The sequence below is a fragment of the Panthera tigris genome, chromosome C2 (genome assembly GCF_018350195.1).
Source record: "Panthera tigris isolate Pti1 chromosome C2, P.tigris_Pti1_mat1.1, whole genome shotgun sequence".
Lineage (NCBI taxonomy): Eukaryota > Metazoa > Chordata > Mammalia > Carnivora > Felidae > Panthera > Panthera tigris.
In genome coordinates, this window is record NC_056668.1 from 134598691 (window position 1) to 134887048 (window position 288358).

At 39.5% G+C, this 288358-nt stretch overlaps 1 pseudogene; it reads left to right on the top strand.

Annotated features, from left to right (window-relative positions):
* Positions 1 to 152956: 152956 nt before the first annotated feature.
* On the top strand, positions 152957 to 153413 carry LOC122241925 (annotated as a pseudogene).
* The last annotated feature ends 134945 nt before the right edge of the window (positions 153414 to 288358 follow it).

A 288358-nucleotide genomic window follows, 5' to 3' on the forward strand; every position in this document is an offset into this window, starting at 1 on the left:
AAGAATAACCTAAACCTAAAATTAGGAGACGGAAGGAAATAACAAAGATTAGATCAGAAATAAATGAAATAGAGAAGAAAAACAATGGAAAATATCAATAAAAGTAACAATTGGTTCTTTCAAAAGATAAACACATTTGACAAGCCTTTAGCTAAACTCATGAAGAAAATAATAGATGAACCAAATAAACAAAATGATAAATGAAATACAAGACTTTACAATAGATACCAGCGAAGCATAGAGGGTCCTAAGAGATTACGAGAACAATTATATGTCAATAAATTGGACAACCTTGAAAAAAATGGATAAATTCCCGGAAACATAAAACCTGCCAGTATGGAATCTTGAAGAAAGAGAAAATCTCAACAAACCAATAATGAGTGAGGCGATTGAATCAATAATTGAAAACCTTCCAACAAAGAAAAGCCCTGGACCACGTGGCTTCACTGGAGATTTCTTCACTGGTGATTCTTTCATTTAAAAAAGAATTAATGCTAATCCTTCTCAAGTGTTTCTAAAAAATTAAAGAATAGGGAACAATCTCAAATTCATTTTATAAGGCCAACATTACTCTGATATCCAAGTCAAATAAGGAAAAGAAAAGAAACTATGCAAAAAGAAAACTGTAGGGCAACATTCTTGATAAATATAGATGCAAAAACTCTCAACAAAATACTAGCAAACCTAATTCAATAGCACATTAGAAGGATCTTACAGCATAATCAGGTGGGATTCATCCCTGGGATGCAAAGATGGTTCAGGATACACCAATCAATAAACGTGAAGCTTCACATTAATAGAATGAAAGGTCAAACCTGTGTGATCATCTCGATATACAAAAAGCATTTGACAAAATCAAAATCCATTCCTGATAAAAAAAATCGCAAAAAATTAGATATAGAAGAAAAATACCTCAACATAATAAAAGCCATTATGACAAGCCCATGGCTAACATCATAGTCAATGGTGAATGGTTAAAAGATTTTCTTCTAAGATAAGGCACAAGACAAGGGTACCCAATCTTACCCTTCCTATTCAATATAGTACTGGAAGTCCTACCCAAAGCAGTTGGGCAAGAAAATTAGCATCCAAATGGCATCCAAATGGCATCCAAATTAGAACCAAATAATATTGTCTGTTTGTAGACGATATTGTCTTCTATATGTAAAAAAAAAAATCCTGAAGGCCACCAAAAATAACTGTTAAAACTAATAAATGATTTACTGAAGATGTAGGGTACAAAGTCAACATACTAAAATTAGTTGTGTTTCTACACACTAACAATGAATATGTAAAGAAGAAATAAACAAAGCAATCCCATTTATAATAGCATGAAAGACAATAAAAGATTTAGGAATAAATTTGAGAAAGAAGGCAAAAAATCTGTGCACCAAAAACTGGAAGATGTTGATGAGGGGCACCTGGGTGGCTCAGTTGATTAAGCCTCTAACTCTTGATTTTGGCTCAGGTCATGATCCCACAGTTCGTGAGATCGAGACCCAATCTGGGCTCCACGTTGAGAATTCAGAGCTTGCTCGGGATTCTTTCTCTCCCTCTCTCTCTGCCCCCACCCCTTCTTGCATGTTCTCTCTCTCTCTCTCCCTCTCTCTCTCCCTCTCTCTCTCTCTCAATCTCTCTCTCTCTCAAAATAAATAAACATTAAAAAAATAAAACATTGTTAAAAAGATGCTGATGAAAGAAATTGAGAAAGACACAAATGAATGAAAAGAGACACATCTGCACTTCCATGTTCATGTAATATTTAATATTGTTAAAATGTCCATACTATGCAAAGCCATCCATAGACTCCGTCTAAACCCTATCAAGATTCCAATGATATCTTTTACAGATACAGAAAAAACAATACTAAAATTCATATGGAACCACAAAAGACCCCAGACAACCAAAGAAATTTTGAGAAAGAAGGGCAATATTAGAAATATCACATTTCCTGATTCAAACTATATTACAAAGTTATAGTAATCAAAACAGTATGGTATTGGTATACAAACAAAATAGATCGATAGAACGGAACTTACAGACCAGAAATAAACCCATGCATATACAGGCAGCTAATATTCGACAAGAAAGACAAGAACACTTAATGGGGAAAGGAAAGTCTCTTCAGTAAATCATGTTAGGAAAACTGGTTATTCACAGACAAAAGAATGAAACTGGAACCCTGTCTTAAGCCATTTACAAAAATTAAAAATGCATTAAAGACTTAAATGCAAGATTTGAAACGATAGCACTCCTAGAAGAAAACATAGAAAAAAAACTTTTTGGTAAAGGTCTAGGCAATGATTTTTTTTTGGATATGACACCAAAGCACAATCAACAACTACAAAAATAAACAAGTGAGAGCACATCGAAATAAGAAGCTACTGCACAGCAAAAGAAACCATTGACAAAACTGAAAGGTAACCTTTGAGATGGGAGAATACGTTTGCAAACCACATATTGATAAGGGGTTAATGTCCAAGATATACGGAACACATACAACTCAATAGCATGAAAACAAATAATCCAATTTGAAAGTGAGCAGAGGACTTGAATAAACACTTTCCCAGAAAAGATATTCACGTGGCCAAAAGGTATATAAAAAGGTGCTCCGCATCAAGAAGCATCAGGGAAATGCGAAATCAAAACCACAATGAGATATCACCTCATACCTGTTAGCGTGGCTATCATCAAAAAGACCAGAAATAACCAGTGCTGTCAAAGGATGCGGAGCAAAGGGAACTTGGGTACACTACTGGTAGGAATGTAAATTAGTACACAGCTATGGAAAAGAGTATAGAGATTCCTCAAAAAGTAAGAATAAAAATATCACATGATCCAGCAATTCCACCTCTGAGTTTACGTATACCTGAAGGAAATGAGATCACTATCTCAGAGACATATCTGCATTTCCATGTTTACTGCGCCATTATTCACTGTAGCCGAGACATGGAAACAATCTAAGTGACCATTAATGGCTGAGTAGAGAAAGAAAACATGGCTTATATATATATACAATGGACTATTATTAAACCATAAAAAAAGAAGAAAGTCCTGCCACTTATAATAACATGGATGAAACTTGAGGTCATTTTGCTAAGTGAAATGAGTCAGACAGAGAAAAACGAGTACTGTATGATCTTGCTTATATGTGGAATCTAAAATAAAATTTAAAAAAACCTGAACTCATAGAAACAGAGTAGATTGGTGGTTGCTAGAGGTTGGGGCCGGGGGGGGTGGGGGTGGATGGGTGAAGATGGTCTAAGGGTACAAACTTCCAATTATAAGAGGAATAACTTCTAGAGATGTAATGTACAGCATGGTGACTGTAGCTAACAATACCTTATTGTATCTTTGAAAATTTCTAAGAGAATAAAGGTTAAAAGTTCCCAATCCACGCACAGAATTGTACTGTATGAGATAATTAATGCATTAGCTAACCTTATTGTAGTAATTGTTTTGCAATATATACATATGCCAACGCATCAACTTATACAGCTTAAACTTACACAAGGTCATTTGTCAATTATGTATCAATAAAGCTAGAAAAGTTAAGAAATAAAGAACAATCGAACAAACAAAACCCCAACTTGAACCACGTGACTATAAAAGAGGGAGAGAGAGACGCAGATTTTATGCCCCACCCCAGACCTCCTGAATCAGAAAATCTGCAGTGGGGCCCATTTTCTGGATTTTTAACAAGCCCATCAGATGATTCTGTTTCCTGATAAAGTTTGAGAACCACTGCCCTATAATATACTAAAGATAACTAATATTCTAATGAAGATGATCTTATATTAAACCACCTGTGGATGCATGTCACAACGAGTAGAGTGATTAGAAAAGCCTCACGTATGTCGAAAAAGCAAAAACTCTTTGTTTGACTTCCACTATGACTGTGCTCTTCACATTCCACAGCAAGAAAAAAAAATGCACCCTGCGACAAACTAAAACCAACAGGATCACCTTGTTAGGGTTAGTTATGGTACAGGCAGGTCTTCAAAAGAAGAAAGCCTTTACTATTTCCCATTATCCTGGACTCTTAAGAAAGGCAATCATTTGATGCCTGCTTGTGGCTATGCTGATGTCTGCAGATATGTGATAATCTTCTTGACTCAATAACCGTCAGAGAAAGTTGCTGTTTTTCTACCATGATAAGAACAATATGCTTACATTGGTAGTTGTGTGTGTGTGTGTGTGTGTGTGTGTTTAAATATCTGTTATGTATTTTATTTGGTGACATGGTGATTCAAGCCTTCTGAAGGCTAATTCTGCTCCATTTATCTGTTGCTTCATAATAACCCACCCCACAACTAAGCAGTTTAAATAATCTGTTATTACCACTTAATGGTTGAGCAGGCTTAGCTGGGTGGTTCTCACCTGAGGTTTCTCATACAGTGGCATTCAAGTGATGGCTGAGACTGATGTTATCTGGGAGCTCTACTGGGCCGGATGCTGAAGATGGCTCATTTACATGTGAATCAAAGCTCAGTAGGGCCTGTTGACCAGTGCCCCTAAACATGGCCTCTCCATGTGACTTAGATTTTTCTTAGATTATGGTAAATGAGTGAGTTGTCCCCAAAGGGGTTGTCTGCAAAGAAAGTATTCTAAGAGACCCAAGTAGAAGCTAAAAGCTTCTGGTAATTTACTTTAAGAAGTCCTAGAACAGGGGTGCCTGGGTGGCTCAGTTGTTGAACGTCCGACTTCAGCTCAGGTCACGATCTCAGGGTTTGTGAGTTCGAGCCCCACGTCAGGCAGCTCGGAGCCTGGAGCCTGCTTCAGATTCTGTGTCTCCCTCTCTCTGCCCCTCCCCTGCTCACACTCTCTCTCTCTCTCAAAAATAAATAAACATTAAAAAAAATTTTAGAAGTCCTAGAACATAATTGCTACCACACTAAGACCAGCCCAGATTCAAGGGGATAGGAATTAAACTCAATCCATTGATGTGAGGAGTATAATGTAAGTAAGGAAAGGACTAGACAGGGGCCATCTTTGGAGACTATCATAGCCTCTTTTATACTCTTTGAAAGTAAATATTTTCTTTCTTTTTCTAAATGCATCTTTCTTTCAGTTTTCCTTTGACAATATAATCCTTCAGCTAAGTCTTAAACTTAAGCAAAGGTTAGCCATTATCAAGAACTGCGTAGTCCAAGATTTTACCCTTTTGGCAAGTGAATGGACAGTGGTAGAAAACGTGACACTGGATTGGAGATAAATGACAGCGTATTACTCCACACACTAGAAATAGCCAGCACATCAGCAGATTTTCCCTTTGGTTCCTTGTGCCCCAATTCCCACAAGGAGACATGATGGGGACCTGAAGACACCTAAACACATAGCAGTTTGCGTTACAGGAGTGACACCTTGACCTTAGGCAGCCCAAGTCTTTTATCATGAGCAGCAAGCAAACTTACCCTCTGCTCCAGAGGGAGACACTATCTCTCTCTGCTAAGGCTGTTAGCTATAAAAAATATCCTTGAAACGACTGTCAAGAACAAAGGCAGTCATACCTCACTTGTAAGACATGCAGATATTTGTGAATTATCATCCAACAGTCATGTGATGATGGTCATGGTAGGTGTGGATATAGTGGGGAAAAGGTGGGCCCCCCCAATTAGAGAAAGGAAGCAAGAGAAAAATATTTCTGTTTGGGGAGATGTTAGGAGTTCAGATGTAAAGATGTGGCTGGAGAAGTAAAGGGGGCTAAAACAACCTTGAAGAAGTATCCACGTATGTTTAAGGTTTAGAATTTATTCTGCAGGCAGTACTAAACAGCTCAAAGCCTTTTATGAGGGAAAAGACATAGTCATAGCTGCATTCTTATAAGCTTACTCTGATAGGATCTGTGGAAGATTTAAATTCCTGGAGGAAGCACTGATTTAAAGGAACATAACTGAGGTGAGGTTGAGCTGAGACAGGATGATGGGAGTGGAGAAACACTGGTACCTATGCCAGATGTGAAGCAAATAGACTCCTTATAGATAAACTAGGCCACCGGTAACACCTCTTAGCACAATGCATTGTCATTATCTGATAAACATCTCCCCCGTTAGCCTCTTAACTTCTCCGGGGAAGAATCACGGTGTATTTTTCTTTATATCCCCTGTGTCTGATTCAGTTTTGTCTGATGGATCAGTTAATGTTTATGTTGCATCATACATAGGATAGGGTTTAGACTGCACCAAAACTGTAGAGATTAGAGGCAAATAAAGAAAGCACTAGTCCTTATGGAACTCGTAGTCTAGTGGAACAGACAGATAATAAATTAATGAACAAGTAGATCTCTAGCATTATGCCAGGTGGTAATATATGCCATGAAGAAAAGTAATATCGGACCAGGGATGGTGGAGGAGGTTGCTATTTTAGATAGGGTGGTCAGGAAAATCTTCCTTGAGAAAATCATCTCAGGGATTCTATTCCTTCTTTGCTAAAGGCATATGGTAGGGGTAGGTGGCTATTTTGGATATGCAGAGGTAGTCCAGAGGCCAAACGGAGGTCTTAATGAACCTACATGGAAGTGCCCAGCAGTGTCTTAATTTGAGTTCATCCAGCAGCTGACTCTTAAACAAAGATTTATTCTGGGAGTGATCTCAGAAAACCTCTGACGCAGAGACATGCGGTACCCAATCCATGTGGGTAACTAGAGCTGAATCCCACGGGGGAACCCTGGGAGCCAGTGTGTAACCTCAGAGGTGTCCAGAGGTATACTGGGAAACGTTTCGTAATTGGCATGCTGGGGATAAACAGAGCCCTGATTTGTAGTGTTTGTCAATTTCTTTGGCGTAAATGCTCCCACCATGGTCTATTTCAAGCTACCAGTGTGACACCATTATGCATGGAGTTGGGACATAATGCACAGCAGCACATCACGGCACAGAAGTCCCACCATCCAGATCTAGTACACGCAAATAACCACAGGAGCGTAATAATAGGGGTATGTTTTTTCACCCTGCTTGATGGATGCTTTTAAGAGGCTTGATTCTCCTGCACTTTGGGGTTGTACCCAGTGAGGGCAGCGCCAGCAATGGCACCCAGAGAGAACCTTCAGAAGGTGGCACTGGTAAGACCTGAGGGTTGGAGTAGAGGACTAGCGGGTATCTTCTTCCATCAGATAGAAAAGATCCTGGGTCCTGATAAGGTGAAAGCAAGTGAGCTTTAAAACTGACCACCCCTCTGTTTGGGCTGGTAGAATTTTTAAGAGTCTAGGGTTCACCTCTAAGTTGGATCTTGTTCAGTGCTACCTTGTCTTATCTTTGCAGTAAAAGTTCCATACAGTAGTTCCCCCGTTATGCGTGGTTTTGCTTTCCGCAGGTTTTAGTTACCCATGGCCAACTGCGCTCTGCAAGAAGACGGTCCTCCTTCTGACCTATCATCTGAAGGCCAATAGTAGCCTAAGGCTATGTCATTCACCTCACATCGTCTCATCACGTAGGCATTTTATCATCTCACATTATCACCAGAAGAAGGGTGAGTCCGGTACAGTCAGATATTTAGAGACCACATCCACATAACTTTTATTACATGAGATTACTGTGATTGTATTAATCATTAGTTATTGTTGTTAATCTTTTCCTGTACCTAATTCATAAATTAAACTTGATCGTAGGCTTGTGTGTATAGGGGAAAACATAGCACATATAGGGTTCGGTATTCTCATGGCTTCCGGTATCCACTGGGGGTCCTGGGATGTACCTCCCACAGATAAGAGGGGACTGCAGTATGCACAGCAGCTGAGGTGTGTTTGGGGAAATAAAAGAGAGAATGGCCATTTCTTTGCAGATAGCAAGACAGTGAAAGAACCTTAGCTGTAGGGCTGAGAATCAAGGTATTTATTAGTACTTGGAAGTCAGGAGTAGCATAGAAGGAGACACAAGGGAATGGGACTCTGAAGCAGTCATGCCAAAATACCCCTTTTCCACAAACACTCCAGGCAGAGGTGATTCCTGCAGGGGGTGTTGGTGAGATCCTACTGTCCTGCACATGCAATCAAAGCGGCAAAATGTTGGGTGACACTGGCATTTTTCAAAAATGGGGAATTGGGGACTTATCAGCACATTGAGGAACTCTCCTGGCCAGCTTTTTCATTTTTTTACATATTTAAACATTCTAAGTGTCATTGATACTTTAAATCTAATATATATACATTCAACACCCATTTTTTGAGCCTTCCTTTCCGAAATACCAGACACTAGCCTGGAATTATTGCGACATGGAGGAAATCAGTACGATCGCTTTACCAATTAAGGATATGGTACCTTAGCTGCATTTAAATAACAGAAAGGCTTGCATCGGTTCAAAGCACATGTCTATCCCGTTTGCTTGCCTTTCCCAAGAGATGCAGTTAACCAGCCCCACAGAATGGCATGCCTAAAGGTACTGGGGTCTGTACCAAGGCCAATTTCAGTTTTGAAAACGTGCCCAGCCCTAAGCCAAACCACTGAATATAAGTCATTGTCTTATTTTTTTTTTAATTTATTTTTTTTTTTTCGAGAGAGAGAAAAAGACAGAAAGGGTGAATGGGAAAGGGGGCACAGGGAGACAGAGAATCTCAAGCAGGCTCCATCCCATGGCTCTGGGATCTTGACCTGAACTGAAATCAAGAGTTGGACGCTCAACCAACTGAGCCACCCCAGGGCCCCTGTCGTTGTCGTATTTAATGCAAATTTCCCCTATCTTCTAGAGAGCAAGCTTCCTCATCACAATAGAGGAAATGAGAGCCACACAGGATCTCAGAGCTGGGTAGAACCTCAGAAGCCACTGATTGTCTTACTTGCACTTCGTAAGTCAGCCAGGGCCAGGTATCTGGCTCCTTTTTTTTTTTTTGGAAAGCTGAGCGCCATGGTGGAAAAAGTGTCAGGCGTGAATAAGAAGACCAAGGTTAATTCCAGCTCCGCTTTTGTTTAAACGTATTTTTTTAAACAAGAATTTATTCATCATCTACTCTCCTAGGCCCTATTCTAAGAAATAAAGCTATAGTGTTATCCATAATAGAAAAAGTTTCTGGCATCACGTAGCTCAGCTTAATTTCTGATGGGGGAATGAAGTAATAATACTATAACTAGTAAGCACATTGATAAATAACCATGATAATTTTAAAAAGCATTCTTGCTGCTATAGCAGAGATAAATATCCACTAAAACCTGCTTTCTCTTTGCAGGCTGCACTTATAGCTGGGAAGTTGGCTGGACTGCCCTTGTAGCTGCTTGTGTGGTCAGGGAACTCACTCTCCCTGCATGGCATGTAAGAGAAAACAAAAAGCAATGTGTGTCCCTTTCAGGCCAAGTCTCTCTTTCCCTCCCAGGGAAGCCTTAGAAAAGGGCAGAGCCACCCTATGGAAGCATCCTGGGTCTTTGCATTACTGCAGGGAGAAGAGTCACAATTCAATTAGGAATACCCACCTTAGACTGTTACATCTGAGAAATACACTCTTATTGCCTTTGAGTCATTCTACCCTGGGTAGCATCCGCCAGCCTTCCCTACCTAATATAGCAATACAGCCTTGCAGAAAATAGTTCAGAATGGTATGCTAGGGATATGCCTTGGCTGGAGCCCAGGGCAACCTGAGAGTAGAATGATAGAAGGCCTGCCTGAGATGACATCTGTGCTGATAATGTCTGTCCAGTCATGTTAAGTCATGTCAAGTCCAGTCATGTTAAGATCTGGGGAAGAATATTTTAGGCGGTGGGAACAGCAAGTGTGAAACCCCTGAGGCACGAAGAGCTTTAACGTGCCAGTAGAACAAACACAAGGCTCATGCGACTGGGGCAACGTGAGCAACGGGAGACAATTTTGCAATGACGTCAGAGAAGCGAGCGGGGGGCGAGATCGTGTAGAGCCTTCTAGGTCATGGTAAGGAGTTTGGATTCTTTCCCGTGTATGAGCGGAGTGTTTTAAGATGAGGAGGAAACAGGATAGGTAGGGGTGGATGTTGTAAAAAGAACACTCTGATTGCTGTGTATAGAATGGATTATCCTGGGGCAGAATAAAAATGAGATTTGTTTTTTTTTTTTTTTTGTGATGGTTAATTTTATGTGTTGACTTGGCTGGGCTGAGGGATGCCTGGATAGCTGGTGAAACATTATTTTGGGTGTGTCTGTGAGGGTCCTTCCCGAAGAGATTGGCATTTGAATCTGTCAGTAGACTGAGTAAAGAGGATCCACTCTCACCAATATGACTGGGCTTCATCTAGTCTACTGAGGGTTCAAACAGACAAAAAGTCAGAGGAAAGGTCAATTCTGTCTCTTTCTCTCTCTCCTTGACCTGTTCATCTTCTCTTGCTCTTGGACATTAGGGCTCCTGGGTCTTGAGCCTTTGGGACATATACCAGACCCCACCTGCCCACCTCACCTCAGGCCTTTTAATTCAGGCTGAATTATACCACTGAATTATGGCCCTGGATTTCCTGGTTCTCCAGCGTGCAGATGGCAGATTATGGGACTTCTTGACCTCCATTACTGTGTTAATCAGTTTTTTTTTTAAGTTTTTTATTTTAATTTATTTTGAGAGAGATAGAGCAAGTGGGGAAGGGGCAGAGACAGAAGGAGGCAGGAGACCAAGCAGGCTCCGTGCTGTCAGCTCAGAGTCCAATGTGGGACTCGAACTCACCAACGGTGTGAGATCATGACCTGAGCCTAAATCAAGAGTTAGTCGCTTAACCCACTGAGCCACCCAGGTACCCCTAGCCAATTTCTATAATAAACAAACAAAGAAAAAAACAAACCCTATTGGGTCTGTTTCTCTGGAGTATCCTTACTAAATACACTGTTAGAAGAGTTCAAACCCTTTAACATGGTTTACAAGGTTCTCTGTGGTCTGGTTCTGATTCCATCCTCAGTGCTAAACATTATCCTTCTTATTTCACCAGGAATAGTCAGCTTTTTCAGTCCCTGCTTCTTTTTTCTCTGGGACTGTATATATTGAACTTTTTGCCTAGAACACCTTTCTTCCACAACTCTCTTCTCTCTATCTCTATGTGGGACTCTAATCAACCCTCTCGGCTCCTTTCGAGCTCCAGTCATTTTGAGCTACCTTTAGATCTGAGATTTTTTTTTAAGTTTTATTTATTTAAGAAATCTCTACACCCAGTGTGGAGCTTGGACCCATGACCCCAAGACCAAGATTCGCACGCTTTTCCAACTGAGCTATCCAGACACTCCTAGATCTGCTATCATGCCATAGAGTGTCTTATGCCTGGGCCTTTGAACATGATATTTTACTCCATCTTGTTAACTTCTATTAATATTCCAGTCTCAGTTTAGCTGGTACTTCATTTAGAAAGCCTTCCCCTCCCTCCTAAGTATGGAAAAGGCATACTTTTCCCAGAAGCTCCCAGAAGCGTGTAGAGTTTTGGAGTTCACGTTTCATTATAACCACTTGTCTGTTGGAATACAAACTCTGTAAATTAGGAAGCTTTGTTTCCATAATGTCTATTGCATATCACACATTCAACGAATACTGGTTCAATAAAAAAAACAAAACTAGAGGACTTTCTCTGTCCAGAGGACTTTCTCAAGGCTACACATGAGAGATGAAGCCATGACTCAGAAGCTGGGAAGAAAAATTCATTTGAAATTGGATAAGGTCAGGGATGAATGGAGAAGGGTCATTGAAAATAATCACATATGGTGAGGTACCTCCTTATCAGTTATTGGTGCAAGGGCATATCTGGCATACTTCAAGGTATAGAGTTGAGCTCACCACAGCCTCGAAGAGAGGAAATGAACTGTGACAGCACTTTGTAAATTGGAAAGCATTACACATACATTGCATGATATTTTAATAATCTACAAATATATTACTATTATTACCTTAGCACTTGTGTTGGAGTTGTTTTTCCATCCAAAAGAGAAAAACAGCTTGAGAGTCTTCTTAAACATGCAAACGTTCTTGTCTGGGAGAATATTTGGTGATAAAGGTCACTGTGAACTTATTGAGGAGCTCAGTGGGAGGGAAGCAGCATTTATTTATGTGTATTTATGTGCTTATTCACTGATGGCTTTGCTGAGGAAAGCTATATTGTCAAGTGCCCTAATTAAGAAATAATAATGTAATTGATTTTTTATGGATTATCTTCAATTGAGTCCCTTTACAACAGCAAACTCTCATTGACTACTCGGGATAATTGATGGCTTCTTAGCACAATGCCCTTGGCTGATTGCAGAGCAGTTGATGCTGCTTCTGACAATGACTGTGAGCGATCCCTGTTCTTGCAATGGCGGCCCCTTAGAAAGGCAGCAAGCTGAAGTGAGTAACACAGGTCAAATCACTTTCGTTTTTGTAAAATGAGGGGGCTGAACTAAATCAATGGCTCGAAAAAGAGAAACACAAATTCAGCAGAACCCCATCATCAAACAAATTTTATGTAAGAGCCGTGTTTGTAGAACAGGCCCAAGAGGTGTTCAGTCTGCTTGAGGCGAGGTTGGGAAATGCATAGGTTTCCTCCAGCTCTTGTCCCCCCACCACCAGAACAGACTCTGAAAGACTCTGTTTGAGGTACTGGATGAGATGATCTCCAATTTTTAAGTTTTTACTAGATTCCAGTTTTAAAACTCCAGGATTCTGAGATAGGACTTCAAGGGCTCCAGGATAAACCAAAATAGCCACTTGTCTCACCTTTGGAGCAGAGTGTCTCAAAGCATTTGATATCACGGTCCAGTCAGAATACCAAACTGGACTCAGAACACCCTGCCGTGGTTTAAGCAAGGTGAAGTAGTCTACACCTCTGACTTTACTGATTTCGTGTCATGGAGTGTGTGTGTGTGTGTGTGTGTACACAAATGTATAAAATGTTCTGCAATCTTATAGGAGCTCTGAGTTTTCTCCTTTAAGAAGATTTTGGTGGTATTGTGAGGGGTTGTAGCTATCTACGGGAGAGAAACAATAGCTGTTGAGTACCAGTGAGTGTTGTGCTAGATACTTTATGAAAGGGGATTTATTACCCACATTCATTGATAAACGAATTAAAGTTCAGAAATGATGTCCAAGGTCACAATAAGTCTCTATGACTTCAGAGTTCATACTTCTTACTAAATGGTGATATCTGTTTATGTAGAAAGAGACCTGTTTATATTGTTTGGGGAGAAGGTGATTTAAACATACAATCATTCTGAAAAGCAAAAGATTGTACACTTTAGTCTTTGAAGGCCTGGAGGAAGGGGGTAGTTGAATCAGATACCATTTCAATTACAGTGTGTTTATATGGCCTGGACCTAGACTATAAGTGTATTTATAGTACATGTTGTAGGCATGCTCCCAAAGATGTCCATGTTCTTATCCTGGAAATCAGTGGCAAAGGGACTTTGTCGATGTGATTAAGTTAAAGACCTTGAGATGGGAAAATTATCCTGGATTCTGTGGGTCATCCCAATGTAATCAAAGAGCCCTTAAAAGTAAAAGAAGCAACAGAAGAGGTCAGAGTGATTCGATGTGAGAAGAACTTGACTTGTTAATGCTGACTCTGAAGGTTGAGTAAGGGACTATGAGCCAAGGAATCCAGAAAAACTTGGAGAACTCAGGGTATCTGAAATGCTACCTGAGGAGCTGCCCAAAAAAGTGCCACAAGTTGGGTAGAGGACACATCTGCCCATTTTTGCATGGACCTACAGCAGATCCAGTTTTTGCAGCATTGGAGGGGAGGATGGTTCCATGAAGGTCACACTAACAGCCTCATGATCCAAAGACCTCCCTCAGATGAACGAAAGCAGTCTCCCTCACTGGGGGACTCCGAAGGAGGAATCCTCTGAACAGAGAAACTGTTTCCAGAGCTTTGTTTATATACATCCACATCTTATCTTGCATTTTTTGCTGAGTTTTAATTGGAGAAGGCCCCTGAATGAACTTCTAGAACATTTTTCTCACGGTAGGTGATCTACAAGTGTTTCTTGAAATGCATTCATCATCAGGCAAATGAATTTGATTTATTTAAGCAGACTAAGAAGATTTCATTATTTTCTTACCATAAAAACTAGCAAAAAGCCAGTCAAAGGAATTTTTCTGGAATTTTGTTTTATTTAACCTTGTGTCGGGGCACCTGGGTGGCTCAGTCGGTTGAGCGTCCGACTTCAGCGCAGGTCACAATCTCGCGGTCCGTGAGTTCGAGCCCCGCGTCGGGCTATGGGCTGATGGCTCAGAGCCTGGAGCCTACTTCCGATTCTGTGTCTCCCTCTCTCTCTGCCCCTCCCCCGTTCATGCTCCGTCTCTCTCTGTCTCAAAAATAAATAAATGTTAAAAAAAAATTTTTTTTTAAATTTAATCTTGTGTCATAATTCCCGGCATATAGTAGGTGACATTTGTTTTTAGAATAAAATATCTGGCTTTTATTCAGAGAACAACCTAGTACTAAAACTAGCTGAGCAACTTATTGTATGTTTGGCTAATGGAATGTCAGCATAGAATATTTTTTTTTTTTAATGAGAAAGGCAATGGTTCTATTACTTCCATGGAAAAATACACCAAAACAAAAAAAAATCTAATACAATATAACTTTGTACCTTTTTCTATTAATAGCCCCAGTGAGTGCTGACAAATGTTTGGAGTTTACCACAATGCCCACATCAAAACCCTCAAATGGTACGACCACAGAGGCTGTGAACTCTCAAGCCAGTAAGCTAATGGACAAGATGCTAAATATCAACCTAGGACCAAGATATATTTTTAATTACTGCTGGCATTTTGCTTCTGCTTAATCCATTACATAGGAGCCAACACCATGCCTTTTCCTCCACTATCTGACTTCATCCATTGCTAGGACTCAGCTTTAGTCCGTAACATTAGGTAGGAGGCCAACCACTTAGGAGGTTGAGCGACTGACCTGCCTGACACATCTGTACCACAGACAAAACCAAATGCAACCAAAGCAGCACACAAAGTCCTTCGATAAGCACTGCTAATGTTTTGCAGCATTTTATGGTTCTTAGGCAAGATGTTATATTGAATTCCAGGTTGGGATAAGGTCTTTATTTATACTTCTCTCGTTTCCTGATAAAAATGAGATGAAAAGCATTGCTGTGGAAAGGGCCAGGCCTACGAGACAAAAGACTTTAGGGTAAAATCTTTGCACCGGTTGCTAATAGATGAGCCATTTAACATTTTTAAGCTTTGTCCGTCTAAGTTATGAAATGAAGATAAAACATTTCTCCCCTGTTTTCTTCCTTTGCATGTTGTGGGGTCACATGACAAAAATTGATATATATGAGAAAGATTTTTTTTCAGGAAAGTGTAATATAAATGTTAAAGTGTGATATAAATGTCAAGTTATATTTTGTGATCAACATAACTCTGTTAATGAGGTATAACCGGACTATGTATGTTTGTCCATGTAACTTGCTTATTTTTCTGAACACATTTGTCCCTCTTCTGACACCGATCCCAGTCAGAATTTTTTTTGTCAGATGCTTAAATCAATTCCCCTTTATACTTTCTCTCTGTCTAGTGTTTGCTTAAGTAGAGCCAGAAATCAAAAGTATAAACACAGAGTATTCAGCAAGTGGTCTTCCAAAATCAACTTAGTCCATTCTCCCCCAATCTTCTAAGATTTTTCAAATGTTACCACGTAATAGGGATATAATCACAGCGACATACACCGGGGGCTCGAAGTCACCAACCACAAGATCATGACCTGAGCTGAAATCAAGTCGGAGGCTTAACTGACTGAGCCACCCAGGCGCCCCAATACTTAAATATTATTAAGACAAAATATGGATGCAGGGATATCCGGGTAGGAATAGAGGAATCATTTTTCACTGGGTGTGAATCAGTGAATGTACCTGAGAATGAAGTTTTATGTGGGGAGGCATGTGCCCTCCTGAGTCACATTTATACCCCAGTTTACAGGGCAGTATTCACTGACGACTCTAACCAGGGCGTTTGTTTGCCTTAAAGATTGCCATAGTAATTCTTAAAATAAAGTGGACTTTATTTTACTGAGGAGCTCTTTGGCCATTTTATTCAAAAATGCTTATGAGTTAAACTGCATGTTTCATCATTATGATATTGTGTTTTACGCGAGGCATTGCAAAGATCCTAGGGTAGATAGTATATTCGGTTTTCGTGGCAGAGAAGTTCAAGATGATTTCTGATAAAATCCAGTTAAGAGCTATCTTTTTTTTTTGAAGAAACACTCAAGTTAACATTACAAATATTTAGTAAAAAGTCAGACTCAGGGGACACCTGGGTGGCTCAGTCAGTTAAGCCTCTGATTCTTGATTTCAGCTCAGGTCATGATCTCACAGTTCATGAGTGTGAGCCCTGCATCTGACTCCGTGCTGACAGCATGGAGCCTGCTTGGGATTCTCTCTCTCGTTCTCTCTTTCTCTCTCTCTCTGCTCCTGTCCCCCAACCCTCTGTCTCAAAATAAATAAATAAACATTTTTTTAAAAATCAGACTCAGTGAAGATAACTGCAATCATCTACACAACACACACCTGAGCATACATGCACACACACACACACACACACACACACACACACCTTATTAAATATACTTAGTAAAAAGACTTCCAGTTTGGGCCATTTCAATATTAAGTGAACAGTTTATAGATTTTAGATGATTTCTACAAATCACCTAAGGTTTACTGGCAAAGTAAAATTGAGGCTTTTGGGGGGCCAAGAGGTTCAGTTCTCACATTGTATCTAAATGAATAGGTTTACCTTTCCTGGCCATAGGGGGCTAAATTTTTACACCACCATAACCAAAGGTTACATTAATGGGCCACATTTGAGATTTAGTACTCTTTCATGGTATCATTTTCATTGAGGAGACTATATGAAGACTAACTTAGGGCTGGCATCCAGGCTGCTCAAAATATAATTCCTGGAAGAAGCATTTCCAAAATTCTACCATTCTTCGTATAGCACTACTTGGCAAGTTAATTTATTAAAAATAAATAGCGTATAAATCACAGCCCCTTCTTCTCCACCTCATTTTCCTTCTCTGTCTCCCTCTGTCTATCTGTCTGTCTCTCTCTGCCTGAGTAATTATTTCTAAATTTTAGTTTTAAATTTTTAAATGATTAAAATACAGTCACATTGTTTAAAAACATTTTGAAGTGATAGTGACAAGTGTCTCATTTGTGTTTCTTTTCTTTCTTGTTTCTATCTCCAGTATATCCTTGTTCATTCATTTTTTACAAATATACAAAGCTAATCTCTCGTTCAAAATTTTATTTTGCATTACTTCTCTTTAAATTTGTTTTAATGTTTATTTATTTTTGAGAGAGGAGAGAGACAGAATGTGTGGGGGAGAGGGGCAGAGAGAGGAGACACAGACTCTGAAGCAGGCTCCAGGCTCTGAGCTGTCAACACAGAGCCCTACGCAGGGCTCGAACCCACGAACCAGGAGATCGTGACCTGAGCCAAAGTCAGATGCTTAACTGACTGAGCCACCCAGGTGCCCCTGTATTAATTACAAATATGGGCATGTGTGTTTTATATGTTTATACACATACACACACCATATCCATAATCTGTGTAGGTTATCTATTGCCACACTCCAAACACCTCAAGACACGGTACTTGAAAACAATGTATTCTTTCTCAACATCCTGTGGGTTAGGAATTTGGACAGTGCTGTTCTGGGCCGTACTTCTGCTACACGATGTCAGCTAAAGTCCTTCATCTAGCTGCATTCAGCTACTGATGGGGCTGAGTTGGAAGACCTAAGAAAGTTTCACTCATATATCAGGCACTGCGATACTCCTGCAGGTAACTTCTCTCTTTCCGAGTAACATGGGTTGCCTTGCAATATGGTGGTCTAACAGTTGGACTTTTTGCATGGTAGCCGGCTTCCTAGAGTGAATGTGCTAAGAGGTAAAGGGGAAAGCCCTAAGGCATTAAATCCTTATGTGATAGGATCAAAGGATCTAGCAACCACCTGTGGGTCATATTTGAGATTTAATCATTTTTCATGATTGCTTTTCCATTGATGAGACTAGTTCAGGATTAATCGTAGGGTTAATATTTTAGGATTCATAATCTTCAGCTTAATCTTAGGGAAACTTAGAGTCACTCCTACCACATTCCACTGGAGAAGTCCGCAGACCACCCAGATTCAAGGGGAAGGAAATAGATTCTTGCCGTGAGATGAATGGCAAAGAATTTGCCGCCATCTTTGATCACAGTATCTGTTTCCTTTTACACAAGTTTTAAAGCCCACAGACACCAGTGAATCAGTGATTGAAAGATGTCTGCTAATATACCATGAAAGATTAGATTCCTGTTTTCAAAAAAAATCATCAAATTACTGAGAACTGTTGATGGAAGATGCAGTACTTTTAGACATAAAAATAGTTTCTCAAAAAATGAACTTTTCATCACAACCTCGTAGGTTTGCTGCAAAGCCTACATTTTTGTAACACAATATGTTGTTAATTAAAAAAAAACACCTCACCAAAGTATTTTTAATCGCTTGGACATATCTTGACTGCCAATTTGTGGAGAGGCTAGTTTCTTCATGCATGCTTTGACATATACATTAAACCCTCTCTTACTATTCTCTTGAGAATCTAATTCCCATCAAACCTGTGACATAACCTATAACTATCACCAGCTTCTTTGTGGAAGTTTACGATCTTCATGATATATGCCTTCTGAAATATACGTCTGTAGGCTTATGGTAAAATTAATAACACCGAAATTAAAACTGACAACTCTGAAATGATATGCTGCCCTTAGCATATGGAATAACTACCGTGAACACTTATGGGGTTTGTTGCAAGATTATAGACAGTTACCCAATAGGGGATAACTTCTGAACTGTGTTGCTAAATCTCATTTGACAGGTTTTGGATTTGGTATAATTTTTCTATAGCATCGTAGTGTTGGGTGAGCAATATGTTAGCTATGATTCAGATGACATTTTATGCCTAAGCTCCTCGGTCTTTCTCCTCCGCGTCTTCCCTCTCTTCCCCGTCACACCCTCCTCGTCCTTCCCCCTCCTTCTCTATACACTCAATCTTATCTAAATATTTTAGCAGTTAGTTCATGGCTAGGGGATTCTTTATGAAATATGATAATAAAAAACCCTTTTGTCTGGCTGCGCGTCTGAGTGTGCACATCTGCAAGTCTGAGGATACATATCAGAGGTTTATCTACCTATCTGCCTTTCTATCTGTCTGTTGATTTATTATGTTTATACTCTTATTTTTTTTTGTTATGGTAGGAATGCAAGTTGCAAGGAGTTAGTCCCGAACACTCTGTTCAGTGATCCAGTCTTTTGTGCAACCTATCTTGGCCCCACTTCATGGGTTCACATGTGTACACACACACACACACACACACACACACACACACACTGTCTTTTTTCATCAATTGGCATATTTAACCGTTTTTCTGGTGAATGAAGGACTGCTGTCCAGATTTTGACTTTGTAAAAAATAGCACCGTCCCCGTAAAAGAAACGCTTATGCAGTTTGGAGGAAAATAACTAAGAATTGGTTGCTACAATAGTAAAGAAATACTCATCTATGGTAATTCTGCTAACACTCGATCATTCTATATACCGGAAGCTATGTGGGATTAGTAACAGATGAAACTAGGAAATGGGGCCAGAGGGAATTTGAGGTGCTTTTAAATGTATTCCTCCTCCTCTATTCTAGTTTTATCTTGAAAACAGAACTTATATAAACATGCTTCAAACAAAGTAAATAAAAAATGAACACATATGTGGTTTTGAGCAGGGACGTGACTCCCCACTCAAACTCACGGGCCTTTCTAAAGTTTGTCAGAAATAAGGCAGGCTCTTGCTTCTGATATAGTTTAGATTGGGTTGCCATTAACTTTCTAGTAACTGTTCCTAAATGATTATCCTTTGATGTGAAATCGTTTTATAAATAATAAAATGCAACCCCCATGCCGTAGACATTCCTGGTTATCTACTCAACTGTCCAATTCACTCTTCGTTTGTGGCAACAGAGTTTCAGCAAGGCATATTAAATGCTCGTGTCTCCAGCCTTTCTTTCACTTAAGAGTGAGTTTGGTTTTGAACAATGAGTTTTGTAAGCAGGTAGATATCCACTGGCAGAGTCTTGGGAAGATTTCTCTTTCTTTACAGAAGCGATGGTGCCACTCTCCTAACACTTCTCCTTTCTTCTTGCTGCCTTGAATGAAGTGATGGTTACCTTGGAGCAGCCATATTATTGTTTTTTTAATGTTGATTTATTTTTGAGAGAGGGAGAGTGAGAGAGACAGACAGACAGACAACAAGTGGGTGAGGGGCAGAGAGAAGGAAACACAGAATCCGAAGCAGATTCCAGGCTCCGAGCTGTCAGTGCAGGGCCTGACATGGGGCGCTAACTCACAAACCGTGGGAATCATAACCTGAGCCAAAGTCTGACCCTTAACTGACCGAGCCACCCAGATGCCTCTGGAGCAGCCATATTGTGACCACATGGGAAGAGATGATATATTTAAGAGTCATTGGCCCTGACAATGTACAACTGCTATACCCATGCTAGTAACTAACTGCCTTCTTCTGTAATTTACTATAAACTAAAAAAATAAAAATAACTTTTTACTTGTTTCCGCGATTGTGTCTTTTGTTGCTCTTAGCCAATTCTAACTACTTTAAATGGCAAATAGGTGAAAAGACTCATTTGTGGACATTAAATTAGTAATTTCAATGGTAATTTTTCTGTTGTTACTGTTGTTTTGCCTGCATTTTTCTCTTTGCTTACCTCCAATTCAAATAGGTCCCAGATTCTGCACTTTGATGACTAGGGATGTTTGCAGTATACTTCCTGGGTATTTCCTTCAAAAGCTTATATCCACTGAAGAGTTTAGAGTTGGAGGCAGGGGTACTCCTCGGTCTAAAAACAAAAGTCCCTGGCTTGGGGGAAACCAGAGGGGTCTGCAGATCTAGTGAACCCTAAGGACCAAGGGTTGGGATGATGATTTGGTGCCCACCCCCCATGACCAGAGGCATAAGAGGCCTCTGCAGGGCTGCCCAGACCAATCCACATAGGAAACAGTGCACATATCCCTTCTCTAGGTCCCTGATCTATGGTAGCAAGAACATGCTCTGATGAGGCTTGATATCACCTGGACAACTAGAGTAGGTGTAGGACCTAAGGCTCCTCTATAATTAGAGCCACGCAATTTTGTGGGAGTTCTGTTGTTCCTCTTACTCTCTGGAGATAACTCTGAGCATGCAGGGCCAAGGCCCCCTTTTAGAAATATTGGCTAATTTTGCATTGTGCATCATAATTCCCATATAAAAAGTGCATAAAACATAAACATGCAGCTCAGTGAATTCTCACAAAGGGAATACCCATGTCGCTCCAGAAATAAAACATGGCCAGTCCCCAAAACCCTTTTCACGGGCCCTCTCAGTAACCATTTTATCATTCTTCCCCAAAGAGAATCCTGATTATTCAGTAAATTTTTTCTTGCTTTTATTTACGGCTTTGCTACTTAAGTATGAATTACTAAACACTAGCTGTGTGTATTTTTAAATGTTTCATAAAAGGGATCGTACTTTTCATTTTGGCTTGTGGCCCTTTTCACTCGAAATTATTTTGTTTGTGAAATTGATACATATTATTGTGGGTAGCTGCAATTCATTAATTTTCTATCGCAGTGTAGTATTTCATTATTTAAAAACACACAATTTGTTTAGCGGTTTCGTTGTTGAAGAGAATTTGGATTATTTTCAGTTCTTAGAATGAGAATTCGGGTGATTTGAGCAAGAGCAGCCAGGCTCAAAATTAATATGCATAGCCACCCACCACCCCCCCACCAATACATGTCCACCACTACAAACTCCCACAGTAGTTACTTGATCTGTACTTGAACTTCTGTCACAGAAAGAGTTGATCACAGTGTCCCCAAGAGATCGTTCCTATTTTGGCCATAATGTATTGATTCAGTAAGGTTCTTGGCTGCAAGTTTCTCCAATGAGTGCCTTCCTGGGAATTTTGAAATAGAACAGAAGGAGACAATATGTCTCTGAGTTGTTAGAATACGAACTGTAAATCAAGAGCTATTGGCAGCCATGTTTTCCAAGTGGACAGGAGAAAAAATTAGAAATATCTGCAGAGGAAGAAAAGAAAGAAGAAGATGCCCAGAGGGGCACAACTATAAGACTGTAAAGAATCCTGATGATCAAATTCCAGGTTTCAGTTTGTTCTGAAGTTTTTACTCCCTTATAATAAATGTCCCATTGGCTTAAGAGAGTTTGAGTGAGCTTCTGTCACGTGGAAATACAATAGTCCTAACATTACAGATATTTTTAACTATTTAATTAAGACACTATTCACAACAATTTCTTAAATAACGATATTTATCAATAATTTTATATTTGAGAATTCAAGTATCTGGTACTTGATATTAATGTGTTGAATGGATTTGGACAAGTAAAAGAACCTCCTGTGACTTAGTTTATTCATCAGTAACATATGGAAGTTTGGACAATAAAATCTCTGAAATTTACTTTATGTCTAACACAAAATTATTCTATCAGAGTGCCAGTAGGCAAACTTATTATTTGCACTTGACTTTTCAAAGGAAGCAGTGAGGAGTCTGGTGATAATTTATTCTAAAAAAATTTGAAACCAAAACACTTCAGAAGTCTTCTACTTCTTAGTAAATCATGCATTCTCCATTAGAATATTTTCTGGTGCATAGCAGGCACTCAGCAAATATTTGTCAAATGAAAGAATGAATGAATGAATGTCCACTTGAGATGTTTTATATCCCAAGATCTAGAACACTGAGCACACGTTTTAATGATATCTGTTTTCATTTGGCCCTTACCATAAACCCCTAGCCTTTACAAAGATCAAACGCAACCTTTCAGACATGTGCGTTTCCGCTTCTGGGTGGATTCAGAACTGAAGGGGTTAATGAAGAGTCGGATGCCTCCATAGGATTTCTGTGAAGCACAAAAAGTACAGTGCCAACAAAATCCCCTGAAGAGTAAACAAAACTTGGAACTGTTGCAAACAATAAATTGTCAATACCTTATAGAAGCAATGGATAATGAAAACTTATCATGCCTATAGTTAGTATCCTCTTTAAAAGAATTTACAGAGTCTATGAAATTAAATTCTGTGCACAGTTCTCTTAATTTGTCCTTAATTAAACAATACTCCATAAATGGTGCATTCAGTGACCAAATGTTCAGAGACAGCAAAATGGTGGGTCCCAAGCCATTAGGAATGAAATAAAGGCAGTCCCTGGAGAGTCTGCAAGAATCTGGTCTCTCTAAGTGACAACTGATGGTTTAGGAAGATAATTAACTTTGCAATTACAAACTGCAGCTTTCACCAGTGCTGTTTTTCCCCCAGTATAATCTTTTAAATGTTGGATTATTTCCTATCACGTGAAATAGTTTGCTTGGAAAAGAGAAAAGCACACAAATACCCCACTCTAGGCTGCTGAGTTCATCAGGAATTAAATCTTTATTGATTAATTTAATGGGTATTGTTTTTTATTTCTAATGTTAGATCAATATCCATTTAATGTGCGATGCTATGCAGGTTCACAACGCTAAAATTTCAGCAGTAAATTTATACAAATAGCAAAACAATATTTAGATTTCACACACAAAACCAGAAAAGATAGATCTTTTATTTTTTATCAGAAAAGAAACGTGAAATTGCTGTTCAACACATTAAAAGATAAAACTTTTAAAGAACCCTTATTCTGCTTTAGATTAGGTAAGTTTATGCCATTTTTTTTTCTGCTTAAGTGATTCTCTGAAAATCTCATTACTTTGTTTATTATGGATATTTAAATGACTTTCATACCAGAATAATCCAGTTTTCCTTCTCCTCCCCCAAAGAATTCAGTCTAGCCTAACTATACCTGGCCAACTTTTCTTAATGTCAGCTGACACTATCCATTAGGCAAATGTTAACAGCAAAGAAGAATTCTTCTTCCTTTTGCTTTTAAAATCGGACTGCTGGAAGGACACCTTTGTTGTGTCTATGTAGACAAAAATTTTGAACTGTAAAAATATCATGGACCAATTCTAGACCTCAAAAAACCCATCTTTTTCTCAATACTATTCAACTTATCAGGTGACAAATCTCCTCTACTTTGCTCCATGTTCTGATTATTTATGTTTCTAAATAGATGTGCTTTAGTGTGCATGTTCAAATGGCTTCTGCCATTCACAGCAAATACACAGGACGGTAGTCTTTGAAAGTTGACTCACTCATGCAAATACCAAATTGCCTTTTGTTAACATTATATTGACAAAGGCAAAGAATTACAAGGCATCTGAGAGATACCCTGGTTCTGATTTGGCACCTCAAAAAGTCAGAGAAAATCTGTCAGAGCATGTCCACGTCGTTAGGCTTTTTCATAAATGCACTTTGGTTTGATCAGAGACTCTCATGTTGTTAAATAACCTTTATATGTTTTTCTGAACTTAGGCAGGTTCACCTTACCTCCTTCCCTCCCTTCTTTCCTTCCTTCCCTCTCTTATTCACTCATCAAATATTTATTGAATTCATACTACATACTAGTACTGAGCCAGAATCTATGGGTTCGCACACACAGCACATTCAAGGAAATCACCGTTGATGGCAGCTGAAGTTCTTTGCTTGTGGATGACAAGTATACATAGCCACTGGGGTCTCAGGTAAATATAGAGAAATGGGCTGCTTTTCTTCCCAGAGGCCTAGTTTCTACATTGCCAGAAAGCCCAGACAACTTTCCTTATCCAACCCCATTTCCATATCCACTTAGCAAAATTTCTATCTTTCCCTAAGGAGAAGAGCAATGAATACAAATTATACACCTGACAAAAGCCCATATTCTTTATAAAACTGTGCCTGTCTCCACCTTAATCAGCCTCCAAATTACAGGATGCTCCCTCTCCAATGCCTTTCCATCTGTTTCCTACCATTTGCACCTTTAAATTAACCTGGCTTTGGCCACAAAGCTGAACTCCAGTCCTAATGGCACCTGTACATCTCCTGAGCTCTCTGGGACCATCTCTCACTTGCCCTCTTGGTGACTTCTCATTCTTCCTGGTTCTATTTCCTTGACCCACTTTTTGTTTTGCATCACCTCATCTTCCATTGGGGTCTTCTCTTCTAGCCCTCTTACTTGATCACATAGTTTTCATTCTTTCTCTCAGCTCTGACCTTCTGACAAATGCCCTCAGAACTTGAAAATTTCCCACAGTGTAGCCCCGCCCTGCCTCTGGGTCTAATGGGATTTCTAGCTGAGCCTGGCCTACATCCCCAAGAGTGGGGAAAAGAGATGATGAAGCGCATTCAACTGTTAACCCCTAGTCCAAAGTTTCATTGCCTCCTTTTTGGACAATTATAGAGGCTTCATAACTGGTTTCTCTGTATTTATTCCCCCTAACACTCAAGCTTATTCTCTCCCATTTCAAGATGAATATATCTATGGCTTATTCTGATTGTATTGTTCTCCAACTCTTGCCACAAACCTTGTGCTTTATTCACTGTTCACTGCACAGCTCTTGTGGTAGGGAATGTACAATACTCATCCTTGTGTTTCCCTGACAACTAGCACAGGACCTTGGTAGAGTATTCAACATTTATCCACTGGATGCTATTTCCACTCAATATCAATGTGCATTTTGCACAGACAATTTTCCACCAGTCAATATGGGAACCACCAGCTTAACAAAACTTAAATAAGATTTCTTTACCACAGCACTTCCCTGAGCCTTAAATATACTAAGGTACTGGTAATATTCCAAAAGGAAGATAAAGGATATGGTACTTGACCAGGAACACCTTTTTTTTTTTTTCCCCTAGGGCATCTTGAATAGCTGGTGTCAGTGCCCTGTGGAGCACACATTTAGTGAAACACTGTTCAACAAAGTAAAGTTTTAAGTAATTAGAGAGTAATTAAGAAGCTTCCATGATTTAGTCCTCATTTCCCTTCCTATTTATCCTATTTACCTTCTATAAATTTCTTGTTACTAACTTAACTTTATATTCCAGGAAAAAAGGCTACTTACTATTCCAACAAATCCTATGCTTTGTCTTATACCTGGGTTTTTTCCTCTTTTCTTCCTCCCACTCTCCCATCTAATCTTCTCCAGTTAAAATTTTGCCCATAATTTAATGCCCCACCCAAACTGTCTCTTTATCCATAACATTTCGGTTTATTGCTTAACTAAATATGGTTTCCTTGTGTTCTCAAATTATATACTACCGTTTTTATGGCATGTATCTCAATCTATTGGATATTGTGGCTAATAGTGGGCACATTTCCATTACCAATTTACAAATTCTTAAAATAAGACTGCTGTACATTGAATTCTCACCATGAACTAGCTACTCTTCTAGATATTTCTTTCATTAATTTATTTAGCCATTCATCCATGTATATTCCTTCCTTCTCTGATCCAGCCATCCATCATATTAGTTCTGGGGCCAAGCATTGGGACTACGAAAATAAACCAGGTGCACAAAGCACATTCCCTCACATGGTTTATATCCTCGTGGAGGAACATAGGTCATAAACACGTAAAAAAGAAATAAAGATGACTATTTGGAAAGTGGCAAGTGATATGTAGAGATTGAAACCCAATAAAGGTATTGTGGATAACTGAGGAATGGGATTACTACATTAAGTCAGAATGGTCAGGGCATTTTGCACATCCTAGCTCATTTAATCCTCAGAATAATACTTTGAATTGCTTATTGCTATTACCAGTTTATATATGAGCAAATTGAAACTAAGTGAAGTTCCATAGGTTGATCAAGGTCATTCAGGTCATCAGTTTTAGAACAGGGCTAACAAATATAGTTGTATAGGTTGCGCATTACAAAACCTCAAAAAGCACCATGTAAATGGTGTCTCTACCAGTCAGGATTAGATAGAGAAGCAGAACCACTCCAGATGTTGTAGAATAATGGATTTATGGTAGAGATGAGGCCTTACATAACTGTGAGAACTGATAAAGAGTCCATGGGAAATCGGTTGCTCTTTGCCCCATGGGGTTGAAAGTCATTGTAGGTGATCAAGACTGATAGTGCTAAGAAAATATTATATAAAGTGGGGGAAAGCAAGAACAAACTGAAAGCCCAAGGAAAAGAAATGGATTCCACAGTGACAAACTGGAACCCATATCTGTGTCTTACTGCCCCCAACCCCAGTGAGCTGGGCGATCTGCAGGGAGCGCCAGCACCTTGGACCTTGTGCTTATACTTACACCTGGCCCAGGTCTCAGAGAAGCTGCACTGGAGGAGCCATGGCCTGGCTGCTGCCCAGGCCTAAGAGGTGAGCCATGAGATCAGGGATAACACACATAGGCTATGACAGAACATGTTGCCCTCCAGTGAACTTACAGTCTAATGGCTGCTGCCTCTGCATCTTGTACAAAGTTCTCTTGTGACCAGCCCTGGCCAGAATCATACAAGGAACAGAATTCTTAGAAATGTAGCTCCAGCTGAGTTGCATGCTTTTGATTACACAGTATTATCTCCTTCATAAAACACACAGGATGCCTCATTTTCACGTACTCACAATACCTACCGAGGAAAGCGGACACTTGCTTAATATTTAGTAAATAGATAATTCACATAGTATTGTATAGGCCTCACCTGAAAGTGAATCTAGAGAATAAAATTCTTACATTCTCCCAGTTGACTTTGTATCAAAGCACACAGTCTAGAAAAAAAAAAACAATCACTTTGACCAGAGGAATGTAGAATGATCCCTTTGTCATTGAAACACTTCGTTTTTAGGAGAGCAGGATTAAGGGTCCCATTTCAAAAGGTAAACATTGTATTCTGGCATTGCTAGACCAGCATTGCCTGGGGACAGAAGCGTCAGCATCACCTGGGAATGTGTTAGAAAGGAATATTCCCGAGTTCCACCCCAGACTCCCCGAATCAGAAATTCTGGGGGTGGAGCCTACCAATCTGTGTGGACAAGCCCTCAAGGTAATGGATGCACACTCAAGTTTGAGAATCACTGATCTAGAGATGCTAAATTCCTGGGCTACTGAATAAAAGGAGAAGCTGAATGAAGTCCCATTTGATGAATCTGCATGTTTGGTGAGTACAAGAAGTGACACAGAATCACTAAGCTGCAACTTTAGACAACACAGGATAGCTAGTCAGGGGCGCTTGGGTGGCTCAGCCGGTTGAGTGTCCGACTTCGGCTCAGGTCATGATCTCGCAGTCTGTGAGTTCGAGCCCCGCGTCAGGCCCTGTGCTGACAGCTTGGAGCCTGGAGCCTGCTTCGGATTCTGTGTCTCCCCCTCTCTCTGGCCCTCCCCGGCTCATGCTCTGTCTCTCTCACTCTCAAAAATGAATAAATGTTAAAAAATTTTTAAAATAAATAAATAAATAAATAAATAAATAAAGGATAGCTAGGCAAAAGTGGACAAAGTAAGCCAATATTAGGAGCAGGTACATCACACAGATGCAGATAAGAAAGAGTCACCCAGCCAACATGTAGGGGATTTCTCCAGGGGTATATGGCAGCACCTTTTCCACACATGCTTTTGACAGGTGGGGAGTCAATTTCCGGTTATTGGGCAAGCTCTGGGTAATCTGACGAGCTATACATCATGGGTTGCCACCCTGTTAATCAGGCACTTTGATACAAATGATCATGGAAGGGTGACACAACCACATCGCATTCTCTAACTTACGTGTGGTCACGTCTCTCCTTAAGAAAGTCCTTGTTTGTCTAAAGGAAAGTCAGTCCCTGTAGAATCAACCATTTAAAAAGCCTGGAGATAACGTGATTCGGATTAGGGCTAGGATTCTCAACTACCCCACCTCCTCTGCCTGCAGCTACTTCTTAACCCAGTCCTAATCTCACTCAGTCCAGACTCCTGCTTCATTTCCCTCATCACAGTCACAAGCTTATCTCCCAAACTCAATGTCTGATATTATGGTAGGATAATATTTTGAAATGCTGATCACCACGGGGGGCGTTTTTCACACTTTATCTCCTCCTTGTTCCTCTGCTCCTATGATCAAAGCCGAAGACCTAACTCTCTTTGGCTTTACTGTTCCATCCTGCTAAGACTTTGGGGGACTTTAGCAGATTTGTCAACAGCTGAAGAAAAAGGACTCAACTAGAGACAAGATGTCATCGTAAAAAAATACTGAGGGGAAGATTTGCCTTTGGCTGAAGGTTAGAGATTCAAAAGGGAAGAGAGAAAAGATGAAATAGAACTTCTTCATGGCCTGATAGTGAGAAGGATTTCAGAAAGAAAATGGTTTATCAGGTATGTGTAGGCCTGGGGGAGCAGAGGAAACCTCAAAGAAGGATTTCGGGGCCTCAAACCTAAAGGAGATAAAACAGAGCTCCCAGGACAGTGGGGGCCATGGCAGTATCTCTGTGGACAAATGACTCATGACTGGTTCTACAGCATTCCCTTCAAACACCCAGTCACTGTAAAATTCCACAAGTGGAACATGGAAAACAGCTAAAGTTCAATTTCTCTCCAAAACTATGATATGGGCTGATTTATGGGGAAAAAAAGGTGATATTTCTTGTACAACTAAGCATATAGAATGGAGTTAACGTTTCCTAAGCCTGTACCTTTTTTCTCACTAGGATTATGTCTTTTCATTTACTTTATTTTGACAATGTACGGTACAGGGAAGACTTACTATCCTGAAATGAACTTAAGTACCACTGGCTTGGCTGCTTCTGGAGGTCAATTGCCAGAAACAGGGGCGGAACGTGGGGGGCAGATTTAAACAGACTCTAGATTGAGTTATTATAATTGGACATATGAATTCCACGTTGAAGGGTTGGATATCATTGTTACTAACGGTGTCCCTACAGTATCTAATTTGATAGTTCATCCCTCTTAGCCTAGTAGGAGAGTCAGGCTGCCATATATCATTGTTTATATAGAAAACAATAAAGTATGATATCCTAGATAAATAGAATTAAATCCAACACACTTGAAAGATAGAGGAGGATGGAGATTGGGAATGTATCAGTCAGGGTCCCCATACAAAATAGATATATTCTATTAAAAGAGACCAATTCTGTAAGGATTTTTGTTTGTTTGTTTGTTTGTTTGTTTGTTTACAAACATGTGGATGTAAGAGGGCACAGGGCAAAGAGCCATCATCCAGGACTTAGAAAAGCTGAGCTGTTATCATCCACGGTCCAAAGGGGAGGAAGAAGTCCCAGGACCTGGAGGGAAAGTTGCACGGTGGGAGGCCTTAAAAAACAACAACAGTAGATTCATTTGAGAGACACAACCAGAAGTGAGTTCACAGCAAGGATCTGGGAGAGATACATTCCCAGATCTTACCCTATTACCTCTTTCCCATCTCCACCTGGAGGGCTCCACATGCTGAACCCAGCCTGAAGTCACAGGACTTGAGGACCTAGTTGACATTTTCTATAAACTATGCTTTTCCAGGCAGAGGGCAGAGGAGAAAGGTGAGCTTGGATCTGGAGGGCAAACAGACAAGATGGCCTCGAAATGGTGTCTCTATGATGATGTCTCCACAGTATTTTGAAGGACCCTTAGTTTTCTAGGCACCTAATGGAAGGAATTAACTTATAGTCCTTTTACAAGTTGGTTTTTTTATGTTGATAAAATGATAAATTCCAGCATTTTCTGAGCATGTTTCCACCTATTAGAATAGGAAGGATATAAGGGACAGGTCAGGTCAGAGCATTTTCACCCAAGGACACTGAATTTCAAACGATAGTCCATGTATTACTATCATGTCCCCTCTCACCATGGATTGAATTGTGTCCCCCCAAAAGATGTTGAAGTCCTAACCCCCAGTTATCTGTGAATGTGACCTTATTTGGAAATTGGATCTTTGCAGGGGATCAAGTTAAAATGAGGTTATTAGGGTGGGTCCTAATCCAATATAACTGTGTCCTTAAAAAGGCTGCAAAGTTAGGAGAGAAACGGACAAGCACACAGGAAGAACACCATGGGAAAATGAAGGCAGAAATCAGGGTGATGCATCTATAAGGCAAGGAATACTAAAGGTTGCCAGGAAACCCAGAAGCTAGTCAGGAGGCAAGGAAGAGATTCTCTCTCACAGCCCTCAGAAGAAATCTGCTCCGTCAACACCCTGATCTTGGACTCCTGGCCTCTAGAACTGTGAGCAAGAAATTTCTATTGTTTAAGCTCCCCAGTTTGTGGTATTTTGTTATGGCAGCCTTTGTAAACTAATACACCTGTAACCCCAGTGTATTCTCCATGATTCTTTTTGTCTGCTACAAAATACATATGCTGATGATAAGAAATATTCTGCTCGTGTTTACGCAAAACTTAATAGAAATGATTGGGACGTCTACGGTTTTTAATAAGATTTTGCTTCCCAACAGAGATACCTTTATCATGAAACCAATGAAATTTAAGCTTTAAGGTTCCCCAATTACATCGACCCCATCTAAGGCCCAGTACCTAATTTTAGACTCTAAATCGGCATTCTTTTTCTTAAAGAGGGTATCCCAGATTATAAAAACGTTGGACTCCACAAAATCTGAATCCACTCTTTATCTCAACTTTGGTTGTTATAACTTCCAACTGCAGGTAGTTACTCACACAGCTGGATATAATATCTTTATATCCTAAATCACTACTAACATCCTTTCAAATTCATTGTTCTTATAAGCAACAACCACTCAAAATAAACTCAAAGGAAGGAATGACAAACAAAAGAACAAACAACTTTGAGAGTCCTTGAGCATAGAGCGTTCTAGGCCCAGTGGGATTCCAAAATGAGGACAAGAAGCCTTCTCTATTCTGCACCAAATGGTGATTTTTTTTTTTTTATATTTTATTTATTTATTTTGCGCGAGGGTTCCTGTTGCAGGTGAATTACCTCAGGGAGAAAGCCTATTTCTGATACCCCTGGTCTATCACTATTTTTTTCCAGGTTGTGAAACCCCAATTGCTTTGGAGAGAAGCTGGAATAAAATTGTAATTACATTCATTAGCATATCTAAATGGAAGCATCCTGCCCTACTGTATGTACTCATTAAGAGTGATCATCAACAGATTCCAGAACCTGCCTCATTAATTAGGTGGTGGAATCATACAGCATGATGGGAGGAGTCTAGGTGCTATGACCTGACCTGGTCATGACTGGGCTTTCTGTATCCTTAATTGATATCCACCCTCTACAACATGGGCCCTGCTCCCATCTGTCATTAAAATAACCTTCTTCAGGTTTCACGAGTATGTGCGCAAACTTAAAAGTACCTAAACCTTTTAGAAGAAGAAAAGCAGGCATCGCTCAAAGACCTCCACCAGGAGTTAGGCAAGGTAGCCGAGGTGCGGCTGAAATAATCTCAGAAAGAGAAAATCCATTATTGCCTCACGCTTCCATATGGAGGGGGCTCTACGTGAGAAACACTAGGATCCTCTCCACTTTCTTACTTATTCTTACCTCAGGGAAGAAGCACTCATCTGACTGGTGAGTTTGGGAGAAGGAATTGGGAGTTCCCGGAGCAGTGCCTTTTTTCCTCTTCTATTCTGAATCCACTCGCCTGTAGAAGATACCTGTCTGCTCTCTGCCACGAAATCAGCATCCCAGGATAAGAGAGGCCCGATAGTCTTCAGCTCTACCTATGACTGGGTGTGTAAGTCTGTTTTGGATCTCCTTTTAAAAAAAAAAGCAAAAAAAAAAAAAGATTGCCAACACTTCCTCCTCTTCCTGGACATGCTTGTTTATTCTGTCATCAAGAATTGAAATCTATTAACCAACTCTTAAATCCAGGCAGGCCTTCTGATGTATCGATGCCAACAGAATACGGGGAAGTGTAGCTTCCATTACCCTTCTCTTGGAATCTGGCTGCCATGCTGCAGGGAAGTCCAGGCTGCCTTGCTCCAGAGAGAAAGAGGATGTGGGAAAGAAGAAACCCATGAAGTAAGGAGCCATGCACAGGGGAACCAAAGTACCACAGCCAGCTCCCAGCATCTCAGCGTTCAGACACGCGCGAGAGCTCTCCTCAACCATCCAGTTCAGCCTCCCTGCTACCTGAATGCAGCCCTATGAGTGACTCCAAACAACACTCCACGGAAGAGAAAAACTGTTCAGTCGACCCACAGAATCACCAGAAGTAATCAACCATTGTTTTAGCACACAAAGTTTTGGGGTTTTTTACACAGCAATATACAATGCATCTTTTGTTGGTAATTTTATGTAGTTTTAGGGTTGAGCACTTAACAAAACCACGTGGACACAGACTTAAATCTTGTTTTCCAGATAGTTTTGTCAGTAATTAAGATACTTTAATTCCAGTCTTTCAACTCTTGGGTCTGCGTATCGATTGAATCCAAACTCTGGGGAGGAAGCAAACAGTACTATGTATTGACTGGCAAAGACTCCACAATTGGAGTTGTACCCTTATAATCTACCTACAACCCTGTGTATGCTCTGAGAGTTGGCTCAAACGTCACCTCCAAAACCTCATACTTGATTCCAAACTCTCTTCTCTATATTTTCCCAGAGTATAACTTAATCGTGGCATATCTTCGCATTATGTCTTCTACATTACTCTACACTCATAGAAATCAGAGGGTATGTTTTTTTTGAATTTACAGCACACTCAGAAATAGGCCCAACACAACGTTACATTTAGTAAATGCCTTTTGAATGTAATATTTGAGAAGCTTTTTTTGTGTTTGCTTTAATAAATAGTATGAAACTGCTTCAGTCCCCCAACTGTTTTCTAAAATTTTTTATCTCAACACTTTTATCCACAGTTTGGTAAGATGGAAAGAGCAATAGCTTTTGACCAAAATGGAGGTGGATTTCAAATTTAATCTCTGCACCTTTTTGCTTATATGGTTTGAGCAACCACTTTCCATTTCTGAGCTTTCACCTCCTCATGGGATAGGAATGATTATTGACAGAATTTTGGCGATACAATTTTAACAGTTTTGATTTGCGTATAATTCACATATCATGCAGTTCATCCACTGATTGAGATATAATTCACGTATCATGCAATTCACACACTTAAGGCGAACATTCACCACAATGTAATTTTTAAATATTCCCACCATCCTTCAAAAGATATCCAAATACCTATTAACAGTCACTCTCCATTTCCCTCTTCTCCTAATCCTGACCAAGTACTAATCTGTTCTCTGTATCTATAGAATTGTCTATTCTGGATATTTCATACAAATGGGATCATACGATATGTAGTCTTTTATGACCATATTCTTTCACTGCTTAATATTTTCAAGGTTCATCCAACTTGTAGCATGTATTAGTGCTTCATTCCTTTTTACCACCAAATAATATTTTATAGTATGACTTTACCACATTTTCTTGTCTATTTATTATTTGACGGACATTTGTGTTGTTTCTACTTTTCAGTTATGATGCTACTATGAGAATGTATGTACAAGCTTTGTGTGGACATGTGTTTTCATTTCTCATAGGTATATACCAAGCAGTAGAACTGCAATGTATGAGTGTTTTAATTATTCCACACTTGTAATTGTCTACCTTTTTTATTTTGGTCATTTGGTATGTGAAGTGGTATCTCATTGTGATTTTTATCTGTATTTCTCTAAAGAATAATGATGTTTAGCACATTTTACCATGTTTATTTATCATTATTTGCCTTCTTGAATAAATGTTTATTCATATTCTTTGTCCATTTTTTCAAGTTTATTTTGAGAGAGAGAGAGAGAGAGAGAGGGAGACAGCAAGCTCAAGCAGAGGAGGGGCAGAAGGAGGGAGAGAGAGAATCCCAAGCAGGCTCTGTACTGTCACCTGAGAGCCCCATGCAGGGATTGAACCCATCAACTGTCAGATCACAACCTGAGCCAAAATCAAGAGTTGGATGCTTAACCGGCTGAGCCACCCAGGCGTCCTTCATTGTCTATCTTTAATTTGCTTTATGTTGTTGAGTTTTAATATTTTTTTCCTATTTCTGGAGACAAGTATCAGATATATGACTTGCAAATATTTCTTCCCATTCTGTGTGGTATCTTAGCACTTTCTTGATGCCCTTTGAAACACAGAAGTTTTTGTTTTTTTTTTATTTTGATGAAGTCTAACTTATCAATCTTTCCTCTAAATTTGTATTTATGGTATTACATCTAAGAAAGATTTGCCTAACCCAAGATTATAAAAATTTATTCCTGTTTTCTTCTAAGAGTTGTATGGTTTTATCTCTTACACTTAGGACTATAATTCATTTTGAGTTAATTTTGGGTATGGTGTGAGGAAAGGATCCAACTTCATTCTTTTGCATATGGATATTCAGTTGTTCCAGTACTGCGTGTTATAAAGATTAGTCTTTTCCTATTGAATTATCTTAGCACCCTCATAGAAAATCAATTCACCATATATGTAAAAGTTTATTTCTAGACTCTCAATTCTGTTCCATTACCAGAATTGATTTCAAATTTGCAATGAAATAGTTCTAGTAAAATAGAGAACTTTTAGAACTCTCCTTCCCTATTTTTACTACATTTTTACTGTATTTTATTATTTCTTTCTTTATTTATATTAACCTCTTATTACCTTTTCTGGTTCTCTTGATTTATTCCTATGGATTTTAATCATCATCCACTGTTATTTTTTGCTCCAATAGCTGTATTGGAAGTAGCTGCCTACTTCCTCTGAACTGTAATTACCAAATATGTTACATTTCTAGATGTTATATGCTCCCAAATACAATTATATACATATCATTTTATGCTACATGATTATCTCTACTGTAATTTCTTATATTTTTTCATGTATATTCAAATTACTGTTTCAAGTCACTTGCCTTCAGTCTGAAGAATTTTCTTTAATATTTCTTGTAAGGCAGATATCCTTATTTTTCTTTTCAAATTTTTATTTAGATTCTAGTTAGTTAACATACAGTGCAATATTAGTTTCCAGAGTAGAATTCAGTGATTCATCACTAACATACAACACCCAGTGCTCATCATTAAGGCAGATATTCTTGCAATAAATTCTCCCAGTTTTTGTTTATCTTGGAATGTCTTCACTTCATCCTTTTGAAAGATAGTTTTGCTGGATACAAGATTCTCAGTTGACTTTTTTTTTTTTTAAACTTTTAGCACTCTAAATTGCCTTTCAGCATTCATTGTTTTGGATGAGAAGTCATCTGTTATGCTTTGGGCTTCACTTATACAATGATGAATCATTTTTCTCTTACTGTTTCCAAGATTTCCTCTGTATTTATCTCTCAACATTTTAACCATGATGTGACTGGGTGTGGATCTCTTTTAATTTATCCTATTTAAAATTTCTTGAGCTTCTTTGATGTGAAGATCAATGATTTTCATCAAATTTGGAAAGACTTCAGCCTTTATTTCTTCAAATATTTTTGTTGCTACTTTCCCTCCTTTTCTACTGGTACTACAATTAGGCTTGTGTTAGTGTTCTTAAAATTATATGTCTCTGGGCCTTTATTAATTTTTCTTTATTCTTTTTCAGATTGCATATTCTCTACTGATCTATCTTCGGGTTCTCTAATTCTCTCTTTTGCTAGCTCCAATCTATTGATGAACTCTTGTGAATATTTCACTTCATTTATTTGACTTTGTGATTTTACAGATTCCATTTGGTTCTTCTTTTAAAAAAAATCTACCTATTGATATTTTATATTTGATGACATAATATCATCTCATCAAGGTATGGTAAGACATACCTTTCTTTAATTATTGAGGTGCATCATTCTTTAGTTTTTAAACATGTTTATAATGGTTAATTTGATATCTTTGTTAAATCCGACATCTGATCATGGTCACAGATTATTTCTGTTGCCTGTTTTTCTTACCTGTGTATTGGTCATATTTTTCTGCTTATTTGTATGTCTCATAATTTTTTATTATGAGAAAATTTTAAAAATATTATTTAAATATTTTAGATAATACACTGTAGGTACTTTGCTTATTGATTCTTCAACCTCAGGAGTTGTTATTGTTGCTTGCTTGATCCTTTGTTGATTTGTTTAATAACTTGATTGAACTGAATCTATGAAGTCCATTTCCCCCATAGTGTGAAACCTTATGTGTTGCTTCTCACAGAGTGCAACCTTGAACATGCACACAGCCATCCTGACTTCATCCTTCCCTCCCTCCACTCCCAGAATGACAATGGTCTTATCAAGGTTTTCTTTATTTGTTTCTTGGCCTGATTTTTGTGTTAAGCTTCTGGCTGGTCTGTCTGCATTGACATCACATCAAGTTGTTAGTCTTTGCTAATTGCTAGCTGATTGCTCTATTGTTTTTAACAATGCCCCAGGGCATAAGTTGTCACATTTTCTTATCCAATTAAATATAGGCTTCTTTTCAGGGATAGTCTTTGAGGCCTGTCTCTGAAGTCTGCTCAGACCCTTGAGATAGCTTTTTAGCTATCTCTTTCCCTGGTTCCCTGTTAAACTTCTGCTGTTTTCTTTATTGCTATCTTGGAATTACTGGACTCCTTTTAGTTTCTCATCACCAAAATCTCCCTTGTTTTTGATAGTGCCCTTAGGTTTGGAATTCTCTATGCTGTGCTCCAAATAAAGTTGATCTTGTCACAGAGAGCTATGAAGCTTTCTTCTCTTACAATCTGCCTCTCTCCCTGGGAAGAAACTCGGTATCCTTGTTCTGGAGGGTTGGGGCATTAAAAATGGCCAGTTTCTCTCAGAATCACAATCCTAGTCTATAAGTGGGGCACTAAATCCGGGAGGTAAATCTGGGACACGGGCCGATCAGGGCCGAGTATTCTTGACCTACTACATCTTGGGTAGAGCTTCCACCTTACAGATGGGGATGAGTGGAAGTAGGAAGCCTCAAACCTCAGTATCACACTTGACTGGAGTAGAGCTTCTGCGGCTGGAGCTTGGGAGAGAGGAGAAATGCTGATGTCCTGTTTTTCCAGCAGAGAAACCTTAGTTCTAGCCCGAGCACTAGGAAGAAATAGAACGCTGTGATTTTGCCACCAGGACTAAAGCTTCCATCACACTAAATTGAAGGAAGAATGGGAGAGGATCTAGTCGTAGTTCAAATGTCAGACTCTCACTGTCACTGAGATTTAGTAAATTTTCCTAAATAAACATTTCACCATTTGCTTCATGCCCTTAGGATAATTTCCTCCAGAAACCTTAAGTATTATTTTCTTAAGACAATTTTTATTAGTGATTATTTTTCATTAAAGAGAGCGTCTGCAGAACTCCTCGCACTTCATTCCAACTCAGTAATGGGTTTAGGTTTTGTTTGTTATAAGTTCAATAATTTTCCAAGACTTCTTCAGAATGGGAATTGTGCATGCTTTAAAAATCTTAATGCAAATGTAAGGATTTCTTTTTTTTCTTGTTTTACAGTGAGTCAGGGTCAAGGATATGAAATTCTCTGAGATCATGAACAAAGACTGACCCATGAAATTTGGATGTGATTTATATTGATATATATATATTATATTTATATAATATTATTATTATTATATTATATTATTATATTATTATATATTATTATATTATGATTATATTATATATATATGTGTGTGTGTGTGTATATATATATGTATATATATATATATACACACACACACACACACACATATATATATATATATATACACACATATATATATATAAAACCACAAAATTCTGTTTAACTTTGTGGTCCAGTTTAGACCTGACATTTTACAATTAGTCCAACATTTCATCTGAAAAGCAATTTAATACTTTTTAACTCTTGTAAGTGTGGAAAGAGGATACCATTTGATATTATCATATTTTTAAGTTCTTATACCTTGACAGCTGTTTCCTTTATGTGAGTTAGGTCCTAAGTCTTTATATTCTTTATAAAAACTCAGTGCATTCCCCTTCCGCCAGTACAGCCCAATCCACACAGGCTTTTGTCTTCTCTACTCCTTTTTTTTTTTTCTATTTGGATATGTTCATTTCTCTTCTGCCACCAGCCCTTGCTTTTTCCAACGTCAATCACTCAAGCAATTATCAGTGACTTGCTATTCTTTCCTTCAATTCTTTTCACGATTCTTTACAAGAAAGACTCAGGATCCAAGCTGGCAGACATAGATTTCTCCTTACAGTGTGTGGGGGGAAGAGGTTTTGAATATTTAGACGTTAATTTTTTGTTTCCTGTTCACTAAAAAAAAAAAAAAAAAAAAAAAAAAAGACTGCCCATATTGAAATCCTTCTAAACTGGTAAAAATGTCAGTCATGGAATGGTGGACTGGTACACTAATAGAATGTTGACAAAAGACATTATCTTTGTTTTAACTATTCACACTTATTCTGTTCTCAGCCACTTTGGAAAAACTAGGATCTCTTAGCAGACATTTCAATAATACCTATTTTATACAAATTAAATTGTATAACTGGCCTAAAGTGCACTCCTTTAAGAGGTATTAACTAATGTCGATTTTCTTTCTATTCTCTGCCTATTCTTGGACAATAGCATTTATACATACGAAGAATGCGAAAGTGACACACCTCTTCTGTAGGCTTCCGTTGGCTCCTTTTGGATCTCCCTGAGCGCATGAAAATATGCCTGGAGTGCTGGCAATGATTTTCTAGAATTTAGCAGTGGAGAAAAGAATCTTCTGACAGTGGCTTAGGGTTATTCGCTAACATATTTACTGTACAGATGTACATTGATAGAATTCAAGCAAGAGCTGATGCCGTGTTCTACATTTGCATTAATTAACACAACACTGGCAAGTGACACTGTGCATAATTTTAAAAATATTTTTTAACTCACTATTGTTTATGTCGACCTCTTGAAAATATAATATGGAAATATTTTCCTCACCAAAATAGTGTTTCTTCTGCTTGATGAGCCTTCTGTTTTCTCATTGGAGGTTTTTCCTTAACTATTTTCTATCTCGTCACATTGTAAATTAAATATAGAGAACGATAGATGACAGATAAATAGACAACAGACTTATTTTGAGGTTTTAAAACACTGAGTTCATCTAAGATACTAGAGTCTAGAGATAATCACACTTGGGCTGGGGAATTGCTGTTCCCAAAATGTACAGAGAATGGAATTTAACAAGAAAGTGAGTCTAGACTCTACAAGGCTAGGAAAACATTCCACCGTCTGCAGACATGTTATGCATTACTATCATCATTGCTACTTCTATTGCCACCGCTGTGATTGCTACCCCATCTCCCATCAGGAAAATGTCACTGGGTGAAGAGAACTGAAGGGAAGTCCTCTTGTCAAATATATAGTCTATATGGAACTTTTCTACAAATTTCTTCCCAAATAAGTGGAGAGGGTGCAAGGAAAGTGGATGAAAAGAAGTTTGGATTGAAATGGTCTATTCTATTTATCAGGAAGGTGAAGGAAGGAGATAGAAGGGAAGAGAACCAGAACCTGGGATAGAAGAAATAAAGAGAAAGGTACTGTGGAAAACATGGAGATTGGAAAAAGGAAGTACCACAACAGCAGAGCAGAAATTCACAGACCAGGAGGACCAGGAAAGTCATAGAAATGATCTCACCCATTGAGTCTAGCACTACCTTCAAATATGCACACAACCTTGAAGATGTGCAAGGGACCCTAGAACAAAAATCTTTGCTTTGAGACAACTGTGCGGACCAAGGCTGTCTTGCTTTGCGTCAATGTGCGCGGTTACTCTATGTTGCAAGAGAGATTTTGAAGAAAAATGGTTGACATCCATAGAGTCAGTGCAATCCCTATTAAAATTACAGTGGCATTTCTCACATAGAAAAAAGAACTTTAAAATTCATATGGAACCACAAAACACCCAAAAGTAATTTTGAGGAGACAAACAAAGCTGAAGCATCACACTTCCTGGTTTCAAACTACACTATAAAGCTCTAGTAATTAAAACAGTATGGAGTATGGTACTGGCATAAATAATAGACACATAGACCAATGGAACAAAATAGAAGCTACAAAAATAAACTCCTGAATCTATGGCCAACTAATGTTTGACAGGGAGACAAGAACACTCAATGGGGAAAAGAGAGCCTCTTCAAAAAATGGTGCCGGGAAAAGTGAATGACCACATACAAAACTTGAAATTAGACCCCTATATTACAACACTCACAAACATTAACTTGAAATGGATTGAAGACTTAAATGTAAGACTTGATTACCCAGACCTCCTAGAAGAAAACCTTGATAGTGGTTTGGCCAAATTAAGACATTATGTTATTATTCAAGATGTTTTCAATGACCTTATTTCTAAATAAAACCACATGCTGAGGTACTGGGAATTAGAACATCAGCATATGTATTTAGGAGTGACAAAATTCAACCCATAACAGTCCATCTTCTCATCCCTCAAAATTCATGTCCTTCTCACGTGCAAAATACATTCACCCATCTCAAAATCCCCCAGAGTCTTAACCCATCCCAGCATTAATTCTAAGCCTAAAATACCATCTAAATATCATCTAAATCAGATATGGGTGAGATTCAGGATATCATTCACCCTGAGACAAAGTTCCACTTTATCTGTGAACCTATAAAACCAGAGCACAAGTTATCTACTTCCAAAATTCAACATTGGGATAGGCACAGGATAGACATTTCCATTCCCAAAGAAGAAAGTAGAAGGAAAAAAAAGTGTACAAAAAGTCCTAAAATCAGCATGGTGAATTCCATTAGATTTTTTTTTTTAATTTACATCCAAATTAGTTAGCATATAGTGCAACAATGATCCCGGGAGTAGATTCCTTAGTGCCCCTTGCCCATTTAGCCCATTGCCCCTCCCACAACCCTTTCAGTAACCCTCAGTTTGTTTTAAACCTTTAAAATAATATACTTATAGGCCTATAGGAGTGGAGACCCTGCTCCCTCATCACTGGGTAGTCACCTGACCTTCGGCAACTGAAGAGGTGACCCAGCCTTCTGGAACCAAGGAGGAGCCATCTTTGGGGATCATTTTTCCTTTGTCTTCTCTCTATGCCTATGAATTTTGAGAAAAGTTATTTGTGTCACTCTTGGAATCAGTATATAATTGCCAGTGCAAAATTATCAAGAGCTCACTTTTCTTTTGTATAAAGCAACCAGCAGTATGCCAGATAACGGCTCCTTGGCTGCCTGGGTTCCTGAGTAACGATCATGAGCAGAGGCCCTCTGCCCACATGTGATTGCTGTGTAGCATTAGTGGGAGATAAACTTTGGGAGTTTTGAAGCATGGAGACTTCCCAGTTATTTGCTACTGCAGCATGACTTACCCTATCCTGACTAGTGAAAAGTCTTTACAGTGTGTCATAGCCAGTACAGACAGGTGTCAGGTAGGTGTCTAATGAAATTAACAAAGTGTTTTTGAGTACCTGCCACGGAGGAGAAGCTATTGAGCATTGGTGATACAAATAATATGGTGATAAAAATATGGTGATAAAAAATATTGTCTCTGCCATCAAAGAACTCGCAGGGTAATGAAAGAAAAAAGAGGCAAAGAGAATCCAGTGTAGTTGATGCTCTGATAAAGGAAACACAGCAGACTGTCATAGGGTAATGTCCTATCTTGTAGGGGAGTGGGAGGGAGATGGGCAGTCCTGAAGCACTTCTAATGACATCTAATGATGGGTCAGCTAGAAGGGAGGAGGAAGAAATAGCATAAACATACGTACCAGGTCACAGGAGTGTCAGGGGAACGGCAGGTGTCAGAGTGGATCTGGAGGCTGGGGTATGAGGAGAGGGCTGAGAGGAGGCCAAGGTCAGAGCATGAAGGGCCATGTGGGTGTTTGGATTTTATCCTACAGGCAATAACAAATCACTTAAAGTTCTAAAGTGAAGAAGAATATAACGATCTTCAGTTTAGACAGATCGCACGGGTCCTGTAGCCGCTGATTTTGTACCCTGCACCACATCCCCTCAGCCACCAATTTTCGTGTGGTTGGGATGATTGGCTCCGCATTTCTGTCAGCTTAGTGCACACAGCAATGTTTTTTCACTCTTCTGTCTTAAAACTTTTTCCAAAGCCATGGAAAGTACAGCTAAGAAGGACAAGAGAGTTCATACCAATAGGGCAACCTTCAACATATAGAAGACAGTGGTTGGAAGACAAATGTTCCAATCTCTTGCCCTTTGGGGGGATAATTTGGAGGTATATATTCTATGTGGTTGTTCAGATGTACCCCAGCAGGACTGATTCCTAGAGCCCACAGTGGTAAGGAACTTGGTAACACACCCCTGACTGACTTTCCCTTCCTGCCTGTCTTGCTCTCTCGCATCATCATTGTAGCTTTCTGTGATCACCTCCTGATAAATACTTGCAACCAAATCCATGCCTCAGGCTCAGCTTTCTGGGAAATTCAAATTAAGATAAATAGCAAAGTCAAGTTAATATGTGTTATGTGTTAAAGGTTTTTTTTTTTAAGGTAGAACCATCGTTCTCCTACAAATATAAAATGGACACATCAAAGATTTTATTTAACTTAATTAATTTAATTAATTTAACTTAATTAATGAGGGAACCGATAAGATGTTACAAGTGGTTCAAAGGAGAATTCAAAGTACTATACAAAAATAGCTCAATCAGGATTACTGAAATGAACGCGTACATCCAAAACTGACTTTTTTTTCCCCCCCAGCAGGGAGAGAAGAGTTGTCCCTTCTTGGAGCAGAATCATTTGCATGTGTATAGACTGGATCCATTTATATTGCTATTAGCTACAATTAAAGGGTTTTAAATAGGTCAAAGACATTAAGGGCACAAAGAACCTGGAAGGATGCCAATAAGGACACTCAGCAACTTATTTATTTGATGCATTTCAGTCTTTCACACCTTTTCCTTACAGATGAAAATAAGAAACATCGCCGAGAAACTTCAGTAGGAACTACATGTGGCCCCTGACTTACAATGGCTCAACTTAATGATTTTTTGACTTTGCAATGGTGCCAAAGTGATATGCACTCAGTAGAAATGCATTTGTGATATGGGGCATGATCCTCTCTGGTGATACCAGGCAGGGGCAGTGAGCTGCAACTCCGTCAGCCACGGACCCATGAGGGTAAACGACTGATACACTTACAACCATTCGGTTTTTCACTTTCAGTACAGAATTCAACAAATTACAGTAGATGGTCAATACTTTTATTATCCAATAGACTTTGTGTTAGATGATTTCGCCCAGCTGTAGACTAATGTAAGTGTCTGAGCACGTTAAAAGTGGGCTACTCTGAGTTCTGACGCCCAGTAGGTTAAGTGTATTAAATGCATTCTTGACTTAGGATATTTTCAATTTGTGATGGGTTTATCAGGAGGTAACCCCCTCATAAATCCAGGAAGATTTGGAGTTCAACATTCACATGACACGTAGCAAGAATGAGTGCCGAAACAAATGGGGGAGAGGGATAACCGAAAGGGACTTTTAGAAGATAGAAAAGTGCCGATCAACTAATAGATGTGGAGAATTGGAAGAAGGATTGAAAGGTAACGCCATGTTTATGTAAGGCAATTAAATGTTCCCATTTATTGAACTGAATTGAATAAATGGAAAATTACCGAAGTAGGAAAAGGTGGAAAGTTGGTGGGGGAGGAGAGCTGTCAGTAACCAAATTTGGTATCACGAACATCTTAACTTCTCTCATCAAGGTGATGAGGTTGGAAGTGGGAGGCAGTCTCGCCTAGTAGTTAAAAGCACAGGTCTTGGAGTCATTCAAACAATGGTTGAATCGTAATTTACCACTTCCTGGTTATGCATTGTAAAGAAGTTGTGCAGCCATTCTGAGATGCAGTCGCTTTTTTTTTTTCAAAGTTGATATAAGGATTAACTGAACTATTGTTTGTAAAGACCTTATCTTGCTGCTAAGCCCATAGTACACAGTTACGTCTTAATACATAGTAACTATTATTCCTTAATCAGAATTGGAAGAATACTTCGGGTGCAACCTGTAAGCACCGAAGGCCTGGCATTGTACTATTCCAGGATTAAGAAACAATATGAAACGTTCTGTGTGGATTTCCTTATCAAACAGGGACACAGTTATAAGATGCATTTACCTTTGTCTTTGAAAGTGTTTCACTTTCCTTTAGTTAAATGAGATTTATATGAAGTTGGCCTTTGTCTAAAAATAGGGGAAGGACCCATCACCTAATGTGATTAATGTGAATCATTCACTGCTACGAGCTCATAAGGAGAAGCCACTAACATCTTCAAATTTAAGCTGAAACTTTAGTGTCAAAGCTGATTTATTCAGTCGTTCCTGAGAATATTCCCCCTTCCCTCGTATGTCATGGTGGTTTACAGTTATGTATTGGAAGGGGATTTGACGTGGTGAGAAGACTGTGCAGCACTGTGCAAGGGAAGAGTTTCTTGGTACTGTGTAGACCTTGGTCAAAAATGAATGCCTTTCAGGCCTAGAATTTTGCATTGTCTATCTCATATGTCTCTCTCTCTCTCTCTGTCTGCCCAGGAATAATGAAATCTCCCAAGCTCTTGCAAGTCTGACTCATCTTTGCCCTCTTTTAAGAACTGCCAAGTGTCATGACTTTAGACAGACTTCCTGATATTGGTGGCATGAGTGGGAATGACAGTGATGGCGGTGGCAATGTCGCTGACAATTGTGATGCTAATTATGGCAGAGGATTATTATAACTTCTGTTTGCATACGGACACTTTCTTTTGCTCAATTCTAGGTGTTAGTCCCCTTTTCCTCAGTAGGTGTATGTCTAGCCCTTCTAGCATTTCGTAAAGTCCTCGGTATCCTGAAGTGAGATGGTAGGAGGAATACGAATCTGAGGAAAAAAAGAAAAGAATGAGGAGGAAAAGGAGAAATTTTCCCCAGACTGGAAGAGGTTAGAGGTTGGCCTGTCTCAAGAGAAGGTCTGATTGCTCATTACTCTGGGTGGACAAGCTAACCTCATAATTGAGTATGTGACGGTGGGGGCCTGAGAGTAGACTGTAGGCATGAGAGTGCCCGTTCTCACCCAAGCATTTTATGTCCTGAGTATGACTCAACAGAGCCCCTGGATGGACTGAAAGCTTGCCAGAGGAGCTAGGACAATGAGTGGTCACCCACCAGCAATGGTAGGAGGGCTTTCTCGCCACTTTATACCTGGGAAGACAGTAGTCCTTTGGGTACACCTTTGGACGTGTGCATGTGTGTGTGAGTGTCTGTGTGCAGGGTGGAACCCTGATAACTAACATGGAAGTTTGAGCTTATTTTTTTATTTAAAAAAATTTTTAATGTTTATTTATTTTTGAGAGAGAGAGAGAGACAAAGCATGAGTCGGGGAGAGGCAGAGAGAAAGAGGGAGACACAGAATCCGAAGCAGACTCCAGGCTCTGAGCTGTCAGCACGGGGCCCGATGCAGGGCTCGAGCCCACAAACCGTGAGATTATGACCTGAGCTGAAGTCGGACACTTAACTGACTGAGCCACCCAGGCACCCCTAATTACTTTTGAGAGACAGAGACAGAGCGGGAGCTGGGGAGGGGCAGAGAGAGAGGGGGACACAGAATCCGAAGCAGGTTCCAACTCAGGAACCACAAGAGCATGACCTGAGCTGGCCGCTTAACCAACTGAGCCACTCGAGCACCCCAGATCTTATTTATATAAAATAGAGAAGTGTGGTATTTCTTGCATCTTGAGTTTTCCACTAAGAGTTGAATGACTGTATAATGCTGATAATGACAACAGATATGAGGTGTGATTGGTTTTCAGGTGTGATTTATCCCAAGAAAACTTCACATTCTTATGATAAATCTGAGATCGCTGCTACATAAAAAAACAAACAAACAAAAAAACCCAAATCAAACAAAAAACAGAAAACTGGGGAAGTGAAGTTGCACAAGGTCGATAAGCAAAGGAGTTACACGGCCGGGACTAACGCATGGGTCTGTCTGACCCCCAAAGCTCATTTTTTAATGACCGTAGCAGCAACTTTGACCTCTGACCTCAAACCTGGCTTTATGGGCAGACAAACGAGACAGCTGGCATTGCAGTGGGATCTGAAAGCTGAGAAAAGACGCCCCTGAAGAAAAGTATGTCCCTCTGAGGTATATAATTCTGAGTAATAAAGTTATTTCTTGAGGAGGAGGGTGTGAAGTACTTTCTCCTCATCAGCCACAGTTCACATGGGGGTGGGCAGCAGCACAAGATGAACTTTGGGTGCTTAAAACAAAATGGAGCCAGGAGCCTTGCACCACGAGGCTATGGAGGACTGGGCGGGTGGGGAGGGAGCCCAGAGAAGGGAGTTGTTCTAGGAAACTGCAGGGGCCAGACAGGCTGTGGGAGTGAGGAGTCTGAAGATGAGCAGGGCCATCTCCACATATAAATGGAGCTGGAGAATTAGGTGCCTACTTCGAAGTTTTCAAAAAGCTGACTCTGCCCCGTAACCACCTTGAAATTTCCCGGTGCCTCAGGCAGCCTGACAGTCTGCCAAACGAACATTCGGAAAAGGTGACAAAATCTTGACAGAATATAAGAGCTGGAAGGGACGGCAGGATCGTCTTGTCCAATCATTTGCCAAGTTCTAGATGAGGAAGCTTTTTTAGCTAACCAAATCCTATTCGGAAGCCAAGTGTGCAAGGCGACAAAAACAGCTCCTTTGGGTGAAGCTGGGTTGGGAGGCCAGTGCCCTGTCCACTCTTTTTCCTCCCTTCTCCTTCCAAAGTGTGGGTCTGTTTGCCCCCACAGTCTGTAGGATGCTAGAAGGGCATCATTTGAAAAACCACTGAGAGTCATAACACCTCATTCTTAGCTGAGCAACGTTTTTCAGCTAAAAAGACAAGGTAGCTGGCTAGAAGCCTTGACCCTACTTTTCTTGATCTCCATCTCAATATTTTTATTTTCCTTTTTACTGTGTAGATTTTCTACACACTTACCTTTTATGTATCTCGGTACCCTCTCAGAAACGAGTAAGCTGATGGTACTAGGACCACAGCAATAGCAGTAAGTTCCCCAGTGCCCCTTATGTGCCAGGGAACAAGGAATAATGGATCCACCTTATCATAACCTTACAACCAAATTACAAGCTACGTTTCATCCCTATTTTATTGATGGGAATCTACAGTTCAGAGAAATTGACTGCCTAGAGATCACAAAGAAAGTGTTTCAGGAACCAGAAATTGAATGTAATCCATCTGACCCCCAAAACTGTCATTCTTCCCATGGGGTCTCCCTTGGATTCTCAAGGAGCGTGTTTCCTTTTACGATCCTGGTTTCTCTTCCCAAAAGTTACATGAATAGGGGACCCCATATCTCTGAAATTCAATCCCTGTTTAAAAAAAATACATACGCACAGGCTTGTGCCTGCACACATACACACACAGGCACACACACACACACACACACACACACACACATATCCACACGTGGTGATCCTCATACAAGTCTACAAAAAATTCAATTCAATGGTTTCAATTTCCTTAATTGAATTCTCTGGAAAAGCCCTATCAAAATCGTTCTAGAGCCCCATGAAATATAGCTGGCGTAGCTGGATGGACAGCGAACAAAATCCTAGTGGGAAGCAAAGGAAAGAGAGAGGTAACAGGAGGAAAGACGCCGCCCTGGAAAACATTGCAGTTCTGAGCTCAGAGCTTACTCCACAGGGGCGCCAAGCAAGATGAGAAACTGACCCTATATGTTCAGTGGGAAAATCAAAAAGTAGGCCAAGTGCACATTAGTTAATATTAAAGTGAGAGTCTCTGGAATTGTTTCTGCAAATCCCTCACTCACTGGTCTAATTAGGGAAAATGGAGGATCCCAACGTATCAGTAATTTCACACCAGTGGAAGGCATTGGAGTTACATAAATGTTTACCTCAATAATCCAGGCACAGGGTTATGCCTGTCTCTGAAAACTTGGTGAAGCAGGAGGGGACACAAACAACTGCCTAAGGTTAGTGAAGTTGTTCCCAAAATAAGAAAATAAAACCAGGCACTGGTCATTGGTCACTCTCAGTGTGGTACGAAAACCATGACTCCCACAGACTCCATTTTGAGGTTGCCACTTCACAAGCTGCTCTGTCCCTCCCTTGCGTTGGGCAAAGGTGATCATCTGTCATTTCTGCCTAGGCAGCTCTAAGATGGAGGAAATAAATTGTCCCCTAAGTCTCTTCTTCTTCTTGTTTATATTTAATTGTCTTAAAATACCACTGGACAATGCAATAAGTGACTATAGCAAACAACGTCACTCATCATCCCAATATTTTTTGTCCCTAGCTTTGTGCGATGATAATGGACATTTGCATAGCTCCATATAGTTGACACAACTCTTTTACCAGCTTCGATTAATCATATTATCACATGAACACTGCTGGAACCAGGCAGGGCTTTTTTAAGCTAAAGATGCAGAAACTACCTCTCAGACAAGTTGAGCAACTTGCCCAAGGTCACACAGCTAATGACTTGTGAAGCCCCCCCCCCAGCTCTTTGACTTCTAATTCAGCTATATTTCCCTCACAGCTCCTATCTTTCTTTTGTCACCACAACATTAGTTTTGTCTGTCTTTCTGTTGATTGCGTCTCTCCTCGTGAAAATCTATTTTCCAGCCAATGGTAATGTAGCGGAACTTTTTTTTCAATCCTTACAGAGTGATTTTCCAATAATTTTTAAATACTCATCAGTAAAACATTTCTACAAGGTTATTAAGTCCTTCACAAGCATGTTAGAGGGCCACTTTACCGGCAGCCAAAAAATGCATTAATACATTCTTGTGTGTGAAGTAGGTTAAAAATAATATGTACACCCGAGATAATGGAAACATGTTGACATTATTAAGGCTATAACACATTTGAAGTTACCTTAATTGTAATATTGAGCAAATTAAAGATTATCAAGTACAGTGTCCCTGAACATCCTAGAGCAGCATCTTTTCCCATTTGACTAATTGCTGTGACACTTGAGATCTCAGTGTGATGTTTTCCTCCCCACAAGTGCACAAGTGGAGGCCACTGCACCTCTCTAAATAAACAGGCAGATGTGCTTAAATAATAAATTAATTTATCGAGAGAAGTCAGAGTCGCAGCCTTGGTCCTTTGGCTCTGCCACGAACATCCTCTGCTGGCTGAACAAAAAGGAGGTGGTTGCAATTTCGGCTCCACTGAGCATACGTGAAAAGGAGAGACTGTTCTTACTGTTGTACCTGTAAGTGAGCCCAGGAGAGTGTGGTGCCCTCAATACCACGACCACATAGTGCAAGGGTCAACAAACTTCCGTTCCCAGATAGCAAATATTTTAGGCTTCGTGGGCTGGATGATCTCTGTTGAAGCCACTCAGTATTGCTAAGGCGGTGACAGAGCCAGGGACAATAAATAAGCAGGTGAACAGGGTCATGTTCTGATTAAACTGTATTTTCAGAAATAAGCAGTTGCTAGATTTGGCTGATGTGGGTGCTGTCTCTTGGCCACCCGTGAGGTCGTGGATGGAGCACTGGCCTGGGGGTCAGGAGAGAGGGCCTCGGTCTCTGGAGCAAATCATGCTGTGTGACCTCAGACAATTCACTTGTGGTCCTTAGCTTCCCCTTCCTCTAAGGTCATTTCTATCTCTGCCCATCTGACACCGAAACTGAAGAGCAGTTAGGACCCAGAAGATGGTCTAATTGAGAGACGGCACATTGAATTGGTTGCAGGTCCTGTCTTAGTTTGAGCTGCCTCCACACAGTTCCTGAGAGAAGGATTTGGGTGCAAGGAACTTATTTTGGAGGTGAGCCCGTGAAGCATGTGAAAGTGTGGGAAAGTGGATCAGGAAAATGGAGACAGTTCATGAAGTGTGGGAATGAGTGGGTCACCACAGTGGGCAACTGGGGCTCAGTCCTGCTGGGAACTCTCTGATAGACTGCCTGGAAACCCCTCATAACTATCTCATGAGATGGCAAGAAAGCTGGGTCTTTATCCAACAACTCCCATCCCTCATTGATAGTTATTGGGGTGGGGGTGGGAGTAACTCACTGGTGCCTCTAGCCTGGTCTACAGATGCAGCAGTTATACTGCAGTGGAAAGAGAACAACTTCAGACAGAAAGATACAGGAACCCGGTGGACTATCTAAGGAGAACCTCTGGGGCACAGGCGAAAGGATTAAGGGTAGAGTTTTGACAGAATCTGCTCCCTATAGGTCCCATACAGGAAAAAATGAATGAGTGAAACAAGCCTGTGAAGGAGACAATGGGGAGTGGTAGGGATTAGGCCAAACTGGAGAGCATATGTCCAGTCTAAAGGGATTATTGATTTAAGCACATTGTATCAGTCTTCAGGAAAAACAGACTCAGTAGAATATATAGATACATACAAGAGGAGATTTATTATAGGAATTCGTTCATGCAAGTATGGAAGTCAAAAAGTCCCACAGTCTGCTGCCCACTGGAAAACCAGCAAACCTGGCGGTGTAATTCAGTCCAAGTCCAAAGGTCTGAGAACCAGAGAGCTGATAACATCAGTCCCAAGTCCTTTGGTCTGAGGCCAAAGGCTTGAGAACGACGAGTGCCAGTGGGCAGGAGAATTTGGATGTCTCAACTCAAGCAGAGAAGAAAACCCACCCTTCCTCAGCCTTTTTGTTTTATTCAGTCCCTCAACAGAGTAGATGATACCCACCCACTTAGCGATGGTGATCTTCTTTACTTAGTCAACTGATTCGAATGCTAATCTCTTCTGGAAACACCCTCCCAGACACATCCAGAAATAATATATTACCAGCTATCTGGGCATCCCTTAGCCCAGTCACGTTGACACATAAAATTAACCATCACACAGATGTTTCAATTTTTCATCAGCAGTCAGAAATCCAGATTTTTATGTAAAATGTTTCTTATTTTTAAATCTTAGCAACTAATTCAAAATTTTAAGCACACAGTGCTAGCTAAAGAAAATAAAAAGTCAAGCCTAGCAGGACTAAAATGACAAGAAGACCCTTCTTTCATCAATATAAAAGCAAAGGATCAAACTTCCAAAGTGAATTAATGGAAGAATATACATTCAGCTATTTCAGAACCATTTCTTTTCTCTGCGTTTTATCTACAAACGTTTTTCTTATTTGGGTTACTGGTCTCAACCTTCATCAACCCACTTACTAAAGCCAGAAGAGAGATATTTTAGATTTTCCCCTAATCTTCTCTTGTGATGGCCAAGTACTTTTTTGTTGTGTTTTCTAGGTGCCCTTGAATTCCCTTCTATCATTTCCATTCCCAATGCCTTAATTAAGGACCTCACCACTTCTCTTTTCTATTTTATGGCCTTATCACTCTTACCACGGACATAGGTGATGAGCCGATAACCCTGCGGCTGATAGTGTTGTCTTCAACCTATGCTTCAAACTGCACATAAATTATTCTCTCTGAAACACTGAGCTGTTCACACGGTTTCCCAATTTAAAACCCATGGGACCATCTCTAGTTATTAGCCAAAGTATCAATTCTTGGCATGGTTGTAAAGTACATCATTATATTTGGTTACATTTGCTATCCCTCCGCCATTGTTCAGGGCCAGGTCACGACCCTTGCTGTGCTCCATGACCTTTTTGCCCACTGGCCTGCAATCTCTTTCTTAATGCATCCAGGACCTTTTAATCCTCACTCCACCCACATCCACAGGCACGCACTGCCTCCACCTCCAAATAGCCGTGGGCTACCTGAGGTTTTCCTGATCCTACACAAGGGAAAGACCAATCATCCATGCAGACTACGAAAAATACAATGCGTGTCTCCCCCATGGATTTAGGGGATTGAATCATTTCAAGGTAGGCTGAAAGGAATAAAGTTTTCTGGATGCTTCAAAATGTCAGGCATCTTTTCCACACGCTACTGATCGTCTCCTTGCCCCTCCTAATTTAGCCCCCCCCCCTCCCCTCACCAGGGCAATCTGCTTCTTGTAATTAACAAACAGAACAGAGATACCCTTGAATGTTTCTCTTTGGGGACCCCACAGAATGGTTATTTCTTGAAGCTTGGAAGACCTTGGTACTTGGAGTGCACGACACCCGCCAATTAGCTCTGTAACAGTCCCCAGATGCGTCCAGGTGCTCAGACATCGAGGCACCAAGTGTATCACTTCCATCTATGCACGTCCTCCCCCATGTCCGGGATCCACACATCAAATTAAGAGGAGCATTACAGTTACATAAATCTGACATAATAAATGTGGACAGAGGGAACGATCTCTCTATCTTACTATATTCTCATCACAAAGGAGACGACTCACACAAATCAAGGCAAAGGAAATGTGGAATGCTACTAGATATTTAAGTACTAACCGTAAAGTTGTGCGAGAACTGTGATCCATTATAAAGGAGCACAAAGAGTCAGAATGCTTTCTAAACAAGTGAGGCAGCTTTAGAACCTCTACGGCTCTAACCAAAACAACCACAACAACAAGGTGCAGAACGTCAGATTGTGAACGTGCTAAATCTCAGAACATAGAGACAAGGAGGAAGTGTGTCAAAGTGGGCCCGAAATTCTTTGCCCCTGAAGTTGAAATCAACTACAGTTCCCTACTTCCATTTCTATGGCCCGTTTATAAAAGGATCAGTGCTACAGCATGTGCATAGAATCCCCCCTTCCATTCTCCACTTGTGTTGGTATTCCAAACCTGTCTCTCATCAGCTCTGGAAAGGCTTCTCTGATATCTCCGGAGTTTGCTTTTTTTCTTCATTACCTCTTCTGAGCTTTGCTGAGAACTGTATAATACTCACTACACTGCTCTGCTTGCATTTATCTTTCCACTAGATTTTGGGGCCTTCCAGAGGAAGGACTGTACTTTTTTTATGTGTGAATTCCCAGTCTCTCAAATAACTTACCTTCAATAAAGGTCTGTGGAAGGAACGGTTAAACAAGTCTACAGGTGAAAGGTTAGCAGTCCTCAGGGCGAGATTATCCAGTAGGAAACCAAGTGAATGTTTAGGATACCAGCAAAGCAGAGGCACCAAAAAATTAGAAAAATATTGGAAAGATTTTATTTTATGATCTTATTAAAAAGTAACATGGGAGAAATCTCAATGTTATTGGATTTCCTTATTCTTATTTTACAGTTCAGAATTGCTTATATATTATTTTGAATTACATAGGGGGCCCTATCATCTTCTCAAAGCTTGGGGTCTTGAAAAATCTAAATTCATCCCTGGGTCTCCTTTGTCCTTTTCTCTTCCAACATTTAACCCATCACAAGCTATCAGGCAACTAGTATATATCAGGCTTATGTAGCTAACTGCTAGAAATTTTTTTATTAAAAATTTTTTTTTCAACGTTTTTTATTTTTGGGACAGAGAGAGACATAGCATGAACGGGGGAGGGGCAGAGAGAGAGGGAGACACAGAATCGGAAACAGGCTCCAGGCTCTGAGCCATCAGCCCAGAGCCTGATGCGGGGCTCGAACTCACGGACCGCGAGATGGTGACCTGGCTGAAGTCGGACGCTTAACCGACTGCGCCACCCAGGCGCCCCTAGAAATTTAAAGAAAAGAATTGTTCATTACTTTCATTTACATCAGCTTCAATATTGTACTTCAATATTGTACAAGTTATATTTTTCTCCTGTCTGATATTTCTAAGACCCTCAAGTTTTTTCTTCTAGAATACCAATGCTCCAAGTCCCAACTCTAAAATCTTGCCTTGCAAAGCATCCAGCCCCTAACCAGAAAGAGATTACAAGTTTGTAAACGTATTTGATGGTGATCACAACTTTCCCCAAAATATAGGAATACATCTGTCATAATATAAGCAGTTAAGAACTCATTTTGGCTCTCTGAAATATTTATTGCAACAAATTCAAACTTGTCCAATTTTTTTTTGCTTTTAATTTTGCTCCCCAAGAAGCAGAACTATTTGTTATTATTACTGAGGAGAAAGAATATGATGCAGAGATATCAATGGGAAGGACTCATTTCCTTAGGTGCCTCAAGCAATGAAAGGAAGATAGAAGATAGTAATCTAGGACCACAATGCTCTTCAGCATGCACGTGAAGAATGCTAACATTTTTTGTCAACTTCAGTTGATTAATGGACCAACCCTTTTTGGTTGATAGAGGTTCTTAAAAATGTGCAGGTGTTTCTAGGGGAAATTATTTTGTTGTGGTGACGGGAAAGAGGTAGTTCAGAGAACATTTTTTGATCACTAGCAACGTGCCCAAAGGCACATGCAAGAAGACGGTACCCAAATCTATTCCTTCTTCACATTAAAGAGAATTACCCTGGAACGTGTAAGTCCTGGTTCTTAACGGACTGATCACAGTCTGGGAGTCATGTGAGTTTCCTGAGCTGCTTATCCATTTTTCTCAGACCCAGATGATTCCTCTCTAAGTCCTAAAGATCAGGGAGCGGAGTGTATGCATGCCCAAGCTATCCAGGCCCAAGTCATAGTTTCATGTCTTTTTAGTTCCTAATATTGGTCTCATGGAATATGTGCACACTGACATGGAAAGAACAGTAGAAAAATAGAATTTGATTCATTTTGCATGTGGTAAAAGTTGATCATTTCTTTAGGATAGCTTTCTTTCAGCTCCTTTATTCATCAGGTTTGTTGATCTCAAGACACAGATAAAAAAAATGTAAATCCCGCTTTGTCAGACTTTTAAAAAAAGATGTATGGGTGGTGGGTGGGTTAGATGACTTATGTAATCTGGTCCCCTAATACCCAGGGGAAGCTGAAACTGGGGAAAATGCTGATAGTGGTCATGGAAGAAAGGGGAAGGATGAGACATTCTTAGGTGCCTGCTATGTGCCAAATACTGTCCTTCTCATAATCTCTGAACCCTGCAGTAAAATTAACCCCTATTTTGCTGGTGGAGAATTGACACAGAAAGAGGTTAAATAATTTGGCCAAAGCTTCATAGTTAACCTGCCAAGAGCTAATCCAGATCCAAGGATAAATGGCTGTTTTCTCTGCTGTACTACACCTCCACTAAGCCCAGGCATGTTAGCCAGTGCTTACGATATTTAATTGGAACAGAACCAACAAAAAACAGGCATATAGGGGCACCTGGGTGGCTCAGTCGGTTGAGTGTCTGACTTCTGCTCAGGTCCTGATCTCACGGTTCCAGCCCCACATCAGCTCGCTGCTGTCAGCCTCTCAGCGCAGAGCTCGCTTCAGATCCTCTGTCCCCCTCTTTCTGCCCCTCCTCTGCTTGTGCTCTCCCCAAAATAATTTTTTTTTAAACCAAGCATTCATCTGAGTTCTTACATCTTGAGGCGTTTTCCTCTTTTCCCTTCCCTGTCTTTCTTCCCACTTTACTTTTTATATTCAAAGTTTGCCGTTCCAGTTATAAATTCCAAAATACACCAAAACTCTTGATGCTCTTCTTTCACAAAAGATGAAGTGACTGTTTTTCCAGAGGCATTAAGTTGGAGACACGGCAGTCAAAAGAAGTGACAGAAGATGTCATAAGCTAAGAACAATGTCAAAGTATCTTGGGTGCTTTGATGTCTAATATGCATCTATTACAAAATATATGGGAGGGGACAGGGCTACTTACCAGCAATTCATTTTTATTTCTTTTTTCCAGCTTTATTTATTGAGATATAATTGACATGTATAATGTTATGTAAGTTTATATATATAAAACATATTTTTATATAGTGATAGAGAGAGAGAAATAATGACCGCAACAAGGTTAGTTAACACGTCCATCACCTTACATAATTAGGATTTATTTTTGTGGGAAGAAATTTATGAACACTATCTTAGCAACTTTCAAATATACAATACGTTCTTGTTAACTATAGTCACCATGGTATACATTAAATCCTCACAACTTAATCTTCTGATAAGTGGAAGTTTGTACCTTTTGATCACCTTCCCCCCCCCCCCCCGGGAACCCCTCATCTACTCTCTGTTTCTGTTTCCATGCGTTTTTTTTTTTTTAATTTCACATATAAGTGAAATTATACAGTATTTGTCGTTTTCTGTCTGACTTATTTCACTTAGTTTCACCTGTATTGTTGCAAATTAGGCAGGATTTCCTTCTTTTTTTAAGGCTGACTAATATTCCATTGTGTGTGTGTGTGTGTGTGTGTGTGTGTACACATATCACATTTTCTTTATATCCATTCATCTCTCAATAGGCACTTAGCTTGTTTCCCTATCTGGGCTAGAGTGAATAATGCTGCAATGAACATGGGAGTGTAGGTATTTTTTGAAACACTGGCTTCATTTTCTCTGGATATATACCCAAAAGGAGGACTGCTGGATCCTATGGTAGTCCTCTTTTTAATTGTTTCGAGGAATCTCCATACTGTTTTCCACAATGACTATATTTATATTGCCACTAACAGAGCACAAGTTTTCCCCCTTTCCTATATCCTTACCAACTTGTTATCTCTCTCGTTTTTTTAATGTTTATTTATATATGAGGGTGGAGGAGGGCAGAAAGAGAGGGAGACAGAGGATGCACAGAGGGCTCTGTGCTGACAACAGAGAGCCGGATGCAGGGCTCAAACTCATGAACCACGAGATCATAACCTGAGACGAAGTCGGACGTTTAACTGACTGAGCTACCCGGGTGCCCCACACTTGTTATCTCTTATCTTTCGTATAAATGCCATTGTAATAGATGTGAGGTGATATCTCATTGTGTTTTCCATTTACATGTCCCTGGGGATTCCTGACAATGACTATCTTTTCATATACCTATATCAATGGCTATATCTCAGCCATTTGTATGTATTCTGTGGAAAACGTCTATTTCGTTCCTTTGCCCATTTTGAAATGGAGCTGTTTTTTGCTAAAAAGTTGCATGAGTTCCTTATTTTTTTTTTTTAATTTATTTATTTTGAGAGCAAGAGAATGAGCATGAGCAGGGGCGGGGCAGGAGGAGAGGGAGAGAGAGGATCCCAAGCAGGCTCCTCGCTTTCAGCAGAGAGCCTGAAGCAGGGCTCACTCAAACCCACAAACTGTGAGATCATGACCTCAGCCGAAATCAACTGACTGAGCCACCCAGGTGCCCCGGTTCTTTATATATTTTGGATATTAATGCCTTATCAGATATACGGTTTGAAAATACTGTCTCACATTGTATGGACTCACTTCTCATTTTGCTGTTTTTTCTGCCAGGCAGAAGCTTTGAGTCTAGTGCAGTCTTGTATATTTATTTTTTACTTCTGTTGCTTGTGCTTTTGGTGTCACATACAAAAAATTATTGCCAAGACCAACATCATGGAGCTTTTTCCCTGGATTTTCTTCTAGGAGTTTATGGTTTCAGGTCTTACATTTAATCTTTAATCCATTTCAAGTAAATTTTTATGAGTGGTATCCAGTTTCATTCTTTTGCATGTGAGCATCCAGTTTTCTCAACACAATATATTGGAAAGACTATTTTTCCCCACTGACTATTCTTGGCTCCCTTGTCAAATATTAGTGGACTGGATATGCATGGGTTTATTTCTGGGCTGTCAATCCTGTTCCATTCATCTATGTGTCTGTTTTATGCCAGTACCATACTGTTTTGAATACTATAGCTTTGTAACATAGCTTGAAATCAGGAAATGTGATGCCTCCGGCTTTCCTTTTTTCTCTGGATTGCTTTGGCTCTTTGGGGTCTTTCACGGTTTCATACAAATTTTAGGGTTGTTTTTTCTATTTCCATAAAATATGCCATTGGAATCTTTCTAAGAATCGTATTGAATCTATAGATAGCTTTGGGTAGTATGGACATTTTAATAATATTAATTCTTCTAATCCATGAGCATGGGATATCATTCCGTGTGTTTGTGTCATCTTCAGTTTCTTTCATCAATGTCTCCTAGTTTTAAGTTTACAGATCTTATACCTCCTTGGTTAAATTTATTCCTGAGTATTTTATTGTTTTTGATGCTATTGTAAATAACATTGTTTCCTTAATTTCTCTTTCTGATATTTCATCGTTAGTGTTTAGAAATGGAACTAATTTTTATGTTGATTTTGCATCCCGCAACTTTATTGAATTCATTTATTAATTCTAACAGTTTTTTGTTAGAGGTTTTTTATATATAAAAATATGTCATCTGCAAATTGACAGTTTGACATGTTCCTTTCCAATTTGGATGGGTTTTTCTCCCCCTTTTTCTTTCCTAATTTCTGTGGCTAGGGCTTCCAGTACTGCATTGGATAAGAAGGGTGATGGGGCACCTGGATGGCTCAGTTGGTTAAGCACCCAACTTTTGATTTCAGCTCAGGTCATGAGGTCGGAGTTGTGAGTTCGGGCTCAGTGCAGACCCTGCTTGGGATTCTCTCTCCCTTTCCCCCTTGCCCCTCCCCTGATCTCTCTTTCCCTTTCTTCCCCTCCTGTATGCATGCTTTTTCTCAGGAGAAAGAAAGAAGAAAGAAGAAAGAAAGAAAGAAAGAAAGAAAGAAAGAAAGAAAGAGGAAAGGAAAGGGAAAAGAAGAGAAAAGAAAAGAAAAGAAAAAAAGAAAAATAGGAGTGGTGAGAGTGGGCATCTTTGTCTTGTTACTGATCTTGAAAAGTTTTCAACCTTTTACCACTCAGTATGCTATTAGCTGTGGGCTTGTTATATATGGTCTTTACTATGTTGAGGTATCCATCTTCCTTCTCAATATATTGAAAGTTTTTTATCATGAATGGATGTTGAATTTTGTCAAGTATTTTTTCTGAACCTATTGAGATGCTCATACAATTTTTATTTTTCATTTCGTTATTGTGATGTAATAAAAAGATAGTATATTGAACCATCTTTGCATCCCAGAGATAAATCCCACATGATCGTGGAGTATGATCCTTTTAAGATGCTGTTGAATTAAGTTTGCTAGTATTTTGTTGAGAAGTGTTGCATCTGTATTCATCAGGAATATTGGCCTATACTTTTCTTGTGGCATCTTTATTTGGCTTTGGTATCAGGGGAAGGCTGGCCTCGTGTAATGAGTTTGAGAGTATCCTCTCCTCTGCAATTTTTTAGAAGAGTTTAAGGAGGATTGGCAGCGAGTCTTTTTAAATATTTCATAGAATTCATCAGTGAAATCTTCTCAGCCTGATTTTTCTTTGTTGGGAGGTTTCTGACAAAAGTTGGGTGAGGTTGCAAATTTCGTTTCCCGCCCAAGTGGAGCAAGTAGACTGGGCTCTAATGCCAGCCTGGCCCCTTGACAGGGGATCTGAATTAGGCAGAACTGCTAGTTGAGTTCCTTGGCCAGATGACGCCACCTGCTCAGCTCTTCAAATGCCCAGAGCTGGGATCATCACTTGGTCTCTGCTGTGGGCAAGAATGTCATTCACCAAGATCTAAGTGCTAGCTACTATAATCCCTGCCCCTCTTCTCCATCACTATCGAATCCCCAGGGGTAAAGTCTTTCAGTGTCCCCCCAGGGATCCTTGTGAGGTGAGACTCAAGCGGGCCTCTAGAAGAGCATCTCCCAATGCTGGGTGAGCTGGATGTCCACCTTGGATTCTTTTTTCCCCACTGGAGAAACAATAGGCCCAGGGCATCCTCTAGGGACAGTGTGAGGGAAAGGCCATGCCATCAGAGTGTAGCCACTCCTGTAATTCTTCTAGTGTAGTCCTTCTCTGTCTCTGTGGTCCAGGGTGGGTCCTTCAGCCTCACCACTGGATTGCAGGATTCTTACAATGGTGTCTTGTCTACGGATAGTTCCAAGTTTGTCTTCTCATGAGAGGGACTGAAGTCAGGGATGACCTAAGTTGCCATCTTGATGATGTCATTCTGTCAATATTCTCTGCAGTTAGGATGGCACAGGGGCCTCACCAGCAACTCACTTTTACAATAAGGTTGACATCATACCATATCTTCTCTGAAAGATTAAGGTTTCCATGCTGACATGTTTGGCAGGCAGGGCCATTTTGCATACCAACAACAACAATGAGTTATTCAAGGTCACATAGCTAGTAAGTGGCAGAGCCAAAGACTCAAACTGGCTTATTCTTAAGACCATGCTTCTAACACATCGTGCCATATTGATGATGAACTGGATACTAACCGCTTATAACCCACCACATCCGTACGTATACCACATTCACACATATATGCGTGCATGTGCACAGGTACACATATACACACATTTCCCTTTGAAAAGCATCAAGAAGCAGTATACTTTTCTTTTCTCTGTCTTTCGTGGGGATTTCTCTAGATCTGTGCTAGCCAATATCGTAACTACAAACCACATGTGGCTACTTAAATTTAAAATAATTAAATTTAATTAAATTAATTAATTAATGTTAATTAATGTCCAACTGTGTTGGACAGCACAAATATAGAACATTCTCAACACTGCAGAAAGTTATCTGGCTGCTTTAATCTTTTTATCTGATATTTTATGAAGAGAAATGGTAGTAAGGGTCATGAACTGTGTTTTCCATTAGATGCCACCATGTAAATACAACACCTTTCCCCCAAAGGATGCACCTGCTTTACCTGAAAAAAAGGTTTAAATTCATTCACACACACATCTATTCATTTCACATTTTTCTTGAGTATTTGCTATTTCCTTCAGACTATAGAGAATCAATAGGATACAAATACAGTCCCCTTCCTATGAGTAGCTCATAGGAAATAATGAAAACAAACATTTAAAAAATGTAATTTTTGTATAGTCTGGAAGATGTAACAGAAGCGAGTGTTGTGGGAGCAGAACAACAGAGAAGTTGGCCAGTGACCCCATCACCCATATTGGAGTCGCTAGGGCTAGCCCTCTGTTCTTTGAACAATCCAACAGAACTGCCCTTCAGCTAATAACTTGATGGGAATTGCACAAATTTCTCTTGCCAGTCCATGATTTAGCTGCTGTCCTCACAGTTGATTCTCTTTCTTTTCATTGCTGCAGAAAATGGCACCACACAGCTGCATAACCAACCAGCGAGCTTTAACCCAACAGCAGGTGGGCATTGCTCTTTTTCTTATCCCTCCTTTACAACATGAGATATTGTCTTAAAATCACCCCTGAGATGCAGGAAACCAAATACAAACAGACTTAGATCAGACAGGCCTCCCACTTGTCCCCAATAAATCATTTGAAATTAAGAGCACTTCCATTTGGAGCCAAGCAACATGGGAATGCTAGAGGGCAAATGCCAGGCTACATGGGAGGATGTAAGAGCTGGCCCACAGGCAAGGCTGAGGCTCCACACCGCTCTGCATTAAGATGCCACTTTTATTCTAAAGGAGAGTGAGCAATCTTTATCCAGAGTCTGCGTGTGTTGGATTGAGGCTTTAAATAAATAATTCCTAGCTCAGTGTTTTAGTTTCCCTTGTCTAGTTAGAGTTGCAAAGGGGAAAATAAAATGGCAAAGTTGTACCATTGGATTACCCCAAGGAATGATCTTAATATTTGACTTGCAAACTCTGATTAATACTGCATAGGTAATGCTATTTATGGAAGGCAGGGATAGTGATCCACATGTTGTTTGGGGGAAGTCAAAGCCAATTACACATGAAAGGAATCTGAAGAGTTCCTCTTTGGTATCAAAGAGTCACAGTGGATATCTGAAGATTCTGAAATTCCCTTAAGAAAAGACAGCCAGGAGCAGCAAGGATAAGGGAGTCATCTTTTTGTTTGGGGAGGGTTTTCAGGTGGGAGTATTTCCTCCAACTGATCATGGAGTCTGCTTCACATTTTAGTTGCCACCAATTCTAAAGCTCATTTGCATATAAAGCATCTGGAATAAGCAAAACTAATTTGAATCTTCTTTTATAAAATGTTAGCAGGATTAAAGGATCAGGTAGCTGGTTCCCTTACAAGATTCACTGGAGGGAAGTCAGACAAAGAATGAGATAAAATCATTAGGCCAGTCCCACACTGGCAACTGTTCCCGTGTAAACTCAGTCTCTAAAAAGGGTATATTGGTCTGGCAGCTGCCTTTCTTCCTCTCCAGACTTTGTAGTGATCTATAGCTCAGAATTCTTTAACTGTAGATACACCTGTGATGCTCTATCTTCCCCAAATTTCTTAGGTCCTCTGATCGTCAGCCTCACCACAAAGCCTGTGGGGGCACCCACAGAGTGTCCTACTTTAAACACCTGGGTAGGTCGCTGCTGCAGTTTCTATCAGGGATGTATTTTCCGGATTCTTTCTTCCCCAACCTGTCTTTACAATGAAGACAACATCTAGCAAAACAACAGAGGCACCATTCATATATCTAAAAGAAAAGTCCGGGGCCCCTGGTTGGCTCAACCGGTAGAGACTCTTAATCTTGGGGTCATGACAAGCCCCACATTGGGCATAAAGTCCACTAAAATAAATAAAAAATAAAACAAAAGTAGTTTTTAACTTTATCTTTTAAAATTCATCACAAAACAGTTGTACAGCTGGCAGGAATCTTAAGACCTTGCAATTTCATTCTAACTCTTACGTTTAATAGGAAAGGAAACTGAAACCCAGAGAGGCAGAGGCTTCTACGAGGTCCTATAACTAGTCAATGACTAAGACGGGCTTACAATTCAAGACCCCTCATTTCTAGTTCAGGGCTCTGTCCCTTGTAATGCCATTTGATTCAATTTTACTTATAAGTCGTTATTGAGCAACAACTAGGAGAAAGACTCTCACGCATGCTCTGGGGAAATACAAAGATGGTCAATACAGAACCCTGTTTTCAAGAATTTAGAGTTGAATAGAATAATGAAGATTGTTGATACTGGGGCACCCCAGTGGCTCAGTTAGTTGAGCATCCAACTCTTGATTTTGGCTCAGATCATGATCCTAGGGTCATGGAGTCGAGCCCCAAATCAGGCTCCGTGTTAAGCATGGAACCTACTTATGAGTCTCTCTCTCTCTTTCTCTCTCTGCCTCTCTCCTGCTTGCATATGCTCTCTCTCTTTCTAAAAAAGACCCCAAAAACAAAAAAAGAAAACAGAAAAGAAAAGAAAAAACAAACAAAAATTATTTGATACAACTAAAAGTCAAAGAAGCAACCTAAGAAAGGGAAATACAAATACTATTGAGGTTCAGAGGAAGGAGAAAATGGATAAAGTTCTAGGATGATAGAGAATTTGAAAAAATGGGAGTAAGTCATTCATTATCCTATTAAGTGAGGTTTGCCATTGTTCTGACACAGAGGATCAAGTCTTCCACCTTTTGGATTAATCTACGGACCCACATTGGTGAAGAAAGAATGTTCCTTCTAACAAAGCCTGCAAGCCTACCTGGGAATGAGGAGTGATGCAGGTACAGTTAGTGATGCCTGCCTTTCCTTCTTGTCTCGTTCCTTTCGTTATGTTTCATGGATCTGCACGGTCATTTCCCTAGAACTGTTAAAGAAGTAAAGCATCTCCAGGAAGATCTCTTCTATTTTGTTCGCTGAGCTTTTAACATGAGTGAGTGCTAGGGTTTGTTAAATGATTTTTTTTCTGCCTCTATTGAGATGATCCGATCAAATGGTTTTTCTTCTTTTTCTTTTGTTAACATGGTGAATTACATGGATTGATTTTTGATGGTGAAACTGTGAATAGGTTCTTAGCACTCCTTTTGCATTCTTTCTTCCTTCCTCTCACCTCCTTCTGTCTCTCTTCCCTTACCCGTCCTCCTCTCTTTCTCCTTCCCTTTTTCCCTCCCTTCCCTCCTTCCTTCCTTCCTCTTTTTCTCCTTCTGTGTTTTTTTTCAGACTATATCTTGTGCCATTTGTTTTCATCTTTCTCTTGTTTAACACAAGAAGTTCTCTCAAGATCTCACAATATACATTGTGGGTATATTTTCCTTGACACACTATTTCATTTGAGGCCTGTTTCTTTTACATCCAAGTCATAGTTCAAGGACTATGCATTGTGTCTCTTCCTCATCTGTGTAACCCTACAGTGAAGAGAGAGAGAGAGAAAGAGAGGGAGATAGAGAGACTATGCTGGTGGGAAAACCATGGCTCAACTGGGCTGTTTCCTCCCTTTGCAGGATGACCCAGACTCTGTTTTCTATCCCAAAAGGTTATTAAATATCTGGTACTAAGTTTCACTTCCCTACTCAGGAATATATCTTCTTTCTTAAGGAGAAATATCACTAAACTTTGACTCTTTCATTTCAGCCTGAAGGCTTTAGAAATGGTGAAGTAGGGGCACTTGGGTGGCTCAGTCAGTTGAGCATCCAAGTCTTGATTTTGGTTCAGGTTATGATCCTAGGATCTTGGGATCAAGTCCCAGGTCGGGATCTGTGCTGAGTGTGTGGGGCCTGGTTGAGATTCATTCTCTCTCTCTCTCTCTCTCTCTCTGCTCCTTTTCCCCACTCACACTCTCTTCCTCTCCCTAAAATTAAAAAAAAAATGGTGAATCAGACAGCTTTTAACAGGACAATAGTGGAAGAAGCTTCTATGCACAGGGCTTTCTCTTCATAATCTTCATTCACCTCCTTAGTGCATTTCTTCAAATGAAGGTGAGTGTGAGTTTGGAGGGCAAATATTGAGGAGAATTTTCACTTAAAAAAAAATCATCTTCTTCGATGAATAGTGTTCATGAAATTGTGACAATGAGGGTTGGAAAGCAGAAGAATCAAGGTGTAGTAGACAAGATCATACTACAAACTTCTCTTTCTTGGCTGCCACGTTTTGATGTTTAGGACCATGAGGTTGACCTCCTTCCTTGTTTGGACATTTGGTAGTCTTTTGCTTGTTTGTTTTAAACGAAATTTTAAATGATTCCATTATATATTTGGAGAGGTCAATTCAATGATTTAGCTTCACTCTGGCTTCTTTACATTTCATAGACCTTTATATTATTTTTGAAGGTAAAAAGCAGACACATGCATTTTTTACAGATTCCTATCCTGAGACAATTCAAAGTAGTGCATGCATATTGCATGTATAGATGGTCCATAACAAAAAACTAGGTTCTTCTATTCCACAGTCCAACAAAGTTTTTTAGCAATTTCTATGTTTATTTTCTTCATAATGTCAAGTAATTGGATTTTACTGTGCTTTTTGATTTATTAAATTTGAGCCCTGGGTTGGGTTCAAAACTGACAGTGCAGAGCCTGCTTGGTATTCCCTCTCTCTCTCTCTATCTCTTTGCTCCTCTCCCATTAGCACTCACATACTCTCTCCTTCTCTCTCTCTCAAAAGCAAACTTAAAAAAAAAGATTTTCTTTCTCTCTCTGCACCTACCCTGATCATACGTGCTCGCTCTCTCTCTCTCTCTCTCAAAACCAAACAACAACAACAACAACAAAACCCAAAAATACAATTCTGAGAAAGAGATTTACACTCAGGAAATTTATTAGAGAGTGTTCTGCAGAGTAAAACCATGGCGCTGGGATCATGACCTGAGCCGAAATCAAGAGTCGATGCTCAACCAACTGAGACACCCAGGCGCCCTGGACCAAGCATTTCTGGTACATATTTGATTTTCTTACTGTTTCTAATTGACTTAATTTTCTTTGTGATAAAAGAAATATACACATTCACTTTACCTCAGAGGCACACAGTCCAGTCTTAAATGAGCGAGCACATTTCTACCGTTCAAAGTCTACTCCTCATGAAATGGAAACCCTGACATTACTGATATCTCACTGTAAGTATCACTTCCTTCCTGACCCCATTTACATGAGAATCACTAATGGTTCAGTCTGAGAAATAATGGGGTTATCCCCAAATTGACTCATATCAATAAACTTCTTATCCAAAGAAGAAGGGACACTCAGTTCACCACCAGATAGAGTTCACTTGTTAAGTTTTTAAACAAAGTTTGGTTTATTTTAACATGATTTTGACATCACAAAATCTTCGCAAGGCATATTAGGAAGGTGATTACTCTTATATTATAGATGAAGACAATGAGAAATGTGGAGATTAAGAAGTAGGAATTTAAATAAATAAATTCAGCACAAGCCAAAATGGCTAAAAGCAAAACAGTCTCCCTCGAAGCTTCATCTATGTCCAGCTCTATCCAGGACCCTGGTGTATCTTAGCCAACATTCAGTGAGCACCTAGAATCTGGCAGTTCCTACAAGGTGCTTTTGCTTCCTTTCTTTATGAATGTATTGGGATTTTGAGCTCAGTTAAATAGAAAGACCCAAATACCCTACCAGTGAAAAGGGTCAGTAGTTGTGAGGTTCGATACAGATTTTTTAGCAGAAGGAATTGGGAAAGATCAGGGCATTCCAAATGAATATGCCACTATATAATTATTTCTATTTCTAGATTGACCAAATAGCTAATTCCAAAAAATCTTTTCTAATATTGTTCAATTTTCCTGGAACTCTCTTATCTCCTGGTCTAATCTGCTTCCTTTCAGCTTTTTTACATTGTCTTCTCTCCTACAACGTAGTCTTAGAGTGAATCTGAAAGAGTAAAGGATAGGGGCGTCTGGGTGGCTCAGTTGGTTAAGCATCGGACTGCAGCTCAGGTCACGATCTCCTGATCCTGAGTTCGAGCCCCGCGTTGGGCTCTGGGCTGATGGCTCAGAGCCTGGAGCCTGCTTCCGATTCTGTGTCTCCCTCTCTCTCTGTCCTTCCCGCGTTCATGCTCTGTCTCTCTCTGTCTCAAAAATAAATAAACGTTAAAAAAAAATTAAAAAAAAAAGAGTAAAGGATAAATTGGAAGAAAATATACAAGAGATACTTACCTAGATATCCTTATCTTTGCAAAACATCTGGCTGAATACACATCAAACCATTTGCATTCACTCTCTTTTGAGCATGGAATTATGGGGCCACTTCCATTTTCTATTTAATACTTGCTGTATGTTAATTTTTTGTGAGTGCCTATTTTCTTGCTGTATGACTATTGAGATGATTTAATTAGTTTCCCCTGAACTGTGAAGGCAAATTATTGGGTAGGCAGATTTACCTTTGTACTTTGTTAGACAAGTGTAAGAAATACTGCCTTTCATTATTAAACGAAACACCAAAGCATTTTTACCAACTTCCAGTGGACATTCAAAACTATTTCTCAGTCATGTGACTAGCCAAATTTAAATTTTCTATAATTTGTTTTCATTTCTATTATTCTGTACTTTTCTCTTTCATGTAATAATAAAAACATTTTAAATGGAGTATTAAAAAATAGCTTTGGGGGTATAGATTTTTACCCCATTTGGCCTTGGCTATTTTTCCTAATCCCTGAGAAAAGTTTGGAGCTAGACCCATAGTTTTTCCCTTTGTATTTAAGGATATAGCTGTCAACAGATTTTGGAGAGAGAAAAAGGATATTTAAAAGGAAAATACACTAGAGGCTACAATCAGATCTGGGCATTACTTTCCACCTGTCCAGGTGATTGCTGGCCTTTCACATTAATTTCTAATATTCAGCTTACCTCTAACTACCACAAGATGACAAAATATGTGATTTGGACCATTAAGGTCCCCTGAGATTTGGCTATTGATAGGCAAAGGCCTGTATTTTCCAGAGAATTGGAATTTGGTGACCTTTTATTTTAAAACACGCCTTCTATTCTTGGATCTCATCTCCCTTAAAGAAAAATAATAAAAATCTATAATTAAAATTTATCATTCTTAACTAAGCATTACAGCCATGAAAAATAGCTAATTATTCACTGTGGGCAATATTGTAGAAATCAGATTTGCTGATTAACAGATAAACTTACAAATTATTTCCAAAAGGTTCTCTCGTAAACCTGCTAAGAATTCATTTAGCCTTGGAAACCCCTCTAGATCTGCAAGTTACTCTGAAGTCTCTAATATAATCCCCTTGAACACATTCTTAAAATCCTTCAGCTTGCATTGGTAGTTATCAAATATATTTAAATATTTGGCAAGAAAATTAAAATATGAAAACTAATATAGCAATTGCCCCCAAACACACAGTTTTCCAAGGAGATTTTGATGATTCAGAAAGAAATCTGTGGAGGATATTTGGTATTTAAATGATAGGGCTGCATTCTGACAGTGCTTTTTATAAAAATAAACTAGTCCAAGAATATAATAAAAATAATCTGTATAAATTAGCTATATTTTATCTGAAAGGCAGGGAGCAAAGTTACCTGCAGGGCTATCTTCTATGAAGTAAAGTTGATATATAAATTTCACATTTATAAAGAAAGCATTTTGTGGAGTATTTGTTCACTTTAAAAAATAACTCACCATGGCATATTTTTTTAGATAATTGTACTCTGTTACAGCATTGAAAATATGATTGAACTTAGGAAAAAGCTATTTAGGTTTAACTCTTTAGGAATGTAAACATTACATAAAGTTAAACATACGTGATTATTTTAAATATGAATTTTTTTAATGTTTATTTATTTTTTGAGAGAGAGAGAGAGAGGGCGTGAGTGGGGCAGGGCGCAGAGCAAGGGAGACACAGAATCTGAACCAGCTCCTGGCTCTGAGCTGTCAGCACAGAGCCCGACGCGGGGTTCAAACTCACAGACCCTGAGATCATGACCTGAGCTGAAGTCAGATGTTTAACCAACTGAGTCACCCAGGCACCCTTTAAATATGAATGCTTAATCAGACTAGCCGCACATACATGTATGCATGCGGTTATGTATGTATGTATGTATGGAGTTGTATAAATGACATTACTTGTGTGATAATTCACCAGAGAAAGTGATCTTTGGGACCTTCAACTGATGTATGTGAATATAATACACGTGGTTAGTTATAGCTGCAGAGCAAATAGCTTCCTTCTGCTTTTCTTTTTAAAAATTGAAAAAAAAATTCAATTACAACAGTGCCATTTGAATAGATGTAAAAAATGTAAACAGTAGAGATGAAGTTATGTCATCCTTAATCATCACCTCTGTTTCCATATTTTCCCTAAGGATACCAAAGAGATTTTTTTTGTTCATTAAATCAGTTTGGAATAGGCATTTCTTCTCTGCGTGTACACAGTGATGCTTAGTTGTCTATAGTTTTATTTTGCATGAGTATTTTTTAAAATAAATGGTATTATACCATATTTATTCTTTCGTAGCTTGCCTTTGTCACTCAATACGTCCTGACAGTCCTTTCATATTGTTTACATCAATTTACCACATATGGCCCAAATTACACTTGAAATTCCATTGTACGGTATTTTTTCTTTCTGATTCTGATGAAAATTGTCTCCCTAAATTTACTTGCTATCACAACAATGCTGTGGTAGACATCACTTCTGTGCCTCTTTATGCACACATACACACATTTCCCAAGATTAGCTAATGAGAAGTGGAAATCCGGAGTCAAAGAGAATTCATTCACTTATTTTGTTTTGAAAGATTTAGAAATACCAATGTCAAAGTGGCTGTATGAATTGATGTTTCATGAGTAGCATTAAAAATACCCATTTTCTCACATTTCACCACCTCTTAATATTGTCAGCCTTGGTAGTTATCGTCAGTCTCATTGTATTCTTTGGCATTCCCCTGGTTGTTAATGGTGCTAAACAGCTCGTGTCTAAATTTTTTCACCCATGTGTACTTCTTATTCTGTACATGATCCGTTCACATCTTTTGCCCCATTTTCGACTGGATTGATTGTCTCTTTCTTAGTAAATTTAGGAGTTTAAAAGCATATCTGTTTTTTTAATCCCTTTCAGTAATAAACAATGAAAACATCATCCCAATCTGTTCTTGTCTTGTTAAATTTTTAAAAATTTTGTATCATTTTTATCACTGATATTCTCTTCAAATTTCAAATATATCACTCTTTTCCATAAAAGACATTTTCTTTTTTTTTTTTTTAATGTTTATTTATTTTTGAGAGAGACAGAGACAGGGTGCAAGCAGGGGAGGGGCAGAGAGAGAGGGAGACACAGAATCTAAAGCAGGCTCCAGGCTCCAAGCTGTTAGCACAGAGCCCAATGCAGGGCTCGAACTCATGAACCACAAGATCATGCATGACCTGAACTGAAGTCGGACACCCAACCGACTGAGCCACCCAGGCGCCCCTCCATAAGAGACATTTTCGATTGATGTCTTGTTTAAGATGACCAGTCCTATTCGAAGCTTCTAAGCACATTTTGCCACAGTGCTTTTGAAGAGATTTGTCATTTATTTTTTGTCAATTTAGACCTTTAATGTATTTGGGACTTGTTGCTTGATCTTTTTTTCACTGCATGCAAAATGTACACCATTTCCATGTGTATACAGATCTGTGTCTTAGATTTCTATTGTTCTTCACCGATCGATTTTTTAATGTATCAGTACTATTCTAATTTTCACGAGGTTCTACTATGGTATGATGGGTGGAAATATGGAAGCTCTCAAAATTTCCTAGTTGTTTCAAGATAATCTTGGCTACATACATATTCATTCTGTCTCTCACAAGAATTTAGAATTAGATTCTTACGTTATGGAAAAGGTCATAACGAGATTTTGATTGAGATAGGATTACATCTATGGTTACATTAAGGGTCATTGACATTTTTTACAAAGTTGTTGAGGGTTCACACTACCTCCTTTTCATGGGGGGCCATCTTTTACAACTTCCAAATTTATTTTTGTTAGGCACATGTGATACTGTTTAACTTTTCCTTGACTTCTTGAGCCACTTTTGGAAATTTTTCTTTTTTTTTGTTGTTTTTAATTTTTTAAATGCTTTTATTTATTTTTGAGACAGAGAGAGAGATAGAGCATGAGCAGGGGAGGGGCAGAGAGACAGGGAGACACAGAATCCAAAGCAGGGCTCCTGGCTCCTAGCTGTCAGCACAGAGCCCGACTCGGGGCTCGAACTCACAGACTGCGAGATCATGACCTGAGCTGAAGTCGGATGCTTAACGGACTGAGCCACCCAGGTGCTCCTGGAAATTTTTATTTTCTTATTCTATCATCCACTTCATCTAGATTTTCAAGTTTACTGGCCTAACATTGTATCTCTGTATCTATAGTTATGCTCCATAACTCTGTTGCCTTATACAAGCGCTATTCCTTCTGAATGAGACATGTCAAGAACGTGTCTATTTTTTCGGTCTCTTCAGAGAACAAGCTTTTCATTCCATTGGTTAATATTTTTGATTTATTCTTCTGGTTTTGTTCCTGTTCTCCTATTTCTCTAATTTATGCAGCTATCATCGGTAGTGCTAATTTTTAGAATTTTTCTTGACATTTTTCTAGCTTATTTCATTGCTATTTAGCTCATTTTCTCTATTTCTAATATATGCTCCTAAAGTTATAAATTTTCCTTACACATTTCTTTGGGATCCCATCATGGGTTGGTACGTAGAACGTGCATTGTCATCTGTTTCTTATTTCCTTTCATCTGCAACTTTGTTTTTTTTTGTATGATTTAAAATTTGCAGAAAAACCACAAAAATAGTAGGAACAACTGCATTATACCTCCTATCCAGATTTGTAGTTGTTAACATTTTGCCCCATTTCCTTTATCATTCACTGTATCCTTCCATATGTAAACATATATACATATATCTTTGTGTATATACATATATTTTTCTGAACAATTTGAAAGTAAACCACAGACATCCTGTTCCTACACTCCTGAGTACTTCTCACATAATCACAAATGAATTTTCAATTCTTGAAATATAGCATTGATTCAGTGATATTATCTAATCTTAGAACCATATTAAATTTCACTAATTGCCCAAATATTCTTTTCTTTTCTGGTCCAGGATATAAACCAAGAGTATTCATTTCATTCAGTTATTATGATTTTTTTTAAATCATTTAATCTGGAGATTTTTTTCAGCCTTTCTTTGTCTTTTAAGACCCTTATATTTTTGAAGAATAAAGACCTGTAAACAAATACGGAATTCTAGTCAGTAGGTCTGCTTTTCACAAAGATATCTATTAGCCAGGCGTCTGTGTGGCTCAGTTGGTTAAGTGTCTGACTTTGGCTCAGATCATGGTTCCTGGGTTCGAGCCCTGCCTAGGGCTCTGTGCCGACAGCTCAGAGCCTGGAGCCTGCTCTGGATTCTGTGTCTCCCTTCCCCCTCTGAGGCTGTGCCCCACTCTCTCTCAAAAATAAGTAAACATAAACTTTTTTAAAAAAGATAATTAGCAATTCTGAAACTACTTATGCTAGAGGAAATAAATAAATATATCATGGATAAATGGAGCCAGATTCCCCACTGACAGAAAAAATATTTATAGGGGCGCCTGGGTGGTTTAGTCGGTTGAGCGTCCATCTTCGACTCAGGTCATGATCTCACGGTTCTTGAGTTCAAGCCCCGTATCGGGCTCTGTGCTGACAGCTTGGAGCCTGGAGCCTGCTTCAGATTCTGTGTCTCCCTCTCTCTGCCCCTTCCCCGCTCATACTCTGTCTCTCTCTGTCTCTCAAAAATGAATAAACGTTAAAAAAAATTTTTTTAAAAGAAAAGAAAAAATTGTTATAAATAAGAGAAGGCAGAAAACTAGAATGAATCTTGTCCCCTGGAAGGGCCTGGAAATAATGGCGCTTCTAGAGTGGCCAGCATGCCTAGAGCTCAGATCAGAAACAGCATTCCTCATTAAAGGAACCAGGGGCTCTGAGGAGTTGGCTGGTTCCAGAGACAGAGCAGGAATGTGAAAAATGAGCGTGGAATATCTTGGGCCAGAAAGTAAAGGAGTATTCAGAGAATAATAGAGTCATGTCAGAAATACACAAGAGCCACCTTGAAGAAGTTCCTAGTGGCCAAATTTCTAACAATTTTGGGCTCAAAATAAATAATGATTATAAGAGATTATGTCCCATTGAATAAAATAAGAATCCATGGGCCAATATAGATACAAATACCTAGATAAACAGGTATATAGATAGAGAAAGAGAGAAGGAAATTCTTCCTTACAGTAGAATGCCATTTATTGTTAAATTGTTGATGCTTTGAATGTTATTTTTTCTTTAATTCAAGAGTTCTCAGAAGATATAATTTTAAATTTCCAGTTGAATAAGTTTGGATGGTGAGGTGTGGATGTGGCGATGACGGTGAGAGTTGTTTGCTTATTATAACTAATTTATGATTTTATTAAGTTGTAGTCAATGAATGCAGCCCAGAGAATTTTCCCTGTTTTGAAGATGTTGAGATATCCTTTGTGGTAAAATGCATAATCAATTTTCATGAACATTTCCTCCCTGTTAACTATGATTCTCTCATTTAAGTTTGTATTCTCTTTTTTAAGGTATAAAATGATATGCAACTGTACATATAATTCTCTCTATACATATAACTATGCATAAAACCAAAGAGAGGAATTATCTTTCTCACAATATAGGAAGGCTACAGCAGGCAGTCGACAGCTTATGCAGTAATTTCACAATTTCATTAAAGTCCCAGCCTCCATTTATCATTGTTATTTTATTTTCGGCAGGTGGCTTTCTTCCTTATGGCTACCTCTTGTTCACTGGGATATTTTTCTTTCATTTTTAGCCTCCTATCAATCTCTATACAAGAAGAGTTTCAAAAGGATGCATTTCAGCACTTCTATCAGAAAGGCTGAACACCCTAAGAAATCCCCAGTACCCACATGTATCTCATTGGTAGGTATCCACGCTATAGATTGGTGTGGAGCTTAGGAGAGAGATCTTGGGTAGAGAGACTGCTTGGGGAGCGTCAACATATAGATATTATTTGCAGCTTTGTGGTGGTGGATGAGATGAAATCTCCCAAGGACAGTGTGCAAAGAATATATGACTTAGGTCTAGGATCAACACCACTTAAGAAAGATGAGCAGAGGAAAAGGAGCCTGCAAAGGAAATGGAGACGAGCCAGCCAAGAAGATTGGAAAAGGACCAGGAGACTTTGAAATCATAGAAGCCAAAGGAAGCTAGTATTTCAAGAAGGGATAGGAATTTAAAAAATCAAGAATTGTGGGAAGATAAGGAGAGAATCGTATATTTTTGCCCTGGTGTCCACAAATGTGTGATTCTTCACCTTTCCTTATGTTTCTTTTCCTGCTATGATAAGGCATGGACAAGAAAGGGCCCCACCAGTCCCTGCTGACATGCTCCCTGCCACATCATAGGTCCTCATTAAGTTTAGCTGTCCTTAGCCCTCATTCCCTTCTCTTTCGTAATTTCCTCGGGAAACAGAAAGAAAATTTCGTAATAGAATTTTTGAAAAGGAAGCCCAAGCTTATTTTCTGAAACGAACATCCCGTGAGCCATTTTTGACAGAGTGACCACTTCCATGGGATGTATCCAAGGGCCCAGCCCCTTAGGGCCAGGCAGAGGGTACCGTTTCTTTGCTGTATTCGGTTCTATTCCTATTACATGCAGTTCAACAAAAACAACAGCAAAAAAAAAAAAAAAAAAAGAGGAGGGGGGGAAAAAAAAGCCCTTATCTGCACAGTTGTGATGAATAGACTTGATTGGGCTCTCACACAGCAGGCAGGTGATGGCCATTGCCTGTCTATTTCAGGACTAAACTTTACACTGGCCACAGGTGTTTTTCCTTTTTTGGCTCTGCGGCCCTGCCATCATTAAGTTTGCCTGAAGCAGCAGACAGCTTCTGGGAGACCAAAGGATGGGGGGAGGCAGGGTACAGAGACAATCTAGCTAACATTTTAAGCAGGAAATGCAACCATCTGAATGTAAAGAAGATAAACCCTGTCTCTACACGAACTGTTCACTCAGGGGAAATTGAGGTAAACTGTAACGGGATTCAGAGAAAGGGGACAAGGAGAGCACGTGCCTTTGAGGTCACCCTTGCTCTTGCCGTTTTGTGACTAGCAGTCCCTTCAAATGGCCTAGGAATACTGAAAGAGAGGAAAATAAAGCTCCACGATACCACTGGGAATTGATAATTTGGTGAAAATGTTTTTTCTTTATCAAATTTAATGATTATTTTTCGATAAGTACTCAATCTAGCAATATCAAACAAATGCAAATACAGGGTGAATGTTGTGAGGTTTCTCATTCGCACGGGTGTGCTCTGTTGCTGAATATAGTCAATATCCTAGAAATATGACTTCTAGGATACCGGAGAAGGCATCTTGCCTCCTATTCCAACTTTCATCCCCAGGGATGTCTCACCTACCAACTGCTGTTCTAATTCCTTAACAGAAGGCAAATATTCCAAATTTGGGTTCAGTCGTGACTTATAAGGTGATAGGAAAGTGAATACATTATCTGAAATTTACATTAGACTATAAAAGAGTGACATTATAGGCTGAGGTCAGGTTTTGATGACAGGGCTATATCACTAGAAGCAGGACAAGATGAAGTGACAGGAAGTGAAAATTGTGAAGGCAAATATCACTAACATTTTTGCATGAGCCTGGACTTTTTTACCCTGATGATTTTGTAAACTTCACCCTCGAGTATATATGAGTTAATATATGCAAAATGCACGTTGCATTTCTGCAAATGAAGAATTTTAAACCCGAAGAGGAAAAATTATGTGAAATAAAATGAACACCATCGCTTGTATAATTCCTAAATATAGCTTAAAAGTACAGATTCACCGACTTTTAAAATACAGGGATCATGGTGAAAGTTAACGGTTTTGTTTGCTTGTTTTGTTTTTGCTTTTTAAACGGAGTGGATGGATTCTTCCCAAGTTGTTAAAAGCTGATTTCTGGGGCCATGCAGTCACAATTCTAAAAGATGATGGAATTCTTAACATGACCTTAAAATTTCATGGGAGCCCAATCATGTATTATGGGAGGTTGAGATTGAGACGTGTTTTTACAAAAATCAGAGAACAGAATCCATTGTGATATTTCTGTACTTTTAGGGAAGAAAATGATACCTTAACACATCAGAACAAATACTTTTCAAAGACGAACCCAGAAAATTGTCAGCATTGCCAAAGTTAGAGCTGAGAGATTTGTCTTCCAGGTCCCTGTTCTAATCTGCTGGATGGTCTTCCCTTTTAGTTATCACACAAAACCATTCGTGTAGCTCCAGAGAAAGGATAATTTTTTCCCCAAGTGAGCCAGGGACATTCTGGCAGCCATTTTCTAAATTACTACTACCCAGTGTCTGTGACCGCTAGGTCATCTACCCCCATCACATCCTCAGTGGCAAACTGATTTCAAAGCACATACATAGCGCTCTTACGGAAGGAGTAGGTGATGTTTACATGACCGTGTGTGTTTGCGTGTATTGTTTCCCCTATGGAGGTAATGCTCCCAAGGGGGGAGGGCACCATAAATGTAGATTGTTTAGTCTACTCAGATGCTGCTCAAGGACCGCCACATTGGAATCTGGGATGGGTTTTCTCAAGCTGGAATCACTTAAGGATGCTCTAGGGGAAACCTGGATGCTGACGGGCTACAGAAGCTGTGGTGAACAATTTCGGGACTTGCATGTAAATCATTGCTTGGAGGAGCTAATGATGATAAACAGTCATTGACTTTGAGTTTCATCCCAGAATATGTGTGCTGGGCTAATGGATAATGAAGAAGGATTAGACAGTTCAAGGATGCATTCCAATGGGCACACACACACAAGCTGAGCCTAGTAGGTGACCATGTCCCGGTACTTGCAGTGCGTCCCTATGATACTTTCAAGGATGGACAAGACAGGCATTATTTTCTGGAGTTTTAAATGCCTCTATGTGTTTGCGAATCATACAAGTGTATAATCCCATCCCTTTGGATGGGTTAAGAATAAAAGAAAAATGAAAAAAGTCGTGGTTATCAATCAGCCTTTTTGTCAAACATAGTAATAGGGATACAAAAGCGGGGCGCCTGGGTGGCTCCGTCGGTTAAGCGTCTGACTTCGGCTCAGGTCACGATCTCATGGTTTGTGAGTTGGAGCCCCACGTCCGGCTCTGTGCTGATAGCTCAGAGCCTGGAGCCTGCTTCGGATTCTGTGTCTCCCCCTCTCTCTGCTCCTCCCTTGCTCATGCTCTGTGTCTCTCTGTCTCTCAATAATATGTAAACGTTTAAAATTTAAAAAGAAAGAAAGAAAGAAAGAAATAGAGATACAAAACAAATATCTCCATTTCCAGTTTCTCATTAACAGTTTTGCAAGAGTATAATCATGGAGGCAAGTTCCTGTGGCACTAGCAGAATGAAAGCTCAAAATTATGGGCAAATCTAGCATGTTCATTAAACAAAACCTGGTTGAAGTTATGCTGCTCAAGGAAGAGTGCCCAACTCTAGCACACAGAGCAAGAGAGAGAATTGTCCTACCTGCCCTCAAGGAGTGGAGAGAGAGTCTGCCAGGGAAGATAGTAAACACAAAAGTAAACAGTAAGAGTACAGAAAGAACATCAGTAAGTCTGCAGAAGAAGTTCAAGAACAAGCTGAGCTGTGGGAGAGAAGAAATGAAGAAGCTACTTGAAGCCATTGGTAATCAGGGAAGGCTTGCTTATGGAAGTCAGAGGAGATGGTTGCTTTAAAGAACGGGCAGAACTTGAGGGGCGCCTGGGTGGCTCAGACGGTTAAGCGTCAGACTCTTGTTTTCGGCTCAGGTCACGATCTCACGGTTCGTGAGACTGAGCCCCACATCAGGCTCTGTATTGACAGCAAGGAGCCTGCTTAGGACTCTCTCTATCCCTGCCTCTGCCCCTCCACCACTCATGCTCTCATTCTCCCTCCCTCAAAATAAATTAAAAAAAAATATTTCAAAAAAATTTTAAAGAACACGTGGGATTTAAGTATGTAGGTATGGGAGACGAAGGAATCCTCGAGAAACCAATGCAATCAAAAGCTTGGAGAACTAGGTAAGAAAACAAAGCCAAGATCTGGAAACAGAGAAAGTCAGTTTGACTGGATTTTTTTTTTTTTTAATTAATCCGCTTGCAATTGGTTTGTTTAGGGTGCCTAGCAAAATGTATGTGGTTGCAAGATTATTTGTCACCTACTTGACCTTCAAAATTAATTACTACTTGAGTAAGAGAGAGCAAGTGGTTATAGAGAAGACCATACAGAGCAGGTGGGTTCATTTGAACAAGGAGAATTACTATTTGCTTGAATGGAAGGTGACTGAAGTAATGGTTCATGCCTCCCAAAGAAACCCTGTTTGGAAATCAGTTTGCTGAGTGTGCGGAGTGCTGTATTGCCTAGCATTCGTTGGAGGAAGTTCTTAGAGCCTCTAGAGCTTACTATCACTATTAATTCCAGGAAAGATATGTCTGTTTTTTGTTGGTTTTCTAGGCAATCCCGGATCATTTTCAGACTCATCTGTGTCTTTCAAGATTCAGTAACCAATGCTACCTCCTCCATAAAGCTTTCTTTCCTCAATACTTGCCTGCAAGTGTTTATAATATCATTTATCAGACATGAATGTAATCTTTTTTTTCAGCCTGTCCGCTCCAACCCCCAGCCCCACCCCAAAAGTGGTGCTCACTCATCCTTAACATCACACAGTGAGTTCCCAAGTAGCATCATTGATTGGCAAAAGGAGAGTGAGAAGTAAAGAATAAATGATTAAAGGAGTATATTTTTAAATTGCTATAGTGTTGGCTGTTTTATAATGAGCCATAGGTGACCGTGTTTGTTCTATTTTTGGTTCCATAAAGACCTGTTGATTTGATTGGCTAACTCTTCGTAAGGAAATAGATATCTACGGAGCCCGTGTCATCTGCCAACTGCCACACTGGTCTCTCAGGTCAGTGTGCTGAGTGTGTGACTCAAGCCTCATACTTCAGAACCAAAAGAACCAAAAGAAAATATCTCCTTCAAGACTTGGAATTTTGGAGGTTGGGAGCAGGGGGATACCATCTTAAGAATTTCTGAGATAATTACGGTCAATGCTGACTTATTCTCTTTGTAGAATTTAGTTCCTCACCCCCTCCGCCCTCTTCTTTGGTTTTTGCAACCACTATGGTTCTTGGCGTCTTCTTGACTTTTCAGTAACGCTGACGGTCTACAATTTCCTCTTTCACTTTTTAAGGATCCATTTTTTTATAGTAGCCTATAAACTACCTCGTTAATCAGATAGTGTAAAATCCAATTAGAGACATTAGAATCCAGAAATACAAGTGTTAAGGAATGTATTTCTTGATTGACAAGGAAGCCAAATAGACCCATCTATTTAGAATCTTAGCAACAATTAGCTGCCTTAGTTTCATTTATTGTGACATAAAAAATCTGGTTTATTGAGAGCTCTATTGAAGAAGATTTCTATGATATGCGCCATGAGAAAATATCTTCAAACTAAAATGATTGTTTTGCTGTAATAAATTGAACCATATGTACACTATGTTATTCAATCTTTTTTCTTCAAGGCATAAATTGATATTAAAGAACATTTAAGTCATAACACATGGTTATCCAGGCATGAACGAGGCAATAACCCATATAAGTTGTCAAGGTGAAGCCAAAGCATTTATTAGAGGTTTGTGTTGTTTTTGAAAAGTGCATGGTTGGATAAACATGGATTAGTGCTATTATGCTGCTACGGTGACTCAAGTGTGTTTTTACAGTGTCAGTAATTTTTATGTTTAAAAATCACTGGTGCAGTATATTAGCTATAATTTATGTTTATCATCTTGTGTACTCTAATAGGTTTCAACAAACCATTTAACACTTCAGCTTGTGCATATACATTACTTAATAGGTATTTATCTTAAAAAAGAGATACTTAACGGGACTTTCAAAGCTTGCAACTGCATGCTAAGAGAGAATGCTGCAGCGTGTCACATTAACTTTCTTTTCCCCGTGTGCAGTTGACTTTGAACATGCCGGCCACTCGCTTCTTTGTTCAATGCGCCTCCGAATGGCACAAGAAGAATATAGTCTGCTAGTGTCCTTGTCGGCGGGAATGACATCAACTTCTCCCAGCACCGAGTGTCCGTCACACTTGCTAAGTAGGGTGGCCGCATGATACAGCCAGCGCAGCTGAAATATGACGAAGGTCCAGCGATCAGTCACCACGTTGGGGTGCCCTTTCAGAAAGGGTTGTTTTTTTTTGTTTTTTGTTTTTTTTTTTTCTGACGGTAGCTGGATCTACAAGGCTTTGCATGGTTTGTGTGACCTAGACTCTTGTTTTAGACGAGTCTCTGAGAGGACCCTGGGGACCAATGAAAGGGAGGAGGGTTTGGAGGCAGGGAGTCAGTTGGGACTTCCCAGTCACAGGAGGTTTGTTGCTGCAATACAAGAGGGGACTTCATTTATCATGACACTATTGATTCTTCCAAAGAGTGCTATGCTTATTGTTTTTGCTTCATTGATGACCTATTTCTCTTTTGGATATTCTCAGTAGATGAATTACTGGTGTTTAGTCTTTTCAGAATGGAGATTGATTCATTTTTCAAATGTACCCAGAGTTGGTGATGTGGTGATATGGCTTTTGTCTTTTTTTTTTTTTTCAAGGTAACTACTTTTTGACTTACTGACAGTCATGACAGAGATAGATTTGGAGGTGAAATAGTCATGAAATTCTAGTTTCCACTTAAATAAATGATGCCACTTTATTCATTTGTGACATGGCTGGATAAGAGTTTGTTTGGAATCCTGAAATTATGAATATACTGATCCACTCAGCAATAAATTTTTAGAAAGAGACTATAAATTCTCTAGAGTCAACCAAGCACATCAGTTGGCTGAGTTAGCAAACTGGGAGGATTTATTACTCACTGGAGACAAATCGACCAAGATGGCCTGTTTAGTATTTCAAAGTACCTTTTCCCTTGTAAAACTAGTGGTGACACTTTGACATCTTAACGGAGCGCTATTGTATCTTGATGATCTTTTTCAGTATTGGCAGCCTCTGCTAACTGGACCCAAAATTGTTTCCTAAATTTAAAGCTTCACGATTTTTGTGATAATATCAAAACTATATGCAAAACTCAATGGGCAGTTTATATGAAAATGCATGTGGAGTATGTTTTCAATGAAGAGAATTAGAGGGAAAATCTCATCCTGAATGAATAGTTATATAGTTTCAAAAGAATCAATAAGGATAATGATCTAGGCCAACACTTCCAATAGGACTTTCTAGAATAAGGTAGAACTTTCTGGAATGATACATCTTTTATGTCTGAGCTACTCAATATGGTAGCCACTAGTCACATATGGGACTTAAGCATTTGAAATGCTAGTATAACAGAACAACTGAATTTTTAATGTATTTAATTTTAACTTTAATATAAATAAACACGTGTAGCAGCAAATACCATGTTGGATATACAGGAAATTTAGCCCCTTTAAGAAAAAGCTTGAAGAACTATTTACCTATGGGAGTAGTACTGGGTTAGAGAAGCAGAAGTGATGGCAGCAGATGGGTCCCCCCTTTTATAATACAGATTAGGACAAATCAGAAAAGATAAGAAAGGAAAGGGAAGCCATATAGATTTTGAAATCTGAACAGCAGTGGAACTCACTGTAAGAGTGGGTCTATGCATATATGAAACAGCTGCACAAAGCAGTGACGATAGGACTACATTTTATGAAACATAAAACAGATGAAATATTTTTCAAAAAAAACCATGTATTTAGAGAACAGAGATCATAGCTACTAATTAAATAGTTTAAAAACTACTTAGGCATCATTATTACTACTATTATTACTTAAATTTTGCTCTAATTGGAACATTTTTATAAGTAGAAAGTGAATATATTATATATATATATATGTATATATATATATAAAGTGTTTAGAATATCAACTGGACTACCTATATTAATTTAATATTCTCATCTCAGCAAATGATAATTCCATTCCTGGGAGCCCAAGCTTATCCCAATTCCTCCCTTTCTGTACATCACCAATATATAATTAATCACCAAGTCCTGTCTTTCTTATGGTTTACAGATAATTCATTTTGATTCTCTTCTCTTCATCCTCTGGATCACCACCTTTGTTTATGCCCCTTCCCACCTAGACTGTTAGGTGTACATCATCATTGTCTTCTGTCTCTCCCCTCTCTTTCTAGTCAACCCTCCCTACAAGTACCAAGGTCATGTTGCTCACCTGCTTAAAATTCTTCAAGAGTGCAACAGATGGGACATTTGTGTCTCCCCCAAACTCATATGTTTAAGTCTTATCCCCCAATGTGAAGGCATCAGAAGATGAGGCCTTTGGGAAGTAATTAGGTCATGAGACTTGAGCCCTCATGAATGGGATCAGAGCCCTCACAAGAAGAGACACAAAGACCTTCCCTTTTATCTCTGCTCTTTGTCATGTAATGATACAAGTGGACACTTGTCTGCAAACCAGGAAAGACACAGACACCAGATCAGCTTAGCCCCTTGACCTTGGACTTCCCAGCCTCCAGAACTATGAGAAATAAATGTTTGTTGTTTAAACCATACGGTCCACATTGTTCTGTTTTGTAGCCTAAGACAATGGCTTCTCATCACCTACTAGTTATTGCCCAAGATCTTTAGCATACCATAGATGCCACTTAATCTCTCCTTTCCTCTTTCAAGCTCTGAGCCCTCACACTGCCTTCCGAGATATTTTGTTCTAGCCTTACTGAGCCAGATATATCCCTTTCTGGTTCTTCATCTTTGAATATGTTTTCCCTATAGTCGTCTCCCCATTTTACTTGTCCTTCAAGACTCACCTCAGAGTCACCTCTTCTGTGAATCCTTCTCTAACATATTGCCCAGGAAAAGAATAAGCAACCTCTCCTCTAATCTTCTCATTCACATCCCTGTTTCAGTAGGTATGGCTTTGAATTCTGATTCTTTATTTGCCTCTCTCTGTCAATAGACTGGGGCCTCAAGGGTTAAGACAAGATGCTTTATTCATCTTTTTATCACTACTGGCCAGCACAGTGACTGACACCTAGTAGGGGTGTCACGAATGTCTGATAAATGAATGAATGAATGAATGAATGAATGCTTACACAGTCACTTCTCTTACTTAGGCATGTCTGATGTAAGTCTAGCTGCTGGGACTCTGTTATGACTTAGGTATACCTGGCAGAAACTACCAGAGGTAATGTTTTACAACTTGTAGGAATTAAATATCCCTCTATTATAAACTTATATACAATATTAAACTATTTTTAAAGGAATCCTACCATATAATATTATAAAAGAGAATTCTTTAAAACCACTAATTCAATAATCTCAAATAAATGGATTAATGAAGAGGTTCATTAGGCAGTTAATTCATAGAAATGTAGTTATCTTTTGGAATTTGTGATACTTGTGGTATTATTAGCAGTTTAAAATACTAAATGATGACTATTTTCTCATCCTAAATAAATAATTGTGTTTGTACTAAGTTTTGGCCTTATAATTCTATGTTCTTTTTCTTAAAAAGCATTGACAAAATTATGTAAGCCTCAGGTCTTAAAAAGGAAGGCTAAAATAGAGAATTAGGATGGAATTCTCTGGGGAAGACCAAAGTTAAGTATAACTTAACTTGGGCAAGTCGCTTAACCTCCCTGTATCTCCATATCTTTGCTACTGAAAGAGTAGCAAAAAGTAGATTATTCTGAGGCCTCTCAAGCTCTAAATTTTTAGGTTTTCTTAAGTCTAATCAAAATAAAAAACCATGTGATTACCTAGTCCATACAAATGGCATGCATGGTGACTTTTGAGGAACCATATGAGTGCAACATTAAGAAAACATCCAAACTTGTCCTTCAAATTACTTTATATGTACATGAAAAGAAATGGGAAAGTAGGACTAGATGACTGGTGCCAGGGAATACTGGTAAATTTGGTTGGAAGAATTTAACTCTGGTTAACGTACAGTAGTTCATCAAGGCTTAAATAAACAGCTTCATTAATTCACTCAACAATCATTTATTTTGCCCTTCTATGTTAGCAAATGAGAACACAAAAATGTTTAAAAACCCAATGTCTGCCCCCAGGGACCACACAGAGGAGGAAGGCAGATAAGGAAATCCAGAATGGCCCATTGAGAAAGGCCAATGGAAGGAAGTGAATATTAAAGGATGTGGGGAATCTAGCCAGGTGAGAAATATCGTGGTGTGGTAGGTGATGGAGGAGGGGTGGGGCAGGATTAGGGGTAAATTTCAGGCAGAGTCTCCAATGCATACAAAGCTATGAACCTGAGAAAAAATGTATTCCACGTTAGGATCTAAGAAGAAATCATACACTTATCTTGATGAGCACTGATACATGGAATTGTTGAATCACTGTATTGTACACCTGATACAAATATAACACCGTATGTTACCTATACTGGAATTAAGATTAAAAAAGAGGAGGGAGGAGAAGGAGAACATAAAGGAGGAAGAGGAAAAAGAGGAGGAGGAGGGGGAGGAGAAGGAGAAGGAGAAAAAGAGGGAGAAGAAGAAGAGGAGGAAGAAGAAGAAAGGGGAGGGGGAGGAGAGATGTGTCTTCAGAGGTTGTAATCTTCAAAGACTATAATCTTCCAGGTGGGCAAAGCAGGTGAGGGTAACAAAATAGGGTGTGATGGGGCCTGTGCTCAGCTTGAAGACGCATGCTCTCTGAGGGAGGATGTCAGCTCTCAGCTCCAGTGGATTCATGTCTTGAAGAAGGCAAACCTGCTGTTACTACAAGGTTTTTACCACAACTGCAGCGAAAGGTGGTCATTTGGGCATGTAGGAAAGACTACAAGAGATGACACACATAAATGTGAGGAAGTGCTAACCAATTCCAAATTGGTTCCACTGCCCTAAGAAGCAAGACAGTTCCGAGCCTATGTGTTTGTGCAATTTATTATGTTTTTCTGTAATTACTGTCAATGTTATTACTACATTACGCTTAAGAAGTTTTCCTTTCTTTCCACCTTCTTAAAATATCTCTATAGGAATTAACAGTATTTAAAACAATTAATGATGAAAAACTGGAAGCATAAACACAAATAGAATTTCACAGTGAATCCCAAGTACCAATTTATTACCCAGCTTCAACAATTACCAACATTTCACCATTCTTGTTTATCCATCTGCTCACTCCTCAAATCCTAGACATTGCATTCCTTCACCCACAAAACTTCAATATTTCTCCAAGAGATAAGAATATTTTAAATATTATCACACTGAAAAATATTGCAATAATTCCTAATTTTCATCTAGTACCCAGGCAGTGTGTAACCTTCTTTGTTTAATAAAATGTCTTTTTTTTCTTTTCAGTTTGTTTGTCCAAATCAGGATCCAGAGAAGTTTTATATTTTGAAGTAGATTTTAAAACTTTACTCAAAAGACAAAGTTACGTACTTGAAAAAACTACAATGTCCTCAACAATAAACACATGAAAAGTGGGCTATGTTCAGTGCCCTTGCTACTTGTTTTCACTCTGGAGTCAGTCTGCCTGAGTTCAAGTTTAGACTCTGCTAAATACTGCTGTGTGACCTTGGGTGTAGCCTCTTGCTTTAATTTCTTCATCTGTAAAATGGCAATTAAAAAGTATCTATCTCTTGTATAGAACCAGAAATGACCCCGAATAGCCAAAGCAATTCTGAAAAGGAAGACCAAAGCTGGAGCCATTACAATCCCTGGCTTCAAGCTGTGTTACAAAGCTGTAATCATCAAGGCAGTATGATACTGGCACAAAAAAAAAAGACACTCAGATAAATATAACAGAATAGAAACCCAGAAATGGACCCACAAATGTGTGGCCAACTAATCTTTGACAAAGCAGGAAAGAATATCCAGTGGATAAAAGACAGTCTCTTCAGCAAATGGGGCTAGGAAAACTGGACAATGACATGCAGAAAAATGAATCTGGACCACTTTCTTACACCACACACAAAAATAAACTCAAAATGGAAGAAAGACCTAAACATAAGACAGGAAGCCATCAAAATCCTAGAGAAGAAAGCAGGCAACTTTGACATCAGCCTCAGCAACTTCTTACTCAGCACATCTCCAGAGGCAAGGGAAACCAAAGCAAACATGAACTATTGGGACCTCACCAAGCTAAAAATCTTCTGCACAGTGAAGGAAACAATCAGCAAAACCAAAAAGCAACCAATGGAACGGGAGAAGATATTTGCAAATAACATATCAGGTAAAGGGTTAATATCCAAAATCTATTAAGCACTTATCAAACTCAACACCCAAAAAACAAATAATCCAGTCAAGAAATGGGCAAAAGACATGAATAGACACTTCTCCAAAGAAGACATCCAGATGGCCAACCGACACATGAAAAAATGTTCAACATCACTCATCATCAGGGAAATACAAATCAAAACCACAATGAGATACCACCTCACACCTGTCAGAATAGCTAACATTAACAACTCAGGCAACAACAGATGTTGGCAAGGATGCAGAGAAAGAGGATCTCTTTTGCACTGCTGGTGGGAATGCAAACTGGTGCAGCCACTCTGGAAAACAGTATGGACGCTCCTCAAAAAATTAAAAATAGAACTACCCTATGACCCAGCAATTGCAGTACTAGGTATTTATCCAAGGGATACAGGTGTGATGTTTCGAAGGGGCATATGCACCCTAATGTTTATAGCAGTGCTATTGACAATAGTCAAAGTATGGAAAAAGCCCAGTATGGAGGGGTTGTGGTTGGGGGGAATGGGCTAAATCAGTAAGGGGCATTAAGGAAGACACTTGTTGGGATGAGCACTGGGTGTTATACATAAGGGATGAATCACTGGAATCTACTCCTGAAACCATTATTGCACGATATGCTAACTAACTTGGATGTAAATTTTAAAATATATAAATAATTAAATAAAATTTTAAAAAGTATCTATCTCATAGGCTCCTTACCAGGATTGAATTAAATGAGCTAATATTTGAACATTTGTAATAGTGCCTAGTGCAAGGTAAGCCTTATGGAAGGGTTAAATAAATGAAAATAAGTAAATACATTCAGCTTTTAGCCATGACATACTAAAATGAATGAATTGTCTAGAGATGGTAGGAATGATTCACTTTCAGCCCAGAAATTGTCTACAATGCTCTATTTAAAATTTGGTCTATAACACATTTTTCCAAAGAAGCACGCAGACCACACATAAGCACACATCACTGTAACAGAGGTAATGGCAGAATCCATAAACCATATATAGAAGGTTGTGGACAGGATGGAACAGATTCCCTCACAGTCTGACTTTCCTTTGGGTGTGACCTCTAGGAGGTGACAGCAGGAAACGAGACAGAGGTCTAGGTATTCATCACTCCATGTCATTCCCTGCCCATCCGCACGTTGCGAGGCTGCTTCCTCCACTGAAGCTCACGGCACTTATTAGGCAGCCTTCTGGAAAAGAAGGTTCTAGAAACTGCTCCCTGTCTGGTCCCTCTCAGGTCTAGGGGTGCCTTCCATAATTATTATCTTGCCTTCGGGTGCTTTCTTTCCCCTATTGGATTTTCTTAATGGCCTCTTCATTAAACTTATCTCAATTATTTGTGTGAGCATGCTGCTTATTTCCTTCTGAGACAGTGATGCAGTCTAATAGCAATCATATGAAATATGTCCTAATGTCCTCATTGCTATATTTGGGGAGATCTTTCCCTAGACTGGGCACTCTACTAAGGGTTTTACATTCAACATTCATTTCATTCTTACAATAACCCTGTATGGTGGGTATTATCATTTTTATAGATTTGTATACTATGTCTTTAGAGAGGTTTATTGGCCCACATTGTAAGTGGAACTGGTCTTACCACATGTGTGCTCTTGGTCCTGGGCACATTTTTACTGGCCAATGTCCTCAACTATAGAGGAGGGAAAAAGAGTACCTACTTCAGAAGGTGGTTGTGAAGATGAAAAATGTTAATTTATGTGACACACTCAGAAAACTTGGCTTATAGGAGAGGCCAGTATGTGTTTGCTATTATTGCTTACGAAGCCAAGGCCCGTTTACTACATTATACTCCCTGCTATCAGACATAATACATATTTTCTTGGGAGTGGGAGATCTCTGTCCCCATTTTTAGACAACTTGTGTGGGGTTCGTTATTTTGTGCAGCGGACAGACTATCATTTAAACGTGAAACTCTTATGCTTAAAAAGCAATGTAGGATACTTAGTTCTTTTTCCATTGTCAGAAAGGCAAGTGTCAACAGAATCACACAAAAAGTTATGGAATCTCCCCTGTTTGTGTACTGAATGAAATATAAGAACACAGATAACATCTTAAAGACCAGAAGGCTTATGATTCTTCTATTTATATATGGAGAAACTTGGGAAATTTGGCTACAGTCTCATTATTGTTGTTTTACTATAAGAAAAAAAAAGGGGTTCTTTGTGGACATTAGTGTGGTTAATATGCAGGTAAAGTTCTGCCTCGGATGACAAGGGAAGTGAAGCTCACCTTCTAAAACCCTTTCCTATCGTCCCAGAATTAATTTGTACCAACTTGATGTACAGCCATACACTCTCTATTCTTTACAGGCAAAGGAAACCAGTAAGCTGAAGAAAATGTGGGAAGATCTGGGTAGAGCAATTCCAGACATGAAGAAACATACCAGACAGTTGCTGGACTTGGAGAAATGTTCTGACCACCATTTTAGCCTTTCCTCACCTCTACTGTCGTACCAAAACGATACTGTGACTACGTAACAACAACAACCACAAAAATCACAAACACATAAACCTGAAGTTATAACTATTTTAAAAATTGGAACGTGTCCTAAACTTGATAGATATTGGCCTAAAGCCACTTTTAGTAGGCATATTCCCATGCGGCTCTTTACTGTATTGTGTGCATAGAACTTTTCAGAACCATTGCTGAAGAAATGGTTAAATAAAGAATATCGCTGCTCCTGTTTTACTACTTTATTTGGGCTTTATAAGTCTTTTAAAATGTAAGTATACTTCGCAAATAGATCACACTCAGTAATTATCAGTCGCTTTTACCTGTATTCACGCTTTATTTATACACTCATTCAGGCAATTATCATTCACTCGATACTCACTTGTGCTTGCTAAACATTGGGAATGTAAAGGCAGAAAAGATATGGTAGCTGTCCTTAAAATGTCCACAGCCTAGAAGGGGAGACAGACGGCAAAACAATAAGCATCGTCATGACTTAGAGGGGCTGTGGTTGAAACTTCATGGTTCGAACAGGCAGAGGCATAAATACATAAATATAAAATTTCCTGTCCTGGCAAAGGCAAGACCTATAGAGTGGTTAAGTCACGGAGCAGATGTCAGATAGCGAATGCTTAGTGGGGGAGCTGGTTTGGATGGGGTGAATTTGGGATATATGCAAGACATGTAGAAGGCAATGCCAAGTAGGCTATTGGAAATAAGGGTGTAGAGTTCAGGAGAAAATACCTGCCTGGAGACTGAGGAGTCCAGGCAGGAATTAAAGCCAAGGGTGTGAAGGAGTTCCTCAGGGAGAACAAAGACAAGTTCCTCAAAAGAACCTGGGAGAACTTCACCCCATGAGAGGCGAGACCATAAAAAGGAGTCTATGTTGCCTGACTACCTTTCAAATCTTTTCCTGACAGCAAGTTTTGAAAGGATATCCTGTATATAAGGAAGCAGGAGAAAGAGCAGTGCAGGAGGAGGTAAGATAAACTTAGTCGAATTTTTCATATTCTCTAAGAAGAAAAACATGGATTCCAACCTAGAATTCACAGCTCTTCGGTATCCCCATGAAAGCCACAGGCCAAGAGCTCAGAAGAACATCTGGATACAGCATATTCTTAGCTGTTAGAGGCAGAATAAGAGGTTTTGCGAACTTAAAGATGGGTTTGAGGCTCACTGTCAGAGAGTGATTTGTAAATATATAGATTAAGTTTCCCCTTAAGGTTAGGTTGGAAACCAAGGATGAAAGTACTTGCTGAGAATGCTGATGTAAAATTGTCTTGGAAAGGAGAGGAGTGTTATTTACCTATACATAAATATGCCTCCAGGTTTGACTCTTATTATTATAGACCGTTGGTAAAGAGGGTGTGTAACAGGTAATAAAGTATGCGGAGGACAATGCCTTTGATGAGCTGTCTCCCAGTTGGCATCCCCTGATCTCATCTCCCATGCCAGCCCCTGAAACTTCTCGGCACCAAAGTCCTGCACACAGCGTTCTGGGCTGGGATGTGAGCCTCACAAGGAGGTCTGCTGTGAGTTTCCAGACCCTTCCCATGCTGACTTACCATCTCTGTGACCTTGGACAACTTCCGTAATATCTCTGAGCTTTAATTTTCTCGTCTTTAAAATGAAGATAAAGTCCTTACCTCTCGAGGATTCTGCATGATAGTCTGAGTACCATCAGAATGGGGAATTTGCCTGGTTCTGGATTGATTCTAAGCTCCTAGAATAATAGGCACTCCTCACATATTTGTTGAATAAATAAATGTATGTATGTCCATGAAGTATGTAAGAGTAAGAGTGTCTAAATGTAATTTGGTGCTTAATCATTATTCCCTTCTTGTCCCCTCCCAGAAATTAGTATGGGCACTGCCTCTTTCTGACCCCCAGGCTCAAGATGGAGGGTCCATTCATTTTGTCATCTGTCTTCACATATTACAGAAGTATATAAATGAAGGAAACACCACTGAACTGACTCCTTTGATGTAGAAGACTATGCCTGAAAATGACACTATTATTGGTTGAAGTACTGTCAGAAAACAATATTTCAATGTTCCAAATGGTTTCCCAGGACTGTTAATAGGAACAATGTGGGAGTAAAAACATGTCAAGCCCAAAAATGTGGGGGAACACTGCCTTGAACAGGCTTCTTTCCTCTGGGATGACTCAAAGCCTTTTTTATCCATATCTACCTATGTGAATTCTTCAAGTGGGGACTAGAATACACAGTTTCCCAGACATATTTGATCAGAGGACCCTTTGGTCATAGAATATCTAATGGACCTTGCATTGGGAAATGTGGATCTAATCATTAGCTAGTTGAGTAGACACAAAACAAAAAGGATTTATTTTTATAGGACAGTAAAATGCTTTTTTAGGTCAGGGAAGGCTTATTTACGAATAAGATGTGGAGTTCTCGCAACCCAAGACAGTCATTGAGGAAATTTCATTCCAATGAAGCACTTAAATGAGTGAAAACAAATGAACATAAAATAAGTATATAATAACACCTTGGGAAAATTAAACATCTCTCCATTTAACATCTGTCACATAGATAATCGTAGCAACTAGATTGATTATGGGAGAGGAACCTGGAAGTTTAAAAGGGAAGCAGCTGAGTTTGCTTGTATCACTTGCAAAGGGACTACTTTCTTTGGCAGATTGATATTGCACAAAGGTTTGAAGTTTCATTAAAGAAGGATGGTTGGGTAGCACAACGGTATGTTACAGAATATGTGTGTGTAATCAGACAGTCCATTGCATTAGACTGTCAGAGAGTATGAGGGTATCATACGTGCATTCTGGATTGTACTATGTATGCCTTAAGTGACATCTTTTCGCAGGGAAACTATAACCATCGCGGCCCATCTATAATAATGAAAATATGATCAGCACATTACATGTAGAATGGCAGATGGATTTTCTTCATCGTAACTGGGATTTTCCCCCCATTGTGTAATTTTATAATGCTTCCGTATCTATTATAATTTTGAAAAGCATACATGTTTGCATTTTTTTAAAGGTCTGGTTATGTATAACGGAAGATTTTTTTTTTAAAAAATGAACAAAGCCAAGTAGCACAACAAATATCCTAAGTTAATTTTTTTTAACTTAAATTCTGTGTCAAGGGGTGCCCACACCTGCAGATTATATTCTCTTCTTTAAATGTAAACTTCCTGCTGAAAGCAGGTCAGAGTTAACAGCTGGATCAACTTGGAAAGTTTTTTTTTTTTTAACAATTAGTTTTATGTTCTTTTAAATAATTGCTTCATTATATTTTGTACATCTGTGCAGGGGTCTGATGATGACATTGGTAAATTTCCAAATAGATGTAAAACTGGGGAATACCAGTTGAGCAATAATAGAACCCACCTGTGGGTGAGAAAAGAGACTTTCTACAATATTACCCCCCCACCACCACCACCACCAAATGTCTCAAACAAAAGAACTGATTCTGCTCTGTGAGGACATGTTTCCGCTTCAGGTGAGAATATCAGACACTGTGTTTTTAAAGAAGATAGGCTGTAGGTAGTTCAGAAGAGACCAACAAAAATGATAAAAGGTCTGGAAAACAAGACCTATGAGAGAAGGTTAAGAGCATGGGAATATTCATTCTAGTTGAAGGAGGCTGAGGGGAGATATAACTGTCTACCTAAAAGTTAAATGATGTTACAAGCAGAAGAGGCATTAATTATTAGAAGTAGAACAGGGCAATTAGAAGAACAGAGCTACACCCATTCTACCTAATATTAGGAACAATTTTTGTAACACAGAGTACATTCATATGATGGAGTTGAGTGCCAGGAAAGTCTAAGGCTTTAGCAGCTGTAGATTCAAGAGGGAGTTTGTAGCAAATCCTTCTGAGTGATAGGAAGAACACTGAAACCAGTCTGTGGCCTGAAAAATGGGTTAGAACTTAGCTCTTCTGTTGTAAATGATCACATGAATTCTTCATTGTTGTAATGATTTGTTCAGTCGGGAAGGAAAGGTGTTTGAGGGCATTCGTAGATCCATAAATCATTCCTAAGGGACAAGCATCAAAATTCAGAATAAACGTATTCTTAAATACTTAAATTACAAACGGCTGATGTGTTCAATAGAGAAGCAAAATCAACAAATACAAGAGCTTTGTATAGCCTTGATTTTCTTTAGGAAACTACACTGGAATGGGTTTTAGGGGGAGTTCATCCCACTGCCAACCCCAAGTAGGGGTATGGGACTTAGTTCTGGCCATGAATGTGCATTAAACCCCAGGTTTAATGGCATTGGCATTAAATGGAATGGGCATTGAAAGCCACTCTTCAGTCTTATGTTGGAGCTGTTAGAAGCAGGACCTCCTCTTTTCTGTGATACTTCTCTGCTGATAGAAAGTAACCTGGGGTTGTTACAGGTCATCTTGCCACTATATGGAAAATTTGCCTTGGAACGAAGGGGAAAAGTAAGGCGGAAGACAAAGAAGGAAATAATACATTCTTAGAATAGTATGTGAACCCCTTGATACAGCCATGCCTGCAGCTGGATATTCCTGGACTTTTATATGAACCAATAAATTCCTTTCAGTTATGGTTCTTCACAGTAGTATTTTTTTTAAAGCAAAGATCTCTGCCCCATAGAACATACTTTCTAGAGTGAAGAAACAGGCAATAAGCAATAAGCATAATTAAACAGCAAATCATATAGACTGGTAGATGGCAAATGCTGTGAAAAAAAAAAGTAGATCAGGGCAAGAAGCTGGGATGAGAGTGGGAGCAGGACTGTGAAGAACAACTTTAAAAACGAGTGGCCAACCTTGGACCCTCTGAGAAGGTGACATCTGAGCAAAGACATGAAGGATGTGAGGGGCGTCTGGAGAAAGAGTATTCCAGAAAGTATTCCAGAGAGTCTAGACCTTAAGACAGGAGATTAATAAAGGGATCTAAGCAACAAGAGCACCTGTGCCGTACCTTCCTTTCTCAGACAGAAGCATACTAATTTCTTTTCAGCCATATTTCAGTTGGACTTAGCCAGTTACTCATTAATAAAGGGTACAATTTCATGCTCAAAAGAGAGTTCTAGATTTTAAGAGCTGAAGTTTAAAATATACTTTATTTGTCTAAATATATATATGTATATGTATATATATATATATATATACACACACATAAATATATATCATTCTTCATGTGCATGTGTATAAAAACTTTAATTTTTCTCGTTCCCACTGATGGATAAAGTTTCCAAAAATGAGATATTTGCCCTTTGCTTTACTTTTAAAGAATAACCAAAATTTAATCTGTGTACAATGATTCCACAATCAGAGTTTAGAATATTTTCTAAACAACCACTTAGAACAAACTATACTAAGTAAGGAACTATCAGCCTTAACAGAAGCAATCCTGGCAAACAATTATTTTCATTGCAGCACTGACAATTATGTAAATGTGTCTAGAACAGCATTGGGCACCTAATTATGACATCTAATTATGCCAATTTATTTATACACCTCCTTGAACAACATTTTATTTATAACTCCCCCATTCATTCAAAGACAAGATAAAGTAAGGAGACATCAGCCATAGATGATTGCCTCATCTTTGCCTTATGAACACAGCTAATCTATATGAACCTGAACAATCTGGGGTACGGCTTGTTCATATGAGAATTTGCTTTTTGCCCAGTCACTTTTGGATTTCAGAAGGTGAACAGAAGTGACCGTGGCTCTGGCTGAAGAATTGATAACATTAGCTATCCTAGCAGGTAACTGCTAGCAGAGAGAGCTTTCCCGTCTCATCTGACTTAAGCAAAAAAATCAACGTTGGTAATTCCTTCTACTAAGGAGGAGCAGATTATTCTATTCTAAACTACAAATGGAGTAAGAATAACTCAAGACATTAATATTGCCACCATATCATAGAATCATTTTCTACCATTTAGATGGTTCATTTCTTTTTCTTCTTTTTCTTTGTTCTTTTCTTTCTAGAACCCAATGACATTTCCTGGAATTAAACGGCATTTCTTGACTTCGGTAGAAGAAAGTTATGATATAATCTATCTCAGCTCAACTCCCTAGGAGCAGACCCTGGGATAAGGATTATTGTACTGAGTGTTTACTGGGGGAGTGCCCTCAAATAAAGAGAGTGAAGGAAGCAGTGTACGGCCGGGGAAGGAACCAAGCAAAGAAGCGAAGACAATTAGAGATCATCTCCAGCCTTCACGTGTGGAGCTCTGGAGCATGAGTTGCACTATGGAGCTGGGCCCACCTTGAGGCAAGGGAGCTGATGTTTGGTAAGTCAGGAGGATCTGGTCATCGGTCTGGCTCTGACAGCAGTGAGGGAGGGGACGGGAATGAGGTCTGGGATGGGTAGCCTCCCAGACCAGCAGGTCCCCATTTGACCCAGGGAAATTCCCCCCAGTCTACAGGGGAATGGGCACACCAAGAGGTCTAGATGAGGCACAAACAGCAACCTCTACAGGACCCCAGCAAATGGGCAGTCGGCACATCAATTGGATGGTTTTAAGGAGTTTCAAGATTGATCCTTATATCGCTAGAATGGATTTCAGTTTCAGAGATGTGAAGTTAAACCTCTAGTAAAGTTTTTTCTTGTTCTTGACATGCTGGGGTGATGCTGAAAAAGGCTAAAAATACGGGCAATTCTAGGCCTTTGTTTACCTGTAATGAGATTAGAAGATACATCATTTCTCAGGTCTAAGCCTCTCCAATTCTAAATGACTTTTGAAGAACTTTTGCTTTTCAGAATGTGTGTTTTGCTCTGCTATCCTAAAATACCTAATTTTTGCCTGCATATTGCATAGCCAAGAAACCAGAGTGGCATAAAGGGCTCTACCCTGCTCTGAGGTTGCATCCAGACACGAGACTCAGTGTGGTCTGCAGCCCAGAAGCATTAGCTGGGAGCTTGTTGGAAATGCAGGCCCCAGCTCCGACCTAGTGAACCAAGAACTGCCTTTTCACAAAGATCCACGGGAGATTCGCGTGCATATTAAAGTTTCGTGTCATAAACTGACAACTGGACAAGCCCTTCAAAATGTGGGGAACTTGGGCTAGAGAGGGAGTGGGGAAGGGACTGGTCGTTAAGAACTGAATGAATTAAAATCTCCCCTAACCACTGAAATGGAGCCATTTTCTGACCAGGTAAGTCTGCCTTGACTGGGGCAAGCCTAAGTCACCCATTGTCATCTTAGCTTTCAGCTGAGAAAAAAAACCAAAACCAAAACTGTGTAAAATGTTAGCCTTTATTCCCTATCCTAGACCTCTCCTGGCCCCTGTTTTGGCAAGTCAGCCGAGGCTAGTGGTGAGACTATTCAACAGTGTCTACTACAACTCAGAAAACTTTTCATGGGTTGCAGAAAGCAGGAAACCAAATTGCGTTTCGACTGCCAAGGAGGGAAGGAGTGAATCATTCTCATTCTATGGATGCCAAATCATCAATCATTTTAAATTAATTCTCAGTCCCCCTGACACTTGGGAAGAACCAAAAGACACTTGAGAACATGTTCTGGAGAAAACCTGGGGTGTAAGAGCTGTTACTTGCAAGGGGTACCCCCTCAAGAAGTGAATATTCCACACCCATTGATCAAGCTAAGGGTTGCCAATCAGTCTGTAGTTCTTTACAGTATGTGATATTTGGCGGGATTCATTGGAACTCCGTAGGCCTGAGGGCACCCATATATTCCACACAGTTCTTTTCAAAATATTATCAACTTTGTAAACGATGCAAATGTGTGTGAGAGCCTATAAATTCTCCTGTTTTAAATATGATGCTGTCCCTTTGGGAGAATCTTATGGGCATAGATAATTACTTCTATATGGGGAATAATGAATCACATTTTTTGATTCATATCTACGCTCTTCTGGCAGCTCTCTGGCATAAATCATATGTAAATGAATGAAATGTTTTCTGAATTTTACTAGCTTAGACATACTGTACCTCAAACTCAGAAAATATGTGTAAGACAAGGTAAGGTAGACTCTTTCTGGCCCACCCATTCCATTTCTCTCTGACGTATGAGACACAAAACAATAGATTGGACCAATCTCCCATGTCACTTGAGAAAGATGTCCCAAAGCAGGACTTTCCACTGTTCAACAGCCTAGGACAAGATCTATTAGGGGTGGAAATGGATTATTAGAATTTTTTTTTTAATTTCAGGGCGCCTGGATGGCTCAGTCAGTTAAGCGTCCGACTTCGGCTCAGGTCATGATCTCACAGTCTATGGGTTGGAGCCCCGTGTTGGGCTCTGTGCTGACAGCCTGCTTCGGAGTCTGTGTCTCCCTCTCTGTCTGTCCCTACCCCACTCATGCTTTGTCTCTCTCCATCACTCAAAAATGAATACATGTTTGGGGCGCCTGGGTGGCTCAGTCGGTTAAGCATCCGACTTCGGCTCAGGTCACCGTCTCGCAGTCCGTGAGTTCGAGCCCCGTGTCAGGCTCTGGGCTGATGGCTCAGAGTCTGGAGCCTGCTTCCGATTCTGTGTCTCCCTCTCTCTCTGCCCCTCCCCCGTTCATGCTCTGTCTCTCTCTGTCTCAAAAATAAAAAATAAAACGTTAAAAAAGAAAAAAAATTAAAAAAAAATGAATACATGTTTAAAAAAATTTTTTTAAGATTTTTCAAAAATTTCTAAAGTCCCCTTAAGTTTTTAGAGAGATCACACAGCAGTCTTCATTTTCCAATGTCATGTAACACATCTTTTATTCAACCAACAACCATTTATTGTGCCCCTACTAAATGGCCTGCATTTGGCTAGCTTTCTGAGGCTTCCAAAAAAGATTAAGACCTTGTATCTGCTCTTAATGATATTAAAGTTTAATGGAGGAAACAATGAAACCAATATATAATTTTAAGTCAGGCAGGTCTCTATTAGATAAATGAACAAAGAACCGTAGATGTACAGAGGAGTAACTCTCCTGCCAAATCAGAGACGACTTCCCAAGGAGATGGTCATTAGGAGTCAGAACTGTCCAGGAGGATGAAGAGAATAAAAGCTTCCTAGACTGAAAGCAATATTTGAATCATACTAACGACAATAATAGCTAATATTTGTTGCAGATGGCATCATGTGCCGGAGGCTGCTGAAGCACTTTACATGGATTAGCTTATTTTAACCCTCACAACATTCACATAAACTATTCAATATTACTAGCTACATTTAATACCTGAGTAATTTGAGGCCCACAGAGATTGATTTGTAAAGAAAAAAAAAAAGTTGCACTCATCATCACGAAAAGATGTGAGATTCTTGTTTCCAAACACAACATCACAACAAGTCTGGTGGGAGCAGCTTCAGTGTGGCGTGCTGGGAGACAAGAGTAGACAAGATCACGAGGGACCTAGTTATCATGGTAAGAAGATTGGACTTTACCCTGTCAGAGATGGGGGCATCCGAAGGGTTTTAAAGCAGACAAATGGCATATAAGCTTAGTTTTTCAGTATAAAAGTTAGTGACCACATGGAGAAATCTGTCAGACTTGCTACATCGTATTAGAAAACTACTTGTATCGCTAGGACTGAGAAATCATACATGTCAGAACTAACGATAGCAAAATTGAGGGGGAAGAGTGACGATAGTTAAATTGAGGGGGAAGAGGTATTTCTGAGGCAGTATGGGTAGGCGTTGAAGACTCATTGATTGGTGGGTTCTTTGGTTTACGTGAGGGGTTTCAATATGACTTTAAAATTTCTAGACTGTATCTCTAAATTATATTTCTATATTGGGTAGCTGTGTTTCCCCAAGAAGAAGAGCCAGCTTTAAGGGGACTATGTGGAGTTTTTGTACCTGGAGTTTCGTACCTGTGGAGTTTTGTACTAGGACAATTTGGGGACACCTACTTGAAGCCTTCTGGCAAATAATTGGAGATAAATACATGTATGTACACTTATGCGTGCACACACACACACACACACACACAGATGGACATTCAATCACTTATCTGGTCATTCAGTTAAGAACACTGTTGCGGGATCTAAATGATTCACATATCAAAGATCCTAAATAAATCAACAAGTATTTGTTGAACGAGTATCTAAATTATGTCAGCAAGAAAAAAGATGAAAGTCTATGGTTGAGGTAGGCTTTAATCCACATCCCCACTGCTCTCCTTGATATTCTAGGAAAGATATTGTTGTCTTCTTTTCCAAATCTGAAATGTTGATTGCTGAGGCGGATTAAACAGGTTGCTTTTCTTTTTGTCATTTTTCACATTTTGCAGGTTGGGGGCAAGGTAAATGGAAAGCATTCACTTTCATTCAGTGCTGTACAAAGGATATTCAGAAGGATGTAGAAATTAATCTACAGCTGCTCTAAGTTTGATATAAATCTTTAAACTAATGACTGTGTTGGAAAACTTGCTGTGATTGTTTTGAAGTTTCTCAAGAGTCCCTTTTGTTTTATTATAAAAGTCACAGCCATATCCCAGGGCTTCCCATTTCTTCTGAGGCAGGGAATGGAAAGCAGTCATGGACCAAAGAACAAACTGAGGGTTGATGGGGGGTGGGGGAGAGGGGAAAGTGGGTGATGGGCATGGAGAAGGGCACCTGTTGGGATGAGCACTGGGTGTTGTATGGAAACCAATTTGACAATAAATTATATATATATATATATATATATATATATATATATATAGGAATTCAAAAAGTATTCATTCCATAAAAGATCTTGTAAGGGAAGACTTCTGCAGATTTTAAAGAGTTTACTGGCTCCTTGGATGCCCTAAAGATGGGTAAATCTCATGGTAAAAGCTATTAAGTTTTTAATTTTTTTTTAATGTTTACTTGTTTCTGAGAGAGAGAGAAAGAGACAGAGTGCAAGCGGGGTAGGGCAGAGAGAGAGGGAGACACAGAATCCAAAACAGGCTCCAGGCTCTGCACTGTCAGCACAGAGCCCCACACAGGGCTCGAACTCATGAACTGTGAGATCATGACCTGAGCTGAGGTCGGACGCTTAACTGACTGAGCCACCCAGGCGCCCCAAAGCTATTAAGTTTTTTTAAAATGCATTCATTTATATTAAATACAGTTGTAGCGTGGAGGTAGGGCTTATCTGTATGGTAGGTAGGGCCCAGCGTGGAGGTAGGGCCTTTCAGTATCGTCATGTTAATTGAACATCACACACCCACAAAGCCGAATAGAAATGAAAACCCCATATTTCAGTGCAAGGATCTCTTCTCCCTTTTGTCACTCCTCCACCTCAGGGCCCACAGAGCAAACCTCCTGGAGACATAGCTCCCCAAGCAGTGTGGCCAACTACTATGAAGCAGAGAGAATAAGGCTCCGGGGAAATTCAAAGGTTAAAGAGGAGGAAGCAAATGGAGTGGTGGAGAAACAGATTCAAATCAAGGCCAGCACTTTAAAAAACAACAGAAAGAAAATCTTAAGGGGGAAGCAAACCTCTTCCGGAAGGAAGGAATGTCCAAATGCTTACTACAAGGCAGAGAAATGTCTGTTAAAAACAGCCGGCATTGATAATATGCATTCAAGTGAATATGAAAAAGACCAGGAGGGGATAACATGCTTCGGCTGAATATTTACAGAAATCTACTCCCCGCTGAACTGATGAAAGGAAAAAGAATGTGCTCTCTTTAAGGAGAAAAACATTCTTGTAAGGGACATGCTTACTAGTTTCCCTGTTGACTCTGTTTTAGCATTATTTTTTTAGACTTGGTTTCTTGTCAGCATCTACAGGAAGAGGGTCTTGCTGTGTGGATGTGCATCTTAGCACAAAGAACAAAGGTTTTGAAACAGTCTGTGTTTCCGTCTGTGGGACGGACGTTCAGACTCTCTTTCTGCGTGTGTCGCCTTGGATAAATCTCTCTGACTTCCTAAGCCGCAGTTTTCTCATCAAGTGAAAAAAGTAAGCCTCACAGACTTTTCTGAAGCTTAAATGTGAACGGCCGGGGAGAAGGTACACTTGGTCCCATCAGATTCAGCTTTGAAAATGTTAGTTATCTCAAGCGCGGCTGCACCCTCAACCATTCAGAATCCGAAAAGCTGGTGTCAAGGCTTTTCCCAGCCAGCAGTTTGCAGCAGCCTGTGCTAGGGACACTGGAGGGCTAACTGAGGGAGAAAGAAACCTCCTTCTGGTCCAAATGAACGGGGCTAAGTTAAGCTAGACTAGAAACAGATGAAGAAACAGAGTTCTTTGGGCCATCCATGACAGTTTCCATCCTGAAAGGTAACAAGATAGAGCGTGCGTGACAGCACTGGGAAAGTGATAGCTCTGTGTAAACACGTGACATTGTTATTATTTCTAAAGCATCCAGAGCGAGGTATGACAGACCTCACTATGCTGGCTTTGGGCAGTGTGCGTCTCTTAAATGCAGGTCAGATGCCTGAACCCCTACTTGACTCAAACTACTGAAGCTTCCATTATCTTCTTCATTGATCCAGAGAGGCAAACGCAAATAAAATCCAAATGACTGTCTCCAACAACAAGGAATCTTTAAATGTGCGTCATTTGGCGGTGGCATTATCTTAAGACGATTATCCAGTGTATAAATGTTTATTGCATTGCTTTAAGATGCACAATGTAAGATTAACAATCATGGTGTTTTTTTCGTATAAATGCAATATTTCTGCTATTGTGTTTGTGGAATTCAGCTAGATAATAATTGATTCCGTGACAGGGATTGGCTAATTTGCCAACAGTATAGTATAAAACACATTTATACAGTCAATTACACCCAAGTGCATGGCCTATTTGCTTTATAATTTCATAAACTTGCCAGCAATTTAAATAAAAAAGTTCCATTAAATTATCATATCATGTGATGGAATGATATTGCCAAGTATATTAAACCATGTGTGTTCAGCCAGAATTAATTAAATATTATTACTTTTTTCTTATTAACACATTGAACTTACCCTTCCTACTCTCTACTCGAAATAGAAGCCTATTAGTGAACAAAGTAAACTTAAGGGCAAAGTTTAAACATTTTCCTGAGGGTGTTTCATTAAGAACCCTGGTTCTTTTGTTTAAACATTTGCTCTTGGTAAATGTACTTGTATTGTGAAAATATTTTATGTTCTTAGATATGAATACTGGAAAAGTTTAAAGAATACCTTTACTTGAATTATTCAGGTATTCAAAAAGGAACATTTATGTCTTCAGCTTAGAGAACGTCATGATATAAAACATTTCAGTATTATTTGTTTATGATTCTATTATTATTTGTGATTCCATGAATCTATCCAATCTTAGCAAGGGAAAGATACAAGTCTGGATAGTTTAGCAATTCAAAACCGAATAAAATATGATACTTTCCAATTCAGAAGGTACCTGTTTCATATGAAATAAATTAACCAGGCCTCCTCAAGGGACTCATAGTTCAATAAATCTACAGCGAACAATAAGAATTAAACCCTTAATATTAAAGCCCTTGTTTTATTTTATGAAAAGCAAAACAGAGGTGAACTTCTCCCTGACATATACTAATTATACTCCTCAGATGCTCATGGTTACACACACTTTGACTTTTATTCTCACTTTTTTTTTTTTTTTTTTTGCCCATATCAAAATTTGCCAGGCTGCCCCACACTTACATCCATTTGGAATCACAAGGATTTTTTTGTTTTGTTTTGTTTTGGTTTTTTTTTTCCCTTCTTCTTTTTCTTCTTTTTCTTCCTCTTGCTTTTTTATTCAGTGGTCTGGCTTTTATTTCTAAATAGTGTATGTTATTTGTTTCATTTGATAAATAGAAACAGAGTTTTGTTTTCTCTTATAAAACAAAACATACATATCAGTCAGAAGCAGACTGCGGCCATCAAAAGGTAAAGGGAGATTAAGTTGAAGCATAGCAAGGGCTCATAGAATGGCAGGTGGCTAGAGGATGAGGTTTAACAAATGGACAAGAACCAGGAATGTTCCAAGAGCTGGACAGCAGGACCCACAGCAAGGGTCACCACATGGGAATGGTTGGGTTCCATGCCACCCCCACCCCTACAACAAACCTTACGGCTAACTCCTCCCCTGCCTTTGAGTTGCTCTCTTTAGCCATCAAGTCCTGGAGAAAGAAGGTCACGTGTGTGCCTTACAGCTCTGGGTGGAAAGAGGGAGGATCCAGATGCCTTGACACCCTCTTGGGGGTGAGAACTGTGCTCAACCAGGAGGCACATGGCACGCAACTGGGACTTCCCTCCAAAGGAAGATTAAAGTGAAAAGGGAAAAGTGGGTGTTTCAGTGCTACAACACAACCCTAAAGTAGTAGATATAGACAATGCTTGAACAAAACTTGCCAATTGTGAGACCAGTAGACAGTAGAGAAGTCAAGAAAATTAAAAAGGGGAAAATGCCTTCATAATTGGACTATCAGAGATTAACAGTTTGAACGGTTTCGCTTATCTCTCTCCAGTCTTTCGTATTTACACATAAAAGTATATCTTACTATATCATATTATGTCTAGTATTCTACAACTGTATTCAAACTTTGAATATCAAATCTTAGCCTTTTCATTTTAATCTATATAGAGTCTTATCCACTCCATTTTTATGGCTTCCTAGTATTCCATTATTTGGGTTTTCATAAGTTACTCAACTGATTTCCTACCGATGGGTACTGAGACGGTTTTTCATTTCCCCACTATTACAGACATCTCTGCACATTCGTCTGTGCCTTCTTCTCCAATTATTTCCCTAGGAATAATTCTCACAAGTGGAACTTTTAGGGCAAAGGCCATCCTCATTTGAGAGATATTGCCAAATTGCCTTCCAGAAAGACAGTGACAATTTACACCCCCACAAACAGTACGTGAGATACAGTCATCAATATCATCAACTTCTTCATCATTTTTCCCTTTTTAATCACCAGAAAGGTGTGAAAATAAACCCCACACTTACACATAAAGATTTATAATTACTAGCACTTACCTTAATAAGACAGTGCTTAAAATTGAGTAAGCATAACTTTCACAGCCTCCTCAGACTCAGCAGAAAAAAAATTATTGCAGATATTTAATCATTGTAGTGAAAAGAACTTACCTTGAATAACAGTGTAGACAGGAGTCTTTAACAGACTATATATTTTAGCTTGCTTCCTGTGTACTTTGTTAAACATAGTGTTCCTTATTTGATGTAGGTGACTTTAAATTTATATAATTGTACACATCAAAGCTATGAGTCAGCCAGAATTCTGTTTATTTGTGGTGGAATAATATAGATAAAGACACTTGGCCAATAGAATTCGAGTTTCGACCCTCATCTTTTCCCTTTAACGTGGTTACTGAAAGTCCAACTTATTTTAATAATCACTTAGTAAAAAATCTTACATTTATGGAATCCTTATCCTTGAAGTTTCTTTGATGCTTATCTTGAAAACTTACAGTATTTCCAAAGCATTCCAGAACTCAGGGAAATTCTTGACAAGAGTAGACTGTACTAATGCCAAACCCGAAAATGTGAAGATTTTGCTTATTCGAATGAGTGGTGGTTTTGAATAAGGCAAAATCTATAATCTTAGTAAATATTACACACTATTATTAAAGAAGCAGAAAGGAATTGTGCTGGAGTTAATTAAGGCTTTAAGAAATGCCTGCTTTTATTGGCAAAAAAAAATTTTTTGTTGCAACAAGAAAACTAAAAATTAAGAGGATGGTTGGCAGGAATATTGATATGCTAATGGATAAACATGCTAATTTAGAAAAAACTAATCAGCAAAGACATTACTAATGGAAATGTACAGGAAAATGGCTAATGCTGTATGCAAACCTGGTATCTACAAAATTAAGAAGAAACCAGTTTTGTTTTCATAATTGTAACTTGAAAGTCGGGTCTTCTCTAACTAAGCTTTTCTGTAGAAAGATGCTGACAAACTTACTGGGTTCTAGGGGAGCTAATTCACGCACACACATACTGGGCATATGTGTGTTTGTAATTATTATCATTATATCCACTTATATCCAGTAGGGACTAAGACTTCTATTCACCCAGTCTCATGGAGTCTAGGCGGCAATCTTTTTATGAGAAAAGCAGGCAATCACTGCTTGGGTAAAACAGTCTCTGACTTGGATGGGCTTGAAGTGGGAACTCCATGGACACACGATAAATATAATTTCTATTCTGCAGATAGATGTATATCTTCTGCAGAATTCCTTTCCCTTGTTTTCCCCTCTAAACTTAAAGATAGGCACTTAAATACCCATAGGTCCCAGGCTAATAATTTAATGAGTGCATTGGTGCAGGTGTAAGCCATTAAGGAGTGGTAAGGGATTGAGACAAACTACAGAACTAAGATTAGAGGGCAGATAATACTCAGTGGGAAAATTCCAGGCCAGAAAGAGCCCCCTGGCATTGCCAGATCTTCTGATTTAATGACATAAACTGGAAATATAAGCTTTTAAGTGAAATCTTCCCAAGTTGAAGAATGGTAAATCAGTCCATTCAGATTTAAAGCCACTCAACTATACATTTTTCTCCTCCCATCCTCATCCTCCGTGGTTTTTGTCTGAGTTCCAGGGAAATGGGAGGTGTGATGGCACTGAGGGAGGATTCTCACCCTGCCGTCAGACTGTGTACTCTCTGGCATCTGTTGACAGGCACAATTGCACCTAGTGCTCGGGGATGGCCAGCCCTCCATGTTGTCACCCACAAATGAGAATAAGAATGGAGGCACCCCCTTTTCAGTGAGCCTCCAAGCATTTAATCCACTTTGCTCCATTTCTGACTGTTCTCTAACTAGCCTGTGTTATCTAGTTTGGGCTGGTGGCAATAAGTTATTCTGACCAATCGTGTGTCCTTTTGTGACTCTATTTTGGGTCAGCGTCTTGGAATCTGATGCTTAAAAGATACAGGCTCTTGCTACTCAAAAGTGCTGATTTTCTCAAAACTATTACTCGTTTAACTTAGAATTTTACAGCACCTTCTTAGAAGTTCATGAGCCTAATGTTGTCAATTTCTTTTCTCAATTTTTGCAACAGCAACCACTCCCCAAAGACAATATGTATCAATGTTTTAGAAGCTATTCTGCAAAAGGATATTGATTACTACATAAAAATACTATCCCATCTCACTAGCTATCATTGGATAATTTTATTTTTCCTTAGACATTCAAACTTCTTACTGATGATTGATAGTTACTTATAAGTTTAATGAAAGAGGGGAAACTTGGTTCAAATAAATACATTATTGGAGATGAGAACAGAAATGAAAATAAGAATCTGATTGGTAAATGTAGAAAATGCCCCTCCGTGATATCTGTACATTAGGTTTTACTCCATTGTATAAATACACCATACCAATAAAGGGCCTTCTTTGGAATATAGAGTTACTTGGGGGTACATGCCAAAACTGTGTCTTCCAGTATAAAGAAAAACAGGTCCACTCTTGACATTCCAAGAGTTACATTTTACTTGTCACCTCCAACATTAGTACCTCTGAATAAAGCAATTGTTAACTTTTGTCATTGGTGAGAATCAATAAAGGTCTTAAAGGCAACAGCCCTGGGTGGAGGAAGACTGTTACTATTCAGGGTTGAATTCACCTTTCTTTAGGTCAGAATTCTTGCCTGGCAGCTTCTCTAACAATTGGTGGGTACCTTTGGTGTTTTTCAGAACTAAAACAGGATTTATCACTAAGAAATTAGCACCGAAGTAAGTTGGGGCAGTAAAAAGTAATAGGAAAGAGAGACTCTAAAGAACCACCTTGAGCTCTGCCTTAGCTTGGGTCCCTTTGAAAGCAGAGGCAAAAGAATGAGTTGGATATAGGTCATTTATTTGGGAAGTGATCCCAGGAAGCAGGAATGAGGGAACAGGGAGAGTAAGATGGGCAACTAGCACAAGTAATAACCTGTACATTACCAAGCTGGTTATTGCTGTGAGCAATTGGGGCTCAACCCAGCTGGGGACTTGTGAGCAAATGTATAGAAAGGTCATCAGAATCGTGCCTCCAAGGATCAGAGGCCTGGGCAAATATCCACCAACACCCACTCCTCATTACTTGAGGGATATCCATAGGGATGTTAACCCCCTCACTTCCAGGGAACATCTGCGTGCCTTCTGAGCATACTGTCTCAGCTGCGGGCAAAGTCCTAGGACAGAAAAACAGAGAGGTGCTGAGCTGGCTGATTGAGGTGGGCTGTCGTAGGCATGCCCGGAACCACCTACCACAGCCGTGTGGATTGAGAATTGAGCTGAGGGGATATGACACAGTATACAAAACACATCTGACGAGAGCACCACACAGTTCTTGGATCTTTCCCTTATGGAATGACAGATTTGTGGTGTGGATAATGTGACAAAGGGAAGGACGTGAAGAAAGCCTCCCCGTCCACTAGTACCCTAAGTCAATATCACTTTCAGCGCTGTAGTCTCAAGCGACCTAATATGGCCTCCCCTTTGTTATTACTTTTCCTATTACTGTCTCGCATCAGATGATGAAAATCTTCTCTGGTCTCCCAACCCAAACAAGAAAGTTTAGGATAACTTCTCAGAATCCAGTCACTTTCCGTATCTTGATCCAGTAGCCTTCATATCTCAAAAAACCTTCGCCGTTTCCCCCCCACAGCCTCAGCGCCAGACATGGATGTCTGCTCTCATCCATTTACCTTTATCATGTGCCCCTTATTGTGACTTCAGTCTGGTGCATGGCAATGCCCCAGCACGAAGCACAGAGCCTGACCCTTTGTGGCACTCACCATGGTACGTGCCAGAGCATTTTGTCTCTGCACCTTATATTATCATCTTTGCCTCTCTTCATAGCACAGATCACATCTCCATCCTTTTTAAAGCCCAGACCTCTCTGGAATTTGTTCAACTCTAGCTACTCTCCTCCCAATCCATCTTGAAAAGGTTTGTCCAATCCCTCTCTGACAAATGTCTTCAATATTTCACCGATTTAAACTTAGTGCTTCTGCCTTAAACCTCTCCCAGGACGTGGCCATTAACTCTTGCCCACGGTCAGGCCACCTTCCGGTCATTTCTACAGTCGTCGAGTTTCAAAAATATAAGTGAGTAACTGAACAACCCAACTAAACCAGTTGACGGCAACTCATGCAAACAGAGAGCTCCTGTGATTCTCTACCAGTTGTCTTACCAAGTTTGTCATGGTCAACATATTTTTCCAATTATTTATAGTTTTCTATTTGTTGTTATCCAAAAGGTGGGGGGTAATGTTTTTCTTAAAATTTATATTGGAAGTCTTTTTTTTTTTTTCTTTTTCACTCTGGACAGTTGCATTGCTCTGCCTCCTAAGTACATAGCTAATTCTTGTATTGTACAACTAAGTACTTTACAGAGTGCCACTTTTCAAACACGATTTGAAGAAACTTAGAACAGGGCGCCTGGGTGGCTCAGTCAGTTAAGCACCGACTCTTGGTTTCTGCTCAGGTCATGATCTCACGGTTTATGAGTTCAAGTCGGGCTCTGAACTGGCAGCACGGAGCCTGCTTGGGATTCTCTCTCTCCCTCTGTCCCTCCCCCACTCGCGCTGTCTCTGTGTCTCTCAAAATAAACTTAAAAAAATTATGTTGAATGAAGAAACTTGGAACAAATAATATATATCCAGTAGGAGTAAGAAAAGCAAAGAAAGAGGAAACAAGATCTGAGGAGGGATAAGAGGGAAATGGTTAAACTGGGCACAAAGATCAACACAGCTCTAATGAAGGAGCAAATCTGGATGACCTCTCCAGCATCTGGCCTATCTTCTGTACTATTAGAAAGAAGACGGCATGTTCATTCTTTAAGGGGAAACAGTTTCTCCCGGCACTAAGTTCTAATAAGTGTATGCAACCTAACACAGGTTAGAGTAATGGCACGGTAAGTAATGTCCCGATAAACATTTCGCAAGGAAAACAGAGGTTCTTCCCATGTGGTTTGCTTTCTTCTTTCTTTCTTTCTTTCTTTCTTTCTTTCTTTCTTTCTTTCTTTCTTTCTTTTTCTTTTTACTTTATTTTAGAGAGGAGAGAGCAAGAAGGGGAGAAGGAGAGCAGGGGAAAGAGAGAGAGAGAGAGAGAGAGAGAGTCTTAAGCAAGACCTGGGATCATGACCTGAGCCAAAATCAAGAGTCAGACACTCTTCCGATTCTGAGTCTCCCTCTCTCTCTCTGACCCTCCCCCGTTCATGCTCTGTCTCTCTCTGTCTCAAAAATAAATAAACATTAAAAAAATTTAAAAAAAAAAAAAAGAAAGAAAAAAAAAAGGGGCGCCTGGGTGGCTCGGTTGGTTAAGCGTCTGACTTCGGCTCAGGTCATGATCTCACGGTCTGTGAGTTAGAGCCCCGCGTCGGGCTCTGTGCTGACAGCTCAGAGCCTGGAGCCTGCTTCCGATTCTGAGTCTCCCTCTCTCTCTCTGACCCTCCCCCGTTCATGCTCTGTCTCTCTCTGTCTCAAAAATAAATAAACATTAAAAAAAATTAAAAAAAAAAAAGAGTCAGACACTCGACCGACTGAGCCACCCAGGCGCCCCCTCATATGGCTCTTTCTTACGATGACTCTGATAGAAGCTGAGGCCTTAAGATCAAGTGTGTGTGAAGGAACAAAGCAAATTCTCTAATGTTCAAATAAATAGCTGTTCCTCGGCTTACATCAATCCACACACAGAATTTAGAAAAATATCAGAAGTGTTGGAATATGCACAGTTTTAATTTTCTTCTTTTTAGAGCAAAATAGGACACACTTATTTTAAAAATCGGAAATAATAAAAATTTAAGTTTCATTCCCACTGCTATCTCACACCAACATTAAGTCTGGTACATACCCATTCCTTCAGGCCATCTCCCATTTCTTTTCTCTCTCTCCCTATAAAAACACACAGAGTTTTTATGCTTAAAATATCATATTATATACATATGCTTTAATTGGTTTACTCACACAGTATACTATTTCTCTATTATGCTCTTTTTTTGTCCGAAAGCATTTTCCCCCCTGGCAAATCCTCTGCTAGGATCTGGAGGAGAAAAAGTGAAAATGAAGTAAGTGTTTTGACCAGTAGATAAAAACATGGGCTTTAGATTTTGGGGTGCAGCTAATTATGACCTCCCTTGTTGCTCATTTGGTGATCTTAGACATATAAGCTTTTGCACCTCAGTTTCTTCATCGGCACAGTGGGAATGATAATAGCATACCACCTTTCACGCAGGACTTTCAGTAAGCTTAAATGAAATATTGGAATGGTAAGAACAGCCCTCGCAGACAGAAAGATCTCGTTCCCTTTAGAAAGCTGACTAGTTGGTGGTAGATAAGATGTTCCGCTGGGAAAATTGACAAGGGCACTCCACTTCCACACAGGTTCCCCCACGAAATCTGCAGATAAAGCCCCATTTTATTCTGGAAGGAGATTTGGATTCTCCTCATAAGGGTCTTTATAACAGCTCGACTAAGAGACCCAGCACTCTAGACCACCAAGTACGGTATAAACAGTGTTAAAATGGACGGTTTTTAGAGATGTTGTTACCAGTTGTCAACCTTCCACATAAAAAAAAATCACTAAAAGTCCCCATAGATACGCTAGTCATGACCAAGAAAGGTTTTTCACAAAGATGCTCTCATTTGACTCCTATGAGGCCTCTGTGAGGTATTGTTTATATTATTTTTATTTTACAGAGGGGAAAAACTGAAGGTGCCGAGTAAGCTGATACTTGAACAAGGACACAGAGCTAATGCGAACTAGATCTGGGACACAAACCTGGGTGTTTGGATTTGGAAATCTACGCTGCTGCCATTTCACCGTAGAAAACTCGAACAATTGGGGCGCGTGGGTGGCTCAGTCGGTTAAGCGTCCGACTTCAGCTCAGGTCACGATCTCGCGGTCCGTGAGTTCGAGCCCGGCGTCGGGCTCTGGGCTGATGGCTCAGAGCCTGGAGACTGCTTTGGATTCTGTGTCTCCCTCTCTCTCTGCCCCTCCCCCGTTCGTGCTCTGTCTCTCCCTGTCTCAAAAATAAATAAACGTTAAAAAAAATTTTTTTAAGAAAACTCGAACAATAATGTCAGACTAACACGAATTTTTAAGTTATCATGGTATTGCAGAGTCAAATTAATCAACAGGCGGATTAGTTGGTGTATCTGAAGAACTGCAAGTGAAATCTCATGGCAATCTTAGTCCTAAAATATGCATTCATCAGTCTGAAACTTTCTGATGATTTACATTTTTACACCTGAATTTAGCAGACGTTTGGACTGTAAGGACACGGAGGTCAATTTCAAGACTGCCAGCTCATTGAATCCTGCTATCCCCTCTGGCGAGTTCGTATTGGTACAGGATGCAGCAGTTCACACAGTGGGCCTAATGGCATTGGTATAGGTTACAAGCTGGCTGTTTGCAAATGCGATTCCAGGTGCTGGCTCTTCATCCAGTCATCCCTTGCTGGTTCGATGCTGTGTTGCCCTTACCAGTCTTTTCTCTACATCTTGTCCCCTCGGAGTTGATGTCAACCAGAATTTTCCTCATCATCATCTAGCGGTGGAAGACAGAATCAACAAACAGTTGGACATTTTCTTAGATAGCTTTGCCCTTGGAATTTCCTTCTCCAGAAGCTCCTTTAGGCGCTGCTTTAACTCCTGGTCAAATATCCCTCCCACTGATTAAAAGATTGGAAAGTTCAGGGACTCATGATAGAAAGAACATCTGGAAATCTTTTCCTCCTTCCCTCCTTCCTTCTCTGCTTCCCTCTTTCCACCTCTTTTCACTTTCCCTCTCTCCCTTACTCCATTCCATTCTATTCCAGTTCAGTCCAGTCTACTTTCCTTCCCTCCCTTTCTTCCTCCCCTCTCCTCTCCTCCCTTTCTCATCTCCCTCTTTCTCGGTGTCTCTCACTCTTATGCAAGCAGGAACACACGCGCGCACACGCGCGCACACACACACACACACACACACACACACATCCTTAACTTTTCCTTAGACATCTCAGAGCAAACTTGCTGGAAGACTTAAGGCTAAATCAAAAGTGAATAAATGTTTCTTTTACTGGGAACTTTAACTTTTTCTTTGAAGTTTAATTTAGTTCCTGAATGTTAAAGACGATATATTTGATATCTGTAAATCTGTCTGTACTCGTCTGTGCATGTGAATATATATACATGAGCAAAATGAAAAAAAGAAAAAAATCTCCCAAACTTCTGCTTTGACTGCAAGATTAGAGGTTCTAACTTCTTGATTATTCCTTAACAAGAACATTTTAGAGAAATCAGTATCTTTTGTCCTCATTCCATATAGATTACTGCAGTTTGCAGACAGCCCTTTTTGCATATTATGTAAATAGAAAGTTACATTAACAACACTGTAGGTAATGTAGGAACATTTTTTTTAATTTCTCTTTTTTTCTGGTAAAAAGAGCTTCTGATTAAGAGCTGTGAATGCTGTTCGTCTTTAATTCCATGCTGACTCCCCAAGTGCTGTCTAGGATGCCTCAAATACTTTTTGTGAAACCATCAGGCTGCCATTTGCATTCAGCGCTACCTATCCTAAAAGGTCGCAACTTAGCCCAATGGAGGACCTGTAGACTTTTGAACGTATCCTACTGAGTTACCTAGGTGAGGGCTAAAGTTGTGTGCTGTTGGGGGCGGGGCTGTAGAAATAAAATCTAGTATCCAAAGGTAGCATTTTTGTAAGTGTGTTGGGAAGCTGAGAGGCGGTGGGTGAAAGCAGACTTTGAGAGCACTTCGGAGCTGGATAAATAAGCTCTAGCTTCAACAGAGAACAGGAGGGAGTGGGAGAGGGAAAGAGCGCCTTGATGCTCTTTACTGGGTGTGTCAAGTTATATGTACATAAATAGAGTCAGTGCTTATGTCCATGCATGCTGTGAATTTTGCAAAATATTAGAATAATGAAATGCTATTTGATAGCTGGATAGATGACTCCGTTTAAGAGGTAAACAGAGAGCCTTCCTGAAGGTATTTCCAAACTCGCCCCCAAGGACAATGCAACAACAGCTATAAAAAGCTTCATTGTGGAGACTGGATTTAATTGTTAGTGGAAAAGAAACATTCAGCTTGCAAACTAAATTGGTGGCCCTGGTCCCTGACTCACCAGAAACTGGAGAGACGTGGTCCCACCCCAGTACTGGTTTTTCCAAAGTCCTCAAAATCTTATGGAAGTGAATGATCCACCAGCTTTTCTAAGAGTATGACTTCTACCTTAATGCCGAGAAGAAAGTTGCTCTGTTGAGCACAGTCTAAGTGTCTGATTATAATTCATATAGCTACAAAAATTATATGGTTCATCAGTTGATGAGAGTGTCTCACCTTAAGAAGTTACTAATACTTCTCTCCTTGAGCGAATAGAGTTTGTAATGTTTCTATCCTACCAACGTCGAATGGATTCCTCCATGCTCTTTTTGGAAATGTTTGTTGTGATAGCATGTGACACAATTTACTTATTATTGTGGCAGTAGAAATTTAATGTGATTGAAAGCCATCAAAAGGCATAGCATCTGAATGTCAAACATGACTTGTATCTGTAATTCCAGGCAAGGATTTGGATGCCTGTTGACTTTCTTCCTCATCCACATGATTTTTTTTCCCCTTTCCACTAAGTGGCACTGTGTTATTTGCATTTTTCTGTTCAGGTCAAAATATCCGAACATTTGGAATGCCGGTATGAAAGCCAGTTTAAAGCTTTGCTGTAAATTTCTGCTAAATAGGTTGGATGGAAAAAAAATACGCAGCAATTAAATTTTTATAAGAAAAAACTCCCATGAAGCTTACTCCTTTCTGTATTTAACTCTTTCCCACTTTTTCTTTCCAGCTCCATTAGCCTCCAAATAAGCACACCATATTATATATGTCGAAGGAAGTTTTATTTAGACTTATAAGGGCTGATCTATTCCCATACTGTTTAAATTAATGTTCAAAAAAGAATTCAAACCACATTCTAACATTTGGACTATGTAAGAAGGAAACAGATTTTTCGGGAAAAAAAAAAGATGTTGTTTTAGCTAGGCAGAATGGGCTGTAGGAACATAGACACGTGCAGACGGATTTCTAAATGTGTGTATTATCTGATAAGATCTGGGCTGCTCGTGTGTCAATTCAGAAAGTCAATGAGTGCAGGAGCAGAAGTACTTTCTTCCCTTCCTTTCTTCTTTCCTTCCTTCCATCCTTCATGCCTTCCATCCTTCCTGCCTTCCTTCTTCCCTTTTTATTTCCTTTTTTTCTTTATTTTACTTTGTCCCCTCCTCCTCCACTTCCTTGTCTTCTTCTAACAGCTTGGAATTTACTTTTATCTCAGCCACCTGCAGCCTAAGGCTTGGAAACACTTTGGTTCTTCACCTAACCGGTTACTTTTCAGACCAAATTAGCTCCAGGCATGCAGGATGACTTTGAATAAAGAAACTAGAGTCTCTTGAAATAGAATGGCCTCGATTTGCATTAGAGTAACATTTTAAGAATTAAGTTCTGATCACCCTCTCCAAATTCAGCACACCATTGACAGACAGCATGCTTTGTTAGGTTGGCGTCTATACAATCATCCCACTGCAAAAAATAGTGATGGAATAAAAAACATAGCTACTGACTTTGTGTGTGAGTGGCCACCTTTAGTTTTCAATACAATAGGTTTTTCCAGTCTCTCAAGTGTAGCAAAAACACTGCCAGATAAAGAAGCATAAATGCAACCTTGGAAAGGGTTGTGAGGCCAAAATGCTATGTATATGTGTAATTGTGTGTGTGTGTGTGTGTGTGTGTGTGTGTGTGTGTGTGCAGAGCCAGTTCTGTTTGAAACTAATGAATTACATTTCAATTAGCCAGCTTTTAGCAGCAGTTACTTTCTTTGGTGTGTTGGCTTCTATTTGTAGCACGTATGGTAATATATTTTTTCTCATAAACGAGGTGTATTTTTTAATCAGAAAAAGAAAAGAAATTAGTGAGCCAGAAAAATGTCAAAGTCTATGTTTTTTTTTAAAAAAATATATCACCTTCTAGAGAATAGCACCACTCTCTCGTCCACGTGCAAAATATTATACCGTTGCCTTTGAAATTAGCTAACGTTCAAAAGGAGAATGAATTTACAGATTTCCTCAAGCAAATGGATTACAGGGAACCCGGAATGGCAGTGAAACCAGGGCCGTGCCATGAGCTACCGTCACCAAGGAGTGAGAAAGACTGCCCTGATGCCCTCACTGGAGGACAAAGACTGGCAGGGTGGTGGAGAGTTGGCATGCATCCCTTGGCACTGAGTCCTTTGGGATGATCTTCAAACAGAAAGTGCTGTATTGGGATGCTTTAATTTCCTTATAATAGATTTGTGAAGATTCACAGACCGTTCATGACTCTGAAAGAGCCTACATAACCCATTTCATCTTGTCCAAACTAGCCTTTCCCAAACTTGTTTCATCTTGCAACCCTTTTTGCACACCACGTGTACTGCAGTCCCACTGAACTAGTTTGACAGTCAGGATAGGCCAGGTTACGCTGAGGTGACAAAGAGCCTCCCAAATCTCAATGGGTTATTTCAACACACGTTTATTTTCTGCTCATAGTCCATGTCTGGCACATCCTTAAGGATCAGCAGGAGTGTTGTGTTCATTGTAGCTTCTCATGGACCAAACCTGAAGAAAGACCTAGCACATAAAGTGGGTCAGTTGTCATGCTAGAGGAAAAGAAAGCTCTGGAAAGTCTCATATATCTATCAACCATCAAATACCCTGAGTCAGAGGTGACTCACAGCCCTTCTGATCACAATTAATTGTGCAGAACTGGTCAGATTGTTCTGTGCAAACACAAGGGGGCAGGAAATATAATCTTAACTTGCGTCCAAAAGGCAGAGATTGTAAAATAATCTGAGAATAGCATTAAAAACTACCATATCTAGTCTTTTTCAGAATATACGTTAAGACTTTCTGGACAATTTATGTCTTTTAGATGCTTCAAAACCCATCGTGCATTTTTTGCAAGATCGAGAAGAGTTGCACCTGGAAGAAAGGGAAGAGAGATTACAGCGCGGTAGTACATTGGAAATACTTCAATTATGTGAGCAACACCTTTTACACTTGAGCTTCAGAAGAGCTGAGTTAGGGGACGAGGGCATCGATTATGATAAGCGTTGTTTCCGTTTGAGAAAATCGAGACAAGTGTGATGGCTCTGCGGGCTGATACGGTATCCAAATGGCCTTTGGAAATCAGAAGGAAATGCTGGGATATGGGAAGTGTGAACGGGTTCAAAATTCGAGACAGCTGGATTAGCAAGAATTATCGCCACCAGTCAGTTTTATTCTGAACTCTATCAGATTTTTCCAGGACTTGTCCAAGTATTGGGGAGATTATTCAACAGAAATACAGTGAGCAGTAAATCTCACTAACAAAAATGTGGGGGGGGGGGGACCCAGTTTGGGTGAGGTACCATGAGGTGACAACTTGTTTCATAAATATCTTGAGAGCTTCTGGCCACTGGAAGCAGTGAACACGAATCATTAAGGAAAAAACTCATACGGTGCCACCGGAGAGAAATTTCAACCTATCACTTCAGCCTCCAAAAAGACAGCTAAAACTAAGAGGAAAAAAAAATAAAAATAAATTCTGCCCTTTTTATGTGCTGTTGGACTCCTGTTGAGGAAAATAAATTCTGATTTAGTGCTGCCCGCCTCAGAAAGAAGGATGGGGGCACGGAATGACGTTTTACAGCCTTGTCTGGGTTGTCAGTGTAGGTGGGGCGCCAGGCTGTGGGGGCAGGTTATGCCACGACAGCCACCAGCAAGCCACAAGCCACGCTGTCTTGCCCATTCCACGTCCTGCCTCACCCCTGTCGCCCCCCCCCAGCCCCCAAATCTGCCATAATTAGCCTTCCGAGGCTCACATTGCCACAGCCACACGCCTCAGGCATTATCTCCTATCTGTGGTATTATGTGCTGTAATCCCACAGCTAAATGCGGTAACCCAAATTTCACAGAGACTCCGTAGCAGGCTTGCTAAGATAACCCATCTCGGTATGTGGGGTGCCAGGTCGCACGGAGCCTGTAGGCTTGGAGCGCTATGGATGCTTTGTGTAGATTCATCCTACGCACCCTATAGCTTACCCATCCTTCCAGAGATCACAGGAACCCTAAATAGCAAATATGGCATCCTAACTAGAACACCACCTGTTTTGTGCAAGTGTACATGGGCTTCTGCCACCCGGCTGCTTCTCTCTCTCTGTCTCTCTGTCTCTCGGTCTCTCCGTCTCTCTGTCTCTCTCCCTCTCTCTCTTTCTCTGTCTCGCTCCCTCTCTCTCTCTCTCTCTCTCTATCTCTCTCTATGGAGAAGAGACAAACTTCAAAATCCGTCTCTGTTGTCTGGTTTATGAAAGAGACATAAAACCAGGAGATACAGGCTCATGGTCTGCACCCAGGCCAAGAGTACCTGTGCCACCTACGCAACAGTGACCTACATATATCTGTCACACATCATGCGCTTAAATATGCTCGCAGGTGCTGGGAGCCTAGGCAATAAAGATCGTTGCTTGACAAGCCTTTTTGTTCCACGTTTTAGATTTTTTTTTGTGGTTGTTTGTTGTCACAAGAAATATATATATTCTCTGTCTCTTTCTCTCTGTCTGTCTCTCTCTCTCTCTCTGTCTCTCTCTCTCTCTGCTGTAGGATTGCTTAGAAACATGCGGGTTTTGACATACGCTTTTACCTGAAAATGTATCTACTCCTGCTGCTTTATTGGACCCCCTAATTACTTGTAAAAAAATAATAATAAATTGGGCAGGTGTTTGCTCTTCCAGTTGATTAATTGACAATGATTTCACCACAATTGACGGCAGAAAGCTAGGAAGCTGCCGGTTGGAGTTCAATGAGGAATACACATTTTTCTACTCAGCCATGTGAATCAGCTTGAGAGGAGAATTTACAAAAGGCTCAAATTGCCAGAAAACTATATGTTTTTCATTCCAGGCTTGGAGATCTCTTAGTCCCAGTGTTGAGCCCTGTCACATATATAATTCTCTGTTTTATACATGTGAAACTCTGGAGCTGATAAAATGAATTTAGAAATGTTTTTTCCCCCCCTAAGTGTAAAGGATCACCCAGATCAGTCACTATTAAGTGTGGAAAGCAGTGCATTATAGCAGGAACAATGAAGGCTGATGTAAAGTTGACCATGCTTTTTCACGGTGTCGGTGGTATTTTGCTTTTCAATTTACCAACATCAGAAGCAGCCGCCGCCAGCCTAAGATGGTCTCTGAGGACGGTGCCTCCCAGCATATTAGCATAGTGAAGTTGGGGCCATTTTGTATTAATTTTTTCATAGCTTCAGAGAAGGCCACACGATGCTTTCCGACTGGTGAGTAAATAAAAATAAAGAGGTCTAAACTTCAGAAATAAAGAAACCAAATGAAGCACTTTTCTTCATTTTTAATTGATAGGAAAACTTCCCAGGTCTCACAGGGAATCTAGTGATGTTCAGGATACATGGAATATTATAGATTTTATCATTTTAATTAAGAAAAGTCCTGGGCCCAAAACTCAATTTCAGATGAGCAGGTTTTCCGAAGAGAAGTAGTTTGACTAATAGAATTTTTGTATAAAATAAGAAAGTGGTGAACTATGTAAAATAAGTTAGATTCAAGGTTTGGCTGGAGTTCAGGCCATATTTTTATGTTGATCCTTAGAACTCATTCATTCACTCTATTTTTATTTTACAGCTGGGCTTGTAAGCATGAATAATGTAGATACACAAATAGCATAGAAAGTGAGTGTAGCCAGGAGGTAACGAGAGAGACAAGAGTCCATATTTCCTGAAAACAACTCCAAATAGAAAAGACATTTTCATGCTTTTTAAAAGACAATAACAAAGAAGACTTAACAGCTATGTGTATCAACATAAAGTACCCCTTGAAACATTCTTTTCTAAACTTAGATGTTAGAAGACTACCTTACAGGGAATCGCCATGACCATTTTTTGGTAGTTTTTTTTCTGATCAAATTTATAAGAGGAAAATAATGACATTTCAGGGTCATGTCACTAAAATCATGAAATTGGTGACCTCTCATCTTTCAAAAATCCCTCAACATATGATTGAGATTCTAAATATTTTAAAGGAACATTTCAACAAAACAAGCAGGTGATTTAAGAAAGAATGAATATATGAATTCACTCATATGTTTGCATAGAGGAATTATATTCCCTTTGATGAAAATGATACGGTATAGAGTAGAGACTTCTAAATATCATGCATTTACATAACATCTCCATTCTCTGAGACTCCTATCTTTGGCTATAAACCTTCCTCATGTTATTTTGGTATTCTGATTTGTCAAACAGATAAAGGGTTCAAATCTTCTAACTTGTCCTTTCACAAGAAAGAATTAAAAAAACACAGAAATGCTAGATTGAAAACTCTTTTTGCAGAGAGTATGAGTTTCCTTCCCTTGCTTCTGCGGGGGGGGGGGGGGGGGGGGGCGGGGCGGTGTAAAAAAACAAAAAACAAAAAACATCTTTTCTCACGCACTAAGCTTACTGAAGGATTTGCATGGTCGATTTCTTTTCAGCTCTAAAAAATTTAGATTGACTCTGCATCTCTCTGATGACTTTCTAAGCTGCCCTGTCTGCCACTAGAACACTGGGGGAGTAAAGCAGACGTTTGCTGTAAGCCTCAAGGATCCAAGGGCACTAGGCTTTTTTTTTTTTTTTTTTTTTTTTTGCACCTGAATCCAGTGGCGTGCTCTTAGCATTTAGATTTTGCTAAGAAAATGAAATGGCAGCACCTTCCAAACTTGAACAGTTAAAAAAAAAAAAAAGCGTTTTATACAGGTGAATCGATCCAATTGCCTCAAGAACGCACACACAATGACCACTAACACGGCTCCCCCAAAGTAGCACAAATCAAGTTAACATTAAAGAAGGAATGGAGGGGATGGCGTTTGAGAACTTCGTGCAGAGCATATAGGCTTCGCTTTCATAAAATTCTCCATTTCCCAGGTTCTACCTAAGCACCTTGATTGCCTTACAGATTAAACTGTGTATACTCAACGCCTGCTCAGGACAGGCTGTGAGTCAAGGAAGACACAGAGCAGACGGGCATATCCCAGCTGTAAAATTGCACATTCTACCATAAGTGAGCAATCCAGACTACCTACTTCATCTCCTTCTACCAAAATATTGCATTTTCCCTCCCAATAAAGATGTTTTATAATGGCAATGAGGTGCCATAACTCACGGAGGTTCTGCTGCTTACTTGCTCTCTGTGTCCTGTAACTCCCACTCTATCAGGAGAGCATATGTTGTATCTCTGTCATGAATTATGATTTGGTGATTGCACATTGGAATTTGCACTTGGAAGGCAGTTTCTCCACCCCCTCCGCAAAGATTCCCTCTCATTCATAGAAGGTCCATATTGTCTAATGGCTTCCATGTTGTAAAACAATTCCTTAGGTGCTGCATCCAAGGGCTTGGTCTCCTAAATTCTCAATTAGCAAAACCATCCTGAACTTTTATATAGGTGCCGAAGGTGCTGTGCCTCTCCATTTTGAAATAACCATTTGTGTATACTACATTCAGGAAGATGATTCGCTCAACAATGAGCAAACTCAATGGCAAACGTTTCAGGTGGCAGTGATAAAACCCTCACTGGCACACATCAGGGAAAAAGACATCCGTTTTTTTCTTTTTCATGCACTGCCTCCTACCTTTCTCCCAACTAGTAAATTGAGAGGATGGAAAGTAATGAAATGCAATTTGCTTTAGCCTTTGTGATTCTGACTTTCACCAAAGGGATCCCAAACTGTTTTCCTATGGGTAGGCTTTCTTTCAAATGAATATTTATTGGGCATCTCCTAGTGGTAGATTGGAGCCCATTCATTCTGGCTCCTAGGAGCTGATTGGGCACATCTCTTCTCAATCACACATTTAGCAGATGACTCATTGTGAACTTGAAATAGGCCATTGTGGTAGTATTTACACTATGGAAATCAACAATCACCACAAATCTGGGCTTTTGCGGGGGAAGATATGGGCTAGTTGCTCAACAGTTACCAGTATATCACAGCCTCCTACCGGGAGGTAAAGTATTATACAGATGCTGAAGTTATCGTGTATGGTAGTCGCGAAACAAAAGTGGCTAAACACTACTTGCAAAAGTAATTCATAAAACAAGGTAAAACTAGTTCAAAATATTTGTGGAAAAGATGTCACGTGGGCAATGTAACTTACTGGTTAAGGAATTGGGCTTGTTTCAATTTGGGTTGGTCCACTTACCAGATAGGTATCCTTCAGCAGATCACTCCTCCAAATTTCAGTTTAGCCGACTGTAAAATGGAAATGATAAAAGTTAATTTCTTTATTCAGTTATTTTTTAATCAATTGAGGTAGTGAGTGAATGTACTTAGTGTCTGGCTCATACTGAGAGCCCAGTACATTTTAGCCATTGTTGTTAAAGTCAGATAGTTGAAACACTGCCTATGTCATGTTAGTGGCAGTTTCTTGTTTACTCAGTTCCAATCACATGACTCTTTCAGTGTCCTCAAACATACCAGTTTCCTGACTCTGGGCCTTTGCATCTGCTGTTCCTGCTGTCTGAAAAATCTCTCCCCTGGATCTTTGCCTGACCAGTTCCTTCTTAGTATTCTGACAGCAGTTCAGATGTCAGCTCCAGCAAGAGGACTTCCTGGGGCTCTCTTCCTTGGCACACATTTGTCCTCTCCTCCATTTAGTCACCACGTTCCAGATTTCCCGTTCTCTTCTCCTGCACAACTTTCCATCATAAGAAGTTTCTGCTTTATTTGATGACATGTGTATTAACTATCTCTCTTACTGAATCTAACACCTGTGGGAGCGGCCGCCCTGCTTGTCTTTTTCACCAGTTAATCCGGAGCCCCAGGAATGGTGCCTGGCATGTGGTAGGCATGCAATAAATAGCAGTGAGTGATGAATAAATAGATGGTGACTCTGGAGCCACAAAAGTCAATTCACTACTTAGGAGGAGCAGATAGATCTACAATCCTATTTTTAGTCCAATTAGGGGTTGTTTTTGATAATAAAATAGAAATATTTATGGATCCACAGGAGGTAGAGAAGTTCATTAATGCTCTGGATAAATAACAGAACGAGCAGTAGAAAATCTATTGACAGATTTAATCAGGAAATTGTGAAAACAACCAGATATAGCTGATTTTGCAAGGCACAGAAAGATTGGATTTAGAATAACTTGATTGGGTGAATTTGAAAAGATGTTCTCTCTCTCCACACTGCTAAAAGTTTATTTATCTCTGTGATCTTAGCATAATGATTGGAAATAAAAAAGCAGAATTTAAATTCCTAATCATTAGTCATCCTGATTATTATAATTTTGGATAGGAGGAGAGCTATAATGTGGACTAGCCTTCTTGGTATGCAAGACTTTCCATAGACTCTTGTGCAGGTGTGTGAGTGACAGTCTTCTTCCCCTGATCCTATTTGTTTGTGCCTATGAGGAGGGGAATAATGGATACTGGAGAAGGAAGGACAAAATAGACCAGTTTGAATAAATACTTTTTAATTTTTGTAGTGTCAAGTAACGAATTCAGCATTTCCATGTGAGAAGATATTTTTTTAGAGAGCATGAAAGATTTAGAGAGCTTTCAAAAAATTCATCCTAAAAGTGAAGGATTTTAATTAATAGAAAAAATATTTGCTACCTATTACACTCAGGGGAGAATTAGGAAGAGTATTATGAAGGTAGAAACAGAATTTTAACGTAGACATGCATCTCTTGCCTTATTGAGGAAAAGACATTTTATAAGTGGAAAAGAGAATATAAATGCAACGTATCTGGAAGTAGAGCTCTTTATCTGTATCTGGATTAAATGCTCAAAGTCCAATATTTTTCTTTATATTTCAGATTAGCTAGGATAGAGCAGGAGGCAACGTACATAACATTGGCAGGATTTTCAATTACATTGTGGATATATAGTTAGATTGAACGTTGAGCGAAGTACATAAAGTTTCAGGTATCAATTGCAAGAGATTTAAAAGTCAATTATTTTACGCATATACATATGTATATGCATAGATGCACACACACACACACACACACACAAAATTGCCATTATTACTACTTTAGGGCAAATAATTCAGACAGGTATATCGCTGCCCAATTCTCATGCAGTCTTTTGGGCCTATTTCATTATGTGCAGGTAAAATTTTAAGAAATTAGTTTCAGATTCTCAAAAAGATAAAAACACTGATTTCCCCTGCCAAGAATTCCACAATTATGTGCCCATGGTATACAATGCGAGAAATTCAGTAGATGATTTTTATATAAAAGAAGCAGGCACAGAATTCCTGCACATGTAATTTATTATTTACCAAAAAGTGTAAACACATACCACATACAAATCTGTATGCCCACACTTGTACGAAGGCTAATTCTTATCATGGCTAACATGTGACACTATGTAGCAGGGATCGATCCTAAATCAAAATATAGTATGAAGAAACAGCATTTGTTAACAATATGCCATGTGCTGGAAAATCTAGGTGCTATACACACACACACACACACACACATACACACACACAGTTGACCATTGGATTTGGGCTGTGCAAGTCAACTTATACACAGAATTTTTTACAGTAAAGTACCGTAAATGTATCTACTCTTCTTATAATTTTCTTATTAACATTTTCTTTTTTAGCTTGCTTTATTGTAAAAATACAGTATATAATACATAGAACATATGAACAATGTGTTAATCAACTATTTATGTTATTGGTAAGGCTTTCAGCTTAGTAGTTAAGTTTGGGCAGAGTCAAAAGTCATACATGGAGTTTCTTTTTTTTCTTTTTAAAAAAAAAATGTCTATTTATTTATTTTGAGAAAGAGAGAGAGAAAGAGTGGGAGAGGGGCAGGGAGAGAGAATCCCAGGCAGGCTCTGCACCATCAGCTCACAGCCTGAGATGGGGTTCAGTCTCCCGAACCATGAGATCATGACCTGAGCTGAAATCAACAGTTGGACACCCAACTGATGAAGCCACCCAGATGCCCGGATACATAGATTTTCAACTTCATGGGGGATTTGACACCCCTAGCTTCCACGTCATTCAAGGGTCAATGGTATATAAACATACATACATACATACATACATACATACATATATACATACATGAATAAATAAAAAATCTTTGTTTTCTTCCCTCTCGAATCCTCTTATTATATAACGTCAGGTGTACTGACCATATATCATTGTATTTAAGTGTTGTTACCTTTACATCATAATATTTAAGTAACGGGATTTCAAGGAGAGGGGTGAACATCATCCAGCGACTTTGCATTCTCTTCTGAGAAAAGGATTAGTGTGTTTTCACTTGCACACAGGATAGTTGTATCATGACAGATGGAAGTATGACTTTTATTTAGAAATGAAGTACAGCTTAAGGAGATGCGCATGGGTGCCAAGTTGACAGGGGTTGAACTCAAAATGGTTAATTTTAATGTGCCAACTTGGCTGGGTCATGGTGCTCAGATACATGGGCACATATTATTCCAGATATTTCTGTGAGAGTTTTTTGGGATGAGATTAACATTTAAATCAATGGACTTTTTTTTTAAGTTTATTTATCTTGAGAGAGAGACAGCATGAGTCTGAACGAGGCAGAGAAAGAGAGAGAGAGAGAGAGAGAGAGAGAGAGAGAGAGAGAATCCCAAGCAGGCTCCACACTGCCGGCACCGAGCCCGATGCAGTGTTCAAACTCACAAACCATGAGATCATGACCTGAGCAGAAACCAAGAGCTGGATGTTTAACCAACTGAACCACCCTGGTGCCCCAGTCAGTGGACTTTAAGTAAAGCATATTCCTCTCTATGATGTGGGTGGGCATTATTCAATCAACTGAAGACCTGAAGAGAACAAAAGATCGACCCTCCCTGAGCAAGAGGGATTTGTGCAGCAGACATTCTTTGGACTCTTTGCAGCATTGGATTTTCCTTGGGTCTACAGCCTACCATCCCATCCTGCAGATTTTTGGACTTGCCAGCCTTCATAATCATATGAGCTGATTCCTTAAAATAAATCTCCTTATATATGTTAATATATATATTATTAGTATATTTATAATATTTACTTATAAATATATAAATATGTATTAATCTACAATATGTATACTATATAATATATAATACTATATTACTATATATTACATATAAATATAGTGTATATATATATATATATATATATATATATATATATATAATACACAACTGGTTCTGTTTCTCTGGAGAACCCTGACTATACATAGTTCAGTGAAGAAAGGACTCAGATCTCAATTATATACACGAGCAAAACGAAGCTCACAGAGGTTTCATTGTCTAAGATCACAAGGCCAGCAAGTAGTGGAGTTAGAATCTGAACTCACATCTTCTAGGGGCACCTGGGTGGCTCAGTCGGTTAAGTGTCCAACTTTGGCTCAGGTCATGATCTCATAGCCTGTGAGTTCGAGCCCCGCATTGGGCTCTGTGCTGACAGCTCAGAGCCTGGAGACTGTTTTGGATTCTGTGTCTCCCTCTCTCTCTGCCTCTCCCCTGCTGGCACTCTGTCTCTCTCTTTCCCTCTCAAAACTAAAAAACGTTAAAAAAAAAAAATTGCAATCACATCTTCTAACGTGAAAGCCAATGTTCTTTTGCATGTTTTGTAAAGCCCTCAAAAGAGGCTTCTAATAATCAATCATCTCATCAATTCATTGATTATTGGGGCTTATAACTAACAATGATTATCTGTTAATCTGTAAGCTCTGAAAGAACAAGAAGTATACCTTAGCCGTCTCATCGGCTGTGTCTAGCACAATGTCTGACACAGGACTCACCAGAAAACACACATGCACAACCACACATTTCCCCTCAGACATTTACCCACATCATAAGCACCCTACCTGTGTAACTTATTTAACTGGAGAGTCTGCAGTTTATGTAAACTTGGGCAACAGCTCAATTCCTTTCCTTCAGTGTTTGACCCCATGTGTAACAGGGAGCAAAGGCAAGTCCTCCTAACTGCTCTGAGGTTCCGTTTCTTTGGTACACCAGAGTTTGACTTGGGAAAGGGTTTCCCAATTTTCAGACTTCAGACATTTGCAAATAACCTTCCTAATGCTTTACTGCCTTACTCACATGTCCTCAAAAGAGCACGGACTGCTGCTAAAAAGAAAGCAGAGATGGTAATGGGGGCACAGTTTAATATCAGCTAAGCAGTAACATTGTTGGGTTTTGAATACTAAGATAAACACATAAATGTTTTAAAAAAAATGGAATTGTCTATGTGCAAACTAAAATTGTACAGTACTACCAGTGAAATGAACGCTACACTTTGTGGGGAAAAGTCTAAATTAGAACAACCCAAAGTCTTGCCTAGTTCTTCTGTCTCTATATGTTTATAAATTGAGTACCGAACGGTAGATAACTCTATAATTTACTCTCGATATAACCTTCTTAGTACTCCTCCAAAATCTAAAATCCCCCAAATGTGATGAGATATTCTTAGTCTTCAATATTCTTACTTTCTCCCTGGCTGCTCCTATACTCCTGTTTCAGCAGGATTCACGGGCCTTGCAAAGGGTTCGTAGACAAGTGAGAATATACACGTTTCAAACTTCAAAGGGTCTTTTCCAGAAGATTCATCAATTTTTTTACTACAACCCACACTGTGAAATGCATATATATTGTGACCCAATGTAGATGTACATATATATACTATATATATATAATAAAGTAAAATTTTAATGAAATATGCTTATACTTCATTCTGTTCTATTAATCCAATCTATTTCATTTTTTTAATTGTAGATGGCCACTCACCCAATTTTTCTTATACCATTATATTCATTGCTTGTTGCTGTGTAACAATATTGCCACAAATTCAGCAGCTTAAAAAAGCACGTTCTTATTTTGTCACACTTCCTGTGGGTCAGGGATCGATGTGTACCTTGGCTGCATCCTCTGCAAGGCTGCAGTCAACAGGTCATCCAGGGCTGGGGTTTCACATGAGATTCAACTGGGAAAGGATTCATTCCCTTACTCACTTGGTTGTTGTCAGCATTCAGCTCCTCGTAGGCTTGCTGGACAAAAAGGTTGGGTTTCCGGCTGGCTGGAGGCTGCCCTTAGTCTCTAGCCATGTGACCCTTTCCATAGAGAAGCTCACAACATGGCAGCTTGCTTTTTAAAGCCAGGAAGGGAACAAATCTCCTTGCGAAAACAAGTACTACCATCGTATAATGTGATCACACAGACGGAATCACATATGCCGTGATAGCTGCTTTACCACACTCTATTAGTTGGAAGCATATCATAGGTCCAGTACATACTCAAATGGAAGCAATTATGCAAGGGCGTTAATATCAGGAGAAGACTTGGGGGAGTCACCTTAGATCCTGTCTGTCACAAAAATTAAAGTATCAATCCCTGAAACTTGAAAAACACTGGTCTGACAAACAAACTCTCCTCAGATGGTAATAACTCTGAGCCTCTGTAGACCAAGGCAAGAATCATCATTCATAATTTTTGACATTCTATATGATCTCAGTTCTTAAATACATATGTGTGCAGTATATATATTTATATTTAAAAAGAGCTAACAAAGCCAATCTTGAACACCTCTACTTCTCTACATGTTTAAAGGCAGATGTTTTCTCCCAGTCTAGAAAGACTAAATTCTAGGCAGTGATAGTCAAAGAAAACTTAAAACTAAATTAAGTACGTATATATTATTTCATGTTTATTTATAGACTAATAATGCCCATAACAATTTTGATTGCATCATGGTTGTGAAAATTTTAAGGAACTGAAAAAATTGTCAATGTAATTATAATTATTTTGCCATCCTACATTTTAAAACAATTTTATTATTTAGAACAATGTTTGTTATCCATCACCACTGCCCCAAATAGGGCCAGCTCTGAAATGAGGGTTTGAGGAGCTTTTAATTTGTAAATTAAGCATCATAATAAGAAACAGCTCTTCACTCTGTCTCGTTTTTCCAGATAATGGTCATTTGAACTGTCTCTGAGTCTGGAGGTTGCTGTTAACAATCCGAATTGTATTATTGCTGGGCTAGTTAACATTTAAATTAGACTTTCAAAACAGTGTGGAGAAAAGTCAGCTCTTTGATGGGATTTATGATGGACACATGGCTGGGCTAATGAAGACAACATGTCAAGCCTTGAACAATAATGATTTTAGGGACTTTCGAGACAGTCATTTGGGTTGATGGAGCTGATTTTGTCTTTGGAGGTTGCATTCTGAATTAGCAATCACCATCTTTATAAGGGCGAGATTGAAGATGAAGAGTGTGGCAGTATTGGTCTAGATAAATAATTCTAAGAGTAGCCAGACAAATAAATCGTACCTGAAAGTAGATGGATACCTTGAAATTAAATAAATATTTGGTTGTGGATTTTTGGCATGAGTGGGAAGGGTTAGGGAGGGTAATGTAGAATCGATATCACCAAGAGCTAATAAGAGGTACGATACATACCCGTATGGAGATCCTTAGTACTTTTTTTTTTTTTTTTTTGAGATCTTTAGTACTTCCATTGCACTATGTATGGGTTTCCACTGTGAGAGAAGATAAGCTAAGTAACCGTCATTTCTCCAGCCAGTATCCAGTCATTTCTTGTCAGAGGTCTTTGAAGCTAGCCACTTCTCCCTAAAGCTCTGATGAGCCCAGCTCCCTAGATTTCATTTCCTTTTAACTGCTAAACTCTCTAATTATGCTCACTTATTTTCATGTCTAAGAAACATCTGTATTCTATGAGAACCATATTTTTAGAGAGAGGGGAGAATGTTCAATGTTAGTATTTTTCCAAGACTTCTACATTGATTCCAGTTTGGAAGAAAGACTCAGGAAATTGAAGTGTTAATCTATTAGAACACCTTTACATTGGGAATTATTACACAAAAGAAAATTTTCCCCTTTTTAACTAGCAAAGTTTATATTTCTGAAGATTGTCATTGATCAGAATTATGCTTATGATGAAAATTATCATTTATCAAATCACAAAATTTTTCAGGTCTGTGAAATTTCAGATCTTCACATGAACCACTGTGAACATGACAGTGGAGTATAACTTTGGTTTGGCTAATACTTCTGTATATTATCTCTTCAACTAAGGTCTCATGCCGTTTTTGAAAAAAGATTGAAATCTCATGCTCTCCTTGACTGTTTTTTCTCTCACTAAAAGTAATTATTGTTCTTCTGCTTCTAGAAAACATGGAGTAAGAGGGACCAAATTACTTGCCAACTGTGTTCACTGTCTTAAAATCCATTATTTGAAGTATTTTGTCCAGTTTTCTTTTTTTTCCCAGATACAACCACTTTAGAAGGTAGGTTAGCTATTTCTTTAAAAGTAAATAGACATCCACCATAGAGTTCACTACTTCCAATCCTATTTATTGGCTCCAAATGAATGAAAGCACATGTCCACTCAAAGACTAGTAACTAACAATAAAAAGGAATGGATTACAGTTGATACAAGCAACAACCTAGATGAATCTAAAAATAATTATGCAGAATGCAAGAAGTCAGACGATGAAGAGTATATACAACATAACTCCACCTATATAAAACAGTAGCAAATGTAAACTACTCTGCAGGGACAGAAAGCAGATAAGTGGTTGTATCCAACCAGGATCAAGGATTGCAGACACTAGTGGGGATGATGAACATGTTCACTATCTTGATTTGGAAGATGGTTTATGGATTTATACATAGATCAAATGTGTCAGATTGCACACTAAATATGTGCAGTTTACTCTCTCAATTGCCCTTTAATAAAGCTGTTAAAATGTTTTGAAAGTAATTATTATTACAAAAATGAATATAAGACATCGGACAGAGCATTGTGCCCTTTCCTAAGTACTCTTCTAATCCCCAAATTACGATACATGGCTCTGGAGTATGCCTTCTTCTCACCCCACCCAAATCTCTACCTAAAATATCAAATTGCAAGTAGAAAGGAGTAGTCTCAGCAAGGAAGTCTGGCTCCCATAAGACAGAATTTTAACTCTCTGTGTCATTTAGCTGTTTTTAAAAATGATGGAAAGGTGCCACCTTAAAAAATCAGTACTTTTCTTCTCCACAGGTAAGTATTTTTAAAGGAAATTGTACTATCATTATCTGATTGAGCAGATTTCTATTCCCCCTAGATTTAATGTTTTCCATCTGCAATATAAAAGGAAGATAATGCACAATTATGCTAGTAAGACTCTCTCTTCCAATAATGTTTGCACTTCTCAATTCCACATTTAAAAAGGAAATAGTAGCACTTGAAAAGTTAAGTAAGAAGATGAACAAAATTGAACAGAGGAAAAGTAACTGTCTGAAGACATGCTGAAAATACATTTAAAGTCTGTCTGAGACAGCAACTGATCCAGCCAGCCCATCTTTTAAGGAGCTTAGCAACATTCACATTCAGGTATAAATATTGACTTGGCAACTGGAAGGGGAGGAGGGAATTCTACAAGAATATCCAAGAATAAAGAATTGATTTGTCCCAAGAATCAGGCAACTGAGGTCTAAAGTTCTATCCCTCTGCCTGGGTAAATTGTCACTTCTTTTGCTGTAAATTTTTAAATGTGTGTGTGTGTATATATATATGTGTGTGTGTGTGTGTGTGTGTGTGTGTGTGTGTGTACACACACAGGCCTCACTTAATGACTTTCATATATCCCTGAAAACTTTAGCCCCAAGGAAGAAGTTGTTAAATGAAAAGTTGTCGTTTCGTTTTAAATAGAAAAATGACCATGTGTTCCATCCAACTCATTACATCCAAAATATATCAATTGAATTATAGAAATCAATGATCAATATGTATTAAAATACAACAACTGAAAAGAGAAATCAGTTGAATAATACATCACTTGAACGTGGAAAAGGAGCTTATATGAGTACCAAAGAATAACTTGAAGGTTAGTAACTGAGCTTGTACTGAGAATGCAATGAGCTGAAACTTTATGATACTCAGTCTAGAAGGAAGACAAGACAATAGAAGGTAGTAGGTGCTGCAGGAGGTCTGCAAAGGACTTGTTTTTTGGAAAATTCATTTTCTTTCTGTATCACTTTTTTCATAAGTTGTTTTTAATCTTTTCGTGAGCTTGTAGGTTTGCTTGAACTCAAACTAGACAGAAGTAAAGTTTTAGCACAGAGAAGAAAAAAAATCCCAAGGCAAAACAAAGGCTAAGAAAGAGATGGCAACACCACACACACCAGAATAAAGAGATGTATACATGACATCTCCCCAGCCTTCTCACCGGGTGTTCGTGTGCACAGAAAATCATTTAGGACTCAGCCTAGCACCGGAGCAAATCAAAATGATCCACGTGGTTTTCTCAGATCAGAAACTCTTACAGAGTAAGCTGGTGTGGGTGTCTTTGCCTAAAACAGTGATGTCAAAATATCACTTCTTGGGGCGCCCGGGTGGCTCAGTCGGTTGGTTGAGGGTCCGACTTCAGCTCAGGTCACGATCTCAAGCCCGCTGTCGGGCTCTGTGCTGACAGCTCAGAGCCTGGAGCCTACTTCAGATTCTGTGTCTCCCTCTCTCTCCGCCCTTCCCCTGATCAATCTCTCTCTTTCTCAAAAATAAATAAAACTTTAAAAAAAACCCAAAATATCACTTCTTATAGCCTATTTAGTTTATTTATTTATTTTGAGGGGTCAGAGGGGTAGACAGAGAGGGAGAAAGAATCCTAAGCAGGCTTTGCACTGACAGCACAGAGCCCGATGCAGGGCTCAAACCCATGAACCATGAGATCATGACCTGAGACGAAATCAAGAGACTGTCGCTTAACTGACGGAGCTATCCAGACACCCCATTGTCACTCTTTGTTAACAAAGAGTATACATTTAAAACTTGGGTGGAAATACAGGTACCGTCTGTGGCCTCCAAGGGGACATTCAAGTCTCATTACCACCACTGTCTACTCAGAGGTGCTAAGAGGCACAGACTGCAGGTGCTCAGGAAGCATGGACCTGGCATTCTCTGGAGACAGTGCACCATCACTCCCTGGTCTAACTAGAAGTTCACTTGAGTTAGGTGACACGAGGCAGGCAATGTGCTCAGTGGTGAAGGCTCATGCCTAAAGGCACTTAGAGGCAAGATGAAGTCTTCCGTTACTTTTCTTCTCACAAAATGGAATTCCAGATAAAAAAATGAAAGCAGCAGTCATGTGAATAAACATTAGAGATAATAACAAAATTTGCAAAGCCTTTATAGATACACAAGTGCTGTTATGTTTTCTCCTACTTCTGTATGGAGTATAAAAGGCAGCCATTACTAGTTTATTGCCATTTGAAAATGAGGAGACGGAAAAGTTGTCTAAAGACACGCAAACAACATCACTGTCCATGAAATCCAGATCTCTGGGTTACAAAATCAGGCCTTCTGCTTACAAATTTAGGCCTTCTCATACTACCATAAACTCCAGAATGTGAAAATAAGCTTAATACCAAAAAGGCATATTTTCCCCCAATCACCATAGTGTGCAGTGACAGAAATAGAAATAATCGACTTAGCAAATGCATTCTAGTTCAAATAATCTGTATATAAGCTATAAAAACATAATAATGAGACAGTTTCTTTTTAGCCATCTTGCTTTACATTGATAATTACACTTTTATTTAACTTTATTTTAAAGAAAAATGCACTTGTATCCCCCAAGCAGAAAAGTCATAACATCCACACTCTTCAGGGTTTGGCATAGTTTTTTACTAATGCAGATCTGAATCTGGGCTTTTTTTGAGAGTACATTCCCCCAAAATCTTCCTAAATGACTTAACACTAAAATGGTAATTAAAAGTGTTTAATGTTCTGATTTTTTCTAAATAAAAGTCATATATGCCTACTAAGGAAAGCTTGAACAAAAATAAAAAAGTATAAAAAACGATGAACAGCCAAATTTGTAAAGCATTGAGAAAAAAGACAAATGGAATGGCATCAGATAAGAAAAGATTGCTCAAAAAGTATAATAGAGGGGCTTGATAAAGATGCGAACCTCAAGATGTGGTCCTCAGACCAGCATACAGACATCCACCTAGGAACTTAGAAATGCTGATTCTCAGGTACCACTCCAGACCTGCTGAATCAGAAGCTCTAAGCATGGGGCCAGCAATAGGTGGGGATTTTTAATTTTTTTAATTTGATTATAGTTGACGCATAGTTACATTAGTTTTAGTTATCAGGGTGTTCTCTGCATTTATAAGTCTGATTCTGTTTTTGGTTTGTCTGCTTCTTTGGGTTTTTTAGAATCCGCATATGAGCGAAATTGTACGTCACTTGTCTTTCTCAGTCTGACTAGCAATAGGTGATTTAACAAATCCTTCAAGGGATTCTGATACAGCTGAATTTGAGAAACTCCGGCTTAGAGAAAAATAAGGGATTCATATTTTTAAATAATTGCAAGTATTTTTTATTTTTTTACTTTTTATTTATTTTTTTAAAGTTTCTTTATTTTTGAGAAAGAGAGAGGGAGAGAATGAGTGGGGGAGTGGCAGAGAGAGAGGGAAACAGAGAGAAGCCTAAGTAAGCTCCATGCTGTTAGCAAAACCTGAGTCAGAATCCAGTTTTCTGTTTCCTACACCCTTGACATTGGGCACATGGAATGCTGGACCGCAAGATCAAAATCAAGACTCCGACGTTTAACCGACTGAGCCACCCAGGCTCCCTGAAAGTATCGGTGAAAGTGAGACTGATTCATTTGTGCTTCAACGTACAGAACATGTCCAGTAAATGGACATTTAAGGGGGTAGATTTTGACCTTACACAGATGAGAACTTCCAAGTGAATAGAGCTATTGGTGGATGACACTGACCCACTTGGGGAGGGCTGGGTATGTCTAGGCTTATGTGGGACACAGGTGCCTACATTGGATTCGGGGTAATGAACTAAGGATGCGGTGTTCTAGGCTCTCAGAAAATGTCCATGGCTCCTCACAGCTCTGCATTACTAATATTCTGTTCTGACACTATCCAATGTCTGTGTTAATGAGGTGAGTACTAGATAATACTAACAATTATTCATCACTGACAACAGATGATAAAAGGGAGTCCAGAGTTATACTCTTCATAGTCTCACACCAATGCCTCATTACTTGCCCTAACTTTTTTTCTACACTTTAATACATGACCCTGATTTTACCTAATAAGGAGCCCTCTAACTTAAAGCACAATATGGTGTGACAAAAATTCTACTGGAAACACCCACAGCTCCGGTTTCAATCCTGGTACTCTTAGCGAGTAGTTCTGGGTCTCAATTTCCCTTCTGTAAAATTAAATGGTTAGAATAAATGATTCCTTAGTGCCATTCAGCTTGAAATTCTATATGCCACGTCCTGAATTTCTCTGCTACATACCTAACACACTCAGCAATTGCCCACCAGACTTTCCAAGACTTGGAGTATGATGTTTGTCTATCCAATTGTTAATAAGAATGATCTGCCATCTGAACAAGAAACTCGTGATCTTCACAGTTTGAGATTCCTCCTGGGTTCTAGGTATTGGCCTAGAACTCCAGAACAATCATCCAACAAAAAGTGGTGAGTTTGGAACAATTCTTTGTACCTCCATAAGTTCAAGATGGAGTTAGGCTGTGGATGGCCAGCAGGTAAGTTTCTTTATCTGAAAAAAGTTCTCAAGTGAGGCTTGATGGACTAAATATCTTTTGCATCACTTCAAAGAGAAAAATAGAGAAATCTCGTAACTAAAGAAAGTGAAATCCACTTTACTTAATGCGGACCTCTGTCTCTGGTGTGCAGGTCCTCTGTGTCCAAAGATAATTAGCACTTTATAATGCTAATTATTATAATTATGTCTGAGAAAAAAATCATTAGGGGGTAGGTCCGTTCACTGATTTTCAATTGCCCCCTCTATTTAAAAATAAGGTCACTTTTTTATGAAATAGCTTTAGGAGCTCCAAGAAGAAAGAGGGTTATGGAAAATTCTGTGTAGGGATAATCCTGAGTTTTTAATATTATAATTGTGGGACATGTCTGGGTCTGAGCAGTGAGGAAAATAGTGGAACTGTTTAGTCTAGGAGACTAAAAATCAGGACCCAGAAGAGCAAATGTTTCTGTAAGACTTAATCATCAAATAGGCTATTTGTTTATCACTCACTGTGTGCCCGGCTTTGTGCGCTGGCGCTCAGCTGTTTCCAGGTGCCAACTTCATATAATAATCTTCATCGCAGCTCCCGGAAGCAAAGATTAGCACCGTCCCATGTGCACAATGTCAAGGGTATAGGAAACAGACTGGATTCTGCCTCAGGTGTTGCTCACTCCAAAGCGCGGGCTGTATACCCTTTACTACCTGTGCTTCCGTGTAGATGCACGACTTCCGTTCTCCTGAAGCATTGGATCAATGTCAGGGCAGGGAGGGCTCCAGCTTGGAGATGCCCCGCTTGTTAGGCTGGTTAAGAGAAACCCACCGGCAGGAGGTAGATGAAGCCAGCAGGAGAGCTAAGGACACCTTCTGAGAGCCCCCGGGTACGGCTGTGGCTCGGAAGGAAGAATTAGGGGCATGGAGTGAAAATAGCCAGGGTCTGAAGAACAGCTCCCTCCATCTTTGCCTGTCAGGAAAGAGCCCATTCGCTTTGTCAGGCCTCGTTACTGATGCCTAAAACAACAACCCCCACAGCCGTCACTTGTAGTGCTGATCCTACTATCACTATTACCACTATGTCCACTCTGAAAACTTGCTAGGTGCCAGGCACAGTGCTAAACACATCATGTGCATTGTCTTATTAAATACCCCCCAAATGTTCTCATTAATCCAATTTCACATATAAGATAAGTGAGGTTCAAAGAGGCTGAGTTACACGTGGACGTGCTTTATAATATGTGAAACACCATACCTCGTAGGTATCATTACTAAGAAACTATCAGCTGAGGAAAAAGAAGTGGCCTTTCATCTTTCCAAGATGAGCAGTTGTCTTTCTGTTTAATGGTTTTTAAAAAATCCCCTTGTGACAAGCTCCAGAGGACAAATAATTTATTTCTTGTGGGGTATGGCTTTCTAAATGAATTAATTGATAGGCATCCCATTGTCAGTCTGAGAGATATGGAAATAAAACAGACATAGGATGTTCTCTACCAAACTGATTTGTGCTTTAAGCACATAAATAATCATTTTTTTTTAAAGTAATTCTGTGTTTACCTTCTCTTCAGCTTCAGAACCTGTGTCTTTGTGGTGCCTTTGTGCCATCAGTTGAGATGTTTGGTTTTGTTTTTGAGTATTAGTAAGTAGAATTAAACAGTAAATATTGCTGGTGGGAGGTGGAGAAGGCGGGGATCCAAAAATAACTCTCAATTCATCCCTGCCCTCGTTCACTGAAGACGAGATAGGAAGAATAGTTACAATCATCACCATCAGAATACAGTAGCAAGAGCCACTCTTTCCTTTTCAGGGGGCCACGAGGCCAAAATTATTTTCACAGTAACACGAAGCTACTATTTGCCTTTAAACTGTGCTGATACTTGCATTGATGGTGCCAAAGCAAGGGTGCCCTAACACGAATTAAGACCATGAAAACAAAGTATGCTGATGATAATCGTATTCTTCACCAATATTCATGTGCAGGGGGAAAAAGTCAGTTTCGTTTAAGAAAGTCCTTGGTGAAGTAGTAAAAATATTAATTTCATTAAATCTCAACCCCTGAGTACAAGTATTTTTAATATTCTGTGTGATGAAATGGGAAGAACATTTAAAGCCCTTCTGCTGCATTCCAACGTATGACAATTATCTCAAGGAAAAGCACTTGTGTGATTGTGCAAGGACGACCATTTTTACCTGTAAGAATGAGGGATGAAGTACGGGTTTTCAAAGTTGGATATTTGGCAGATACGAGCTTGAATATAAATGAAGGGAGCTTGTGGCCTCAAGGAAAACAACTGACAATATTTACGGCCAATAATAAAATTAAAGCTTTCAAGCAGCAGTGCCTTGACAGCTCCCCGATACTTCAAGAATGTTCTGATGAGACTGATGATGATGCTAATAAATGTAGGGTTTTGATATTTTATAGTGAAATGTGTCAAAGATTGAAAGACATGCATAACGCTGAAAAACAATATTTTCCAATGCGTGACCAGTACAGGATTTTAGGTACTGGTGGATGGTAAAAGATCCATTTAAGTGGAAGATAGACCATTGGATTTTAACTCAGCAGAGTACAAAACATTGACTTCTGATTCCATATAAAACTGACCTTTAAGAAACTACTACTTGTTGAATTTCAGGTAGTATAAAACATATCTACAGTTATGTGAAAAGGCTGTTCAAATGCTTTTCCCTGTTTCAGTTACCTTTCTATGAGAGTCAGAACCTTTAATCATATATATTTCAACCAAAGGCAGGTAGAATGTGGAAGTGAATATGAGAGCCCAACAGCCTTCTATTAAGCCAAATATTAAAGAGATTTTTTTAGTTTGGAAAACACAATTATTTTTCATTAAAATGTTAACTGTTATTAATATGTAACAAGCTTATTATTTTAGAAATCAATTAACATATAAACGTTTACAATAGTCTCAGTTTTAATTTCTTATATGGCAAGTATTAATACATAAATAATATCCACATAAACCCAAGCTTTTGGGGGATCTCAGTAATCTTTGAAAGCCTAAAAGGGTCTGAGAATAAAAAGTTTGAGAACTGCTGATCTAAGTATGTATGAATTGCCCTTGAGTGTGTAAATTGGTACAACCTTTCTGCAGGGCAATTTACAGGATCAAAGCTATTAAAATTTGGGTACCTGTGACCAACAATTTCTACCTCTCATAGTTAATCCTTCGCAAAGAGTTGTAGATTGGTACAGACATTATTTATTAGCATTTTCATCATGGTATGTTCTATAAGACCAAACAACATCTGTAAATATCCAGGAGATTGTTTAAATAAATTTTAGTATTTCCTTAAGATGGGATATCATGCAACCCATTAAAAACATGTGAAAATATGTAAGAGAATAATAGATGGCATTGAAAATGTTGGCAATACATTAAATTTAGAAATGATACAAAAGAGTACCTCCCAAATAAACTTATTTTGAAAAACTAAAATGAAAACTCTCTCCTCACCCATATATTTACATGCTATATTTCTCTTTCTGTATATCTGGAAATGTTAGAAACAAATTTTTGAGGGCTGGTGGATAATGGTTTATTATTAGTGTTTTTCAGAATCTTTTGTATTTTCCTAATATTCTACAGAAAAAAAATGCATTAATTTTATCAGAAAAAAATGTTTATGAAATGTGGTGAATGAAGCACGACTTTTGGGTTTTTATTTTTTTATTTTCAGTCTTTCATTCCTGAGCTTTGATAGAAGAGACTAGGGAGAACATGGGAGCCTAAAGAGAGAGGAAGAAGTGCAGAGAAGGACTAGGGCACTGGGGAAATCATATGGTGGAGGGGAGGTTAAGAGAATCAGCTTTTATTAATGACTGGTGCTGGCTCATTTTATTAGGTACAAGGTTAAAAATACGAAATTGTCATTTTTGTAGGTCAAAAATGGTTGAACATCAGCAACTCAACTTGAATAACTCATTGAATATAATAGATATCATTATGCCCATTATACAGTTGAGGATATGAAGATCAAAGTTAAATAGCTTGCTGGCAATAACACAATTCCATGCTTTGTCTAAAACAGGTTTTCCTTTCTTCAAAGTTCTCTCTTTAGACCAGCTTGAGGGGGAGATCTTCTAAATAGGCATGTGGGACACTTCACAGACCAGAAGGTTACAAATAATTTCTTCCTAGAAAATCTTTGTCTACCTATCTAAGGTGGTAGGAGACCCCTGGATGCACAAGGCGATTAAAAACTGTTCCACCTACTCTGAGTCAATAATTCGTTTAGCTCTTAGTAAAGTTGGCAAATAAAAACAAAACATCTCATTATAATAAATGTATTATAAATAAAAACCAGATATGTTTCCAGGAATTCATCACCCACTCTTTTCCAAAAATGACTTTAAGACACTGCTTGGATGGGAAAAATAGTGTGATAATCTATGAAGTTCAACATCTATAACCCCTTCCCCAAAAACCCAGCTAAAATAAAGCAACAAGACATAAAATGTTAACCACAGTTGGGTCATGGAACCAAACAGGAGCACCATTTAAGCTAAAGAGAAAAAATACTAAAAGAAAAGACAGCTGAAAGGAAAGACTAAATGGAGAAATACTGCTCAAAAACTAAGCTCAGAATAGGTTCAAGCCCTTCAGAAAATTCGGAGACAAAACCAAGAATAGGCAAATCGTGCTTTAATATCAGAAGGTATAATTCAGAAAATAATGTTGAAAATTCAGAAGTACACTGTAAATGCTAAGTTGAAGAAGACCCAGAGTAGAGGTGACCTTAGGAAAGGAAAAGCCTAATGAGGTTGGATTGAGCTGCCCCAGGACTCCCTGGGTAACTATATTTGGACATAACTTACCCTAAACATAGCCAGGAAAAGCAGGAGCTGAAAACAAACTAGTGTGGATATAGATGGGTGGAAATAGATGAAGGGAAGGTATATTTGTGTTTTTTTCAATTTTTTAAATTATTTTTCTAAATATATTGTCAAGTTGGCTAACATACAGTGTATACACTGTGCTCTTGGTTTTGAGGGTAGATTCCTGTGATTCATCACTTACATACAACACCCAGTGCTCATCCCAACAAGTGCCCTCCTCAATATGCATCACCCATTTTCTCCTCCTCCTGCCCCCCCATCCATCCACCCTCAGTTTGTTCTCAGTATTTAAGAGTCTCTTATGGTTTGCCTCCCCCCTCTCTGTAACTATTTTTTCCCCTTCCCTTCCCCCATGGTCTTCTGTTAAGTTTCTCAAGACCCACATATGAGTGAAAACATATGATATCTGTCTTTCTCTGACTGACTTATTTCACTTAGCATAATACCCTCCAGTTCCATCCACATTGCTGAGAATGGCAGGGTTTCATTCTTTCTCATTGCCAAGTAATATTCCATTGTATATATAAACAACATTTTCTTTACCCATTCATCAGTTGATGGACATTTAGGCTCTTTCCATAATTTGGCTACTGTCAATAGGGCTGCTATACACATTGGGGTACCTGTGCCCCTCTGAATCAGCACTCCTGTATCCTTCGGATAAATTCCTAGTAGTGCTATTTCTGAGTTATAGGGTAGTTCTATTTTTTATTTTTTGAGGAACCTCCACACCGTTTTCCAGAGTGGCTGCACCAGTTTGCATTCCCACCAACAGTGCAAGAGAGTTCTCATTTCTCCACATCCTCACCAGCATCTGTTGTTTCCTGACTTGTTAATTTTAGCCCCTCTGACTGGTGTGAGGTGGTATCTCAGTGTGGTTTTGATTTGTATTTCCCTGATGATGAGTGATGTTGAGCATCTTTTCATGTGTCTGTTGGCGGTCTGGATGTCTTCTTTGGAAAAGTGTCTATTCATGTCTTCTGCCCATTTATGGGAAAGTATATTTAATTCATGCAAGCATCTAAAATATGGAGCCAGCTTTGTTCTATCAATATTAAATATTGATAGAGCCATTCTTTGTTTGGGATATGGTAGATCTCACCATTCTCAAGAATTAAGGGATTCTTAAGGGAGGAAATCTTTCCAGGAATTCCAATGTGTGATGTCAGTTTACCATGCACTCCAATGGAAGCGTTGTTTTTTTTTTGTTTTTGTTTTTTTGTTTTGTTTTGTTTTGTTTTTTACTTGAAGAAAAGCATCTCATGGAATAAACATTTAGTCAAGAACTGGTCTGGTCTCCAAGTACCATTTTATGAACGTCTAAATTGAAATTCAAAGAGGTGAAGCGACTTTCCCAAAAATTGTGGACGATTCCAAATTAAAATTCAACTCAGTTCTCCTGAGTGTCAGTTCATTGTTCGTTTACATGTTTTCATTGAGTGGCATGTGGGCAAGACTGCCCTGAACCAGTGCTTTCTCATTTTCATTTCGTTTGTATAAATCAGCTATGATATGAATGAGGAGTGGAAAAGTTACGAGTAGTGAGCATTGCTGTGGGGTGGCTTGTATAATTCTATCTGGGGAAGAAAGAAGTTGAGAAAGCTTTAGTGTATGCCTTTAAAATGATCATGAGTATAAAAAGAAAAGTTGCAAGGGAGTTACTGATTTATTAGAGGGTATGAAAGGGGACTTGGATACCCATGGAAAAGCAGACCCCAAGCAGAATTCCAAATCAATAAAGTGTCCTTCAGGACTCTGCTCAGATGGTACCTACAACTAAGTGTAGGAAAGAACACTGATGCTGTGTGGACTGTCCTTCTCCTTTGGACACTCAACTAAACTTGATTTGAGCCTTCAATTTCATAGCTGTGAAACCTAGTACCTTTCCCAAGATTTCTGCAAATTTTTATTTTCATAGAAATGATTCCATGCCAGCTAGTATACTGACTTTACCCTATTCACTTTTTCCATAAGAAGCTCAGTCATACTCATGATTTCATGAAGTTAGTAACTTTAATGAACATTTACAAAACTTGGGGGAAAAAAATCACACTGGGCACCACACAGCCTTCCACCATTTCCCAGCCCCACTCGCATTCTCTCCCCCCCTTCCTAGAGCCCAGCCTCTAATCACTAGAGTGACCAAATAATTTATTATTACCCAAATCAGAACATTTCGACATTAAAAGAGTTCACTATTAATAATGCACTAGAATGATAAGTGTAAACCTGGACTACGCAGGAGAAAACAAGAGACAGGTTTTCCCACCAATATGTGACCCTTACCCACTGTGAGCAGACCTATAGGAAATGCAGTTCTGTCTCCTCAGCTTTGAGGGCTTTCCTGATTGGACTGGTAAACTTTCCCCTGGACCCTAGGGTATTCCAAAGAATAAATTTTTCTCTAACTCATTATACTTGTTTGATTCGTTAAGTTATTATTAATGGATTATCTCTCCCTTAACTTTGTTTATGCTTCCCATAACAGTTTTTTTTCTTTTAAAGCAAAACACAATTAACCTCAATATAATCCTTTATGTACACATCTATCTTTCCCACTAAACAGTAAGATCCTTTGGGGCAAAGACCATATCAACTTCATTATAGCAAAATATTCTAATTGCCTCCAAATATCTGTTTTCTCCTTTTCTCTTTTCTATCATACTAGAACCTTAAGTTTTAGCGAAGCACATGGTTGCCCAGAATTAAAGCTGTATTTCTCAGCCTTTGTAGCTAGGAAAAACCACCTGATAAAAATGTACACGATGGAATAAAGTTGCTACTTATGCATGCACTTTTTGGGCATTCCCCTCCCCTCTGCCAATTCATATTCCTGCTAGGTGGCATATAAATTTGATGGTGTAGCAAAGAATATTATTAGTTACCAAATATATATGTGGTCCTCTACATTTTCCATCCTCTTGTGCCAGTATGTTGGGATCATGTGACCATCTCTTACCATGTGATTGAAGCATGAGTTGTGTCACTTCTAGAAAGAGTTAATTAAGACCCAATGTGTTTTCTCCATCTCTCTTTTTCCACAATAAACTTGGAGGCCGCTAGTGCCAAATATATAGCAATGAGAAGGGCCACTGGACCCATATAAGGCAATTCAGATTTGGGGAAAATTTGTTACTGCAGCACAGTCTGGTGGCATTTCACCAGAGCAGATAGTGAACCACCTGAAGGCCATGTAGTCAAGTTCAACACCTCAGGGGTAACAGAATTATGATACAGAAGGATCTGGGCCCCTGACATTGTGGAGATAACATGTCACCTCTGAATTATTTACTCCTAAGATTTATATGGGTAAATAAATATTTATCTGTTTAAGCCACCACTGATTTGGGTCAGTTTTGCAGCAGTCTAGTCCATTCTTGATAACATTTTTGCACTTCTCATAGTGTCTTGTATGGCATCTCACTTATCAGAGATACTCAATTGAACATTTGGTGAATTGACATAGAATAGATGAGGAGAGAGTGTGAGAAGATAAAGGGTATTTAGGCAAAAGCATATTGAGGAGCAGTCCACTGATGAGGAAAAGCTATTTAAGCTTAAACTTCTGGACAAGATTTCCTGGCATTGCTGGGCACACCAATTGAGAAATAGAGTCCTAAAACAGAGGTGTCCCTCCATCATCCCATGGGTCTAATCACACCTACAGATGGGTTTTTTTGGCTTGCACTACACTTTTTTAAAAATGTGAATTAGTTGCCAATGTTCATAAATAGAGTTTACATGGAAATCTATGTTTCTGGCTTCTTTTGAAAAATAAAAAGATCTGGAAAATTGGGGCGTATATGGTAACAAATTGGCTAGAGGCATGGGTGCCCCTTTTAGTCAGGACATGAGTAATCAGTTCATGATGACTATGACATTGTCTCTGCAACATCGAGGCCATTTGCCAATTGCCATCGATATCATAGTGCTTGCTTTCTTGCTTTTTAAAAGCTTGATCTGCTTCCACATGCAATCTTACAAATAACTACCTACATTGGAACACCTGCCTTAGACATTTGCCTTAGAGGCAAGATCCTAGGGCACAAGAATTGGACAGCAAGAAAAAAAGGAAGTGGGAGATAAGAGACAGCAGTACTGACAACAGAGGGATCTCAGACAACAAGAACTGTGATGGCAGAAGGCATTTATGTGAGCAGGTGTGATGAGAGGACAATGATCCCAGTAGGCATATGACCATCGTATTCTCTGCCTGTTGTCTTAGCCCCACCAAAAGATGAAGTGGCCCCCAGGCCCCAGGTCTAATGTAAGAACCATATGCTGTTGTGCTCTTCTGAGCCCTGCTCCTAGATCTTGATAGAATTCTTGACAACCTGAATGGTGATTGGTGCTTCTCCAAAGACTTGAAAGATTGAGAGGGAAATAGATACTCTATTCGTTTCCCCCTACTCATCTTGGTTTCAATAAGAAATGTGAAGATGGAAGATGAAATACAAGCAGAGACAAAATGAGGTTGTAAATCAAACACGTTTTTACTCTCCTTGCTCAGAAAAGCTTGTTGAGTGCTTAAGAGAGCGAGAGAAAGAGGAAGATACGGAGAGGGAAGGAAGGAGGGAGGAGGCTCGCATTGAGTTATATTGTTATGTTTCAGTTAATCTCTTAATGTCGGTGGGTGTAGAGCCCCGGATGTTAGAGCTAATGCAATATGCATTAGTCCATCACATTGGGAAATCTCTAGTTCCTGCAACAAGGAATTAATAAATCTAGTAATTGTGTCATGTCAGTAATATAGGCTTGGAAAAAAATTCTGCAAATTGTCTGATAAACGTGCATGCCCAGATAGCATGCGTTTCTGAGGCCTTCCACAGAGATTGACCCAACGGTTGCCCTGGAATTACCTCTCTTCCACTCTGCCCTCTAGGAGGAGCTGGTACGAAACTGAATGGTCATTTATTGAGTGTGGCATTGGCATCCAATTGATAGCATACAAAATCGATTCTTTATGCTTTGTTTCTTATCAAACCCATCCCCAGAACACGAGTTCTCTCTAAGGCAATTAGAAATAATCACAGGCTTGCCAAAATGTTCTTTTCTATTTTCTAAACACTAAAATCAAAATGTGGTTCAGTTTCAGCTCTTAAGGGGCTCAGGTTTTTTTGTTGTTTTTTTTTTGTTTGTTTGTTTTTTTGGTAATTTTGTTTGTTTGTTTGTTTTTAATAAAATGAATAGCTAAGCAGTTGTCTGCAACATCAGGACGCTATATATGTATCCAGAATGATACATGTGTCATTCTTGTAAAGCGTTTCTGAATTTCTCTTTTTGATTTTTCGGCAGCATGCTGAAAGGTATAAAATTAAAAATCATTGTGTCACGTCATCATCATTGATTCTTATACCTCTTCAGAGTGCTAAATTCTACACAGAGGTAAGGATGTGGGAGAAGTAAAAGAAATCCAGGAAGTGAAGGAAGTCTGAAAAGGAAGTATTTTGAGGACAGAATCGGATTTACCACAATTACACCAATTTATTTGCTGCTGGAAGATTCTTGTGCCACTTATGATGACAAGTTGCATAGCTTGAGAAAACCGATGACAACAGAATGTTATGTCCCCATGTGTACCCAAGACAATTAATCTCTTAGAGGCTGAGGACACAGCAATTTGAAGGTACCACACATCACAATCAACACAAGTGAATATTGACTATATCTGCTCGGATGGATCCTCTGGCAGGACTTTCATGCCGGTCAGAAAACCACCACGTTCCCATTGCTATAAATATGTCTTCTGTCATCAATAAGTTTTGGAAGCAAAAATCCACACCCACAGTCTTCTTAACAGTCGTTTGACTTCAGTTCCTTTTCTCTAGATTGTGGACCCAAGAGGGCACAACACTTTTCTCTTCTGTATCAATCCAGAAAGTTTTATTTGTAGTAGCTCTTGGGCACGGTGTTGAGGCCACTTCCAGCTCTAGTGCTATGACTGATTAGCCATGCCTAACATGAGTAAGGAAAACGAGCATTGTCCCATTTTGTCTGGGTGTTTGCCAGCTCCGTCCTAAACTCTCTGCTTTTCACCTTCCAGAGAAATCAGCAGTTGAGTCCTAGCTATCTCCTTCACAAGACTTCCTTCGGTATGCAACATCTAACTGTGAATCAACACTTCTCATGCAAGTAAGATGGAATTTAGAATCTCTTCAGCAGGACTGACTCCCTTAGGTCAGACCCTCAGTATTCCATAATTACTATGCCTTGTTCAAACTACAGTTTTCAGTTTCTCGGATAGGATGAAATGTGTTAATGTATCTTTTAAATTAGTCTAAAAATGAATGAATGAAATCATCTTAGAGTCTGGAAAATAATTTTAACTCTAACGTTTAAGCCTGACTAGAGCTGGAAAAAAATGGCAGAAAAGTGGAAAAGGCAAGAAAGCGAGAGAGGAGTTGGCTGAACTTTACATGTTAAGTGACAAGGGAGCCAATAAGAAATTTGACTCTAAGAGTGAAGAGAAATTTTCCAATCTGAAAGATATATTATATTAGTCAGGGTTCTCCAGAGAAACTGTGTGTGTGTGTGTGTGTGTGTGTGTGTGTGCGCACAGGGGAGGGGCGGAGAGGGAGAAGGAGAGATAAGGAGAGGGAAAGAGAGAGGTAGAAAGAGAGAATGAATATAAGGAATTGGCTCATGCAGTTATAGAGGCTGAGAAGTCCCACAATCTGACATCTGCAAGCAGAAGACCCATAAAAACTATTAGCGTCATATTCCAGTCTGAGCCTGAAGGTCTAGGAACCAGAAGAACTGATGGTGTAAGTCCCAGTCCAAAGGTAGAAAATGACCAATGTCTCAGCTCAAGCATTCAAGAGAAAGCAAACTCTCCCTCCCTCTGCCTTCCCACAGTGGGAAGGACATCTTCTTTACTCAGTCTGATTCAAATGCTGACATCTTGAGATATCCTCACCCCCAGAAATAATGTTCAACCAAATAATCTGGGCACCTCACAACCTCATCAAGTTGACACGTGAAATTAACCATCACCATATTAAAGGAATAAATTATATGCTGGGGAGGGAGGCTAGGTATGATATGAGACATTAAGGAAATGGAGCTGATCAACATCCTGGAAGAAGATATATGACTTGGGGTGATTTTAAAACATGTCTGCAAATGACCTGATACTTGTATCAAAAATTAGAGTCTAATCATTCATCATTGAAAAATGGCTGGCCCTACACATGTCATTAAGACTGACTGTCAGGGGCACCTGGGTGGCTCAGTTGGTTAAGCGGCCGACTTGGGCTCAGGTCATGATCTCGCGGTCCGTGAGTTCGAGCCCCACGTCGGGCTCTGTGCTGACAGCTCAGAGCCTGGAGCCTGTTTCAGATTCTGTGTCTCCTCTCTCTCTGACCCTCCCCCGTTCATGCTCTGTCTCTCTCTGTCTCAAAAATAAAAAATAAACGTTAAAAAAAAAAAAGACTGACTGTCAGAAGCTAGCTTGTGAAAGGGGGTTCAGCCAGCTCTCACTCAGTCTCACTTTCAACATGCATATTTAGAACCCTGATCCACAAGGTAAGAAAACATGCTGGAGAGATTATGTCAACAGACTACATAAAGGGGCGCCTGGATGCCTCAGTTGGTTAAGAGCCTGACTCTTGGTTTGGGCTCAGGTCATGACCTCACAGTTTGTGAGTTCGAGCCCTACGTCAGGCTCTGCACTTGTCAGTGTGGAGCCTGCTTGGGATTCTCTGTCTCCCTCTCTCTCTCTCTCTCTCTCTCTCTCTCTCTGGCCCTCCCTTGCTTGTGCTCTCTCTCACTCTCTCTCAAAATAAATAAATAAACTTAAAAAAAAAAAGACTACATAAAGATAGAGGAAGAAGCTAAAGAAGCCCCATCTGTTCAGCCCCCACTCGAAAATGCCACCAGGCAACCTCAACCTTCAGACGTGTGAATGAACAAGGCTTCAGGTATCCTAAGTCACCACTGTCTGATTCAACCTTGCAGAGACTCCATGCAAGAATGGCCGACTGATCTCAGTCAATTCCAGGCCATTCAGAGACAATAATGATCATCATAATAAATACTGTCGTTGTTTTAAGCCACAAAGTTTTGAAATGCTTCGTTACCCAGTTAATAGATAACCAGAATTCACCCTTTAAATCGACTTTTTTCTGAGCATCTTTCTTGTCATCAAGGATAAGAATAGGCCATCTCTAAATGTCTTTACAATTCTAAAATGTAGTAGAGAATATAAGTTGAAGTTGAAGCTGATGTGAAGGGATAGTATTTGAGGTAAATTTGGGGGTTAGTTTAACCCCATATTGTGCCTCTTTTCCTTCCTGTCCTTCAAAGTACAGACTTCTCTGTCCAGCATTGCCCAGGGAGGATGTCGTGGGACTGAAACTAGGAATATCTTGGCTCTTTGTCTCCCAAACCCAAGGCTTTAGGAAATCACATGCACTTTTGAGAGATGGAGGAAAGGAAGTAAAGTAACATGCAGTACGAGGCAGACGAGCTCGGGAAAAAATATAGGAGCAGGAGAGAGATAAACCACCCCCCCCTCCATACACACACACACACACACACACACACACACAAATATAAGGAGATTCCTCTGGACTGAGTTTGGGGTAGAGAGAAAGGAAAGAAAGATCTGAAATTCTTGCAAGCAGGGAGGGCTGTGTGCATCTCCTTGGCAGCAGCCTGAGGAAGCAGTAAATCTCCAGAGAAGAATGATATGTCTGGACAGTGGGATTCTGGGAGGACTTGAAATAGAGCCCCGTGTCCCAAACATGGCATGAAGCCCCAGAGAATTACCAAGCAGGAAGAACCTGAAAATCAAAATAAGTTGACATATAAAAAATGAAGAGATGTGATTTTTCTTGTCTTCCTGAGTCTGTGAAGGGTGATTCATATCCTACACTGGGAGTTAGGAGTGATCAGAGATATTTCAAGAACTGATGAGTTGAGCTTCCAGGATTTGGAGAAGTTTTTTGCCTGGTTTGGGAGAGCAGAGAGTATTTTTCTTATAAGAGAGGGTAATGGGGAAAGTTCATGGGGAATGGGGAAAAGAAAACAGAGCGTGTTTTTGAAGATGGTCCCCTTGCCAAACCACGCAGGTTTAGGTGAAGGCAAAAAAGAAAGGAAGAGGTGTGTGTGTGTGTGTGTGTGTGTGTACCTCATTATGGAACGTGAAATCTCAAGCCACACTAGTCCCCATTTTACAAAGGGCCACACAGAGACCTTTTCCCTGTTTTATGGGTAAAACAACTAACTTTGTTGCAGAAAAAAAGTGGAAGGCATCACCACTGAGGGTCAGGAGGTGTTAGCAGCAGTGACAGGTGAGGTGCACCATAAGCAGCTTCTAGAGCTGTAGACCAAATAAGAGGGCAGAGTAGGGCAGAAGATTCAGGAAAGACTCTTCAATTGTTTATATGAAATTTTCTTGAAGATCTCCGGAAACATTTAGGGGCTAGAGTTGTTAAAGGTCTGCACATTGACACAAGATACCGAGGGTATTTTATATTTGCCATAAATATGACCTGATATTATCTTTAGAATAACAAAGTCTTAGAAAACTCAGGTTCCAAAATCATTTTTTTTAATCTAGAATGCATTCTAAAATCATTCTATGATCTAATTGGCAATAACTAAGCCTCTGATAGACCACTGTGCAAATCTAATTCTATGATTCTGGGTAATTGTGAAATTAAGTTTAGTCAGAAAGCTTCATTTCCCTCTATTTCTTAAGCCATGATCTAAATAAACACTGCCTTTTAGAATTAATCTCTCTTTCCCACATACGCTTATAGAAGTGTGATTGTTTCTCTATAGCGGCAATTATCACAATCCGATTTGGGTTAGTCTGTTATGTTTGTGGCTGACTCCTCACAAGGTTGTGAGCTCTGGAAAGGCAGTGACCTTGCACTTTTCATTATGTGCCTCTCACAATTCCCCTTATAGAGCATTGTGTTCAATATTCCTTCACTCGTTCTTTGCAAACAAGTTTGTAGAATACTGTTTTGTGCCCCGCACTGTGCTCAATAAATGGTTCAGGGAATTGAAAATGATAAGACTCTCATTTGTGGTAATGAAGCCATTAGGAAAGCTAAGGTGTTTCTCCAAAAATATTGTTTAAAGGAAAAGTAGTTATAAAAAAAAATCTGACTGATCAGCTTTAAATAGTTTATTTAGGACATTTACCTCTAGGTTCCTAAGACAGATGAACTTACAATGTTCCGTTTTTGTGTAACTTTAGTATTTGTATAAGAGTTATAATAAATTTGTATATTGTTTTGAAATCATTGCATTTTTATGATGGTCAGTAATTTTTATATCATTAAGATCTGTTCTTTTAAGTTTAGTAGAATTTATCAATAAAACAGTCTGGGTCTAACACGTAAAGAGTTTGAAAGCCATCACTTCAATCCTCACAACAAAATTGCTGAACAAACTAAAAATCAACAACTGTTCTTGGATCCTTCAGAAGACTGAGACCACAGGACAAACTGCTGCCCCCACAACTGAAGGGACAGAGAGAGAGAAAGAGAGAGAGAGAGAATTACAGCTTATTGGGAACAGAAGCCACTGCATCCAGGAACTAGCAGGAACATATAAATGGCAGTTGATCAGTTGCTGGAGGCTAAGCATGGACTAGCTTAAGAAATAAAAACTCCTAAAAGCCAAATATTAAGGGTGTCTCCACACTTTTGTAAGTCTTACCCTTACAAGCCCCACCAGCTTCTTACAGTGAAGATCAGAGACAACTATCTGGTGCTCTAACAAAGGAAGGGGGAAAGGAACCATTCTGCAATATGCCCACATCATTATGCTCTCTGTTAACAAAGAGCTTCCTTCAAGAAAAGTTATCTTACCAGACCCCAACTGATATGCGGCAAGGGAAGTGCCCAGAACCAATTCCCTCCAGTTTGTCAGATGGGAGGAAGTCATGCATAATTCCAGTGCCATCAAGCCTTCCTGTCTCACCAAAGGGACAGGAAAAGCTGACAAGTACTTGTAAAGATCACAGGCCAGGGGCACAGGTCCACTGAAAGATTGAGATCTAATAGTACGGTCATAGAACACTCCCCCTTCACACCTTACCGTCACAGCAACAGGACTCCTTTATAATAACAGGGAAGTATAGCAGAAAGAACTGCAATGCTCAGATTCTCTTTTTAAATTTTTTATTAAGTTTATTTCTTTATTTTGAAAGAGAGAGAGAACAGGGGAGAGGCAGAGAGAGAGGTACAGAGAGAATCCCAAGTAGGCTCCACACTGTCAGCACAGAGCGTGATGCAAGGTTCAAACCTATGAACCATGAGATCATGATGTGAGCCAAAATGAAGAGTCAGACACTTAACTGACTGAGCCACACAGGCACCCCTGCAATGCTCGGATTCTATTTAAAAAGGAACCTTTAGAGAAACCCAAAGGCAACACAGGACACCAAAACAAGGACACCAGACAAAATTTTAACCTCTGACACCTGCAGAAAGAGTAAACAATAAAAACAGCCTAGCTTCTAGCCAGATAAATATAATACTTGACACGAAAGGTCTGTTTGCCTCGGCTTTTTAACCAATACATCATGTCCAGCTTTCAATAAAAAGTTACAAGATACAAGTTAATAAAGGAAAACAAAAAACAAAAAACAAAAACACAGTCTCAAGACACAAAACAAGCATCAGAACGAGACTCAGAAAGGACAGATTTTAAAATCATCAGGCCAGGAATTTAATATAACTCTGGTTAATATACTAAGGACTCTAATGGAAGAATTAACAGCATAGGAGAACAGATGGGTAATGTAAGCAGAGAGATGGAAACTAAGAAAGAATCAAAACTAAATGCTAGAAATTAGAAAAAGGTAACAGAAATGAAGAATGCTTTGATGGTTCATCAGTAGACTGAAAACAGCTGAGGAAATAATCAGTGATCAGTGGTGTAAGATTTGAAGTCGTGTTAACAGAAACTTCCCAAACTGAAAAGCAGACAGAAAGTAGTCTTTTAAAAAAGGAACAGATATCCAAGAATTTGGGGACAATTACAAAGGTCGTAAGACACCTATAATAGGAACACCAGAAAGAAGAGGAAAAAAAGGAACAGGAAAAATATCTGAAGCAATAGTGACGGAGAATTTTCCAAAATTAGTAACAAGCACCAAACCTCTGATCAGAGATCAGAGAGCACCAAGAAGGATAAATAATAAACACACACACACACACACACACACAAACCCTACACCTAGGTATCTTATATTCAAGCTGCAGAACACAAAAACAAAAATAAACAAATAAAAAGTTCTAATAGATAAATAAACAAATATTTAAAAAAAGGGGGTGCCTGGGTGGCTCAGTCATTTAAACATCTAACTCTTGATATTGGCTCAGGTCATGATCTTGCAGTTCATGGGATTGGTCCCCACATCAGGCTCTGTGCTGGTGGCATGGAGCCTGCTTGGGATTCTTTCTCTCCCTCTCTCTCATCCCCTACCCTGCTTGCACTCTCTCTCTCTCTCTCTCTCTCTCAAAATAAATAAACATTTAAAAAAGTTTTGAAATCAGAGAGAAAAAAATCTTTACCTATAGAAGAAAAAGTGTAAGAATTATATCAGACTTCTTTTCAGAAACCATGCAAACAGGAGGACAGTAAATGAAATATTTGAAGTATTGGGGGAAAAAAACCTATCAGCCTAGATTTCTATATCCAGTGAAATTGTCCTTCAAAAATTAAGGAAAAATAAAGACATTCTCAAACAAAAATTGAGGGAATTTGTTGCCAGTAGCCTTGCCTTTCAGAAAATGTTTAAAAAAAATTCTTCAGAGAGATGGAAAATGATACAGGTAAGAAAATTCAGTCTACATGAAGAAAGAAAGGACATTAGAATAGGAATCAATTAAAGTAAAAGAAAAGACTTTATTTTGATAATTGATCTAAAAAGTAACTTGCTCAAAATAATAGTACCAATAATGCACTGGATGATTAAAGCCTATGGATAAGTGAAATGAATGACAGCAATGTTCTAAGGAATGAGAGAAAAGATTGGAAATGCCCTGTTAGAGAGTACCTTGCAGTACTTGTGAGGTGATCTAGTGTCATTCAGAAATGGGCTTCGATTATTAAATGTACATTGCCAGACTCTAGGGCAACCATTAAAAATGTTTAAAAATGTGTGATCGGTATGCTAAGGAAGGGGAGAAAATCAAATCACATAAAAAGCTGAATTAGGAGTGCCTGGCTGGCTCAGTTGGAAAAGCACACAACTTGATCTCTGGGTGGTGAGTTCCAGCCTCAAGATAGGTGTAGAGATTCCTTTAAAAAAAAAAAAAAAAGCTGAATTACCATCAGAGAAAGTAGAAAACAATATGAAGATAACAAAGTAACAAAGAAAGAGGGATGAGTAGGATGAGTAGGAAATGGTAAAAACAGGGCAGTTAATTTATCCAACTGTATGAATAATCATTTTAAATGTGAATGGTCTAAATTCACCAGTTAAAAGACAGACACTGTTAGCATGGATTAAAAACAAACAAACACCAGGCCCAGCTCAGCAAGAAACCCATTTTAACTATAAAGTAATAGATTAAAAGTAAATGGATGGAGGGGGCCTCAGGCAGCTGGGTCAGGCTGGCTCAACAAGGTGGGGTGTCATGAGTGGCCTCTCTTCTGGTGCACGGTGCTATGGAGCCTTCTCAGCAGCCCGCTGCCCCTGGTAGAGGCTGCTTGTGCACTTCAGCTCAGGAGGGCCCTCCTGGACCTGAAGCAGACTCTGGTGAGGAGGGTTGCAGCAGTGACTCACTGGGGCAGGCTTGTAATCCAGTGCTTGGAGAAGAGGGGCTACAAGCTGGAGGGGGATGGAGATGCCACAGGTGCCAGAAAGCATCCTTGTTGAGTTCTACCATGACCTACAGAGGAAGACCTTCTACCCAGCCCTCATCAGCTACTGCCCCCCTGGTGGCCATGGTCTGGAAAGGCCCCAAGGAAGTCTACACCAACTTAGCTAAGGCTGTTCCCGACACCTTCACAGATTTCAACATTCACATCAGGGCACAACCTGAGGGGTGGGCACAGGAGGACTGATGGGAGAGTGAGGCTACCCAAAACAGCCCGGACTGGTCCGTGAAGCTGTGGGAATGTCATTTATGCCAGTACCTCATGGAGGGGACCCCGAAGGAAAGCCAGCTGTGATTCCAGAGAAGTGAGCTGGTGGACTGGGCAAAAGAAGGCTACCACAGTAACATCACCCAGCTTGAGCCCTCAGGGTGCCCTCTGCCATCCCAGCATCCACCTAGGATCGACGATCTCTATTGACAAAAACTTGAGCACACACTCATGCTCTGCCCATCTGTCCAAGACCCCCTTCCTATCTATCTTCTGCCCTACCCTAGCCCAAGGTGGCTTTGAGCCACCAACAGTATCCCAAGAGAGCAAGAAATTGCACCAATCCTTTCTGTACCAAAGTGCCAGACAATCTTTGAGGTGTCTCCAAAAGTGATTGTACGACCATGCTTCTCTCAAAGGGGAGGACGTTATGACTTATGATGCTATGAAAAAAAAAAGTACAAGATGAAAAAAGATACACCATGCTAATATTAATCAAAGAAAGCTGAAGTGCCTATATGAATGGCAGATGAAGCAGACTTCAGAAGCAAGGATAATTTTCAGGGATAAAGAGAGTCATACGTAATGATGAAAGGGTTATTTCTCCAAGACTTAACAAACCTTAACCAAAATACATGAGGCAAAAACTGATAGAATTTTAAGGAGCAATAGACAAATCCATTATTATAGTTGAAGACTTCAGAACTCTTGTATCAGTAATTGACAGATCCAGCAAGCAAAGGAAAACTCAATATTGTTAATGTATCAGTTCTTCCCAATATGATTTAAAGATTCAGTGCAGTCTCAAACAAAAGCCCAGTAAATTATTTTGTGAATATTGACAAAATGATGGTACAGTTTATAGTGAAAGGTAAAAGACACAGAATAACCAACACAATATTGAAGAATAGCAAAGTTAGCAGACTGATACTACCTGACTTCAAGACTTAACTATTCAAGCCAGAGTAAATAAGACAGTGCGGTATTGGCAGAATAAAACACAGATTAACAGGACAGAATAGAAAGCCCAGAAATAGATCCACGAAAATATGGCCAATGGTCTCTGACAAGAAAGAAAAGCAATTCAATTGGAAAAGGATAATCTTTTTAACAAAGGGCACTGGAACCAATGGAAGTCTATATGGAAACTCATATGACACAGGGGTGCCTGTGTGGCTCAGTCGGTTAAGTGGCCAACTCTTGATCTTGGCTCAGGTCATTATCCCAGGGTCATGGGATTGGGCCCCACATTGGGCTTCATGCTGAGAGTGGAACCTGCTTAAGATTCTCTCCCTCTCCCTCTGCCTCTCTCCTGCTTGCTCATGCGCTCTAAAATAGAAGAATAGAATAGAATAGAATAGAATAGAATAGAATAGAATAGAATAGAATAGAGTAGAATAGGACAAAAAGAAAAAAGAAAAAAATGACACAGACCATTTGCCTTTCCAAAAACAACCTAAATGTAAAGTAAAAAATATAAAACTTCTAGGAGATAACCCAGGAAAAAGATACACATTGGGTTTGAAGATGAATTCTTAGATATAACACCAAAAACACAATCTATGAAAAAAAAAGTTGATGTCAACTTTCATTTAAGCGAAAATATTCTGCTTTATGAAAGACATTGTTAAGAGAAAAAAAAAAGACAGGATACATATTGAGAAAAAAGGCTTGTAAAACCTATATCCAATGAAGAACTTGTATCCAAAATCTGCAAACTGCTCTTAAAACTCAGCAATAAGAAAACAAACAACCCAATTAAAACTGTGGGCAAAAGATCTGAATAGACACTTCACCAAGAAAGATATACAGGTATCAAATAAACCTATGAAAAGATGTTCAACATCACATGTCATTCAGGAATTGCAAACTCAAGCAACAATGAGAGGGGTGTCTGGGTGGCTCAGCCAACGAAGCAGACGACCTTTGATTTTGGCTCAGGTCATAATCTCATGGTTAGTGGGATCCAGCCCTGTGTCAGGCTGGCGCTAACAGGCAGAGCCTGCTTGGGATTCTCTCTCTCCTCTCTCTTTGATATCTCTCTCTCTCTCTTTCTCAAAATAAATATTAAAAAAAAAAATAAAACAACAATGAGATACCATCACACAACTATTAGAATAACTAAAATCCAAATACTAACAACAACAAATGCCAGCAAGGGTATGGAGCAACAGAAACTCTCAGGGGGATGCAAAATGCCTCAGCCGCTTTGGAAGAAAGTTCAGCAGTTTCTTACAAAGGTAAACATAGGCTTACCAAAGAATCCGGCTATTGCACTCTCAGGCATTTATCCAAATGAGTCGAAAACATGTTTGCACAAAAATCTGTACATGAATGTTTACAGCAGTTTTATGCATAATTGCTGTAACTGGAAACAACCAAGTCCTTTAATAGATGACTGGATAAACAAACTGCGGTATACCCACGCAAAGGAATAGTATTCAGCATATAAAGAAATATGTTCTCAAGCCACCAAAAGATATGGAGGAAACTTAAATGCATATTGCCAAGTGAAAGAAGACAGTCTGCAAAGGCTCTACACACTGTAGGATTTCAATTATATGACATTCTGGGAAAGGCAAAACTTTGGATATAATGAAAAGATTACTGTTTGCCAGAGGTTGTGGTAGGGAGAGATGAACAGGTAGAGCATAGGAGGTTTGTAGGGTAGTGAAAGTACTCTAAATGATATTATAATGACAGATCACTGGTTGCCAGGGTTTCTGGGGGATGAAGGGATACATAAGTGGAACACAGGAGATATTTAGGACACTAGGAGATATTTAGGATATTTAGATATTTAGGATATTTAGTGATTGTATTCTGTGTGATATGGTAATGGTGGATGCATGAGACTACACATTTGTCAAAAACTGTGAAATGCAGTCTTTGTTTTATTTTTGAGAAAGAGAGAGCATGCACGCATAAGCAGGAAAGAGGGGGGAGAGGGAAAGAGAGAGAGAGAGAATCTTGGGCAGGCCACACACAGCGCAGAGCCCAACATGGGGCTTAATCCCATAGCCCTGGGATCACGACCTGAGCTGAAATCAAGAGTCAGACACTCAGCTGACTGAGCCATCCAGGCATCCTATGAACTGTATTCTTCTTTCTTTGATCAGATTTACCAAAGACTTTGTATTTATTGGTCTTTCCCAAGAATTAGATTTGGTTTTATGACCTGGCTTATGCTTTTGTTTTTTTACATGGTTAATCTTCACTTTTCTCTCTTAATTTCTTCCCTTTATTTTTTTTTTTAATGTTTATTTATTTTTGAGACAGAGAGAGACAGAGCATGAACAGGGGAGGAGCAGAGAGAGAGGGAGACACAGAATCCGAAACAGGCTCCAGGCTCTGAGCTGTCAGCACAGAGCCCGATGCGGGGCTCGAACCCACGGACCGTGAGATCATGACCTGAGCCGAAGTCGGACGCTCAACCAACCAAGCCACCCAGGCGCCCCTTCCCTTTATTTTTTTTAATATTTCATTGTTATTTTTGTCTACCTTCTTAAAATGAATGCATAATTCATTTCTTTATGGCTTCATAAAAATATATTTAATATTAGAAATTTTCATGTGAGTACCACTTTACAGAATATGGCTACACACACGTGTGTGTGCACACACACACATTGCTCTCATTATTTATTTCTAAGTATTTGTAATTTCCTGTTGGATTTCCTCTATAATCATAGTTATTTAGAAGAAGCATAATTGTTTGTTTCCAGAAAACATGGCTTACATGACTTTTGAATTGAGAAACTTGTTGAAATACACTTGAAGGTCTAATAAAGGGTTAATGTTAGGGAATGTTTCATTGAATTTTGAATGGAATATAAATTATTTTTGCATATATAAAACCTATACATCTATTTCAATTACTTCTTGAATTTCTATTAGTTTTAGTTTAATATGTATCAAAGTTATACTTTTGGGTGCCTGGAGGTTTGTGACTCAATATTTTTCTGATGAATTCTACTTTTTACCAATAAGATTTTATCTCACTTAATACTTTTCACCTTAAATTCTATTTTCTCTGGTATTATAATTGGCATGTGCCTACTTTCAGTGGTTGTGAAATATATCTTTTTCTTGTCCCCTTTTAAAATTGTAATGGCAATATTGAGAACAAACACAGTTTCAGAGAGGTAATTACAAAACAACTTTTCTTTCTCTCTATGCCTTTAAATCTATTTTAAGGTGTCCCCTGCTTTTCGACAAAGACCAGACACACCATCTAGTTTTTTTTATTTTTCTTCAGTAGTAAAACCTTTGGTACTTCAAATCTCCAACACAATCTGGGTTTAATAACTTAAAATGTTTATCCCTGTGTAGGAGACAACTTTTAACCTCCTTAAGTTACCTCTCATCCAACTCAGTCCTTGGGTTGGTGGGAAGCCTGCCATCAGAGGGTGGGCTTTCTTTACTTTTTCTCTTGCTGGCCCTTGTACTCATGGTCCTCCACCTTGCTATTGATGGTCTCTGAATTGAAGTAGGGAGAACTGAGGCAAGGGAGCAGGAAATTTCTGACTTAACTACTACTGTTGTAGCGATCAACCAGTAGAACTCTGTCAACTTAGAAGATGTTTGAATCTGCTTCTTTCTTTTCTAGAGCATGGTTGAGACTCTCAGGTACACTTTCTTTGATGTGGGCAAATCCATCTCTGTTCTACCTGGTTACTTCCCCTTTCTGGCATCTACAGACATTCAGTGATATCTACAGTTGCTCTGTATATGATCCGTCTGTCATCCAGGGTCCTTTTGGATAGAACCTAAGATTATTCCATGCCTGCTCTCTCTTTCACATGGCTCACAGTTAGAGCCTCAGGACACACTTCTGCATCCTTTTCTCTGATATAGGCTGTACTGCAAAGCCTGCCCCTTTACTGCATCCTGAAAGCGTTTCACAAACCATGTCTTGTCTTTCAGATTTCTTACAATGGAATCAGATACCCTGTGTCCCTTATATTCTTGGAGGTTCACCTAGTAAGCTCTTCAAGTCATCTTTGTTGAACTCTTTTTCTTTTGGGGGGTGGGGTTCTCCAAAACTTCTCTGCTTACTTCCTCTCTAAATCCAATCCTTTTTATCTTTCTTTTGGGCAGAGGATGTAAGGGTCATATAACTGGATTTTGCTCACCTCCTTTGAAAATTTCATTCTGACCCAGAATCGCACCTTGGGACGTCTTAGTGATTTATCTAAAACCATTTTAGCATCTTGTTACATGATCTTCCACATCATTTACTTTGAGGTATGTGTATGTCAGAGTTTTTACATGAAAATAGCACTAGTCAACATTTTCCTCTAGTGTTTTCTAACATACATTGTTTTTGATGAGAAGTGTGATGCCAATTAGATTTCCATTTCTTTGTACAAAACCTGTTTTTATCTTTCCAGAAACTTTAAATTTTCTCATCATCCTCAATGGTTTTAAAATTTTATCCATGAAATAAAATTACTGCATATATTTTGCTTAATATGAAGTATATGTCAAAAGGTGAAAAATCATTTCTTTCTTTCTTTGGAATTACTTTCTACCTTTGCTTTCCTTAATAATTTCCTCTCCTCCATTCTTCCTTTTCCTTTTACTAGAATTTCAAATTTTAGATGGAATTGGTGTTGAAATTTATAGATCTCTATTCCATGACAAATACGACTTTTCTGAAATTATACACACACACACACACACACACACACACACACACACACACACACACATAATTATATATCATTTTGGGAGAATTACCCTGTTCAAATATTCATAAATATCTCTCCAGCAGTGATATTACAATGGGAGTGGAATGTGCTCCTGGACAGAGAGTGCCTGGAATTGGTGTTCTAATTGTGGAAGATTCTACATCCTTCCTGAAAGTTGCCATATCCTTGGATATTAATCAGCTTCTCCCAATCATTTGCTTTTTTAACTTATCCTACTGAATCAAGTCAGAAGGGGATAGGTAAGCTGCCCATGTGTTCAGAACATATTTCCTCAATTTATCACGCTCACCATTGTTCTTGTGCCCCCTCCTCCTACTGAATTTTCGAGTCTTAACTTTGAACTTATATAAAACAATTGTCCAAGCTTCTGTACACGTCATGACCTTCAGTTACTGCCATGTATCTAACTCTATCTTTTTTCCATTTATTCAGGAATTTCTGAATATTTCTGCTTCACTGATAACTTTAAACATTTTTAGACACAGTAATTATTTATTTCTTATGAAATTATCTTTATTATTTTCAGAAGTGTTGAGCAGGAGGAAAGTTAACTACCTGCTGTTTGCTATCTTAACCCAGTTTTCCCAGAATACATTCAAGGAGATGGATGGTCTTTTAAGATTGATATTCTAGGCACCAAGTTCAAGACCAACACATTTCATTATTTTTAGTCCTGGAGTCTGACTGTAACACAATAAGGATGATGGCCGAGAACAGAGAAGGCCAGCATTTGAAATTGACTTTGGCTAAGTCTGGGATGTTATGCTTGCTATTATTTCTTTTTGTCCAGAATAACTAAATAATTGCTTTCATAAAGTGGATAGTTTTCCCTTCTAAAAATACATCAATTGAGTATTGCAAAGCCATGATATTTAAGAGATAAATTGTTTAATTGCATATGAGTAGTTGCATCAGCAAGTTGCATCCACAAAAAAAAAAAAAAATTCTGACCTTCAGAAGGAATCATAAAAATCAGAATCATTTTGAGAACTCTAAGATGTTATTTTTCTCTACCAAGTGACTACACTTTTCAAAAACAAATTAAGCATTTAATGGTCAAAATAAAAAACAGTGTTCTAAGGCTCACTGGTTTGTTCTTTTGATGATCTGATCTTATATTGTTTAATACAAAAAATTTTCTAGGTACAGTAAAAATACACCAAACTATTATGTGTCACTATCTTAGAGGATAACTTGGTGCTTTGGAGTAAAAAGCAAATATCTAAAAGTTAACATGCCAGGTCTTGCATGAGTTGACTTTTATTGAATCAGTAAAGATGGTGAAATTTCACCTGCCCTTCTTTCCCCATCATCATTAGCCCAGAAGGAACAAGAGATAAAATGAATAAAGTCTAACTCTCTTTTGTCTCAAACAGTGGGATTGATAGTCAGATTTATGACTAGAACTAAAAAGTAGGAGTTTATGCAAAAGACTCTTAATGATAGAATCAACCTTAGATCTTCAGTATCAGAATACTTGTAGGTGGGCAATGGTTCACACATTTCTAGAAAAGAGAAAGGGAATGTAAGAGGGCAAATAATAAATGGATAAAACATATTTGGAGTATGTTTTTAGAGATTGTTTATTTCAGAGGCCATTAGCCAGTGGTCTATGGACTATTAGTGAGAGACTTCTGAAGGTCTGTGACCCACTTGGATTCATATCCAAAATTTTCTGGATGTATGAAAATAGGTAGCTTTCATCAGACTCTCAAAAGCCATGCCAGAGTTCACAAATCTATAGCTTTGTTGACATCAATGATCAGTGACCAAGAATCTATAAGTTTGTAGCAATGTGACCAATGACTGAGCTACATTGGTCCCCAAGAAGCCCTATGCTTGTTGACCTCAAGACCACGCATTGCCTTGTATTCCACTTCAGCCATTGTTTGACTCTAAACATTTTCTTTCTCAGACATATAGACATAAAACAATATAAATTATACTGTCCTGCCCATCTTTAAATGTAACATTTGATACCAAAACTTTAGATGTAGTAAGAGAATAAATCCCAGAAAGGAGAGGAAATAATCTCTGCGGTAGCATTGTCTGTTTCCTATTTTACCTGGAAGGTTTTTATATTAACATCACTTTTATAATTTTTCTAATGCTAAAAAAAAAATGCTCTTGAAAAGTGCACCATCTGTGCTTTGTCTGATTAGCTGGTCCAAATGGAATGGATGTCAAATTCTGAGTTCCTTTTATTTTTATGAAAATAAAAAGAAGCTTCACTTCTAACTCAGCTTTATGAGCAAATCAATGAGAAGTCATCTACTGCATAATCTTCCCCCTAGAAAGTGATAAATATTTACAGTATATAATGAGATTTCATGTCAAAAATTGATGGTATTTATTGTGTTTTAATAAAAGCAGATTTGGAAACATTAGTTTTATTAAACAAAAAACAGAATATTGTTTTAAAAATTGCCATTTTCATATTTGCTTTTTCTGTGGAGACCTTATATACAAAGGCAGATTTTTAGCTAACTATATTACTATGGAAATCAGTTCCAACTGAATAGAAATAGTACAAAATAATGAAAACACTAATACATCTTTACACATTGTATTATTCATCTATCAATTACTTTCCCTTTTGTGGGGCTCACTCTTCCAGGTTTGGCTGTTTAACAGTCATATTTTTTTTCCAATATTTATTCTCAATTTCTTTCCTCAATCTTGATCCCAAGAATTAACTAAAAAAGAATATTTAAAAGGTCATGTTGTCCTTTCCTGTGCAAATCTGGGAGATAAGGCTGTTACTAACGCATTTTCTAATTTTTTAAGTAAATGTTAAGGGGAACATTTGGTTCTCTTCTGAAAAGCTTTTCACAAACAGGTCAAATATGTTACAGGTGGCAGAACCACAGATGCTCCTTTGCACCTTGTCTGGGTCCCCTAGCTCCTGAGGAAGTGGGTTCAAAAAGATTATCTCTCACCTTGGTTACAGGATCACCTGAAATTTTGAGTTTTAGAAGCTAATCGCTCTCCTCCAGTGAAAAATTTCTTAAGGATTGATCTGGAGAAGGTAAAGTTTCCAACAGCCGATAATGAAAACACATGGCCACAAGTGACTCCCCATCAGAGATTAGAACTCAAATGCTTTTCAGCATCTGGTATAAAATAAGAGAGGGTCGGTGACCACAGCAAACTGGAAAGTACAGGCTTACACAGATACTAAGGTTGTCATTGTAAAACAATAGTGTGCTGGCCAGAAAGAAAAAAAACACATCTCTGTGCTAAATTCGGCCAGTGGGACGCGAGATTTTGATCCCCAAACTACACAATATGACAACGTTTAGGGAACTGATTCTATCCCTTCCTCTCTACGCTCATTCATTAGTCTCCTGGTTGTAGTCTGATGTATTTCCCCCTCCTCATCAATGTTTTCCTGGCTATTATGTTTATTCCTTCACTGGGGTGTACTTTTCTCTAAATAGATAATACATTCATGTGATTCAGAATGAAAAGAATATGTAAAGTGATGTAGAGTGAAAGCCTTGCTCCCACCCCTGATTGTGTGTGTCCAGTGCCCTTCCTGATTCCCATTCCCTCACAGACAACTTCTGGTACTGGTTTTTGTGTTTCCACCAATGTCATTATCTCTGTAGGTAAGCTAAATAAGCACACAAATACACATATTTTGTGCCCTCGATTATAGACAAAACATTGCATGTTATACCTACATTTTTCTCTTTCTAAAGCCAATCACTTAAAAATCACTTTTACCTTAAACACAAATATATAAAACATGCAAATATATAAACACACACAAACACACACACACACACACACACACACACACACACACACACACAGCATCTATCTACCCCGATGACCTTTATATAGATCTATGCATAGTGTTTCCTCCTTCCTTTTTACAGCTACGTCATATTCCTTTGAAAGGAGATATATAGAGAGATATAGATATATAGATAATTTATGTAATTAGTCCAATGCTGGTGGATATTCAAGTAATTTCCAAACATTGTATATTAGAAAAATGCATGTATTATGTTTCATGAATAACAATCTGCATTATTTTGCACATGTACAAACATATCTTTCAAATAAATAAGAGAAATGAGATGGCTGGGTCAAAGGCAAATGTATTTACAGTTTTAACAGATATGGCCAATTACCCTTAGGAACCATACTGGTTTGAGTCAATATCCTTTTTCACCCTATCTAGTCCCACCATCTCTGCAATGAAGGTGCTATCAAACTTTGGAATACTTGCCAATTTAAAGCTTAAAAAAATAACATTCTAGTGTAGTTTTAATGTGCATTTTTTTATAAAAGTGGGCATCTTCTCATGTGTTTTCAAGCCTGTTATATTTGCTTCTTCATGAGGTATCTGTATATATCTTTGGCTCATATTTTAATAAGGTTATTGATGTTGCTCGCAATTTCTAGTACATTATAAATTGGTGATATTAGCCCTTCATCTGTAAGGTCAGTCAGATATTTATGTACATAAGTCACACTTCAGTGTTTATCTTTTATTGTTGCTAATGGTGATTTCATTTCCCAAGCGCAGGGTTTTTTTGTTTTTTGGGTGTTTTTGTTTTTGTTTTGTTAACACAATTGAATTTATCAACCTTTTATTTCATGGCTTCTGGATTTTGAGTCAGAGTAAGGACTTCCTCATGCCAAGGTTATAATGGAATTAACCTATGTTTTCTTCTAGTGTTTTTATTATTTTATATTTTTACATCCTTTTTGAATTTGCTATGGTATATGATATCACATATATATTCAACTTTAAGGGACATTTCACCCAGTTTTCATAGATTAAAGATCCCATCTCTATTATAGAATGCATTTGTACATGCACTTGGCTCTATTTCTGGAATTCTATCCAACTGGTTTGTTTTTCTATTATTCATAAATGCCAGAGTGTTTTAATGATGTTTTCATATATGAAAGGGCTTAGTCCACCACTTGCGCTTTCCCATATGACTATTCTTCTTGGTTATTTTGGTTTTTATTTTCTCCAAATGAACTTTATCAGCTTTTCTAGTTTTTTTAATTGATATTTTTATTGGGATCATAAAAAATTAATTCACATGGGAAGATTGGATATATTTATGATATAGAGTACCCTACCAAGAACATAGTCTCTTTTTCCATTTCTTCAGGGGTTTTTTGCATGTATCCTTCAGGAGCTTTTTAATATGTCCTTTATATATATATATGCTACACATTTCCTGTGAGATTTATTTTTAGTTTTTTCACTTTCTATTAATATTTCTTTGGTATGTAAGTTTTTGCTTCTTTTATATAATCTTTTTTAAAATGTTTTTTAATGTTTATTTTAGAGAGACACAGACAGACAGAGCATGAGGAGGGGAGGGGCAAAGAGAGGGAGACACAGAATCTGAAGCAGGCTCCAGGCTCCAGGCTCCGAGCTGTCAGCACAGAGCCTGACAAGGGGCTCAAACTCGAGACCTGAGTTCATGACCTGAGCTGAAGGCGGCCGCTTAACCAACTGAGCCACCCCAGTGCCCCTTCTTTTATATAATATTTATAAACTGCACTAAGAAAGCAATTTATTTCCACAGCAAGTAAAATGTGGCTTTGGAGCTGAGATAGATAGAGGCAAAAATAGGTAGATACACAGTTGTAAGATTATCAATAGGAAACTTGTATCTATCCTTACATGTTTATCGTTTTTCAATCCAAAATGAATGTTGACCTTTATCAAATGCCTTTGCAGATGCTTAGTTATGATCATATATTTCCCCTTAAATGTATCAATGTGATGAAGGATATTAATAGATGCCCTAATATAAAACCATCCTTGCATCTCTTCAGTGGAACCCAGTTCTTCTCTGGTATATTGTTTAATTTTTCCATTAGCTAATGTTTTATTGAGAATGTTTACATTGATGTGCATAAGTGATCACGTTCTTTAGCGTTCTTTTTTGTACAATATTTGTTAGATTTTGATATCTGTATTCATTACAAAATATTTCAGATTTTTTTTCTAATGCTCTGGAAAAGTTTAAATTATTAACTTATCTTCTCATTAGGTTTAGTAGACTTCTTCAATGAACCTCTTTGGGTCTGGTGTTTTTGGTAGTGGCTCTCTTCTATGGAACCAGTCCATTTAAATTCTCTATTTCATCCTGAGATAAGTTTTGGAATATTTTGTATTCCTGAAAATAAAACATTGCATACAGGTTTTCAAATTTATTTAGATATTGCAGCAAAATGATTTTACTGAGCTTTAAATTTCCTCTGTTTCTCAGAATATTCTCCCTCTCTTTTAACATTTCTTACTTTTGCTATTGAGGTTTTCTCTCTCTCTCTCTCTCTCTCTGTCTCTGATGAGATTAACAATCTATCAGTTTTTTTAATAGAAGCTTATAAATAAAAGCTAAAGAAAATTTTTAAAGTAAAAACTTAAAAAAATAAAATTTACCATTGTTCTATTTTTTAATTAGTTAATTCATATTGTCATACTAATGCCACATAGCAAAGAACCACAAAATCTCCATGGCACTGTCACTCTTGAACTTCAATGTTGCCTGGGGCAGTTTCTTTCCAGGTCTTGGTGGTTGAAGACGCTCTGTGTCATGCCCCCGACTGTTTGTGCATCTCTCTTCTAGGTTTCTCTCTTCCTCCTCCAGAACCGACAGGCTACTTAATGCATGTTACTTTGAAGGCAATTGCAGACGCGCAAGATTTTTACGCTGCTGCACGTGAGTGCTGCAAGCCTAGAATGCATCCCATCTACCGGCCCCCCATCTGCCAAAGAAATTCACATGGCAGAGCACAAAGGCAAGAGGGAGCAGACAATACAGAGAGAGTTGAAAGTGGGACCAGTATTCAATCTACCAAACTTCCTCAACTTTTCTTAGGCTAATGAATTTCATTTTCTGGCCTCTAAATTTTGAATTGGGTGTCTATTCACGACTCCATTTTTTTTACAGTAAACTTTATTTCCATTGACTTGTCACTTGACATAATTTCCAAGTATGTCTGTGCCCTAAGATGAGCCAAAGAACAGAAATCCTAAATCTCAAAAAAAAATTTTTCATACTGTTCTGAGTAGGGCATTTTATCCCTTGGAACGTTACCTATAGATACAGAAAGAAGAGATAACATCAACACACAAGAATCCAACTGTGTGAAACTATAACAATATGCTTTTGGGTTATATACCACCCACCTCTTTAAGGTTGTAATGATAACCGCTGCTTTTTTTCTCCTGTAAAGTTCAAAGTTCAGTGTCATTTGTTTTGTTTTGTTTGTTTTTTAAGTAAAATATCAGAATATGTGAGAATGCTGCACTTACTTCTCTTAATACACTAAAAAGAGTGGAAGTTTTTAAATTCTTCATGACTCCAAGCTGGGACACGACTACTACTGACAGGATCTATTCAACACACTAATTCCAAGGTGAGGGACCATCAGCAAACTGGCACCCGCGACTAAGCCCGCAGGCATACATTTTCCAGAGTGGTGGAATCTCATTCCCATAATGCCAGCGAAGGTGCCAGGTGTAGCTAGGAAAACCCAAATATTCCTCAGATCCCAAGACAGCTGATAAGCACCCAGGTCTGCCAAACCACCAAAAAGAAGCCCGGCAGTCACTGAGGGGACGCTACCTGCTTTTGCCTAGCCAATGATCCCACCAGAAGCAACCGGTGATGCGGAGCCAAAGCCAATCCAGTGCGAAAAGGCACTGGTGGGATGGAGTCCTTCTGCATTGTTCTCTGTCACTCTGACCAGGCAGAATACACCAGGTATGCGTCCAACAGCTTCCCAGAAGCTCTGCACTGGTCCACAGGGGTGCAGAAGCCCCGTGACTCCATTTTTTACGGAGGTAAGTGTTTTAGGATGATGAATTTGCCTAAAAACCCCATTTGAACTGCATCCCATAGATTCTGAAGTGTTTTTATTACATTTTTTTCTATATGACGCAATTTCATTTTTTATTTCCTCTTCAATCCAGACTTTAAGAAAATGTTATTACAAATTCCAGGCAAGAGGGTCTTTCTGTTGTCCAGTTTCATTGTATGGTGATTGCAGATGGTTGGACATAAGATTCCTATTTATTTTTAATTTAGAATAGTTTAAAGATTTTCTGGTGGCCCAATATATGGCCAATTTTCCCAAATATTCCAAGGCGTATTCAAAAGTAATAAAGTACAGAATTACCTTATCAATTAGCTCTACCTTATTATTTATGTTATTTCAATATTCAATATACTTAATTATTTTCATCCACCTGATCTGACATGGACCAAGAGAGGTGAATTCATGTCTCCCACTAGTGTTTTTATGTCTATTTCTGCTTTTATCACCTGTAATTTATGCTTTATGAATGTTTGGTGCACAGATATTCATAACTGTAATATGCCCATTGTGAGTTACATACTTCTGCACTATTAGGCTTTCTTTCTTAATACTGTTTGTCTGAAGTCCCTGGTTTATTTTTATTTTCTGGTCTGCCCTTAATTCTTTTCTTTTCAGACTTACTGAAGTACCTTGTTTTAGATGAGTCTGTGCCATAGAGCACAGAATTACATTGTATAATCCATCCAGGAGCTTCATTACTTTTAAAAACTAAGGTAAGCCTAATTAAAAAAAAAAAAACAACTAAGTCAAGCCTTTTAAAAATAAAATAAAATAAAATTTTTAAAAAGCTAAGCCTTTTAACAGGTGACTTATTGATATAAAAGTTATCTTTCACCTTTGTTCCATCATATTGTGGATTGCATTGTATCATTTTAAAGATATTCTTTCATTATAAACTCTATTTCCTTTGCTTTTTGTGTATTGTTTGTCTACTATTCAAGTTCTGTGTTTTTGCCTTTAGTTGTTACCTTTATAATAATTTTATATTAGACCTTCAATCATACACTTCTTTCAACTAAATCTCCAACTTCCCTACTATAAATAGTGATTAAAAATTAGGATGTTTCCTCTTCCTTTTCCCTCTCTACCCTTGTCTCTCTCACCTGACTTTAGTTACTAATAGATTTATTTTTAATAAATTAAATGAGACCATCAACATATCCAGTTTCTGATCTCCTTTTTCCCTCACCTATCCAATTTTTGTTAGTTATATCATTTCTACATAATGAAGACATATAACATTTATATTTCATTCTGACATCTCAATCTCCATATTTTTTTCTACAGGTAAATATATTCAATATTTACTCCCAGTACTTTTGACACTGCTTACCTAGTTACTTCTTAGTTGGCCTAAATTCATTGTCTAATAATTTCTTCCAGAAGGACTCAATGGCATAATATCCTCTGAGCTTTTGCATGGTCAGAACTGTTCACAGAAGAGACTTTATATATCAAATAAAATGTGGTTGGTTAAACAATCTTTGGCTTAAGTATCTTATTGTTTCTTGTATTGAATGTTAATAAGAAGAAATACAGGGCTAGTATTTTGTTCTAGGAATTTTTGTTTTGTTCCTGGATGCTGCTGCAGTGGTGGCTCCTTCTTCGTTTTTAGAGTCCAAGTATAAGTCCTAGAGTTGACCATACTGGATCCACTTTCCTGGTTTGCCGGTATCCGTTTTTAAAATGTTAAACTTGGGGTTCCTGGGTCAGTTAAGTGTCCGACTTCGGCTCAGGTCATGATCTCATGGTTTGTGGGTTCGGGCCCAGCGTTGGCTCTGCGCTGGCAGTGTGGAGCCTTCTTGGGATTCTCTCTCTCTCCCTCTCTCCCTGTCCTTCCCCTATTTGCGCGCTCTCTCTCTGTCTCCCTCTTCCTCTCTCAAAATAAATAAATAAACTTTTTAAAAAATGTGAAACTTTGCTCAAGCCCTATGATCTTAGAAAACAGCAAGTTTACAAAAATCCTCCCCCGCAACTCTTGGGTTCTAGGAAATTGCTTATGGGAAAGAACGGCCATTCCATGCATGACTTAGATATGACTCACAGATTCCTCCTTATCTACCTGTGACTGGGCAACACAGACCTCCAAAATTCCCATTCTTTGCTTCATAAATGATTAGCTGTACTGTTTTGTCCTCACTGATCAGTGATGAATAAAATACCTGCTAACTAAACTCTGGTTAATTCTCTCTCCTTCCCCCAGGTATCTGAACTTTGACCCACCTTCTGCCTAAGTCAGCACACAACCCCTCTTTAATGGCCTGCATGACAATAGAGTGAGTTCAGAGTAAAATATCCTGATTTATTGTCTGATCATAGACATTTCTGCTCCTTCACAGAGAAACTTAAGTCTTGCTTTCATCCTAGATGCTACTTATGAAAATTTGCATGGTTGTCATTTACATTCAAATCCTCAAACTCTCTGGAATTCGATTATGTCCCCTGAGATTAAAGACAGAAGCAGATGAAGGCTGGTGGAAGCATAGTGAAGAACTGAGGGCCCCTTTGCTGGGGTCCATCTTTATCCAGTTTCCTTGGGTACTCTCTACTCGTTCTTTGCCATTCTCCCATTTCCTGAAAACTTTATCTCCCCTCAGTGGTAAGAAAACTGAATCTGACTGATTCCTGAATTTTTAATCTCAAACCTAAAACAAGATTTTTGAAAAGCAAAACTTTTTTCTTTCTCCAGCTTTACTGCATCACCCTCCTTTCCACTAATCAATACCAATGAGGAGGCACACCATGCTTGTGTGTGAGGTAACGACGTAGGAAGTAGGAATGATGGGGAAAAGGACAGAATAGTATCCTCTGTGGCTCTGAGTAGGAAACTGTTTTTATTCATATAATAGAAGTGTCTTGAGTCATCTGCAGTCACATCAAACAAATCTCAAGTGAGTCTAGGGAGTGGTGTCTCCCAGCGACATCCTAGAACATCTCAAGGCCAAGTTTTATAGGCAGTAAGTTGTGGAGTGAACCCATCCCAGATCTTCTACTGAAAACATCTGGCCAAATGTTTACCAGTTATTTTCGTCCTGCCATTCTTTTTTATTTTCTTCAAATACCCAAGATACAGCTTACTAGCTATTCAGTTGTCCGTTGATAACTTATTTTCAACCCAGAATTGCATAGTTCTCTTCCTTTTATGATGGAAAATATTTACACCTCTCCAAGTCTCTGTTCCTTCATCTATAAAATGGGGATTATCATATGTCCTTCATAGGTGTCATATGTATGACCCTATCATGAGAATATGCTGAGATTGAAGATCTGATCCCATTGTGAAGATCAGAAATGACCATATTGATATCAGTTATAATTGTTTACAGTATATAGTAATTTTCATGTTATAGAAATATTTGTAGGGGCACCTCAGTGGCTCAGTTGGTTAAGCATCCAACTTCGGCTCAGGTCACGATCTCATGATTCATGAGTTCTAGCCCTGCATTGGGCTCTGTGCTGACAGCTCAGAGCCTGGAGCCTACTTCACATTCTGTATCTCCCTCTCTCTCTGCCCCTCCCCAGCTCGCACTGTCTCTCTCTCTCTCTCTCTCTCTCTCAAAAATAAGTAAACATTTTCAAAATGTTTTTTTAAAAAAAGAAAAGACATATTTGTAAATGAGTCTGAAGAAACCTACAAGCTACAAAGAAAAACACTGGGAATGGTAGTTTTCCTGAAGCCCCTAAGACATTGCCCTTCCTTCCCTGGAGCCGTACACACCATATTCCTGGATTCTGTCTCAAACAGGTACTCATCTAGCCTCACTTTGCAATTCAGTTATCATTATAATAATATGATTAGGCTCAGCTGGCTGAGGTAGTTAGGGCTGCGACGTCTGTATTCAGCAAAGCAATACTATCAAATGACTGATAGCTCAGTGAGCAGCAGGGGTAAGGTTAGCATCTGTACTTTAGCCCTGCCCCCTAAAGTCTAACCCTCACTGGGAAATTCCTACCTCAGAGAGGGCCTGCTTCTGCTTGTTCTGGCCCTTCTGAAAGAATGATCGGGGAGTGGAGGGGTTATTTTGTTGTGGTTTCTGTACGTTTATTTTCAGTAGGAGCTGAGGAAAGGGGAAGGGAAGCCTGGAAACCAGCATGAGGTTTCTTTCTGATCCTGGGTGAGTGGACATCCTCATACCTGCATGGCTGTTTGATGTCCATCATTGTGGCGGGTCACTGACTCATTTGGCCCAACTGGCTGACAGAGCCCTGTGTTGTCAGGGAACCCAATTCAGGACCGTCTAGTCTGGGAGCAAAACAAAACACATCTTTGAGTCAAAGGACAGAAGGAGAGCTGCAGTTATCTGCTGATTTTTTTTTAATAAGGTTTTTTCTGCAAGCAGGTGGAAGGATATACCTTACAGGGCTCCTGTGATTGGCTCTCAGCCAGTTGCATGCATTTTTCACAGCTGGCATCAAGATAAACTAATTTTTTTACTAAATTGACCCCTATTACTTTCATTTTCATAGCTTGCAACCAATTGATGGGATACAATTTAATATAATGCAATTAATGTTGCAGCATCCTCCATAACAAAGCATCAAAAAAATGAGATAAAATCTTGAAGTGCCCACCAGTACAGGTGGGGGAATGGATATAGGAAACATAGAAGACAACATGACCCTAAGGAAGAAAGACAGCTCTAAGAAATATAAAAAGAATTTCTGCTGCCTATGCTGAAAAAGAGATTAGGAAAAATAAGACAACAAATGATCAATAATTACTTCACCAAGATGCTTCTAAACATTCAAGAAACCTTCGCAAAGGAGGCAACATGTACGTTGGGTTTATATCCGTTTGGACCCATATATTTCTACTTAATTCAATAGACTATAATTCCTAGCATTATTTATGTTGATGGTCAAATCGTTCCAGGTTTTGGACATGAGTAGCCCCTTCCGTCTGGTCTTGGCATCCTCTTGTCAGATCTCCAATGTTCTTTGAGTAGGTGCTGACTTGCTTGTACAACTCATTTTGTACTTTTTTAGCTTAAGCACTGGAATTAAATCTTTCCTCCAGGGAGCCCTGGTACTTTTTAGTGGAGAATGATATTTGGGAGGCAATATCTAAGTACTGGCTGTGGTCACAGCTACTAGAATTTCATTGCTTTCAACCTCTCTCAGTGTTCAGAGCTGGGAAAACAACAAAAAATACACACACACACACACACACACACACACACATTTATTCCTGTGTCTACCTATTTATATATTGAAAACAATGAATTTGGTAATTCTAATTCCACTTCAACACTCCCATGTTCATTCTAGCTGTCTCCCTTCCATAATTATAACGGCAGCAGAGGAAAATCTGGCACCTATTATCATCAATATATTTACGTATTTGCCCAGAGAACACACAATTATTTCAGAATTATTTATCCATACCACTGTGAAGATCACTCCTACTAAGTAGAGTTCAATTTTCCTTTTTTTAGAGTAAAATTTATAATCAGTAAAATATGCACATGTTAAGTGTACAATTCAATAAGTTCTGGCAAATGCCTGCATCCATGTAATTCACACTGCTAGTATGACATAAAAAGTTTCACCATTGTAGAAAGGTCTCTGGTCTCTGCTGGGTAAATCCCTTGTCCCATTGGATTAGGGTTTTCTATTCTAGAATTTCATACATATGAAATCATATAATGTTCATTCTCTCGTATCTGGCTTCATTTGCTCAGTATGAAGATTTATCCAGGTTGTAGGAGTCAAGAATTTTTCATTTTTATTGCTCAATATTATTTCATTGTATGAATATATCAAAGTTATTTACCTGCACTTTGATAGGCATTTGGGTTGTTTCTAATTTTGAATCTGAATAAAGCCGCTAGGAACATTTATCATAAAGTCTTATGTGGACACATATTCTCATTTCTTTTGGATTAATTCCTAGGGGTGAAATTATTAGATCATAGGGAAGATATATATTCAACTTAAAAAAAAAAACTAACCATTTTCCAAATTGATCACACTCTATTACACTCCATCATTAACGTGTGAGAATTCGCATTGTTCCATATTCTTGCCAACATTTAGTGTTGTTGTTCTTTTTAAATTTAACCACTCTGCTAATAAACATGGAGTAGTACTTCTTTGTGATTTAACTGCATCTTCCTGCTAACTAATGATGTTGAATTTTTTTTTTTCATTTATTTATTGGCCTGTTCAGATCTTTTTTCTGAAGCCTCTGTTCAGATCTGTTTTCATTGAATTGTTTATCTTTTTATTATTCGGTTATAGGATACAAGTTCTTTCTCCTGCCAGATGTATGTTTTCTAAATGATTTCTCCCAGCATACCCTCATTTTATGAAGATACTTTCATAGGTTTTCTTTTATAAACTTTGTAAGTTTAGACCCATCTCAAATTAACATTCAGCATGCTATAGAGGTTAAAGTTCATTTATTTCCATGTGGATATCAAGTTGCTCAGGCATCGTTTATTGAAATCTTTCAGTGCTGTTATGAAAAATCAGTTGAGTGTGCAAGTGTGGGTGTATTTCTCGATTCTCTGTTCTGTTTTATTTAACGACCTTTTTACAAATACTCCACTATCTTTGTTTTATTTTTTTAATGTTCATTTATTTTTGAGAGACAGAGCATGAGTGGGGGAGAAGCAGAGAGAGAGAGAGGGAGAGGGAGACACAGAATCCAAAGCAGGTTCCAGGCTCTGAGCTGTCAGCACAGAGCCCAATGTGGAACTAGAACTCACAAACAGCTAGATCATGACCTGAGCTGAAGTAGGACGCTTAAACCACTGGGCTACCCAGGTGCCCCATCCCACTGTCTTTAAATGTAGATTCATAACAAATAAGTCTTGAAGTCGGGGAAGCTCTTCTGTATTATATTATTTTCCCTTCTCAGGATTGTTTTGACTATTCTAGGTTATTTGCACTTCCATATAAATTTTGGAATAGCTTATCAATTTATAAAATAAAAAACTTTGGGGATTATGATTTGGCCTGTTTTGAATCTGTACAACTTGGGAGAATTGATATCTTGACAACATAAGTCTTTTACCTATTAACATGGTATAATTGTTTCTTTAATTTCTCCCATTAATCTTTTGTGGATTCAGTGTGGAGTTTTTTTTATGTGTTGCTAAATTTATCCTCAAGTATTTTATGGTTTGGGTGCTATTTTATGTTTTATTTTTTAAAGATTTTTTATTTTTTATTTTATCTTTTTTATAAATTTTTTCTGTGGTTGTTTTTTTTTTCTTGCTTATTTATTTATTTTTGAGTGAGAACACGTAAGCAGGGGAGGGGCAGAGAGAGAGAGAGAGAGAGAGAGAGAGGGAGACACAGAATCTGAATCAGGCTCCAGGCTCCTAGCTGTCAGCACAGAGCCCAATGGGGCTCCAACCCACAAACTGTGAGATCATGACCTGAGCCACCCAGGCACCCCAAGATTTTTTATTTTTTTAAGTAATCTCTACACCCAACATGGGGCTTGAATTTACAACCCTGAGATCAAAAGTCATACACTCCACCGACTGAGCCAGTCAGGCATCCTGGATTTGGTGCTATTTTAAATGCGTCTTTAAATTTTTTATTTTCCAGATCTTTGTTCTTAGTATGTTAACTATGTTTACTGTGACCCTGATAAATTCACTGTTAAGGCTAGTAGATGTTTTGTATATTATTTAGGATTCACTACACGGACAACCATGTCATCTGAAAATATTGACAGTTTGAATTCTTTCTTTTAATCTCTATGTTCCCTGCCTTATTTCACTTTCTCAAACTTCTGTTACAATATAGAAGAGAAGTGATGAGAGAGAATGTCCTAGCCTTGATCATTTTCTTAAAGAGACAGTATAACCTCTTAAAGACAAAAATGTGGGTGCCCCTGGGTGGATCTGTCAATTGAGCTTCTGACTTCAGCTCAGGTCATGATCTCATGGTCCGTGGGTTCGAGCCCCACGTCGGGCTCTGTGCTGACAGCTCAGAGCCTGGAGCCGGCTTCCGATTCTGTGTCTCCCTCTCTCTGCCCCTCCCCTTCTTGCACCCTTTCTCGCTCTCAAAAATAAAGAAACATTTAAAAAAAATTTTTTTTAAAGAGAAAATGTGGAACTCCTAAATTTTCCTGCAATCTTTGTACAGAACTCATGCTAGTTGCCTCTGTACTGTTCTAATATTAGTATATATTTTGCCAAAACAAGCACGTCTTTCTTCTGTAAGTCTGCAGCTTCCTTGAGGGCGAAACTTATGATTGAGACATCTTTCTAATTCAGGCACCCAACATAATGCCTGAAACATGTAAGAATTCCAAAAAGCAAAAAAAACCAAGATTAATTTAAAAGAAAAAAGATCATTTTTAAGAGATAACTCTAATAAGAATATAAGACCTTATTTCCCAGATTTAGTTCCATGAAATACTAGTTCTGAGAGAAGACACGTGTTAATTTAAAAAAAAAAAAAAACTTTTGAGAAATACATTTGGGGGATTCTAGATTAGATGAGGAATCAGATTTGTCTGTGTAACAGAGTAGATACTTTATACGTGCGTCTCATTCGTATAAAATTCAATGATGTTCCCGTGTAACTAAGTTCCTTTATCATCCCCATTTCTAACAATGTGTCGAAAATAATAATGTGAACTTTCCGGTTACAGGTGACTCAATCTTTTCCAGTTGAAGATCTCCTCACTGAGGTAAATGTTCACTCAATTTAAAGTTTAAGCTCTCCTTCAAGCAATTCTTCTCCTCCAGATGGTCTTGCATAACTTCCTTTCCAAAACAATGTCCAGCATTGGGGTAGATGACTTCTGGGCTTCCTCTTGTTGAATTCTGGTGGAGGTCTCGCTTGGCTCACCTAACTCTGGGCACTGACCTTTTCTCTGACTCCATCTACTTCTTTGGTATAACTTATTGCTTGTTCTCCCAGCAAAAATCAAAAGTCTTGAGAACCTCATCCTCATTCTTACCTCTGGGTATCTTGCTTCTCCTTGGCTTCCATTGACACTAAATTCTCTGCTGTTCACCTACAACTTCTTTCTGTGTTACTGTTTTTCATAGGAGATCACCTTGCCATTTACTTTGGTGACCCATAGCAGATCCAGTCTCATTTCCCAACTATTGTCAGTTGCCTCAAAGGGAGCACGGAAGAAAATGTTCGAGCCTTCCATGTCAAATATCTGTCATGGGAAATTTGGCAAAATTCCCTGCTGTTTTCTGCCTACATATGTGTACAATCTTCTCTACTCCACTGTGACCTTCCCGAATTGGTACGAGGATCTTGCAAGTCAGGGTCCTTTCAGAGTTACAATTGGTAAAGGGAATGCACCCACCCTAAGGTTTCTTCTCTTTTAACTTGCCTGGGGGCTTTTTATCTCACTTCTCTGGCATCCCTTGGACGAAGACCCATGGAGGTCGAGGCACTGGGTCTCTGACAGATCCAGGCTGCTTCTTTATCCTCTACCAATCCCTTCCAAATATCTCCTCTCCCCTTCAGGAAAAGTATCATGTTCCTTTCTCAGCCTCGTAGGCATTCTTCAGACACTAATTATTTTCTGATTAACCTCCCAACATTTTTTGGGTAAAATTTAACAATCTGTTATTCCATTAAGCCTGGATATGTATAAGATTCTTTTGATATGCATAAGATCTTTTGGAATTTATAAATCCATTCTCTCTCAGTAAAGCTGGGATTTCAAGAAATTTTCTAGTCTTGGTGTTCACCGTTCCTTTTGGAAGTTGAATATTGAATATTAACTCTTTCTTTCCAAATTCCTGCTATCCTGTAATTATTCTAATTTTGCCTAAGGCACTCGGTACTTCAGATTAAACTGCATGGTGATCATGATTCGTGCCGAAGAGAAAAGCACATTACAATCTTCGTGTTGCTCAGGACTTCTCAAAAGCTTTTAATGTGCAAACGGATTTTTGGACTCTACAAGCATGAAAGGTGTGGCCTATCGAATTTCCAACTTATTTGAACATAGATCATTTTTCTTTAAAGAACGTCTGCCAGACCAATATTCCATTGGAAATACTGTGAGGAGTAAAAGGAACATTGTGAAACAGGAAAAACTGGAACCAAGGGTGCCAGCTAAGAGATTACTTCATTTGTCCGGAAGTGATGAGGATCTGAACTGGAGAAATGGTGATAGCCATGAGCCTGGACAGGTTCAATAAGTATTTAGAAAATGAAATTACATGATCTGGCGAGAGTATTTATGCTAATGAAATAGAATCCTAGATATTCCTATCTAGCAATATGTTTTGTAAGTTTTTAAGTTTCACAAAAGCACCTAGATGAAAACCAAAGGCATATCTATATGAAATAGATATTTATGGAGTAGATGTGGAAAAGAAACATATTTCCTTTGGGTTGAACTTTGAGGGAAATTTTCCTAAGATGCCCAGTTATGTTTATTCTGCCCCTCTTAGTCCATGAAATGTTTTAGAAGTCTTTCTGACTCATTAAGACATGTAAAAACAGACCTACCAGAATAAGAAAGGTTGAAAAAAAAAATCACCAAATGAGCAGTTCAGTGAAATTCTAGATCCAAAGCAATTTCAATATTTTAAGCATCAAATATTTTTTAAATGTGTTTTTATCTTACTTATTTGTTGAGAGAGAGCGAGAGAGCTGGGGAGGGACACAGAGAGAGGGAGAGAGGAAATCTCAAGCAGGCTCCATGCTGTCATCACAGAGCCAGACATAGGGCTTGAATTCACGAACCATGAGATGATGACCTGAGCCGAAATCAATAGTCAGGCACCTAACCGACTGAGTCACCCAGGGGCCTCAGCACCAAATATTTTTTTAACAACGTGTGGGGATATCCTTCATGAGCCTCCATTGATTTATATTTTTCACTAAGCCTCATATGATGTGTTTATTGTAATGTAATTTGAACATAAGAGGGGAAAAAAGACAAATTTCGTCACAAACCACATTAATTAATATTATTAAATATGGCATAAAACGCTACAGATATTTCTGGCTTTATTGAATAGAACTGAATCTTAAGAATAGAATTGGTGATTTCTTAACTGAAGACAAAATCATATTGCCGTGCTTCTTTTTAGCAAGGACAGTGACAATTAGAGAGAAATTGTTAATAAGAAATGTTCTAGAAAAAGTGGCTTATTCCGCTATATCTTTCACATAGCCAGAAGAAAAATTGTATGATAACAATAATGATAAAGGAAATAAATTGGGGAATATAGCAGATGGCTGGAGGAAAAAAATGACCATATTTATTTCCTTCCTTCTCTTATGCATGCCCCTTTGCAATGTGACTTTGCAGCTACTGGAACCAAAAGGTGAACTCTGCTTTCCCTCCATTTGCATCTGGTCTGGGTTTGCATCTGGTCCGGCCTTGTGACATGCTTTGAATAACAGAACGCAATGGAAGTAACATCATGCCAGCTGCAAGCCTAGGCTTCAAGTGCCCTTGGCACTTCTCCTCTCTAGGTGTGAAGTCTCAGCCTCCATGTGAGCAAATCTGAGCGAGCCCGCTGGAGGATGAAAAACCACTTGGAGCAAGGATGTGCCATCCCAATTGGAACCGTCCTAGACCAGCCAGGTCTGGTGATTAGCTGCAAGTGTATGACTGAGAATAGCTGAGACCAGAAGAACTACCTAGATAGGCCCAGCCCCAACTGCTACTGCATAGAATTGTAGAATAAATAAAGGGTTGTTGTTTTAAGCCACTAAGTTTGGGGGTGGGTTGTTATTCAGGAACTAATTCAATGGTTCAGGTTAGTTTCTCTCCTTAACCATTTTAATCACCTTTCTGTATTCCACCTTTCTACTGTATTCCTACTCTCAGTCTACCCACATATTACTGTCAACTTCGTTTACTAAACACCATTCTTACTCTATTACTTTTTACTCAAAAAATGTTCAGTGACTCTTGATTGCACATGTAATAAAGTCTCAGCAATTTTAATCTGGTTATTCAAGGCCTTTCATGATTTCTCCACAACTTAAAATTCGAATCTAAGTTTCTGCTGCTTTTCTCCATGCACCCTCAATTTGGTCAAGATGAGTTATAATGCCCTAAATCATCGATGGGACACCATTCTGGTTGAATAGTTCATCATTCATTTAATACACGTCTTACTCCATAGCCTAATAGATGGGAATTTTTTTTTTCTGAAATTGACTCTAAGATAATTCCTGATATTCTAGACATTAAAATACAAAAATATAATGTGGCTGAGATTTGAGGCAAGAGTCTTCATTGTTTTCCACGTGTCTTATATTTCCCGCCTCCTCTCCCTGTCTAGAACAATTCCCTCTGCTTATATACTTCAGGTCTGCATATTAAAATTCTACCTATTGAAAAATCTATTCCAATGTCCCCTCTCTTAGAAATCCTTGAGAACCTTTCTCTTCACTGAGACAAATGTAATCACTCCTACATGAAGTCCCCAAGAAAATGATTGGAACCACTCATAGGCACTTGTCACTTCCTACTCTGTACTGGGAAATTTTTTTCACTGCTTTCAACTGTCTTCAGGTCGAGGGCAATTCAGCATTTATTGAATATCTCACACCCTCTTTTTGCAATGCTAGCGCAAAGGTCTAAGTACAATGTCTACTGGTTATTACACTATATATTTGTTAAGCAAGTAACTCAATGAAAAACACACATATAACAAACCTCAGGTTTCTAACACTTCATTATTATTCTGTCACTAAGTAACCATGTGACCTGAGGCAGATTACTTAACCTCCTAGGGCTGAGGCCTCAAAGGACCTAACAGATGAGATAATGCATGTGTGAATACCCTGTATAAACTACAAACTATAAAATCAGTTCAAGGTGTTAGCATTGTTTCCTATTCTGAGAAATGAGGCAGTTGAACCTGATCTGTTTCTTTTTTTTCTTAATGACCCATACAAGCAGCATTCCACAATGATATGCTTACAAGTTGTTATTTTTTCCTTAAGTATGTTGGCTCAAAGTGTGAAGTGACTTAAAAACCAGTTACAGAACCTGCCTCTTAGAAAGTGTCGCTTGGTGTCTGATGCACCAGTGAATATCCCTACTGTGGTCATCCCAGATAGCTTTTCACCATGTGGACATGTCAGGTGAGACTAGAAGTCTTACGAACCAGTGCCAATCAAGCCTATTCCTGGCACTCTGAGATCAAAGGAGTCATTCTCACAAAGAAGAAGATAGGGTTTATTATGGCAATATAAGTCACCCGAGAGTTTAGTTCCAAACTTTTTTTATTACCTAAAACTTTTATTAATAAAAGTAGACTTAAAACATATTAAGAGTTCGATAGTTTAAAGAATCACCTCTCAGAAACAGGCATGTAGTGATTGGCGTTGGCTGTAATGCTACATCATAAATAACATGAGTGCTACAGAGTCTTGGGCCCCACATCTCTACATTGTGATGGATTTGCCGGTTCAGTTCAATACAGTTCAATTCAATTCACTTTGATTCAATTTACATTTGTTTCAATTCAAGGTAGCATTAGGGTATTATGGAAGGAAGGTCGGCTTTATTTCAGATCTTAAAATTCACAGACTTCAACATCCACTACCTTTTTTATCACATTTGGCAACTCACCCAATCTCTCTAAACAGTAATTTCCTCATCTGCAAAAAGGGGGTAATATTAGCCACCTCATAACAGATATAATGTCCCAAACACAACGATTGTATCATCCTCCTCCTCCTTCAATTCATGTCAGTTCAATTTGACTTAATTTGACAAACATCAACTATTTATCAACTACAATGCCGAGACATAGCATGGGATTATCGTGGCATCATTGCAAATGTGGGCTTCTGAGAATGTTACGCAATTCAAAAGTTTATCCCTAGGAAAATACATGTAATTTGATGAAAGAATGAGGTTGTAATGGACAATGGTACAGATGTATTTAGTGTAGAACACAAAGTGAAGGGATATTTGGAGATTCTGTGGCTAGGAACACATGCGGGTCTTTAGAAAACTCACCAAGAGACATCTCATTGTGGCAGGTATCAGGATCTTAACCATGACTTTCCAATTCCAACAATGAGTTGACAGGAGATGTTAGAAAGTTTTCTATCAGCTCTGAATGTTAGTACATTCCCTCACTTAGGAATTTAATTCCTCCTGAGCATTGATTAAACTTATAGCATATTATAAATAATTTATAACATTAATATATAACTCATTCTCCCGACTTTCGATTACAATGCACACGGAATCTGCAAATGTTTAAGGGTGTTTTCGACAGAATATATTATGATATTATAATACACAATCCCAAAATCTCAACAGCTAAACATATAGGGTTTATTACTTGCTCCTGCAAAATCTGTTATTTGCTGGGTGATACTCCCAGGCAGCTGTCCTCCATGCGGTGATTCAGTGATCCAGGCTGTTGTTGTTCTGTCATTTCAACAAACAGCCTCCATGTTTTCCACCCAAGGAGAGATGAAAGAGACTGAAAAATTGTATAGGGGCTTGTCGCCTGCCTCCATTTCAGAGGGACACATGTCACTTCTGCTTATGTTTCATTGGCCATTATTAGTCACGTAGCCCTGGCTTACTGCAAAAGGACTGGGAAACTCTGACTCTCATATGCCCAGAAAGAAAAGAATGCCCAGATATTGATGATTTATTACTAATTCAGTGAGAAGATCACAAAGGAAGGCCTGATGTTTTCTCTGTGAAAATTTGGTGTCTTGGTATACCCTACTTCCCGAAAAAGATGAGTAAGTCTCCTTGAATTTTAGGAAGAGAGTATTCTCCCATAACCATGTCAGTGAACATGGCCTGACTAGAAGGCATCAGTAAATCTAAGTATTGCAAGGATGGACTTTACTGGATCCCTCTTGTGGCCCACTTATCTCTGTTTGGACAGACTTCTTTCTCCAGCCACTGCTGCAATAACCAGTCCCACATGGGCTTCGATCAGCTTCACTCAGATGCAACCTCACTTTGGGGCTTTGTCATGAACTGCCCACCATGCCCTGGATTTTCTGATGCTGCAACATAGGATACCTACAGAATCCCACTCAGAACCCAGAAGTGTGAATGAATGAATGAAAGGATTAATAGACAAATCATTCCCTCTTCCACTCTCTCAGGCAGATAGGTCTGAGATGCATTTCGTTAGGCTCCTCGGAAAGTCCCATGGATTAAGCAACCCATGTCACATAGTAGTGGCCAACCTGTTCATGCATCCTTGTCCTGCTGTTTCCTCGTATTGCATTAGGGGGAACCCAGGCAAAAACTGAATATAATAGGACAATTTTTAAAACTTGAAACTCCTCTGCACTCCATAATGCTTAATAGGGTAGACTGGTAAGGAGAGGGTCTGGTATTGTGATTTATAAGAAGAAATTTATATTTGGTCTTCATCCCCATTTCTGGAACAGAGTTCCTAAAATCCTTGGAATTTCCTAAATAATAAGAGCAGAAAAGGTATCTTTGTTATGCTAATGAGGTGACTTTTGGACCCCACCCAAGGATGAGGGCTGGTTGCCAGAACCAACCATGTGATTAGAGATTAGGAACTTTCAGTCCCACTGGGGATGGAATAGGGCTGGAAATTTGAATCAATTGCCAATGATGTAATCAATCATGTCCATATATGGAAGCTTCTGTAAAAACCCAAAGGACAGAGTTCAGAAGCCTCCTGGTTGGTGAATACCAGGAGATTGAGGGAGAGTTGCATTCTCATAGAAGGCATGAAAACTCCATGTCCTTTCCCCATACCTTGCCCTATGCATCTCTTCCTACCTGGTGTTCCTGAGTTATATCCTTTCATAATAAACTGGTAATCTAGTAAGTAAAATGTTTCTCTGAGTTCTGTGAACTGCTTTAGTGAAGTAATCAAACCCAAAGAGGAGTGTCATTAGAATCTCCAATTTGTAGCCAGTTGATCAGAAACACAGGTAACAGCCTGGGCTTGGAACTGGCATCTGAAACTGGGGAGAGGATAGTTTTCTAGGACCCCTTAAACTGTGGGGTTTTATTCTATCTCTAGGTAGACAGTGTTGGAATTGAGTTGAATTCAGTTAAATTGTAGGACACCAAGATCGTGTTGGGGAAATGCTAAGGTGACATGGGGGGAAACTATCCCTCCCATGTTGGAAGTGGTACCAGAACCATTTTAGTGGGCATTTTGTAAAGGATTAATGAGACACTGAAAAGAAAAGATTGAAACGTCTTTCCTCTTGGAGTTCAATGTTATTAGAATTTAATGTATCATGACAGCCCGAGCCAGGTTGGTCAAGAGCAGAAGACGCTCAGGATCTCTAGAGTAAATCTGATCATAGGGGTCCAGGTGGGTCTTGGCTGTTGACTTAGGCCAGGATCTAGCACAATGTGAAGGTGAGGTTGGAACATGGGCTTTGTGAACTTGGCTTGAGACAGGCTAGCTGTGCATTTATTTGAGTGCAATCTACGCAACTGTAAAAACGAGATCCCAGTTACAAGGCAGTATGGGTCATGATAGATGAGGGTTGCCCTGAGGAAAGGCACTTCTGTTTCCTGCCTGCTCTGTAAACCACTGCTGAGCAGCAAGGTTAGAGTCAGTAAATGTTGGTCATCAGACAATGGGCAGGATTCTACAAAGCATGTGCTGCGTATAACACCAGGTTCTGCAGTTCTTGCTGCCAGAGTTTCTTGAAAGTAGACTTGGGCCTACAAACAGAACAAACTGTGTCAACAGCAATATGAGAGTTGCTGCTGTGTGGATGGAAGAAGCATCCTTACCCCAAAGGAGAGAATTCACATGAGTCAGGGCAGCAGAGTGCTGGAACTAGATTAAGGTAGAACTGATCCAGGAAAAAGAGAGACTTATTTGTGACAGCCACTTGGAAACTAGATTTGGAGAATGAGGTTTTTTTTATTATTATTATTATTTTAGAGATACAGTGTGAGTGGGAGAGAGCGAGAGAGGGAGAGGGAGAGACAGAGACAGAGAGAGAGAAAGAGAGAGAGAGAGAATCTTAAGCAGTTTCCACACCCAGCATAGAGCCTGAAGCAGGAATCAATCCCACAACTCTAGGATCATGACCTGAGCCGCAGTCAAGAGTCAGATGCTCAACCGATTGAGCCATCCCAGCGCCCCAGAGTATTTTAGGCCTTATGTAAGAATAGCAGACAGTAAGGCAGCACCATGGTTATAGATATGAGCCACATGCTATGGATTCCTGACAGGTTTCTCATCCTTCTGGTCCCTCAAAGATGGGAGATTGAATCTGTTTCTGCGACAGCTTTGGGAGGGTTTAGATTTCTTGACTTTGGGCTACTGTGGTTTTGTGCTGTGCTAATTTAGCTAAGCTGGAACCACATTCCCCAGAGCACCCCTCACTTTATGGCTCCAGACCACTACTGGCCACCAGAAAATTCTGCACGAAGCTGGGAAGCGGAGTGCAGATGCAGTTGTGGTCATGTTGGAGGGCTGGCAGCATGGCCAGCAGGAGTTGCAGCTCACGTACGTGGTCACAGGGGCCGGCTCTCCTGGTCGGTGTGCAGCAGCGACCCAGCCCATTCTCCACCACCTCCCACCAGGGCTCCTCCTTTGGCTTCTCTGACTCCTACCCAAGACCCTGTCTACTCCTGTGATAATGGGCTGGCAGCTTCTTCCGCAGGTGACTCACATCTACAAGGTCGGAGGCTTAGAAGCAGTGCGACACCTGGGTGGGTTCTGCCTTGTCCACGTGAATTCCAACTTGCACTTGCCGTCCCCCATTTCACAACCAGCCTTCCTTTTCCCCTGTCAGCCCTGCTCATGCCAGGCCCGGAACCAGATACAATAGCCCTACATGAACTGTCTTACCAATAACCAGAATTGTACATGGTAAAATCCCTGTGACAAGTCCCTTATCGGATATCACTCCTAGTCAATTTGCTTCGGATCAAACACTGCCTAACGTCATGGCCAAACAAAGATTTCTGTTTTACAGCTTTGGGCCAGAGGTATGTCAACCTTTTTGCACAGATTTCACTTGTGCTATGTACAATATGGGAGGAAAGGGGGAGATTGGGGTGGGAACCATGGGTTGCAAGAGAGTGCTCCAGAAGATGTCCCCAGTTTTAACACAAGAGCACAGCTGACATCACAACATTAAATCTATTCAGAGAAGAAGGAAGGGAAGAAAATAAGTGGAGCAGGAAAGGGGGAGACAAGAGAGCATGTGCCTCAGTAGGGGAAGCAGCAAACCCCCCAAGCTGATTGCTATCAGATGAGAATAGACACCCAAAATTACTAGATTTCATTTTCCTAAAAAGCTGGAAATTCAAATTCTTATTCATAATTTCCCAATTTTAAATGTCTGCAACAAAAACAAAACCAAAAGCTAATGATTTTTTTTAAGTCAATGTTTAAGCCTAACAAATCCTATCTATAAGTCAGATTTAGCCCAGGTTAAGCATGGATTCCAGAGCCAGATTTCCTAGTTTCAAACCCACGTTCCACCATTTAACTACATATGTAATCTTGGTCAAGTTACTTCTGGGCCTCAGTCTTTAAACTACAAATTGAGACCAATAGCATTAATCTCATAGGATGCCTATGAGGATCAAATAGTTACTAATACACTTATTTGTTTCTAAGACACTACCGAATGTAGGCTGAACCATTATTTTAGGTTTCCCCAAGAAAGAAAAGATGGCTGCTAATTAACCTGTGACACAATGGCTTCTTATCACTTAGACTTGTTGTTGTAGAATTATTGAAGGAGTTCTTTCAGAGGATTTTGACATAGATTTTTTTTAACGTTTATTTATTTTTGAGACAGAGAGAGACAGAGCATGAACAGGGGAGGGTCAGAGAGAGGGAGACACAGAATCTGAAACGGGCTCCAGGCTCTGAGCTGTCAGCACAGAGCCCGACGCGGGGCTCGAACTCACGGACCGCGAGATCATGACCTGAGCCAAAGTCGGACGCTCAACCGACTGAGCCACCCAGGCGCCCCGACATAGATTTTTTTTTTATCACTTATGTATATAAAGGAAATATAAGTGAAATAATCAGGTTTGGTATTCTTAAAACCTCTACATTAGGAGGCAGACAACTAAGAATTAGCTTTCAACTTTGTGCTTTTCCACAAAGTGTCATCCCTGCTGCTACCAAGAATGTCGGTGATGTCGCACCTTTTAAAAGAGTTCTCCACCATTGTCTCCAGGAATTTCTTCCAAGTTGCTGACACCCACAGAAGAAGGTTTGATCTTACCAGAAGATGTCAGATGGAGAATTGTCAGACAACAGAAAGATTTGTGTTATTTTTTAATGGTCCTTAAGTTAAAGATTGTTGCTAAACACTCAAAGGATTTCATTTGTCAATCATTTACCAGGAACAACAAAAAATTCGTGCACCTACATAACTGCCATTTGGCTGAGAGCGACCATCAAAGTGGCATAGACTGTAAGACATTTTCCTACATATTAAAACATTAAAAGAAGTATATTAAGTTTTGTCCAATAGAGTCCAAAGCTTGTAGAAGAGTGTTTGATAAATAAAGGTAAGCAGAATCTAGATAAAGGGGAAACCTAGTATTATTACTTAAGTCTCAGTTCTATCATGAATTATCTGTATGGCCTTCCTCAAGACATTAATCTTTTCACCTATAAAATAGGTATAATCTGAGTTGTATTGATTAAATGTGACAGTACCTAGGTGAATGGATGGTCCTGTTTATGTCAATAAACAGTGGATCAGAGTCTCTGAGGGGTGGAAGAAACAAACTTAGAGAAAGAAAGGAGTACAAAAGCGTTCACAGACTGGGTCTTTCTGGGAAGGGCAGACTGAATAATACAGTTCCTTGGAAAAATAAAAATAAAAGACCCATAATGTTGGTTTTTTAAAGTAATCTCTAGGCCCAACATGGGGCTCGATCTCACCACCCTGAGATCAAGAGTCTCATGCTCTACCAACTTAGCCTGCTAGGCGCCCCTACGCATCACATTGATTTTGACGACAAATGTAACTTGTTGAAGGCAAGAACAAACAGAAAAACTTTATCGGGGAAGAGAGGAAATAGCAGAGACGCTATCTGCCTAAGTCAGACGTTCTGATTTGGAGCTCTTAGATAGCTTGAGTCAAAGCTGTTCCATGTGACCTAGGACGTCTGGTCACAGCAAGTTCCCTGCGAGAGCCACTGTTTATGATGCTGAGGTTGTGGGGCCCCATTTGCCCATTGAATCACAGAGTCCCTCCTCTGAGAGAAAAACCGCGTTGCCTCGGCTTTTTGTTCCTAAATTATATCAGTTTGGCCCCTTCCCCACCCTAAGCCCCTGGATGTATCAGGACTTGGAGACTGAGGCAGTGTCGGAGAGAAATGAGGCAGAAGAAGGGCCACCCCTCTCCTATCCCACCTTCCATGGTTACAAATGCTTCCTCAAGCTGCGCGGGGCATTGTATATTTCATTTACAATGATTGTACAACAGCTGTATAATCGATGTTGTTGAAGATAGGAGTGTTGCTCAGAGTGCAGGATAAATGTCCACAGTGAGCTGCAAATGTGAATAAGAATGGCCCTGCCTGCATAGTAATTGGTATTATTATCAGAATGAATGGGAAAGCCACATATGGATGGATGGGTGGGCCTTTGAAAGGGTGCAGCATGAGAGACTAACGGTAGCGCTTATTTTCTCTTATCTACGTCTGTTCTCTCAAATAACCAGGCAGGGGAGGTGGAGGAAAGGGGATAAGAAGTGGGAATGTACTGGGGAAAGACGGAAGCTCCTTATCTGCTATTCCATAGCATGCCTGTTTTTCTCTGTCAGTGCCCACTCTTATTAATTGCAGCCAAGTAGATCGCCTATCCCCTCCCTAAAAAATAAAAAAATAAAAAAATCTGTTACAAAAGGATAGAGGCACAGGCCCAGGTGAAGGGGGCAGGGGCGAGGGGAGACATAGGGAAGAGAAACACTTCAGGTTAATTGGAGCTGAGAATATAAAATACTCGTCTTAAAGTGTGTGCTTCAGTCATGAGAAGGAAAGTGTCGAGATCATAATGTTTTCTGTGCAGGATTCAACACAGCATGGGTGTTTTAAAACAAGCGGTAATCATTTCTCACGGAGAAATTATAAGCTGCAGCTCCAGGCTCAGGACAAGCACATGGGAGACTCGTTCTTTTCATTTCTCCAGGGAGACACAAGGAGACACTTGGTAGTGAGCGGCCGAGTCCCTTGAACCAAATGGCAGAGTTAGTGATGGAGAGAATCATACAGTTCAATGTGCTCAGTGTTTTATTCATGCGGAAAGAAACGACACAGAATTCTTCTAGAATTCGGAAAAGTAGGAGGGAAGAAATTTTGGTTTGGAAAATCAAACTGCCTGGCTTCGAAAGAGATTGGGAAGCAAAGTGATCAACTTTGTAATCAGGGAAGAGCACAACATTGTTTACAATGATTTCTTTGCCAAAGCTGGCTGTGTTCGTTCTTTTAAAGACAAGACCTTCCGAGCCTGATGCAAAAGCAGCCTCTGCGGGGTTAGATAGTGCTTTGCTTGCTCTCGTCCTGGATTCACCCATGTGGCATCTGAATCTCTATGCGGTCGCCGGTTAAAGATTCATTTTTACTAGAAATAATTTCTCTAAAGTAATAAACAACACACTGTATAATATCAAGTTAAAAATTCTTAGAAATAAATGCAGAGAAATTAGTTACAATTATTCACATAGTTCTTCAAAATGGTAGCACATGAGAAGAAAGAGGGGTCCCTCTCACCCTTTTGTGAAGACCCATCTTTGTTTACTGCATTCCCAAGTATTAGGAGATTGCATGAACCATTTGCATAGGATAACTAACATATACCACATCATTTGCACGTCTGCAAGTACACGTGAGTAACCGTAATTACACGTGACACCAATTACTCTATTACTTTGTATTAAATTATAATGGAAAATTCCACTAGAGAATTGAAGCCTAATTGCATCTTAATTTGCATAATTTTGCATATTAATTACATCTCAGATGAATAATAAATTTCAGCAGATTTTTAATTTATGCATAGACACAAAAACAAGTGGAGAAATAATTTAGAAAAAAAAATACCAGCAACTATTACTTAGGGCATTCAACTAATTTTGCTTAGTTTAGCAAAACAAAACTTGGTTTGTTTAATATAGCATCTTTAGGCTGATTGCTGTTTATTGCACAATATGTCAGTCTTGAAACATAGGTGCAGACATGGCTTTTCTTAATAAAAAAAAGTGTTCAATTACAGTATTTCAAGTTTGGGATTTTATATTTTGATAAAACTGTCGTGGGGATAACATCATTTAGTTGGAAATATCTATAATTGTGATGTATTTTATTGAGGTTTAATTTCTGTTGCAGTTATTTTAAATGCAAGGTATTATGAAAAACAGGATGTAAAGATATCTTGGTGAAGGAGATCACTAATAAATTATGCCAACGTTTTCTAATTTTGAGTCCATTATGAAGTCACCCAAGATTGTTTCAGCGATTTTGCATGAACGATTCAGAGTGAGAAATTCCGTACAGTTTTGTGTTGCAGGGTATAACAATTTAGAAGAATGGCTTTTAGAGATTACTACTATTTTCTAATTGTTTTCTTTGTTTTTCCTTGCCTGCATGGTAAACAGTAATAATTCCTGACTGCTAGAGACCTTGGTTTTAAATTTAGTCACCCTTGCTTCAGATTTATCAAATAAGCAGAGGGTTTATTTCTCTGAGCTAATTCGTGCATTTTAGTTACATAGCTATATCTAGGCTGACAGTCATTAGAAAACACCGATTTTGTGTTCCTCAGATGACAGTATGTAACGGAAAATTCATCTCATCCACTTCGTGCCTAAACCCAAGCCTTCATGTTTTATACCTGCTGCCACTGTTAGGGGAAAACCCTTAGCTCTGCCTCCGCTAGGTCTAATACTGTGATCATTTGCCAAATTATACGAAAGAAGAGGATGACAACATTCTAATAAATCAGGAAACTGTCAGGATTAATAATCTCAGCCGTCCTCTGTTTTCCTATAAAAGCCCTACTAGTATCAAATATTTTCCAGTTTGTTTTGCAGTGAAACTGGGTCTGTGCCAGCCTGGCGCATGTGAACTCTAAGAGGCCGTTCTATATGTCTTTTATCACATTAATCTGGATTTCACAACTGTGCTGGTTCAAAAGGCTGTAAGCAGGAATTCTTTACAACATATGTTCCCCTTCTCCGGTTACCGATCACTGTTATTATTTGGTATTTAATACACAACGCTTTGAGCTAAAGGTCTGGATTTGTCTTTGTGTCCTTACATTTCAATATTTTCCATTTGCATCCAAAAAAAGTTTGCCTTGTTCTTAGTAAAAATAAAGATTCGCCAGTGCTTTCTCTTTTTACATCAATTTCTATCAGGTGCTTGACTCTGGTCTTGGGTTTCCGTTAACCAGGTTACCGTCCCGGCGGTACCTATGTTTATTTCAATGTTTAAAAGGTGAAATACTTCAGCTATCTAAAAACAGAACTACATCAATGATTGTATCTGTCCCTTTACTTTTTTGTTCAACCCTTTTGACCAGGTTCTAATATGAAAGAGATTTGAGCTGGGTGAATCCCTCAGAAGAACCAATCCTTCCAACATTTAAACAATGGTTCCCTCTTGTGGCAACACTTGAGCACTGCGATTTAAGAAGGTGGGGGGGCTAAAAATCTCTTGCGACATTAAAACAGATTACTATGAAACAAACAGCATTAATCTGCTTGCAGATAATATTTGGAGTCATTCCCAGGTCCCCCAGGACCTATTGTTACCTATTTTCAGTCAGGTACAAGTTTTGGAATTTATTGAGAAAGAATAGCCAAGCAGCCTGATGCTTATTACGGGCAGTACTAGGGGGAAAAAACCAACTCTCTTTTGAGGTACGGTATCCATATTTTAGGACGGTTTTGAAGGTGTCAGTGTGGATGTTGGGAAAAAAAGACAGGTTAGCCTTTCACTGAAAGCTTTGGGAATGGACTTAGAACTTCACCATTCACTATTCATTATCTCTGGAGGGAACATTGCTATTGTAGAATTAAATCTAGACTACACTTGCTTTCTGAGGCATTTTATTCTCAAAGTTCATCTGAGAGGGGAAAAATCTGACACTTAACCAGTTGTTCAAAGATAGTCTTTCCAAGCACCTTTGATATATGCTTTCAAAGATTTATTTTGAGTCGAATTTCCCCAGGGGCGACCATCTTACACTCTCCAAATTACTGTGATAAAGAGCATTCTTCTGACACAGCAGCTATAAACAGCCCACAAATGCTTTCTTTCAGTGTTAAACTATGTTCAGAACAGCAACAGCCAAGAGATGTCCCTTAAGCAGATTTTTTTTCTCAAGATCATGTTTAATGTAAAAGTAAAGTGTTGTTAGTGACAGAGACAAGAAGCTGTTCTCGTGGTCATATGATCATGAGTATCTACAAAGGGTTGCAGCCATCCGCGCAAGATGGATGCGATGTTTTCTTAGCCCACTTCAAAGTCTTGAGTAATAAAGATGCCATCTTTCAATTCTACTCTAAGGATCCTTGTTAGAGAATGAAAGCATTCATATTTGTCAAGCCATTTTCAAGCCACAGTCCTTCTCGTGCACCACAGAGTTTATTTACAAAAAAAGTTTAACATGGGAACTGAAGGCTCAGGGTGGAAATGGTCGCCAGTGCTGGGCGTCCCGGGGAGGGTGGTGAAACAAGGGAGCTAGCTGCCAAGAAGCGAGAGCACAGAGATCATGTAATGACTAAGAACACGTGGCTTACTCTTCTGATTCCAAGTGAATGCCTCCTTCCCTCCCCTCCCCCGCCTACCCCAGGCTGAGCCACCAAATGACAAGTCTCTTCCCTTCATGGCTGAGGCAGCGTGGACACCACAGGCCACCCCTGCATATTTTACTGACCACCCTCCATTTTGTGCAGCCGCGCACAGGCAGCTCATTTTTAACTATCCACCTGCAATGTGAGTCATGTAAGCAGCTCACAGAAGAGGAAGATTATATTCAGGAAATAGGATTAGCATCAATTTAATTTGTAGCTGGAACTCCAAAATTGAAAAGGACTTTCTTCAAATAGGGGCCCTTTTTTTTGTTGATTGTGTTTCCCCCAGTGACTTTTGCTACCCCTTTCTGTCCTCACTGGGGAGGGAAATGTCCCATTTACACCTCCTTTGTCACGCTCTCTAAGGTCTGGTGTGCATCTCCCTGGGGAGTTAGTGCCTAGTTTCCTTTCTCTACACTTTTCTCACAGCCTTTTTGTTCACTATGATAGTATAAAACTTAATCAAATAATGACTGTGAAAAGCTCGCCGTATAAATGCACAGTTATTGGCTCTTGTGGATATGTATTTTTAAGTCGCCGTCAGCTGGTTTTTATAGAATAGGTACTTTCAAACTCTTCATTTTTCCCTGTTCTCATTCGCTGTCTCTATCTCTGTCTCTCTCTGAGATTAGCAGTGTAATTCATCAGCACAGGAAAAATACAAGATAAAAAACCATTTGGCTTTTCACCTTCCATCTCTTAGAAGAACACTTAGTTCCTATGAAATTTGCAAAACAAATAAGGACACAGAGAGAACTGTAACATAATGGCACCTATATTTTAAAGTTCCAGTAAAATTTCAAATATGGTATTCAAGGTTTGGGGATGATGTATATTTTCCAGTTTGTTTGTTTGTTTGTTTGTTTTTGCCAAAGAATTTTGTTTGTTTTTTTTTATCTGTAAATAGCCGTATATTCTAACTATCATTTATAAAAGAAAAGATACCTTAACAACAAGGAATAGGTAGAAAGAACATAATCTCAAAGAGTAAAAAGGGCATCCTTTTCATTGGCTATATTTAGCTTTAGAAAATAATCACTCCACTTTCCTTATTTTTCTCCATTGTGCTTTCTCATCAATTAGATTGGTTAAACGTCTATTTGGAATAGGGCTAGTCCACAGACCAGCATCTGGGACCTACCAGTTTGCCCACTTTGTCGTTGGTCAACGTCACCTCCTCAAGTGATTCCCCCTTAATTTGCCATATCACAATGAACAACTTCGCCGTTCATGCTGTCATGATGTCCTGTTTCATTTTCACCATTTTATTTTAAATTTGGCCGGTATTTAACTTGTCTCCATCTTCAGACTGTAAACCCCTTGAGGTCAGAAATTCCTGTAATTAAACATTTTCTACGAAGCACTCCATAAATTTCAGTTGGCCACATAAACCCAGGTCTAAAAGAAAATGATATATGGTTTATGCAAGAGTTGATTTTCCCTCCTAAAGACCTATAACTCCTTATAGGCATGTAGAAAAAGGGTTAGAAATGTTAGAAGGTAGAGGAAAAAGCCAAAATTAAAGAAAAAGAACTATTAGAAGGTGGAATTGATCACATCCACACGTGATAGCAATGAGGGCAAGTGCCCAAGAAGATGGAAATTTCCCCAACTGTTCTATGTTCAACCACCAAATCACATATGCATATATGTCAAAAAGTTTCTAGAACCTTGCTCTAATGAAGACCACAACCTAAGCTTTAGCTATAAGGAGGAAATAGATGCTTCTTACTAGTCTTGTCCTTGGCCAAACACTTCTGTTTTACAGATTCTCTTTGGCGAACTTGATTCCTGATGGCTAGGGTTCAGAGACCTCGGGTATCGTGAGCCTGTGGTTTTTCAGAGTTGGAAAGTCTTCAGGAAATGACCTGTCTCAACCTTCCCAATGTATGGAAGAGGTATTGAGAGTCAGAAGGACAAAATAAACTCATTTTCTGACTTCCCAGCCGGTGTTTTTCCCACTCAAACTATTAGATTGACAGAAGGGAAAATCATGTGGCAATTTGTGCTTTTTAAAAGAGAATTTTTAGAGGTAATCTAATTATTTTTATATTGCATTAAGAAAGGGAGAAGGAAAGGAAGAGCAAGCCGCCAAAATCAGCAAGGTGAACTCTACAGAAAACCTGGTTTTCATCAGCTCTTCATAGCCTTGGGAGCCAGACCAGGGCCCAGAGGAAAATCCTAGGGCTGATCCATTCTTGGCAGAAAGTGGTTTTTTTTGGGTAAGCCGCCCACTAGCCTTTCTTTCCTCCCATCTTCTAGATAAAAATGAGTGTTTAAAAACTGTGCTAAAATTTTCAAAAACACCTTAAAAAGATTCCATTACTTAAAGTGATTTGGATAATTGTGTTCAATGGTAGCCATTATTTAAAAATATAATTAGTTGCTGAACTCAGAGAAGGAGGGAAATTTCTGCAGGTGTTTCTCATTATTTGCTATGCATACAAAATATCTGCATAAATTACCATTATTATTCCAATGTATACTAAGAGACAATAAAGCATTAGCAAGCAAAGAAGAACGCTGTTGACCCACAGACTGTGAGAGAGGCCTGGATCCACAGTAATAGTGTGCTGGCCTTCAGAGCTATTGTTGCACATGTGCAACTGCATTCAGGATTGAAAGAAACAATTTTGCACCTGTAACAATATTACATATGGAACGTAACTCCATCAGAAAGATATTGAAAATGGAGGAGGGGGCAGGGAGAAACAGCCACAAAACAATGTGAAAGGGAACAGCGTATGCTCTAATTGTTTCAGAAGGTTTACACACGCTGTAGGTGGGTATTTGGGATATATTTTTTTTGCATTTATAGCCCCCCCTAGAATACACAAATGAGCTTTTGTTTTAAGTATGTGGTGCATTTCACACATTTTTCTTAGATATTTCTAGAGTTTGATAGCAATGTCATTATCAGCACGGGTCCAACAGAACTTTCTGTGTAGAAAGTTCTACATCATAGAACTGTTCTACATTTGCACAATCCAATACCAGTAGCCGTGTTTGGCTACTGGACACATAAAATGTGGCCAGTGCAACTAAGGAACTGATTTTTCATGTTTAATAAATTTACGTTTAAATAACCACATGTGGTTAGTGGCTGCTGAATTGGACAGTGCAAGACAATTTAATTTCATTGAGTTGTCTTTGTCAATAAAAGTAATAACTAATATCTTTTGAGTACTTATTACCTACCAGGAACTAGGCTAAACATTATCTCATTTAATCACCACAACAAGTCTCTGAAGTCGGTACTATCACGGTTGAAGAGACTCAAGTCCGTAGACATTACATTACTTATCTTGAAGTCACCAGACTAGCATGTGAAGGAGTCAGAATATAATTTAGACAGTCTGACTCCAGACTTTTCCCTATCAAACTCTTAAGGTGGCATCAAGAAACATGCTGTTGAATTCACTCTACTTATTCACATGAATCAACTTCCGTGGGTATATAACAAGAGACCAACTGATGAATGGATGATAGAGGAATATGTCACCCTGGAGGTAAAGATGAACCAGTGATCAATCCAGTTCCAAAGGAGCTGAGTTCAAACACGAGTTAGCAAGCTTACAACCAAGGCCATTGAGATACATATGTATATGCTGAGTGACCCAAAGAGCATATCACATAGTAAACACTCATAAAATGAAAAATATGCCTCCTTTAGGGAAATCTGATATGGCATCTGGGGAAGAAAACACAGAAGACAAGTTGGGGCCTGATCATTTACTGACAAAGGGCAAAGGAAAAACACCAACTGGGAAATGAAGGTAAGTTATTGACACTTGTTACCTAATTCTGGTTTTTATTCATCATCCTTGCTTTCCATGAGTCACACTACACCAATATACCCCAGCCTCTTGGAGTTCAAGAATTTACAAACCTCCTCGTACTTCAGCCTCATCCAAGAAAGGAATAATGCTAAGAGGTTGCTCAAGGAAAGAAGGAAAACGGGAAATTGGTTCAGCTAATTTTATCACTGTCATATCGCAGGGGCTAACAAAAGCCTACGTGGAGTCTTGCTGTCATAGTCTTTGTGCTAGCCATGAAAACTTCCTGGGGTTATACACATCTACATATCTTTTGACTAAGGTAAGTAGACCCCTCTGGAGCAGAGGGGTCCAGAACATAGAAGAAAACTTTCGTTTCTTAACTGTTTACTAGGCATTTTGCACATCTTATATAGGTAAAATTATTCCCATTGAACTTCAGAGAGGTTAAGTAACTTACCCCAAATCACACAGCTAGTGAGTTAGAAATTCCAAGTTTGAACTCAAATCTACTAAATTCAAAAAACTGGCACTCTTTTTACTACTCTGACCTGCTTCTCACCGCCATACAGTAAGGTCTGTGACCCTGGCGTGAAATTCTAAATATAATCCACTCTCGTTTTTTGATGTTCAATACAACCAGAGCTTAAAGACACAAACCAAATTCATGAGACTTGCATAATGACGTGTCAAAATCCTGACTAATTCTGTCCCCTACAAGTAAATGAGACTCCCCACTCTTTATCCCTACCCCTCTCCTTGTGACATCTCCCACAAAACTTTCTAAATTCCTAATTTTTCACAGTAATTTTACTGCTCACCTGCCCCACCTTCCTCTTGGGAACACAGTTAATTACCCCACCCATGGATTCCCATAGCCATTCTTCTGTTTGTGACACCCACTGCGCTATATTATGAGCATTTGTTTAAGCGTCCACATCCTCCACTCTGCTACTCAAAGGTGTATTCTACTGCAGGCCCTATATGTATCTCAGTACCTGAGAAAGTTCCCTCACACAGTAGATGCTTAAATATGTGCTGAGTGGAACCAAACAGCAAGCTCACACAAACACCAACCAAGATAAATGCTTTTCTCCCCCCCTCGTTGACGATTCTATGGAATGAGCCATAACAATTCTACTGTTATAGCCGTAACAATATCTTCACAATTGCATTTACATATTATTTTATAATTATTTCCTTCTGACTCTGTTTCCCCACAGGACTGAGATCCCTCCGAAGGGAGTATCTTATTTATACCAGTATAGCTCATATGTTAAGAGCACAGACTCTGGAGCCACTCAGCCTATTGAGTGCCAAGTACCCCACCCCATCCTCCTTACCAGCTTTATGATGAACTGTACCTGGGTATTAATTTATAAGGGTAACTGAGGGACAATTGTGGAGAGGTAGATGCCGTTGAAACAAGAGCCATGGCGTACCACAAAAAGGAAGCACCCCACCCCGTCAGGAGGCAGCAGCAGGAATGATCGTGGAAGCATAGATCGGAGCTTTGATTTGGGTTTCATAGGAAAGGCAAGGCAGAGTGGAAAAAATAGTTCAGGATTGGCTAATTTGAATAATTCCAGTAGGCTTGGGGCTCTCAGAGTAGTCTCTAGGTGCCTGGTCCCTGCCCTGGGATGATTTAGGGCCGTGGAAATATTGGTTTGGTGTGTGTTATTTAGAGAAGGAGGTGTTTGGGAGGGTCAGTTTGCATAGGAGAGGCGTGCTCCTTGGCTGAGGCTTTGCTATCTACAAGAGTCGGCTTTCCCTAGCAGGGCCAGTCTCTCCCTAGTCAACAGGATTTTTTAAGACATCGAAATATGGTCAGATGTAGGAAAAAACAAACAAACAAACACATGATCAATACAATATGACTTTGACAGGCTGCTCACTCTTGCCTGCCTCATCTGTAAAATGGGGATAAAAACACAACCTCGTAGGACTGTAGCAAAAACTAGATGAAGTGTGTGACATATAGGATATGATATAAAAATCGGCATTTGTCATGCTAGCACCTCTCGCATGCCTCCCACAAAGCAGGGCGTGCTCGAAAAGCCCTGAATGAACGAACGCGTGAATGAGCGAGTAAGTTCCCATGATTATGCACCTTCGTGTCAGGCCACCAGTATTTTCAATTTCTTAGAAACAGAAAATGAATCTGTGGGTAAAATTGGCAGCGGAGCGGAAAGATGAATCAAATCTAGAGAAAGAATCTGATTCCCAGCCACTAAAGTGTTGCTGTCGCTTTCCTGTAGTGCTTCTTTTAGTCCATCTATCCCTGTCTCAATATTTAAGGCAGGCATTTGTCTTTCGGGTTTCTTTTGGCAGCGCTGCAGTCATCAAATGAAACATAATTTCCCCCATCCATAACCCAGTGAAGTTTAGTTGGACCACTACTCTCACTCCCCATTTTAAAAAGAAAATTTGCATCTTCAGACATCAGCGGCATGAGACGACCTACGAAAGAAGTGTGCATTAAGCTTCTAAAGAGACTTTTCCTTTATTATCTGTGTATAGCATCTACCTAATGGAAAACGAAGCAACGGCATCCATCTCTTTCAGCTGTCATTAAAATTCAGTGGAATCCAATGAACTCTCCTTGTTACAAGCAGAGAATCTGGTATCATTCTCTACTTCTAGTGAATCTGGCATCTCGGGTGTATAGACATTCAGAGTCGGAGAACTGGATAACGTTGGACCTCACCCCTCGATTTCCAAAGAAGAAAACAGATTCACATGCCCCCTCTGCCATTTCTTGTCAACAATCCTGGAAAAAAGGAATCATTTCTATGTGTTTAGGACACCCAGAATAAGGTCTTGCTTTCTCAAACCAGCACTGTGACCTGATGAGTGCAGACATTTTACTCGTATTCATACAAGGAACTTACTTTGGTGAACAATGCCGCGTGCGGCTAATGTACCCTTGATGTCGAAAGCACAGCGGAATAGCCCGTATTATAACATGAATAAGTAACTGATCCTCTTATTCATAGATGTCAATAGCTGTAGTGGAAATGGTGTTGGGTGGAGTCATCCAGAGGCTCCAATTTGCTAACCTCTGGCTATGTGACTCTGTGCAAATTATTGTATAGAGTCTCCGTTTTTCTTATCGGTAAAATGAGGACATTAAACCAGATGTTCAAGATCTAACATGCCGTGGTTTGATGAGACAGATTACACTGAAACTTTTTGGTACTAATTACCTACGGGTCACTTACAGCAAGTCTGAATGTCAACGCCATTTCACACAGACCCAATATAGAGTTAAGCAGACCACATGATAACCTCATATTTACCTTCTTTATACATTTATCATCTTTTTAAGTCTTGTAAGGCTATTTCCTATAACAAGAAGTCCAATTTAAAAATGAGTTGAGTTACAGGTCTTTATATAGCATTCATTTCTACACACTTGAAATGGGAAATGTTCGCTATTTAATTAGGCAGGTTCATGATTTAGTTTGTAAACTCAGACCATATCTAGGTTTTACATAATATTGATTACATGATCTGGGCTCATTAAAGGATAATAATTTAAAAATCACTTTTAAGTGTTAGCTTTCTCTACCTAATTTCCTTTTCATCTGAATGCTTCATGTTTTAATATATAACCCTGTTCTCCTATGTATTTATTTATTTATTTATTTATTTATTTATTTATTTATTTATTTTTGCTCTAGAAAGCCAGTAGAGAATTAATCTAGAATGATGACAAAATTAATGGAAATTTAAATGAAAGTGTAATCTTACTGGAATTTCGTTTTTGATGACATAATAATAGGCTTATATAGCACCTTTCATCTATGGACCTCTAAGTACTTTACAAACATTAGTTAATTCGCACAACAATCCTGTGAGGTTGGCAATTATAATCAGCCCCATTATGTAAATCAGGGAAGTGCGATACTGAAAGGTTAAGTTCCTCAGGCAGCTCGAAAACCAGCGGCAGAGCCAGCTTCAGACCACAAGCTTTCACGTGCTTAGCATCGCACACCCACTGAGGCTTGTGCAAAGTCTACCATTTTTGTTGGTTGCAACAAAAAGGCCTCTTTTCAAAAGAAACAAAGACCCTTGGGGCGCCTGGGTGGCTCAGTCGGTTGAGGGTCCGACTTCAGCTCAGGCCACGATCTCACGGTCCCTGAGTTCGAGCCCCGTGTCGGGCTCTGGGCTGATGGCTCAGAGCCTGGAGCCTGCTTCTGATTCTGTGTCTCCCTCTCTCTCTGCCCCTCCCCCATTCATGCTCTCTCTCTGTCTCAAAAATAAATAAACATTAAAAAAAATTATTTTAAATAAAAAAATAAAAATAAATAAAAAAAAGAAACAAAGACCCAAAGACACATCTAACTCTGTCACCTTTTCAGTATTCCACACTGGATGTGAAAGAACTAGAAAGGTAGGGAAGGACAGAGGGGAACTTGACTTGAAATGTGAAGAGAAATGAGAGTGTCATGAATTTCCCCAGTAGTATGACACTCCAGCCAGACCATGTGATGCCCATTCGTTCGTCAGCAACATTGGAAGGAAAAAAAACATGAACCCAAATTCTAATGTGAACATTGTTCATAAGAGCAGAAAGTCTTTACGGAGTGCTTTAGTTTATGGGCCTTACGTTGGTTGTTTTGTATGTCACCGTATTTAATCTTGGTAACAACCTAAGCAGATTGGGTAAGCGTTGCCGTGTAACCAAGTACCCTAAAAGTGAGTGACTTCAAAATATTTATTCTTGCTCACAGAGCTGTGGGTATAGGTTGGCCTTGGCTTCTAGCTACAGGTTGGGTCCAGGTCTGCTCCAAGAGCCTCTCTTCCCCTTCAGAGAGTAGGGTCACTTAGAGCATGTTTCTCTTACGCAGGCATACTTTAAACTGTTATTGCATCGTACCTACTGAGAACCCATTGGTGTAGACAAGTCACATGGTCAAGCTCAAAGCCAAATTACAGTGAGGTTCCTCCCGCCGTACATGAGGCCAGTCAAATTGCGTAGCTAAACCCAGTATCAGCCGAGGAGGAAAGTTTATTCTTCCCATTAAGGTGGTGGAAAAGTGTGAATGTTTTTTTTAACATGTATTTACTGTTGAAAGACAGAGAGAGACAGAGCATGTGCAGGGGAGGGGCAGAGAGAGAGGGAGACACAGAATCCAAAGCGGGCTCCAGGCTCTGAGCTGTCAGCACAGAGCCTGACGTGGGGATTGAGGCCACAAACTGCGAGATTATGACCTGGACTGAAGTCAGACACTCAACTGACTGAGCCACCCAGTCGTTCCCATTTTACAGACAAAAAAGTAGAGTGTGGCCAGGGAAAGCTTCGAAGTCTGCATTTCTGTATTTCTCCCACGCACTGCTCCTACTGCTGTCTCCCCTCAAGCACTGAGTATGTTACAGGCTGCTTTCTCCTCCCTCAGATCATCCACTCAGATGTGATAATAGATATACCTTCTCCTCTTCACTAGAGACTGATGATGATTTAAATTACAGAGCCATGGACCTCTCTACCCTGGTTATGGCTTAAGCAGGGGCTAAATGGCCCTTTTTGATTCCATGCCTACAGTTTCTCATGGGACCGAGAAGCACTGAGCCCCCTTCTTCCCTTCATCACCAGTGCATCTAAGCCATTAAACCATCCTGCTGCATTTGAAAGAATGTTGCAGACAATTCACAGAAAGGACCCTTTAGCTTTGGGATATATGAATTAATCATTCCAGCTAACTAGATACAGAGTTCACCTAAGGTTTCTGACCTCCCCAAGATAAATATTAAATGTATCCGACTTAACTCAGTCGAAAGGATGCAAATGGCAAACAGTCCCTGGGTCAAAGATCTGAGAAGTGATAAGAAGTTCAAATAAATCAGATCATGAGGCCAGGCAAGATTTTTATCCCTGGTGTGAACACTGCACATTGTCCATATACAGTTGTCACCTGCCAACACCAGCAGGAACACCAGGAAGTGTGAATGGGTGGGTTCAAGTCCCGTCCTTCCGTGGGTTGCTACATCGTTGGACTCTTTTTACAGGCTGAAACAATCATGGACACAAGAAGAGAGATTGGCCACCTTATTAGGGTATGTCTACCGGTTGAAAAGGAGCTGGTACCACTGAATACGTGTGAAACTATGCGATGGATGGAAGCCGCAACATTCCAATGTTTCCTTTTCAAATTCCATTTTGCAAAGCGTAAGGATTCCCTGGCAGGGCTATAGGAGCAGCTGCCGGAGAAAACAGACAGGCAGAGGTACAGTGCCCTTGGCCTCCCCTCACTCTACTGGAGCAGCTGCATTTTTATCTGCTTTATCAATTGAACTCCATGTACGATTACATTTGAATAAAAGCATTCTGCTGCTTAAAAAATGGTTGGAAAACATTGGCTTTGATCACGTCTTCCTCTGCTATAACATCCATTTTTCCTCCACCCAAGAACACTGCTTCTCTTAAACATGGCCTTAACATTTATTTATTTAATTTTTGGCTCTTTGTGTGTCAGCAAGGAATGGGATTATCTTTGCCATGTTTTGGCCTTTTTTTCCACAACATGCCCCGTTTTATTTTGATTGCTTTAATCTTTTTGTTCTCTTCTCCTTATGTTCAGCCTCAAAATTGCTATTTTACTCCTAGCCTAGGGACAGGCATGTTTGATACCATTTCAAATAAATAATCTAGCTGGAGATTGGAGAGGAAAACAATGTGATCTCTCAGGTCTAGGAATGGTTGTGTTTCATTTAATTTATGCAAAGCCTTCTGTACCACACTCCCTATAGAGTTTCCTTTGGAAGCCTGACCACTACCTTTCAGGATAGTGGAGCTTCCTAGAGCACACGGTAAGGATCAGCATAACCCAAAGGGCTCTTTGCAATCACTTCCACTCCCCGGCTCTTTTTTCTAAGTGTCAAATACGGACGAGCAGAGAGACCACAGACATACACAGGCTGCTCCCTGAAAACCAGAGCTGCTTTGTATCTATTTAAATGTGGGCACGGCGGGATCCCCTGGACAGGCACAGTGGCTTCACCCAGATTGCCACAGCCTTCGCTTTTAACACAATATTCCAAGCATCCCTCTTTCTTACCATAACGAATACTACCTCACATTGTACCACCCCTCAGCTTCTTGGCTCTCTGGCCTGTGCCATCACTGTTCCAGAGAAGGAAAAACCACATTTAATCTTCACTTATGTCAAGTAATTACTTGAAGATTTGCCATCCTTGGTGGCAAATCTCTAACTCATTTAGACTACTGTGGCTTTAGATTGCATGAAAATGTCCTTGCTGACCTGTCTTAAGTGGTCTTTGAATCTGCAATCGTGTTGAAATAAAATTCAAGATGGTTCTAGGTCCCATTTGAGGGCTGTTGAGAAAACGAAATTGGAATACTCATTGTGAACCTTTACTAGTGTTCAGAACAGGGGACTGGGGCACCTGGGTGGCTCACGTCAGTTAAGCATCGGATCCTGGATGTGGGCTCAGGTCGCGATCTCACAGTTCCTGAAGTTCCAACCCTGCATCAGGCTCGGAGCTGACAGTGCTGGGGCCTGCTTGAGGTCCTCCCTCTCTCTCTCTCTCTCTGCCCTTCCCCTGCTTGAGCTCTCTCTCTCTTAAAATAAATACATAAACTTAAAAAAAAAAAAAGCAGGGGACTATGTTGACCTTCTTTAAATAAAGCATATTTACCTTCTATGTGACACAGAGATAAGATAGTTGAAATCCTACTGATAATTTCCGTTCTTCCTCTGGCACCACAGAATGGGTTGATGTGCAAATCCTGATTCTGCAAAACACCACTTAACTCCTTGTAGTAGATGCCATCATACCCCACCCACATCTGCACCCATATGTGATTTGTGTACCTAGGGTAAACTTTCAGCTGCTAGCCCTTGAAAATCTTTGTCTAAAGGCTTTCTTAACTGACCAGACATCTATCCACAAGTATGACAGGCTGAAAGCACAGAGAAGCAATGCTTTTTGGGAAAACCTCCAAACTTTGACTGATGGGACTTTGAGGTAAAATACTCCAGCTCCATCACCCTTCAGGTTGAATAACTCTGAAGGGCATATGTTCTACACAGCTTCCATAGACCCCTTGTGGAATGAAACTCTAGTAGCCCACAGTGGTAGGTGACGTCACAGCCCATCATTTTCCTGTTTTCTTCCCTTGCCTGACTCATTCTCCAAATTTCCTACTGGCATCTTCTGAAATCACCTCCCAAATAAACTATTCACACTCAGATTCTTGTTTCAGGGTTTGCTTCTGGAGTAACCCAAACGAAAATACTGTAAGCTTTTATATTTTAAAACTATAAAGCCTCAAATCTGTCCTTAGTAAAGGGAAGAAATAGTAAGTCCCTCAGAGCCTTGTAAAGATTAAGTGAAACAATGTCTATATTAATCTTATCATTGTTACCAGCACAGAGTAGGCATTCAGTAAATTGTAGTTATCCGTAGGAAGCCCCACCTTGTCCCCATGCCTCTGTTACCTGATTACCCTCCACTCACTCCAATCAGGACAAAGGAGTCTTGTTGTCCCCCCTTAAACATGGCAAGCATAGTCCTGTTCCAGAATCTCTGAACCCCCAGTGTCCTTTTCCAAATATCTACACGGTTTTCTCTGCCACTTCCTTCAAGCCTTGCTCAAACATAATTTCATCAAGAAAAGAGTTCCCTGACCACCATATATAAAACAGTGCTTCCCAAACTATCTTAGTAACCCCCTTACCTCATCTTACTTTTCTCCATTATAGTCATCACTCTCCACTAGAATGGAAACTCCAGAATGGAAGGAACGATGTCTGCTTCGTTCCTGGTATTGCCCCAGCATCTAACAGGGCCAACCACCTAGAAAACGCAAAATAGTACTTGTTAAATGAATGAATGAATGAATGAATGAATGAATGAATGAATCTTCACAAAATCCTATATTTAAAAGTCTTTACAAAATATTTTTATATTGGGGCACCTGGGTGGCTCAGTCAGTTGAGCATCTGACTCTTGATTTCAGCACAGGTCATGATCCCATGGTCATGGGATCAAGCCATGCATCAAACTCCATGCTAAATATAGAGGCAGCTTACAATTCTCTCTCCCTCTCTCCTTCTCTCTCTCTCTCTCTCTCTCTCTCTCCCTCCCTCCCTCCCTCTGCCCCTCTCCACTGCTCATGACCTTTCTCTCTATATTAATTAATTAATTAATTAAATATTCTTACATTGAAATACATCAATGAGGGGAATCTTACCAGATTATGGCAATGATATGATGCGCTGGCTAATGCAGACTCTGACGAGCCAATTATTAAATATTCAGCCATTTTGCCAACCTGTGTTAAAGTGTTATAGCTTGAAATTGGCCATGATGGAAGTGTTTACACCACAGAGATTGGCAAACCCTATAAATCAAGACTTGTTATTTTTTGGAGGACCAGTTTACCAGGACACCACTGATGACAGCCAAGAGTCTGGCACAAATAAAAGTGCCTTCAGATCAGCTAGAACATAGCTTTAAAGAAAAGATAAAGGATAACATTATTGGACACTAACAGCATCCTTGTCACTGGGTTGGGCTTTATACATGTGTTTTATAAACATTATTTTAAAGTTTATATATTTATTTTGAGAGAGGGAGAGAGAGAGAGAGAGAGCAACAGGGGAGGGGCAGTGAGAGAGGGAAAAAGAATTCCAAGAAGGCTCTGTGCCATCAGCGCAGAGCCTGATGTGGGGCCTGAACTCACGAACCGTGAGATCATGACCTGAGCCAAAATCAAGAGTCTGAGGCTTAACCAACTGAGCCACCCAGGCACCCCATATATGTGCTTTAGACAGGATAGTTGTGCCATGCCCCCTCAAATTCGTGTGTTGAAAACTAATGCCTGATGTGATTGTATTAGGATGTGGGGCCTTTGGGAAATTATAAGGTCATGAGAGTAGAGCCATCATAAATGGGATTAGCGCTCTTATGAAAGAGACCCCAGAGAGCTAGCTTGCTTGCTTTTTCAACTACGTGGGTACACAGCAAAGAACAGCGGTCTATGAACCAGAAAGTGGGCCTTCACTAGGACATTGAATCTGCTGGCACCTTGATCTTGGACTCTTCAACCTCCTTAAGTATGACAAATAAATTTCTATTGTTTATAAGTCCCACTGTCTATGGTAATTTGTTATAGCGGCCCAAATAGACAAAGATCCCATGATAGATATTGTAACATCATCCCCAGGCAGATTCAGCAACCTTCTCTTCTGTGGTCTGCACAGCAGAATGTATACACTTCCACGACTGCTCACATGACATTAAATTTCCATTACCAATACACAAACTGTCATTTCTTTGAGGACAAGACACTGTTCATCTTTATAATCCCAGGGACTAACAAAATCTGCCCACACAGTTTTGTTGAATGTTGGAATGACATAATAAAAGCCAGCAGTATAAAGGCTGACCCCAAAAGTAAGACCATATATAACTGCCTCCATAATGCTTCCTTGTGTAATGTCTTACAGAATGAAGTGGATTCAACCTCATCTTAAGTTTGCAGTCACTTCTGTGGCGATGATGAAAATAATTCAATGGGTTAGGTTCATTTTTCTTTGCACAAGTAAATTCTGCTAAGGGTAGGGATTCTCAAGATATGAATGCTAGTCATCTTTGACATGTAAGTTGGCTTCTGGAGCCACAGGGATATATGGATGCAGAGCTTGATCCTACGACCCTGGGATCATGACCTGAGCCGAAATCAAGAGTTGGATGCTCAACCGACTGAGCCACCCAGGTGCCCATAAAGTTGATTTTTTACTTGAATCTCAGTAATCCCAGTTTAATGTGGGAGATGTGGCTCTCCCAGGCAGGGCTCCTCGAAGGCACTCCTCCCCACTTTCCCTTGGCCGGGAACTCGATCACATGGCCTCATTCTAATTATAAGAGAAGCTGGGAAAGATAGTATTTGTGCAGGCTGTGGAAAAAAATTATTCAGGTGAACTTCTTGTCAATGTCTACCACGATGTGGCTGAAACATTATCAGAGATTCTACACATAAATTCATTTTATAGGAAATCTCACCACCCCCAAACTGCTGAAAACAGCCTACTTTTGCTATGAGTCAAAGTTTCTGTTTGCTGTTCAACGTTGCCTGGGAAAGGCTGTATCGCTTTCCTACAGGTTAGTTTTCCTAGCCTCCCTACATGAACCTTGTGAGTCTTAAAAAAGAAATCTGGTGGGAAAGACTCCCCTCCCTAATTAAAGGGGAACAGGAGTAAGCTTCCCCTCGCCCTTTTGCCTCTACTGATGTGGCCATGCAATTTGACCCCTAGAATTAGCATCTTGGGACAATGAGGGGAAATGCAGCCAAAGTACTGAAGATGGTCGAGTCTGAAGATAGAAGTGACACCACTCTTGATAACAAGGAGGAGCTATTGAGTGAACTCTGAAATGCACTACCTGGGGTCTCTTATTACTTGAGACAATAAAGGGTTTTCATAGTAAAATCTTTTTGAGTTACTCTTTACATATTTTTAGGGCACTTATGGTTTGATTCAACAGGCATTTATTGAGTGTCTAATTGGCACAAGGTGTAGCATTTTCCACAGAAAGACAATTTCCACGCACTTCAGGATCTGCTCCATTATTTTACAGAATGCTGCCAGGGGCCTCTTTCTAAAAGGCAAACACATGCTCTCTCGTGTTGAAATCTGCCCGCATGTTTCGCCCTTCAACCTTTCTGCCAGTCAGTTCGGGCTGCTTTAACAGAATCTCATAGCCTGGGAGGCTTATAAAAATCAGATCTGTGAGAAATGTATTTCTCACAGGAAAAATGGAAGTCCAAGATCAAGGTGTCAACGTGGTCCAGTTTTGGTGAAGGCCTTCTTCTGGGCTGCAGACAGCTGTTTTCTCATTGCACCCTCACATGGTAGGAAGAGGAGAAAGGAGCTCTCAGGAATCCCTTTTATAAGGGCACCCATCCCATTCAGGAGGGCTTCACCCTTGTGATCCAATCACCTTCCAAAGGCCTCACCTCCTATCACACTGGGGGTATGGATTTCACCAGATAAACTTTGGGGGATGCAAACATTCAATCCATCATACTTTCAATCACGAGACGACAGATCATAGCTTCAGAACTGCTAGAGTTTGTTGTGCTGATGCTAACCAAGGATAAGGGGACAGAGGACCAGGCCCTTAGCTATACTGATGCCTTATCTCCAAGTTTGTGTTTTCTTTTTTGTGCTTTTATTTCATTCTTGTTACCCCCGATCCCTCAGAAAGTTTGTTATACATAACAGCCATATACTGGTCTCCTACAGAATAAGGTGAACGATTCATTCAGACTTGCTTGGGGCTTCTCTAGTTTTAGCCCAGAAAGTCCCACATCCCAAGCAAACCAGGATAGTTGGTCACCCTACTTAGAGAATGGAGGCCAGAGGGCTGGATCTGTGGGTGAGAGTGGGAACCTGATGGTAAAAGCAGATTGAAATGGAACTGAGAGCAGTTTTCCAACCAGGAAGTGACAGATACCAAAAGATGAAAGTACTTTTCAAGGATCCTGAGAGATGCAGGACAGGCTGTTAGATTTCCCCCTGGGACGGGGGAGTCAAATGGACTATTTGAATGGTCGGAAAAAGAGTAACTCCAGAAGATGGAAAGGCAGAGACCCTGGTGTTGGCAGTTTTAAACCATTTCTACAGTTGTGGCAAAATACTGCTAAGAAACCCAGGGCTCACCGATGGCATATTATTAGGGCCCCCTATGTACTCTCTGTGGATATATCTTAAAGGCCTCTCTGCGGATATGAGCCCTGGTTACGTGGGATTTGATGTCTTCCAGGCAGATTAATTCTCTAACATCAGTGACATAAAGCAGCGTCTTCTAATGAGTACAATTTATAGGGACTTTCAGTAACTCCAGAAAGAAGCTTAGAAACTCGTGTTAGAATTACGATAATTCTGATTTTAACCACACAGCAATCTTTTTTTACAGGCTTTTCCTCCAATGCAACTGTTGTACCCTCAGAACGTGCCTGACTTAAATCTCTCCACTTCATCCGTATCCTAAGGGTAAAACTTTGCCCATAAATCAATTCTGCATAACGTGTTATCTAGTGGAAGACTTGATTCTCCCAGATAAAGACATCCAACATAAAGGAGCGGTGCTAATACTGGATAACGTTAGCCATCTGGGTACGGTGTTGACACATGTAATTCGGACTACACAAATCTCAAGGTCTCTCCTGAGTAAAGCCAGTTTCCAGAATAAACAAGAAAAAGGTTATCTATAACCACATGCGGTACATCCCTCGAAGCGCCACCGAATTCCATTACCGGCAAAGCTTGTTGTCCATGCGGGAAAATATACCATGCAGCTTTTTCAGTGACAGAGGACAGAACTTTCTCCAGCTTGTCAATAAAGTTCAGTGTTACTGGCTTCATATTCCTGCTAATGGACTGTGATCATGTACTTGCTATATCTGCTTAGAAATGACATCATTGCTGCTTACTAGGTCAAAAGACCATTAATAGAAGTTTCCACCTGAATAGAGTGGCCCAAATGCATTTTTGAAATTCATTTTAAGAATCTGGCAGTTAAAAAAAAAAAATAGGTTGCAATGAAGATTCTGTAAGGCAGAGGCAGACTCTTGTTCCTTGGTTAAAAAAGAAAAGAAAAGAAGGAAAGAAAAGAAAAAAACAAAAAACAAGAAATTATCTTGCACTCTGAATTCAATAAATCTAACCTAGATTATAATCATCACATTGTTTAAAAAATAATAAATTGCCAAATCCCAAATGAGGAAGAAATTGAATAAACAGATTGAAGAGTTGGGTGTGTTTCAGGCATCCAACAGCTTACAAATGGCAATGAGACATCAAAGGCCGACCCACAGTAAAGAGCGAGAAAACTTTACCTGTTCCTAATTTCCCACCTCTGAGATCCTAATGATTCCTGGATGCCATCTCTGGTTCCCTGGACTTTGACTTCGCTATCACTTCCCATCAAGCAGTGACATTATGAACACCGTTTGCAAACAAAATAACTAAAAGTAAGGTTCCTCCACCACCAGCAGCTACATGGGACTCATGCCACATGCTTTTGCACAGTTCTCAGAGATTCCTAAACAGCAGCGGTAGTAGTTGAAAGCATGCACTGTAGGGGCGCCTGGGTGGCTCAGTCGGTTAAGCGGCCGACTTCGGCTCAGGTCACGATCTCACAGTCCATGAGTTTGAGTCCCGCGTCGGGCTCTGTGCTGACCGCTCAGAGACTGGAGCCTGTTTCCGATTCTGTGTCTCCCTCTCTCTCTGACCCTCCCCCGTTCATGCTCTGTCTCTCTCTGTCTCAAAAATAAATAAACGTTTAAAAAAAAATTTGAAAGCATGCACTGTAAGGTCAAACCCTAATTTCACTGCCTCCCACTTTGTGATCTTAGGCAAGAGGCTGGGACCCTAAGAGTAGCACCTGTATACAGCGTCTGTGGCCACAACCCAAAGGGTAGTCTTCTCCCTTGTGCTGTGGTTTACATGTATACATCTTTTTTCCCAGCACAGCTGTGACAGCCTCGGTTCCCCTCTGAGAAGAGCCTTTTTCAGCAGAATGCACAGAAGAGCAGCTTGACAAATATCCATCAGATAAAAGACTAAATAATTAGGAATAGTTGAATTATTCTGTGTTTCTGATCTTCATTGTACTTTATGACATGGAAAACAAAGGTGAAAATTTCTCAACCAAAATCTATTTATTGGGGCTCAGAATTTTTTTTGAGGCAGAATGGCGGGGAGGGGGGAGAGGTAGTAAGAATTGCTGTGTTTGAATGTCTCCCTTAGCTTTTACTAGCTGTGATACTAAGCAAGTTCCTAACTTCTCTGTGCTTGTGTCCTCCTCTGTAAAATAAGAACAATGGCAGTATCTACCTGATAGAGTTATAAAGAGGATTAAATGAGTTAATAAATGCGAGGTTCTTAGACTTGGCATTTGGTGCATAATAAGCACTTTATAAATGTCTGTTACACAAATAAATGTATAAAATCAGTATGCATCCTAGAACTGATGTATCCAATCACTCTATCTCCTTCCATTCCCCCAGCTTACATTAAACCTGTGCTACATGTTATAATTAATGATATCTAAAAATCAAAGAAACTCGGTCATTAAGAAAAGCAAGAGAGGCAACCCAATGAGAAAAATTGCTAAAGAAAATGGAGAGAAAGAGAAGAGAGTGAAAGTGGAAAGACACATGGAAGGCACACTCAAATCCTGCCCATTACTCCAGTTGGTGGTTTCTTCTTGAGAATGTCAGTGATCTTGCCTTATGCACTTTGATAAAAGGATGAAGTAGCCGAGAATGATGTCAGATATAGTTAGGCTGCAGACTGAATATTGGTGTGTCCTTAAAATTCATGTTGTAATCTTCACCCCTAATGTGATGATGTTATGAGGTGAGGCCTTTGGGACGTGATTAGGTCATGAGGGTGAAGCCCTCATGAATGAGATTAGTGTCCATATAAATAGGACCCCAGAGAGCTCCCTCTGTGAGGACACAGTGAGAAAATGGCACTTCTATGAAAGACGAAGGGCATTCATACCAGATGATAAACTGCCGCCATCTCGATCTTGGACTTCCTGTCTCCAGAAGGGTTTGAAACAAATGTTTGTTATCTATAAGCCACCAAGCCTATGGTATTCTGTTATAACAGCCCAAACAGACCGAGACAAATTATTTAGCCCCTAAAGGATTGATTTACTATTCCCCTCGGCTCCTTCTTTCTGGTGTTGGTACTTTTTGTCAGAGGTGACCTAGAAGGAAGGCCACAGTGCCGACAAGGAATGTGAGAGAACCCAACTGTCTCACTGTGTCTCCTCTAGAAGCCTCAGTACAAGTATTAGGGTCGCCACATTAAAAGAATGGATGAAAATCCTACAAAAACTAGGTGAAATACACCAGGTGCATTTCTATTTCATATTAAAACAATTGCAATGTTATCCTAAAAAATACACATACAAAAATAAGCAACTTCTCTTTTGAAAGCTATCATGTCTTTACATTTTGTTTCAGGGTCACTTTTAAAATGATCTAGACCTTGCTTTTTAAATCATGTTTTATAGAAAACTAGTTCCATGGAATATTTGTTGTTGTTTTGGATGTATCTTATATGTTTTCCCTCCATTAGTTTTAATAATGACTATCTTTTTTAAAAAATACTTTTCTTAATGCTTTAAAAAAAAATCAATGGCCAAATAAGGTAAACATTATTAACCAAAACTTAAACAGGTGTCTTTTTCATGGGCCCTTTTCAGAGCCCTTAATATGCCAACAAGTGTTGTTCATCTCCTACAAGGAGATTCTCTAGGCACTTTCTGCCACACATATTTGACCATATAACATTTACAGCATTTTCTCCCATGGGGCATTGTGACAGGCATGCTTTAGAAAAAAACATTAAAAGGGCTGACTTAAACAGAGTTTTATTCCCATGAATATGAACAATAATGCAATGCATTTGACATTCTGTACTTTTCCAAAATATTTTCACATATATAGTAATAAGTGTCCATTACCAACCACAGTCCCTGGGAAACAACAGGAAAGTAATTAGTACCAACATTTTACAGATGATGAAACAGAGGCATTGGAGGGCTCGATTATTTTTAAAAATTTTTTCTTAATGTTTATTTTTGAGAGAGAGAGAGAGAGAGAGAGAGAGACAGAGCATGAGTGGGGGAGGGGCAGAGGGAGACACAGAATCCGAAGCAGGCTCCAGGCTCTGAGCTGTCAGCACAGAGCCGGACGTGGGGCTCGAACCCACAGACTGCCAGATCATGACCTGAGCTGAAGTCAGATGCTGAACCGACTGAGCCACCCAGGCACCCCTGGAGGGCTCGATTATCTTTTCATTGTCATGCCATGTGGCATCTAGGGCATTTGGCATTTACGCCCCCTGACTGCAAGTCTTCTTCTCGCAAACATCCTCTTATTCAAGAAATATATGGACTGGTCAGTCATGCAATCTCTCCGTACTTTTGCACCAGCTCCCATCCCCGTGGTGCGACTCCACTGAGGGGTGACAGCGTCTAGAACACACAGTACCCTGGGTCTTGGGTCCAGGGTAAACCGGGAAGGGCTATTTCTGAAGAACCAGCAGCCGAGGGAGGCAGCATCTATGAAGCAACCATGAGAGAAGTTGGAGCCAGCTTTTCAGATCGATAGACAAGGAATAGTACAGGGTTGGAAACCACAGCTGTGAAAGCCTGGGTGTTGCTTCGGAGGTGATGAACAAGGGCTGTGTTGGCCAAAGTTCTCTTGCATTAGCTGGTGGCTGCATGGCCTGTGGGTAGATCATTGTCTGGCTGTCACAATCAGCTAATGCAGGTGAGGGGTATGATTTCTGCTTATCAGCTTCCAGTTCTAGAAGGCCAAGAGGAGCCTGGATAGGGCCAAGAGAAAGAAATCATGGAAATCCTTTTATTTCATCGCATTTTGAGTTTTAAAGGTAAAAGGCATTCTCAGTGATCATACTTGGTTCAGCCCGGCATGCCAGGATAAGAAAAAAGACTTGGAATTCAGTACCAAACACTCTTATTATGTATGGGAGATACACCTTCTCATCATCCAAGTCTCTAAAGCTGAAAGGAATGTGCAAAGTCAAGTACAGACCGTGGCTTCCTAGGGAAGAGAACTCTATTCAGCCAAAAGTCAGTTAATCTCATAATGTGTTTTCATGTGCTAAGTGATATTTCACTGCATAAGTTGTCTGAGCAGCACACTGGATTGCCACCAGCCTCCAGAGCTGTAGGAAAAGAAAATGATCGCTTATGTATCTTGGTGGCTTATCAGGGAACATAGAAGAATTAATGTATTTATTCTTTCTTCTGAGATTAAATGTAATTGCTTTAAAAAGATAATCATGCTATTGTTTGAATTGTATGCATTTCTTATGAAGCACTAATACATTTTCCTGTAGTCTGACAAAGTGTATGGTCTCTTATCCTCATTTCCCTGTGGATAAATACTTTGTTAATTAATAAAGTATTATATGAGCACTTAGTGTCTGCATTTAACAGTGCAGGGATTTCATTCAGATTATGTTAATAGATTGTTCGCATTATTTCTTGCATTAATTACAACTTCTTTCTGTGGTTTCACCATAAGAGCATTGTGTCTGTGAATACAGGGGGCTTTTTGGATTATATTCTTGTTTGACTGCTGAAGTAATACTAGGAAAATATTATTATATTGAGAACTACTCACTAGGACTTGGATCAAAAGACAGAAACAGAAATTCAATTATTTCCAAATCTTAGAGGCAGCACAATTAGTTAGAGTCTGTCTTAGTTGAATCAAAATCAAGCAATTTGGGAATTTCTCTGGAACCCACAATATCTTACAAGCAAACTTATGAAATTGGTATTCCTGGGCTTAAAACACTAGAAGGATTCCTCCTAGTAACTGCTAGGTGTGGAATTCACACACCTAGATGAAGCAAATGTGCAGAGTGGGTTTGAAGCTTAGGCCACAGGGATGTGGCAAATTTCACTTTATTTTCCTTGAATCGGCTTAATTCTGACTCATCCTGCTGTGTTGCTGGGAAATTTCATCACAGTCATGTGACAAGCCTCTCCCCGCCCCACCCCTGCCCAGTATTATACAAAGGTTCTCGGGTCCTAGGTGACTTCTAGAAATGAGGAAGCCTCTCGGTCATCTGTTATCGGTTCATCACGGTTGCCGCTGAGGCATTACGGGCCTAGCTGTCAGGGTCCCTTCAGGGCTGACCATGCTCTGTCTATGCGCCAGCAATGTGACATAGTCTGGAAGGCTGGGATCTCTGTGTCCACTACAGACATGCACCTCGGCGGCCATCACCTCCAAGAACACCTCCCCTCATCAGCCCGCAGGTGGCCGCACAGCCGGGAACCACGCCCATGCCCCACCGTCACCTTTTTTTTCCCTCTTTCCTCTCTGGGAGCTATTTCCTTCCCTCCTGTCTATTGCTTTACTAGCCACTGACTCACTTCTCTCTCTCCAGTTGCCCTCAGAAGCAATCTTAGCGCTATATTTTTTAGGCTTTTCCTAGTCAGTAAGACTAGTTTCAGGGAACAGGAAGTTTCTGCTAGGTCCAAGCAGCTCAGAGGTCCATTGCGAAGAATCACTTATGTACTCAGAATACAGATGAGAGGAAAACGAAGGGCAAACATTATCATCTTGATAACATATCCTAGAACACAACCAATTTTCCCAGGAAACGCAATTTTATTTTTATTTTTTGTAATGTTTGAGAAAGAGCAGGAGGGATAGCACAGGCTTGAGAGGGGGAGGGGCAGAGAGTGAGGGAGGGAGAGAATTCCAAGCAGGAATGCTGAGGTCCTGACCCGAGCCCAAATCAAGAGTCAGATGCTTACCCAACTGGGCCACCCAGGCATCCCTGCGATTTTATTTTTAAAAAGAAAACTTTAGGGGTGTCTGGGTGGCTCAGTCAATTAACTGTCTGACTTCGGCTCAGGTCATGATCACACAGTTCCTGAGTTCTAGCCCCGCATCGGGCTCTGTGCTGACAGCTCAGAGCCTGGAACCTGCTTCGGATTCTGTGCCTCCCTCTCACTCTCCCTCTCCTGCTCACTCTCTGTCAAGATAAATAAACATTTAAAAATTGAAAAAAAAAAAAGCTAAACTTTAGAAAACACAGTTCTGATGTCATTATTTCATATAAAAAAAAGAAATGACTGATAAAAATTGACAAGCTTGAATGCAGAATTGGCAAACGCTGAAATTTGATGTTCTAGGTGACAGTGTGATAAAATGTTAACATTTGACATTTCATCTAATTGTATTTGTTTACAAAAATGATTAGGTTATTTTCATTTTATTTCTTAAGTAGTCCCAGGAAGGCTAATGCCTGAAATTAAGAAGTGTATTTTCTTTCTTCCCTTTTTATGCCCACACATTGTCATCCTCACCTCTTGTGTCCCTCTGTTCCAATGCTGCTGAAGGTGGACCCAGCTCCACGGGCAGTCTCTCAGCCATGACCACCTCTTACCCGTTGGGTTTATGCTTCTCCCATGTGTAGGGCCATCGATTTAGCAAATAAAAACACAGCCACATTAACTTCGACTGTCTGATAATACTGCAGAATTTTTTAGTGTAAGTATGTCCCATGCAATATTTGGGACATACTTATACTAAAAATTTCTTCCTTGTTGAAATCTGAATTTCAAAGCTAACAGTGTTTGGCATTTTATCTGACAACCCTACTCATATCCCCAGGTGACTATTTCCTTTTTTTCTCCAAACTCTCCTGCCTCTTCCAACAGAAGACTGCTCCATTTAAAAAGCCATTGTAGTAAATGTGAAAGTATTTCAAAGAAAGGTACTTTGGGTGAATACCTCAAAATCCCTGATGAATTTCTCAACCTGAGCTGCCAGGCCCTAAACTGTCTGAGAAACAGGAAACTGGCTTCAAGAGACACAATCTAATAGCTTCAGGATTCCACATTTATAGTAAAAATGAGTCAAGAAAAGTAAAGTTTAGGTCAGAAGAGGGGTGCCTGAGTGATTCAGTCGCTTGAGTGTAGGACTCTTGATTTCAGCTCAGGTCATGATCTCACGGTTCACGAGTTTGAGCCCCTCATCGGGCTCTACATTGAGAGTGAGAGGCCTGCTTGAGATTTTCTCTTTACCTCTCTCTGTCTCTCCCTCACTCACATTCACTCTCTCTCAAAGTAAATAAACTTAAAAAAAAAAGTTTAGGTCAGAAGATACTTTAGGTCACATAAAAAAAAGTATGCTGTTTATAATAATAAGGCATTCTGAAGTTATAAAATAAACTGAAAACAATTCCACAGTGCAGTTGAAATGAAAGGAGGGACGCCTGGGTGGCTCAGTCTGGTAAGCACATGACTTTGGCTCAGGTCATGATCTCGCGGTTCATGGGTTCAAGCCCCACTTCGTGCTCTGGGCTGACAGCTTGGAGCCTGGAGCCTCCTTTGGATTCTGTGTCTCCCTCTTTCTGCCCCTCCCCTGCTTGCACTCTGTCTCTCTCTCTCTCTTAAAAATAAATAAACATTTAAAAAAAAAAAAAAGAAATGAAAGGAGAATTTGGATTTTACTCAATAGTGCTAGAGTTAGCAAAGCAGGCATATTCCTTAAATGGTTCTCTTTAGAAATCCTCCTTTTGGCATTTGAAGACCCTTGTTATAAAGCAAGGTGTGGCTGGCAGGCAGAGGCCATTGAATTTGTCAGTTGTGCTTTGTCAAGCATTTACTGTGGTCGAAGCAAAGGTAAAGTAGCAAGGATTGTTCCTACAGGAAAACATTTAAGCTTCTAAGCTGGGCTTTACAAATAAGAGCGCATGGACAAGTAGAGGCTTTTCGTTCAAGGCAACATAAGAGCTGTGCAGGATACCGTCCTTCTGGTTCAATAAGGTCTTCAAGATGCTTTCAAGTTGAACATGTTTTTTAAACATTGCAAGGATATTCCATAAATGATTTTTCTTAAGCTGTTGCTTATTAAATCAAATCTGAATCTGGCGAAGTAACAGCATGAGCCAGGGGAAAGCCAGTAGATGATGCATTAATGCAGCCTTGAAAATAATTTTCAAGTCTTACTCAGCAGCAAATTTGGTTATGTCCTGCTTCATATGGAATGATTTCATTCCTTTGTTTTCCTAATCAGTTGACTGACCTTCTACAATCGCCATTTAAATCAAACCTCAAGTTTACCAAAAGGGTATTCCTTATTATAATTAATTCTAAGGGATAGAAGAATACCACCTTCTTCAGCAAACACAGAGGGAGGAACTCTGACATTCAACCATATTTATACAGAAAACAAAAAGGCTGTTGATGGAGTAGATCTGAGTTTAAATAATCTCCATTATTTACTAGCTTTGTGACTTTGGGTAGATCCATTAACCTCTCTCAGTCTCTTTCTTTAATTGTAGTATGAATAATAATGTCTTACACGTGACAGTTTAAGAATTAAAAACAATATGTGGAAAGTGCTTCACAAATAATAATACCTACCATTTAATAAGGTCTATTAAGATATTCTGAGGCTCATGAAAGAATTGCAGAGGCTCTTGAGTAGTAACAGTTCTCAAAACATGTTGGGAGAACATTAATCCCTACAGATGGGTCTTATAAAGGGATTCTGTTATCAAATAAGTTTGGAGAATGCGTACTACGGGAACTACTAGAAATATTTTTTAGACTCTGAGAACCTCCACAACTGAGAATCTGTTTAACACTGAGTTTTTCAAGCTGAAGAATCTACTAACCTTTTATTAGGCACAAGAGGAATTCCGGTCTTGGTCGAGTCTTGCTTCTTACATGAAACAAACAAAAAGCAAATTTATGGATATTTGTTCAGCAGAGGATATATTTCTCACTTATGTTGATTTTGACATTTTTACCTTTCTTTTTCACTAATTTTTAAACATACAGTTTCAAGTGTAGAATATAGTGATTCAATAATTCCATACATCACCTGGTACGCATCACAGGTGTACTCTTTAATCCCCATCACCTATTTAACCCATATCCCCCACCACCTCCCATCTGGTAACCATCAGTTTGTTCTCTAGAGTTAAGTGTCTGTTTCCTGGTTTGTTTCTCTCTTTTTTTCTCTTGGCTCATTCATTTCTTAAATCCCACTTATGACACATATGAGGGGAATCATATAGTATCTTCCTTTGATTGACTTGTTTTGCTTAGCATTATACTCTCTAGCTCCATCCATGTCATTGCAAATGGCAAGATTTCTTTCTTTTTTATGGCTGAATAATATTCCATTATATATGTGTGTGGGTAGGTATATATATACCTACCCACACACCACATCTTCTTAATCTATTCATCTATTTATGGACACCTGGGTCGCTTCCACAATTTGGCTACTATAAACGATGCTGCTATAAAACATAGGGGTGCCTGTATCCTTTTGAATTAGTGTTTTTGTATTTTGGGGGTAAATACCCAGTACTGCAATTACTGGGTTTAGGAGAGTTCTATTTTAAATTTTCAAGGAAAATCCATACTTTTTTTCACAGTGGCTGAACCAGTTTGCATTTCCACCAACAGTGCACGAGAGTTCCTAATTCTCCACATCCTCACCAACCCTTATGGTTTCTTGTGTTATTTTAGCCATTCTGACTGGTATAAGGTGATATCTCACTGTAGTTTTGATTTACATTTCCCTGACGATGAGTGATGTTGAGCATCTTTTCATGTGTCTGTTGACAATCTGTACGTCTTCTTTGGAGAAATGTCTGTTCATGTCTTCTGCCCATTTCTTAATTGGATTATTTACTTTTGGGGTGTTGAGCTGTAGAAGTTCTTTATGTATTTTAGACATTAACCCTTTATCAGATATGTCATTGGCAAATATCTTCTCCCCCTCAGCAGGTTGCCTTTTAGTTTTGTTGATTATTTCCTTCACTGTGCAGAAGCTTTTTATTTTGATGTAATCCCGATAGTTTATTTTTGCTTTTATTTCCCTTGCTTCAGGAGACATATCTAGAAAAATGTTTCTATGGCTAATGTCAGAGAAATTACTGTCTGTGCTCTCTTTTAGTATTTTTATGGTTTCAGTTCTCACATTTAGGTCTCTGGTTCATTCTGAATTTATTTTTGCATGTGGTATAAGAAAGTGGTCCACTTTCATTCTTTTGCCTATAGTTTTCCCAACACCATTTGTTGGAGAAACTGTCTTTTCCCCATTGCATATTCTTTCTCTTTTCACTCATTTTTTAATCTCTAGTTTCAATTAATGAAAAGAAACTTGGATAAAATGTCATTTGTTAAAAATGTACTGATTCATTATCTTCTGATAGATTCTTCCTATGCAAATTTTAAGTTTAAAATTTTTGTTGTCTGACCTGGTCCTGAACAATTATATTTATAACCAAGAGAATACACTGATCGGCCGCCTTATGAACAGAACACACGTTACTTTCCTGGCTGCTGTGGATACACATCCTAGATTGCCTGGGCTTATACTCTTTGAGCCTCTCTCCTTATCAGCCTCTCAAATCCCATCAAAATTCTGCCTCCACCCTTTCTCCACCTAGGCCATCCCAGCATAAACATAATCCAGGCTTTCATTTGTTTTGTCTTCAAACTTTCTCTCTTCCCCAACAAGGCTCCTCATTCCCATGAAGACCTGTCTATAAACAACATTTCTATAAATAGCTGTACAGAAAGTGAAAGAACTAGGCCTTTTCCTCGCCTGGGTTCCACCTTCCACAATCCATTCAGCATCTGCTTGACTACCCTCTTTACTGAGGCTCCGACAGAAAGACCTTCACCTGATCTATCCCAACTCCAAAAATTCGATCCAGACATTTTTAACAACTCAGAAGCAAACTCTTGGTAATACAAACACAGAGCAGCAGCAGCAACCCCTATGTGGAGGACTTGTCATAGAAAACAATGACTTAATCTAGTAGTGGGCTGATAATACAGTCTTACTCGTGTATTAGTTTTGGTCTTTGGAAGACGTAGTCTATTGGTAATAACCCAGAAGCAGCCAATTTGCTCCCATTGAGCATTTTGAGCATTTTATACCTGGCCATCATGCAATGAGCCCTGAGATCAACCGCTCCAACCCCACAGGCCTTGTGGAAAGTGCCAGTTGTGAGATGCAGCCAGAGCATTCATCCCGCAGTCTCAGTTCCTAGAACGCCGAGCCATCAAACAGCCTGCTGGGTTGGCAGGGGCTGCCTCAGTGATGTCCAAGACCAGGGCCGTGGCAGGGAAAAGGCTGAGGTGTTTTGGCATCAGGGATGGAGAATGGTTTCTCAGCACCTGCCCACAGTATGCTTGCTTCCAGGTGCTATGACAAACACCTTGGTTTTTTTTATGACTCTCTAAAATTATTCCTCAGCCCAACATAAGACCATAAACCGAGAGGAATATGGATGAGCTCCCTGAATGGTGAAACATAAGACCCCTATTAGAGCAGAATGCAATACATCTACTCGTAATCAGTCTTTGGTTGTGCTTTCACATTGTTGACTTCATGAATATAAAAGCTGCCTGTAATAAAATTCAAGTGTAGGTTTTCCATCAAGTTTCAGCTTCCTAGAGCAGGAGGCTTTTGAATCAAAAAGTCTATTGATAAGAATAAACACACATAGCACTATTCCAATACAAGCACTATTCAAAATACTTCACATATATTTTTTTAATGGTTTATTATCCACTTTTGAGAGAGACAGAGAGACAAAGCGTGAGCGGGGGAGGGGCAGAGAGAGAGACACACACACAGAATCTGAAGCAGGCTCCAGGCTCTGAGCTGTCAGTAAAGAGCCCAACGCGGGGCTCGAACCCACAAACCACGAGATCGTGACCTGTGCCGAAGTCGGACGCTTAACCGATTGAGCCACCCAGGTGCTCCAATACTTCACATGAATTAACTAGCTTAATCCTCAAAACAGTCCTATGAAGTAGCTATTATTATGCCCACTTTAAAGCTTAGAAATGAAGTTAAATAAGTCTAAATGTGGAGACTGAAGCATCACTGATAGTGAGCAGTTAGAGGATTGAGAGCTTCACTGCTGTGAGGGGGGGCAAGTGGGAAAACAAAACTTGAGGTGGACAGGAGGAGACTGTGACACCGCCACTGACCACATCATAACTGCAACAACATCACATTTGGCCTGAGTGTCCCAATCTATAAGATGAGCCTAGGCTCATCTTTCCCCAGAGTATTTGAAAATATATTTGAAAACGTCATGGAAACCTGGGACAACCACTATGAATAACACGGGAGCCAACATTAATAAATACCTTAAAGTTATGGAAAGAGAAGAACCAGTTTGAGCCACGATTGCCCAGTTCTCTGGGCCGTACTGTATCTCCTGCAACTCCAGTCAGGTCAGGAGTTACAGTGCTCTCTCTGGGACCGTTCTAAGGACAGGACTCTGGAGTAAACTGAAGAAAGGGAGGTAGTCATATTTCATTGAGAATTGTTTTTCTTGTTAGGCCCAAATACTAGGTTGAGCCAACGAAATTGTTCATATTCAACCATTTCTGACATAGGAAAAGGATGATTACATATGGTCCATCTAATATACTGCCCTACTGTACGGGGCTCCCAGGAAAAAGCATGTTTGATTTGAAGGTAAAGTCTGGGGGCGCCTGGGTGGCTCAGTCGGTTAAGGGTCCGACTTTGGTTCAGGTCATGATCTCGCGGTCCGTGGGTTCAAGCCCCGTGTCGGGCTCTGTGCTGACAGCTCAGAGCCTGGAGCCTGTTTCAGATTCTGTGTCTCCCTCTTTCTCTGACCCTCCCCTGTTCATGCTCTCTCTCTCTGTCTCAAAAATAAATAAATGTTAAAAAAAAAAAATTGAAGGTAAAGTCTGTTTCACAAGTCTGGGCTGAAATATCTAGCCCAAACCAATTAACCTACACTGAACCTACAGCAATCTTGAATCCATGAGAGCAAACTGTATTCGTAACTGTGGAAATTTAAGTCCGTCTATGAGATCACCATGAGCACAGGTGATACACCTGGAAACCCAGGGGTTTTGTCCCCATGCCCAGTGCTCCAGAAAACTTGGTGCAACCATGTTCGTCCTTTCCAGCAGGAAATTTTAAATGCAAATCTGCTAGACTCTTGCACAAGAAGCAAAATAAAACAAGAATAACAAAGCCTCTTCGTAGGATTTTTTTTTTTTTTTTTTTTTTGGAAAGACAGCGAGGTAATGTAATGGAACTCTAATACACTTCTACTACCCCCATTGTAATTTGTGAGATATCCCTACAAAACCAGATCTGGAGTCACTCCAGCTCACGCTGTCAGTTTGGACTAAGACAGGCAGTACAAATGGGCAGACTGTTTTTTTGATAATGAAATCTAGAAATTCATTTGGAAGACCCTGAGCAATGTCATTGGTGCTTGTTTGATGCCACAGTGCCATCAGCATGAAGTGGAACAGCTCTGCTTTAAAGTGCCTGGCAAAAAAAAAAAAAAAAAGGCGCATGTCCCTGCATCTCAGGAGCAAAAGCAATAAACATCATGTTACTGTAAATTCCATTTTTTATAGCACAGATTAATAATGTATGAGCATGCCTTTCTTATCGCCATTACAATGAGTATCCGGAAGACTTTTAATTCTAAATGAAAAAAAAAAAAAAGGTGTGTTTATATTTTCCGCGCTGTCATGTGAGTGCTGTACATGTAGTAAAAGATACAGACACATAAAGAGAGAATACAAATTATGAGTCTTGGAAGAACCATCTTTCTGTCCGCAAGCATTTTTTGGTGTCTCTGGAGAGATCAAAAGTGTCACTGCACGTATTTCAGAAAGAAAAGAACAGAAGCATGATGATACTGTATCTTCCTGGGGATTTCATTGCTTGTAACAAGTGAACCATGCAGGTGAGTGCAAGGGAGTGGTCTCTCAGTACTCCTCCAAGAAACCTCTTAGAAATAAAAAATTAGCATGAGGTTGACTCTGGAATAAGTGGCCTACAAAATGCCATTTATTCACATATCCCTACATAAATTCACATAAACGGCATTTTTCCAGGGAGCATTTTCACCCTTACATGCACCTACACAGACACACAAACACGCACAAGTAGAATACAACAACTAGGACAGTCTTCCTGCAGTCAAGATAGAAGTTCTTACGTGGAGAACTTCACTCCTCAGTCTATGAAGTCATTTAGCCTCATACATAGACTATAGATGCGAGATAGTGTTCAGGAAGGCCACCTGAAAACTCTTTTGCTTGCTGTGATTAAGCGTAGCCAGCTACCCCTTCTCGATCTTTTGGCTAAGGTCCAAAGGAGTTTAAGTTGGGCAAAGAGTACTTTCTGTTCCTTACGTGGATTGTTGAGTGAGCTCTACAAATTCTGCTTGTCTCTCTGTTTCTGGCTCCCTCTCTTCTTTACCATGTTATCCTAGCTTTTTAATACACTTTATTTTTAGATTTAGATGACATCTCCCTTCACCCCCCACTACACACACACACACACACACACACACACACACACACACACACAATGTAGGTGGGCCTTTAATTGCATGAAGTCACTAGATTAGTCACATACATATCTCTAGGGTCCGTTCTTCAGAAATTGATTTTACAAAATGACCTTAGAGGGATGTACTAACCCTGCTGTGAGATAATTTGAGTTTTACTTGTGCTCACCTTCTGTGGAAGATGGTGATAATTGTGACCTAATATTAATTCCTCAATCTCTTCTCCCTTATTCAGAGTGGCAATGTACCCAGCTAAAAATAGTCTATTGCAGCTAGAGATGGCCATGGGACATAATTCTAGCCAATAGAAATGGTTGAGGCTTCCTGGGAAAGCTCAGATTTCTCAGAAGAGGTACCACTCCATGTCTGACCTTCTTTCTTCCTGCAACAAAAGTGAGATGAAGGTGTGGCAGCTATATCGCAACCAGAAGGTGGCAAACACGAACACAAAAGGATGTTGGAACACAAAAATGGAAAATGTCTGGGTTCTTGACATTGTTGCTAAGCAGCTGGAAAAGACTTGGACTACTACCCCTGTATTTTCTATTATGTGATCAAAGTAAAACCTTATATGCTTAAATGACTGTAGTCATGTTTTGTTATTTGCAGCTTACCCACTATCTTCAATGATGCGCAGTATTAGACAGGGTACTCCAGAGAAGAAGAACCAATAAAGATTAATTGTCAAAAATTGGTTCACTTGATGATGGAGGCTGAGAAGTCCCACAGTCTGCCATCTACAACTTGGAGACTCAGGAGAGCTGATGGTGTAAATCCTAGTCTAAAGGCAGGAAAAGATCAGTGTTTCAGCTCCAACCGTCAGACAGTGAAGGGAAATTATTCTCCCCTCCTCTGCCTTTTTTTCTCATCAGTTCCTCAGTGGATTAGATGATACCCACGTGTGGAAGTGCAGTCTACTTAATCAGTCTACTGATTCAAATGCTAATCTTATCCAGAAACACCCTCACAGACACACCCAGAATAATGGTTAACCAAATATCTGGGTATCCTGTGACCCAGTCAAGTTGACACATAAAATTAGCCATCACACATACCTTACACTGTGCTAACAATTTCAGGTAACCACGTGTTCTTTGTGGGTTGTTTCAGAGATTAGGTACGTGCGTGATGGAACAAGATGGTCACGAGCCAGTTCTTTTTTCAGATCCTTCTCTTCTGAGCAGGTGAACCCACAATACCACTGGCGAACACTTTTTATTTCCCCCCGCTAGTCCTTCCAGTCTTTCAGCTATTCCTTCTTGCCTTTTTTCAGTCCTCTTTCTCTCAGTGCTTCTATTTTGCTTCAAAAGAGCAAAGAAAAAAGTCAGACTGAATTGAAGGTGGAAGTGTCTTAGTTTGGGTTTGTTAGTCTTGTTAGTTCTTGTTAGTTTTAGTTTGGGTTTCTCCAAAGCAGATGTTGGGACAAGGATGTGGTATGAGTAATTTATATGCAAGGTGATTCTAGAAAACACTTGTAGAGAAGGAGGGAAGCGAAACAGGGAAGGTAAGACAGCAAATGAGGGGTGTGTCATTGTACAGACAACCAACAGTGGGTAACTGAGGCTTAGAGACATGGTGTCACATGCCTCAGTTATCCCAACGTGCTCAGATACTAACTCCTGCAAGGTAGCTGGAGTATTTATCTACCAACTCCTGTCACTCATTGTTCGAGGGCTATTAGGGAGGGGTGGTTATTTGCCCACGCCTCCAGCCTGTGGACCAAACAGCTCCAGGTGAAGAATTGTAAGGGCTTGGAACTGAAATTCTTGAGTTGGTATGCTTGTGAATGATGGGTGCTGAGGGGCTATGTTTAAGGCACTCAATTCCTTGCACCATTCAGATGTACTTTTTGTGCCCCAACTTAAGGTCGCTTTAAGTTAGTGCTTGTTCATGGTGATATCCAGTTGCAATTTTAAAAAGAAAGAGAGAGAAAGCCTTACACAGCAGGTTTCATGGAACAAGCTACCGTCCTTGTTGCCGCAGTTCATCCAAGATCCTAATTAACATACCAGGACTCTAGCTACATGCTCCTATTCTATCAAAGGGAATATATTGCCATTTTTGAGCCATTTGGATTCACTGTCATCTGAGACCGTGTATATAAGTCATTGAAAGATCTGTGTTGTCCTTTCCAGTTATTCTGGCAAATACCATAAGATCATTTGGGGAAGAACTGGAGAAATCGCTAACTATATATCCTCGCTGCGTCTTTGCAGGGTTCTTCCTCAAAGGGATTTGGACTATTCTTCCATTAAAGGGAAGTAATGTTTCAAGACTTTGAGAACTGTGCAGGTATGAAAGCTAGGTGAAAAATTGTGATTTTCCATTTTAATGGTTCTCATGGGTCTTCTTGTTCACTCGCTTTTGATCTTTTGTGGTTGTATTAGACAAACAATACTCTTACTGGCTACCGTCTGTCTTACCCCCAGGCACACCGTGCTCTACATGCAACTGCCACGCCTTGTAGCAGCTCAGGGCCCTCTGGGCCATATTGGCCTTGCTGCCCACCAGGAAATCACATCCATCTTGTCTCTGGCGTCTAGTTCCCTCTGTCCTGATTCGTTATTATTCCCACCGGTACCAGCAAGCTCATTTCCATAGTGGCAAAGAACAGCCCCTCTTGACTTCTCAGCGATACCAGTGCCTGTCTCCCCAATGCATTCCTTATCATCTTCATAATGGGAGTGTCCCCTAGGCCTTCCCTGGGAATATAGTTAATTGGTTAGTTCTCAAGTCTTAGATGTCTGACTTAATACATCCATTTAACACAACTTTATAGAGTTTTAAATTATTACTCAAGTCTGAGCCAAAGTATTCCGACAACTCTATCTCATTTATTGCCATTGTTTTCGGCCCTAAGGAGCCATCCTTTTATGGAAATCAAAAGGATTATGAAGAAATACTTTCCACAACTACATGCCAGCAAATTAGATAGCTTCACTGAAATGGAAAAATTCCTAGAAAGACACAAACAACGAAAACTAAATTAAGAACTAGAAAATCTGATTTGACCCATGACAAATAAAAATATTAGTAATCAAAAAACTTAACACACACAAAAAAACCCAAAAACCCAAAACCAAATGGCTTCATTGGTGAATTCTACCAAACACTTAAGAAGAATTAATACCAATTTTCAGGGTGCCTGGGTGGCTCAGTCATTTGAGCGCCCGACTTCGGCTCAGATCATGATCTCCCCCTCTGTGAGTTCGAGCCCCACGTCAGGCTCTGTGCTGACAGCTCAGAGCCTGGAGCCTGCTTCCGATTCTGTGTCTCCCTCTCTCTCTGCCCCTCCCCCGCTCATGCTCTGTCTCTCTGTCAAAAATAAATAAACATTAAAAAAAATTTTTTTTAAAAAAAGAACTAATACCAATTCTTCACAACCTCTTCCAAAAAATAAAAGGAGAGAACTCATCGCGTGAGGCCAGTATTACCCTGATACTAAAACCAGAAAAAAATATCACAAGAAAACTAAAGACTAGTGTTTCTTGCAGATATAGGCAGAAAATTTCTCAAAAAAATACTAATAGATCAAATCCAGAAATATATAAAACAGAATACAGCTTGATAAAATAGGATCTATCCCAGGAACACAAGGTTGTTTTAACATCAAAAATAAATTAATGTAATCTATCACATCAACTGAATAAAGAGCAAAATCACATAATCATCTCAATAGATGCAGGGGAAAGAATTGCTAAAATTCATTACTCCTTTATGATAAAAACACTCAACAAACTAGGAATAGAAGAGAACTTCCTCAACTTGATAAAGGGTATCTACGAAATACATTTAACATCATACTTCGTACTGAATGCTGAATATTGAAATACTGAATATTTTCCCCGTAAAGATCAGGAACCACGCACAGTTGTCTGATCTAGCCACTTCTATTCAACATTGTACTAATTAGATCTAACCAGGGTAATCAGGCAAGAAAATGAGATAGAATATATCCCATGATTAGAAAGGAAGAAGTAATACTATTTTGATTTGCAGAGAACATGATCTTGTATATAAAAAATCCTAAGGAATTCACTACAAAAATATTTAGGATTAATAAGTGAGTCCCACGGGTTGCAGCATACAAGATAAATATACAAAAACTAATTGTATTTCTAAAAATAAAAAGATAAAAAAAAAACTTTTTAAAGGGGGCACCTGGGTGGCTCAGTTGGTTGAGCATCCGACTCTTGATTTCTGCTCAGGTCAGGGATCAAGCCCCATGTTGGGGGTGGCTCCACACTCAGCACAGAACCTGTTTAAGATTCACTCCCTCTCTATTTCTCCCTCTGCCCCTCTCCTTTACTCACACTCTCTCTCCCTCTAAAATAAAAAACATTAAAAAATTCTTAAAAAATTAATTGTATTTCTATACAGTAGCAATGAGAAAGCAAAATTTAAATAAATGAAAATAATTTATAATAGTACCCAAAATAAAGTAATTAGGAATAAATTTAGCATATTCTGAAAACTATAAAACATGATTGAAGGAAATGAAAGAAGGTCTAAATAAATGGAAAGACACACCACAATCAAGGATCAGAAGCCTTAATGGTATTATGATGGCAATGCTCCCCAAATCGATCTACAGATTTGACACAATTACATCGAAATGCCAGAGCACTGGGTATTGTATGGAAACCAATTTGACAATAAATTTCATATTAAAAAAAAAAAAAGAAATGGAGCTCACAAAAAGAAAAAAAAAGAAAAAAAGAAATGCCAGTTGACCTTGTAGAAATTGACAAGGTGTTCCAAAAATGCATATGGAAATGCTAGGGACCTAGAATAGCCAAAACAGACTTGCAAAGAATACATATGGAGAATTCATGCTTCCAAATTTAAAAATCTACTATACAGATACAGTAATAAAGACTGAGTGGTATTGTTATAAAAATATACATATAAATCATATAAAATAGAAATGAGAGTCTAAAATTAAACCCTAACATTGTTCCTCAACCAGGGTAGCAAGGAAATTCAGTGGAGCAAAAATAGTCTTTTAACAAATAATGTTGGTACAGGGGTGCCTGGGTGGCTCAGTCGGTTGAGCGATGAACTTCGGCTCAGGTCACGGCTCAGGTCATGATCTCGAGGTTTGTGAGTTCAGGCCCTGCATCGGGCTCTGTGCTGACAGCTCGGAGCCTGCAGCCTGCTTCGAATTCTGTGTCTCCCTCTCTCTCTGCCCCTCCCCTGCACATACTCTGCCTCTCAAAAATAAATAAATGTTAAAAAAAATTTTTTTTAAATAATGTTGGTACAACTGGATACACACTGTAAAACTGTAGTTGGACCCCACCTCTCACCACACAAACACTAACTCAAAATGGATCAAAGACCTAACTCAAGAGCTAAAACTATAAAACTTGTAGAGCACAAAGAAGATAAAGTTGATAAAATACACAACATCGAAATGAGAAACGTCTGTGCTTGAAAGTACACCATCAAGAAAGTAAAAAGAGAAACAACAAAATAGGAGAAAACTTTTGCAAATTTTGTAACTGATAACGACAAGAAGATACCACTTCATACCCCTACAATGGTTATAATAAAAAAGATAATAACAAGTGTTGGTAAGGATGTGGAGAAAGTAGAATGCTCATACGCTGTAATATAATGAATATAAAACAGTGCAGAGTTTCAGAAATCAGTCTAGCAGTTCATCAAATGGTGTACAATTACTAGATGATCCAGCAATTCCACTTCTAGATATATACCAAGGAGAAATAAAAACATAGGTCCACATTAAAAAAACAAACAAAAAACACCTTGTATGTGAATATTTACAGCAGCACTATTCACAATTGTCAAAAATAGAAACAACCCAAAGCCCATCATGTGATGGATGGATCAACAAAATGTGGTATATTCACCCAATGGAATATTATTTGGCAATAAAAACAGAGAGAGACACTGATGAAGGCTACAACATGAATCTTGCAAACGTTGTGACAAGTGAAAGAAGCCGGTCACAAATGACCACATACTGTGTGATTGCACTTATGTAGTGTCCAGGTAGGCAAATCCAGAGAGACAGAAAGGAGATTGGTGGTTGCCTCATAGAAGCTGGGGTGGGGAGGATTGGGTATGATGGATGGTGGCTAAGAGCTGTGGGGAAATTTGGAGGGGGTGACAATATTTTCAAGTTGATTGTGATGATGAACGCACAGCTGTGATTATGCCAAGGGTACTACATTGTACACTTTAAATGAGTGTATCATATGGCATGGTACCTATAAAGAGGTTTTTTTATTTGTTTGTTTGTTTTTTCAGAGAAAGACAGAGGGAGCAGGGAGAGGAGCAGGGGCGGGGGGGGGGGAGAGAGAGAGAGAGAGAGAGAGAGAGAGAGAATATTAAGCAGTGTAAGCCCCATGCTCAGTGCAGAGCCTGAAGAAGGGTTCAATCTCACAACCCTGGGGTCATGACCTGAGCTGAAATCAAAAGTCGGTGCTCAACCGACTGAGCCACCAAGGTGCCCCATGCAGCTTCGAATAATCACTAAATAACAGGTTCTCTGTAAAAATGAGAAAAGTAGGAACAAATACACAAATACATACATCATATATATTTCCTCTGCTCAGTACAGTAACCACTAGCCACACGTGACTATTTAAATTTGCATTTTAGTTCATTAAAATTAATACAATTAAAATTTCGTCTTTTAACTACACTTACGACATTTCAAGTCTTCCATAGCCACAAGGCTAGCGGCTCCATATTTAACTGTGCATATCTAGTACATACCCATAATTTCAGGAAATTCTACTGAACAACATTGATATCTCTAATCTACATATCATAACTTTATTTTCACATGAGCCAAATGCATTATCTACTTAAGGAAAATGCCTTATTTAGACATTTTTGTCCTCCCTGGTTTTATCTGACTTTTCCTAATAATAGATGTTATTATTTTTTTTAATGTTCTTACCTTGAAAAACACCTAACCCGCATTAGCTCACGGCTGCCATCTCCAATCTCTTCACCAAAAAGTCCTGGATCACTGATGCATATTTTGGGGTTGTAAGTTTATCCAGAATAAAAGTGGCTTGTAAGACTGAAGGTTGAGAAAGCTGAGAGGTCTATCTTATTGGTATGTAAATATTGGGTATTAATTTAGAAACAAAGGTGGTTTTGACAGTGAAGTGTTAATACTTCAACCCCATCTGAGGGGAAACATACAACTGATTGAATCAAAGGCATTCAAAAAGGAGGGTTAATTCGGTTGCTGTGTCACTCAAGAAGAAAAAGAAAAGGGTGAAAGAAAATATTCTATTGATATGTGTTGTCATCTGGGTTTGCTTTTCCATAGTCATCTGTGTGTGCGTTTGATTGTATTTTATGTCACCCTGGTGAACAATACCGCAATATGTCAAGACCATTAGAATTCAACTACAAAGGAGGCAAGAAAAGAGTTCTGGTTTTCATGTCGATCAGCATCATCTGCTTAGATTTGGAGGCCTTAAAATTAACTCAAGCAATATAAAAAAAATACATCAGACACAATGCAGAACAGGCAATCTCACAAAAGACTTCCTTTATGGCTCATCAGAGTAAATTTCTTGTCAAAATACTCCCCGCGCTAAGTAAAGGTTATCTATTCATATGAACACCTGACTTATGAAATCAATCAGGGCACAATAAGAAAGATGCCTGCTTTTTGCATGCATTCAAGTTGTTGCTTCCATTAACTTAACTTCCTAAAAATATATTTCTTTTTTTTTCAGTCTGCTCTGCATAACTCATTAACATCATAATCGCCGGCAATAATTGCCTGAAGTGAGTAAAGAAAATCACGAAAGATGAAGAGTTGAATTACCACTTAATGAAAGAAGAAAAAAAAGAAGACAATTTAAATCAACAGTCTACGATACAACCACCACTCCCTTCCTTGAGAAAATGTATAGTAATTGTGTTTCTTGGAGCTTGTTGTGTTTATAAATGAGGACTCTCAGACAGTAAATTCTCAGAATGATTCTAAGGGCTTAATTGATGATGGGAATCAGATGAACTTAAGAATATTTGCTCAGCAATCTAAAGATGCATTTTTATAACAAGTTGCAAAATAATACTATTTAAAATATTTCCAAATTATCTCTATGGTAATTAGAAGTCCTGACCAAAACGGAGTGTTCCTCTTGGCCTTCAAAATGTGTGGAATCGATTAGAAATGTCAAATGTATTTGGGGACTTAATGGGTATCCATTTAAACCAGTGCTTCTCAACTAGAGTTCATTTTGACTCCCAGGAAACATGTGGCAATGTCTGGAGAAATTTGGAGCCGTCACAACTTAGAGTATGTTATTAGCATCTAGGACAGCTCCGTGCAACCAAGAATCATCTGGCCAGAAATAACAACAGTACCAAAGTTGAGGAATCCTGATTTATACCAACAAAAGGACCTAAAAGGTTACTGTAAAAAGTAGCAAGTAAAATAAAGGGATGATGTCTCTCACTACAAAAAGAACAATAAGAAGTCTGACCAAAGCTAAAAACAATTAATGCAGTAGTTTACAAAACAATAATTTATTTTACAGTTTAGTGAGCAAGCTAGAGCTAGGGAAATGGGAGAGGGGAGATAACAGAACACATTACTCCAGCTGTCCTTACTGGCCAACCTTCAACTCATGGTAATTTAGGATTGATGAGTGTCAGATAATCAGCAGGCTTCGGCTGTAGTAAAATGTAATTATGATTTATCATTTTTATAGTTATTTCTTGAATCTGTAAACACATGACTTACTAGAAGAACCAGATTAAGTGGGTCGACAAGTTCAGCTAAGTATTTGTGTGACAGGATATTAAAGTGGAATCTGGGGAGATATCTTAAAACAGTGTTTTCCTGGGGCACCTGGGTGGCTCAGTCAGTTAAGCATCTGACTTTGGCTTAGGTCATGATCTTGTGGTCTGTGGGTTCGAGCCCCACACGGGGCTCTGTGCTGACAAGTCAGAGCCTGGAGCCGGCTTCGGATTATATGTGTGTGTGTCTCTCTCTGCCCCCCACCCCCAAGCACACTCTGTCTTTCTCTCAAAAATAAGTAAACGTTAAAAACATCTTTTTTTTTTTTCAAACAGTAACAGTGTTTTCCAAACATTAGCATACACCGGAATCACCCGGAAGGTTTGCTAAAACAGACTTCTGGGCTCCACCTCTAGAATTTCTGATCAGTAGGTCGAGGGTGAGCTCTGAGAATTGGCACTTTTACTAAGCTCCCCACCCCCAAGGATGCTGATAATGTGGGTCTGGGACCACTCTGGGAGTCACTGCCTTCATTCAATTGCTACTGTACCCAAAAATGAAGTGCAAGACAACTATGATGAAAATTATTTATAGGAGGTGACTAAAAGCTCCTCCCCCACAAGGATCTGGAGATTTAGAGATGAGGGAGGTAGAGGGCTTTAGAGAGAACTCTCAAATGTGTGCTGTGAATCCCATCCCCCCATGGGTGGTAGAAACGGGCTGGAGGTGCAGACACTTCGCATCATGACTACGGGAGAAAGCTTCAATCTAACCACTTACACAGCTATCTTCCTTACAGTTTGCAAACACAGAGTGGACTCCTGTCCCTCTCTCTCTCCCTCCCTCCCTCTCTCTCTTTCTCTCTCTCCCCCTAGCCTGAGAAATCTAAATAGCAACAGAGACTGGCAGGCTAGCTGATCTGAAGGCAGGGCTTATGCAAAGTGGCTACTGTGATATAATTAGCCTGCCCTGCTGAAGTCTGTCAGGAAAAAAGTCAGATGAGTTTCCCCCCCTCCCCAAGGGATTACATGTGGGCCATGTGCAAGAGCCTTTACATGGGTCTTCATAACTTGTGACCAAGAGGGCAGCCTGCCAGGAGAAAAGGCTGGAGGTACCGCTGGATTTATAGAGGCTGGGAGGGAGTAAGATATCAGCCATAATACAGATGCATTTTCCTCTGTGAAGGTGATGACAGGCAGAAAATTTCCCCAAGAAGGAAGGGGGTGAGATATCTCCAACAACCCAGCCAAGTGCCTCCAGAAAGTCCATTTTTAATGCCTGCCAGGGTCGCCTGGGTGGCTCAGTTGGTTAAGTGTCCAACTCTTGGTTTCAGCTCGGATCATCATCTCACAGTTCGTGAGTTGGAGCCCCTTGTAGGGCTCTGCCCTCACAAGTGCAGAACCTGCTTGGAATTCTCTCCCCTTCTCTCTCTCTCTCTCTCTCTCTTTCTCTCTGCTCACCGCCCCTCTGCCATGCATGCATGCATGCGCTTGCTCTCTCTCTCTCTCTCTCTCTCTCTCTCTCTCTCGCTCAAAATAAATAAATAAACATTAAAAAAATAAATGCCTGCCAAATCTCACAAGCATTGAAGTTAGGTAAGTAGAACCCTACATGTTAGGTGGGAACTTTTCCCTTTAGGGCATCTCCCTCTCTCCCTCTGACTCTGGAAGGGTCAGAAGCATGGTTTGTCAGATGGCAGAGAACGTACATAATATGGAAAAGATGCCGACGCCCTTCTCTGTGACTCCTGCCTTCCTGTCTGCAGGCGGCCTGAGCGACTGGAGGAGACATTTTTAACTACACAGGAGATGCAACTTTCGAATTACTCAACTGAGACTCTGTTTGTGATTTTAATTGACAAAAGAATTCTCAGCTTTATTGGAGAAGGACCAGAAAAATCAAGGGCCTGCCTAAGATTTGATCCAAAGGCAGGGGAAGAATTTGCCTCCCAGTGGAGATGTAAAAGGAGAATGGCAAGCTGAAATTAAAGTGGCTGTTGCTTTCTCATGTCCCCATGAGCGATGTGTCTTCAGTAATGGTTCTACACACCGCATTTATCATACCTTCCTAAGGTCTCTGAATGAGATTCCTGCTACACCAACCCATGGCTGACCCACTGCTCCACATTTGTCCTCAGCTTCTTCCTTTGATAGAAGAGATCAAGGTTTATTTTATAAAGCATGGATAGTTGTGAGCCAAAGAGAGTCTGATAAAGGGCTGTTTGTGTACAGAAACACCATGTTACATTCCACAACAGATGAACAGCCCAAAGAATTTACCTGAGGTGTATTTGACAGGAGTTTGAAGTCTTTTAATAATCCTAATACTTGGATGAGCAATTGAGTAAATCATTTGGAGACTCAGTTTTAATTTATACAGACAATTGCAGAGCAAAAAGGACAGAATATATGAGAATCCTAACGGATACACATTATCCACTGGATATGCCTTAAGTATTTGGGATTTCATTGTTATGAGCTGTGATAGGTCCCCTGATTTCTTTACCCTCCCTTTTATTACACCCTGCTCCTTGTCACCATATTAATGTCACGAATTGAAACACCATTCTGGTCAGTCAAAACTAGCCAATGGTCCTCGTGTCTACAGAATCATAGTAACTCGTGTTGGTTAACATGTGTTGAGTAGGACATTCTTATCAACCACGGGTATGATCATTCGGAAAAGGAATTTGACAACTGAATAATCAGGGTTCTACTACAGAAACAGAACCAGTACCGCCTCTATCTCTGTGACATGTATGTATGTGTATACATGACATATACATATAGATGTATGCATGCATATAACACACATACACGTGTATGTGAGACACACATGCACATTACATGACATATATGTGCACAGTGAAAAGATCTATAAATACATAAACAACTGACTTGAGAGATTGTGGGGGCTGGGTAGACAAATCTGAAATCCATAGAGGGAGGTCAGCCTAGAAACCTGAGGAAGGTGCCAAAGGTGTAGTCCACTGCAAGAATGTTTTCTTCTTCAGAGAAGTCTCAGTCCTGCTGTAAGGCTTTTCAACTAATTGAATCAGGCCCACCCAGATGATTGAGAATAATCTCCTTTACTTGATTATCAACTAATTGTAGATGTTAATCATATCTACAAAATACTTTCACAGCAACACCTATATTAGAGTTTGATTGAGTAACTGGGCACTATAGCCCAGGTAGCTTGACACATGGAACTGGCTGTCACAGCAACGTTATCAAGAGGTGTAAATAGCTTCCTACCATTTGACCCAGGATTCTAGTTCCTGCAATACGTCCTAAAGGAAATAAGCAAAGATGTGCACAACTTTTTATATTTATTAGTGGCTCTTTCCAATTACTATCATGAACCAAAGCTCTGTCCCACTAGTCAAAGACACACACAGGCCTGACCCCAGCAAGCAGCTAATTTGGCAAGTCTGAGCCAAGGTTATTATTTGATCATTGACTAATAAGTTGTGTTTTTAATGAAAAGTGGAAAAGGGTTAAAAGGTGTTAAGACTGCATATGGTGGGTATTTACCTCTTCACACTGTAACATTTCTCAAAGATTCTAGAGATTCGAGAGTACATTTTACACTCTGAAAAATAAGCATTTTATATATTTTTAAGATAACTGCAAGAGACATTTTAAAGCACCAATAAAAGCAAAAACAACATTGTAATTAAACTAAGTGCAGCACTCTGAAAATGACAACATAATTTGTATGCATCACACTGTTATGATTTTAATGCCTAACACACCATACAATGTCTAATATTAGGGAATCAAAACTGGGTATTAGAGAATTGAGCTCAGGCCCCTGAGTTCCACTATAGGATGAACCAGTGACAACCAGAGCAGACAGTACAATGAAGACAACCTTCTGGTAATTAGTGGAGCTTGCAAAGAGTCTACTGCTCCTTTACCTGGTGCCCACCAGGTCAAAAGCAAAAAATAAAAAATAAATCAAATCTAAGTACTAGCATAAACAGCCTATTGCCCAACTCCACTGCTCCTGAAAGTGGCCTGATCTGTTCTTTGCCACCCAAAGGCATGTCCATGGTCCTCCTTATGCCAGCTTCCAAAAAAAAAAAAAAAAAAAAAAAAAAAAAGGCTCATTAATTATAGCATCTATAGGCCCTCCACATTAATCTAGAGGGAGCAAAACTCTTCTGCAAACCAATTTCCTCACATCTGCTAACATCAAAAGAGGCTATGATTGGTCATAACCCAGGATATTCACTGGATCAGGTCATATATATAAATGACAAGGCAGCTACCACTTAATTGTATGAGCCCAGCTTTCACCCTTTATCTTGACCTTCCAACTTCACCCTTAGAGAAAAACTGGTCCATGGGACAAGTCAGTTATCTTTTGAACTTCCTTTTATATTCCATGTGGCAGGCTGAGTAAATTCAGAGTCCTTCTAGGGCTGAGTACTCACTTGCCCATTCTCTCTCTCTCTCTCTCTCTCTCTCTCTCTCTCTCTCCCTCTCTCCCTCCCTCCCTCCCTCCCTCTCCCTCTCCTTCTCCTTCTCTCTCCTCAGATTTGCCTGATCACATCTATCTCAGATTTTTAGATTTGAAATTGAGAGTAGGGAAGAAATAGTCAGAGGTTATAAGGTTCTACTTAGACCCTAAACTTTAGCCCCATTCTCTGGTTTAGCTTTTATGAGATAGCCTGCAATATGGTACTGAATATCCACCCTTAACTCTTAACAAGGCTTAAAACTAGATCTTTTCCTTACTTTTTCTTAGTCGTATATGTCCATGATACTCTTATGTTGACCTCACATCTACCATTTCAAGACAGGATAAAACAACAGACCCTTCCTCTATGAATTATAGCTATTCCTAATGACCTTAATGCTTTTGTTCTATTCTAAATTTCCAAGGCGAAGCTTCTCATAGTCTTGGCTTTTCTGAGTTCCTATTTCAGGAAGCTGTTCAAATCAAGCCCTGGTATCCAATAAGGGGTGTCTTTCTGCCATAGTTTGGTGTTTACCTCCTTCATTCCTCCTCAGTTTTGGTGATTTACCCTGCTTCTTTATCTTGGGTCCTATGGTAGGCAGAATTACAAGATTGCCCCAAGACTTCTAATCCTTAATATGCCCTATATAATCCCTTCCCCTTGAGCATGGGTGGGTCCAGTGAATATGATGGATGTCACTGCACAATTAGTTGGCACTATATGCCAACAAATCTGAGATTTTTAGGTATACGTCAGATCTCAGGTGCACTGATTTTGAGAACATCAAAAGTGAGATTATCCTCAGTGATCCTGGCCCAATCTAGACCCTTCAAAAAAGGGTCTAAGACTAAGAAAAAAGCAGCAGCAGACATGTTCCCTGTTGGTCTTGAAGAAGCAAACTGTCACTTTGTAGAGAGGCTATGTGGCAGAGAATGCCGGGTGGCCTCTAGGAAATAAGGGACCTCAGACCTTCGAACGTAAGGAACTAAATTCTGCTGACCATCCCACGGCCTTTGAAGAAGGACCAAAGGGATGCATCCCAGTCAACACCTTGATTGCTTGATACCCTGAGCAAAAGACCATTTTAGCTGTGCCCGGACTCCTGACCCACAGAAACTGTGAGATAATGAATGCATGTTGTTTTAAGTTGCTAAATTTGTGATATTTTGTGACATGGCAATAGAAAACTCATACACGTTCCCGGGTCGTTGTTTTTACCACAAGTGTGACTGAGGACCGAAGTACCAAAGATTGTGCACACAATTGCAGGGTCAGCCAGATTCTCTTGGCACCCTCTTCTCCAGCAACACACACACAAATGCACTCCTCCATTTCTAAACTGCCAGCATCGCTTCTGCTCCGGGAGGAGCTGGGTCTAATTTCCAGCTAAGGCTCCTCCTGCTCCTGCACCAGACTGATACCTGCAGACCACCTATCGAAACTTTTCTCTGAGTCCCGAGATAAAACGACGGTGTCCTTGGGGACTCACAGGCTCAGCTGGTGAAGTTGTTTCCATTAATTACAGCACAAAGAAACCTCTTGAATACAGTATTGTGAAGTTTGTTTTGAAAATCATACTGCTTTTGAAAATTACCATTCATTATGCTTCGTAGCCAAATCATTTTACTTAGGAGCAAAAATGTGGTTTTTCTACCAGCTGAAGGGTTCCTCCACAATGAAGCTAGAGAATTATTCCTTGAGCAAGACTGCCTCTCCTGCAGCTAAAGTCTTCTTGCATATTTTAGGGGGGGGGGGGTTGGGGAATGGACAAATCGCATGTAAATGGAAAAATAAATCTTTGAAAGCAAGAGCAACCTCCCTTTCAGTTCATTTCTATGAGTATCTTTTTCTTGTTTTGCTTGGAAAATGGGAAACAATATAACTATCTGTATTTGGGGGAGAATAACTATATAATTCATCACTTCAAAATCTAAATCTTTCTCTCTGATCTGTAATACCTCATAGCCTCTATAATAAAACAACCAAATCAACTCAATGTGTCTCAAATATGCCATACTCTGTGACATTCTTGTTCAAAGTCATTTTTTGGCTCCTTGACACTGTAGTTTCTTGATATATGCAATGCCATATTTATAGCTAGGAATTGTATTTGCTGGATAGAATGCAATGATTTGTATAGTGATTTGTGATGTGTGTCCCTGAAAGCAACCATACAGAAATAAATTGCATTATAAAAACCACATTTGATGCCTCAATCAAGCCCATTCATTATAATTTTGAAAATTCCAACATGCATAGGTCAGAGCTACTACTTTGCATTTATCAGGAGTTTTGCATCCTCATGGATTAGAGATTGATAAGTTTCTAATTATTTTCTAGGCCAAACTGAATACCAATAATCAAAGAAGAGCTACTTAGTTTTTAATTGTTACAGTAAAATACCTTGTCTGATTACAAGGAAATGAAATCAGTCTTTTGATCAGAATCCTTGCAACCATTTCATAAGCACTGAAGGAGGTTACTTACTGAAGATGGTGAGGCTTGTTGTGGACATAAATGAAACAGATGACTACATTCCCTTCTTTGCTTTCTTTTTCTGCTATCACAGGATAAGAAATGAGGAAGTACCACGATTCCCCTTTGCAACTCTAACCATTGCTTTAGGTATTTCAGAACCTCACCAGGTGTCTTGAACTGTATTTAGGGGAAAATAATTTTGAAATGGCCAACACAGCCAAGTTTTTGAGAAGAGAAAAAATAAGTTTATCTTGTTCTTTCTTCATATTTTCCCCATTCCCAAATATGGACTGTTGTGATATTTTTTCTCTTTCTTTGGCCATGCCTATGAGATTGTAGGTTCTATGAAGTTGAAATGGTGACTTTCCTATTCACTGTTATAGTCCCACAGTTTAGCAGAGGGTTGGATACACAGTAGGGCCCTTACAATTATTTTGGCAATAGATGAATATCTCTAAGCATTTAGAAATTTGTGTGTCTCTGAAGTCAGAAAATGGATTGGATAAACCATGTTAAGACTGAAATTTCCCACCACATCTTTAACCAATCTTTGAGCGCCAAGCTATGCTAATCCAGGGATGACCCATAGGAATCCAGTTTTAACAATAAAAATAACAATACATTTTCTTAAAAACTTAGCAGAGATAGCCAGCATCACACTGTAGGGAATATAGACTCTATATAAATCGTGTAGAAAAAAAATCACTAAACAAGTAAACAAGTGGAAAAAAAAAACCCTAACATTTACAGTAGGTGAGAGGTGGAAAGCAGAATCTAGAACTGCAATATATTACCTAAAACATTCAGTTTTCAACAACAACAACAACAAAAAATAAAAGGCATGCAAATAAAGAATATGTAACTAATATACAGAAAAACACGATCTCTGTTTCAATAGAAACTCCCTCAAGGGGCCCATATGTTGGACTTAGCGGACAAAGAAAAGTAGGTATTATATATATTCAAAAGCAAAAGGAAACCATGTTCTAATAATTAGAGGACAGCATGATAACAGTGGATCAACAAGTATAGGATATCAATAAAGAAAGGGGAATTATACAAATTACCCAAGTAGAATTTCAGGTATGGAAAAGTACAATAATTGAAATGAAAAATCACTAAAACAGCTCAACAGAAGATTTGAGCTGACAGAAGAAACAATCAGCAAACCTAAAATGGATCAATAAAAATGACCCAAAGAAAACGGAAAGAAGAACAGAAAGAAAAAAGAATGAGAACACAATGGAATAGAGCCTCAGACACATGGGACAACATAAATTATATTAACATATATGTAAAGGAGTCTCAGAAAGAGAGGAAAGGGGGAAGAAAAATAAATAAAGCAATTATGGCTAAACATTTTCAAAATTCTGTTGCCAAAAAAGAAAAAGCATTAATCTACATATCCAGAAAGCTTAAATGAACTTCAAGTAAGGTAAATACAAAGAGATCCACACCTAGACATATCATAGACAAAGTCAAAGGGGAAATCTTAAAAGCAGCTTACACATACACATTCATGCCACCCCCCAACTCATCACAAACAAGAAAACCACATTAAAATTACCAGATGACAGGAAAAAATGAAGCCTGAAGGTAGTGGGATGACACACGGAAAGTACTTAAAAAATAAGACTATCAATCAGTAACTATAACAAGCAAAACTATAATTCAACAATGAAGGCAAAATTAAGGTCTATCCAGATACAAAGACTGAAAGAATTCATTGCTAACAGATTTTCATGACAAGAAATACTAAAGGAAGTCCTTCAGACTGAAAAGAAATGATACCATATGGTAACCTGAATCCACACAAAGAAGGAAAGAGCACCAGTAAATATAATTATGTAAGAAAGTAACAAAAAATAAAATAAATAAAATGTACTTACACATAAGTAAACATGTAAATATAAGCATATGTTTTCTCTTTGCATAGAACTATTACTATAAGTTACTGTTGGGGTTATATAAAGATGTAGATATATGACAATAACAGCAAAAAGGAATAGGAAGGGAATAAATCTGTGTTGAATAAAGTTTCTACATGTCACTGGAATTGAGGCATGGGCTGGGGACTGGAAACAAAAGAGACGTTTTAAGAAGTTATTCCATTAGCTGGAAAATGGTCACTCAGGGACCAAACTAGGGCAGTGGCAGTCAACTGGAGACTATTTGAATGGGATAAGGAGACAGAATTACCAAATTTGGTAAAGGATTAGAACAAAGAGACAGGCACATGGGAGGAAGTATAGGTTAAAGAAAATTTAAATAAGGCAAAAAGGGAAGAAGGAGTATCCATTAACATAATTGGAATAGTGATAGTTTATTGTAGATTATTTAGATTGTGTTCCAGCCTGAGAATTAACTAAAAGCCAGGTCTGTGAGGATTGGAAGACTCGGCAGGTTAGTTTTGGTAAGCTGGAACTCTCTGTCTCATCCCATCTTAGTTACAACAATGGGAAACCGTATCTAAGTCATGAGGGTGGTGACTCTCAGCCAGGAGAGGAATAAACACAAAAAATGCCAGCATTACATGAAAGTTCTTTGTATTTCAAAATATTGTCTGTCACTGGCACTATTAATGAGAATGATTCTACTTCAACTCGCTTTTAATTTTTTTAAAAAAACCTAATAGTGTGATGGTTTGATGATCAATTTAAAAAAAAAAAACTGCTAAGATTTCAGATTTGAAAAAGAAAGGGGGGGCGGAAATGAGGAGAAAAGATGAAGAAATGCAATTCAATTGGCATTTGAGAAGAATCCAGGCTTCCATCTGGACATACATCTAACCTTCACCTTTGACTTTGCTCTATTCTGTCATTCTCTATGGGCTGAGTGATAACCTCATTTTTCCTCTTTTCTTCTCAGTATTAATGATTATTTGAATAGATTCCTGAATTTATGAGAACATTTATTTTTTTTAATGTTTTTATTTATTTTTGAGACAGAGACAGACAAAGCATGAGCAGGGGAGGGGCAGACAGAGAGGGAGACACAGAATCCGAAGCCGGCTCCAGGCTCTGAGCTGTCAGCACAGAGCCCGATGCAGGGCTCGAACTCACAGACCGCGAGATCATGACCTGAGCCGAAGTCGGACACCCAACCAACTGAGCCACCCAGGAGCCCCAATGAGAACATATTAAAAATTCAAAGCACCTTTTTATTAGATCAAAGAGATAATAAATTGTCTCCTATAGTCCATACCCTATTAAAATGGCCCTGGAAATTTTGATTGGATGTCTGGACCCAGAAACATATGTTAGTTAAACCATTGGAATCTAGAAGTCCTAATTCTTCCTTTGGTTTGCAATTTCTCACTGCACACACAGTGGGATTTATGTGAATTGTGCTAAGCAATTTTTTTTTAGATTAGAGAGATTCAGGGAAATAGGTAATTATTATGGAGCCTGGAAATTAGTTAATGCTAAGATTAATAAAAATGGCAAGCAGTATCTCCATGGAAATAATAACTTAAGAAATTCCTTTTTCTGTTTCTATGTCCTATCTCCTACCATCACTCTTCCTATTCCTTCACTTATATTCCTTCAATATATGGGGAAATATTGCCTTCTATAAAGTTGCTTTGATTATCATCAAAAGCAGAGGTCATTATGAAGACCTACTCGAACAGCTATGATGTGAATGGCCTCTCTTGTTAAAACACATAACCCAAAAAAGGAAATATTGGCTGAGAAAGAAAAGACCTCAGCATGGACTGTGGCCATTGACATGATGAAAATCAGGGAACACTCTGGAGATTTTGTGACTCACTCCTTGCAGGAGACCCTATTTCTCAAGAGATAATAGACCTTGTCTACTTAAGGTCCAAATTTGGGGGCGGCTAGGTGGCTCAGGTTGTTAAGCATCCGACTTCGGCTCAGGCCGCGTACTCACAGTTTGTGAGTTCAAGCCCCACGTCAGGCTCTGTGGAAACAGCTCAGAGCCTGGAGCCTGCTTCAGATTCCCCTCTCTCTGCCCCGCCCATTCTCATGTTCTGTCTCTTTCTGTCTCTTGATAATAAACATTAAAAAAAAAAAAAAGGTCCAAATTTGCCTACAGTAACCATGGTTCTTGTGTTATAATTTGTAATGCCTTACTTTACTCAAAAAGTGCAAATGGCCCAGAGTACTGAAGTGGGGAGAGGTAAGCTAGATTGTGTTGAATAGCTATTTTGTGCCATTATACTATTTAATTGAACCCTTTCCATAATTCTGTAAGACACAATTATCAACATTCTGTGGCTATGACCAAGGCTCATAAAATTTAAATGACTTTCTCAGGATCACACATATAAGCCCAGAATAGATTAAGGGGCAGGATACACGGTCAGTTTCATATAGAATCAATCTGTACCCAGTACTGAAACATTATCTAAGTACGTGGAAAAATTTTTGACAGCTAATCCAAGGATTCACATTAAATTCCTTAGCATCACTTGGGAAATCCTCTGGGATTGAAGGAGAGAAAACCAAAAACAAGGGTATGAAACACTCCTCATTGGTATTGATCTCATCCTTGTGGAGGAAATGCTGACCAAACACGAAAAGAGTATTTTTTAAAGTAGGGCTGCATTGTCAAGTTTTCCAAGGACCTTACCTGTCTCAATCAAGGGCTGCATTATTAGTTTTCCAAAAACCTCACCTGTCTCCACCAAGTCCAGTGATGGAGTGCCACAAAGCGAGTGTCCCGGGATGCATACTCTGAAATGCAATTAGCATGCAGACAACTGATAAGGGCATATTGTCAGCACCAACACCTACAAAAAGGGGGAAAGAATGGAGGATTGGGCTAAGGGAGGAGCTAAGCTCTGATAAAGATTCAACCGGCCTTGGCCAACCCTCAGGGGAGTTCTGCAATTGAGCCCTTCATAGTTGTTTTGACCTGGGGGATAGATGCCCAGGCCTTTACATATTTCTGTCAGTCAGCCAGTGGATGATATGGGTCAGCTGCCACAGTGACCTTGGGCAAAGGATTACCAGGAGTAACTTCTAGAGATGGCTGACAGCTGAAAACTCTCAGCTGGCGAACTCTCAGTCACTGGGAGGAAGTGTCCCTCGTTCCTGAAGAGATTTCTGGGTGGACCATCACAGTACCAACTACATATAACCCGTTAATGGTTAAGTCAGTCTTCAAATTCAGCCCTATCTGGCTCTAAGCACATGTTTTGTCCCTTATAGTAGTATACCTGTCTGAAAGCACAAGGAACACCGTTCATGACTACCAGAGTTTTAACCTCTCTAACTAGGCTTCAGAGGATCTTACAGAGCAAAACATACAGTCCTGGTTGCTCAAATCAATGTTTGGTTCGACTGCAATAATTGTGAACTTGATGTGGGAAGGGACATCCTACGGCGTGATATTTTCCCCAGTCTCCCAATACAGTGAAGTAATTCAGAGAAACCATCCTGGGATGCAGGCACATGAAGATGTACAGCAAGGCTCTGTTCTAGGCAGGCAGCCCTAGAGCCTTTCTTGACCCCTGGGGGGTTGCTCTTCAGGGATGAGAGTTGGGTCCCTAGTAAACTCTCCCTAGCCCTTGCTTCTCATCCTGAAAAAGGGGGTTGCAACTTTGCAAAGAAAGATGGTCAGTGTTGCTGGGCATAGGCTTTTGTCTTCTTCCAAGAGGTGCTGGATGTATGGAGAGTCACTGCAGGGAAACCAGAGTCAGTTAACAGGGATTCTTGAATCCTTCTCCTGGCCAATGAGGAGGGAGCTGAAAGGAAGGAGTCAGACATTCTCCGAACCATAAGTGGAGTTTTAGTTTGGGTTTGTTTACAAGCAGAACCTGAGACAAGGACTTGATTAAGTGCAGGCAGAGGTTTTTGTTGTTGTTGTTATTGTTGTTGTTGTTGTTGTTGGGGGTAGGGGATGGGCAGGGAGGGTGTAAGTTATTCTAGTAAGTGAGAGAGAAAGGTAAGGAGAATGAGGCAAGAAACAAGCTTTAAAAGGTTTCTGTTAGAACTGGTTATTGCCCTCAGTAATTAGGACTCAGTCCTGCTGAAGCCCTTTTGAGTAGCCTTGCAAAATGCACCTCAGAATTACCCCATCAAAGAATGGGTGCCGGAGTGGGGGGGGGATTTTTCTAGTGATTCCAATCTCTTCTTGTATAATGGTCTCTCCTGAGGAAATGAATCTCCCCACACTTCCAGGGCAAGCTCCCTTGGTTTTAGAGAAAGCACTGAATAAGAACCATGGAGAGTCCCGGTGGGACACAGCCAGCACGCACAGAAACTGTCCCCCACAGCTGCTGCTGAACCCACATGGGCCAAGGCATCTGCTACAGAGGGGGATCGTCTAGGTAGATATTTGGATGGCTGTTTGAGAGATTCGCTCTCACAAAACCAAGAATGAAAGGTGGTCACCTTGACTGTCAACTCTAATCTTGAATGTTTCTGCTCTCCATCCTCATGGGACCTTCCTCCCGTTCACATTAAAAAATATGTACATCCTTAGGAATTGTTTCTCTAGGTAGGGCATTTGTAGGCTTCTTGCTTCCGGTTCCGGCTCAATCCTCCAAGATGCAGGGGTAATTTACCCACATCAGGCCTCTCTTCTCATTCCTGGTAAATACCAGCTCCTACACCTTCTAAGAGGAGCAAAGTTTAGGAGATTACATGAGTAAACAATGTTTGTGAGGCTAGGGTCGTTTCTTCAAACTGCACACGTTTTAAATTTTTGGCTTCATCAGTGCTTACTAAAAAGAGCGAGTTACCAATAAAAATTTCATTTTAGTGACCTTGTATTATTTTTGTCTGAAGTCCATCTTGGGTATTGGGAAGGGCTTCTGGAGTTAGCCTTCACCACTCCCTAACTTTATTGTGTCTTTGGGTTTCTATATGCCTTATCTCTAAATTCTATGGTTTCATTATGTATCATGAAATGGTCTCCTGTTTGTTTTCTTTTTTTTTTTTTTTCAATCACTCAGGCAGGTGAGATGTGACATTTCATTTCGTTTTGATTCACTGAATATGATTCAGAAAATGGTGCAGAGAGCTAAACTCTAAAAGCAGCCTTTTCAGTACAAACCAATTGGCTTTCTTCCTACTGTTTGAAAAACTATGATAATAATCATATCTTCAGGTATTTCCCCCTTACCTTTTTTGGCTAGTTTACTGCACCGAACCCTGAAATACAAGTTTTCAGCGCAGAAAGCAAGGTTGCCTTCATTGGCTGATGTCTAGAGAAGAAAAATTAACATGGAGGTAGGTTTAGGCTTGCTTCCTTATTATCTGTCAAACGTATGATTATAAATAAGACAGTGCAGACTCTCAAACTCAAATGCTGGCTATCCCTGCTTATTCAATAAAGAATACAATGTATTTTTTAAAAACAATGGTCTAGACTCCTGTGTATGTCATAACTCTCAATTCTCACAGTATTCTCTGTAAGTAACTGCTCTCATTAGTCCAATCCACAGATGGGAAAACTGAGGCACATAGCCATTAAGGTAACACTTCCACAGTCTGCCCAGCTACTGAGCTGGGGAGCCAGGATTCAAACCCAGGAGTCTGACTTTAAAAACCCATCTTGTGCTGCCTCTTACCTAAAAGTCTCTCTAATGAAAGTCTTTGGCATGAATTCACTGATACCTTGTCAAGATATAAGGGACTTAAGGACACCACCATTATTTAGATAAACTATTTAAATTACTTTGAAAGTCAGCAGTAAAGCAAGAAATGTTCCCCTGAATCTAATCTCCGTACACATGATCTAATTTTAGCAATTGCGATTTCTCCCGTAGATCAGAGCCCAAGGATGTGTGCGTGTATTTTTTCCCAAGATACTACAAAGTACCCCAAATGTGAGGGCTGCAGCTTGCAGATATTTTTAGTCACAGAAAAATGTGATTAAGAATAGTAATTCTGTTAGTGATATTTGACCTGTTTTTGTCTTGAAATCACCAGTAAATCCCCCAATATAGCTGACGCTGATAGCGTATGCGCACGTGTGTATACTGCAATTCTGTGGATTCTTCTCTCGGCACCCCCACGCCCCGCCCCGCTTCAGGATGTACAGGATGTAATGAAGGCTATTGCACACTAGATGGCAGCCTTGCCACGTGAGCCCCCAGCCTAGGAATAGTGTCTGAGAAGTGAAAACCATTCTCCTTTCAAAGTAGAATAGTTTAAGAAGTGAAAGCGAGGCTAATAAAGAATCTACTTCTCTGATTCCAGGATTAGAGGCGAAACTCAGGACGAAAGGACTAACATGGAGGTGAGAGAACTGTCCTCTGCTCTGTAGTTCGACAAACGCAATTGGAGTTCCCTTACAGACACTTTCTCCCTGTGAAGCCGGGAAAGGTCACTTTCTGCTCCTTGTGCAGTTGGAGTCATTACAGAAAGCTTCTTTGACGACCCTTCAGAAAAATGCAGAAGTGAATTCATAATTATACACTGAAATAGCTGAATTCTAGTAGCTCTTAAGTTACATGATTAATGTATCGCTGTATAATTACATTATCGATAAAACTTATGCTAGATATTGTGTGTGACTTTTCTTCAAAATGTCCATTTGTTTCCCCAAAACCATAAAAGATTCGATGGATAGGGGCACCTGACTGGCTCACTCAGTAGAGCATCCGACTCTTGATCTCAAAGTTTTAAGTGTGAGTCCCATGTTGGGTGTAGAGATTATTTAAAAATAAAATATTTCAAATAACAGATGTGAATGGATGAATAAAAAGCAATAGTCTCGGTATTATTATATATGGTCCGTTAGAGTCATTTAACTTAATATCTCCTTTTTGTACATCCCAGAAATGCCTCCACTGAACTCAGTCCAAGCAAACAGTGCCTTCAAAGCCTCCTCCAGGTTTGCTTATCCTCCTCCTGGCTGGATGAAAGCTGAAGGGATTAGAAGGGAGAAAGGAACTCCCTATCTCACAGAGCTAGAAAGACAGACATATTCCTGCCATTCCTCAGTGAAACCTTGACCACACTGCCCTGCAGACACAGAGACTGCTTGAGGTGTGTTAGCCATTAAAAAGGCTTTTGTGGGTTGGCTTGGGAACCAGTGACCACATAGCGCTTGTTAGAAACAGACTCATTGAGCAGTGCAAACTGTTGAAATGAATGAGCTTCAAGGAGCTCCCAGACCAGGACCTAAAAATAATATTTATCTCTTTCATTTTCTGTTGACCTCCTACAGTTTTAATCAGATCTCCCAAGTCAAATGGCTGCTGATGTTCCAATTTGTCTTGCTACAACTATTTATTAACGAAGCAATTATTATGACACGGCACAGGCTCAGTAGGACAGTACTGTCTTATGATTATCTTCTTGGAGATAAAAACAAGAAGCTTTCCATAAAACCCTGCTTGGGAGCACAATCTGGGTAAGTGTTTTGTACAATGTGGAATAAAGACCATTGGTTCTGAAAAATCATCATCAAACTCTACAGAGATATAACAAACTTAATCCATATCCATGATTGGAACTCATCTCAGTAATTTTAAATTCTTTAATCATATCATGGTTACATCTGCCTTCCTTTCCTTCCTTCCTTCCTTCCTTCCTTCCTTCCTTCCTTCCTTCCTTCCTTCCCTCTTTCCTTCACCAAAAATATTGTAAGTCAGTCACTGCATAAGAGCCCTAGTAAGGTTACACGTAACATGTTATAAGGAACTCCTCACCTATGATCTAGCACATAATTTGAAACCACAAATAAGCACCATATATAGATTGTATAGAGAAACCACTGTGTATAGATTGAACTAACCTTTAAAGCCCTGCAACAGCATTTTCCAGCTGTGGTCATGTGCATGACCACATTCAACTCTCAGAGCAACTTTTGAATTGAGGTAACAGATGCAGAGAAGCCAAGGGTCTTGTTCAAGAGTCTGTGAAGAATTCTAAAGCCAGGAATTAAATTCAGTTCTATTGCCCTGATGTCCAGGATACTCTTACTGAGGACCATCACAAACGAATGCATAGACATTTTCTCAGTTTTAAAACTAGGCCTCACCTAACTATTCCCTGAGTGCCTAAGCCAGAAGTCTTGGCAAACTGTGACAAAACCTGTTCTGTTCAGGGTAACTAGCTGCCTGTAACTGTGACTCCATTATCCGTGCATTTAGTTTATACAAAGTTTCCATAACTTTGTGAATACTAGTAAATGAATAAGCCAGTCTATAGAATTACTTATATTTGCTCTCGATTGTACAAAAAACGCATCAAGAACAAAATTGTGAACTGAAGTTAGCCCTATTAGGTTGTACCTACTCCCATTTATCTTCAAATTCATTGATCCCCAAAGCTGGATGTACCAATGGACCTAGCTACGACCGAGGCCAATTATACTTTCCGAGGCAAAACAGTGTCCGTTGCCTTAGACCTAGTGTGTGGGGATATTTAGAAGAAAGGCCTACACTTCAGGATATAAATCAAAACCCCTAATAACCTAACTTAACAAGAATGGATTCCAGGTCTGTGGCAATTTTAATATGAATGTGTTTGAAGGTCAAGCTTTGTCCATAATCATGAAAGATGAAGAATGCGATAAGAGTAAGAATTTCTCTTCTAGAGATGAAGATAGATAGGGGTCGCCAGGTACTACACTACAGAGCAGTGGACCAAGTGTAGGTCATTCTGATAAATTTCACCAAATAGATGCTTTCTATCTTCACAGTGTTTAAGTGATAGTTGTGCCTGCTAGGGCCACCACCCCAGAGGAAGTTTAGAGGTACTTGTGTGAATCAATACAGTGGGGACTTTATAAAAACGCCCAATACTTAGAGCCATGTTAGTGCCCTCTCCCAGCCTCCTTTGTCAACACTCAGTTCTTTTTTTTTTTTTTTTAATGTTTATTTATTTTTGAGAGAGAGAGATAAACAGAGTGCAAGTGGGAGAGGGACAGAGAGAGAGAGGGTGACACAGAACCTGAAACAGGCTCCAGGCTCCGAGCTGGCAGCACAGAGCACGATGTGGGGCTTGAACTCATGACAAGATCATGACCTGAGCTGAAGTCAGAAGCTTAACCAACTGAGCCACCCAGGTGCCCCAACGCTCAGTTCTTGATCCAAGTAAAACTAAGATGTCCCAACACTCCTTGCTGCCCAAACCTCTACCATAATGGCCCAACCCAAAAAACTGAAATTCTGCTTTGAGCCTCCACTCTGGTTTTTCCGGCTTCGTGGTGACTGCTCTCCTTCTAGGACAAATTGGTCTGTCTTCTTTTCCAAAAGGCTACATACTCTCTCCATACTCTCCAGTCTACAAATGAAAATTTATAGCTAAAGTGACCCTATATTTATCATCTAGATAAGTACACATTTAATGGGGCACCTGTATGGCTCAGTTGGTTAAACGTCTTACTCTTAGACTCTTAGTTTCAGCTCAGGTCATGATCTCACAGTTTGTGAGTTCAAGCCCTGCATCAGGCTCTGTGCTGGCAGTGTGGAGCCTGCTTAGGATTCTCTCTTTCTCTCTCTCTCTCTCTCTCTCTCTCCCACTTGTGCTATCTCTGTCTCTCTCAAAATAATAATAATAATAAAGACTGAAAAGGGACACTAAAATAGTATGTTGGAAGCAGGAGTAAATCAAGAGAGTTCTGGTCCACTAGGATATATGACCCACTACCTATTGCCAACCTAACTTGGGAATGAGATTATGGCCTGGAGTCCAGCATTAATATATATCTATTTCCTGCTCTATGACTAATAAGAGGGGTCACCTGACTCACTCTGATGCATGTTGTGCACTTTGCACACATGGTAGGAATTGCTGGGTCACTCTCATTGTGGGCTATTCCTGAAGTCAGTTTTCCTCAGTCAGTGGGACACACTTTCTATGTTATCCCATTTGAATACAGAAAAAAGGCACTTAATTAACTTTACATTTATTTTATTTTGTGGGTACCTTGTGATTGGCAAGTGTCTACATACTCAACAGACATTTACTCAGCGTCTACTGTGGGAAAGCCATTTAAAAGAAAGTGGGACATAAAGATAAGCCAAGAAAAGAATGAATTTAAATAACAATTACAGAGTTTTAAGTGTCATTAAATAAATTCAGGTGAGGGGCTTCTGCCTTTATAGACGGGTTAAAATTCAAGATTCAGCTAAACCATCCATTAGCTCTATACCTTTCTTTCCCAACAGGAAATACACAGTGCGCTCATGTTTAGAATAATTTTAGAATAACAAAAGGACTAAATACAAAGTCACGTGCAGGGAGCACATGATATGCATGCAGGAACCTGGAGGTAACAGCAGGTGCCACTGCTGTATGTTATTAAGGTGACGGTTTCTCATGCAGCACACTGAAGGGCACTCAAGAGACCAGAATGCCAAAGGAAAATAAAATTTATTACTCCCAGGTCCCAGAGAGGAAACTCTGGCCTACCTTGAAGGGCCAGCAGGATGCTGAGTGATGCAAGGACTCAACCAGCAGGCAGGGAATGAAAGGAAGAGAACTGTGGGTCAATCTTTACTGGGATTCAAGATATTAGCCAAGAGGGATTCCCAGGCTCCTGGGGAACTGGTTAGTTGAAAGGTGGTCCCTAGGGACTGTATGTCTGGTGGGAACTTAGCTGTCCCATATTCTTGACAGGTAAGAGCAGAACTTGGGAGTGGTCAGAGGAAATTAGTATGTGGGCCTTATCTAAGTAGGCAGTGAAATGAGAAGTTTGATTTCATTTAACTGAACTGGTTAAAGGCCCACGAAATAGATGCCACAGCAGCACAAAGAATAACTAACAGAAGGTTATGACCGACCCCACTACTAGATGGCAAGGAATGAGAGGAGATAGCAGTATTGAATATTAAATGCATACTGAATTAAAACCCAGGGGAGAGAGACATGTAAAGTGGGCCATCTTGAGAAAGCAATGTCTGGAGCTAAAGGCACTGAGCTGTCTTCTCAGAGAGGAAGCCAGAGGGATAATTCTTCAGACCTCTCTATTCTCTCTCCCTCTCAACTCCTGGGGTCCCCAGTTGGACTGGAAGGCACAGGAGCCTGTTGCCGGTCAGCAGGTCAGCATCCACAGGGAAGAGAGCATAGTGTAGGTGGGTAGAAGGTAGATTTGGGGATGAAGAGACCAACAGAAGATATCCACCCTACCAGCATTAAACAGGTGTCCTAATTACTACTGCTGCCTAACACTCGATCCCAAACCTACTTAGTAATGCAACATCTCAGGGTCTGAAATACAAACACATTCCTGGCATCCCACAGGAGACAGGGTTGGAAATTCAAAAACGTCACAGGGGCACAGCTTTTCTCTGCTCCACGATGTCTGGAACATCAGCTGGTAAGACTTTGAGGGGTGACTTAATATCTGGGAGCCAGAATCGTCTGCTCACTTATCCACAGATCTGGCAGTTTAGTTTGTCTATCGGCTGAGACCTTAGCTGGGGCTGTCAATCAGAACACCTGTACATGTAACATGTAGTCTGGGCTCCAGCATACCATGGTGGCTGGATTCCAAGAGCAAATGTCCCAAAAGAGAATCAGGTAGAAACTCTGTCAACTTATTAAATTAGCTTCAAATTTCACACAGCATCACTTATACCATAGTCACAAATTTGCCAAAATTCAAGGGGAGAGCATATAAATCTCACCTCTCCATTAAAGAGCTACGATGGGAAAGAATGTGGCCATCACTGGAAAATGAAATCTGCTATATTAGGGCAATGGAACTCCGAATCTCACTTTTAATACCATAACTTATATGCCTTATATACTTTTTGAAATAAATACTGAATTAATATTAATATAATTTATTATATTCTTTAGACATTGTTGTTTGGTTGTGCTCTGTGCAAACAAGCAATACATTGGCAGAAGGAGCAAAGCCCTTTTTGGAAGATGGATATGATTTATATACACACACGTATATATATATACACATATATATGTATATATATATATATATACCCATAAGCAAATGTGATAGAGGATTTGGTTATATGATCAGGGAAATATAAATGCTTTCATGAAAAGAGGTTCTTGAAATCCATTTGTTGGAGCTCTGGAAATAAGTAATTATTAAACATTACCATAAAAATCAAGAAAAAATAGACAATCTGGATAGGCCTATATCTATTACAAATTGAATCAATAATTAATACTCTTCCAAATTAAAAAGCACCAGGCCCAGGTGGGTTCACTTGGAAGAAATTATACCAATTCTTTATAATCTCTTCTAGAAGACAGAAGCAGGGGGCATGCTATCTAACTCATTCTCTGAGGCCAGAATTACCCCAATATCAAAACCAGACAAAGACATTACAAGAAAAGAAAACTATAGACCATTATCTCTCGTAAACATAGATGCAAAAACCCTCAACAAAATAATAGCAAATCAAATTCAGCAATATATAAAAAGAATTATATGCCATTATCAAATAGGATTTATTTCAGGTATGCAAGGCTGATTCTACATTCAAAAATTAGTTAATGTAATCGATCACATCAACATACTGAAGAAGAAAAATCACATGATCATATCAAAAGATGCAGAAAAGTATTTGACAGAATCTAACACCCATTCATGATAAAAACTCTCAGCAAAATAGGAATAGAGGGCAACTTTCTCAACTTGATAAAAAATACCTACAAAAAACCTAGAAATAAAATCACACTTAATGATGAGAAACTCAAAGCTTTCCTGTTAAGACTAGGAACAAGGCAAGGATGATCCCTCCCTTCACTGCTTTACAACATAGTACTGGGAGTCCTAGCAAATACAGTAAGACAGTAAAAGAAAATAAAAAGTATACATATTGGGAAAGAAGAAATAAAACTGTCTTTACTTGTAGACGACATGATTGTCTATATAGAAAATCCAAAAGAATCAACAAAAGAACCCCTGGACCTTATAAGCAATTACAGCAAGGTTGCAGTATACAAAGTTAATGTACAAAAGTCTATCACTTTCCTATGTACCAGCAATGAACAAGTGGAATTTGAAATTAAAAATTCAATAGCATTTATGTTAGTGTCCCTCAAAATGAAACACTTAGATATGTAGCTAACAAAATATGTACAACATCTTTATGAGGAAAACTGAAACTCTGATGAAATACAGTAAAGAAGAATTAAGTAAGTAGAGATATTCCATGTTCGTGCATGGGGAGAGTCAATATTTTCAAGATGCCCATTCTTCCAAGTAAGGTCTATCAATTTCATGCCATCCCAATCAAAACCTTGGCAAGTTATTTTGTGGGTATCAACCAACTGATTATAAAGTTGCCAACACGATATTGAATGAGAAGAAGAAAGTCGGAAGACTGACCTATCCAACTTCAAGATTTACAAGAAAGTTACAGTAAAGATAGTGCGGTGGTGGCAAAGGAACAAATAGATCAATCCAGAAACAGACCCACATAAATATTACCAAGTGGTGTCTGACAAAGGAATAAAGACAATACAAGAGGGAAAAAATAATCTTTTTAACAAATGGTGCTGGAACTCCTGGACACCCACATGCAGAAAAGAAATGAGTCTATAGACACAAACCTTACAGCCTTCACAAAATTTAACTCAAAAATGGGTCACAGACCCAAATGTAAGACACCAAATTAGAAAACTCCTAGAAGGTGACATAGGAGGAAATCGAGGTGATCTTGGGTATGGTAATGACTTTTTAGACACAACATCAAAGACATAATCCAAGAGAGCAATAATGGATAAGCTAGACTTCATTAAAATTAAAAACTTCTGCTTTGCAAAAGACACTATCAACAGAATGGGAAGACAAGCCACTGACTGGGAGAAAATATTTACAAAAAAAAACCGTATCTGATAAAGCGATGCTGTCCAAAATATGCAAAGAACTATTAAAACTCAACAGTAAGAAAATAAGCAACCAATTAAAAAATTGGCAAATGCCTGAACAGACATCTCACCAAATAAAATATACACATCACAAATAAAAATGTGAAAAGATGCTCAACATCAAATGTCATTAGGGGTTTGCAATGAGATGCCACTACACATCTATTAGAATGGCCAAAATCCAAAACTCTGACAACACTAAATACTGGCAAGGAGGTGGAGCAGTGGGAATTTTTGCTCACTGCTGATGGAAATGTTAAATGGTAGCCACTTTGGAAGACAGTTTGGCAGTTTCCTTACAAAACAAAATATACTCTTCCGACCCGGCAATTGCACTCCTTGGCATTTACCCAAAAGAGTTGAAATACTTAGGTCTATACAAAAATGTCTGTGGGAGCTTTATTCCTACTTGCCACAACTTGGAAGCAACCAGGACATCATTCGGTCAGTGAGCGAACAGATAAACTGTGGTACATCCAGGCAATGGAATATCATTCAGTGCTAAAAAGAAATAAGTTATCAAGCCATGAGAAGACATGGAAGAACATTAAGTAAATATTACTAATGAAAGAAGGCAATCTAAAAGTGGCTACATAGTGTATGATTCCAGCTATATAACATTCTTGAAAAGGCAAAATCACGGATCAGTGGTTACCAGGAGTTAGGAGGGAGGAAAGGATAAACAGGTGGAGGCACAATGGATTTTTTAGGGCAGGGAAACTATGTATTACATGGTGGATACATGCTTTTATACATTTGTCAAAACCCATAGAATGTCCGACACCAAGAGTGAGCCCTAATACAGACTATATAGACTTGGGGTGATAATGATGTGTCAAATAGGTTCATCAATTGTCACAAATGTGCCACTCTGGTGGGGATGTTGATAGTGCGGGAGGCTGGGCATGAGTGGGCACAGGGAGGATATGGAAATTCTACTTTCTGCTCAATGTTGCTGTAAACCTTAAACCACTCTAAAAATAAGTGATGTTTGACAAATGAAGAAGCACATAGGCCAATACAGATAGTAATATGATCTTACTAGAATATTTATCCCATTCTGTGTTAAAAGGACATTGTGGTACCACAGTGAATGGGTACACCACTGTTACAATGCTAGCGATTGAACTGAAAGCATCTGACCTCAGGTTTTGGTGGCAGCCGGGTATCCTAAACCGCATGTCTAAATTTATGGAGCTTTCTGTACCCTCTTCTGACTTTGAGTTGGAGAAGGGGTGGATATGTAGTTAGGGCAAAACCAACTCCTCTGAAGCTTTGTTTTCTAACTGGCATTTTCCAAGTATGCCAGAGAGACCCCATTCATTGAGAACTTCTGTGTTAGTACTTGAACAATGGGGCATCATTTGAAAGGAGCTCTGCCAGGGGGCGCCTGGGTGGCTCGGTCGGTTAAGCAGCCAACTCTTGATTTCATCTCAGGTCATGATCTCACAGTTCAAGCCTTGCATTGGGCTTTACACTGACAATGTAGAGCTTTCTTAGGAATCTCTCTCTCTCTCTCTCTCTCTCTCTCTCTCTCTCTCTCTCTCTCTTTCTCTGCCTCTCCAGGGCGCATGCTCTCTCTCTCAAAATAAATTAAACTTAAAAAAAAAGAAAGGAGCTGTGCCACAAAATGGAAAACACACAACAAAACAACATTTTCTTGGGTATATTATATTCCCCCTTGACGTCACCAGGGGCATGCATAATTTAATTGGTAAATAAAGAAAATACAGCTTAATATTGGGCATTTGAAATTCAACCTTCTGTTGCCTTAAAAAGCTGTCTTCTGTATGTAGCTGGTACCTTACAAGAAGAAAGACCCTTGAAAGAAAAAGAACATAACAAAATTCCTACAAACAGCATTTTAGTGTATAAAAAAATAGCTTGGGATTCATGTGTCGTCACGACTTTGAAAAAATAATTTCAGAGCAAAGACATTTCATATGCAGATATGATACTTTAAATATTTCTATCAAATCCAGTGACACACATAAGTAACTTATAAGAAGTGTATAGAAACAGAAAGCACAGGGGCACCTGAGTGGTTCCAGTCAGTTAAGTGTCCGACTTCAGCTCAGGTCATGATCTCACAATTCATGGGTTCAAGCCCTGCATCGGGCTCTGTGCTGACAGCTCAGAACCTGGAACCTGCTTCTAATTCTGTGTCTCCCTCTCTCTCTGCCCCTCCCCTGCCCACACGTGCTGTCTCTCTCTCTCTCTCTCTCTCTCCAATATAAAGTAAAAAAATTAAGAAAGAGGGGCGCCTGGGTGGCTCAGTCGGTTAAGCGTCTGACTTCGGCTCAGGTCATAATCTCACGGTCTGTGAGTTCAAGCCCCGCGTCAGGCTCTGTGCTGACAGCTCAGAGCCTGGAGCCTGCTTCGGATTCTGTGTCTCCCTCTCTCTCTGACCCTCCCCCGTTCATGCTCTGTCTCTCTCTGTCTCAAAAATAAACATTAAGAAAAAAATTAAGAAAGAAAGGAAGAAAGAAAGAAAGAAAGAAAGAAAGAAAGAAAGAAAGAAAGAAAGAAAGAAGGAAGAAAGAGACAGCACTACCAATGTTATTGATACTAAGAAAGAATCCTGATTCGGAATTGGGCTCAGTGAGCCACACTCTATTGTCCTTTTCAACTGCTACACTTCGTAGCGCTTATTGTCACTGGAAAATTGCTACCTTTTGAATAACTAGAGAATAAGCTTGAGTCTTTTCAATTTGGATTCAGGAAGATGCTAATGTATTCTCTTAAGCTCTGGAGGAATATATTTTCCTGGGGTCCAAACAATCAGGCTTCCCTTTTGCTGCTATAATTTTAGGAAGGTTTTTCCTCCAGCTAACTCTTCTTGACTGTGGTTCCACTTCCTTACGAGTAACTCAAGCCACCTCTTACCCTCATCTTGTCACAAAGAAAGAGGCACTCTAATGGGGGTTAACGGTATACAATTAAAAGCAAAGGGAGGAGGAATCACCATTGTTCATTTCTCCTCAAGTGGAACCCCCACATTGGCACAATTCTAGAATTGTCTCCCACCTACCTGGGCACCACCCCTATCAGTTGTTCTGACTGTTCTAGTCTGGTCTGCCCATGAAAGGCAGTCCCAAACTCTGAGAACTTTGTTGTTATTTTATCTTTTTTTTTTTTATTAAAAAAAGTCATTCACCCTTCTGACATACTTCTCCTGTGCCCTTATCAACAGGCTCCAGTAAAAGATATATAGCTATATCACATTAGTTTATGAAGTACTCTGACATATTATCTTCTGGCCAGGGGCCCAATATCTCTGTTTAACTTTTGCAAAAGAGGGCTCAGGGTCTGAGAGGTTATAAGGTTTATCTCTAGGCCACACCAGAAACAAACTGCAGGGCCAGTCCAGGAGACTAGGCCCACCAACTTCTCATTCCTGGCTCTCAAACTGAGCACGCATTAGTATCACCAGAGGACTTGTTACAACACAGATCTGGGGTGCCTGGCTGACTCCCATCAGTAGAGCATGAGACTCCTGATCTTGAGGTTGTGAGTTCAAGTCCCACATTGAGCAAAGAGTTTACTTCAAAAAACAAACAAAAAGACAAAAAAACCCCAAAATAGAACACACGTCTTTAAGTGTCACAGCCAGAGTTCCAGAGTCAACAGGGATGGGATGGAACCAAGCATCTGCATTTCAAACAAATTTCCAGGTGATGCTGATGCTGCTGGTCTAGTGACTGCACTTCAAGAACCACTGCTCTAGAATATTCTGCAAGCACACAACTGCCTTTTAGGCATGCCCTTCACTCCAGGCCTAGAGAAGTTCCGTAAAATAAAAACAAATGTGTAATAAAAAGAATAGGTGAAGAGAATCTTCAGGCTTGCTTCCCTTCCCTCTTCTAACCCCTCACTACAGAGCCTGGAGTTCGTCATCAATAATGTTGTACCACAATGTCCTGAGAGTTAGGTGGTCATAGCCCGAACCTGTGGGGAGAGGAGAGTGGATGGGCTTTGTGTTGATAAAATGCATTTCGAGGATATGATCATTTTGGTCTTTTCTGCCGATTTCATCATATGCTGTTCTCTCAGCAGGCTTTTGGCATCCGGCCTCTACAGAAAACTCCAACTTGCCTCAAAGATTCAGGTCAGTTTTTATTTTTTGCAAGAGATATTCACCATTGCTAAATGTGTTTGGTTTTACTTTAGATTTAACCATGGATTAATTTTGAAAGGTACTGAAGCCAAAGGAAGAATAAATAGTCCTGTGTGTTGTGCGGGAGTATCGTCTTATTGGAAGGCAGGGAAGTTAGCCAGCTGAAATCTCAAACATTTTTCATAGCAAAAATAGTATAAGTTTAGGGAGTCATTTGAATTTAAATTCTAGAACAGCCTAATAATAATGAACACTTACTATGTGCCCAACACAGCTTAACATAGAGCTACACAAATTAATTTCTGTAACATTCTCAGCAATTCTAAGAACCTAGTACTGTAAATATGTCAATTTTAGAGATGAAGAAACAGAGGTCAAATGAGATTAAGTGACCGATCTAAGATCAGATAGACGATAAAGAGGTGGGATTTGAACCCACGTCCACTCTGCATCTGTGCTTGGGCTCTGAATCACTATCTCTTCACCCAGTGATGCAAGCTTTCTGGCATGAATTCACAGGGCAAGAAAAATAGGAATGAAGAGACTGAGCCTGGGTTTGATGCTATGCTAGGAATGCACTGGCAAAACACAAAAACTTTCCATCTTGATTGCATTGACTTATACTTGGCAACCAATAGTCTGGGACCAAGATTGGTAATCTCAGACTTCAGACAGCCCTGCACACTCGTAGCTTGTCTACGTAAACTGCCTTAATAGCAGCAACAACAACAAATTAGTGACTCATAATGGAGGAATAAGCCCAAATGAAATAGAAGGACTCAGATTCAGAGATAATTAAGAAGACAGTTTTGTTCCATCTGATGGGTCTTAGTTTAGTTAGTATGTCTGGTATCTATCACTTCTTCTTTGAAAGAAATAACAATCAAGATGGCTGGTGTTTGTCACATAATGAGTCATTTGTGACAATAATTGATTTCCAATAGAACACGATGCACCCTCATAGTTTTTTCCCTAATCTATCAAACTGGTTAGCTTGTCCACTTTTCCTTTTAAGTGTCTAAAAAACTAAAATTGGGAAAGAGGAGAGCGAAGAGCAGAAGGTGTCACTATTGAGTGTGACCTTTCACCTCCACCTTGTATCCTAGGTAACCAAAGACTTGAGCCTGAGATGAAGTGACATTAGCCCAAGTTGGGTCCTCTCTGTTTGTTTCAAACTGTTTTCAAAGAGCCAATTGTCAAATTTTTCAAAAGTTTCCCAGTTCTCAGTTTCATGTTGAGAAAACAAACAACTTTAATTGGCATGCCAATTTCCACTTACAGGGAATTTTACATATTATCCAGTTTGATTCTTGTAACAATTCATGAGCTCATTCAGGCAGTTATTTTAATCCTCACTTTGCAAATACAGAAACTGACACTCAGAGAAACTCATGTTGAAAAGCTTATATTTAATAAGTGACAAAGTTTAAGCTTGAATCCCAGCCTACAGACCATAAAATATTTAGTTCCTTTTCTTTTTTCACTATAATATACTATCTGAATGTATAACACCTTATCATATTTGTTCTTTTAACCGGCAATTGAACACATCTCATATGTACTTTTTAAGGAAAAAATATAAGCAAGCTATTCACAATATTTGAGGTATATAACAATAAGAGCTCTATTTTGAAATTTGGAAAGCAATTTCAATAAAAAAATTTTAATTTTGAAAGGGCTTATAAATTATAAAATATTTTGCAAACGTTATTTTCAAGCATTGATTTCGATTGGACCAATTTTCCACTTTAAAGACATAATTAAAAATAAAACATAAATGTCAAATGATAGTTCAAAAAAGAAATAAGAAAACCTTGCAAATGGCCAATGCACCTTATCAATGAATATTCGGGAAAGTCAAAGACTCAGTGCTGATGACACAAATGCAGATGTGGCTAATTACTTGGAAAAGATGAAGAAGTGTGACCTTTCAAACTATATAACAGTATTTCCCCCAAGGATATAAGCAACATTGCTGTGTATGAGGAATGAGCCCAAATAGAAGACATTTAACACAACACAAAAAAAAAAAAAAAAAAAAAAGAAAGAAAAAGAAAGAAAGAAAGAAAGAAAGAAAAGTAAAGAGAAATGTTACCTATTTCCATGAAGAAATATAAATTATTCTGATTATAGTAAATGAAAAAAAAAAAGTCTAGGGAAACATTACCACAATATCATGAGAAAGGGGAGAGGCGTGGGGTGACAAAAGAAAGAGGGGTGAGGGGGAAGGAAGACGAGAGGGAAAGCCAGAGTAGAGAAGGAAGCAAGAGAAGAGAGAAGGAAGGATAAAAGAGGAGAGAGAAAAATGGAAGGAAGGAGACTAGTGACTAACAGATCAAAAATCCAGTTTGGAAGCAAACAAAAGAAGCAAATTAAAAGGCTGACAAACAGTCCCTGAAATGTAATGTTTTACATTATAGCAGAATTTAAAAGTGAAGTAAAACAAGCACGTGGATATTAACTAATGAAATATAAAATTTAAGAAGTATTATCGCTAAGAAAATAAAGATTAAAACGTCATTAGAGAGTTAAAAAAATTAGGGGTGCCTCGGTAGTTCAGTTGGTTAAGCATCTGACTCTTGGTTTCAGTGCAGGTCTTGATCTCATGGTTTTGGGTTTGGCCCGTCGACATCAGGCTCTGCGCTGACAGCACAGAGCCTGCTTGGGACTCACTCACTCTCTCTCTCTCTCTCCCCCTCCCCCTCTCTCTGCCCCTCCCCCACTCTGTCTCTGTCTCTCTCAAAATAAATAAACTTCAAAAAAGAGAATTAATAAAATTATAAATAGCAAATAATAATAGTAATAATAGTTAACATTTTGATAGCCGTGACGATCAGGCACTGTTCTAAACATACACACACAATTTATACACCCAACACTGAGTCCTTAAAATGGTACACAATATTACACCTAACCCGACACCATAAACAAAAATTAATTTGACACAGAGCAGAGACTTACATGTGAAAGATAAATCAAGAAAGCTTCCAGAGAAAATATAGCAGGCTATCTTTATAACTTTAGAGTAGGCAAAGATTTCTACACCAAAAGCCTTAACTAGAAAAAAACTAACAAGTCAGACTTGTAAAAGTTAACAATTTCTGTTCACGGGAGCACCTGGCCAGCACAGTCAGCAGAGCATAGGAATTTGATCCCCAGGTTGTGAGTTCCAGCCCCACCTTCGGTGCAACTTACTTAAAAAAAAAAAAGTATTTCTCTTCATCATAAAGAGTGAAAAAGCAAGCCACAAAGTGAAAGAAGACATTCACAACACTAAAGGACCTGTGTCAAAAATATATGAAGAAATGCTAGAAATCAGTAAGACAGGCTAACCTGTTTTGAAAAATGGCAACAGAGTTGAAGAGATACATAATAAAAGAGGACGGTCTGGCAGCGCCCTGGCGTCCCCAGTCTGTCTCTGCTTCACTGAGTTTGCCAGGAGCAGACCCAAGGACGCCCCTCCTTCCCGCCTCCCACCACCCTGCAATCTGTTTTCCAGTCGCAGCCTTGGGAACCATGTCAGCCACCCTCTGCTTCCAGGACCAGCCAACACTGTATTCTGAGCCCGGTTCCTTATTGCCCACCAACGTGAGCTCCCAGATCGTTCACCATTCTCCCACAAAGTAGAGGCCCCCTCACCAACCTGGTCAACGGGCATCTGCGGGGTTCCCCCACCTACTCCTCTCTGGGCTTCTATTTCCACCGTGACTCAGTGACTCTGGGGGCAGGGGCCACCGCCAGTGGGCGAGGAGCAGTGTGAGGGGCTGGGAGGCTCTTGAAGATGCAAAACCGTGCCTCCACCGCCTGGCACCCTCTTCCAGGAGCACTGAAGCCTTCCCAAGATGAGCGGGGCAAACCCGGGACTCCATGGAAGCCATCCTGGTCCTGGAGAAAAACCTTTGGGAGAGGCATGCTCTGGGTTCTGCCCGCAGAGTCCCCCTCTCTGTGACACCAGGGAGAACCACTTTCTAGGTGAGGAAGGGAAATTCATCGAGAAGATGGTGACCACCTGACTTACCTCTCAGGCTGGTGTCGCTGCAAAAGGCCCACCCTCTAGCAGGACTAGGAGCCCACCCAGCTCAGCAGACTGTTACTCCCCTGGTATTCCCCCTGGTGCCAGGACTTCTGCCTCAGCCTCTCCCTGCAGCCACTAGGCAGCTTTTGAACCGCCCTGGAGCCCTCTCCCAAGCTCTGGACCAAATGGAAACAATAAAGCTTTTTGCAGAAGGAAGGAAGGAAGGAAAGAAGGAAGGAAGAAAAGAAGGAAGGAAGGAAAGTAAAGAAAGAAAGAGGAAGGAAGAGAAATCAATAAATAGAAAGAAAAGAAAGTGAAATGACCAGTTAAGTATATGTAAAGGTGCTTAACATCACCAGCCATCAGTGACAAACAAAATAAAACCTCAGTGAAGATTAGCCTATATCCCTACAAAATGTCTAAAATGTTGAAGGCTGATGTTACCCAGTACTGGAGAGCACGTTGAGCACCTAGGACACTCCTGTATGGTCTGCAGGGAGATGGAAAATCTCCCTAAAGTCAAATTTAAGATTACACTTGAAAATATGTAATTGGCTTTTAAGTCAAAAATATCTGTTTTATAGGTAACCTATTCACCACTGGGATTCTTGTTACATATGCTCTTCAAAAAATCTGTAAACTTATTTTTTGTTTTTAGTTGATTTGTATTTCAAATACACTGAAGAAATTTACATTGTTAAAGAATTCTGGGAGGAGCCAAGATGGCGGAACAGCATGGAAGCTTTTTGTGTGTCTCACGTCCATGAAATACAGCCAGACCAACACTAAACCATCCTACACACCTAGAAAGCCGATTGGAGGATTAACACAACAGTCTGCACAACCTGAACCACAGAATTCAGCAGGTAGGCGGCACAGAGAGGTGAACTTGGGGAGCGAGAAGGCGCAGGGAGGTGCTTTTGTGAGCAGAGAGAGGTCAGAGACTGGGGGGAGAATACGGGAAAAGCACTCCTCCCCAAAAGCAGCTGGGGAGAAAGTGGAAAATTGGAAAGAGCTGCAGGGACTAAACCAAAAAGGGAGAAAGGAGAAAGGAGAGGGTTTAAATTCCATTAAGACTGTAAACAAGGGGAGCGCAAAGGCTGCAACTCCACAGCTCCATACCTGGCGGTGCTCTGGTGGGAAGGGCGAATCCCCAGGAGCAGAGTGGGATCCGGGAGGTTCTCGGGCCACACGGGGAAAAGCAGCTCCACTGCTGGAAGGACATTTGGTAGAGACTGTTGAAGCCACCTGGTCCCCGCAGACCCCAGAAAACGGCCACATTCACTGGTGCTGGAACAAGGTCTTTAAGGGTGAAGCCTGGTGCCAGATGTGTGTTGTGATTTTCCATAATCCCTGAAACGCTGCTGCTACACTGTCTCGCGAACTTTTTCTGGGCCGGGCGGCACCTGGCCGCAGTCTCAGGGCACCGGCAGCAGCAGGGTCCAGCAAGCGTTCCTGGGTGCGGCCGGCATTCGGCCCTTGCTCATCCGGCCATTGCTCAGTGAGACCCTCCCGCAGAGGGGCGGAACGGGTCAAAGCCTCAGTCCTTCGGAAGTAAGGGGCCGGGGAAAACAGCTGCATCTGAGACAAAACTCGGGAGAGGTGCTGCCTGGGGCCTGGTCATGGAGAGTGAAAGAGCGGGGAGTGGATGAAAGCTGAAGACAGAGGACGGGTGCGCGATTGCTGATCCGGGAGAACCGACTGGATACCTGTGTGGCGCCATTTTAACTGATCCCGCGCATGCGCATACGCACCTACAAGCGCCGCAACACTCCACCCAAGTAGGCTAGCAGCGCCATCTAGTGGAGAGCGGAGCCGTTACACTGAGCCCAGGCCAAGTGGGCCAACCTGACTCTTTAAGAACGTTAAGTCTCACTGCCTACTTAGTTTATGGACTATAAAGTGCTACACACTCTGACTTCTAGGGGAAAACGATGTAATTTCAGTCCTACTTCAATCTGTTAGCAGGTCCATCTTTTCAATTTTCTTACTTTTTTTTCTCTTTTACATTACTGTTCTTTTTCTTGAATACAGAAAGAGAAAAAATTCATTTTTATTTTCAATTTTTATTAAAAATATCTTTCTTTAATTTTTTTACTATATTTTCTACTTCTGTGTAAATTTTTTCAAATTCTATCTTACTTCCATCATTTTATTTTAGTCTACTTCAGCGTATTCACCTTTCCAAATTTTCAAACGATTTCCTTTTTTCTTTTTCTTTTGTTCTCTCTTTCATTTCTTTTCTTTTTCTTGAATGCAGAGAGAAAAACTTCATTTTTACTTTCAATTTCTATTAAAAATATTTTTCTTTAATTTTTTTACTATATTTTTTGCTTTTATGTAAATTTTTTCCAATTGTTTTACTTCCATCATTTTATTTTAGTCTACTACAGTGTATTCACTTTTTCAAATTTTCAAGTGATTTCCTTTTTTTCTTTTTCTCTTTTTTCTCCTTTTTGTTTCTTTTCTTTTTCTTAAATACAGAAAAAGAAAAAAATCATTTTTATTTTTGATTTTTATTAAAATATTTTTCCTTAATTTTTTTCTACTATATTCACTTTTGTGTGTATTTTTTCAAATTCTATTTTACTCCCATCATCTCATTTTAGTCTACTTCAGTGTATTCATTTTTTCAAATTCTCAAACGATGTCCTCTTTTTCTTTCCTTCCCCTCCCCTTTTTTTTTTCTCTAATCTGTCAAACCACTTTCAACACCCAGACCAAAACACACGTAGGATCTAGCATCACTTATTCGATTTGTGTGTGTGTGTGTTTAATTTTTTAATTTTAATTTAAAAAATTTTTTTAATTTTAATTTTTCTACCTCATTGATTCCTTTTATCCTTCAAAATGACAAAAAGAAGGAATTCACCCCAAATGAAAGAGCATGAAGAAACGACAGCCAGGGATTGAACCAACACAGATACAAGCAAGATGTCTGAACCAGAATTTAGAATCACGATAATAAGAATACTAGCTAGAGTCAAAAATAGATTTGAATCCCTTTCTGCAGAGATAAAAGAAGCAAAAAATAGAATGAAATAAAAAATGCTATAACTGAGCTGCAATCACAGATGGATGCCACGGCAGCAAGGATGGACGAGACAGAACAGAGAATCAGTGATATAGAGGACAAACTTATAGAGAATAATGAAGCAGAAAAAAGTAGGCAAATGAAGGCAAAAGAGCACGATTTAAGAATCAGAAATCAGTGACTCATTAAAAAGGAACAACATCAGAATCATAGGGGTCCCAGAAAAGAAAGAGAGAGAAATAGGGGTAGAAGGGTTATGTGAGCAAATCATAGCGGAAAACTTTCCTAACCTGGGGAAAGACACAGACATCAAAATCCAGGAAGCACAGAGGACCCCCATTAGATTCAACAAAAACCGACCATCAACAAGTCATATCATAGTCAAATTCACAAAATACTCAGGCAAGGAGAGAATCGTGAAAGCAGCAAGGGAAAAAAAGTCCCTAACATACAAGGGAAGACAGATCAGGTTTGCAAGAGACCACAGAAACTTGGCAGGCCAGAAGGGAGTGGCGGGACATATTCAGTGTGCTGAATCAGAAAAATATGCAGCCAAGAATTCTTTATCCAGCAAGGCTGTCATTCAAAATAGAAGGAGAGATAAAAAGTTTTCCAGAAAAACAAAAATTAAAGGAGTTTGTGACCACTAAACCAGCCCTGCAAGAAATTTTAAGGGGTACTCTCTGAGGGGAGAAAAGATGGGAAAAAAAAAAAAAAAAAAAAAAAAAAAAATATATATATATATATATATATATATATATATATATCTCAAAAGCAACAAATATTAGACAGGACCAGAGAACACCACCAGAAACTCCAACTCACAAGCATCATAATGGCAATAAATTCATATCTTTCAGTACTCACTCTCAACGTCAATGGACTCAATGCTCCAATCAAAATACATAGGGTAACAAAATGGATAAGAAAACAAGATCATCTATATGCTGTTTACAAGAGACCCACTTTAGACCTAAAGACACCTTCAGATTGAAAATAAGGGGATGGAGAACCATCTGTCATGCTAATGGTCAACAAAAGAAAGCCGGAGTAGCCATACTTATAGCAGACAATCTAGACTTTAAAATAAAGACTGTATCAAGAGATGCAGAAGGGTATTATATCATAATCAAGGGGTCTATCCACCAAGAAGACCTAGCAATTGTAAACATTTATGCACCAAATGTGCGAGCACCCAAATATATGAATCAATTAATCACAAACATAAAGAAACTCATTGATAGTAATGCCATAATAGTAGGAGACTTCAACACCCCACTCACAGCAATGGACAGATCATCTAATCAAAAAATCAACAAGGAAACAATGGCTTTGAATGACACACTGGACCAGATGGACTTAACAGATATTCAGAACATTTCATCCTAAAGCAGCAGAATATACATTCTTCTCCAGTGCACATGGAACATTTTCCAGAATAAACCATATACCTGACACAAATCAGCCCTAAGTAAGTACAAAAAGATCAAGATCATACCGTGCATATTTTCAGACCACAACACTATGAAACTCAAGATCAACCACAAGAAAAAATTTGGAAAGGCAAAAAATACTTAGATACTGAAGAGCACCCTACTAAAGCATGAATGGGTTAACCAAGAAGTTAAAGAGGAAATTGAAAAGTATATGGGAGTCAATGAGAATCTGGGACGCAGCAAAGGCGGTCATAAGAGGAAAGTATATAGCAATCCAGGCCTTCCTACAGAAGGAAGAAAGATCTCAGATACACAACCTAACCTTATGCCTTAAGGAGCTGGAAAAGAACAGCAAATAAAACCCAAAACCAGCAGAAGACAGGAAATAATAAAGATTAGAGCAGAAATTAATGCTATCAAAACCAAAAAAAACAGTGAACAGATCAATGAAACCAGAAGCTGGTTCGTTGAAAGAATTAATACAATTCATAAACCCCTAGCCAGTTTGATCACAAAGAAATAGGAAAGGACCCAATTAAATAAAATCAAGCATGAAAGCGGAGAGATCACAACCAACACAGCAGAAATAAAAACAATAGTAAGAGAATATTATGAGCAACTATATGCCAATAAAATGGGCAATCTGGAAGAAATGGACAAATTCCTAGAAACATATACATTACCAAAACTGAAACAGAAAGAAATAGAAAATTTTAACAGACCCATAACCAGTAAGGAAATGGAATTAGTAAACAAAAATCTCCCGAAAAACAAGAGTCCAGGGACAGAAGGCTTTCCAGGGGAATTCTACCAAACATTTAAGGAAGAGTTAACACCTCTTCTCTTGAAGCTGTTCCAAAAAATAGAAATGGAAGGAAAACTTCCAAACTCCTTCTATGAAGCCAGCATTACCTTGATTCCAAAACCAGAGACCCCACTAAAAAGGAGAACTACAGACCAATTTCCCTAATGAACATGGATGCAAAAATCCTCAACAAGATATTAGCTAACTGGATCCAACAATACATTAAAAAAATTATTCACCACGACCAAGTGGATTTATACCTGGGATGCAGGGCTGGTTCAATATCCGCAAAACAATTAACGTGATTCATCACATCAATAAAAGAAAGGACAAGAACCATATGATCCTCTCAATAGATGCAGAGAAAGCATTTGACAAAATACAACATCCTTTCTTGATAAAAACCCTCAAGAAAGTAGGGATAGAAGGAGCATACGTCGAGATCATAAAAGCCATATATGAACAACCCAACACTAATATCATCCTCAATGGGGAAAAACTGACAGCTTTCCACTTAAGGTCAGGAACAAGACAGGGATGTCCACTCTCGCCACTGTTATTCAACATAGTATTGGAAGTGTTAGCCTCTGCAATCAGACAACACAAAGAAATAAAAGGCATCCAAATCAGCCAGGAGGAGGTCAAACTTTCACTCTTCGCAGATGACATGATACTCTATATGGAAAACACAAAAGATTCCACCCGAAACTGCTAGAATTGATTCATAATTTCAGCAAAGTTGTAGGATATAAAATCAATGCATAGAAATTGGTTGCATTCCTATACACCAACAATGAAGTGACAGAAAGAAAAATCAAGGAATCGATCCCATTTACAGTTGCACCCAAAACCATAAAATATCTAGGAACAAATCTAACCAAAGAGGTGAAAAATCTATACACTGAAAACTATAGAGAGCTTATGAAGGAAATTGAAGAAGACACACACAAAAAAAGGAAAAAGATTCCATGCTCCTGGATAGGAAGAAAAAATATTTTTTAAATGTCGATACTACCCAAAGCAATCTACGTATTCAATGCAGTCCCTATCAAAATAACACCATCATTCTTCACAGAGCTAAAACAAATAATCCTAAAGTTTGTATGGAACCAGAAAAGACCCTGAATAGACAAAGCGATCTTGAAAAAGAAAACCAAAGCAGGAGGCATCACAATCCCAGACTTCAAGCTATACTACAAAGCTGTAACCATCAAGACAGTATGGTACTGGCCCAAGAACAGATGCTTAGATCAGTGGAACAGAATAGAGAACCCAGAAATGGACCCACAAATGTATGGCCAACTAATCTTTGACAAAGCAGGAAAGAATATCCAATGGAATAAAGACAGTCTCTTCAGCAAGTGGTGCTGGGAAAACTGGACGGCGACATGCAGAAGAATGAACCTGGACCCCTTTCTTACACCATACACAAAAATCAACTCAAAATGGATGAAAGACCTCAATGTAAGACAGGAAGCCATCAAAATCCTCAAAGAGAAAGCAGGCAAAAACCTCTTTGATCTTGCCCGCAGCAACTTCTTACTCAACACATCTCTGGAGGTAAGGGAAACAAAAATGAACTACTGGGACCTCATCAAAATAAAAAGCTTCTGCACAGAGAAGGAAACAATCAGCAAAACTAAAAGGCAACCAACAGAATGGGCAAAGATATTTGCAAATGACATATCAGATGAAGGGTTAGTATCCAAGATCTATAAAGAGCTTATCAAACTCAACACCCAAAAAACAAATAATCCAGTGAAGAAATGGGCAAAAGACATGAATAGACACTTCTCCAAAGAAGACATCCAGATGGCCAACCGACACATGAAAAAATGCTCAACATCACTCATCATCAGGGAAATACAAATCAAAACCACATGAGATACCATCTCACACCTGTCAAAATGTCTAACATTAAGAACTCAGTCAGCAACAGATGTTGGCGAGGATACAGAGAAAGAGGATCTCTTTTGCATTGTTGGTGGCAATGCAAGCTGGTGCAGTCACTCTGGAAAACAGTATGGAGGTTCCTCAAAAAAACTAAAAATAGAACTCCCCTATGACCCAGCAATTGCACTACTAGGCATTTATCCAAGGGACACAGCTATGCTGTTTTGAAGGGACACATGCACCCACATGTTTATAGCAGCATTGTCAACAATAGCCAAAGTATGGAAAGAGCCCAGATATCCATCAATGGATGAATGGATAAAGATTTGGTATATATATACAATGGAGTATTACTCGGCAATCAAAAAGAATGAAATCTTGCCATTTGCAACTACATGGATGGAACTGGAGGGTATTATGCTAAGTGAAATTAGTCAGCCAGAGTAAGACAAAAATCATATGACTTCACTCATATGAGAAGTTTAAGAGAGAAAACAGATGAACATAAGGGAAGGGAAACAAAAATAATATAAAAACAGGGAGGGGGACAAAACAGAAGAGACTCATAAATATGGAGAACAAACTGAGGGTTACTGGAGGGGTTGTGGGAGGGGGGATGAGCCAAATGGGTAAGGGGCACCAAGGAATCTACTCCTGAAATCATTGTTTCACTATATGCTGACTAATTTGGATGTAAATTTTGAAACATAAAAAATAAAATTAAAAAAAAGATAAAGTAAAAAAAGAATTCTGAGGTGGATGCCTGTTTCTTTTGTAATATGAATAAGCCACATTGTATGTTTTCTAATTAAACATAGTAACAGTATATAGTTGACATGTTCACATAATCATTAAGACAGCACAGAAATAACGAAAATAGTTAATTATCTTATTCAATCCCTTCCCTTTCACACTTTCCTCCCCTTGAAGTCATGTGTGTAAGGAGCCCTGTATTTCTCTTCCTACATTCTTTTCCAAACCTAAACACGAGAATTTATAAACATAACAGAGATGCTTATTTTCTGAAAGTGGGATGATACTGTATACATGTTTCTGAAACCTGTTTTCTCGTGGAACAATATACATCATAAATAACCATGGAGGTCAGCACATCAGATCTGACTCTCTTTGGAGTGAAAGCTTCCATTCCCTAGATGCTGGGAATTTCTGCTGGTGACAGCAATCTCTCCTGGGCACTACCTTGGCATCAGAGAACTGCCTCACCCAGGGTAATGCCCCTTCCCAGTGACTGCCTGCTGCCAGTGATTGACTGTTGTGGGAATACAAAAGCCAACCTTTCGTCTCCACTGGGATGGATCTGAACAGCTGTCTCAGCTCCAGAGCACCCTCATAGCATTGGCTGAGGCCTCAGTGGAAATCTTTTGTGGGTCAGCTTGTCTTTCTGCCCAGTCTTGCCTTCTCTCACCTCCTAACTGGGGTATCTCCTGAGAGCTCTAACCAAAAACCTTCTTCACGCAACTCCCCCCCTCAGGGTCCGTTTCACCCTGAACTGAGACAATTGGTTATGTGAGGGAGACAGAGGTAGGTGATGGGGAAGTAAATAAGACAGTTGACAGATATTATGTAGAGTTTTATAGTGATTTTAGTGCAACATAAATTTGGGCAATGATTCTCGAAGTGTGGTGCTTGGACCATCAGCACTGGCACAGCATCACTTCTTCGAACTGGTTAGAAATACAAATTCCTAGGGCCCACCCAAGAACTATTCAGTCGGTAACTCTTGAGGGGGTTGGTTAGGACATCTGTATTTTAACAACTCTTCCAGGTGATTCTGATGTCACTGACCTTTGAGAACCACTGGTGTAGGGAGTATGATTCGTTCAACACTCAATACCTAACATGAAAAATAAGAGGACATGTGTGCCATTGATGGAAGAAATGATTATAGAGTAAGAATGATAAAACTGAGCATTTAGGGGCACCTGGATGGCTCAGTTGGTTAAGCGTCTGGCTTCGGCTCAGGTCGTGTGATCTCATGGTTCATGAGTTCGAGCCCCGCCTCGGGCTCTGTGCTGACAGCTCAGAGCCTGGAGCCTGTTTCAGATTCTGTTCTCCATCCCTCTCTCTGACCCTTCCCCACTTGTGCTCTCTCTCTCACTCTCAAAAATAAAAAGTAAAACTAAAAAAAGAATTTTTTAAAAACTGAGCATTTAGTCTTTATTCTCCTATTTCTGAGCTACTATGCAGATTACGTATTTATTGTGGAATCGGTTACTGAAGCATGTTAGAAATGTGCAGATGTGAACATCGAGCTATGGAGATAGTAATTCCCTTCCCACAGGAAGAATCAAGTGGCTTGGAAGAGAGTAGAACCGGCCATTCCAGAGCCCTGTGACCACTCCTGATAATTAAATCTCACTTTTTTTTTTTTAGTTTTTTAAAAAATATTTTGTTTTATGTAATCTTCACATCCAATATGGGGCTTGAACTCTTGACCCTGAGATCAAGAGTCGCATGCTATACCTACTGAGCCAGCCAGCTACAGTGAACGACATGGAAATCCCACTGATTAATTTCTGTTAAGAGCTGCCATAACCTGTCCAGGTTAAACACCTCTTAAGGCACAGTGGGTCCTCAGAGATGAACTCAAGAGGAGAGAGGAGTAAATTGGATAAGGAAAGACCTTAAACAGTGATATTTAATGTAGCTAGAGGGCTGGCTTCCCAGGAGGGTGGCTTTCAATGCAAATTACCACATTGGACACAACAGCCATGTTTAAACCTAGTAATCACTAACCAAGAAGACAGACTTCCATTTAATGGATTGATGTCATAAGAAGTCACCCTCAAGGAGAGGATGTGGCCATATTTAGCATCCAATAGAGTGTAAATACAATTTTAAATATACTTTCTAAAAAGTTTTATTGAGGGGCGCCTGGGTGGCTCAGTCAGTTCAGTATCCAACTTTGATTTCAGTTCAGGTCATGATCTCATGGTCCCAAGATTGGGCCCCCATCCAGCTCAACACTGGGCAGGGAGCTTGCTTACGATTCTCTCCCTTTCCCTCTGCCTCTCCCCAGCACTTACTCTCTCTCTCTCTCTCTCTCTCTCTCAAAAAAAAAAAAAAAAAAAAAAAAGTATTAAAGCAGAAACATAGAAAACATAAGGACAGGAGTCCTAAACTCTGGATTGAAGATTAGGAAATGCATCATAGATGAAGGAGAATTTCACCATACTTGAAAACATGGTCTGAGAGTCAGTAAAATCTGGTTTTAGAATCAGCCAGATTAGAGCTAGTGCATTATAACAGTCTCAGTGGCATGAGACTATTTCAAACTTAATGTTGCAAAGCTCAATTAAGTCACGTGTGTTAGAGGTCAGCTGGGCCAGGCTGAGTCTGATTGGCCCAGTTTCTATTCCATATGTCTCATTCTAGGGCTCAGGCTGAGGGGGCAGCAGCCACATAAGAAAAGCTCTTTTTCATGGCAATGACAGGCACAAGAGTACTTGGCCAAGTACGGAAGCACATTTCCAGCCTCTCTTTACCATCTCTTCTGCTAATCTCCAACTGAGCAATCAAGTTACCTGGTTGAGCTCCAAAGATTAGGGAAGAAGACTCTTCCCATGGTGATGGGAAAAACTGCCAAAGTATATGTCAGCTGACCTGGTTACTGAAAGGGATGAAGTATTGGGGCCATTTCAATCTCTTGATAATTCAATAATTCAATCTCTTAAGTTACCTTAAGCAGGAAACAACCGATGGCAAGAACAGTAGCAAACTCACAGTGTTAAAACGGATTAAGAAATTGCTCGATAATCATAACTGATAGACAAAAAGAAAAAAGAAAATTATCTGTCATTTGCTTATTACTAAATATTTATTCCAGCCACTGTGATAGGTCCTAGAAAGACCTACTTATAGAAAGCTACTATTATAGAGAGCTATTGCTTAGCTGAGTGTGATAGGGGAAGCCAAGAGATTAAAAATATAAAGCACAACGTATGTACAGCTTGTGCAAATTTATAAATATAGGTACCCATGATATGTGCATTTCTGATATATCCCAATAAGAAATTTTGAAAATACTAAGGGTAAGGTGATAGGGGCAAGTAGCAGGTATGGTGAGAACATGGAAGAAAGACAGTCCATCTCTGTTTATGTCCTGCAAGACCTCCCCGTGGAAAAGATTCATGACCATGAGTTTGAAACGAAAGAGTAAAAAGAATAGAGGTTGCTAAGGTGGTTAGGCTGGAAAGGTAAGCAGATAGAACATATTGTAGAACGAGAAAACGTCATCTACAAGGTGGCTGAGCTCTCAGTGCTTAATTCCAAGCAGTGTGGGAATTAAGTGTATTTAGAGACCAAGACAGAAGTCAGTCACAGAACTAGGTCACACAAGAGAGGAGGGATCTGCTGTCATTAAACCAATGACTCCAGACACTCTAGAGACGAGGCTTGGACATGAGCTTATGTCAAGTTCCATCTGTCGGTTAGGATAGAGCTCATTGTACACTTTCAAGCCCCATTTTCGTTGATCTTAGGACTAAGTAGGACCTGATTCTACTGAAAAGTTTTAAAATTTTTCCTCTAGGAAAAAAAAGACCAACTACCGTAGCCCTAACACGTGGGCTTTAAGATATACACTGTAGGGGCGCCTGGGTGGCTCAGTCGGTTAAGCGTCTGACTTCGGCTCAGGTCATGATCTCACGGTCCGTGAGTTCGGGCCCCACATCGGGCTCTGTGCTGACAGCTCAGAGCCTGGAGCCTGTTTCGGATTCTGTGTCTCCCTCTCTCTCTGACCCTCCCCTGTTCATGCTCGGTCTCTCTCTGTCTCAAAAATAAATAAACGTTAAAAAAAAAAAAAAAGATATACACTGTATTTCATGGTCCTCATAAACAAAACACAACATTTTAGAAAAACAAAATATGTTGAGAAGAGTCTTTATTCTAAATTTAAAGGATTCAGAGAAGTATATCGAAATATTAATAATTTCAAAAAATTAAAAATACTCTTCATTGTTAAAAATCTTCTTACAAAGGAAATCCCAAGATGAAAGCTAGTTTTACTAGAAAACTCTACCCAAGCTTCAAGGTACAGATAAGCTTTAATCTTAAACAATAGATAACTCCCTCTAATTAATTTTATGAGATAGTATAACCTTGATACCCAAATCAGTAAGGACATGATGAAGGGAAACTTGCAAATTGATCTCACTCATTAATATGTATGAAAAAATCCTAAACGAAATATTAGCAAGTCAATTCCAACAGTGTAACAGCAAGAATATATCGTGACCAAGTTGAGTTTATCCTGGGTGTGCAAAGTACATTTAAATTACAAAATCAATGAATGTAATTCACAACATTAACAGGCGAAAGGAAAAAAAATGTGGTCATCTGGATAGATGCATAAAAGCACTCAGTATAAGTCAATGTATATTTATGATTTAAAAAAATTATTGCCAAGCAAAGAATAGCTTGGAACTTCTTTAACCTCATAAAGACAGAGACTGTGACTTGCCTTTTACTGTCCATTAGCTCCTTCTTTCTTAGGTAAATAATCTTGCAATTTGGGAGAGAATAGCAATGTGGACTACAATAAAACTACATTTATTAACTTCACTTGTAGCTGCTTGTGGTTGTCCATGAAACTAAGGACAAATTTCATGTGAGACCCCTGAGAAGTCCTCTACACCGGAAGTGATTCTGTTTCTTTCTTTTTTTTTTTTCTAACTTCCTCCTTCTTGCTCCTAAAAAAATGGGTGGAGACCTAGCAGCTATGTGGGGCCATGAAACGACTTTGGAAGGGCAATTGGTGTGAAGAATGGTGGAGGAAAATACTAAAGAGCTACACTCCTCATGATTTTATGTAGCTGCTGTGTCCATCCTTGGACTGCTTACTTCTGTACTACTTTAAATAATTGAATAGACTCCCCTGTAGATAAACTACTCTTGTTCTGGATTTTCTAAAAACAATTTGTGAAGAATATAATCTGGATACGACTTTAATATAGAATTTGCCAAAAAGGAAACTCAGAAGTAAGTGTTATACTTCACAGTTAAATGTTAAAAGTATTTATTTTAGGTGCGTCTGGGTGGCTTAGTTGGTTAAGTGTCTGACTCTTGATTTTGGCTCAGGTCATTATCTCAGGGTTCGTGGGTTTGAACTCCACTTCGGGGCTGCTGTCACTGTAGAACTTGTTCGGGATTCTCTCTCTCCCGCTCTCTTTGCCCCTACCCCGCTCATGCTCTGGCTCTCTCTCAAAATAAGTAAATAAACTTTCTGAAAATAAAAGTATTTATTTTATTTATTTTTTATTTTTTTAAATTTTTTTAACGTTTATTTACTTTTGAGACAGAGAGAGACAGAGCATGAACGGGGGAGGGTCAGAGAGAGAGGGAGACACAGAATCTGAAACAGGCTCCAGGCTCTGAGCAGTCAGCACAGAGCCCGATGCGGGGCTCGAACTCACGGACCGCAAGATCGTGACTTGAGCCGAAGTCGGATGCTTAACCGACTGAGCCACCCAGGCGCCCCAAGTATTTATTTTAAAATCAGAGTCAAACAAGACTTAGGACTTCTGATTAGTATTGTACTGGAAATTCTAGCCAGTTAATAGAGAGGTATAAAAATACATGGTTTTCAAAAGAAGGAAAAAAAACTTTGCTATTTGCAGATGAGATAAAAAGCAAAATAATATACAAATAAATTGTTAGAATTAAGGAGAGGATTTAGCAACATTACCGGCTTCACTCTGAATACCAGCACAAAGGTAGAAAATTTAATTTAAAATGCCTTAAGAGTGGAGTGCTTTGTTGGCTCAATCAGTAGAGCTTGTGACTCTTGATCTTGGGGTTGTGAGTTTGAGCCCCATTTTGGGTATAGAGATTACTCAGAAATAAAACCTTTGAGGCACCTGGGTGGCTCAGTCGGTTAAGCGTCTGACTTCGGCTCAGGTCATGATCTTGCGGTCTGTGGGTTCGAGCCCCGCGTCTGGCTCTGTACTGACAGCTCAGAGCCTGGAGCCTGCTCCGGATTCTGTGTCTGCCTCTCTCTCTGCCCCTCCCCCTGCTCATGCTCTGTCTTTCTGTCTTTCTGTCTCTGTCTCTGTCTCTCTGTCTCTCTCTTTCAAAAATAAACATTAAAACAAAACAAAGGCAAGTAACAAAAAGAGTGACAACTATCCACAACTGACTACTAGTCTCTATGGACATAATTACTTTTAAGAGAACTAATGTTCTAACAACTTTTATGACCTCCTCTGGGTCATATGGCTTCTATACCATTTGATTACAACCATCCTTTTCTCAGTGGATATACTGAGGGGCAGGGTTGTAATTCTACCCCCTTTCCTATCAGATTTCTGATAGAACATTTAAACAATAAGTAAGCATAATCTCTAGACAGATTGATCTCTCACAGGAATTTTCAAAGCATGGCACGTTCCTTTATTTTGTGGGAAAAATACAAATTCCATGTAAGAATAGGAAATTCAGGACCTTAATAGTAAATATAACAATAATATTGTTAAATACATATATTACTATGTTTAAGCTCAACAAATTGCTGAATTTCATGTGTATTTACTCATTTGTTTTTGTAATAACCCTATGAGGTAGGAATTATTGTTCCAATTTACACTGTGTTTTGGGGAGACTGTATTTTCTGAAAATTATCCATACTATTTTCCTCCCAAAGTTTCTCCTAAAATGAAAAGAGAATGCTCCCACGACTGATGCCCAGGGACTTCAGCCTATAAACATAGCTCCCCGAGAATCTTAAATAGGTGATTGTAGGACATTCCATTGTCCATTGCCTGGTTCCTTCTATGTCTTTCCAGCCTTCATCTTAATCAGTGTGACAAACCCATGCATCTGAATTCAATCCCTTTTAATTCTGTTCCCTTGTCCTTCATTCCAGGGAACCCGCTTTATTCCTGTATTCAGACTACAGATAAATGATAAAACAGATCTCCAGATATATGTAACAAAGGCAATGGTTCAGAGTGGCAGGGAAGGGATGCTAATTTTAACAAATAGTGATGGATTAATTGTTTATCCATACGGAGAAAACATAACATATTGATTCCTACCTCACACTGCACACAAAAATTAAATCTAAATGGATTGCAAATCTATATATGGAAAGTAAAACATAAAACTTTAAGAGGAAACATAGGATAATGTATTTGTGGCTTTGGGGTATACAGAAATTTTTTGAACAGTGTGCAAAAAGCTCTAACCATAAAATTTTTTAAAAAAGAATAAATTATATAAAATTAAGAAATTCCATTTGTCAAAAAGGGACCATGAAGAAATCAAAAAGCAAAATCTTGACTAAAAGAATATGTTTGGAATGCACACATTCAACAAATAATGTTTATCTTGAACACATAAATATTTCCTATAAATTAACAACAAAATCACAGATAACTCTATAGAAAAATGTGCAAAATACTTGAAAAAGTACATTTTAAAGAAGATAGCCAAATGCCCAAAGAAACATTTTAAAGAAGTAATTTATTTCAGTAGCCATAAGTGAAATGCACATAAAACCACAATGAGATGGTATATACACCTACTAGAATTGATAAAATGTAAAAAGCAGACACCATCAAGTTTTGATCTGGCTGTGGACTGACTGTAACTCCCATGCACACAGTTCATGGAAACGTAAATTAGCATAAGCACTTTGGATCTGGAAGTATTCATTAAGTTTAATACACGAATACTTTATGACCCAGAATTTCCATTCCTATATATATAAATAGATGCATGCTTACAAAAGATACATACTAGAATGTTCATGGTAGTAATTTTTAATAGCCTAAAATACAAAACTACCAAATGCGCATCAAAAGTTAGAGGAAGGGGCCAGCTAGGTGGTTCATTCCGTTGAGTATCTGCCCTACATCGGGCTCAGGTTCTGCACTGACAGTGCGGGGCCTGCTTGGGATTCTCTCTCCTCTCCCTCTCTCTCTGTCCCTCCCCCGCTCTTTACAAAAAAAGTTAGATGGAAGAATAAGTTGTAGTAATCACACACAGAGTAATATTATACACCCACACACCTTTGAGAATAAACCATCTGCAAATCCCAGAAACGTAATATGGAAAGAAAGAAACCAGACACACAATATATATAGTATATGAGTTCTTATATATAAAGCACATCTATAGGCAGAACTGGTCTACTAGCTAGAAATCAGGATAGTGATTCCTTGGTGAAGGGATAGTGTAGTGCCTGGAAGGAGGGAGGGCCTTCTGGGGTGTTGGTTATAGACGTATTAAGTTTGTAAAAACTTATCAAAATGTACAATGTTGAAATGTGAACCTTAATATATGCATATTATACTTGATAAAATAAAGTCCCAGCTCATGGTGACATTACAGCCCATCCAGGTGGGGACTTGCTTCCTGAGACAGAAAACTAAAACTCAGGAGGGAGGAGTAGCTGTTCAGGAATTTTGACAGAAGTGGATTTACTGTAACAGGTGGATTTTCTGTGAAGCAAAGGACACTTCAAACTTCAGGGCCCCTGGGGCGCCTGGGTGGCTCAGTCGGTTAAGCGTCCAACTTCGGCTCAGGTCACGATCTCGCGGTCCGTGAGTTCGAGCCCCGAGTCGGGCTCTGGGCTGATGGCTCGGAGCCTAGAGCCTGCTTCCGATTCTGTGTCTCCCTCTCTCTCTGCCCCTCCCCGTTCATGCTCTGTCTCTCTCTGTCTCAAAAATAAATAAAATGTTAAAAAAAAAAAAAAAAAAAAAAAACTTCAGGGCCCCTCCCAGCCCTGGACCACACCAATTCAAGTCACACTACTTTGCAGTTGGTTGTGGCACAGAAACGTGTATTTCAGGCTTCCTTGTGGCAAAGGTGATGCAGACACCTCTGAAGAGCCTCTGCAGAGGAAATCGTTGGGAGGAGAAAAGACTCGTTTCCTCTTATGAATGGATTCCTTATTTCCTTTCAGAAGACCTCCACACAGTTATATGAACACATCAGACAACTTTGAAGGTTTAGGAAAAAACTAAAGCAAATTAAATGTGAGGGAAAGAATTGAAAACTATGAGCTAGCTAACTGTTGTATTTCCCATGAGGGAAAGGTACCTAGGAAGTAAAACCCTTCACAGAGAATATGTTTACAGGTGTCCCCCCGTGTTGCAAGTCTTGTTCCCTTCATTCTGGCTTGCTTTCTTTTCAGAGTAATGTTAACTGACCGTCAGATATGAAAATCTTGATCCATCTTTGGGAAATCTCCTCCCTTGCCTATTGTTTGTTAGAGTTATCCCAGCCTTCGTCTGTCCCCTTCCCCCTAGGGTTCATTGTCTCAATTGTGAGTTATTCGGCCTGGAGTACTGCCCTGGAGACTCTTAAAGAACAGTTCAGGTTGACTTTGGTGTTCTTTTTTTTTTTTAATTTTTATTTTAGAGAGAGAGGGAGCACAGGCAGGGGAAAGGGGCAGAGGGATAGAGAGGAGAGAGAGAGAGGGGAGAGAGAATCTCCACACTCAGTGCATACCCCAATGCTAAGCCCAATCCCACCACCCTGGGATCATGACCTGAGCTAAAATCAAGAGTCAGACGCTCAACCAACTGAGCCACCCAGGAGCCCCTTGACTTTTGTGTTCTAAGCTTCCCCAGCACAACTTAGACTGGACATAGCCCCACCAAGTTCAGCCATTTTCCTGGTCTCCCACCTACTGTGAATCATAGCTATTTCTTTATTTTTTTCCCCCAGTCTTCAGTGGTCAACTGATCATATAAACACATTTGCACACACGATGAAAGCAAAGATTAATTCTCAAATATCCGTAATCAAAAAAGCCTAAGCTTAGAAAGGAGAAGATGATGTTCTCACCACTCCATCACCCTCAAGGGTATTCCAGACTACAGTGAAATCTGCACTTCTGTGGAGGTGTGGAGCACTGCCAGTTTCTGGATTTCATCTCCTCCTGCAGCTGTCAAACTGCAGTCTGCAAGGCCTACTGGAAACAAAGCTGCCCGTTACTGAGTGAGGTGTTCCACTGGACCTGTAAGGACAAAGCTGAAATCTCAAAAAAATGCTTTGTAGGGGCAGGGATAACTTCAGACATGACACCAAGCTCTGTTTTCCCTTGCTTAGTGTGAACGTGTGTGTGTGTGTGTGTGTGTGTGTGTGTGTGTGAGAGAGAGAGAGAGAGAGAGAGAGAGAGATTGTTGATGGCAAGCAAGGGTGACATCGTCATAGAATTGATTACATTCTTATTGCTCCCTTGGCCTAGAACAGTGAATCTCAATATATGGTCCCAGACAAGAGAATTGGCATGACCTGGAAACTTGTTAGACGTTAAAGTTATCAGGCCCCACTGCCGAACTTCTCAATCTGAAGAAGTGGGGCCCAGAAATCTAGAACCTCCACCCGACTTCCTTCTAGCTCTCTGCCTGGCCAGCATGGCCCCATATATCAGACCTCTTTGGGGCCCCTTCCCCAAACCCAAAACCCTGTTTGCTGAGCAGAACAGAAGTGCCCTGAATTCCTCTGTCCTCTGTACTTTCAGGGCAATTTGGACATATGTACAACTCTCCATTATAGCACATATCACATTTTCTAAAATAGCAGTTTTCCACCCATTTCCACCCACTTCTATTTCAACTTACTTCTATCTTATGATGCCAGCGGCAGTCAAAGGTGTAACAGAGGAGCATTCTTTCACTGACAGTGTTGGCCCAGTAGTCATGCGTGTTGAAGTAAGTCACTGGAGAAAGACAGCATCAATGACACAGTCCTGAAATTTTCATAGATATCTCTTTCTCCATTCTCAAACCTCAAGAGAAACACAACCCAATAAAGTCGTTATTAAGAAAAGAAAAAAGTTGATGAGCTGGAGAAGATGAAAAAGCAGATCAGTGATGGGGTGAATGCTGAATCGTTGCCCTCTTGCTGGGTTTAGACAACTCTGCCATTTCTTAATTAAGCAGTCTTTTGCTGTTGCCATTCTGAAGGCTTCAGACATCCAGGCTTCTCATATATTGGGTTGCATATCTTCACCTTTTAAAGGAAACACGTGGTTAGAAGCTTATGAGCCAAATATGGATGTTTGAGATACACTTGCAAACAGGCTCACCTTGTCTCATTGGGATGACTTCTTGATTATAAATTAGGTGCTTTGGGAGACTACAGAATTCTTTTATAGCTAACTGAGTATAATTAGAAAATTACTGCTTAGGCAAACTATAAACAATTTTTATTTTTGATTTTTTAATCTAATTTGTTGTCAAATTGGTTTCCATACAACACCCAGGGCTCATCCCAAAAGGTGCCCTCCTCAATATCCATCACCCACCTTCCCTTCCCTCCCACCTCCCCCATCAACCCTCAGTTTGTCCTCAGTTTTTAAGAGTCTCTTATGTTTTGGCTCCCTCCCTCTCTAACCTCTTTTATTTTCTCCTTCCCCTCCCCCATGGTCTTCTGTTAAGTTTCTCAGGATCCACATAAGTGAAAACATATGGTATCTGTCTTTCTCTGTATGGCTTATTTCACTTAGCATAACACTCTCCAGTTCCATCCACATTGCTGCAAATGGCCAGATTTCATTCTTTCTCATTGCCAAGCAGTATTCCATTGTATATATAAACCACATCTTCTTTATCCATTCGTCAGTTGATGGACATTTAGGCTCTTTCCATAATTTGGCTATTGTTGAAAGTGCTGCTATAAACCTTGGGGTACATGTGCCCCTATGCATCAGCACTCCTGTATCCCTTGGGTAAATTCCCAGCAACAATTTTTAAAAGTAAGTACTAAGGGTGTAAATTCTGGGAGAATTCAGCTCACTTTCCATTCTGAGTTGGTAAATCATAGCCGGATACTGGGAGCCGTATCTGAGATCTCTGCAAATCAATTAATTCCTGTTTTTGTTTTGTATTGGAATCAGCTCCATGAAATGCTTTTCATACAATTGGGCTTTTGTGTGAGAGCCAAGGAGCTAGATTTTCCTTGTAGATAGTGTTTTTGAAAAATTGAGTCAATTGTTTTCATGGCTCTTCTCTCCTGGTACTTTCAAAACAATGTAATGCTTTCTTATCATTGACTCCCATTACTTTGAAGTTTATTGATAATGAAAATGAGGAAGAAGTCCTAATTGATAATGGACAATAAGGGAATCAAACTATAAGGTATTCCTAAAATATTTTCATGTATCACATAATTTAGTTATGCTATAGTATACCACTCCAAATGATAGAAATACGCATTTCTCAATGCTTCTGTTTATATTTTGTCAATGGATAACAAAAGGACATCTTCCCATCATGCTGTTTTAACAATTAATAATAATGATAATAATAATAAAATAAAAATAATGCATGTCTCTTTTGGATAATTAGAAAATAAAAACATATAAACATATAAAAAGATACAATCACACACAATCCCATTATTAAGGAAAAATCTCTTATTAATATTATTGTAAAGACTTTTCCAGTCATTTTTTTTTTAATGTTTATTTATTTTGAGAGAGAAAGAGACAGAGACAGAGCATGAGGGTGGAGTGGGGCAGAGAGAGAGAGAGAGAGAGACATAGAATCTGAAGTGGGCTCCAGGCTCTGAGCTGTCAGTACAGAGGGCAACACAGGGCCTGAACTCACAGCTGTGAGATCATGGCCTGAGGGTAAGTCGGAAGCTCAACCCACTGAGCCACCCAGGTGCCCCATTTTCCAGTCATTTTCTATGTGTGTGTTTAATTTTTTGAAGTTTGGAATCAGTACAGTTTTAAGAATGCTTTATTTAGTTAATATATTATTATCACTTATATCTTTACTTTTAAAAAAATGTATAAAGTGACCTTATTGTTTTTCCACATCTTTTTACTTCTTTCATAAGAAAATTATAATTGACTATGGGGCGCCTGGGTGGTTCAGTCGGTTAAGTGTCCGACTTCAGCTCAGGTCACGATCTCGCGGTCCGTGAGTTCGAGCCCCGTGTGGGGCTCTGGGCTGATGGCTCAGAGCCTGGAGCCTGCTTCGGATTCTGTGTCTCCCTCTCTCTCTGCCCCTCCCCCGTTCATGCTCTGTCTCTCTCTGTCTCAAAAATAAATAAACATTAAAAAAAATTTGTTAATAAAAAAAAGAAAATTATAATTGACTTTAAAATTATTCAAAAATAAAATAATAAAATAAAATAATCCAGAAATGATTTTGATTCAAAAAAATTCCTCAGGTATAGGAGAAGTTCCAGGCCAGTGCTAACCAAGAGAAAATGGGCCATGTATACATTGAAAATTTTCTAGTACCGACATCTTAAAAGAAAGTTGAAATTAATTTTAATAGTATATTTTATTTAAACCAGTATATCGCCCAATCACCATTTTATTTTATTTTTAAACACTTATTTTTTTTAATTTTATCTTTTTAAAAGTTTATTTATTTTGAGAGAGAGAGAGAGAGCAAGCAGGGAAGGATCACAGAGAAAGAGAAAGAATCTCAAGCTGGCTCCACGTTGGCAGTACAGAACTCGACTGGGGACTGGAACCCACAAACTGTGAGATCACGACCTGAGCTGAAACCAAGAGTCAGACACCTAAGGCACTGAGCCGCCCAGGTGCCCCCCGACCAGTCGCCATTTTAAGATGCGATCAATACAATATATCATTAATGAGTTAGCTCACATCTTTTTCTTCAGTTTTAAATCTTTGAAATCTGATTGGTATTTTACACACAGCACAACTTAATTCTGATCAGCCGCATATCAAGTGTTCAATAGCCACAGGTGGCTAGTACCTGCCACATGGGGTCGAGTAGCTCTGTATGGTCTCTCATGTTTTACTTGGCTGCAGTAGATCTCAAACAAGCACAACAGTTAAACTAGTATTCAAAGGTAGAGGATTTCCTTCACATGGCCCCTCTTGCACCATTTTATTCCTTTCTCATATCTATCACGTTTTCCCACAGGATTCTAAGTTTCAGATAAAAATTCCCAGTAGTCTGGAGGTGCCAGCTCCTTAAAGACCCCCACCCAACCCTATCCCTGCTGCTCCCATGCTCATTCCCATCCCCAGCAGTCTAGGGCTCTGGAACTTTGGTCCTGAAATGCCTACTTTAGCCATTTTGTGCCCTTGTTCTAAAGAAATTTCTCCGTGGATAAAGAAATTGTGGTTTATATACACAATGGAGTACTATGTGGCCATGAGAAAGAACGAAATATGGCCCTTTGTAGCAATGTGGATGGAACTGGAGAGTGTGATGCTAAGTGAAATAAGCCATACAGAGAAAGACAGATACCATATGTTTTCACTCTTATGTGGATCCTGAGAAACTTAACAGAAGACCATGGGGGAGGGGAAGGGGGGGAAAGAGAGAGGGAGGGAGGCAAACCATAAGAGACTCTTAAAAACTGAGAACAAACTGAGGGTTGATGGGGGGTGGGAGGGAGGGGAGGGTGGGTGATGGGTATTGAGGAGGGCTCCTTTTGGGATGAGCACTGGGTGTTGTATGGAAACCAATCTGACAATAAACTTCATATGTTGAAAAAAAAAGAAAGAAAGAAATTTCTCCGTCTCTGGGGCTCATTCTCCTGCCTCATTTCTTGGAGGTCATGCTTCTAGGGGTATCTTCTGATCACTCTATTCCTTTGCATTTGCCCACACTGGGGGGGGGGGCAGGGGGGCTGTGTGCAGCCTGTCTTCAAACTGGGTTCTGGGAATTGCTGAGTTCCCAAGCAATACTGGGGCATGTAGATAATTTTAAGAGAGCCAGTTTCCAAATTCTCAACTTCCATATTCTCATCTAAAATGAACCAGCTTGAGGGGCACCTGGGTGGCTCAGTCGGTTAAGCACCAGGCTCTTATCTTGGCACAGGTCCCGATCTCACAGTCTGTGAGACTGAGCCCCTCACCATCCAGCTCTGCGAGGACAGTGTGCAGCCTCTTTAGGATTCTCTTTCTCTCTCTCTCTCTCTCTCTCTCTCTCTCTCTCTCTCTCAAAACAAACAAACATTTAAAAAGTAAATAAAATGAACCAGCCTGAGAATATTTCACAAGTTCTCCTTTTTTGCTTTCCTTTTTACAAGTACCCCTCAGCACACCTTTTCACTAATGCCTCCTATCTCTCTGTTTCTGTACTCGAGTTGGAAAATCCTCTGGTGCACATGACAGAGTCATTTCTAAATGTCCGTGCAGGTGTCAAGAAAGTGAATAACTATAAGGAAAAGGCAGCAAACCTTTTTCAGGGTAGGTGCTTTCTAATTCTCCACCTTTCACAATATATCTCAGTGAATTATCAGCTTACAGATCATTCAAAATAATCCTTGGTGGTAGATCACAAAGTCATTTTTATTGTATAACTTGAAAGAGCTGTCACAGAATTAAAGGGTCATTGCTAGTAACACAATTCTTTTCATTCTCACCTATTTACTTATGCAAACATGTTTTCTCAGTATTTACCTCAGAAAAAGACATTAAATAGGAATAAAGCTGATACTAAACCTTGGGGTTTTTTAAATTTTTTTTTAACGTTTTTTATTTATTTTTGAGACAGAGAGAGACAGAGCATGAACGGGGGAGGGTCACAGATAGAGGGAGACACAGAATCTGAAACAGGCTCCAGGCTCTGAGCTGTCAGCACAGAGCCCGACGCGGGGCTTGAACCCACCGACCGTGAGATCGTGACCTGAGCCGAAGTCGGATGCTTAACCGACCAAGCCACCCAGGCGCCCCATGGGGTTTTTAAAAAAATAAGTAGAATCTACCCTACATCCTTATCCATCTCTTTAAGAAATGCAATAAGTTTTCCTTTTATGCTCATTATTTATTAACACTTGTAATACATCTATGCCATTTTTATTAGCTATCTATTAATAATAGCTATAAAGATCACTCAATCTGGAACCTTATTGTCATAAGAAATGAAATACTTAAATTTCAATTTATATGCACTGTTTTGTCACAGAGAGTTTTGATAGTATGATCAATTAAAGCCTTTCAAATATAAAAATACATTTTTAAGATAAAATCCTATGAAGGAAATAGAATGGAAGTGAGTTCAAGGAGGTAAAAAGAAATATGTAAAAATTTCTTACTGTTAAAATTTCATTAATACACACACACACACACATACATATGATTTATTTTTAAGTAATCTCTATTTCCAACGTGCGGCTCAAACTCACAACCTCAAGATCAGGAGTCCCATACTCTACCAACTGAGCCAGCCAGGCACTCCTAGATCTGTTACATTCAAAAGAGAGGTTTCAAAATCTTGCCATTCACACTGACGTGGATGGAACTGGAGGGTATTATGCTAAGTGAAATAAGCCAGTCAGAGAAAGACAGATATCACGTGATTTCATTCATATGTGGAATTTGAGAAACTTAACAGATGATCATGGCGGAAGGGAAGGAAAAATAAAAACAGAGAGGGAGGCAAACAATAAGAGATTCTTAAATACAGAGAACAAACTGAGGTTTGATGGGAGTGGAAAGGTGGGGGAAGTGGGTGGTGGGCATTGAGGAGGGCACTTGTTGGGATGAGCATTGGGTGTTATACGAAATTGATGAATCACTGGGTTCTACTCCTGAAGCCACGACTACGCTGTATATTAACTAAGTTGAGAATACATTTTTTTAAGAATAGGGGAAAAATATTAAAGAGAGGTGTCAAAATTTCACTCTGCTAGAAATTACATCTTCAACTTAAATGTATGATGAAATGTCTTTACATATTAAGTTAAAATGTGCCATGTGACACAGCTTCTTTTAAAACCTTAGTACACAAACCCTTGGACTCCCTAGAATTCCCTCAGCTCCCTGCATCTGGCCCTCAGATGGCTACCAGCCAGAACTTTAAACTTCCTGCACCTCTGAACGTCTGCAACATGGAATGATAATATTATTTTCCTGACCGTGCTGTAAGGTTAAATTGAGATAACCAATCTAAAAGTATTTTGTAGGGGTGCCTAAGCGGCTCAGTCAGTTAAGCGTCCGACTTCGGCTCAGGTCCTGATCTCACGGTTTGTGAGTTCAAGCCCCGCGTTGGGCTCTGTGCTGCCAGCTCAGAGCCTGGAGCCTGTTTGGATTCTGTGTCTCCTTCGCTCTCTGCCCCTCCCCCACTTTCTCTCTGTCTCTCTCTCAAAAGTAAACATTAAAAAAAATTAAAAGTACTTTGTAAACTATGAAGTGCTGAGGAGAAGTTGGCTACTAAGAAGTATTTTCACCCATGAAATTCCTGTAAACAAAAGTCTATCTTGATCATCTACTCTGTGACAGGAACTCCTTCAGGTTTGGCAGATACAACGATGAAATAAAAAGGGGAGGTTTGTGTCGTTATAAACCTTACGTTTTCGTGGGACTGGCAGAATACACAAATAAATGAACAGAACAAGATGATTGAGGGGCGATAAATGTCAAATGGTTGCTACTGAACTTCCA